Source organism: Talpa europaea (genome assembly GCF_964194135.1).
Source record: "Talpa europaea genome assembly, chromosome: 8".
Classification (NCBI taxonomy): domain Eukaryota; kingdom Metazoa; phylum Chordata; class Mammalia; order Eulipotyphla; family Talpidae; genus Talpa; species Talpa europaea.
The window spans coordinates 50081721-50338811 of NC_140075.1; the positions used below are offsets into that span (position 1 = coordinate 50081721).

Here is a 257091-nt window from a genome sequence, read left to right on the forward strand (position 1 = left end):
GGACTGGCCCGCGGGCGGGGGGAACCCGGGGCGCGGGGCCGAGAAAGCCGCCGAGCCGGGCCCGGGCCCCCCGACTCCGCTCTCCCCGCGCAGAGGCGGCCGCGCGCGCCTGCTGGCCTGACCCTTACATCCACCACAGTGGCCCTTGTTTTCTACCGCTTTCATGTAAAAGAAACCCAAAGTAAAGATTTAAGAGTAAAAGCCGCCCTGCTTAAGTCCGTTGATAATAAAGCGATGTGAACGTGAAGAGTTTCACCTACCGCATTTGCGGACATGGCTCACGCCTGGGCTCAGGCTCCGTCACGTCAGCCACCACAGTCGAGGCGCCCGGCCGCCCAGCAGCCTCCCGGCCGGCGCGGACGCGGGGCAGCCTGGGCAAGGGGCGGCAGAAGCCCTGCGGGCGGTGGGCTCGGCGGGCGCCCCGGCCCCGCCCATCACAGCTGTGGCCCTTATCCCACCTGGCCAGGTGTTTCTTCTCTGTGAAAGGGAATCTTGATCCTTCCTCACGGGCTCCTCCATTCATTGCCCAAATATTGGGGGGAGGGGGAGGGGCAGGGAACAGCAAGGAAAAAGAGACAAATTCTGTTCCAGTGGGGAAGAGTAAGTAGTTGGTATTTCAGAAGGTGATTAAGACTAGGGGCTATCTGGGAACTGCAGGAAGTGGGAGGGGGAGAGGGTAAAAATTTAAAAGGAGTTGACCAAGGTGAGGGTTATTAAGGCCACATTTGAGCCATGAAACGTGGGAGGGAGCCAAGCAGCATCTGGGAAGTAACTATCAGAGGTGGAGGGAAACTGCCATTGCCAAGACCCAGATTAGGAGCATGGCTGGTGTGCCAAGGGAACCGCCAGGTCTGTGTAGCTGGAGCAGAGTCTGGAGGAAAGGTGAGCAGGTGAGGAAATTTGCGAAATACAAGATGGGGAAGGCCACAGAGGCCTCATAGGTCCTGAGGATGAAAGGAGAGTCTTAGGTCCCCAGCAGGACGCAGGGACCAGGGGCCCAGAAATTTCTCCAAGCAGTGGAGGCAAGCAGCTCTCCACCAGGCCCCAAACCGCTCACACATCTTCCACTTTCCTTGCCGAGAACAACTGTCTACCAGACTGTCACTTCATTTGAGCAGGCCGTCAGCCTGGCCAGTGGGCCTTCACAGGTGCTCTCAATGCGGCTCATTCTTTCGGAACCACAATGAATGAGCACACTGCCCAGGATCCACGGGGACTGCCAAAGGCCTGAGTTGCTGCCCCTAGGCCCCTAGTTGGACCACGGTGTAGTTCAGAAATGCGGTAACCTCCAATCCAGCATAGTCCCCCACTAAATCCTATGCAGGGAGAGTCAGCCCCCCTCAGGCCACAGCTGCAGTGAAATGGGAGAGCCTGTCTGGTAGCCCAGGAATGCTGGCTTCCTCTGGGTGATTTCGCATTGCTCTCCACTCTGGAAAGGCCTTTGAGGACTTAATTTTTCTCTCACTACTGCAAACAACTTTGAAAGAAAGCTCAGGCTTCCAGGGAGTTAAATGTTTGTCTCAAACAGCACCACTTAAACCCCAGGGCTTTGCTTTCATCATCTCCCCAAAACCCGTGATTCCCAGCAGGTGCTGTTTGCCCTTAGTTGGCAGTTTAGTCTGAGGAACAATCCTTGCGTCTGGTTCCTCTGGTTCGCTAACACAGGGCCAGGTTAGCCCTGGGCATACATTCCTCAGCTGTCTTATCTGAGTTTTGGGAGGGTTAGGGTAAGGATTATGAGAGAGTATTTGTAAATCACGGGTCACAGCAAGTCCAGCTCAAGTAGGGTGATCTGCAGGCCTCTCAGGAGGCCCTTCCCCCCATGGGAGGCATTTTATGAGAGCCATGACCAGAGTTGTTTCTAGGGCTCTAATTTAGTGCCCCTGCCCCCTAGAGCAGAGCTCTGAGGTCCCTGAGTCAAAGCCCATCCGAAGAACAGAGGGAACAGCTTTCCGTTCTGCCATCTGACAGCCACCCTGCACCTGAGAGAACACAGTACCCGCTAAATTTAAAAACAATTTATAAGTTCTCTCAGATTTGCATAGAACAAGGGGTACTGCAGGCTTCATTAAACCACCAACTCATTCATCTTGAAAATTATTGGTTATTGGCCACCGGCGGGGGCAGGGCAGGCGTTACCTAAGGACTCACCCTAGTTAGAAGATAAGCAGCTGGGATGCAGGGAGTTCTTGAGCTCGCTCAGCTCTGCAACCATACTGACGACAAATTATGACTCTCTGAGCCTTAGTTTCTTTACCTGTAATCTGTGACACTGTAATGAGATTGTGTCTAAATGTGCAGTGCGGCCTGGCAGGGACCCATAAGGCCCAGGCGCTGGGAAAAGCAAATTGTGTCTCTATAAGGAGGGGGTCCAGGGACATTTGATGGAGGATAGAGCCTTTGAGCCAATTCTATACGACTGAGCCCAGCTCCCACAGGTTCCCACTGTGGGGCAGGTGTCCTCAGCACAGGCAACCCAGAGAATGTGCAGGGCAAAGACGGGACAAACCACGTTGGTGGAAGCCTGATCTGTTGCACAGCCACATAGAAGGGCGTGAGGCTATCTGGGCAGCAAAGCCTCTACTGGAACAGACCACAGACTGCCCAGCTCCTGGAATGTAAATTCTTTTCCATCTCAGTTTTGTCCAAGAAAGCCAATGGCCATGTAGAGGGAACACTAGAGCGAGGGTGCAAAACCTCAGCTCTGGGGCAGGGCCCTGGGCTGGTCAGCACAGGAACTGTTGGGGGGAAAAGGATGTCCCAAAGCTAATTCCATATAGGCTTTGTGGACTCCACCCCCACCCCAGTTTAAAGCGCGCGGGTGAGGACCCACAGCCAGGAACCCGTTTAATATCGGGGTTGCTCTATAACAGAACCTCCTTCCCTGCAGAGCCCGGGGCGGGCATGTGCTTACTAGAACAGGGGTTCCTGACTGCTCCCTGCTGGGGGGAGGTGCTTCTCTGAAGCTTGTCTTGCAGGGACACATTGGCTGTTTTTTGCACGAGCTGATTGTTTGGAAGTTAACAACTGAGATCCTTGCCTCACCACTGGCAGCTCACAGAGTCAGGCCTATAGCTCCAGCCTGGGTGTACCTGTAATTCAGTGCTTTCCTTTCCTGATCTTGGATTCTTGGTATGCAAAAGAAAAGAGCACTTAACCCCTTAGGGCTGGGATTCCTCCAGTTCTAGGATTCAATGCTTGAGACTCTTAGGCATTGAAGTGAACAATGCCTGAGTTCACTTAGGGCTACTTGGGACTGCATAAAAGCTACTGTTAAGTATTTATTAACCCAATGAGTTCAGAAAACCAAAAAACCTGCCTTCACCTCCACAGGGGCTGACAGTGAACCAAGAAAAATACACACCTGCACTGGTTCATTTCAGTTCCTCAGATCAGGGACTTGCACCTCTCCCATTCACAATTTCCAAGTCAAGAGAATGAAGAAATATGTCAGGTTCAGCAAAGAAACAGCTTCTGTTATAAAACCCAGCCAACCATCTGTGTAGCTTCTCCTTGCAGGCCAGACCCCTTAGGAAGCTGTGCATGAGGCTGGGCAAAGAGTAAAGGGATGACCTGGACTCAGAGTATGAATCTGGTGGGGGCACCCTTTTCCCACACCCCCACCTTGCAAAGCAAATGGTGGCAGCAGAGGCCGGAGACTCACCAAGATTATAGTGTTATTTTGACTTAAAACAATCTCTGAGACTACAGACCTATCCTTCAGACCAGCACATTCAGTAAGAGGGGAGAGCCACTTTTATCTAGGAACCAGCCCAGAAGGCCTTAAAAGATCCCTCCTTCCAGCTTTTTCTGGGATCTCAGCAGCACACAGGGGTCTCTGTTCAAGAGAAGTTCCCTCTTGACCAGAGAGTCCCTTACAACCACCAGATCACATGATCCAACCCAGAGCCCTTTGCCACTGCCACTGACTGAGTACTATGCTAAAGGCATGTCTTTGCCCAGAACCCCGTGGGGTTTGCCAGAGCTATGGCCTCTGAAACCCAATTCCAACTGAAGCCTCTTTTAGATAAAACTAAAATATTATCATTTTAAATATCATTAGGCATGATACTGCTCACTGGGAAAGATATATGTACCATACTATCTTAGCCAACAAAATCACATTTTTCTACCAATTTAAAAACACATGTCTTCCACTTCCCTTGTGGAAAACAACTGTCCACAAGGCTTTCTCTGGCACCTCATTTGAGCAGAGCGACAAACAATGACCTTCACAGGCCAGTGAGAGTCTTCACAGATGCTCTCAAGGTGGCCATTTCTCCCAGAACCACAACAAATGATCACATCACCTGGAGTCCACTAGGGCTAGATTCAAACACCTAGAGTGTAGCCCCTTCCCCAACCCCTGCACAATGCCCCTCAATCCATCATTCAAACCTATGCAAGTTACTCATCAGTTTTCATATTTGTATTAATTCATGAGATTCACTCATTCATCTGCATGACCATCATTCATTGTAGGTTCAGTGCCCACCAGTAATAGCTGTCTTTTCTGTACACGTTCCATTTGGCCATCCTTCCCCGAAGAGACCATAAACTTGTAAACTCCCTTGCTCTTTAACCCATCACTTGTTCTTCACAGACAGGGTCAGAACTGCAGCTTCCTCCCTGCCTCAGAGTAGGGCTGTTCAAGAAAGGCTCTGATTAGCATGTTACACTGCAGTTCAGCCACAGAGGAGGAACAAGGGCGATGCCAAGAGGAAGGGCCAAGAGGCTGAGGCCAGGGTCCTGCAGTGAGGGAGTCAGTGTCACCCGAGACGACAGAGCAAATGAAAATAGGGGTGTCCATCCCCAGGTACTGCAATATCCACATGGCCCTCTGCTTTGTATTTCCAAGCAAAGCTCCCTCTCTGTGTGAAGGACAGTTTCTGATGGGTCAAAAAGTCATCAGAGTGAGACTAGCCTAAATATGCTCTCAGTCACACTCTGGTTCCCGAATCAGCTTTATTTCTCTGCATAAGGAACCCTGCACAGGCAATTCAAATTAAAACAAAATAAATATATGAATATTCATGTAAAACTGTCCTTTCTAATGAACAATTATACACAATGTACAATTCCATGTTCACTGGGTGGGTTTACAAAAATGTACCATTCCCAACTAAAAATGCACCAAAAATGGTTCCATGCAAACTTATCAAAAGTGACCAAAAATATGGAAGGAAAAACCTGACTGAGAGCACTTTGTCTTTTTTTTTTTTGTACAATCACAGAAAAATAAAAACATCTAATTCCTTTGTTACATTTAAAGTAACTAAGTGTGGCCACTGTTTATAATATCAGTTTATGCTTCTAAAACATCTATGTAGTTACCATAAAAGTATATCAACATTAAATTGGAACTGAACATTATCGAAAAAAGGGAGTGGTCAGTAGTCGGTGTCGGAGCCCTCGGCATTGTCCACGTTTCTTGAGAGCATGTAGTTGTCCATGTCGATTGAGCGGCAGTTGTTGATGGCATAGCGCAGGCGCTCAGCCATGACCAGCTGGCTGGAGTAGGGGGGCAACCGCAGCTGGAAGAAGCAGGTCTGTGAGGTAGGCAGACTGTCATAAGGCTGTGGAGAGAGACCAAGAGTTGTGACTGCAGGCATCAGGGGTCGGGGCTGCCCATTCCCACCGCCCATGTCAGGAAAGCGCCTCTGGCTGCCTTCCAGCTGGCTCTGTGGTCAGGCCTGCATGAGCGTGGCATGTAGCAAGAGTGTGGGCTCTGGTGTCCCATGATCATCAAGGCTTTTGATGAAGAGGTTCCCCCCTTTCTTCACCTCTTCCACTGTGCTCACATGTAAAGTGAGAACAAGCCCTGACCAGCAAACTACTTGGAGAGAACATACTTTGCACAATGCCTGCCACAGAGTTAACAGTATAATGGAGTTAGTTCCTTTCACCAAGAGTATAAAAACTTGAAGATGCTGCAGGGATCCTATGGAGCCGGTGAAATGGAAAGAACAATTGTGAGGAGCTGTCACACTCCTCCCACCACTGTCCTAACGTGCTCTGGAATCCCAGACCTGCCTGGCTCTTAGCACACCACTCAGATGAGGGAGGAGCAGTTAATTCTAATCCAGCCATTTAACTGACAGTTGATACAGTCATTTAAAATTATAATTATTATGACTGACAGAAAAGTGACCAGGGTAAAAAGCAGAATACAAAATGCTAACATACTTCATGCAGAAATATGTATGCCTAAGGCAAAACTGGGAGGAATAAAATGTAAAAGTGGCTACTATTAGAGAGAGAGGATTATACCTGTTCATGGTGCAAACAGAACCATTTTCCAAACTATTGGTCAATATAGTAATGACATTATACTGTTTTCATGAATTAAAAAAAAATAGCTTTAAGAGAAAGAACCTGCCCTGTCTTTCTTGCTCAGCTTTCTGGAAGCTGGCATTCCTCTTTCTCGAAGTGGTACAGCTAAGGTGAGAAGACGGAGGGCTCAGAGGCCTAACTGTGCCAAAGCCAGTGGGACACATAGCTTGAATGCAGAACAAACCGAACCAGCAAAACACTGAAAAGGAATGTCAACAGGTGGCTCTGATTTGCAAACTGGAGAAACAGTCTAAAAGTCACAAGGGAAAGACCCACAGTGGCCAGTTTTCGATGAAAAGCCCCAGGCAGGGGATTAGTGGTGGATTAACTCCTGGATGGCAGGGGTAGTCCAGGACAAATAGAAGGCAAGGATTTTTTCCAGAGCTGAATAGAAGCAAATCATTTCCTCCTGTCCAACTCTCTCTGAAGCAACAAAACAGATTTACTACTTATAGTTTCGGGCAAGTCATGTAGAAAATTTATGGAAAGGCTCTTTTCATAGCCTTCCTGTGCAAAGCCTCTCCAGCAAGCTGAGTCTAGGAGTGGAGCCCAGGCAGGCAGCCTCAGGATGCAGTGGGGGAGGGACAACTCGGCTATAGCAACCTTCAGGGGTAGTTTCTGGAAAAACACCAGAAAGGCAGATGCTGAAGCTGGCAGGACAGGCTCTCACATGAGGAGGTCCTACTTTCTTTACTGTTTCCTGAATCAATGCCCAGCTCATGGGGGGGTGTACCAAGGAGGGAACTCAGGCACTTCTAACTTAATGCTGGATTTAAGGGGTGTACCAAGTGTCCAGAAGGTGGGCGGAGGAAGGCTAAGTCTGCCCTCAGGAATGGTCAATGGGCTCAGAGAAGCATCCAGGAGGGCTTCTTGGAGATGATATTGGTGTTAAGCTTCAAGGATGAGTAAGTACTTGCCAGACACTATTGGAAAGGGATGTGAAGAACTTACTGAAGCAGAGGCAACAAGGCACAGCAGTTTAAAACAACACAAAGTATTGGGGAGAAAGGCAAGCAGCCCATGCTGGCCAGAATATAACAAACATTAAGAGATGGTATCAGAAAGTAGGGCAGAGGATAGGTTGTGAGGTGGTAAAGGCCACTAAAGTGGTAGTTATTTATCCTGGAGTCAGTACAGGGTAGGCATGGTCTCCCTGAATGGTCCGGAAGGACAAGGGTGACATAGTCAGATGGGGATGAGAGAGATGACTCTGGCAGCAACCTGCATTTAAGACTCTAAGCCCTTTTATTCCTAAGTCATCTGTCAAAATGGCAGCTGGGCGGGGCTCCTCAGTTGGGGGTCTCTTATCAGACTGCAAGGGAGCTGCACTGCCTGCTCTGTGACTCATACCACACAAGGAACATAGAGCACGCTATCATGTTTTGTGTTTTCAGGTCCTTCCAGAGCATGTTCACCAGTTTACAGTTATACTGTATCTTGGTGAAAACAAACAAGACCATGTACAAGTCACACAATGAAAGGGCACAGGAAATAAGAGAAATAGTCAACATGATGACCACTCTGCCAAGTTTAGCTTCCCATCAGGAAGATACTAGAAGATTCGGTGAAGGTCATGGTGTGTTTTCTGTATTTGTGTAGGACTTGTTTCTAAACAAGTTTTTCTGCTTGATGTTTTCAATAATCTGGAAATTCCAGGCAATTCTAAGAATTGACAGGTCTGATGGAGGTTTATTTGGTTTTCCCAAGGAAGCAGTAAGGGCAAACACTGCCAAGGAAGGAAAGAAAGCTTACTTACCCTATCAACCTTCATGATTTGAAATCTCTGAGAAATGTCAGCAGTGTTGGCTGGCAGTCGAGATCTTCCAGACACAAACCTCATGAAGAGCACGCGCTCCTCATTGGAGAACTCCTCCAGGGTGTGCCAGAACCACTGGATGAGCTGATGCTGTTCATCCACCTCCCGGTACCGCACCACTTTCTTCAAGACTTCTACAGAGATCTCTGGCATGCCACACACCATCTGCTCCAGCTGTTTGGCTGTGAGGAGGGACAGCAGCGGCACCGGGACGATCCATGACATCCCTTCTCGGACAGCAGCCACCTGCTCCGAGGAGAGTGGTTCATTCAGTGTGTGTGTACCCTGAGCACCACTACAGACCAAATGGGGCTGAGCAGCTCTCGTCTGTTCATGTGCTCCCAGACTCCTGACCTGTCTCTCTACACACGAATGCCCATGCACATGGTCCACCCTCCTTGCCTCTGACCCTTCGCTAGAGCTGCTGCTTCCCATTTGTGGGACTGGTCTTCCTGCTGGCCCAGCTCAGCCAGTTCAGGAGCCCAGTGCAGACCTGCCTCCCGCACCCACATTCCCAATTACACCTGGCTGCACGTCTGAGCCTGCCAAGCTGGGGCTTTGGTCTCCTCATCAAGGAAAGAAGCTCATGGAAGACGCGTCTAGCTGCTACTGTTTTTGTATTTCACATTTTTCTTTTGGAAACAATTAAATCCTTTTTTTGTAAAAATTATTCATGTTCATTGTAAAAAAAAAAAAAAAAATTAGAAGAACACAGAGAAGAAGAGAGCGCAAGGGGAAGGGCTCTGTAGGAAACAGCAGGCAGGACGAGAAGTGCCGAATCCCAGCCCCACCACTTCATTTACTTTCCTCATCTTAAAACTGAGGAAGATAATCGTTGTTCACATGGCTGTGATGAGCATTTTAAATGACTACATCAGGCCCTACGTGAGTGGACAGGTATCTGCTGCTGTTCTCTTAGCACAGCGCTGACAGCAGGAGAGTTGAGGAGTGCCGTGGGGGCGGGGGGAGGGGCTGCCCACACAATCTGTTAAAAAGACTCCTCCAGGGCCTCCCTGGTGGTGCAGTGGGTTGAGCTCAGCGTTGTGAAGCTGTCCCCAGCCTGTACAGTGTGGGTTTGACCCCCGCTGGCTGTGGAGATACCCATATGGCGAGCAGACCTCTCCTGTCTCACCTGCTGCTCCCCTAAGCAGTGTATTTCAGTCAGTCTGCCTGTTCTGTTCCCCACTCTGTCTCTGGTGAATCCTCTCACCCTCCTGCACATCTGGCCTGTGCCCTGGTTCTTGTATAAATAAATAAATCTTTAAAAAAAACCCAACTCCTCCAGATGGTACAGTGGTGCATGCCCTACACACAGACTCCTCACTCTTCGGGGCTTGTTTTACAAGTACTTCTTCACTCCTTACCAGCGCAAAACCATGTGATTTCAAAAGAAACATCAGCACAACAGTCACACTCTGGGGAAGGCTTTGGGGTTATGACCAGTACAATGTTGTCAGGCCCAGGGCTAACAAATAGGATTGGCAGAAGGGGCAGTGTCTACCGATATTAAAGGGCATACCCCCCCAGTCAAAGTCTGTCCCCAAAGTAGTGTTATGCCTAGTAGAATACAACCAAAAGGAAAAAATGAGACTGAGGTCTGAGGCTGTCTGCCTGGGTGGATGGGGCTGGTGGGCGGTGGTTGGGGGGTGGAGAGGGTGGTCAACTAGGGACAGCTTTGGGAAGAACACTGGGTTCCAGAGACAAGGAAGAAGTAAAAGTCAGAAGGCCTCACTATGTAGAAAGGAACAAAGGCAGAGCAGAGCACAGCTAATGGAGATGGGAGGGTCATCCCACCCTCAAAGGTAGGGCAACAGAAGAGCCTAAGCTCTGTGGTGAAGGTTGGTCTGGGATCCCGGCTCTTCCTTGCACACATCGCTTCATCTCTCTGGACGCAATGCTTTCTCGTCTGTGAAATGGAGATCTCACTGAGGAATTACAGGAAAAGCTGCATATGAGGGTGGCTGTCACCATGCCTGACATGCAGGAAGTGATCAATGCAGTTTTAGTCAGTTATTCACTCTCCAAAGATCGAAAATAGTCATGAGCTAGAGATAAATCCTAGGTCCCAGCTGTTTAAAAAGCACTGCTGACAGGAGAGGCCCTCGCTAAACTAAGGGTTGTAGTTTTCAGATGGGACTTGGCCAAAAGCCTGAGTCAGAAGGAACCAGGAGTGAAGGGTGCAGAATTTAAACACTTCAAATTACAGAACAGCTTTAGAGCCCGTGTGTTCCCAAGAAGACCCAAACATATTCTGCAAATAAAGTATTATTAAAATACTCATTAAGAACAATAGAGCCAAGGCCGGTGGCACAGCGGTTGAGCGCTGGGTTGCGAAGTTACCCGCAGCCTCTGCAGCACCGGTTCGATCCCCTGCCATTGGCGAGGGTCCCACATGGCGCGCAGACCTCTCCTGCCGCCCACTGCTCCCCTCAGCAGTGTACTTCATGAGTTTGCCTGCTCTGCTCCCCGCTCTGGCTCTGGTGAATTCTCTCACCCTCCCGCGCTTCTGACTGTACCCAGTGCTTGTATAAATAGATAAATTAGTTTAAAAAAAAAATAGAGCCAAAACAAACCATTTCTGAACATAATGTTAATGCTTACAAATGTCAACATAGATCAAGGACAACTCAAATAAATGAAAATATATACTTCATTCAATATCTTACAAACTAATTGAAGAAATGTGATCCAAACTCTGTGGCCTCATTTTTAGACTGCAACCTAAAAGTATATGATATTCTGAGGAATTTCTAAGTAACAAAAAGATCTCTACAGGTTATGGAGATGGCTAAAAGCTGGTCTGTGGAGGAGATGCAGTCTCAACTGGGCCTGAAGGACTGCAGCATGAAGGGGGAAGAGGCACTCAGGTGAGACTGCAAGACCAGCCTCAGGGGTTCATTCCTGGGGCCTGACTAAAACTGCTGGAGTGGGACACTGTGCTGGGTAGCAGTAAAAGATACAGACAAATGGACCCAAGGAGGAGTGACATGGCAGGAGGTAAAGGTTGGGTGAGAGTTTGGCCTCAATTCAACCAATGAACAAACCAGAAGTCTGAACTAAGGATACAGAAGACCCAGAGGAATGGTGTGCAAAGTCTCTGAATGGGGACTGAAAAACAGATACAAATCAATCCACACAGTAAATTCACCTGGAAAAATTTGGTAGTAATCAATGAGCTCTCCTTTGGAGACAAATCCTAACATTCATATGCACCTCTCAAAATGTCTCATCTCACCTGTCGGTCCATCTCATGAAGTCGATACTCAATGGCTCTCTCCACATACTCCTTTCTATTGGAAAACGTGAGTGGAATACTATTTCCACCAGGGATTATGGGAACCATTTTGCCATCAGCACTCTGGCCAACAAAAGAATCAAGAGGAATCATCTAAGAATAGAAGAAAAAAGAATTTTTATTACTTGGTAGAAATGATATCAAGTATATTACATTCAAATATAACAAATCAGTAAGACTTTAAAAGACTTTAAACACAAAGACCTTAAAGGATAAAAAGGCAAATAAGACAGATAGGACTGATCAGGCTATTTGATCAGCAGGGAATGTACTGATTTATCTGGCTGTAGTTAAAAACAATGCCAAATCTCTCTGCCCACAAACCAGGTATGATGAGCTCTAGTCACTCCAGAGGCCCCACCTTGGTTCCATCAGTCCTCCACTCTGACATGCAGACTGACTAAAGGGGAAGGAGCAAAAGCTAAATGCTAGAGCAGACTTTACATCTTAGGAACTACTTAAACTGCTGGGGTTGAGCTACAAAGGACAACGACGGGACATGGTGTGAGTGAGCCAGACAGCAAGCAGAAGCCTAAAACTAAGTTTTAAACAGAAAATTTTTAGTCAACACCAGCAGAAAGGCAAACCAGCCAGGATTTACCTCATGGAAACTCTCCTCTGTAATCCCACTGTCTTCAATGTGAAGAATGCTGTTCAGAGTCTGCACGTAGAGCAGATCCACCTCCTCCAGGTCTTCCAGAGTAAGAGGGACGCAGCACAGCTGCTTCCACACCAGAGGGGCCAAGTGGAGGTCCAGAGGCTTCTTTGTGCGAATGGCAACCCCCATTAAAATTCCCAAGAACTTAAACTGCATCAAGTGTTCATCAAGGCAAGCAGAGGGGTTAAAAAGGAACCTGAAAAATTAAAACAAATAATTAAAAAAAAAATTGTTCTCATTTCTATTAGAAGTAGGTTATCCAACAGCTATAGCATTGGTCTAGACCTGCACAGTCCAATAAAGCAGTCATTAGCCACAGGGGGCTACTTATGTTAATTTGATAAAATTAATTATTCAGTTCTTCAGCTACTTTAACCACATTTGGAGTAAACAACAGTCACATGTGGCCTGTGGCTATTGCTTGGTACAGCACAGGAAGCATATTTGGAATTATTTTTAGAAGAACCATAAAAAGCAAGTGAATGGTCTATTAATCCTTAAGCTTCCTGATCCTGGATACTGTATTTCCTAAAAGAATTTCACTTACTAGGCCTCCCTGGTGGTGCAGGAGTTAAAGACAGTGCTATCAAGCTATTGCTGGCCACTGCAGCACAAGTTTGATTCCCGGCCCGCCAGAGAGCTAACCCACATGGCGCAGCAGACCTCTCGTGTCTCTCCTGCTGCTCCCCTCTCTCTCTGGTGAATCCTTTAATCCCCTATCCCCCACACCTCTGGCTTACACCGCAGTTCTTGTATGCATAAAGAAATAAATCTTTAAAAAAAAACAAACAAGAATTTCACTTATCACCTACAAGTCCATGAAGGATCCAAAATTCAAAATTTCGTAAATACTGGGATAAATATAATTGGAAATACTAAGTGCTATGATTTGACAGCATACAAAAGCTTTTAAATGAATTTGGCTACAAAAAAATTCCTGGCGGAGAGACCAAAAGAAGTGAGGTTTCATCATCAAGTCTGAGTTTTCTCTAACCCAATATATTATCATTGAGTTGGTCCCATAATAAATACTAAATTATGATGGAAATGCCTCAATTTCCTTATCTATGAAAAGGGAATAGTAACAAGACATACTCCTTAGGGATATAAATAGGATTCAATGGGATAATCCATGTAAAGCACTTTGAATAGTGCTGGCACATAAGAACTCAATAAATGTGAGCCTGGGCCTCCCTGGTGGCACAGGGGTTAAAGTCTCAGCACTATCAAGCTATCACCAGTCACTGCAGCATGAGTTTGTTTCCCCTCCAGGGAGCTGACCCACAAGTCACGGCAGGCCTCGTCTATCTGGCCTGATGCTCCCTTCAGCAGTATATCTCAGTCAATCTGCCTGTTCTGCTACCACTGTTTCTGGTGAATCCTCTTACCACCCCCCTCCCTTTCACCCCACTCCTGCACCTCTGGCCTACATCTCAGCTCTTGCATGCATAAATAAATAAAGTAAGTCTTTAAATCATCAATCAATCAATACATGTGAGCTACCATCATTGCCCTCATTGTCACTATAAATATTCAATAAACACTTGCTGACTGCCTTACCTGTCTCTATTGTAACCTACTTCTGCACTGGCATTGGGAGAAGGTATGAGAAGGTCAACGATACCAGTTTCAAGTTCCTGGAGAAGAAAGAAAAACAATTTTTGGAGAAATGATAATCAACTGCATCAAGAGAACAAATCAATTATACTAAATGATTACACTGAAGAGAATATATTTAAGTCATTATAATACCATGTGATAACAAGTTACCTTTATAATTATTTTTGCAGTTTTATATTTTTTTTAAATTTTAAAGATTTTATCACAATGAAATATTTCATACACATAAAATGAACATATATGACATATGTAACTAACACGACTACTAAAATTAATATACACATGTGGTTTTAATTTAAAGTGAAATTAGGAAATTTCACTTTAAAATATCCTACATTTTCTACATGAAAAAAATGTAGTATGAAGAACCAACATGAAAAAAGTCAACTGAGGGTAGGAGCTGGTGTACCTGTAAGCAGGGTGTACTGATACTCAAATAGATGCAATAAATGATAGTAAAGCTGTCACTGTATATCTTAAAATAAAAACAGGTCCAAACTCTTGAGACTTGTTATTTTATTCCCTTGGAGCTTGGCAGTTCTACTTTGTTCGACAAACACCAGAATAAATCAGAGCACAAGGGTGGTCCTGTATTTGTCTGTTATGTAAATGTAAATATGTGTCATTGTTGTTTCCTCTGCCAATATTACAGCACAACAGATGGTGAGTCATTGGTAGATGGCTGAGCACTGACATTTAGTCAGCAAGGTATCTCCACAAAGAATTTACAAACCCTTGCTCTCATTCACTTAAACATCATTAACAGAATGATTTTATGTAAGGCTCAAAAATGCTTGCTGCATCTAGAAAAAGATAACAGAATAATCACTGAAGATAGTAAAATGGCCATTATACCACCTGAGTGGATGACTTAGCAGGGGACACTGCATAAATATACCTGGCACATCTCTGTGATTGTGTCATCAAATACTCCTCCAGCGTCATCAGCTCCTTCTCCAACCAGCTTAACTTTCCATGCCCGGGAAGGCAGACGGAGGTCTGATGCATTCAGTTTAACTACTTGTCTTGCTATTTGGACAAAGATGGGCTTACACTTTCGTCCCCTTTAAAAGAAAGGGAAAACAGAATGAAATACAACTCTTATCAACTTCCACAAATCACCACAAAGATTACGTGAGGATATCTTCTGATCAGTGAGCAAACAAGGCCAGGTTAACAATATCCAAACACTGTGAAAGGCCCACCAAAACCACACTAATATAATTACTGTCAATATCTTACTTTACAAATGAGAAGCTAAGGCTCACAGAGGTTAGTTAAAAAATAATGTTCACCTAAAAAAGTGCCAACTACTTAGTGAAAAACACACAAAACACACAGACATATACTAACCTGGTTGATATCCTTTTTACAGTAATTTGAGGCCCATAGTTTTTCCCTTGTACCATGGTTTTTCCTATGGAGCGCACCATCGGGAGAGTGTAGACCCGTGGGGCTAACAAAGGTCGAAGTTGTCCCTGTACAATGCCCCATGTTCCAGCATTATAGTGAGATGTACTGTTCTGTAACAGAAAGTAAGCATATCAGAGGCATATCAATATGGTACAATCTAAAGCTTCAAGAAAAACACTTCTCACTTTTACAACATAATTCTTTTTTGGATGCATTTAAAAAAAATAAACCTGGAGATTAGTAACCACTAGAAATTTTTAAAAATATGTTTCTGACAAAATATGTAATTCCTGTTTTTCAAAACCCGGAAAAGAATACATATACATGCACACAAATCAAACATCCATAATCCTACCATATGGAGATAATCCTATTAACACACCTACTTCCTTCTAATTTCCTTCTGTGTGCACAGTGATCTTTCACATTGTTGAGATTAAACTGTTTATACAATTTTCTGCCACTTTTCTCATTTTATATCATAAACATTCCCCCACTAATTATAAATGGTTTGCTAACACTAGGTTAGTGCTACATCGTATTTTGTTTCCTGGCTGATTATCTATTTCTTTTTTTTGTGGGACCCTCGCTGGTGGCCGGGGAATTAACCGGTGTATCAGATGGCCCCTGACTGCTTACCCAAAGGATTTTTGACTACTAGTTTTACAAAGTGATACACATTTGATTGGCATGTTTACACATTAAACAAACATAGCCAGCTTCCTTTCTTCCTAAATGACTAGATTGTCTCATAGAAACAGTTAAAACAGCCAAACTTACTTTATTTTCTCCACCTACTCTTTTTTTTTTTTTTTTAGCAAGTAACCTTTTTTTTTTTTTTTTTTGAAGATTTATTTTATTTATTTATTTAAACAAGCACTGAGTACAGTCAGAAACGCGGGAGGGTGAGAGAATTCACCAGAACCAGAGCTGGGAACAGAGCAGACAGAAGGACTGAGGCACACTGCTGAGGGGAGCAGCGGGTGGCAGGAGAGGTCTGCGCGCCATGTGGGACCCTCCTCCGGTAGCCGGGGAGCAGCCGGGGATCGAACCGGCGCTGCAGTGGCTGCGGGCAGCTTCGCAACCCAGCGCTCAACCGCTGCGCCACCAGGGAGGCCCTCTCCACCTACTCTTTAACAGGACTCAGAATGCTAATTTTAAAGGAAAAAAGATGTCTCCTAAATGTTTCAGATTCATTTATCTAACAACCTTTACTGTGCTGATAACAATGTTGTGCGCTTAAGTTTTAAAATCATATATTGAAGGGCCTCCCCAGTGGCGCAGCGGTTGAGCTCTGGGTTGCGAAGCTGCCTGCAGCCTCTGCAGCACAGGTTCAATCCCCAGCTGCCGGGCGAGGGTCCCACATGGTGCTCAGACCTCTCCTGCCGCCTGCTGCTCCCCTCAGCAGTGTACTTCTTCGTCAGTCTGCCTGTTCTGCTCTCTACTCTGGCTCTGGTGAATTCTCTCACCCTCCCGCGCTCTGACTGTACCCAGTGCTTGTATAAATCAATCAATCAATCAATCAATCTTAAAAAAAAAAATCATACATTGAATGTTGTAGAAAATACAAAGTCAACAGAGAAGGTCTTAAGATAACTTTGAGTCAAGAGCATGATTACCAGTATCTGGACTATCCCTAAACCCACAAAAAAATAGAAATAAAATAGCTGCCTCTTTGACATCTCTTGGGTGCTGAACGTCAGAAGTATTAGCCATTGAAGACTTTCCCTAAAGCTGAGAGAAAGTCCCTGGGATCTGGTGAACACGTCACAGGCACTACTTCCCAAGTCAGCATGTTACCTGGTTGTTGGGGCTCAGGTTCAGTAATCTCCAGGACGAGTACATGAGGTCAGAGAAGTGGTACAGCAGTCGGAGTCTGGCCCGGGCAGTGTGAATGCTCACCTCCCTCAGTGCCCCATACTGGGGGGGTACCGCATCAGGCAGACCTAGTTGCAGAGGTACTGACACACCTGCCCAGAAAGCAAATGGATACTTATAAAGGAAAATGCATTGCTTTCATTTTCAGTATTTTGAAAAGTTTCGAGCACATAAATTTCAACAATAATGTAACAAATACCCATCTCACCTCTTAAATTCTATATTTTGTTAATTTTGCCTTATCACACAATTATTAATTTATTCATCAGTTGATCTTAATTTTTTGAGGCATCTGTGTTTGTTTTTAAAACATTTTTAAAATTTATCATTATGGAAACTTTTTTTTTTCTCCTTTAATTTCCCATTTAACTATGGGCCTTAACAAATCCCAGTTTAACTTCCTTTTCATATTTCAAAATAACACAGGGTGTTTAACCAGCACCAGACAGACTTTTCTGGAAAATGGAAATAGGCAATGTAGCCGAACCTCTGCCCATACTGAGTAGGGTCTGACCATGACAGAATGATAAGATATGGGTGCATGATTCATAAAGACTTTTTACTACAAGAATAAGAGTTCTGTAGAAGCAAACATTCTAATGAATGTATCCATGGTTATAGTCTTAAAATATGCACAAAGGAGTAAAAACAAAATCCTTGACTTGAGTTCCCTGCAAATAAAGATTATACAGCTCAATTTCCAGAAGTATTTTACTACTATTAATAAAAGCTAACTTTTATCAAGTAATTTTGTGTGTCTGGAATATTGTAAGAGCTTCATGTGAATTGGTTTATGTATTCCCATAGCTCTTTACAACGGGTGCTATTATTACCCTCATTTTACAGAAAAGGAAACTGAGTCTCAAGGTTACTTAAATCATAAGTGGAGGGGCCAGGACTCAATTTAGGCACCATGGTTCCAGAGTTTGAACTTTAACCACCACACTGTATAGCCTCTGTCCTGAAGTGGAAGCCTCTGGAAACTGGTTCCTGAGCACCTGAAATTGACTGCTTATTTTGGGCTTTGTTAGCCAGAGACCATCTTTTGCTTGTTTGGAACCTGATAGCCCTATCGTGCTCTCTAAGAGTATCTAAGAGAAAATCTCTATGTGGAGTCTCTTAAGGACTTGTGTCTAAGAAGTAGAAATGTTAGCAAAAAGGGAAAAAAATATTCAGGGAAGCTCTAGAACCTCAGGCACCAGGAGGTGGTAAAAAAAGAGACTTAAGGGCCTAGAAAACAAACAGCTGCCCAGCTATTTCTTGACCATTAAGATAATGGTCATATTTGTGGGAAACAGAGGATGAGTCCAATTAGGGAGACTACACAATTGGGGATTAAGTACACAAATACACCATTTTTTCCTTAGAATTTTTACAGGTTGATAAGGATTTTATTATAAATTAAAAGCAAGGCAAATAACAAAAAGATAGAAATAGCCCATCAGTCTTGCTCCACACTAAAGTAAAATGGCAAGAATTTTTCTTGCTGTCATGCCAATGCAGAAAACTCATGTTCCAAATGGTGAATGTGGTGGTGGTAGTGAAGAATCTGACAAATGGGCTCAAGGTCTTTTAATCTTTCTTCCTAACATCAGACTTCAGAAAACTGCAACAAAAGCTTTAATCACTTCTTTCATATATATAAAAAAATACTTCATTCTATTCTAAAATAATAAAGCTTTGCTTGCCCAAATGATATTTTCTTTTTGGGGAGGTGCAGAGAGGGGCTGCTTTGTGAAATATTTACAGTGCTGGTAGCACGAAGAGTGCTTCAGTTTTGTGTGGGAATGTATGATGGGTTCAGTATGATGCCTGGATACAGTCTGAAACTGGCAAGCAGACAGTGAAGCTGGGTAGTACTTAAAGAAAAGCTGCAGGCGTATAGATAATTCATCCTTCACCTGGTGCTCTTGGCGGGACAGGTGGTGCTGTCCATGCAGCACTGTGGCAGCGGCCAGCAGAGATCTGACGAACATTTTTCCCTTGCAGAACTGTTACCAGGGTTGGTTCTCGAACGTGGTTGGTGTGGCCTAGACCAAGCTGGGTATAAATTAAAAATAAATAGTCAATTAAAAAGAGGAAGCCAAGATGAAGAAATTTGTCTTAGATGGCATTAGATATAAATATGTTAATATCTGTTATCAAGCAACAATATCAAAATAATGAAAATCTGATTTTCTCTATCAGAATGTTTCACATCTCAGACTATCTCCTAAAAACTAAACTACAACAAATTTAGCACATCTTAGCAACTTAATGACTTATCCACATCCTTGGATTCTATTTCTAGAGAAGGAATGAGTTTTTGGAACGTTAAAAGAAAAAACAAAAACAATGATTTATAGAGTTTTTACTTAATACACATTGACTTCTTGATTTTTAATAACACGAACTGATTGTATAACAATAACTAAACATTTATAAAAACATACACATAAGTAGATTCTCATCTCTATATTTCTGTTTCTAGGGTCTGACTGGGATACCCTACTTCAACATCATCAGGGAGGATCATGCTTAGGTCCTGCCAGGGACTTTCCAAAGGTGTCCTCAACAGTAACTCTTCTTTCATTAAGGAAACATGATGAGCAGCTTCCTCATCTGTTAATACAGTGATAAGGACACCACATGGCCAAACTGAGGCTACTATGAATAATAATGGACCTAGATTTGAGGGTACTGATTCTAGGGGTATCCAGGCCCAAAGAGGATTTATGGAGTATGAAGATGCAGCTCTGCATGTGGGGTTGAAAGCCAAGGTAGTAGCAGACATCTCAGACATCTCCCACCAAAGTCTCTCCCTCCTCCATGATTAGGGTAGGCTGAATGTTAATAACAACTTCTCAAGTCTTCTATGTGCCAGCCACTTATCAATGTGTGTAGACATTCACATATATTGTCAATTCCCCTTAATCACTTTGCTTTGCTGTCAGATTAAAAAAAAATTATTGAGGGGCTTCCCTGGTGGCATAGGGGTTAAGTCTCAGTGACACTGCCATGATGGCCTGGGTTTGGTCCCCGACCAGGCAGCTGACCCATATGGCACAGCAGACCTCTCCTGAATCACCTGCTGCTCCTGTGTATTTCAGTAGTTCTGCTTGTTCTACTCCCCTCTCTGTCTCTGGTGAATCCTCTTACCCCTCACACCTCTGGCCTACACCCCAGCTCTTGTATGCATGAATAAAAATAGATCTTTCAAAAAGTTATTGCAGTAACATTGATTTTAACATATAAGTTTCAGGTGTACAGCATTGTGCTTCAACATGTATAGTATATATACTATATCATAATCACCACCAAAAATCTGTTGCCATCCATTGCCATATAACTGAGTCCCTTTACCCATTTCACCCATGCCAATCCTTTTCTCCTCTGGTTAACATCAATATGTTCTCTGTAACAGATGATTTTTTTAAATCATGGATAATACTTACTTCACCACAATCAAGAGAGAGATATGCATAACTGAATTCAAAGAGTAATCAGTCCTATGGCAAAGTGATATGCTTTGGTGCACTGTGATATTAGGAATTTCCTAGCTTATCCCTTTTCCAAATGAGGAACACTCGGAGACTGCTAGAATTTGAGAGAGTTAACAAGTGAGGTAAATAATTACCTGCCCTTCTGAATTGCTCCCCCAGGCATATACATCTCCGTTTGATGCCAAAGCAAGTGTGTGCTCAGCTCCAACTGCCACGTCTTCGATGATCACTCCAGCCAGGACAGGGATTTGCTGTGGTCGATTATGGTTTCGGGCACGCCCCTCTGGTAAGCCTATCAAACGATCTGAAAAGATGACAATCATTTATAGATGTCATACTATAGTCCTTTTATGTTTTCTAATGAGTCTTAATTTTTATGGTGGAATGGCAAGGACATATATAACTCACTGGCGCAAAAACTATTCTGGTAAGGTATGTTGAGTAGAGTCTGAGTGAATAAAAAGTTTCAAACTGTTTCTTTACAAAATGTCAGTTTCCTCATAAAAATAAGTAAAATTAATCTAATATTAGTAGCTTATTTCAAACCAAAAGCCACCTCCAGTATCCTAATATTTGAGGGAACTGGTACCAAGTCCCTAAAAAATTTTTTTGAAAGATTTATTTATTTATACAAGAACTGGGGTACAAGCCAGAGGCACAGGGAGGGTGAGAGAATTCACCAGAGGCAGAGATACTGAAACACACTGCTGAGGGGAGCAGCGGGCGAGACAGGAGAGGTCGGCCACGCCATGTGGGTTTCTCCCTGGTCAGCCGGGAATTGAACCCATGCTGCAGAGGCTGCGGACAGCTTCACAGCGCTGTGCTCAACTCGCTGCACCACTGGGGAGGCCCTAAAATTCTTACATTCTAAGAAAAGATGTCATTCAACCTATCGTTTTTTTTTTTTTTAAGATTTTATTTATTTATGTGTACAAGAACTGGGGTACAGGCCAGAGGTGTGGTAGGTGAGAGGATTCACCAGATACAGAGCGGGGAACTGAACAGGCAGATAGACTGAAGTATACTGCTGAGGGGAGCAGCAGGCAAGTCAGGAGAAGTCTGCTGCGCCATGTGGGTAGCTCCCTGGCTGGCTGTGGATCAAACTAGCGCTGCAGAGGCGATGGACAGCTTCACAGTGCTGTGCTTAACAAACCCTTGCGCTACCAGGGAGGCCCCATTCAACCTATCTTATCCTCAAATTTCCAATCAACCTATCCCTGTACCTTTGCTGTCAAGCTTTTAGAAAGTATAGCTCCTGTTGTTCTATGTCCTCTAGGCCTGTTTGGCTTGGGCGCCTTCTACAAACTAACATCTACTCTCACCACTTCACTGAACTGTACATCTTCAAAGTCATGAATAGATCCCAACTGTCTAGTGTAGCAGTCTTTTAAACAGGCTCCAGCATACAGAGCTCCACAGAGCTTGACAACATAGCCTCATCTTCTCCTACCCCTCAGAGACGCTGCACTATCCTGGTCCACTGGCTACCTCTCTCTCTACTCTTTTCAAAGTTAACTCTTCCAAGTTCTCATCCTCATTCTGTGCTCACCTCACATTCCTAGAGTTATAGACTTTCTTTTCCCACTCTAAACTCTCTCCCTGGGTTTCTCAGAGCCTATTGCAAACCTACATCTTCATCAACCAATCTCTCTGTAACTTAACCTACAAATCCCCAATAACTTGTAGGACACATCTTTATACATATATCTAGAGTATATAGCATCAATTCAATATGGCTAAAACTAAGGTCTTTGTTCTCCCCAAGACCTTTCCTTAGTAATGGCATCAATGTTCTTCCAAGATTACAAACTATTAGAAACTTGACTCATGGCTTAATTCTTATCAAACGTACAGCGCCCCTCTCTCTTGCCACTACTACTTGCCAAGAAGTTCCATGAAGAAGGTGAATATGTTACCCAAAATCCCTACTATGAATATTTGGGTCATGAACCTACTCATGATTTTGAAACTTGAATATCTACGAATTTCTGAGACCTAAAACTGCGGTCCCTGGAAGGGATGGGAGTGATGCAGAATCCAGAGGAGCTCTGCTGGTTAAGGCAATGCTTGTGACAACATGGTGGAGGCAGCAGAGAGAAGGAGAAGAGCTTTGGCTGGGAATTTTCTAGTAAGGGAGAAGGCACTGGCATGAGGGATGATTTATGAGGAGAAAAGTTTGTCTTTATGACAAACTTCATGGAAGAGGAGCAGAAAAACAGCTAATGAATGAAAGTCATAGTGGCCATTCATCACCCAGAACAAAAAAAAAAAAAGGACTCAACTCAGAGCATCTCGGAAAGCAAATGTTTCTATAGTACATGTATAGACAAAACAAGCAACATAATGACCAAAAGTTCCTTACCTTGACCAAATGTATACACATGGCCATCTTTGGTCAATGCAACAGAAAATTGAGTTCCACAAGCAACCTTTTTTATTCCAATTCCACAAAGGACATCAACTTTCTATAAAATCAAAGTATAAGGCACACACTTTAAAAAAGGGAAAATAAAACATTCTTGCATTTGTCTACTATATATATTAACTCAAGGATTCTTCTAATGAAAATATTAATAGTTACCTACCTATTTCGACCCAAATCTACTAGTCTTAAATGCTATTTTCTCATATTGCTCCGTAAACTATCTTAATTGTAGGAGTAAGTATGCAGAGGCAGAGGCATTTGACTAAAATCCCCAAGACCTCATGTGAAGAGGAAAAATTCCTCTGGGCAACAGAACCACAGAGACTCCTGTGCTCTTTTAACACATGGTGCTCCTTGTAACACCACGTAACACCATGGACCTTGTAACACCATGGTGCTCCCATTAGACTTCTTATGCTTTCTTAGGTGACAATAGCGGTTTAAAACTTCCCCAGATAGGGTCTCCTAGTTTTCTATATTTCTATCTGAATATTCACCAGTCTAGTTATAAAGATGTCATAGATTATAGAAGATGGTGAATCTTAAGTTGAATATAAATTGAATATTTGTATATCATGCTTGTTAAATGTATTAGGAAAATCACATAAAATAATTATTATAGGAGGTCTTCTGTAGGGTTCGGAAATATTCTATGAAAGTTTTAATTTAGTTGTTTATATACTTGAATTTCCTTTCTATTTTTTGAAAGGAGGAAAATGCCTGGAAAATTCAGTGATAATAATAAGATGAAGTGGCAGCTGCAAGCAGAGGGTTAGAAAAGATTGTTCATGGTTCCCTCCATAAGACACCCTGGAGATGTATTTATAACTATTTCTTCTATATGTGGGAAGGAGTTCTATGGTGTTCAGCCTGTATATGGGAGACAGAAGCTTAGTCTTGCAGAATTTTTACATCAATTTTAACCAGTAATGGCTTATTTAAAATCAAGATATAGAATGCTGGATATTCAAACCACCAACAAAACTTTCTAAACTTCATTATGAATTCTAAAATTCATTATGAATTTGGTAAATATGAATATTTATAAAAATATTAAAGGTAAATTATTTTCCACTAAAAAAGAAATAATGACATAAGTGAAAATGTTGTATAAAACCCTAAATTAAAGATAATACTGACCTGAGGAGAAGATTTTGCAGTGGAATTTCCTAAGCCTAATTTTCCATAATCCCCATCTCCAAAAGCCCACACCATGGAGCCATCTGCTGATACCGCCAAAGTGTGGTTTAAGCCACAAGCCACCTGGAGAAGAAACAGAATATTCAGTAAGGCAAATCACAGTGCCTAAAACACACAGCCCTATTTCTGGAAGCATTTTCCTGACTGCAGTGAAAAACTTGGCTGTTTCTAAAGATTTTTACTAGTTTCAGCATCCTCTATATCTGTTTTTTTTTTTTTTTTTTTTAGAGGCATGCTTTATTTATTTGTTTGCTGGTTTGTTTGTTTGTTTTGTTTATACATGCACTGGGTACAGTCAGAAGTGCGGGAGGGTGAGAGAATTCACCAGAGCCAGAGCGGGGAGCAGAGCAGGCAGAAGGACCGAAGTACACTGCTGAGGGAAGCAGCGGGCAGCAGGAGAGGTCTGCACGCCATGTGGGACCCTCCTCCGGTGGCCGGGGAGCAGCCAGGGATCAAACCGGCACTGCAGAGGCCGCGCGCAGTCTCGCAACCCAGTGCTCAACCGCTGCGCCACCGGGGAGGCCCATCCTCTATATCTGTTAACCAAAATGTGTCAACAAGAAATAATTCCTAATGTTCCTAAAGTAACTTTTTTCTTTAAAGTGAAATCCTTCACATAACTGTAGCTTACTAAAAATCAGAGCACAAAGATAGGAAAAGGGTAAATTATTTTCCACTAAAAAAGAAATAATGACTTAAAAATACTATTCACACTAGAAATTAATACAGAAAAAGATAACAATATCTTATCTCCTTGTTAAGAGACAGTCTCAATGTGGACAGACAAGGACAATTACTGCTTAAGAGCAGTAGCTGCCGGGCCTCCCCGGTGGCGCAGTAGTTGAGCGCTGGGCTGCGAAGCTGCCTGCAGCCTCTGCAGCGCCGGTTCGATCCCCAGCCACCAGTGAGGGTCCCACATGGCGCACAGACCTCTCCTGCCTCCTGCTGCTCCCCTCAGCAGTGTATTTCGTCAGTCTGACTGTTCGCTCCCCACTCTGGCTCTGGTGAATTCTCTCACCCTCCCGCGCTTCTGACTGTACCCAGTGCTTGTGTAAATAAATAAATCAATCTTTAAAAAAAAAAAAAAAAGAGCAGTAGCTGCCAATGATGCTGCAATTTAGATGTCTACTTCCTGGCTACAGAATAAGGATCACAAAAGTATATTGTCTAACAGCTTTATATCAAATCATATTAGTATTTTATGGAAGGGCTTTTAAAATATTCACACCCTGAATTAAGGCTTTCATCTGCTTATCAAATGGATAAACTTAAATTGATTTAAAATGTAAATTTTCACACTGGGAAAAAATGAAAAATGATCACTGGTGGTTCTGGTCTTTCTGAAAATTAGTGTCTAAGTATACACACAAGAAATAAACTATGATCAGATAGACCATATAATGATCTATTCCTTGCCTGTCCAATCTGATATCCCTCCAATGCAGTCACTCTTTCTGGAAGTTTTTTGTTAGAAGTGTTTCCAAGACCCAGACGGCCATAGTCACCATTCCCAAAGGTAAACAGCTTGCCATCTGAAGTTACCACTGCTGAATGCTTGAAGCCACAAGACATCTACAGACAGAATCAACAGGGAGAAAAAAATTTTTTAAGAAGAGAATAAATGGAAAAACAAAAGGAAAGGAAAAGGAAGGAAGGAGTTTTTGGTTAAAAATGTAGTAATAAACATTAAAGAACAGTTCAGGACTTAGATCCTAACTGTTCAACGTGTCCTATTCCCCCAGGTCTTATCTACCTCATCATCCTCAGGAAGACCAAACCACACAGCATACCTTGGAATAACTTTTGTACACAGAAGACCTAGACTATGATGTGAGAGAATGAGTGGGAAAATTCTTTGTAAACGCTAAGGTACTATATAATTTTACAATATTATTTTAGCTCATTAATTGATTTTCCAGTAAATGTATATGAACTCAACCTCTGTAACAATAATGACAGGCTAAAAACAAAACTTTCCATTTATTAATGTATCAAGAACTGTGTGGCAGTAGTTAAACTCCACAGCGTTTCTTCAAAAAACCGCAGCACCCTAACCCAGCTGGCTCAGGAAAAAGGAATCCATTCTACTACCAAAGCCCATTTAAGTGAGAAGCTCAAAAATTGAATATGAACAGCCAAAGCCATAAAATCTCTTAAAATGATTATGTAATGCATTTTTACTATTATTTCCTATTCCTAAATTAGAGAGCCCTAGTCAACAGCTAGTGTGTTTGTATTCAAAGACAAACTTATCCACATCCTGCCTGACCTGCACCACTTCTTCTCCTTGCAAGGCCTCAATTTGCCTGGGCCGCCGTTGCCTGTCGCTGTTCCCATGGCCGAGTTTGCCATAATCACCATCTCCCCAGCTAAAGACCTCACCACTTTCAGTTAGGGCCATTGAGTGCCCATCAGAACCACAGGAAGTCACCAGCTGGGTCACCACAAAGCCTGGAACAGAGCAGAAACCCAACAAGAGTCACTGGATGCTAAAACTCCCTTCGCTACTTGAAGCTGCTACAGAATACTCTCAGAATTGAAAAATATCAAAATGGCACTACAGAAATAAAAAGAATTATTTAATTTATAGCCAAAACCTAGTAAATGTCACCTAAAATAATAATGATAAGGAAGAGGAAAAGGGTGCTTCACATGGACTATCTTATTTTTTATTTTCACACAGAAACTATGAGGCAGATACTCTTACAGTTGGGGAAAATGGTCACAAACAGGTCTGGTAGCTTGTGCAATGTTCCAGAGGCAGGATGTGGGAGAGCTGGGTATGTACCCAGCCCTCCCATCTCAACTCTGTATTCTTCACAGCTAAACATCAAGAAAGAGCACTTAGAGCTACTTAGGAATTGGTTCTGAATTCACTGTCACTTTTAAGCTTTTACTTAAAAATTCTCTTTTTGCTTTCTTTGTAGGCATCAAAGTTTATATAAAGAATAAGCTAGGGGCTCCTACAGTGATTACTCTTGAGGTACTCATTTTCTACATCAGAGAATTCTGAGACAGAGGCACCCTTTAAAGTCTTTTGTACATTTGCATGTTTCCATATAAAATGATTTTTAATTTCAATGAAAAACTTGTGTGATTGTTATTAATAGCTGCCTAATTACAGTTTTGCAATTTTAAAGAATTTGTTTTATCATCTTCATTGCTATGGTAAATAACTTGCAAATTATATAGCCTACAATACTGTAAATAAGGCTGTACATGCCTAAACAAGAATCTAAATATGTATGACTTTAACTGGCAAAGGGTTGAGATGAGTTCCAACAAAAGCAAACATTTCTACAGTCAGGTCATAGTTTATGCCCAGCTGTTAACTGAGGATAATTTTACCTTGTAAGGCTGAAATAACTGTCAACACATGAAGGTCGTCTGAATTTCCTTGTCCTAATCTGCCATAACTTCCTTCTCCACAAGCCAACACTGTGCCATTGGCCTGGATGACAAAGGTACAATTCTGACCACATATGACCTAGTATAAAAGCACACAAATATATTACCCCTTATCATACAGTGTTGACATGCAAACTTATTTTAAAGATTTATTTTATTTATTTATGCATACAAGAGCTGGGGTGTAGGCCAGAGGTTTGGGGGGGTGGGATGGGTGAGAGGATTGACCAGAGACAGAGTGGGGAGCAGAACAGGTGGACTGACTAAAGTATAATGCTGAGGAGAGCAGCAGGCGAGGAGAGGTCTGCTGTGCCATGTGGGTAGCTCCCTGGCTGGGGATTGAACTCGTGCTGCAGTGGCTGCTGATGGTGCTGAGACTTATTCCCTTGCACCATCAGGGAGGCCCCAACATGCAAACATTTTAAATGATTATATGCATACCTAATGTAACTATGGAGTTCCTAGAAGGCCTTGATTATTACAAAATGGCTTACTTAACCAAAAGATGTATGAGGCTCATCTGACTATTTAAGGTATAACAGTTTAGAGCCATATTATCTACAGGGATTTCAGCCAACTGTGCAGAGTTTAATAATATTAACAGCAAAACAGAAGAGGAAAGGGTGATGGGGAAATCTTAAAGACTGGCTGAAGTTCAGCAAAAAGCAAAAACTCAAGAGGATATAGATGAGAAAGAACAGGGTATTGTGGGACTTAATGAAGCAGAAAAGAACAAAAGAGAAAGCAGCAGCGTCAAGAAGGTTACTGGGGGCCTCCCTGGTGTGCAAGGGGTTAAGCACCACACTATGAAGTAAACCTCAGCCTCTGCAGCATGAGTTCGATCCCCAGAGGACCAGGGAGCAACCCACATGGAGCAGCAGACCTCTCCTGTCTCACCCGCTGCTCTCCTCAGCAGTGTTTCGGTCAGTCTGCCTGTTCTGTTCCCCACTTTGTCTCTGCTGGGTCCTCACATCCCCCACGTCTCTGGCCTGTATCCCAGCTCTTGTATGCATAAACAAATCTTTAAAAAAAAAAAAAAAAAGAAGGTTACTGGAGGATGGGAGGGGTGTCAATGAAATCTAGCTAAAGAGCCCAGTAAGTTTATGACCCTAAAGAATAAAACCAGTAATTAAGAATATCTGGACTTCTATGTATATGCACTAGGTAGGCCTACTGCATCATGGTATTAATTACACTTAAAAATGTGAAATTTAAGAATAACTATAAGAAAAAATAAAAATCAACAAATAACTATGAACCAGAGACACACTATGGGGGGGGGGCGGGGAAAGGAGGGATTGGGGTCAAAATAAGGGGGTTGCAATTGTATGGGGAATATAAAAATGAAATTTAAAATGCTCAAAAAAATGTGAAATTTAGAAACTTACTAACAAAAACTTAAGTGTGATTAAAAACTTTAGAAATATGTTATTTGAAAGTTTTATATCATAGTCTTTAGTGATTCCTCATAAAACTATGAGATGGACAAACTTTATCCCACAGTAAGTAACAGACAACAGAGGAATCAGATGTGTCAATTCCCAAGTTTCTTCTCCACTCTTTTACCCTGTTAGTTACCTGTTGAGCCTGAGAGAATGAGGGAGCTGCTGCAGGTACCATTACATTTCTTCCAGCTTCTGCCAACTGTCCATGCCTGCCAGCACCCCACAGGTAGACATCACATTTACCTCCCAGATGCCAGTCCTAGAAAACCATAATCATCTCAAAATAAGATTCATCCATTCATTCAAAGAGCCATACATTTGGTACCTAATGCACAACAGCCTCTATAGGATACACTAGCACAAATACACAAGCATTTAGAATCAGAAGATTTACTGAGAACTACCATAGTAATTTTTATCTTTACTGACCTCAGGTCTAGAAGTTGCCCAAGACATAATTTGTTCATCCATGCCATTAATCCATTTACTGTTATCCTGCAAGACAGGCAAACATCAGGATCAATCTTGCTTAATAAAGATTTACCTATTCTTAGATAAAATCTGGGAACAACCCAAATGCCCAAAAATAGATGACTAGATCAAGAAGATGTGGTATATATACACAATGGAATACTATTCAGCAATCAAAAAGATAAACCCATGCCATTCACAGCAATGTGGATGGAGCTAGAAGGAATTATACTCAGTGAAATAAGTCAGAAAGAAAAAGAAAAATATCAGATGGGTTCCTTGTAGGAGGAATACAGGGAAACCAATTAAGACATCAGTGTAAAAAATAATAACAATACAAAACACAACAAAGCAAAAACAGACAATTATAAATCACAGACATCCTGCAGGGGAGGAGGAGGGAGAGGGATCAGAGGGCGGGAAGGAGGGAGAAGCACAGGGGACTGTGGTGATAGTGCATATGTGCATTGGTGAAGGAAATTCTATGGGGACTACATCTAAGGGGGGGGAAGCAAATAGTTTAAAAATGAACAGTGATGTAAAAAATAAATAAAAAAATAAAATTTTAAAAAAGATTTACCTATTCTTGAATAACTCTTTCTAGCAACTAAGTTTTATTTTCCACAAAGAACCTGTTAATATTATGAGATATTAAGAGTAGTTTTATAATAGTCCCAAACTTACTATTAAGTGCAGTTACTATTTTCCTTTGTTACAAACACTTTCACTACCAATTATCACTACTGTTTGGTGATTCGAAGGTAATCACTATGTCATATGAGCGCCCATAGGTACCAGGTCATTGTGCAGGAGCCATCACCCCTATGGACTTGATACATAGCTTTGGACAGGTAATTCTGTCTGGGCTTCAGTTTCCTCACCTACAAAATGGCAAATTTGGCACAAATGGGCTCATAAGGACACTTGTTTTATACTGAATGGATATTCAGGTATTCATATATAGTCCAGTGTTTATGTAAATAAATCTTAATTGAAATGCTCTTCCATATCCTTGATTTATGCTGATTAAAACATAACTGAGGGCCTACCACAGCCACTGCAGCACAAGTTTGATCCCCACCAAGGGAGCAACCCACACCATGCAGTAGACCTCTCCTGACTCGCCCACTGCCCCCCTCAGCAGTGTATTTCAGTCAATCTGCCTGTTCTGTTCCCCACCCTGTCTCTGGTGGATCCTCTCACCACCTGCACTTCTGGCCTGCACCCCCACTCTTGTATGCATAAATAAGTAAATCTTTAAAAACAAACACAAATGAACTGTCAGATAATCTAGAAACTAAATGTGGAATTAATCACATAAGGTAACCAGAAAAAGATAATAAAATATTCACAGATAAGGTTCTAACAAGAGACCTACAGACCAAAAAAAAAAGCAGGGGAAATATGGGATTATGTTATTGAGTGCTACCAAGTTTTTAAGAGCTGCACAGTTCTCATATAATCAATTATTATCATCTTAAAAGGCTGCCATCAGATTGAAAGCTAGAAGAAAGCAAAATATTTTAAGTGCAGCCAAGGGTATGCTTTTGCAATTTATTTATGCTTCAATAATTTATGGATTTAAGATTCACAGTTCAAGTTATTTGTTTCAAGACTTATACTTCAAGCTAGTCAAGCTAGCAAATACTTATTGAATATCTAACAAATACGAAACACCCATTTGTAGCAGCGTCAGCTGCAAATAACAGCACCTTATATTATTACACTTACCATTAGGAATACAAGTTCATCCTCTGGAACAGGCTCTAGATCAGGAACAGTAAAAGATTCTGGAAACTGTGCTCCATTAGTTAGGGCTTCGGCAGCTTTTATAGTGGTTGAGAAACATTCTAACCAGGCCCACTCATTTGGATTCCAGGATGCAGGGTCAGGGAGACAGTTTTGGTGGTGTGGTGGCACTGGTGGGTTACACAATAACTGATCCAGATGAAGTCCCACAGCAAGAGAAGCCAAACATTGCATATAGGGGCTGTGAACAAGTTGGTCGCCACAAACCACATGAGGCTAAGAGAAAATGCAAGGATATTATATTCAATATTATGCTGAAGAGTCTGTGGCAAATACTATAAATCAATCTACTGGTACTCTGAGACACAGGTATTTTAAATGTTTTAGAGTCAATAAATAATTTGAAGAAGAATGATACAAACACTAAACAAATTTGAAGGTTATTTTTTAGTTTTGCTCTAACTAAAATGAACTAAAAGGAGGCTTAGGATTACTGAGCAACTGTTTTAAGCCTGATCTATCTTTGTTTAATTCTGCCCAAACAGTCCCACATATTTTCTGAGACCTTATGCTCTTTTTTTTTTTTAATTTTATTTATTTATTTTTTATAGAGGCATGTTTTTTTTTTTTATTTATTTATTTGTTTGTTTCTTTGTTTATACATGCACTGGGTACAGTCAGAAGCGTGGGAGGGTGAGAGAATTCACCAGAGCCAGAGCAGGGAGCAGAGCAGGCAGAAGGACCAAAGTACACTGCTGAGGGGAGCAGCGGGCGGCAGGAGAGGAGAGACCTTATGTTCTTAAGAAATAAATTCAAAGCTGTAATTCCAATTACATCTGTAGATCTCTAGGAGTTAGTATAATCAGTTACCTTTTCATAGGCATATTGCTCCTGAAGCATCATGGGTAGCCTCTCCAGAAATGCTCTCATGCAGGGAGCCATGTTTAATCCCAGAACACCCTGTTGTTTCAGTGCTGTCCTACAGGTTGCTAAAACATGATTGGCAGCAGCCCATTCTGCTGTACAATTCACAACCAAAACATCCTGATGGAAAATAAATCATATCACATGCTGTATTTGTATGCATAAAAGATAATTCTATCACCATTCATATCTGAGAAATTCCATCCAGCAAGTGCATTAAATACTTTTGCTATATGGACATTTTATGCTGTACTTTCAATGCCAATGAACTTCATGAACTTTAATGCCTATGAACAGTTAGGATTAGGTTAGCCTAAATTGTGTTTAAAAACAAGTATAAGAAATAATCATAGAACTTGTGAACTATATGAATTAGCTGACATTTCTTAAAGACACATCAATTACTTGCTATTATATAGGACTGATAGGACACAGTATTTAGTATATTTTAAAATATACTATCATGTGCATGACATGATCACAAGGATACTAGAGGAAGTAGTCTTGTCTGTTCAGAAACAAACTGCAAATGATGAGGCATTGTTCTAACTGTAGCAGTACAGTATAGGCTACTACTGTCTAGGGCCTAGGCGTCTACATGTTGCTGCTTGCAGGACTATTTATGCAGGTTTACAGTTCTATTTCAATATCTTTTAACCATGTAAAATGTAAACCAAAGCAACACATTGGCTCTATTCATAAAGGAGTGAAAAGCAATATGGTAAGGGATATATCATAATTCATAATACAGAATTGCTTCAGAGAAGGGGGCTAGTACTGTTCACTACAGTATTAAATTTGGAAGCCAAGACATGTTTAGTACACTTGAGTTAAAGGTCTTTGGGATGGTCCTTTTTCCCAGGGAAAATTCTTTTGAAACAGTTTAGTGCTGTCTCAAAAAATCATGGCAGAAAATCAAAATCCACTTTATAAGATCCAATGGAAATGAAGTTGTTCAGTAATTAAGCATTTTCACCAAAGGTTAGGGTACAGTAGAAAGAGTACTAGATTATAAATGAGGAGACCTGGGTTCTAGGTTTCCTTCTGGCAGTAAAGAGTAGCATTATCTTTGACAAGTAGTAATCCCTCTGCATATCAGTTTTCTCCTCTGTAAAATGGCATGCTTGGACTATGATGTTTAAGGTACCTTACAGGTTTATGTTCTATGATTCTATATAAATGCAAAATTACCTTTGATCTATTTGAGCAAGCAGCTACCCCAACATCTGGAATCCATACTGTGGTCTGAATAGCTCCAGAGCCTATCACAACAGTTTGTAAGACAGAACCATCCTAAAATGAGATATAGTTATCAAAACACATTACCTAACTTTAGTTATTGTTTACATTAAATTTATACTTCCTATTCACAAGAACATATTCTTTTTTTTTAAAAGGACTGAATTTTTTTAAAGACATTTATTTATGCATGTAAGAACTGGTGTGTAGACAGGAGGTGCGGGAGGGTGAGAAGATGATTCATCAGACATAGTGGGGAGCAGAACAGGCAGATCTACTGAAATACACTGCTGAGAGGACCAGCAGGCGAGACAGGAGAAATCTGCTAGTCATATGGATTAGCTCCCTGGCCAGCATCGAACTCATGCTGCTTGATAGTGCTGTAACTTAACCCCTGCACCACCAGGAAGTCCTCTCACAAGAATATATTCTAAAGTCTGTACTTTAACTAAATTTGGCAATGTCCTATTCCATGACTACTATCCAATTTTCTAGCGCCTTTCTAGAAGACTTTAAAATTGTAACAGTGAGAAAACAGGCAGAGGTTTCCGAAAAGTTTCTTCATGACATAAGTCAGTATCATGACATAAAATATTCATAGGATTGGTTGGGTTAATTTTTATCATATATGTTAATGTAGAAGATTTTCTTGAGGTAAAAATTGTATCTATGCTCTTACCCTTAAGGACCAAATGTTCATGAGCCCACCTAGTCCACCAGACACCAGGGCCAAACCATCTGAACTAAAGGCAACGGTCCGGACAGGGGTGATGTGTCCTCGCAGCTGATAAACACACTTGGCTCCAGTTGATTTCCTATATACATCCTGCAATTAATTTTTATTTTTAACATATTGAAATTTAAATAATTTATGGATGTAAGATTTATAATTCATTCTTGGAGATGCTTAAGGTAAGGAATTGTTCTTCATATGCAGAATTCTATGTCCATAGGAAGTAACTTTAGATAGGGATGTTTCCATGGTGTTCCTACTTCACTGTACCACACACTTAACTTAGGCCTTATCTATCTGTAGTGTCAACTATGATCCACCAACATATGATCCACATATGCCAACATATGATCCACCATTGAATATTTATTGAATATCTCACCTAATAAGTCTGACTTATTAAAAAAAATAAAGTTTACTCAGAAAGCACTTTAATAAGGTATGACAATCACCCACATTTCCTTGTAGATCTTGCTCTGTAGGATATAGTAGTAGTATCTTAGTGATCAAAGGAGGATTATTTTGATGAATATATTATCTATGGCTTCAAATAAGATCTTCAAAAATACCTGAATATATTTACCTGGCAATTTGATTCTGGGTCCCACCATCCTTCTGAACTAGTCACACTGGTCTGTGTGGCATCTTGTGGAATACGCCAAACACATACTAAGCCACTCTGACAGCCACTGAAAAAATAATTGATCACAAAACCAAAACAAGTCAATATGCAAAATTAGAAATATTTTCAAGTAGCAATTAAGAGCTGACAGAATACTACATTATCATTTAAAAATTTTATTTCTAATAATGCTATTTTTTTTTACAAGAATCCAACTAAGACTGATATTCTAACATCACACTCAGGTTACATATCAAGTTTCACATTTAAAAATTGCTCTCTCTATATAAGGTAATTTTATAGTATGAGAAATGATAAGATTAGTAATTGACAATAAACTGCTGAGAAGTCACAGTTAATGCAAATAAGTCTATAGTAATAGGAAAATTAAAATATAAACACAAAAATTTACAACATACGTAGCCATCAGTAAATGCAACTTGGATCCTTTCCCTGGGAGGCTGCACCAAGCAATGCCATTTACAATAGATGGATGACAGAGCGAATATAGACAGCGCCAACATCCTGAAATAGGCCCCCAGAGTTTCACATTTTCTTCTTTGGCACATGTCATGAGAATACGACCTGTTGGGTCCCACTTCATGCTAACAAGAGTATCCTTAAAACGGAAGGCAGAGAAAAAATACATATAATGTTTTCCTCTCCAATACTTTAAACTTAATAACATATAACCCATACTTCTATTATACAATTATCTTGAAATCAACATGTTACTGTATGCCACAGACAATATCATATTATTCCCAGACATCAGAACTATTCACCCTTTAATATAGTCTGCATTCTATGTACTTGCTATAGTCAAAGCTCAATAAATGTTAGCTGAAGGAATGAACTGTGAAATTCTGAGTCAGAAGGGACATGATATCTTTCATTAGTGTTTTTAAAAAGTTATTTTTATTGCCTGGTAACTAAAATATGAAAAACAACAAACTTTTTTTTTTAAAGATTTATTTTTATTTATTTATACAAGCACTGGGTACAGTCAGAAGCGCAGGAAGGTGAGAGAATTCACCAGAGCCAGAGCGGAGAGCAGAGAAGGCAGAAGGACCGAAGTACACTGCTGAGGGGAGTAGCGGGCGGCAGGAGAGATCTGCGTGCCATGTGGGACCCTCCTCCAGTGGCCGGGGAGCAGCCGGGGATCGAACAGGCGCTGCAGAGGCTGCGGGCAGCTTCGCAACCCAGCGCTCAACCGCTGCGCCACCGGGGAGGCCCACAACAAACTTTTTTTAAAAAAGTATCTTTTAAACTAAAATAAAATAGTAAATACATATGAAAATCTGAGATATGTTTTGTGTTTATATACTCGTCATCCTTATGCTATTCTTTACCCTCCTTCATATCTTCAAATTTCTAGCTTATTCATGCATTTATTACTTGCCTAGATGGCCCTGTAAACATCTGAATTGGCAAATTTGGTTTAAGGTAAGGAAATCAACTTCACAAATGGAATTTCTAGTATTAGTGTGAGGTACTTTGACAGGGAGTATTCCAAGGGTATTCCTATTTCACTATTTTGGTTTTATTTCCTTCTTGGCTTTATGGCTTTCTTACATAGACTTTCCCACATAGATGTGGTCTAAAGACTTTGATTAATCACAGAATATTAAATAAGTAACTGATAGAAAAAATTTAAAGAAATTAGTATCAATCAATATTCCAGGAAAAACAAAAAACAAGGCAAAGCAACTATCCAGCAAAGATGCTTTACCTTATGTGCATCGATGAGAACAATGCCTCCTTTCTCAAGTGGTTCCTTTGTTCCCATTAACAATTTTCCATCAAAATATCCCACTGCAAATGGTTTGTCTTCACTGAACCAAGCAATGCAAGTTACAGACACTAATATGATAAAAACAAAATAAAAATGTTTTTAAATAAGATACTTATTTTGTTACAATTTAACTTAAAAGATAAAAACTTAGTAACAAATACATGCTATTGTAACTACTTTGTTTCCAAACCTCTCTTCAATGCATTTAGACTAAATGCAGTCTTACAGCAGAGATTCCATACAATCATTTCAAAAGGGTTGTTTATAAGTGACAAGGACTACCTTATTTTTAGTGTTTCATTCTTGTTTGGGCAATTATTGTCAAAGAGAGATGGAAACAGATTTTCCTCATTATAAAATTCCTCTACCATGAAATTGAGAAGTGAAATAACCCAAGTCAGAAGAAAATAAACTGTCTCTTCTTTTGCTTATATTCCCTATTCAATGTGTTTCCATAGTCTGTCATACATGTTCTATTCTAACAATCTATATACATATTTGTTTCCTTATATATAAAACTGGAAAGTTACAAAAGAAGTAAAACAATACCTTTTAGAGTAGAATGGGGACATGGGAACTGAACAGATTGGAAAAAAAGACTTTTCACTGTATACCTTTTAAGCATTAAACATACATATTATTACATATGTAATAATATATTAGTTATTCATCCTTAGTGTTAAGTACTTGAATATTTATAGCAGATTTCAAGTCTCCCTTGAAAGCTAATAATGTCCAAGAGAAAAAAAAGAATAATCATTGGGAGAGATGACCTTGTTAACAAATGAGTGTAACTGAGGAAATGCGGAAAGAGAAGGGAAATTTCTGGTGTGACAAGAGATAGTTCAAAGTCTGCTTTCATTTATTTTCTCATACAGATACCCTCCCCCACACACACATACAGATACAAAGGTATGTATGAGATATATACATATATAAAGTATATATGTGTGTGTACATATATATATATATACACACACATACATACATATATATACATACAGATCTCATTTTGGTAGTGATGTATGATAGGCATCGGGAGAGAAATACCTTTCAAGCTACTAATTAAAATGAAATTCAACAATTGGTAATTTACAAAACAAAGCCCAAAAGTAATATACACTCAGCATTTATAAAAGCAAGTGTCAAAACAACTGAGTCTATTTGAAGGGAACATTTTCTTAACTAGACCTATTATTTACCATCCTTTCTATAGCAATGCTCCAATTCTCGGCGGTGCATGGTAGACACATCAACAACTTCAATCAAGCCAAGAGATCCATCCATCCGTCCCACCAGCAATAATTCTGGAGACTCTCCTGACCATGCAGTAGCTGGACCCTCTTCTGGCCAAGCCAAGGCAGAAACCCAATGAGGCTGAATATCTACTAATCCTTTTCCTCCTAAAGAGGGAGAAAACATTAAGTAATCGTTATGTAAGTCTTAAGAATGATAACAGGAAAAAAATAAACATTACTTAATTCTAATATACACTCAAAGCAGGTCTCAATTTCATATAGCCTACCCATGAATAAGAGTGCAAAGCAGGATCCTTCACTTATACATTACATACGACAATCAAATAGACCTTGCTCTATTAGTGAGATAAAAATGATAGCTTCATGGGAGAATGAGTAAAGAAAAATACTCAGTGTATAAATGGCAAACACCTATATTATTTCCTAATAATTACAGAAAACCAAATTACCATGAAGAAAGTTACCCAAAGTTAAGATTATTTCTTCAAATATCTGAATTACAACAACCAGTCCTCAAATATGCAAAATCAAACAAATACTGGTAAGTCCAAGATTACAATAATGATTTTTATTTTCCAGAGAGGTTATATTAAAAAGTAACAGGTGTGTGTGCTTGTGAAACAGACAAAACTGATAGAAATATTTCAAATTAGTCAAAAGAATACATAATTGAACACTCAGTGACTGCTATGTCTCATCAAATCCTACTCTGAACACTTAGTGGTACATGAAAAGAATTTTTGGTTTAAAAACTACCAGGCTACTTGAAACTCCTAGAAAGAAAAGTTAGGAAATGAGTGCTTCCTCTTTAATTTAAACCACAATGAATACAGATTTTCAGTGTGGAATTGATTGTTTTAAGGTGAAGGGAAGTCACTGTTTGAACTCAGAAGATTAAGAGAAAGACTTAAAGAGTACCTTCAATAGTTTATTAATATTTACATGGCTCTTACCATTAACTTGCCAGATATTCACCATCTTTTCCAAAGCTCCAGCTAGATATTTGCCACTGATACTCCAGGAAACAGGTGAAAAACTTGGATCACTGGGTGACCCCAAGCTTTCTTCAGCATCCCCTTCCCTAAAATATAACAGATATATAGGATTCTAATCTCTATTCTAAAAGTAAGCTAAACCTGAAATCTCAAAATAAAGGTTTTATATAGACTAGAGTACATAATAACTAGACTCTTATATTTCAAAAACTTGGCTAACAGTATGTAATGATCACATTTTTGCTAGTGTTTTGACATATGTGAAAATGCAGAATTGTAAGAGTGCTGTTTAGACTATTCATCATTTAATGCATAATTTGTCAACAAAGACATTCTGATTCTGTACGGGTTGTACATGGGGTTATTATTCAGAGCACATTGTTTCTTGTTTGCCTAAACTCCTAGGGAAGTTATCAGAAAAGAAATACCTGTAGCTAGCTAGATGCCACATTCTGTTACCAAAGAAATATCATTAACAAAGAATATTACATTAATTACTAAATAATTATTGAAGAATGATAGAAAATTATCCTATGTTTTATAGAAATGAACTCTTAATTCTGAGTAAGTACAGTTATTGATAGTTAAAAGTTGTATCTTATGAATTACTATCCTGGAGACTTAAAAAAACACATTGGAGTTATGACTATTTTGTATAACACTATTCTAAATAAACAGTTTGGTTACATCAACACAACCATGATGAGGTGTGTTTAGAAATCTCTTATTTTAAATGTCACACAACAGGACTTTTGTTAGCACTCACAATCTGTTGAACACACAGGTCTGCTGCAGTGAATATTGCTTCTTGGTGACACTCCACACCCGGATGGTGCCATCATTGCCACTTGTAGCCAAAAGACCTTTTTTATTACACCAAACACAAGTCATAACCTAAAAAGTTGAAAAAGCCCAGCAATATTTGAGTAGGTTTTGATTCAAATGATTCTATTATTTGAAAAAGGTCTAACAAATTTTTTAAAAATCTACCCTGAAATTGTAAAAGAAGAGTCTATAATGCATTCATTTTGAAATAGCTTGTAAATATATACCTATTTGAAGTATAACTTTAAAGTACTATCATTTCTCGACCTTTGGTTAGGATTAAGTATAGTATTGGTTCTTACCAATTTAAGGTACTATACCCAAACTCACTTGAGTTATCTGAGACCTGTTAGAATCTTTACTAATGTTTATTAAATTCAAAGATATGTTTATTTAATTTACTAAAGTATGATTATATCAAAATATTTACTATAAAATAAGTAACATCAAGAAGTGATTTTAAGTACTATTTATTTAGATAAGAGGTCAGCCTTCATTTACTAAACTGTCCTTGTCACTACTCAAGTAGATTAAAACAATGAAGTCAATTTCTTTCCTTTTTTGTATGTCTAAGCCTTCATCTTTTTAAAAAAATTTTTTTACATCATTGTTCATTTTTAAACAATATTTGCTTCCCTCCACCCCCTCAGGTGTAGTCCCCATAGAGTTTCCTTCACAAATGCACCCGTGCACCATCACCTCAGTCCCCTGTGCTCCTCCCTCTCTCCCTCTGATCCCTCTCCCTCCTCCTTCCCTGCAGTATGTCTCTGATTTATAATTGTCCATTTTTGCTTTGTTGTGTTCTGTACTATTATTATTTTTACACTGATGTCTTATTTGGTTCCCTTATATTCCTGCTATAAGTGAAACCATCCAATATTTTTCTTTTTCCTTCTGGCTTATTTCACTGAGCTTAATTCCTTCGAGTTCCATCCACGTTGCTGCGAATGGCATGAGTTTATCTTTTTTGATTGCTGAGCAATATTCCATTGTGTACATGTACCACATCTTGATCCAGTCTTCTATTTTTGGGCATTTGGGTTGTTTCCAGGTTTTACCTATTGTAAACAGTGCTGCAATAAACATAGGGATACAGGTGTTCTTTTGAATCAATGTTTTTGTGTCCTCTGGGTAGATCCCTAGTAGTGGAATTGCCGGGTCATATGGTAGCTCCATTTTTGGTAGACTGAGTAAACTCCAGACAGCTTTCCATAGTGGTTGGACCAGTTTGCACTCCCACCAGCAATGTAGGAGAGTTCATTTTTCACCACATCCTCATCAACATTTGTTGTTGCTTGATATGCGCCATTCTTACTGGTGTAAGGTGGTATCTCAATGTGGTTTTAATTTGCATTTCCCTGATTAAAAGGGATGTTGAACACTTTTTCATATGCCTGTTGGCCATTTGCATTTCCTCTCTGGAGAAATGTCTTTTAAAAGTTCTTCTGTCCATTTCTTTTTTTAAAAAAAAGATTTATTTATTCATACAAGAACTGGAGTACAGGCCAGAGATGTGAGGGGTGAGAGGATTCACCAGAGACAGAATAGGGAACAGAAGAGGCAGACTGAGTGAAATACACTGCTGAGGGGAGCAGTGGGTGAATCAAGAGAGGTCTGCTGCACCATGTGGGTCACCTCCCTGGCCGGGGATAGAACTCATACTGTAGTGACTACGGATTGCTTCCTAGTGCTGCGTCCTAACCCCTTACCCCCTTCTGCCCATTTCTTGATTGGATTGTTTGTTTTATTTTTGTTGAGTCGTGTGAGTTCTTTGTATATCTTTGTGATCAGTCCCTTATCAGTTGACTGGAGTGCAAAGATTTTTTTCCCAATCAGTGGGGTGTCTCTCTGTTTTGGTTAATGTCTCTTTGGCTGTACAGAAGCTTTTCAGTTTGATGTAATCCCAGGTGTTTATCTTTGCCTTCACTACCGCTGCTTTGGGTGATGAGTCTTTAAAGATGTTATTGCGATGTATGTCTTGTAGTGTTTTACCTATATTTTCTTCTATATATTTTATGGTTTCAGGTCTTATGTCCAGTTCTTTTATCCATTTTGAGTTGATTTTTGTGCACAGTGAAAGGTAGTGGTCTAGTTTCATTTTTTTGCATATGAAGGTCCAGTTTTCCCAGCACCATTTATTGAACAAACTGTCCGTGTTCACTGCACAGTCTTTGCTCCTCTGTCAAAGATCAGTTGTCCATATAAGTGTGGTTTTATTTTTGGACTCTCTATTCGGTTCCATTGGTCTGTGTATCTGTTTTTTTCCAGTACCAAACTGTTTTAATTATTATGGCTTTGTAGTATAGCTTGAAGTTTGGAAGTGTGATACCTCTTTTCTCCTTTGTTTTCATCAGTAAGGCTTTGGCTATTTGTGGGTTTTTTGGTGTGGTTCCATATGAACTTCATCAATATTGTTCTATGTCTCTGAAGAATGTCATCGAGATTTTTATTGGAATAGCGTTGAATCTGTATATTGCTTTTGGTAGGATGGACATTTTAATAATGTTAATTCTTCCAATCCATGAGCAGGGATGTCTTTCCATTTCTTTGTGTCTTCTTCTACTAAGCCTTCATCTTTTTTGAGGCTGTTCCTTAGGGTCTTCTCTCATCCCCCATTAGATTTTTCATTTGTATACTATGATATCAACCAAATGTACAATGGACAGTTGGTAACTATCAGACAAATACTGATAATCATGAGAGTGAGAGAGAGAAAATGAATGTGTGTGAGAGAGACATACACATACACACACACCCCAAGATCTAAGCTTTGAGCTTTTTGAGAAGGGCAGAAATTATTTTGTATTACACAAGGTGATTAACACACTTGGGACTCAAAATACATACTCTGTTCTGATGAGCCTCCAACTTGATAAAGGAGCATTTTCTGAGATCTCCTCCCATATCAGCGAGTGTTTGTGGAGTAGTTTGGTTGTCACGGTCATGCGCAGCAAGAGTGCGCACGAGCTGTTGAGCAGCCCATTGCCTATGCTGTGAGGACAGCCTGGAGGAGAGGCAGCAGGCTGCCAGGGCATTAGCCAGCTCCAGAGGGCCTACAGCAGAAGGATCATAGGAAGGATGGGCATACAAATGGGCAATTATACCTGCTTAAACAAAACAATGAAATGATGCCCAGGTGAGAGCTGGTGGTGGTGAACAAACAAAAATGGGTTAACCCATATCTTTTAACAATTCGCACTTTTGCAAGCAATCATTTCACTAAGATATGCATACAAAGTATAAAGCATTTATCTCACATCAAATTAAATTAATTTAATCTAATTTAATACAAATGAACATTTATATACATCAATCAATAATCTTTGCTCTAAGGACATATAAACTAAGAATACAGAAGAAATAACCTTAAGGCAGGGCAGAGGCAGCATGCCCTAAAGAATGAGTTTGGCATTTGCTGCTCAAAAGTGTTAACAGTCAGTTAAGCGATTAGATTACTAGATTCAAAAGCCCATCTCTCTTGGTCAAATGGTTCTGATGAAGAGATGAGTAAATAGTAGCAATTAAGTAGTCTCTTCAAAATGTTGTCATCTTAAGACAAAGAGAAAATAACACTATCTTTATCTTAATTTTATTAAGGAAACCCACCATGGTGATTCAAATCATAAGCTAATAAAATAAGCTAGTCAAACCAAGACTATTTTGGTGCATTTTCTAATATTTGGTGCCATGCACAATGAAAAAGTATCCATGCATTTCTTTCATGATATAAACTTTAGAAGTATACATTATGTTATGCAATTCATTACATACAACTTTGAAAAACACATTTTTAAAAAATATGAATCAAATTGATTAAAATGACTACATATTTAATGGTATGAAACTTACCTTTCTTTTCAACTTCTGACTTATCATAGTTAGGTCTCAGTTTAGCCCCTTTGTCTGCTAGTAATGCCACAAGGGCCTGAGTTACAACAAAATTTGGAGAGGTTACAAGCTTATTCTCTTCAGCAATTCCTCTGAGAAAACTAGGTAGAAATTTTCGCTGAATCGGATCATCAACTGTAGTCAGATTTACACCTGTTGCAGCAGAAATCAAGTTCTGAAGAAGCAATTGGAACAAATATGTTTACTTTTTACATATAATTTCAGAACAAAAAGATTTCATTTCAAAAGTTCTTTAGGAATCAGTTGGAAATGTGTTATGCAACAAGAAAAGCACTTAAAAGCATCTTACCTGTGTACACAACTGCACCAGGAGTTTTGCAGCACTGGGAGTGTTCGATGCCAGACATCCCACTGCAGTGCTCAGATAAGCCAGGCAAGAGATAGGCTTGTTGGTTTTACTGTGCCCTCCTCGTGAGCGTTCTGAGGTGCTTGCCATGGCAGAAGGACTGGTGGAGAGGCCAGCTCTCCCTGCTGCCGCCAAGCACATTAATCGAACCAGTGTTCGGATATCTGTAAGCCCCAGAGATTCAAGACCAGCAGCAAGGCTACAACTGGAACCACTGCCAGGAAAGGAAAATTCCTCAGATGGATAAAGCAAACAGATTTCTTATGGGACACTTAGACTCCCACATATCATTTATGGCACCAATAATAACAACAATAATAGCCAAACTGCACTATCATACATGTTCTAAGAATTATCCAAAAATATTACATAAAGCAGGGAAACATTTTTCATTTTAATAAATATTTCATACACTTGAAATATAGCTAAATTATCAAAGCATAACAAAAAGGAATGTTCACAAATCATGAATTCTTAAACTAAACAAACCCATGTAACGACCTCACAGATCAAGAAACGAACATTACCAGCACCTAAGAAGCCTTCTTGGACCATTTTCTTAGCCTGCTTGGACACTTAAAAGTAACCAATATCCTGAACTGTAAAGCCATAAATCAGTTTTGCAACTTTATATAAATAAAGAAAGTAAATGTTCTTTTTGTGTCTGTCATCTTTTGCTCCTCTAGCTTATTGTAAGATTAATCTGTGCTTTCACATTATAGCAGTAGTGACTCATTTTCATTGACGTATAAATGAAATTTACCACAATTCATTTCTTCAAAAAGAAGAAAATCAGGGGTATTTGGTAGAGAGCTAATGTGAACAGTACTGCCACGAATGTTCTTGCTTATGTCTTTGTATGAACTTACGGAAGAATAAAAAATTCTGGAAAAGCCATGAAAATTGTATAGATGAAATGGAGTAACAAATCAGTACTCTGGAAGATACAGCTATAAAAGGAGCAAAAAAAGAAAAGGAAAGAGAAGTACAAAGGAAAAAGAAAGAAGAAACACCTCGAGAAATATCTGACACCACGAGGAAAGGAAATATACAAGTTAAAGGAATCCCAGGGGAGGACAGAGAAACCAGGGAACTGAGAAACTCTTCAAGGAAGTAATTTAAGAGAAATTCCCAAGAAGGCAATGAAAATATCCTGTTTGACAGAGTTTCTTAGCATGAAGAAGAACTAGAAGAACACAAACTACCATAATGAAAGGTAAACTACAGCAAGATACATGAAAACAAAGCTTCCAAGAGTCCAAGACAAAGAAAAAAATGAGGGTGATAGGGTGAGGGAGGGGAAAAGAAAGGAAAAAAAGGCAGGGGAAGGAAAACTGATTAGGCTGACATCAGCCTTCTCAAGAGAAGAGAATGGAGTGACATACTAAAAAAACTCCAAGACAAAAAATGCCAACCAAGAATACTTTATGCTGCAAAGCTCTCCTTTTCTGAGGGAAAATAAGAACCTTCTTAGACAAATACCACCTTCAGAAATTTGCTGCTACTACTACCAAAATTCCCCCAAACAGATAAATGTATCAAAAGTTGTGGTGTATTTACACAATGGAATATTACTCAGTGATAAAAAATGAAAAACTCATGCCATTTGTGGCAATACAGATGGAGTTGCAAGGGTTTATGCTAACCAAAATAAGTCAGAAGGAGAAAGAGAAATATTAGATGGTTTCACTTATATGAGGAACATAAGAGAATCCAAACAAAAGGTCAAGAAAAAGACAAAACTAGCAAGATGACCATAGATCTGAGGCATATAGCCAGGGAGAGGGAGGAAGGGGGGTTAACATAGGGGAGGCAAAGAACACAAGGGAATATGGTGATGGTTCATGAGTGATATGGTGACAGGAGAACTATGGGGGCTACACCTGAGGAGAGAAACCAATTACTTACAAAAATAAATAACAATTTAAGAAAATAAAAAAATAATACAATTTTTAAAAATCTACCTATTCCAAAACCAAGAATAAATTCCTCTATGTTACTTCATAGAGACTTCATTAATTTACCTTTCATATTTGGATATAAGAGCCACTTGGAAGTATCTGTTTTAGTTAGTGTAAGGTTGGGACCAAAACTCATTTTTTTTCCCTATGTGAATAAATGATCTAACAGTCCAAGATATTGAGGCCATCCTTTCCCATATTGTTCTGCACTGTACATCACTGTCATAAATCAAATATAAATCAAATGTTTATCTATATGTATTCATCAGTTTCTGAACTCTGTTCTCTACTGTTTAAATTGTCTATTCCTGGGTCTCCCAGGTGGCGCAGCGGTTGAGCGCTGGGTTGCGAAGCTGCCTGCAGCCTCTGCGGCCCCAATTCGATCCCCAACTGCTCCCTGGCCACTGGAGGAGGGTCCCACATGGTGCGCAGACTTCTCCTGCCACCCGCTGCTCCCCTTAGCAGTGTACTTCGGTCCTTCTGCCTGCTCTGCTCCCTGCTCTGGCTCTGGTGAATCCTCTCACCCTCCCGCGCTTCTGACTGTACCCAGTGCTTGTATAAATAAATAAATAAATCTTTAAAAAAATAAATAAATTGTCTATTCCTGAACACGGAGAGTTCGTTCAATAAATGGTGCTGGGAAAACTGAACCTTCATATGCAAAAAAAATGAAACTAGACCACTACCTTTCACTGTGCACAAAAATCAACTCAAAATGGATAAAAGAACTGGACATAAGACCTGAAACCATAAAATATATAGAAGAAAATATAGGTAAAACACTACAAGACATACATCGCAATAACATCTTTAAAGACTCATCACCCAAAGCAGCGGTAGTGAAGGCAAAGATAAACACCTGGGATTACATCAAACTGAAAAGCTTCTGTACAGCCAAAGAGACATTAACCAAAACAGAGAGACACCCCACTGATTGGGAAAAAAATCTTTGCACTCCAGTCAACTGATAAGGGACTGATCACAAAGATATACAAAGAACTCACACAGCTCAACAAAAACAAAATAAACAATCCAGTCAAGAAATGGGCAGAAGAACTCAAAAGACATTTCTCCAAAGAGGAAATGCAAATGGCCAACAGGCATATGAAAAAATGTTCAACATCCCTTATAATCAGGGAAATGCAAATTAAAACCACACTGAGATACCACCTTACACCAGTAAGAATGGCACATATCTAAAAAAAACAAGCAACAACAAATGTTGGCGAGGATGTGGTGAAAAAGGAACTCTCCTACATTGCTGGTAGGAGTGCAAACTGGTCCAACCACTGTGGAAAGCTGTCTGGAGGTTCCTCAGTCTGCTAAAAATGGGGCTACCACATGATCTGGCAATTCCACTACTAGGGACACAAAAACAGTGATTCAAAGAGCGCTGTACCCCTATGTTTATTGCAGCACTATTTACAATAGGTAACACCTGGAAACAACCCAAATGCCCAAAAATAGATGACTGGATCAAGAAGATGTGGTATATATACACATGGAATATTATTCAGCAATCAAAAAAGATAAACTCATGCCATTTGCAGCAACGTGGATGGAGCTAGAAGGAATTATACTCAGTGAAACAAGCCAGAAGAAAAAAATCGGATAGTTTCACTTATAGCAGGAATATAGGGGATCCAAAAAAGACATCAGTACAAAAAAAAAATAATAGTAACAGCACGAAACACAAGAAAGCAAAACCAGACAATTATAAACCAGAGACATACTGCAGGGGAGGAGGAGGGAGAAGGATCAGAGGGAGGGAGGAAGGAGCACAGCGGACTGTGGTGATGGTGAATGGGTGCCTTGGGGAAGGAAACTCTATGGGGACTCAATCTGAAGGGTTGGGGGGAAGCAAATATTGTCTAAAAATTTTTTTTAATTAAAAAATGATAAATGTTAAAATAAAAAAAAAACCTAAAAGAAAAAAAAAGGTCTATTCCTGAGCCAATACCATGCAGTCTTACCTAAATTTTATTTTGAGGTTTTCTTTCAGGGTCCTTTTGCTTGCAATACTTTACTGTTACATACCCCTGCTTAATCATTTTTTAAATGGATGTATTTTAGGTATTCTTAACTTTCAGTATTATACTCCATGGTATGAACACAGTAAGAAATTATAATGGTATTTACAGGCTGACTTAGCCACACAGTTGGTCAACTCAGCAGAAAAATTCCTTCAACCTTTTATTTTGACCCTGCATCAAATGGATCAACAGCCTCCTTTTCCCATTTCAGATTACAAAATAAAATATTTGCAGATTACTCTTAATGGGATTATTTTCTACTCAAAAAAGCCAAGTATGAACTGAATGATGGAATGAGGAGAGGAGTTGATGTGTAACTTCTTTCATTTAATAGTAAATATTCAAGTTTCTAAAAATTCTCTCATCTTCTCAAACAATAGCAGATTCCTGAATGATACAGACGTTAACTCAGCATCACTTGATACAAAATAAGACTTACCTAACTGAGAGAAGTGACAGAGCTCTCATGACCATGGTTCTGGCCAGAAGGACCTGAGCAGCAGCAGTCACTCTTCGTAAAGCTATCACCCGGTCATGAGGGTTTGCTAAGGCAGCTGCCTGCTCACCTAATGTTATTCTCCCAGAAGAACTCTTTTCTACAGAGCCATGACAACCTGGAAAATATAACATTTTGTTTCATTCTCAACAGAGTAATATGAAAACTATCCAGATTACTAAAAATTTTTTGCATTCAACCTAGGTTCCAAACTGCAAGGAAATATAGCAAGTCAATGTACTTTGCTACTCATCTGGAACTCTGTTGTAAAGAATATTCCTTGTGAAAAATAGATATTCTCAGTGACTATTATAGGAGAAATATACTTAAAAATCTTCTTTTGGTTTTATTTATTTTGTTCATGCATCTCTCTGATATTGGAAAGCACAGGAAAGATACAATTTTTTAAAAAATATGCTTTGATTTACCCAAAGGACACAGAAACATCAATTCCAAAGAGCACCTGCACCCCTATGTTTATAGCAGCACTGTTTACAATAGCTAAGCTTTGGAAACAACCCAAATGCCCAAAAATAGATGACTGGATCAAGAAGATGTGGTACATATACACCATGGAATATTACTCAGCATTCAAAAAAGATAAACACATGCAATTTGCAGCAACATGGATGGCGCTGGAAGGGATCATGCTCAGCGAAATAAGCCAGAAAGAAAAAGAAAAATACCGGATGGTCTCACTCATAGCAGGAATCTAGAAAACTTAAATAAGGGACCAGGAAAATGAATAACTATAAGAAAGTGAAAATCAAAATCAATAAAAAACTATGAACCAGAGACACTTTTAGGGGGGCGGGGGCGGGAGGGGAGGGATGGGGGTCAGAATGGGGGGGGGCTGCAATTGTATGGGGAATATAAAAATAAAATTTATTATTTAAAAAAAAAATGCTTGAGTACACATAAAGGGCAGAATCACCATCACTTTATTTTGTATTCCTTATAGCAAAAAAACCCTTTTCACACAAATTTTAAAAAGGCCACAAAATAGTTTTTAGTCAGTTCAGGATCTTCTCCCAAATTAAAAAATAGTTTTCATTTTATAAATTTTCTCTTTATAACTGACAATTCATAAAAACAAGCAAACAAAAAAACCATAATATTACATTATACTTTCAAAATGTTAAAAAAAATAGCTAAAGTGGGGCCTCCCCGGTGGCGCAGCGGTTGAGCGCTGCGTTGCGAAGCTGCCGGTTTGATCCCCGGCTGCTCCCCGGCCACTGGAGGAGGGTCCCACATGGCGCGCGCAGACCTCTCCTGCCACCCGCTGCTCCCCTCAGCAGTGTACTTTGGGTCCTCTGCCTGCTCTGCACCCCGCTCTGGCTCTGGTGAATTCTCTCACCCTCCCGTGCTTCAGACTGTACCCAGTGCTTGTATAAATAAATAAATAAATAAATCTTTAAAAAAAAAAGATAGCTAAAGATAACTGATGGGGTGACACAATGTTATAGCCTTATTATTATTTGCTGTTACCTTATTATTTACCTAAGAAACAAATTAATATAAACTCTACAAAATCAATGCCGATCAGCATTTCAGTTTACCTATTTGCATCAGAGTCTCTTCCATACTGTTGGTGGCTGTTACCATTGCTACCGAAGCGCCTAAAGGATCACTATCAGGGAACTGAACTGGCTCTGGTACAATGCGTCGGTCATTTAAACCAAGTGGTCCAGCAAGTAGTTCAAATTCTTCTTCGCCTGTTAGCTTTTCATCTTCATCAACATCCAACATATCCCAGTCTTCTGAAATTTAAACAAATGTATGAATAAAAACAAGACATAACTGCTAGCAATGATTACTGTGAGATATACCTAAGATGCAAATAATAGAAAGCCCAGAACCCACAACAAGAACTATGGCACCATCTCCTGGTGACCTAACCAGACTGCACTCCTGAGGCAAAGTGACACTCTTAAGGGAAAGGACATCATTGCAATAAGATCCGTTTAAAGCAACAGCAAATGTTATAACTGGTAATAGAGGTTTCAGCTAAAAAAAAAAAAAAAAAAAAAATATTGCTATGGGGCTAACAAAGAGTTCTTAACCCTATCCATGATCATCAGAGAATGAGTTATTTCAGGTAAATGAATACTGCAGAAAAATTAATGATTAATTATTTTACTTTCCTCAGTTAGGGTGGAAAATTCAATATTTTCCCTACTTCAAAAAAAAATATGCCACACAGAAATTAACATATTTTGGTAAAATCAGTTTCTGAACTCAGGTCTCTGCCTTTAACTTTTTTTTTTTTTTTAAGATTTATTTATTTATACAAAGGCTGGGGTACAGGCCAGATGCATGGGAGGGTGAGAGGATTCACCAGAGACAGAGCCGGGAACAGAACAGGAAGGCTGACGAAATACACTGCTGAGGGGAGCACCGGGTGAGACAGGAGAGGTCTGCTTCATCATGTGGGATTCTTGCTGGCCAGCAGGGATTGAATACGCACTGCAGAGGCTTCAGACAGCTTCACAGTGCAGCACTCAATCACCTGTGCCACCAGGGAGGCCCTCTGCCTTTAACTTTTAAAACTAGAATTGTTGCTATCAAACTACCTTGAGGTTTTTAGGAAAGGTTTAAGTTAACATGTACATAAATACAAACACACACAAAGGTAAATTTTAGTAACAGATGTTAAGCAAAAGGCATATATAACAATACATATAAAAAAGAAGCTCTCAAAACAACTACCTTCATACACACTGTCCTGCTTGCCAATTAGATCTGGAGCTTGTCCCTTGTACCTGCACCAACATGAAGAACATTGTGCTTTTACATAAAACAGTTAGTATCCCAAACTGCAAATTAAATCATTAGAACATTTTAAAGAGTCATTAATAAAGCAACACAAAATTTAAAGTGTTTCATGTTATGGATTGATGTAATAAAAACTATGGTACAAAAGTCTATACATGCTTACAAAATGAATAACTATTTTGCCATGTTACTGAGGTGATTTCTGGGTCATTTATAAATCTCTTGTCATAAAGGTTTTAATAGCTGGCAGTAAGTGCAAAAACCCTATTTAAGGACAGAAAGAGTATTTTTATGGAAGCTCATTTAACAGTATTTTTACATCAAGAAAAAAGATCTTAATTTGTCAAAAATACAGTGAAAAATACCAATAAAAAGATGAACCGTAAGTCTCCTGAAGGTTCTGCCCACAACTTGCCAACAAGTCAAAGGTTAACAGAATCAAGCTCCAATGAAGGAAGTGCTGCTATGTGCTATTAGATTACAGGCTCCTAGTTATAGCAAGCATATGAATTCCTCAACCACCTCCATCCTTCCTGCCCCAATTTAGCAATCAAGGGACTTTAGAAAAGGTTAAAAAGAACTCCTTGCATTGAAAAAAAAAAGAATGAGAGATATTTTATATTCTTCATTCAGAGGCTTTGGATATCTACACAATTCTAGATACCTGTCAGAACTTGTTGTCTTAGATTTGGTCTTCAGGGCTAAGTACTTCTCCCTGCAGCTGCCACACAGCAGATAGTATGGATTTCCACTCCCACATTCACCACCAAACCAGCCATCCACATAGGAGCCGTTGCTTCGATAGCCCTGGCGGTTTGCACTACGCCCACAGCCTGGGTGATTTCTCTTCATGTGCTGATTGAAGCTGACGACACTGCATTCACACAGTTCACACACCACCACTTCTTCCCTGTCTTCAGACTCACAAACATGCTGCACAAAGTGATTTCATATCAAATTATCAGTCAATTCAACAAAAATTAAAATGAGGTAAATAGATTATGATATTAAATTAGCTACTTTGATTACACATTCTGGAATATCTGCAAGATGTTCATTAATATTATATAACAAATTTCTTTCAAATTAGAACTCAGATGACACAATCTGAAAGTGTTCTTTGCCCCTCCTCACCCTAAGTTACAATAAAAGTAACTGACTACCCTCCTGAAAAGAGTTAATAAACCTTATGATTTGTCTCATCACAAATGATTTTTTAAAAATCCCTACTATCATCTGGTAATAATATGCATCCCTATTTCCTGAATATCTAAAAAGTCATTAGGATTCACTTATTTTATTAACTTAATACAGTAGATGCTCTTTCCTAGTGGACTCACACCTATGAATTCTTCAGTCTCTCTGTTACAAAAGCATAATGCTAAAAGATGTAAACATACAAACCCAACCTATATCCTACCCCTACATAGAGGCATTTAAAAGATTTAGGTGGGCGTTGGTTCCTAGAATTAGGCATTAACAATGATAAAATGGAACCTATGGAGAAGAGCTTGCGTTCTGATGGCAAGGCGAGCACAACAGCCACTTTATATACGCAACGGAATTTACTGTGACCTGACTGATGACTATTTTGTAATCTATCTTTGATGTTAGAGTCAAATATTACCACAATATGGCTCTATTCATCTAGTCTAGGGAGAGAAGCAATAAAATCACACGGAGAATGCAACAAGAGAGACTTTTTCATATTAGTTTGTAGGTGTTAATCTCAAGTGTTAGAGCCCCAAACTTTAGAATGAGATGTAAGACTTCTTAGAGTGTTATAACTCTGGGTAACACTACTATCAGAAACTGAATGAACAGGAGGGCAGGAAAATAAGTCAGAGCAGCCCCCGCTGCAGTCACACACACCCAGGTAGGCCAATCCAGTACCTCTGGGATCCACATTCCCAGAATATCATTGTCACTGGTCAGGTCTTGTCCAAACATAGCTTCCATTGCTTCATCATCAAGATCAATTTCCAATTCCTCATCTAAATTAAAGTCGTACAATGCCCCTGGGTCTTGCTGCAAAGATATTCCTTCTCTCCGACTTTGATTCCTATGGGCCTGCACAGAGCGGTATAACCCCGCTCAGAACAAAACAAAAAAGGCATTTTATTTGCATGTATATAGTAATTCTGAATATTCTGCCAGTTCTTAACTGTCATACATGTATGTGAGAGCCTATCTCAGTTGACTTATTGGATTCTAAACATATGTTTATAAACATAAAATTGCGCCGATCACAAATATTGCCTCTACTGTAAAATAGGATACTAGTCATACCTCACAGAGCTGCTGATATATGTAAAATATTTTATAATGTTTATTTTATAGAAAAATGCTTGATAAGTGTGGGCCATTATTATTATTTTAGGTTTTTTTTTTACTTTTCCCTTTCATTATATGGTAAGTATACATTTTATATTTCCTAGGGCAGTATCCATTTCTCTTTGTTCCCATAAATTACTGAATCATTTATGTTTTAATATTTCAAGAATCAAACTCTTTCATGACATATCACATATCTTAGCTTTTAGTTTGGAAAATGTTTTCTCTAAGTAACACTTCACATGCCCAAAACATAATTTTAGAAGTATTTTCCTAATGTAATGTAGGACTTTTTTTTTTTTTAAGATTTATTTACACAAGAACTGGGGCACAGGCCAGAGGCGCAGGTGGGTGAGAGGATTCACCAGAGACAGAGCGGAAAGCAGAACAGGCAGACTCTGGGAATTGAACCAGCATTGCAGAGGCTGCAGACAGCTTCACAGCACTGCAATCCCCTATGCTCAACCCGCTGCGCCACCGGGGAGGTCCTGTAATGTAGGGCTTTATCTTTGCTAGCAGGGCTTTATCTAGTGATGAAGACTTAAGTTCCACAGAGTTCATCAGAAAAATCAGTACCTAGTTCTTTCGCACAATACGCTTTCCAGCAACTTCTCACCACTGATGTTAAAATTTTAAACATCCATCTTCATTTATTAAATTATAAATTGTTCAGAGCAAAGAGAACATTTACAAAATTCCTCAGTACCTACAAGTTGCCAGTAGTCATCTATACTCAGAGGGAACTTAAAAAAATAAATCTATGAATATGTACTGTGATTTCAATTATGTAAAATTACATAAGTACATAGAAAATAATATGTAAATAGTTGTTGTATTAATGCAAAGAATTCAGTACTTAATATCATTAACTTACATTTTCTTTAATGGTGCTGATAAAGTGACTTTAAAATAGAAACAAACTATATGATACTTGCACCAAGAGAAGGATGAGCGACATAATTACCTGCTCTTGCTAGCAATGTTCGAGCAGCTAAATCAAACTTGTGCCTTCTTGTTACTGCTGAGCGACCCCTAGCTGGTGGTCCACTTCCAGAAGCTGCATTTTCTGTGTGATCCATATTATCAGGGCTAAAAATACACGTTTGAAAGCAACACAAATTTTTAAAAATCATCATGAATAAAACACAGATGTGCAAGTTTGTTGGGAGGGTTACTTTTGCCTCCAAATATTACCAAAAATAAAATGTTTACAAAAAAAACTTTAAAGCCTAGCCATTGTCCCTCCCTCCCAAAGTTCCTAAATTATAGATTATGTCATACAGGCCCGAACAATAATATTATCTGATTTTTGAACTGTGCCAAAAATTAAATGATGTTTAATGCATATTCAAATTCATAAGAGACAGCTGGTCTTAACTAAATCCTAACTGATTAAATACTTAAAATTTGAAATGATTAGGAATCCTTGCTTAGGAAAAATAGATAATTCAAAGTAGGTTATGAAAATATTCACTAAGCTTGTACAAAAGTCTACATTTTACATAAGACACAGGTCTTGGTAACCACATGACTTCATTTGGACTAAAATGAAACTTAAAAGTAAAAAAATACTGAAGGAGCAAGATTTAGGAAGAATTATATTTTATGGAATACTTTATTATAACATTTAGCATTTTAGGCTAAACTCCTTTTGAAACTTTTTTAAAAAAGGGTATATTGTAACAGATATTAAAAACAAAAGAGATGAAAATAGAGACAGAAAAGATTTAAAATTAAAAGCCCATTTCTAGCAAATGCATTGATTTATTAAAGCAATTTCTAATATTAAAATGAACATTCTACTAAGTATGTTTACCACATATGAGATAAAACTTTTCCATCGGGATGTTTATTTCAAAACAAATTTGTTTTAATTTTCACCTTTCTCTATTCAGTTCAATTTTATATAAAAGTGATTAATTTTATTCTTTTCATGAAGGTATCCTTTCCAAGTCAAAACTTGTCATGTCATTTCTACCCTTCACAGAAACAGAAATTTGTAACTAGAATTTTAATTTTTTCATGTATCTCTAAGTTACCAGTTTTACACACCATAAGAAGCATCTATAAAGGGAAATAAATTTATGGATTATTCAGTACACTATTTATAAAACACAGACCAGGAATACAGAAATTGAAATTTTACCTTTCACTAAAGCCCTCCTCTATTTCAGCAGCATCAGCTGATGGTATATCTCCTGGCGATTGCAAATAACAGGGGTCATTTGACTTCCCACTACTGCCCAGGACTGCTGCTCCATGCCTTGAGTCAGCTGTGCTACCTGACTGGGGCTCTTCCTCATCCTCATGCCCAGGGTGCTCTATCATCCACATGGCAAGGACAGTGATGTTTTGGGCATCAGCCTCTCCTCGAGCACCTCAAAGGAGTAAAAAAAAAACTCTGATTAGTGACCTTGGGTAAAATAATGTGTTATTCACACTATCAGTTTAAGACTGTCTGCTATCATAAAGTACCATGGCTTTATGTATGCTTAAATGGAATCTTATGTAACTTTTTCAATAAATTCTGGTCTGCTATTTTTAGACAGAATTAAAAAAACTGAATAAACCAATTAGCATATTAGTTAATTGTCCAATACACTGTATAAAAGAATTAAGATAGTAGAGTAGTACACATCTTCAAAAAAAAACCCAGAATGTCTGCTATGATTCTACTGTAACTACATCTTATATTAAAAATCTTACCAAGCATATGGCCTCTTAAAAAAATGTATCACCTTTAATGAGATGAGACTTGTCATATTTGCATATACATAAAAATTTATCCTACCTGTGGCTTCCATGGCTTTGGCAATCTGTCGGAGAGAGAACCCCATTTCCAGCAACGGTACTGCAATTGCTGGAGGTGGAGGAGAAGTTGAAAGCCTACTGCTTGGATCTGATAAGGCTGAGACAAAACAAAGAAAAGCCCTAAATATCACTACACACCATGAGTAAAAATTGTTCTTATTGTAACCACAAGTCTCCAATATTTTAAGACTGTCCAAACTTAATGATTTTTGTCCAAATTTTATTAAGAATCTGCTAAATGTTACAGTATTCGTAATAGCTATAGTACAGAAAACTGCTTTTTTAAATTCCCCCTTTTTATTCATTGCAAATTTTCAAATGCGTATCTGTAAATTCAGCACTTAAAAAAATTCACTAAGTGGATAACTGTGATTAAACTTATTGTAGCTTTTTAAAATCCTTCATAAAGATAAACCTATAAATATAAAGCAAACTTGCTAAAATTTTTTAATATTTTATTTTAAAATTCTTCCTATTTACAAAAAAACCTTCAAACTTAACAGAAATTTACAAGACTGGTACAAAGATATTTTGTAAAAGGTAAATAGCAGACATAATACCTCCCTGAATACATTTATTTATAAATTCTACAAAAAAACCGGGCCTCCCTGGTGGCACAGGCGGTTGAGCACAGTGCTGTGAAGCTGTCTAAGCCTCTGCAGTGCCAGTTTGATCCCCGCTGGCTGCAGAGCAACCACATGGTGCAGCAGACCTCTCCTGTCTCTCCTGCTGTTCCCCTCAGCAGTGTATTTCAGACAGTCTGCCTGTTCTGTTCCCCGCTCTGTCTCTGGTGAATCCTCTCACCCTCCCGCACATCTGGCCTATACCCAGGTTCTTGCATAAATAAATAAATCTTTAAAAAAAAAAATGACATACTCCTGCATAGCCACAACACAACATTCAAAGTCAGGATATTCACACCATTATCATTTAACCTAGATTCCTTTCTAATTTCACCAAAAGTGCTGACAATGTTCTTCATAGCAAAGGGTTAAATCCAGAATCATCTTTCAGTTTTCTTCAATCACTTGACACACTAAAGATTATAAGCCAGTTATAATGTAGAATGTCCCTCAATCTGGGTTTGATGTTTCCTCATGCGGTTAAATTCAAGTTGTGCAAGATCTTTATAACAAAGCACCAAAAAGTAATGTCTTTTCACTGTATTCTAAAAATGGTACTGATTTTAATTTTTTCCATTACTTGTGATAATTAACTTTGATCACTTGAGCTAGGTATGGTATCTATCAGGTTTTTCTACCATAAAGGCATTGTTCTTTTTCTCTACATAATTAATAAACTAGTTGCATGGAAATATTATGGGATAATGTAAATATCCCATTTACTACCTAGCATCCACTTATGTTTATTGGCTAAATTACTATGATGGTTGACGGACAATGGTTTTCTAATTCCATCATTTTTAGATTTATCAGTTGGTAATCCACTCTACAACAAAGTTTCTTCTTTTTCCATTAATATAGAGTTATAGATTCTTATTGTATTCATGGGTTAGTATTTTACTATAGCTATGATTATTTTGATGTAAGAAACCTTCCAGGTTTAGCCAGTGAAAAACCTGTAATCTGGTCTCTAATCCTTGAGGCATTTGCCCATCATTCTCTAGCACTTTATCACTTTTTGGCAGAAGTTATTTCAGGCTTATTTCATACTCATCCCTGAAATCAGCCATTTTTTCCCTGAGGAGATCTGGGTTACTTTTACTAGAGAATAGTGTTTAGTAAACAAGATTATGGCACTTGGTAAGCTTATTGTTATTGAAGTATCACTGCTTCCAGGCACTCTCAGAGGACAGTGCTAGTGGAGACTCTTCTCACTCTGCTTGGCTCTGACCTGGTGCTGGGTCATGTGACTATTTCCTCAGCCCCCTTTGGACTCCAATACCCTATGTCGGACTATTTCCACATACAAGGAGACTTCCTCACCCCAATCTGGCTCTGATACCCTAGTCTGAGCCACCATGCCATGTACCTCCCAAACCATGCTGATATGAATGCCTACCTAGCTTGGTCTCTCTAAAATTGTTTGAACTGAACTGAATTGCATTAGAAGGGAGGGGGTTTGTGAAGAGGGGAAAGAAGGAAGAAAGGAAGGAGGAAAAGACTAGAGTGGCAATATTCCTGATAAGTCTAATATATATGAGGTAACATATATATTGGATTTACCCTCACCTTTAACATCTAAAAAAATAGATGAAATATATTAGTGACCTGCACAAAAGGAATTCAGGCAGTATAAAACAGTGATTCCCGGGAGTAGTAAGACAAATGGAGTGAGATATACAACTGCCTTAGCTTACTGCCCCAAGAGAATTTCTCCAGCACAATGCAGTGTAGGAAGATTGACTTTAAACTAAACTTGGCGATCTCTACAAATTGATTACACAGAGAATTCACGAAGGACAAGGTGTCTAGAACTCACAAGGAAGAATACCAGAAAGGAGAGGGCTGTATTGAAAGGAGAGAATTGCAAGGAAACAGAACTCCAGAAAAATGAAGAGACAGTTTCTTCCCCTCAAGTCCTCAAGTATGCATAAGCAGCAATTATCCAAAGCTAGGGAAATAAGCACCAAGGAGGAGAGGGAGCAATCCTGGAATTTACACTCGGTTGGGTGAGTTTTCGTTACCACATGCCAGAATGAAAAAACGTTGTAATGCATAAGAAAGCATTGGATAGAAGACCAAAAAAGGTTAGAGAAAAATTAGACCCAAACTAAAAGCTCTACTGGCCCCACCTAACAAAGCTTAAAAGAAGTCTTAAAAGAATCATTTCCAAGTGACTTAACTATATACTAGAATAAAACAAAATTACATTGAAAGAAATACAAAATATCTAGTGCCAAACGAGGTAAAATTCACAATGAAAATAAAATTAAAAGTTTACATTCAATTAAAAAAAATCACCAAATATGTATAGAGACAAGAAAATAAGGAAAGAATGTGGAGGAAAATCAGCAAGTAGTAACAAGTCCAGAAATGAAACAGATGATGAGTAGAGAAAGATAAAAACAGGCATTGTAAGAACATTAATTTCCTATACATTAATATGCAATATGTAGAAATTAAATTGTAAAATTTCTATACACAAATTTTCTGTACATTAATATATAACCCCCAAACAATACTCGAGGTAATTTTTCAGTCATTCAGACATGCACAAAATTCAGTTTTTCCATTTATTTGTTCCCAGCAAAGGCTGAACAAAGTAATACTACTCTGCCTTCTTATTTTAACTCAGACTATAAACCTTCCTTTTCACAGTTTACTTAGTATTTTATTTTACATTTTTGTGCATTTTGATTTCACTGTTTAAAATAGACCTCAAGCGCAGTGCTGAAATGCTGTCTAGTGTTCTTAAGAAAGCTGCTATGTGCCTCACAAAGAAAATGTCTTAGCTATAAGCTTCATTTGGCAATGAGTTATGGTGTTTCTGGCCATGTGCTCAAAGTTAATGAGACAACAAGATATATTAAATATGATGTGTTTAAACAGAAACACACATAAAACAAGGTTACATATTGATGCATAGAAACTTAGTACTGTATTTCACCAAGCAACTGGTGTTCACTTTTTAGACTAGAGTAAGTTTCTAGAGTATAGCTGTTCTAATAGTAAGTACAGATTATTATTCCATTTAACTCAGTAAATCAGAGGAAAGACTGAGTTTGTGTTAAAGACATGGAGGGAGAAGACCTTGATCAAACTTTTAAAGATGAAAACTACAATGCTTGAATGGCAAAACACCCTGGATGGGATTAAGAGCAGATTAGACACTACAGATGGAAAGATGAGTGACCACAGGATACAGCAATTTAAAAAAAAAAACTATTTAAAATGAAACTCAGAGCAAAACAACCTTCCACCCCCTCCCCCCAAAGCAGAGTATTAGTCATCTGTGGGACTTCAAGTGCCCTAGTATACATATAATTAGAGAAATTGCAAAAAAAAAAGTCTAACTTTAAAGATAGTTAATTAAAAACCCACAGATCCAAAAAAGTTATATGAAGAAACCTGCACAGTGCAGGTCATATTCAAACAGCTTAAGTCTAGTGATAAATAGAAAAATCTTAAAAGTAGCCCAAAAAAGGCATGTCACATCAAGATTGTAATGACAAACAACTTATCTTTGGAAATAATGCAAGAAGGAATATGGCAGAGCAACATATTAAACTATTGAGAGAAAAAAGAATGTCAGTTAAAATTAGTGCCCTGTGAAAATATATTTCAAAAATGAAGGTGAGATAGACTCTTGCAGACATATATGAGTCAGAAGAATTCATCACTAGCAAACCACTACAACAAATGGTAGAGGAAGTCTTTCAAGCAGAAGGAAATGATACCAGCTGGAAAGCTGGACTCACGTAAAAGAAGAATCTCAGAACTGTTAAGTGTGTGGTAAGTATGAAATACATCAGTTTTTTAATCTCTTTAAAAAATAATTGACTGTTTACAGCAAAAACACTAACAATATATTATGGGGTTTTATAACATGTAGAAGTTGAATGTATAATAGCAAAATTATAAAAAGCTAAGAAAGAGGAAGTGAAAGCATACTGTTGTTAGGTTTTTTTACTGTATACTAAATGATATAACTTGAAGGTAGATTATAATTAAAAATATACCATAAACCTGAAAATAATCCCTAAAGTTACAATTCAAAATATAGCTAATAAGCCAACAAAGGAGACAAATGAAAAATAAAAAAATACACATTTAACCCAAAAAATATAAACAAAAAAGGAACAGATAAGACAAACAGAAAGATGGTAGAATTAAACATAACCATATCAACAGTAACATTAAATGTAAAAAGTCTAAATACCTGGTTTTCCAAGTGCACATGAAATATTTATCAAACCAAACCATATTCTGGGCTATAAAACAAGTCTCAATAAATCTAAAAGGATCTGAATTATAAAAGGTATGTTCTCAACTGACAATGAAATTAAAAATCAATATTTGGAAATCCCCTAATAGCTGGAAACTAAATAACATACTTCTAAATAACCCATATATCAAAGAAGATGCCAATGTTAAATTAGAAAGCATTTTAAGCTAGATGAAAATTAAAAACAACATTTCAAATGTTTGGGTTGTAGCAAAAATTCATGGTACTAAAAATGCCTATATTAGAAAAGAAAGGTTTAATTCAATCTATAACTTTAAAACAGAGAAGACAGCGCAATTGGATGTGACAGACCCTCCTTTAATTAAAATCGTGGCTTTACCTTCAATGAAGACAAAATACAAAGCCACACAATAAGTTCCACACATCTAGAGTGCCAAGGGGTTTGGGCATCATAGTACATGATGGCAACACACCTGTGCGATTAGCTGGTCTTGCTGACTGGGAATCAGGAGAAGTTAAGCTTTGCCTCCTTCCTACTTCATCAGAAGGAGAAGTTGGTAACGATGATATTGGAGGAGTCTGTGCACGACGTGTGGGAAGTACAGTAGTAGTTGGGTAGCTAGAGAACATTTGCCTTTTAAGAATACAATAATGGTTAGCATTAAAATCCAAATTAGAAAATAAATACATACATCACAGTCTTCTTACGGAAGAATATGCAAGAATATGCAGCCTGAATACTATACAGGTTAGTTATAGTTTAATGGGAGGGCAGGGAAGGGAAAAAAGAAGAAATCTAGTTTTTTTTTGTTTAAAGATTTATTGATTTATTTATACAAGTACTGGGTACAGTCAGAAGCGCAGGAGGGTGAGAGAATTCACCAGAGCCAGAGCGGGGAACAGAACGGGCAGACTGATGAAATACATTGCTGAGGGGAACAGCGGGCACAGCAGGAGAGGTCTGTGCACCATGTAGGACCCTCACCGGTAGCCAGGGATCGAACTAGCGCTGCAGAGGCTGCAGGCAGCTTCGCAGCCCAGCACTCAACCGCTACACCACCAGGGAGGCCAAGAAATCCAGTTTTTTTTTTTTTTTAAGATTTATTTATTCATTCATTCATTCATTCATTCATTCATTCATTTATACAAGCACTGGGGACAGACAGAAGCGTGGGAGGGTGAGAGAATTCACCAGAGCCAGAGCAGAGAACAGAACAGGCAGACTGATGAAATACACTGCTGAGGGGAGCAGCAGGCAAGGCAGGAGAGGTCTGCGTGCTATGTGGAACCCTCGCCGGCGGCCGGGGAGGGAACCGGCGTTGCAGAGGCTGCAGGCAGCTTTGCAGCCCAGCGCTCAACCCTTGCGCCATCAGGGGAGGCCCTAAGAAATCCAGTTTTAAAGTTCATTATCTCATAAGGTGATTTTACTATAAAAGTAATAAAACTTTATCATTTGTTTAGCAAAACATCAGCAACATAGCAGGTTGGAAAAATATAGCAGTTAACAAAACAGACCAAAAAAATATCCTTGTTGGGGACTACCTGGTAGAGTTAAGTCTGAGCACTGTCATCACTAAGGCCTGAGTTTGATCCCTGGCCAGGGAGCTAACCCACACAGGGCATAGCAGACTTCTCCTGTCTCATCCACTGTTCCCCTTAGCAGTGTATTTCAGTAGATCCATCTGTTCTGCTCCCCACTCTGTCTGGTGAATCCTCTCATCCCCCATACCTCTGGCCCACACTCCAATTCTTCTATGCAAAAAAAAAAAAAAAGAAAAAAAAAAAACTTTAAAAAATAAAAAAATCCCTGACATCATGGATTTCTCCTTCTACTATAATACTAGTTTTCCCTACTAACCAAAAGTAGAGTGTTTTTTATTTGGCATGATTCGGTAAGGTTATTTTTGGGTCTGAGAATGCCATAACTGTTAATTTATATGCATACATATTTGAACATTCCCAAGCCCAAAAACTAACCTACCAAATCATACAAAATAGAACATTCTACTTTGGGAGAGCAGGGGAAATCTGCACCAAATGACAGGGGTATTTTGGTAGGTTAAATGATAAAGTGTTTTTTTTTAAGATTTATTTATTTATACAAGCACTGAGGTACAGGCCAGAGGTGGGAGGGTGAGCGAATCCACCAGAGACAGAGCAGAGAGCAGAACAGGTCAGAAGAACCTAAATAAACTGCTGAGGAGAGCAGTGGGTGAGACAGGAGACGTCTGTCGTGCCATGTGGGAATCTCCCCACCAGGCAGGAATCGAACCAGCGCCACAGAGGCTGCGGACAGCTTCACAGCACTGCACTCAACTGGCTGTGCCACCAGGGAGGCCCCAGGATAAAGAAGATTTTTTAAGGATTGATAATTTACAGCTGCTTCAAATATAAAATCACTAGCTACCCATGACAATCTTAACTCATCTTAATACAAAGTAAGAGATACCTTAATATGGATATTAAGATATAATAATAGATACCTTAATACAAAGTAAAAGATATCTGCCTAGTCAACTAGCACAACTGAAAACCATCAATGAATGATAAAACAGCTGTGTAAAGAAGGAAAGGTATAGGAGAGTCAGCCCCCTCAGGCTGAGGCAGACACTGGCAAGAGAAGATCCTCACTCACTGACTGTTCCTCAGATTTGTCCAACAGAATGACAACATTAAATTGTCAAAAAATTTAGAGTTTCTACCCACTCTGTGATATGATGATATACACATAGGGGCAGTTGTCTGACTTTTCTCTTATTAAATCATGTTCAGTCAGGCAGAAACTACTGCAGTTTTAATATAATACCCGTCAATATCAGGGAAATGAGAACTGAGAAGAAAAGAGGCACAACACCTGGTAAATGCCTCTGGGAGCAAAAGAACATCACTTTACTTTCACCATGCCTACAATGCAGAGTTACAAAGGCAATGAGGAGTCACAGTGCTACTGACACTCCATGGATATCTTGAGTTGTGTAATTTCCAGAGGGATTCAAAACCATATTAGACTATCTTATTCCTTTTTACTTCCTTTGTTGAAGCACTTCTGTACACTGTTTTACTTAAATAAGTGACCTAAGAGACAGGAAATGTGTGAGGACTGGGCAAAGCACCTACTGCTCTTTCTGCCCGTGACCATAAGCACTGGTCGTGGTGAGCTGTAGACCACTACTTCAGAATCACTGTGCAAACTTAGTCCAAATGCAAAGGACATACCCTTCCAGAACAACAGAAGGAGACATGCTGTGGGACAAAGTCCCAAAGGCTTTACAAAGCTCTCCAGGTGGCTTTTGTGTATACTTGAGAATTCACAATCATTACAATAGTCACACTACTAATCTCTTAAGTGCCAATCTATACACTGGGAATAACAACAGCCTGTCAATTAGGGTAAAGGGAGGATAGAAATAAGAAAAAAGGAGACTAATCCTTAAGAACTAGTGAAGAGAGCTCACAAAATGGTCCAGCCCTAAAGATCTTCCTTCAAGGTTTTTATTTTGTCTATACATTTGGCAAACAAAGAAAAAGAAATTATTTAGAATTCAGAAAGCTATAGGGTTGCTGAAGCAGCATTTTCATGCCTTTTCAATTTGATCTTATAATAAGAATGAAAGTATAGTTAAGAAATTATGCTTAAAAAGGAAATATCCTAAGAAGAGAAAATTATTTTTATGGAGGTGAGCTTTTTAAGATTATATCATAAACACAAGTTTTTGCTTTTTTAAAGAAGAAAGGCAAAAGATTAGGCAAAAAAAATCATTCTAGGAAGAAATTTTGAAGTACCTGGTGGTCAAAGGCATGGTTGATTAGATCTGGGACCACCAAAAGTGGCTAAAAGACCTGGGCAAGATATTAAACTTGTGAGGACATTTCCAATTCCAGAGAAATGGATTTGACTATTTATGATCTCTTAGGTTCCTTCTAACATTAGAGTGCCTTGATTTATTTGGGCACATTCTTTATAAGAGAATAATCGTGTATTCAGAACCATAGACATCAGTATGCAGACATTAAAAGTCAACTTCCTTACCTGAGAAGACTAAGTGGCATTACTCCTGGGGACTCAGATGCAGGCACTGTTTCTGTATCAGTGACTGGAGTGGTGGCAGTTGTGGTGTCCTCCAATGAGCTGCTCATAAAGGAAGTTGTACTTGACGCTGATGGGCTAGTGGTAACCGGTGTCTGTGCCTGCTGGGCTTGGTCGCTTTCTTCAGCTTGTTGATCAATCTCTATAAACCAGGACAAAGATTCAAGAAAGTAGTAAGGATTTGTTTATTCAAAAGTGACCAAGTAGAATGGAAAATTCCTAATCTTTAATTTGGAAGGTTTCTAAATATATTTCATACATAACAATTTTCACGAAAGGTTTACAGAAAAAAAGTCTTCTATGTATATATCCTTCTATTCACTATTATCTCTAATATATAATGATGTATATAAATGGAATACATAATGTATTATATATAATGTAATGTATATTGATACATAATGTAATTATACTTTTTAAAAAAGATTTATTTATGCATATAAGAACCGGGGTATAAGCCAGAGGTACAGGAGGTGAGAGGATTCACCAGGAGAGTGGGGAACAGAACAGGCAGATGTACTAAAATACACTGCTGAGGGGAGCAGCAGATGAGCCAGGAGAGGTCTGCTGCTGTGCCATGTGGGTTGCTCCCTGCTATAGAGGCTGGCAGTAGTTTGATAGTGCTGTCTTCAACCCCTGCACCACCAGGGAGGCCCAATTACACATTTATTAAGAAGGATTTATTTTATTATGCATATAAGAACTGGAGTTCAGGTCAGAGGTGTGTGTGTGTGTGTGTGTGTGTGTGTTGGGGGGGGGGTGGTTTGAGAGGATTCACCAGAGACAGAGTGGGGAAACAGAACAGGCAGGCTGATTAAAATACACTGCTGGAGAGAGCAGCCAGCAAGTCAGGAGAGGTCTGCTCCACCATGTGGTAGCTCCCTGGCCTCCTGGGGATCGAACTCGTGCTGCAGTGGCTGTGGATAGCTTCATAGGTTGCCTCTTAACCCTTTGCACCACAGGGAGGCCCTTACACATTTTTTTTAAAAGAGGAAAGGGATCTTTTATAAAACAAAACAAACTAGTTTCACTTTATTTTGAAAAGAGGTCCACTAGGAAATCTGATTATTAAATCTGTCTTTTCTGTCATTAGTCTATAAACAGGCAAAGATAAAGACACATAAATACAGAAATAATAAAAACCTGGACAGAAACTTGATATACTTCAAAAAAAAAAAAGCTACTCCAAGGAGTAAAAAAAATTTAGTTAAAATACAAAGTTAAAATGTATAAATTTACGTATTTTTTAATATGGTATGGGAGTCTACAAATAAACATCAAGACAACAGTTGCTACAAAGATAGCTAATTCTATTAGTTTGCTAAATAAATAGCCACTTCCCTTCACAATCATCATGACCTTAACAATTCTACTTATATGCATCATGCACCTCTCTCTGTCTATTTACTACCTAAACTAAGAAAGGAAGAAAGGAAAAAGCAAAGGAAGGAGTCCAGGCAAAGGGGCTGTGTAAGCTTCAAGAAGGTAAGGGAATTTCAGTGTTAATGCTCCAGAATCTAGAAGAGTCTCAGGTACATAGTAGGTAATCGATAAATAATTAATGAATAACTCATTTTTATCTGAGAATTTACATATCACCCCTAAAAATGAGAATAAAAAACAATTTTTTTTTACATACAATATGTAATCTATAAAATGTAGATGTTAAAATGTCCTTTAAAATGCCTCTGAAGGAGGCCTCCCTGGTGGCGCAAGGGGTTAAGCACAGCACTATGAAGCTATCTTCAGCCTCTGCAGCAAGAGTTCAGCCCCCCAGCCAGCCAAGGGGCAACACTCATGGAGTAGTAGATCTCTCCTGTCTGGCCCACTGCTGCCCTCAGCAATGTATTTCAGTCAGTCTGCCTGTTCTATTCCCTAGACTGTCTCTGGTGAATCCTCTCACCTCCTGCACCTCTGGCCTGTACCCCAGTTCTTGTATGCATAAATAAATAAATCTTTTTTAAAAATGCTTCTGAAAATTTACCAGAATAATGTACAATTTTGATTAGGTCAGTAAATATTTCAGTACCTTTTGTGGCATGAGTTAAATTTCAATTTTATAAAATGTAGTAACAATTAAGTTCTAATGCTTGTATGGGTTTTAAGTAGAAAATTATAGGTAGATAACTACTAATATAAAACAAACAAAAAGTACTGTTTGCCTTTTAAAGGAAAAAACAACATGAAAATTGTTTTGGCCAATAAAAATTTTTACAACTCAATTACAGAATATATCACTTCTAGCAATTATAATTTCAGCAGCAAAAAAAAAAAAAAACCCCATCAGATAACATACCTTGTTTAATTTTGCCTCCAAATTGGTCTTCCAAAAGCCCATGGACCACTAATTTATAGATCATGGCTTGAGCTCGTTCCAGATCAGCTAATCCCAAAGCTCTCTTTATGGGTGACCTCATGACTGCTCGCTTTACCATGTGTCTCATCAAGAATTGCAGGGCTGCACGCATCTCCACATCTTCATGAACAACTGGAGAGCTTGCACAGTCTGAGTTGTGACCATTTTCGGCCAGAACTTTTGGTATCAGCAACAACTCAGCATATTTACTACAGCCAAGAAGAGCACTAAGTGATTTCATAGCACCGAGGTAGAGATAGGACAGTTGGACTGCTCTGATTTCTGATTGGGCTATGTCATGGTTTTTAGACATGTGTTCATGATTTTTTCTTTTTCCTTCTGTTATTTGATGCTGGGATTCCACGCCTGGCAGTGTTGGATCTAAAGAAAATGAAGGTATTTCATTTTCTGATTTGGAGCTTGTGGTACCCAGACTTTTGGCATCATCAGATGGTAAACCTGTTCGCATATCTAAAGCAGACTCATTTTCAGTTTTCTGCTCAACATCTCCTTTCTCCTCAGACTCATGTCGGTGTTTCTTTTCATGTCGCTTGGTGCTTTGTTTACCCATGTCTTCGTGAATGCCGGTCAGATACGTGAGGTCCAGCAGCACAGAAGCTGTCAAGCCCCGGAATCTTGCCACATCAAACGGCAGTGGTTCACAGGGTTCCAGATTATACAATGGAGTATCACTAGGCGACCAAAAAGTTGGGAAGCTTTAATAAAGATCAGAATGACACAGGAAGAAGCAAGTGAGGGATAGACAGGAGGAAGGTACAGAACATAATGTAGACAATATATGATGCATCATGTACACATTACAGAGAAAACTTATACAAACTAGAGAAGTCATTACAAACAGAGAGAAAAATGAGCCTATTATGAGCAAATGGAGAGATACAATGTTAAATACAAAAGCAATGACTTGTGCATGTACTTTTAAATTACTTTGTAGTCTTCAATTAATGCTTCTAATTTATAGTTTAAGTAAAACATGATGACATACTTTCTGATATTTGGCAAGAATGCTAAATAAAAAAAAATGCTACATTATACAAAGTGTAACAGAAAGCTTTAGCAAGTATATAAAGTTTTGTGATATGCATTTGTTACATTAACCAAAATCTAGGTTCTAACTTAACCTTACTAATCTTATTTTCTCTTTGTCTCATTTTTAATTGCTTTATTTTGTTTTATTCCAAGGGACATCTTAATAAAGAACCATAAATCCCTGAATAAACAAGACAGAGAATAAAAGAAAAGTAGATACTTTTCACTTAATAATGTAAATTTTTCACTGTTTTCTTAGCTTGGTCGAGGAAGGGGATGGATTACATTAATCCCTGAAATTGTGTATAAAATTTATGTGTGAGCATTTTTTCAGCTGAAAGGGTCCGCTGTTATCATTTGATTCTAAAACATTCCTGCCTCCAAAAAATACTTAAGAATCACTGTTTTACATATTATCCAATGTCACATTAATATTAAAAAGGATTCATCAATAAATCCATATTGCAAAATATGTAGCATCTAAAAATTGAGTCTCCTTATCAATGAAGATACTTAATATATATTTCCTTATCAATGAAGATACTTAATATATATTTCCTTTTAAACATGTAAAGTTTCATACAAACCATCCTATCTGATTACAAACACATAAATGCCTTTAAATATATAATTTACATCAAATAAGTGTAATTTCATATCTATCCCAAATGGTGTACACTGAAGCAACAGAAATAGGGGCTTTTAAAATAAAAGCAAAACAAGAATACTTAAAATCATAAAAAATCCAAAATCTAATTTTGGTCACTGCCCTACATTCAAGGCACTCCTACACAAAATGTAACTCATGGATCTTTTGGCTGACCGTTTTCTTCCTGTTGTGTAATGGAAATGATCAAAAAAGCAGAAAGTCACATGAAAATTAGAAAGCCTTCAAGGTATCTCATTAAATCTAAACCAGTGAGCTTACCATTCCTTCGCAAAACAAAACAAAAAACTATATTATTTTACAAACCACTAGTATTCCAAGGGACACAAGTTTGGGAAATATTCCTTTATGAAATAATAGTACTCATCAGTTATATGGAAAAAATTATTTACACAAGTTAACTGGCAGCTCACTTAAAACATATGATTAATCACTGTCTATATGCCCATTTCACCATTAAATACTCATTTGCTAAAAGTGAAACTCAAAAGATCATACCTGATGGTAATTTCTGCTTCATCCCATTGGACCTTGGCAGACGTGCTGCCCTCTTTGACCACTCCCAGCAGCGTGGCATGGCGCCCAGTTTGCTTGTGAACACACCGACCTCCAACTCTAAGGCCAGCATCAACTCCTCCTATCACTGCCAGCACAGGCCACACCTCTATGCAAAGTGTCCTCAGCTGCAGCTCTGAGAGGTCAGCAAGGCCATGTCTATTATGTTTACCTTTCTCTTCCTCTTTGCTTTCCTTCTCCTCTCTCATTTCATTTTCCTCTCGGCTTTGAACCGAGCGGCTTTTCTTTAGTTTCTGACCTGACTCTTTAATACATATCTTTATTTTGTGCAGCCTTTCCATCATTTTTTTGTTAATGCAGTAAGTCCAACGGTCTGTTCGATGAAGGATACGGATAAGCTGAATAGTGGCTTCTGCCAGCACTGCTGCTACTGGACTACAAATGGGATCTCCTGGAAGTAAGTCTCGTGGTGTGCCACGCATTTGCATATCACAAATTTTCACCTACACAAAAAAAGAGGGTGGCAGATGTGAGATATTAAACTATTACTTGCAAAAAAATTCTAGCATATGTAATATGTTAAACTAATACATGTGTATTATGCTACTGGCCCAAAGAGAGCAAATGTTACAGCTCTATTGAAGTTAGTATCAGTTGGTCCTCTGATAAGTTGCCCTATTATTTAAACTTCCTGCAGGCTGTGACTATTGGAGCAGGTACAGCTACCTGAAAGATGTATATAGACCAAAGTGTGTATATCTGACTCAATGTATGCTGTGAAGACCTATTCGCTCTCATCCTTAAGACTTCAGAGTGATAATGAATGTTGGGGCCATCTTACATTGTTCAAGGAGAACAAAGATAAAGTCATGAGTGTAGGTTACTGAAATATCTCCTATCTGGACACACAATTCAAGTAAGACAGAGGTTAAAAGAGGAGCAAGACTTGTATTCAAATCTTAACTCTGATAATTTTGAGAAATTATTTAGTCATGCTAAACCTCAGGTTTTTCATCTGTTAAAAAAAAAGGCACTAGTAATAGTATCCATCTCTTATGATTATTTTAAATATTAAGTGAGCCTTGGCAAATAAAGCAATTAGTACAACACAAGTCACCAGTAAAATTTCAAAAAAAAATGTTAGCTATTATTTGTACTGTTTTTATCAGAGATTCTGAACTTAACAGAAAAATTTTCTGGGTAGATTAAATTGATTGCTATATAGCCTGAAGTTGAATGAATTCCTTCAAGATTCACAAATGGTGGGGAGCACCATTCTAACAAGTACATATCAGAACGTATTTCAAGTTGTGAGAACTTATCAGGCAAAGAAATAATAGCAGGAACTGGGTTACCTCTTTATTTCACCTCCAGTTCAATTCTATTGACTACCTGTCCAAGATGCAGCTCCCCTTTCTCATGAACAACTAGCCTAAAATCATACCTCCTTGAAATTTTAAAAAATATATTTAAAAGTATAGACTAAAATCTAACTTTTATGGTTAGGATTTACCAAGTCCAGCATTTCCATTACAGAACTATTATGTCTCTGTGTGAAAACTTTTCACTAAAAAAATAACAAGAAACACTAAAGACCAAACTTAGGCTACACTGTATCTTTAAAGTGATGGAGTTTTATATGAGGTTGTCTGGGTTTTATATGAGGAGGAAAAAAAAGAATTTAGAGAAAGGATCTCTTTTTTTTTTTTTTTAAGATTTTTATTTTATTATTTTTTTATACAAGAACTGGGGTACAGGCCAGAGGCACGGGAGGGTGAGAGGATTCACCAGAGACAGAGCGGGGAGCAGAACAGGCAGACAACTGAAATACACTGCTGAGGGGAGCAGTGGGCAAGACAGAAGAGGTCTGTCACACCATGTGGATATATCCTTGGCTGGCTGGGAACTGAACCTGCGCTGCAGAGGCTGCAGACAGCTTCACAGCACTGTGCTCAACCCGCTGCGCCACCGGGGAGGCCTGAGAAAGGGTATCTCTTAATATTATCTTCCTGGGAGCTTGGGGCTCAAATTACAACATTCACAAGGTCAGAGAACTCTCTGAATGAATGAAAGGCCATTTTTCCACAACTGTAATTTCCATTATTCAGCTAATGGCACCTGGTTACATTTAGGATTATTTCTAGACCTCTCTCTCATATGTATATCTCTTAAAGAACTAGATCATTCCTAAACTATTTCCTATAATTCCACATTTGATAGTTGACTCACTATATTCAAAAGTGCCAGAATATCAAATAATGCCTTAAAAAATAAAGGCAATTTCTAAAAGCATCTAACCATCTTTTATATTTTATAGTTTCTGGTAAACTATATGAGCATGTATTTTTAATGGTAGAAATAGTTTATTTCTATCTGATGCAAACAAATAGTAATAAAAAATGACAAATATCCTTTATGATTAGTATAAAGATTTAAAATTGCATTACCTTTTCCCCTGGATTGCTACTATAGAACATTACACATGGGTACAACTCTGATGCATCCACATCTTCAAAAGCTAGTTTGGGTTCCTATAGAGATAAAAAAATATATATATTTTAACCACATTAAAATTACTACACTTGACAGTCCTCCTGCCCACCTGGGACTATGCAGATGCCTCTCCTTTTCTACTTTGCCTTATAAACCATCCTTTTAAAATGTAAAATAAATAATAAAATAAAATTACTACAGTCAAATCTCAGTTAACCTTGCTACCAAGCTAATTCCAACTATAATAAATGATTCTAATTGTTTCAACAATGTAACTGGGATTGTACTATTTTTCTGCTAAATACTGTAAGAATCAAAAGGTATTAGAGGAAAAGTAGAGAAGAGTGGATAATCTATACACTGAATGATACTTAAATAACTGAGTTGAGTATAAGGAAAACAATGTTTATGAATGAGTTTCAAGTACCTCTCCATTCTTTCCAAAGGAAATGGTCCTGGCTTCCATGTCTAAGACACAGGTAATGAAATCTCCTTGTGTAAAGCTGGACAATGTCAGGGTCTGTTCTCCATTGTGATAGAGGTTACCACTGTAGGCACGATAGAGCCACATATCCGAGGTAGTGCGGTGGTTAAAGTCATGTACTGGCCAGCGAGAAACTCCGACACATGTGCCTTCATTACCTCTGTTTTCCTTCACAATGTAAAACTAAAACGAAAATAGTAATGTTCACTAATATTCAAAAAACCTACTATTAACTGCATAAACCAATCCTGAGATGTATATTTATAAAAAATATGTATAAGGGAACATCACAAGTTTATTTCAGTTTAAGTGAAAATAACATACAAGTGAAATAATTTTATCATTTTATAAGCACTTTAAAACATTTAATCTTTATCTTGTACAGCATTTAGAAAAACCCATGAGTACTTATTTATTTATTTTTAAAGATTTATTTATTTATGCGTACAAGAACTGGGGTATGGGGGGTGAGAGAATTCACCAGAGACAGAGTAAAGAGCAGAACAGGTGGATTGACTGAAATACACTGCTGAGGGGAGCAGTGGGTGAGTCAGGAGAGGTCTGCTGCACCATGCGGGCCACCTCCCTGGCCGGGGATTGAACCCATGCTGCAGTGGCTGCAAACAGCTTCACAGCGCTGCATCTTAACCTGCTGCACCACCAGGGAGGCCCCACCATGAGTACTTATTTAAAATAAATAATTTTAGTTTACATATTAATTATGAACCTGAGAAAGTATGTCCAGTCCAGAAAATTATTAATTAAAAGCTTCAATTCTTTACATAACAAATTTTCTAACTACTCTCATGTAATTCTTTTATGCTTCTGTGAAAAAAGAATTAATACAGCGCCTGAGATTGCTATCTTTAAAAATGCAAGCTTGCAATACTAACCCTTGGCCATTATCTGGAAAACAGTTTATTACACTGATACTTTTCCATACACTGAAAATCTTCCGTAAGTGATAATGGAGGCTCAGAATGTTTGAACAATTTGGTTTATACTGAATACCTGCTATTCTTCTGGCAGCCTAGAGTTTTGATACACGTCAAGCAAAGGGTGCCTTCATTTCCAGCCTAACATAAAAATTATGAGCACCAAGTCTCTAACGGGTTTCCCTTAAACATTACACACGTAGTTGCATTTTTTAAAATATATATTTTTAAGATTTATTTTTATTTATTTATGTGTACAAGAACTGGGTGTGGGCCTCCCTGGTGGTACAGGGGTTAAAGACAGTGCTATCAAGCTATCACTGGCCACTGCAGCATGAGTTTGATCCTTGGTTGGCCAGGGAGCAACCTACATGGCACAGTAGACCTCTCCTGACTCACCCACTGCTCCCCTCTACAGTGTATTTCAGTAGATCTGCCTGTTCTGCTTCCCACTCTGTCTCTGGTGAATCCTCTCACTTCCTGCACCTCTGGCTTACACCCCAGTTTTTGCATGCATAAATAAATAAATCTTAAAAAAACCCCTGGGAGTAGGGAAGTGGTGCGGGGGTGGGGATGAGAGGATTCATCAGAGACAGAGTAGGGAGCAGAACATTCAGATCTACTGAAATACACTGCTGAGGGGAGCAGTGGGCAAGACAGGAGAGCTCTGCTGTGCCATGTGGGTTAGCTCCCTGGCGGGGAACAAACTCATCCTGCAGTGGCTGGTGATAGCTTGATAGCACTGAGACTTTAACCCGTGCGCCACAGGGAGGCCCTGTAGCTGCATTTTGTTGCTGGGGAGAGTGAACTCTATGTCATCCCTCAAGGGCAGGAAAAAACACAAGGAAGGCTACAGATGGATTCAGATATTAATTACATTCCTATTTTGTGATTTCTACCAAAGTTGAAAGTTAGAGAAGTATGACCCCTCTGTTCACTCTTAACAGACTGGACACTCAACCTCCTCTTGGAGATGTTCCATTGCTGCTGACTTATTATATTCAGCCTTTTGGATTAGCTGCAGTTTGCAACAATAGTCTGATAGCTTGACTGTACATGTCTCATCTTTTCCCTGATGTATTTGTTTTAGTAAGGCAAATTATTAAATGAGGGTCTCCCCAGAAAGAAATTCATCTGCTCACTGTATAAATGATTAGGATAAAAGAGGTGGAAAGTTTTGTAAACTTCTAATTTTTTTTTTTTAAGATTTATTTATTTATACAAGCACTGGGTAGTCAGAAGCATGGGAGGGTGAGAGAGTTCACCAGAGCCAGAGTGGGGAACAGAACAGGCAGACTGATGAAATACACTGCTGAGGGGAGCAGCGGGCACGGCAGAAGAGGTCTGTCGCGCCATGTGGGACCCTCGGGATCGAACCAGTGCTGCAGAGGCTGCGGGCAGCTTCGCAGCCCAGCGCTCAACCGCTGCGCCACCAGGGGGGCCCTAATTTTTTTTTTTTTAATTGGGGTTTTGTCCTGGCCAATTCCTAACTTCTCTGGTTAAGTTATATGAAAAATGTTTCTGTGAAAATTATTTTGTCCCTCTTGCACTCAACTCCTCTGAACAAAAGATCTAGAGAAAATAACAAAATGGTTGAAAAATTTAAAGTTATAATTATTAAACAGAACACACTGATTTTCGAGTAAGGGTGAGGGAGGAAAAACCCAGGTGCTGGGGACGTGTAAAAGAATAGGGAGGGTATTAATAATCTTTGTTTTTCTCCTGGGGTGGTGATTGGGATGGGGGAACAATCTGTTGTCTTGAAAACTGTTGTGAGTGCTTTAAATTCAAACTGCTGAACCTCCCATTATACTCCACAGACTATAAGACAGTAGGATGTATGGAGCTAGAAGGAATTATGCTCAGTGAAATAAATCAGAAGGAAAAAGAAAAATACCAGATGGTTTCATTTATAGGAGGACTATAGGGGAACCAAATAAGACATCAAACAATTATAAATTACAAATTACAAAACTAGACAATTATAAATCAGAGACATCCTGCAGGGGAGGAGGCAGGAGAGGGATCAGAGGGAGGGAGGAAGGAGCACAGGGGACTGAGGTGATGTTGCACGGGTGCATTGGTGAAGGAAACTCTTTCGGGACTACACATGAGGGGGGAGGGAAGTAAACATTGTTTAAAAATGAACAATGATGTAAAAAATAAATTTAAAAAAAATTTTTAAAAATTAAAAAGAAGAAATAAAAGACAGCAGGGAGACCCAGGTACTGCACTTCTCATTGAAAACCTCCAGATGTCCTCCACACTCTTGAGACAGATAAACTGATTCACAGACAAGCAAAAAACCATTAACTGGTTGCCTTTAGGCATTCCATATGAAACCCAGCTCAAATTATTCAGACTAGGAACACCTGGAACAGAGGTTGGATGGGTCCCTGGTAGGAGGTCACATTTGAGTCTGGTTAAGCTGCATTGCCTGAGTACTGTACATCCTGATTAAGGATATCTTAGTAAATATAAACTCTCTTTTCAAGGATACCATGTATACCCTCTGGGATTATATTTCTTCCGTTCCCCCACCTCACCCCACCCCATGCCACTCTACCCAAATATGATACTACTTCAGCCTTAGATTATGCCAGAGTTCTCCTGTGCTAAACTGATGTCTAACCCACTTTTTAAAAGTTCATACAAAAACTAAAGGACAAAGTCACGTGACTTTTTAAGATAGACCTTTATGGCTAATAAGAGTTGCTTTAACTGGTTAAGTCTACAACCCATAAAAGGTGTAACTGAAGTTAATACTACAGGTTGACCTCACCCTGTTGCATAGGGACCTACTGACAATTGCTCTACTGAAAAGACACTGTGCCCGAGAACTAAGAGGGTCAAGTATTCCAAAAAAAGGAGTTAACATAGTAAGGACTGCTATCCTAGAAGGCGTGCTTACAGTGTTGACCCTTGGCTGGCAGATGTGAACTGGATAGGTCAACAGTTTCCTACAATGGTAAAACTTTCCCTAACTGATAAGGGTGACTCACTGCACCTAAACTACTTATACAGCAGTATAGCAATATGCTAAACACTTGCTTTCCTGGTAGGTATCTTAAATTTTAGGATATGTCAGGCAGAGGTTACAAATGTGAACAAACCCCAATAAAACCCTTAAGTACTGAGTCCCTAATTCTTTTATGGACTTTCCCAGGCAGAAAAAGCACACACAGTGCTGCATTTTCATTGCTGGGGAAGAATCTGGAAACCCTCATGGGAAGTATATTTCATGATAGTCCAACCATTCATTTTTTTAAATTTTTGATATAATTTTAGAATTAACGAAGAGTTATGAGTTCCTGCATTTTCTTCACTGGTTTCCATTTATGTTAACATCTTACATAATGATGGAACATTTACATATGACTTTTTATAGTCATTTCACATTTTTTTAAAAATAAGAACCTGAGGGTTAAAAAGACTGAAAGACACTTTTAAAGTCCTTCTTGGGATAAAATCTAGAACTCCTTGTCCTCTTCCCCTTTTCTCACTATACTCTGAACAACTTGCCTTCTTCCTGTTTCTTGAACATACTATCCTTATTCCTACCTTTAGGCATGGACTGCTATTCTTTTTACTTAAAATAGTTAAATACTTAAAATACTTCTCTCAGGTCTCCTTGGTGGCGCGAGGGGTTAAGCACTGCACTGTGAAGCAATCCGCAGTCTCTGCAGCATGAGTTCGATCCCCGGCGGGCCAGGGAGCAACATACATGGCACAGCAGACCTCTCCTGTCTTGCCCACTGCTCCCCTCTGCAGTGTATTTCAGTCAGAGTGACTGTTCTGTTCCCCGCTCTGTCTCTGGTGAATCCTTTCACCCCCACACCTCTGGCCTGTACCCCAGCTCTTGTATGCATAAATAGATAAATCTTTTTTTAAAAAATAAATAAAATAAAATACTTTCCTCAGGTATGTTTCTCAGAAGTCATCTTATTGCTCAGGTCTCAACCTAATCTCTTCTTCAGAGGCCTTTCCTGATTACTCAATCTAGAGTTAATTGCTGCACATGCTTTCGTTGTATCACCTGTTTTAATTTCAACATAGCACTTACCTGATGTTTCTTTATTTTTTTTGAAGATTTATTTATTTATGCATACAAAAGCTGGGGTACAGGCCAGAGATGTGGGGGTGAGAGGATTCACCAGAGACAGAGTAGGGAACAGAACAGGCAGATGGACTGAAGTACACTGCTGAGGGAAGCAGGGGGCGAGTCAGGAGAGGTCTGCTGCGCCATGTGGGTAGTTCTCTGGCAGGCTGGAGATCGAACTGGTGCTGCAGAGGCTGCAGATTGCTTCATGATGCGGTGCTTAACCCCTTGTGGCACCAGGGAGGCCCCTGTTTCTTGCTTTATTTTTATTTAGGCTTGGACTATTTTTAGGGCATTATGTATTTGGAATTCTACATACCTTCCACTGGTAGCATCCAGAAGTTACTCCAGTTGATGCTAATCCATAACCTTTTCCTCCACTGCCATGAGTTAAAATCTGTCCATTTTCCACTAGGCAACACTGAGCTTTCTCTGGGTCAAAGGATACTTCTTGTATAGGAAGATTCTCATCTTCTTCCTCCAACTCTCCCTGCTTCTGTCAGAAAGAAATTTGGTCAGTATTTTGGAGTAAGCCTGGTCTCAGTTAATATATAGCCCAAGACTCCTTTAGTTTGACTGCACAAATATTTATTAAGTGCCTACCCTGTACCAGTCATTGTGTAGATAATGGGAACACAATGATAATACAACATGATCCCTGCTCCTTGAAAGTTTATGATCCAATTAGAGTAAAGAGAGGCAGATAAATAACAATGTTACATGATAGGAACAGCAGAAACAAGTGTCTAACCCAACTTGGAAAGGACAAGGTAAGCATTCAAAATTCAAAACAAGATGACTTCTAAACTGACTTCTGAATGATGAGAAGGCAGCAAGCAGAAAATCAAAGAGAAAGTTTAGGGTAGTGTATACATCATGTGTCAAGGCATGGAGGTATAAGAGAATTCAATGATTTAATGAAACTGCAAGCCCTGTAGAATGTCTGGAAGTTGAGAGTGACAGAAAAGTAGCCTAAAAAGAGAACAAAGAACAAAATCATGGAAAGCCTAAAATGCCATATTAAGTTTGAACTTCACTCTAGAGACAACAGGAGCTGCCAACACAGAATGATTTATAGTCAGGATCCCTGATCAGATCTATGTTTTATAAATATCATTTTACCAGCAGTGCACAGTATAAAGGTAGAAAGACCTATCAGGAGATTACTTCAAGAATTCAGGTAAGAAATACTGAGGACAATTCATTTTTAATTCAGCAAGTATTTATTAAGCATTTACTATGTGCCAGACACTCTACCAAGTCCTATATATTCAATAGTATAGGAGATAGATAAGGTCTCTGCTCTCAAAGCACTTATATTTTGGAAGAGGCAGACAGAAAATAAAGCAAGAAATACCAGGTAAGTGCTATGTTGAAATTAAAACAGGTGATACAATAAAAGAGTGTGCAGCAATTAATTCTAGATTGACTGATCAGGAAAGCCCTCTTTAAAGAAGTAATAATTAGGTTGAGACCTTAGTGATAAGAATAAGTTGACTTCTGAGAAACATATCTGAGGGAAGTATTTTAAGTAGAAAGAATAGCTAGTCCAAGTCTAAAGGTAGGAACAAGGATGTTCAAGAAACAGGAAGAAGGCAAGTTGTTCAGAGTATAGTGAGAAAAGGGGAAGAGGACAAGGAATTCTAGATTTTATTCTCAGGATGACAAGAAACCATGGAGAGTTTAAGCAAGAAGTGATTGTATTCTATTTTATTATTTTAAAAGATCACTCTGGATACTAAGTAGAGAATGGACTGTAGTAAGACCAGTTAGGAGACAATTGCATAGTCCAGACCAGAGATGTGAGTGGCCTATAATAAGGTAATAATGGAGGAATGAAAAGGTAGGCAAGTTCAAGTTGTGTTTTACAGAGGAGTCAACAGGATTTGGAGATTGTGTAGATGGAAAAAAATGGAGGTTGCAAGCAAGACCATGCTTAAGTTTTTTGGTTGAGTCACTAACTAGGAAAAAGAAACTCTGGGGAAAGACCAAGATGTGATAGAACTATGGATACTACCAAGTATGGAATGGCTTTTAAACTATCATTTAACTGGTAAGACAAATAAAAAGGCGGGTGTGTAAGTCTGAAATTCAGGGAAAGTGTCAGGACTGAAATTTAAAATTTGGGCTCAATGGCATATGAGTCTGAACGAGGTTTTGTTACAGGATAAACACTAAGGGTGACTGTTGAAAAAAAAGAGGGTATTGGGACCAAGCCTCGCGATACTCCATCACTTAAACAGAAGAAGAAGAACCAGTACAGGATAACGAGAACAGACCACTGTGTTGAGATAGAAGGGAAATCCAGAAAATGTATGGAATCATGAAAACCAAGGATTAAAATGAATTAAGGTAGCTAGAACAGATTCAAGAGCTACTTAAGAGATAAAATTAATGGGGCCTAGTGACCACATGGATGGGGACATTAGGAGAGTCTAGAATAGCCAGGAATTCAGTGGGAATTTGGAAAGTGGGGATTTGGGAAGCTAGGTGGTACACTGCTAGAAAATGAAATAGAAAGAAAAGTAGTAGTTTCTATGGGAAGATAGCCTGGGCTAGCAGGAAAGAAGATAAGGAAAGGATATAAAAGGGTGGGGATGAGAGATGTTTACAAGCTGAAAGGAAAGGACCTGTGGAGAAGGAGACAGTATGGAGGGGAAGGAATGACTGATAGTACAACGCACCTTAGTAGAGAAAGGATCCAGAAACAGGAGACAGGATACTCCCTTGCACGGTCTAAAAGTAGTTTTAGAAGAATCAATTACCTGTAATTTTATTTCTTGTTCTTTTTCCTTTATCTGAATAGCGTGTTTGGCCTGGGCAATGGGAGTCTCCCACATACAGTCCGATAGAAGAGAAAATAAGCATTCAACAACCTGTTTTATTAAGGAAAATGAATGATAAAATTTGTAAAAGGTAATTTTAAGTATTTCTAGAGAAGACAAATCATTTAACTCTAATAATTAAGTCACATTTGATTATAACCAAAGTCCAACAGTTACTTTGGGCAGCTGTAAGTTAAATATTTTATTTTTTAGAAGGTGGGTCCAACTAGAAAGTGGGTTCCATTGCCCTCATGTAGTTAGATTATATGGTCCTGATTAGGTCTTACAACATTACACATTTCTCTCTTTTGAGGGCAAACCCTAGTAAGAAATTCTGTAGATTTTCCTTTTCTTCTGACCTTGCAAATACTCACTATTCCCTTAATCCTTATACTCCATAAACTCAATTTCTCTTTCTCCTTGCTTGGAGATGAGATAATAGTGAAAGAAATATCAGAAGCAGAAGTTTTGCTACTGAATAAAAGAATATTTACAACTGAAGAGACCATAAATTTTAGATTTTAGGTGAATTATGTTGCACATGTGAAAACATCTTTATACAACTTGAAAAACAGAAACCTGAGCCATTTGATCATCTTCTACACCAGATTCACAAGCTGGTAGCACAGCCTCAAGGACATGAAGTGCAAGGAGCCTTGTTCTTAAGTTACCCACTAGAGGAATACCTAGAAGGAAGACAAAGACATTTTCCTATTATCAGTTCTTTTTTTTTCTTTAGGATTTATTTTATTTATACAAGAACCGGGGTACAGGCCAGATGTGCGGGAGGGTGAGAGGATTCACCAGAGCCAGAACAGGGAACAGTACAGGCAGAATGACCGAAATGCACTGCTGAGGGGAGCAGCGGGCAAGACAGGAGAGGTCTGCCATGCCATGTGGGTTGCTCCGCAGCTGGCAGGGATCGAACTGGCACTGCAGAGGCTGTGGACAGCTTCACAGCACTGCGCTCAACCACCTGTGCCACCAGGGAGGCCCTCCTATTATCAGTTCATAATATCAGTTATTATAAGGACTATTTAATTATCATTTCAAAGTTCAAATGCACTTTTTGGAAAAAAAAATCTATGCAGTTGCTAATAAGGATTTATGGGTGGAACATTACTTCAACTTATTATCACAAGAATTGTAGACTCATTTCATACCCATTACTGTACAAGACCATTATTGTTTGTCTCACTTTTTAAGTATATATAAAGGGAAAAGCACTATGACTACCTGGATGCAGGTACTATACTATGCATTTCATACATATTAACTCCATTAATCTTTACAAGCCCTATCTGTCCTCCATTTTACTTATGAGGAACGTAGGCTGAGAAGCAACTTGACCAAAGTCACACAGTTCATAACGGCAGAATTTTAAATAGGTCTATTCTTCCCTAAAGCTCAGACTTCTCAAAACTCTTCTATTGTTTCTCCTTTTCTACACTCTGCCTGCCTCACAGATTGTTAGGGTTAGTGGGGAGATAAGCAGTTTGTACTTTTCTAGAGTAAGCAGAGGTAGAGACAGGACACTGAGGCTCTGTGTATAACTATTACAACAATAAAGCCAGTTGAAAATAAATGAATCTCTGATCTTTCTTTATGTTCTTACACATTAATCAATATTATATAAGCTCATCTTATTAAAAGGGGGGAAGCTAGGCTAAGCTATATTTGTTAATGAAAACTAATAAAGTGTGTTAAGAATGTATAATATAAAGTAACATATATCATGGAAGATTACATTATGTTTTGGCATATTTTTATTTTTTTTAAGATTTATTTACTTATTTATACAAGCACTGGGTACATTCAGAAGTGTGGGAGGGTGAGAGAATTCACCAGAGCCAGAGTGGGCAGCAGAATAGACAGACTGATGAAGTACACCACTGAGGGGAGCAGCGGGCGCGGCAGGAGAGGTCTGTCGTGCCATGTGGGACCCTTGCCAGTGGCCGGGGATCGAACCGGTGCTGCAGAGGCTGCGGGCAGCTTTGCAGCCCAGCACTCAACTGTTGCGCCACCAGGGAGGCCCTGGCATATTTTTAAAAGCCTATGGATGGTGAAAAAGTTCAGGAAAAGAAGGGCTTCCCCGGTGGCGCAGCGGTTGAGCGCTGGGTTGCGAAGCTACCCGCAGCCTCTGCAGCGCCGGTTCGATCCCCGGCTGCTCCCCGGCCACCGGAGGAGGGTCCCGCATGGCGCGCAGACCTCTCCTGCCGCCCGCTGCTCCCCTCAGCGGTGTACTTCGGTCCTTCTGCCTGCTCTGCTCCCCGCTCTGGCTCTGGTGAATTCTCTCACCCTCCCGCACTTCTGACTGTACCCAGTGCATGTATAAATAAATAAATAAATAAATCTTTAAAAAAAAAAAAAAAAAAAGTTCAGGAAAAGAAAACACTGATGGTTCAGCAGGGTTGTGAATTTACTCAGTGTCACTGAATTGTACCCTTAAATAGTTGAAATGGTCAATTTAACTTTATGTGTATTCTACCAAAATTTAAAAATAACAGATAAGGACTAACAATAATCTAGCCAAGTAGGTCATACTTTTAGGCTAACAACCAGCAGAGACGCTTATTATATAAACGCTTATAAACAGCACACAATCAGAAATTATAATCAAAGCAATAGAAAACCTGTCACTGTTAAGACTTAATGGACAAATTCAAATCTGCATTTTCATAATCTAAGAAGTGAAGTAGGAAATCTGTGCCAAATTATCATATTAAATAAGATGTTCTCTATTATTATAATCTGAACAAGTCTAGTAGAATTTAATCTGCCTCTCTCGATTAAATTCATGATCTTTTCCAATGCTACTTTCTATTAATTCCTATCAATTTTTACTTCAGAAATTAGTTTTCATTTTATCAAATACTTCAGAATACAAGAAAGAAAAGTGTTATCTCAAGGCCACGTATTCAATATTGTTAAAGTCTGACATTATCTGAATAAAATACCATGTGATGTATAAAAATATTCTAAAGTAAAGGCAAAGGTCATTTACCTGAAGAACACTTCTGAGATGCTATATTTAAAAGCACCTCTGTCCACTTTGGGGAAGCCATTTTTGATTGAATTGCTTTGGAAGATACAACTCTGCGAAGAAAAACTAAAAAATCTCCCAGATGCAGTTCAGCTGCATGTTGTTTCCGAAGAGCAGCTGTGGAATGATGCGACAAGTTTACATTACAACCAAAAGTCAACATGAAACATTCTTACATTATATAGCGCACATTACACACAAACCTAATTAAAAATCTATGTGGTCAATAAATTGTTGAATTCTTAAAATTTAAAAAAAGAATGGTGAAAGTTCGGAAAATAAAGCCAAACTAAAAACACCTTTACATCTATGGAGAATAAAAAGGAGCCTGGTAGAATCAAGTGTGTATACTCATTTTTATGCATTTTTCCCCTGCTATTCTAAAAAGCAAGAATTCTCTAACAGAGTCTAGAGTTTTACTGGATAGAATTTGAGGGAGATGATCTGTGAACTCCTGAAATTATATCAAAAATCATGTATGCAGAATATTTGTTTAGTGAGATTTTATAACTATGATCATATTTTCAAAAATTGTAGGAATTCCACCCTTCCCATCTAGCCCAATCAAATTAAGAACCATTTCTCTAAAACAGACTCTGTGTTTTCAGACTCTACAAAGAAAGCAATTTCTAGACCTGGGTTTGGCTTGCCTGAGTTCAAACTATTGTAAGTGCTTTCACACAAACTTGCCCTAACCAACTCCCCAGTTTCTCCACCAGCATGTGTACCAGCCTCTATTTTATCACCCCATTTATTGTTTCCTTTGACTCTGTACTTTGAAGTCAGAGAACTAGCTTCTCTTTCTGTAACAATCCATGTTCTTGTCATCATCCAACACCCTCCACACCTTCTTAGCCTGGCAGTCCTAATCAGAGCCGGGGAGAAGTGCACCAGTGGGGTAGCTACCCAAAATGTCAATCCCTAAGGGGTACTAAAACATGGAAAATCATAATAACTAGCTACCTTATAGAGGGGACAGCTCCCAAACCCCCTAAAAGACATGCTAGCTGACCATTAATCTTCTCCATAGACATCTAGGTAACTAGAGAACTTTTAATTTGCTGAGGTGAATGTACAAGTCCGTGACAGAACTAAAATGCCAGGAACAGTTGGAGAAAAAGCTAAGAATTTCTCTACATTTCTTCTACACTGTACTCTACCTCTCCTTTACTTCAATACTAATAAGCAAATATTTTTTAAAATAGCTTGAAGAGTATAAAATTATTAGCCTGCCCTGGGTACCAATATTATCTCACTCCAACCTTTTTCCTTATGTTCCTTCAAAATCCAGTTCAAAAAGCTACCTCTTCTATGAAATCTTCTTTCTTAGTAGAGATCCCTGGGAAAATCTCCTTTATGAGGTCCTCTTTCTACCTCCATACCCTCACTCCCAGCAAGTTTCTCTAAAACAAAATACTAAATTTATTAAATTAATTAAAATCTAGAGCCCTTAATATAAGCTAGTCGAAAGAGACTTTATACAGTTTTATTTCAGTATCAACACTATCTTTGAAATGAAAATACTCAACTTTTAGTTTAAAATTCTTACATTCTAGTTAAATATTTTAGAGGGTCTGTGGGGTTATTTCTACCTGTGCAGCCTATCTCTGAGTGCCAGGCCACTCTTGACTAGAACTGTTCACACCCTAGTTATCTCCATAAATAGTGAGTGCAAAAGCCTTGTCTCCAGGGCAACTTGAGGGGAATGGACCTGGATTTAGTCTACTGTTACCCTGTCAAGATTCACTCAGAGAAGGCTCTTTATCTGGATACGGAAGGATGCAGCTTTCTTGAGAAACTATAAGCTGAGATGTAACTCTTCTACATTTTCCCTGCTATCCATATGTATAGTACTCAGCAAAGAGTGGGGAAAATCTGTTACCTTAACAACCCTGTATTCCTCTCTGATTTTCAGGAAAACAGGAGGTGACAAACAAAACAAAAAGCTTGTTTTATTTTATCACATCTTGTGAGTATGCCCATTCTCATTGTATAAGCACTGTACTTTCTATATATAAATAGGCAAGAGAAATCTGCTACTGGTTCAGTCTCTGAAATTAAAAGCCAGTTCTTAATCGGACTATAAATTGTCCTAGATTCTGAATTAAGAGATTTAGGTATTTCTTTTGAGCTTCCTGTATTCACTCAGAAGATATTTCTTCTGAGCAATTATTTGCTTACATATCTGCCTTCCTCATTACCCTAGAATGTTCTTGAGCACAAAGACAATGTTTTATCATTTTGTATCTCAGGATATTTCCTCTAGCTACACATTTAGCTATACAATATTAAGTATTACTTTAATTTTTACTGTCACATATATTTTAATATTAATATTCACAGCTCTCAATATGTGTCAGATGCTGCTCTAAGTGCTTTTACATATATTAAATTATTTAATTCTCATAACATTTTTAGGAGGCTGGTTCTATTATCCTTACTTTACAAAAAGTGAATTGGGGGACAAAATAGTTCAACAACTTGTTCTTGTTCTATCCATCTGTCCATCATTGTCCATTAATCCAGTCACTTATTATTTTATGCAGAAAGGGATCTCCAAGTTTATTATGTTAATAAGATATGGTATTTCACAAACTTTTTAAAATAAATGACCAGTTTTAGACCTTTATTTCCTTAATTATATAACAGACATCGGTAGTAGTTCTGTTTTTGAGGGTTTAAGTTCTGCTGAAATAAAAGGTTCATAACAGTTTCTTAAAGCTATGAGCAGAAGATCAAACAGCAACCAAAAATTATGATGGCTAAGTATAATGAAGAATTTTATTAGTATTAGGGAACAGAATATCTTCACAACTTCAGTTCCACTAATTTTAACCCAATCAAATATTAAAACCTTTGGTCCTGAAGAACACTTAAGCTAAGACTTTGGTCAGAGATGGGTTGCTAGGATCAATTATAAGAAAACAACCTGGGGGTATCAGTCACCTAAAAGCTCCTGGTTCTACAGCCAGATAGCCAAGAAGAGACTGAACTGAGGAAGTGAGCAGTATGGTCACTGCATTAGAGTTAACAGACTAAGGAGAGCGGGTTCAGTCAGAAGTATATCCAGATTATATTTATTGGAAGAGAAAAGGGGTTTCTAATTGAACAAATAAAAATCCATTTATGCCTCACAACAGAAAGAAGTCTATATTCTAATGATATGCACACAATGGGAACTCAATAAATGCCTGCCACAGAAAAAAGTTCATGATACCTCTAAAATCTCTTTTCTCTGTTTCTCCACTGGAATCAACTTTTTTTTCTTCTTCACCCTCTTCTCCTTCCCCTTCTCCAAAAGAGGCCATAAGCAGTACACCAGCTTGGGACAACAAATTCTTCAACTGACTACAGAGTAGATCCAACAAGGACTGAACTACTTTGGGACTCAATTTATCAGCATAGGTCCTACATTAAATAAAAAGGAAAAAAAAAGTAATTACACAGAAAGGCAAATGTACTTAAACACATAAAAGAGATTGGGGGAATAAAGAAATTACTGAAATGTGGAAAGACCAGGCCCCACATAGTTCTCTCAAAACATCTATATGGCTCACCCTGTAGTGATGGCTAGAATCTGGAGCAATCTTGTACTAGCCACTTTTAAAGCTGTGCTAAGCTGGGAAACACCAGTCTTTGGCAACAACTGCAAAGGTTGTCCTAGCATGGTGTCTGTGCCACATAACTGTGAAAGTACGTTTAGCAGACCAGTAGAAATTGCTAAAGAAACATCCACTGGTTGATAGTGAACACTCAGGGCGAAAACTGTAACCAAAAGAAGACGCTGCTGGGCTTCTAAAAAAGAAAGAAGAAAAACAATTGAGAACTTTCATTGAAATAAATAACACATTTACTAAAATTAATTCATATTCCAAAATATAAATAGTAATATGGAACACTATTACATTTTTTGAATATTTATTCTTTACTTGTAAGTTGATGTACTAATGTTAAACACTAAGTATAGATTTTTAGCTATCAAGTATAACCTCAGGTCAAAATGTAACTTGTATCTTGTATTTGCAGGGGCAATTACTCACCAATGTGATGCTTATTTGCTTGCAGAGCTCTCTCTAGGGTGGCGGACAACTGTTGATAAATTTTATGCACAGCCACCTGGATTTCAATCTGAATATTTCTCTTAGCTGCTCTGATTCCATCCTGAATTACACATAAAAATTTACTTTTAACAAAAATAATACCTCCTAGCCAAATAAAAGTAATAGCATTTTATTTCTAGTCTATGCTAGAACCCTATAGTGGTTTGTTAATTCCTTAGTATAGTTTAGTATATAATTTTTACAATAAACTTATTTTAATGCTTGATAATTCCTCATTCTATCTAATCTTTTTCCTTTCCAACAAAGCAATTTTTCCTCTCTAAAAACATGGATGACATAAAGATAATACTTCAGAAAAAATTTTCAAGCAATCAGAGAAACATGATAAAATGATCAAGTCTCAAATGTAAATTCTTGAAACCCATCCTCTCAAAAAACACCCCCTATCGCAATTTAGATCTATCTCTAGCCAATTTAGCTAAGGATAAATGAACTAAGCCAGCAAAAATTCTAAAAGTACAAAAGACTATGATACATTGAACATCATAACACAACTAATCCCAACTATACACTATTCCCAAGGAAACTAAACCAATGAGATATCTTTAAAAGATATCTAAAAGACTTTATACTTTTAAGTCACAATCTTAAATACCAAAAAGTTTAGCACTATTAAAATGGTTTTGTAAAATGATGGTTAAAATCTGAATATACTACAAGGTGCTGTCCTCACACAACAGATCCATTACCTACCTGATAATGATGTAATCGGCCACTCTCTCCTTTGGTGCCTGCAAGTCCAACAGTGCCTAAACCAAAACACCCTGCCAGAAACTGTAGCCTCACAGATGTGAGCAGTGTAGATGACTGGAGGCCTGAGCTCGACCTACTTCCAGCTAGAGAGATGCTACCTTTTTCCTCCATGCCAGACAACAGAACAAGGATCTGATGAAGTGCCTCTAAACGAAGCTTGAGAAAAGTAAAAGAAATCTACTTTAGTGTTCATCACTGAACTGAGACACAGAGGAAATGTGCATGTCACAAACAATATATTCCTCACCACACAGAAAATTCTCACAATTCTTAGGAATCTATATTATAAACACTTACTTTATTATGACTATTGAAAATCAAAATATCTCTAAAAACTTTTACAATTACAAGAATACAATGATATAAAAGAGGCTATATAGTGTAAGAGGAAAAGAAGTCAATGAGCATTGTAAGAAACCTGATTTTAAGGTCAGATTCTTCTGTCTGCTGTATGGCTTTGGGAAATTCAACTTCCTAAGTCTCAGTTTCCTCATATACAAAATGAGGCTAATAATACTTTATTTAACCTACTCACAGAGCTACTGGGATTCTCATGAGATTATATGTATAGGTTTCAAAACTGTAGATAGTATTGTTGCTGGTACCTTTACTTATAATAAACTCATATAGAATAAATACTTTTTATTTCAAGAATTATAACAAGTACTTCTGAAAGATATCTCTGCAGTTCTCTTGAATTTCTGGCTATCTTCCCTAAGACAATATTACCACAGTAGTCAATCAATCCATCCTTTTTTTAAAATAAACTACTTTGAAATAATTTTGTACTTCTCTAAGAGTTGTTAAGATACTACAGAGTTCCCTATTTCCTTTCCCCTGAAGTTAACATATAACTATGGTACATACATGAAAACTAAGAAATTAACATGTATAATACTACTGACTAAACTACAGATTTTATTTGAATTTCACCAGTTTTCCCATAATGTCCCATTTCTGTTCCAGGATCCTATACAGGATTATCACATAGATTTAGATGCCATGCTTCCTTAGTCTCCTTTAGTCTATAATGGTTTCTCAGCCTTTCCCTATTTTTCGTGTCCTTGATACTTTGGAAGAGCTGTTCATTTATTTTACAGAGTTATGGATTTTCAGAAGAGTACTTTAGTCTCCTCATTACATTATTATTAGGGGCATATGATATCAACATACAAGTGATATTAATCTTGATCAGATGGGTAAGGTGATGTCTGCCAAGTTTCTGCAATGTAAAATTGGTATTCCTACCATTCTCTCCTCCTTTTCATACTCTATTTGTTAGACCTGAGAATAAGTTCAGTTTACTCTCAGGGGGAGGGAAATTAACCCCCACTTCCTTCAGGAAAAAGTTTGTGGACATGTTAAAACCACAATCATTAATGAATATTTTGAAGGAGATACTTTGTGGCCATGGAGAAATTCTGTGTCTTCTTAAAATTTTGCTCATTAATTTTAGCATTCATCATTATCATTGCTATATTCTAATCTAATCCCTTTTTAAATGAAGACAAAGGTGTCACAGATGGAGACTCTGAAAAGCAGGTCCCTGTGGTCACCAGTCAGTTTCAGTCTAATTTTCAAGAGACAAAGAAAGACTTAGAGTATCTTGTTTAAGAAATGCAATCAGAAATGCACTTCTATCAGGTTCAAGTAAAATATGGCATTTTAGTGAAGAAAATGAAGTCACAAAGCTCATGTGGAAGAAAGAGGCAAAGAGTGAAAAGAAAGGAAAAAGTTTTTCCTCCAATTGCATATACAGTGGTTCAGATTAAGTTTCCAGAGGTCCTTGTAAGGAGTAAATATTGAAGACTTACTTCTGCCCTTAACTGCTGCTGTTCCATTGCAATAATGGAGGCCTGGGGACTTGTAGACATACTTTCCTCTGGCTCTTTAAAACCTGGGGCATTCCCCACATCTCCACTCACAAAGCTTACAACATTTTCAATCAAAGTGTGAACTCCCAAAGACTTGGTAAGATCAAAATCAGATTCAAAGGAGTAAGAGGAGTTGCATAACCAGTCTCTGCTATGTTTCAGGCGAGCCCAAGAGTCACTCAGGGATTCCAATTGACTGTGCATAGGACCTACATACAAAGAAAACAAACATACATCAGTGGCAACCAAGTAGAGCATAAATTCTGAACTAGATGAAGGCTGACTGCTGCTACCCATACCAACTGGTGAGAAATGGATACTCATGTTTGAATACATGCATGCATTAAATGTGAATCTGAGCAAAATGCTTTAGTAAAAAACAACAAAGAAACAAAAAACTAGAGCAATGTAAGAAAATAAAGGGAAAGCCCTGTTCGATGTACCAGTGTCTGTAAGCGCTTTAGCAACAAGCTGCCACAAGAAAAAGAAAGGCAGAAGCTACTCTCAAAATGCTTAGCTTAAAATGCTTTGCAGCATTAAACCAGACCATCACTTATAAACAAAAAGGAACTAGGCACTTATGACATAGCTGGTAAGACCTACTAGCAATAGGATTTCATTTCATTTAACATTATCATTACAAAGAGTAAGGTAAGATTGTCACATAGCTGCAATGAAACATTACCAAAATATGAATATAGAAGGGCAAGTAAACTTACACAAAAAGGAGATACACATATCACCTTTTGGGTTTCATTAATATAAGAAACACTTTCACTGTGTCATATGCACATTTACTGCAGGTTGTGAAACTCCTATATAGAGAAAGCGAAGTTTCACAACAATATGTAAGATTTACTATAATATGGTATCTATTTAAAAATTAACAAGTGGTGTCGCATTAGTTGTTGAATATAATACTATTAGTTTTGCCAGTGGGCATTTTCAAGGCTAAAATCCTTACATTAGGCAGCCAAAATTTTAGTATGTTTGAACACAACAGCAGCTGCCCAAGATACATGCCAATACTAGCATTAAATAAAAATATAAATGTCTAATTCTTGCAAGCTTTGTCTTTTCCAATTTAATTGATCTCAGGTGCATAATTAGATCAACAGTAAACCTTCGCTCATGATATACTTTCATCATTGGTCCATGCATAGGCTCCTTTTGTATTTATATTAATTTATAATAAATATGAATATAAGTAATAGAAAACTGAGAACAATTATATCTATTTGCACCTCTTCAACCTCTCTGTCTCTTCCTACCTTAATACATTTTTTTATTGTATTATCCTGAGTCTGGGTATATCATTCCTTTGTTTTTATGGTTGCTAGACATTGTTTTCTCTTACATGTATTCTTAAGACAAATAAATGTTTACCTTTGTTTGACTTTATAAAATCTTTCATTTTATGTAATCATTTTTGGACAAATATTCCATATACATATTCATTATATATTTACTCAATACAATATAGCTATTATTCATTCACATTATTGCATGTAGTCATGAGTCATTTGTTTCAGTGCTGTATAATATCCCAGCACATAAATATACCAAATTTCTCTATGAGGAATGTATCTTAAGGAACCCAGTAAATATGAATTTAAAAAATTATATGTGTTACTTAACTAGATGAAAAGATTTGGGACAAGAACTACTTAAAACATTGACATTCATAGAGAAAACAACCTACCAAAACATTTATTGCATAACTTATTTTTGAATTATTACAGTGGTGTCAGTAAAACCCCAGACTTTAAAATCAGACATAGAAACTTATAATAAGCAGCTAATATTATAAAGTATCTATGTAATCATTTATATGCCTTCTACTAAAATAATTTAGAATGACAAAGAATATATGGTTTATCTGGCTTCCAATTCCTGGCAAGAGTTAAGATTAAAAAAATAACGAATTTTCAGTTTTACTGAACATGAATAAGAACCAATCTGAAAATTTCCCCAAACTGTATATTTGAATATTTTTTTCAAATAAAAAAGAGTGAAAATGCAAAGAATAAAGTCACAAATGCATATTAAAATAAAAATTATATTTAAAGACTAAAGTCTGGTCTAGGGTTAAAAAATAATCATTTCCCATTTCGTTAAGCACCCCAAATTCAGACAGTCTTTGACTCTTTGCATTGAACTTGTTCGTTTAATAAAATTTCAGATTGAAAAGTTCTTTTGTTTTCTAATAGTTACAAATTACTTTTCAAAATAAAAGTACAATATAATGAGCTACTGTTAGAACCACACAAGTAAAAGTGCCTTTAATTAAATTTATCCAGTCCGACTTCCTCAACTGAGGAAAGAGAGGGTCAAAGAAATTGACCTGTTAAATTAATAACTCTAATGTCTTAATTTTATAGGAGGTGGTGCTATATATTTTTTATATTTCAACTCACAGATAAGTGACACATGAAATTTTCAATTGCCTGCCTGCATAAAGTTTCAATCATAGAAAATCTAAAAGTAATGAACAGCCTTATTGGACTCCAAAATTTTTTATGGAATGGATGGCCAACTTCAAAATTAAACTTTCTGCAATTTAAAACAGAGATCAGCAAAGTTTTTCTGTAAAAAAGCCAGACAATAAATGTTTTAGGAATTGTGGGCCACAAGGGTCTGGAGTAATACATACTTGACTCTACTACTGTGGGGGTTTGGGTGGTGGGAAAGCAACCAAAGATAATTCATAAACAAATAAGGGTGCCTATGTTCCAATATATAACCCTATTTATAAAAATAAAACAAAACCATATTTATAAAAAACAGGTGGCAGGCCAGATTTGGATCACTAGCCATAGTTTGCTGAGCTTTAAGTTAAAGGATGTAACTTATTAGGCGTATGACCCAAACAAAACTCTTAACAAGTAAAATATAAGAACAGGAAAGACACTATCTAAAAGCAGTAGGATAAATAATAACCAAATATCTAGGCTGACATAAAAAATATTTTGAAACACAAAATATTACAGTATGAAAATGAGAAACAATTTATTCAAATTCTTTTTTAAAAAATTGTAACAATCAAGTCTTTAGATTGTTCTGTATTGTTTAATTTGATTACAGGAAAACACTATTTCTGAAAAGCTTATCAAAAGTTTCTATAGAGTAATTGTTACTAAGCCCAAATCTTAACATTAATTCAGAGTCACCTACTATGAGAAGAAAATATAAAGTCCAACAAGAAATTTGAGATGGTTTACTTGTCCTTACAACTTTGGTTCTTAAATGGAATTTTCAAAATGAACATGGTGGAGCTGTAATACATACTTTATAAACCATAAAATATGTAGGCAAGCTAAAGGGGGGAAAAAAATTAAACATGCCATCATGTACTTGCTTGAAGCTCTTCTTTTTTCTGGGGCTCAACTGGCCAAAAAGGAGTAAATACACTACCACACAAGAATCAGAAGACAAAAGGAGAAATTTGATACAGGAGACAACATTTACATTTGTTCTTCTTTATATAATCTAATTTGAAATGCATAAATAAAATAGCATTTCACCCACACATATTATACTATGAAACACACATGCTGATAAATGTTTACAATGTAAGTTTTGCAATAAAAGAGTACCAATATATCTAAAAAGCCTTAGGGAGGGTGGAAATAAAATCATATAGTAACTTAACTAGTAAGATTTCTGATGGTGTTTCTTAAATTGTTGTTTTAGTATCCCTACTATTTTTCATTGTAGCTTTAACATGAAAACTAAAGTATCTGCAAAAAGGTATTCTTTCAGTAAAGCCCAAATTCATTCTGCGCAAGTACAGCAAATACTTTTTTTGACCCATTCACATAACTTTTACTACAGTAGATTGTTACAATTGTTCTAATTTTATTTTTCCCCCAAGTCATATTATTTTAATAATGCCTATTTGAGATTTATCTTGAATACATCCAGTTTCACACCAAGTGGCTGGATAATTCAATAGCCCACCTGCAGAAAGTTCCTGGACACACATACACAAGCACATATATATGCAGGTGTCTGTAACATATTGTGAAGTAAATGAGATTCTGAATTTTACCTGATGATAATTCAAAACTACAAGGTACCATTTAAAACACCCATACACCTGGGTCGCCAAATTTTATCTGTCTTTTTCTCAAAAAAATCATGATCACAAGTATAGCAAATATTTTCAGTCGTTATTAAAGTAACAAAACACCAATGTATTTAACAGGTCTTGCCAAGAGTTTTGAAAAATGGTTATAAGAATTAAGAGTTAATGTATGAAGTGATTAGAACTGGCACATAGTTAGCAGTTTACAAGCATTTAATGATTACAAATTTCATGTTACCTCTGACACACAAAGCAGAAGTATGTTTCACCTGTCTCAAGGTAGTTCATGACATTTTTGGTCTTAGAATTTAGCTCTATAAAGTTGAGCAAGTTGGGTAAATTAAATTTATTTGCTAACTTTGCTCTATGCCTTCTGACCATAATCATTTTCTTAGAGCAAGACCTTGCCTATCTATGAAACTTTAACTGGAATGAGGGGAAAAGAAGCAGTAATCGTGGTTTAATAGCATGAATCTTAGTATCCCCAATGCCAAATACTGAAATTATAGGAATTAGGCCCTCTCAGTAAACAGTCTTTGGAGGTATATTAAAAGCAGCTAAAAATGTGTACTCAATGATTAACTGACACTGATACATCCATAATGGGACATAATTAAATACTTATCTATCCCTAATTTTTCTTAGCAGGCTTTTAATAAATTAGGACTACTGAGTCATGAAAAAACTGCAGGAGGGAAAATAATCTACATTTTTCTATTCAAAATCTCCTAAATGTATTTTCAATATTAACTTCTTTTTTAGAATGAAATCTTTTATAATAAAATTACTAAGTGCACATCTTCATTGTTGAACTTGCAGGCTCTAGGATAAATGAGATTTAAAAATAACTATTTTTGCTGCCCTTCCTATAATAGTAATTCTTCTACTTTCTAGTCATCTATCCCTATAAACAAAGGCATGAGCAAAAAATTTCTCTGGTAACAAAAATGTAATGATTATTAGAATAAATATTCTGTCTCCCTATTTTAACGTCTTAAATGGGTAATTAAAAAAATAAAAAAACATTTCCATTAAGTCCTATATTTGCTTTTCCATTTTCAACAAAATAAAGTTGGAAAAGGAATCTTGAGCTTTTTAGAGAAGGTGGTGTATCCATAAACAAAATTTGGATTAATGACTTATTTAATTTACATCTACTTCAATCTAACAGTATAGTATATCCACATCAACTTAAAAGATTGCCTAAGTATTTCAACAGGTAGCAACTTTAGAGAATAATTTTAAAATGTCGTATTAACTCCTCCTAAGTAATTTATACTCAAACTCTAAGCTACTCTTAGTTCAAGGAAAAAGATGCCACTTTCATTTCAAAGATTTCTTTGCTACATGCTAACATGACACAAACTGAATCTCAAATTTAGAGTCCCATAAGCATGATATAGATTTGAGAGAAAAAAATAATTTTAGCAAAGGACTATCACTTAAAATTATAATTAATACAGTAGGAAGTTCATGAACTATAGGTTGGATCCTTTATGCTAGTCAGTGTGGAATCAATTTCTGTCAAGTACTAAATGATACACATTCATTAATGTAACAGACATTATGGCAACATCATTCACCTAAGCTAACCAAAACCAGGAAGGGTAAATATGTTCCAAAAATTAAATTTAATTTAATTTTAAGCCAAATGATTAAGGAAAGATACTGTGGCTAATAAATGGTACATGAACTGCCAATTTTCAAAGAATTATAAAATAATAAATACTTTACATTATACTAGACATTTAATTTCTTTCATATCACAAATACCTTATACATTTTTTAGAAACCCAAGCTATGTTATAGTGTCAAATACTTTAATAAAGCAAGTACCAGCTCTAGTCCTTAATTATTCCCCAAACCCAAAGGAAACAATTTTTTGGATTCTAATTATAATAAGGATAAAATATTGTCATACTTAATTCTATAGAAGTGCCACCCTTTTTTCTAAACTATAAAGACAAGTTTCTTCTAAGTTATTAAAAAAATATATGTTTCTTCCCCCCATTCCTGCTTTCCTTCATTTCTCAGTTTTTTCCCTAGGAAAAAACTTAACATCCAACCAAGGAAGTCATCAAAAGAAAAGTTTCATTTTTTAAATATTAAAGACATCATCATAGAAAAAAATTTCCCACAAGCTTGTAGAAAACTGCCTGTATTGGCACTTTAAGATTTCATATTTTTTCAATTACAGTTTAAGAGGATTTAATAAAAACACCAGTTGAATTGTACCTGGAGAATTTTTAGTTATTCTTGGATTCATACTATCTAAACAGCTTTTTGCATATAAAACCAAGAGCTAACTGTATTACTCATTGAGACAGAGCTTCTAACTCAAACAGGGTTAAACAAGTTTAACCTTGATGACACTCAAATTGTTCCTCACAGAAAGGTTTTTTAAAAATCAGTTCATCTTTTGGTCTCACTCATAGCAGGAATCTAGAAAAATTAAATAAGGGAGCAGGAAAATGAATAACTATAAGAAAGTGAAAATCAAAATCAACAAAAAACTATGAACCAGAGACACTCTATGGAGGGTGGGAAGCAGGGAGGGGAGGAATTGGGATCAAAATAAGGGTGTTGCAATTGTATGGGGAATATAAAAATAAAATTTATTTAAAAAAAAAATCAGTTCATCTCTGAAATGCTTTATCTTAAGAGGCAAAGAGGAAAAAACTCTAGAAACTGACAGTTTGAATGAGTGTATGGGAGGTAAATGGGGTAAAGAATTCCCCCTGTAACAACATTTAAACTACAGCAACTATATCAGAGAGCTAAAACATGGCAAATTATGTGCATAATCCCCCATAATATACACCACTGGAGTCCCACAGGACTTTTAAAAAGTCAAAACACATAACAAATGAGAAACAGAACTAATTATTAACTCCAAGACATTCTCAGATTTAAAAAAAATTCTTTTTAAGTTTTCTGATAAAATGTTTCTAAATATTTTTGCAATAATGTCGCAGTGACAATCAGATCTAAATACATGACATTAAAAACAGCATTTAATCAGATATTTATTATCTTTTAATACTTACCTTTCTTTCTATGAGATGATGCCAAGTCCAAATCAACATTTCGTCTTCCACTCTATTGAAATAAAAATAAATCATAAAACTTAGTTGCGAAAAGTAAGATTTAATAGAGTATAAGAATAAAAAAAGTATGTAATTATAGTAATGTATTATTAATTCACTTAAGTCAGACTAGCAAAATATCTCTAGAAGGCCATGAAAACAGCTCTGAGAAAGCCTGAGCACATAATTCTGAAAATCAGAGTCAAGATGCACATTTTAATCAACACTGCAAAGTAGAAGTTTTTCTTTGTTGTCAAGTTTTCTTAATAATCTTTGTCTTTTCTCTTCTAGACACAGTATTATCTTATTACTACCCTACATATGCCTAAAGTCCTTATAGCAAAGTCCTCTTTTCTAAAATCACTACTTTTATCTACTAGCTACTGCTTCTTTCCACTCTTCAAAACTCCTACTAGCTTTGGCTAGGTTTTTAGGGGAAAAGAATTGATGAATTCACACTAACAAAAATAACAAAGTCCGAAGTCTTCCAGTAATATCTTAAAATATTTTTATATGTTCTTAAAAACTGTTAAAGAAATCTCAAATTGACTAAACTGTTATTCTATCAAACATTCAGAAATGAATTAGTGCCTATCCTTCACAAACTCTTCCAGAAAATTGAGAATGAAGGGATAATACCAAAAAGTTCTATGAAGCCAACATTACATTAATACCAAAACCAAACAAGGACAACACAAAAAAAGAAAACTATAGGCCAATCTCCCTAATGAACACTGATGCAAAAATCCTCAATAAAATTTTAGCTATCAGAATCCAACAATGTGGGCCTCCGCGGTGGCGCAGCGGTTAAGCCCTGGGTTGCGAAGCTGCCTGCAGCCTCTGCAACGCCGGTTCGATCCCCGGCTGCTCCCCGGCCACCGGAGGAGGGTCCCACATGGCGCGCAGACCTCTCCTGCCGCCCGCTGCTCCCCTCAGCAGTGTACTTCGGTCCTTCTGCCTGCTCTGCTTCCCGCACTGGCTCTGGTGAATTCTCTCACCCTCCCGCGCTTCTGACTGTACCCAGTGCTTGTATAAATAATAAATAAACAAATAAATAAAATATTAAAAAAAAAAAAAAAGAATCCAACAATGTGTCCATAAGATTATTCACCACGACCAAGTAGGATTCATTCCAGGGACACAAGGATGGTTCAACATCCAAACATCAATCAACGTTATCCAACATATCAACAAAAAGAAATATAAAAACCATATGATAATATCAATAGATGCCGAGAAAGCTTTCGACAAAGTGCAACACCCATTCATGATAAAAGCCCTTGAAATTCTTGGGATACAAGGAACATACCTCAACATCATAAATAAAGGCCATCTGTGACAAGCCAACAGCCAGTATCATTCTCAATGGTGAAAAGCTGAAAGCATTTCCATTAAGATCTGGAACAAGACAAGGATGTCTACTCTCACCACTGCTTTTCAATATAATACTGGAAGTCCTAGCCGGAGCAATAAGACAAGAGAAAGACATACAAGGAATCCAAGTAGGAAAAGAAGAAGTCAAACTATCACTATTTGCAGATGATATGATAATATACCCAAAGAACCCCAAAAATTCCACAGAAAAACTAATTCAACTCATCAGTCAGTTCAGTAAAGTGGCAGGATACATAATCAACACGCAAAAGTCAGTAGCCTTACTATACACAAACAATAAATCTGAAGAAGAAGAAAAAAAAAAAAGCATCCCTTTTATTATAGAAACAAAAAAAGTCAAATACTTGGGAATAAATCTAACAAAAGAGGTAAAGGACCTATACAAAGAAAACTATAAAACACTGTTAAAAGAAATAGAAGAAGACACAAAGAAATGAAAACACATCCCCTGCTCATGGATTGGAAGAATAAACATTATTAAAATGGCAATCCTACCAAAAGCAATATACAGATTCAATGCCATTCCAATCAAAATTTCAATGTAATTCTTCAAAGAAATAGAACAATTATTGATGAAATTCATATGGAATCACAAAAAACCCCGAATAGCCAAAGCTCTCCTGAAAAAAAAAGAAGGGAATGGAGGCATCACACTCCCAGACTTCAAACTATACTACAAAGCCATAATCATCAAAACTGCATGGTATTGGAACAAGAACAGACACACAGACCAATGGAATCGAATATAAAATCCAGAAATAAACCCACAGATTTATGGTCAACTAATCTTTGACAAAGGAGCAAAGAATATGCATTGGAGCAAAGAAAGTTTGTTCAATAAATGGTGCTGGGAAAACTGGGTCGCTACATGCAAAAGAATGAAGCTTGACTACTACCTCACTCCATACACAAAAACCAACTCAAAATGGATGAAAGAACTAGACATAAGACCTGAAACCATAAAATACATAGAAGGAAATATAGGCGAAATACTACGTGATATGCACATCAAAGACATCTTTACAGACACATCACCCAAAGCAGTGATAGTGAAGGCAAAGATAAACAGCTGGGAGTACATCAAATTAAAGAGCTTCTGCACCGCAAAAGAGACAATAGTAAAAACAAAGAGAAACCCCACCGACTGGGAGAACATTTTTGCACACAACACTAATGATAAAGGACTGATCAAAAAATCTGCAAAGAGCTGATGAGACTCAACAACAACAAAGAAAATAATCCAGTCAAAAAATGGGCAGAAGAGCTAAAAAGAAACTTTTCTGAAGAGGAAATGCAAAAGGCCAACAGGCATATGAAAAAACATTCAACATCACTTGTAATCAGGGAAATGCAAATCAAAACTACAATGAGATACCATCTTACACCAGTGAGAATGGCACATATTAAAAAAACTAGCAACAACAAATGTTGGTGAGGTTGTGGAGAAAAAGGAACTCTCCTGCACTGTTGGTGAGAGTGCAAACTGGTCCAACCACTATGGAGAGCTGTGTGGAGATTTCTGGACCTACTAAACATAGAGCTGCCATATGATCCAGCAATTCCACTCCTAGGTATTTACCCAAAGGACACAGAAACATCAATTCCAAAGAGCACCTGCACCCCTATGTTTATAGCAGCACTGTTTACAATAGCTAAGCTTTGGAAACAACCCAAATGCCCAAAAATAGATGACTGGATCAAGAAGATGTGGTACATATACTCCATGGAATATTACTCAGCATTCAAAAAAGATAAACACATGCAATTTGCAGCAACATGGATGGAGCTGGAAGGGATCATGCTTAGCGAAATAAGCCAGAAAGAAAAAGAAAAATACCAGATGGTCTCACTCATAGCAGGAATCTAGAAAACTTAAATAAGGGACCAGGAAAATAAATAACTATAAGAAAGTGAAATTCAAAATCAACAAACAACTATGAACCAGAGACATTCTATGGGAGGTGGGGGGCGGGGAGGGGAGGGCTTGGGGTCAAAATAAGGGGGTTGCAATTATATGGGAAATATAAAAATAAAATTTATTATTAAAAAAAGTAAAAAAAAAAAAGAAAAAGTTTCATTCACTAACAATTCAGGACAAATGATATACTACTATATATCAAAGATATGAAGAGTAATTTTAAAAGACTCATACAGGAAGGGAACATATTTCAATTGGAAAAATCCACACTGCCCCATCTGCTTGCTCCTCTTCATTATATGAGGTTCTCTGAAGCTGGAGGTTCAGTCCACGTCTCCCTTCATCTTCAACCAAATTGGTTCTCCTAATTCTTGACTTTTCCACTTTTTATGACACTATCTTTCTAAATATTCCACAAGCAAAGATAATTAAGAGTCAAGCTTTTTCAAAAATGTGTTTGCTACTTTTAAAAACATTCTACAGAAAATAAATAAACAATCTTGACAAATAAATGCAGGCCCCTCCACAAACCTGTTTTTCCACTTAGATCTTTCAAAATGTTTTAAGTTGTCTTACTAAACTTGTTCATCACAGCAACCCAGTAGAGGCAAATATACCAGTTAGTATTATTCCCCAGAGTAAAATTAAGACACTGGGATTCAATAAGGGTAAGTGTTTTGTCCCAGCTCAAAATCAACAGTGAGTCTTAAGCCTATTGTGACTAAGTGAGATTTTATTATTTGTTTCCAGAAAGTATACCACTTATTCTCATCTTTTATCTTTTCATTTAATTGAAATGATTTATTGATCATTTCATTGAGTTGAAATGATTTATTGGGAGGCAGATTATAGGAGATTCCACAGGCATTTAAAAAAATCTAGAACTTTAAGAGGTGGATATGAAAGAAATACTAATATTTATAATATACTAATATACTATTAGCGGTTTATGAGAGGTACTGATAAACTACCATAGGAATAACAGAGTCATTGTGAATAAAGTAATCTGGGAAGGTTTCTGGAGAGCTGACATTTTAGCCAGTTCTTAAGAGACAGATTTCACCAACAAATTCAAGGAGAAGGATAATTAAGGAAAAAAATGTTTGAGTAGATCCTCAAGGCATATATTTGAGGTCTGGGATAGACTACTACAGCACAAATGCAGATTACCACAGAGGAAGACTAGATCCAAAAGGCAGCAGGCAACAGTTTCCAGAATCTCTGATTTCTGAAAACAGACAAATTTTTAGCTAGACTCATTATGGGAGAAAACTCTAATAAACAAAGCAGGAAATAAACAGAAATTATGAAAAATGTCAGAAATGCAGAAGATCGGGCCTCCCTGGTGGCTCAAGGGGTTAAGACACAGCCTGTGAAGCTATCCCCAGCCACTGCAGCACGAGTTTGATCCCTGGCCAGGAAGCTATGCACATGGTGCAGCAGACCTCTCCTGTTTCTCCTACTGTTCCCCTCAGCAGTTTATTTTGGTCAATCTGACTGTTCTGTTCCCCACTCTCTCTCTCGTGAATCCTCACACACACCCCCACACCTCTGGCCTGTACCCTAGTTCTTGTATGCATAAATAAATAAATCTTAAAAAAAAATACAGAAGATCATAAGAGAATACAATGAGCATCTTTATGTTGACAAACTGAAAAATCTAGCAGAAGTGGACAAATTCTTAGAAGCACACATCCTTTTAGGACTAATTCAGGAGAAACAGAAAACCCGAACAGACCAATTACAAACAATTAATTATAAACAGGAAATTGAAACAGCAATCAAAAATCTCCCCCAAAATAAAAGTCCAAAAGGCTTCACAAGTGAATTCTAACAAACTTTAAAGAGGAACTAATACCTATTCTTCTCGAAGTCTCCCCAAAAATTGAAGAAAATGGAATGCTCCCAAAAACATTACCAAAACAAACCATTAACAACCAAAAAAGAAACTACAGACCAGTATCACTGATAAACAAAGCAAGCTGAATTCAACAATACATTAAAAGGCTCATAAATTATCACCAAGTGGGATTTATCACAGGTATGTAAGGATAGTTGAAGATATTCAAATGAATCAATGTAATTCACCATATCAGCTAAAAGAAAGATGAAAATCATATGATCATATCAATAGATGCAGAGAAGGCAGTTAATAAAGTTCAGCATCAATTTATGATTAAAAACTCTTAGTAAAATGGGGTTAAAAGGAACATAACTCAACTACCTAAACACCATATATGACAAACCCACAGCTAACATCATATTCAGTAGTGAAACACTGATATTTATCCTCTAACATGAACTACACACAAGAATACCTAATCTCACAATATTCAGAATTGTAATGGAAGTCCTACCTAAGGCAAGAGAAAGATATACAAGGAACCTAAAAATGAAAAAGAAGCAAAACTATCACTATTAGCAGATGACATAAGTAGAAACCCCTAAAGATGTCACTAAAAAATAATTTGAAACAATAAATCAGTATAGTTAAGTGTCAGACTACAAAATCAGTTGCACCCCTATACACAAACAACTAGAAGAGAATGAATCAAGAAAATAATCCCATTTACAATAGCATCAAAAAGCATTAAAAACATAAGAATAAATCTATCAAATGAATTGAAAAGAATGTTCAATAAAAACTATAAGATATTATTCATTAATTGGAACAGATATTGTTCATGAATTGGAACAGTTAGTAATATTATAATGGCCACCTTACCCAAGGCAATATATCGACTCAGTGCAATGAAATTCTTCAAAGAAATAGAGCAAACATTACTGAAATTTACATGGAACCAGAAAAGACCATGAATAGCCAAAACAATCTTGATTAAAAAAAGAACGGAAGTATCATACTCCAGACAGGAAACTATACTACAAGGTTAGAGTAATCAAAGCAGAATGGTATTGGGATAAAAATAGACACACTGACTAATGGAATAGAATTGAGAGCCCGGAAATAAAGTCTCATTAATCTGGACAGCTAATTTATGACAAATGAGTCAAGAATATAAAATGGAGAAAGGAAAATCTCTTGGGGAAATAAAATAGCCACAAGCATCCCACCATACACAAAAATTAACTCCAAATGGATTAAAGACTTGGGTATAAGACCTGAAACTATAAAACACAAGAAAAAACACAGGCAAAACACTCCAGGACATTGGCTTCAGGGATATCTCTGTAGACTTGACTCCAATGGCAAGGGAAACAAAAGCAAAAATGAACAAATGGGACCACATCAACTTAAAAAGCCTCTGTGTAATGAGTGAAACTTGTTAAAACAAAAAGGCACCCTTCTGAACTGGGAAAAATATCTACACATTATATATCCAACAAAAGGCTAACATCCGGGCCTCCCTGGTGGCGCAGCGGTTGAGCGCTGGGTTGCGAAGCTGCCCGCAGCCTCAGCGGCACCGGTTCAATCCCCGGCTGCTCCCCGGCCACCGGAGGAGGGTCCCACATGGTGCGCAGACCTCTCCTGCCACCCGCTGCTCCCCTCAGCAGTGTACTTCGGTCCTTCTGCCTGCTCTGTTCTCCACTCTGGCTCTGGTGAATTCTCTCACCCTCCCGTGCTTCTGACTGTACCCAGTGCATGTATAAACAAAACAAACAAACAAATAAATAAATAAATAAACATGCCTCTATAAAAAAAAAAAAAAAAAAAAAAGGCTAACATCCAAGATCATGAAACTCAACCAAAAGAAAACAAAGAACTCAATCAAAATATTGACAGAAGACCTAAATAGGCACTTTTCCAAAGAAGACATAGTCAGAATGAAGACTGGTTGAGCTACTATGGTAAACAGTTGGAGGTCCTCAAAAAATATTAAAAATGGATATACCATATGATCCAGTAATTACTTTCCTTAATACTTATGCAAAGAAAGAAACAAAACACAAATGTGAAGGGATATATGCACTATTTACAATAACCAAGTTATAGAGTCACTGAGTGTTCTGAGTAGTAAGGTAGCATGTTCAGTAGATGTTCTTGCTGTGTTTTCAAGAACTTTAATGTTGGCAACAATGCCTAGGAAAGTGCACTGGAAGTTGTGGACACCAGTTTCAAACTGCAGTCCTAAGCAAAGGTAACATGGGCCTGAATTAAAGTGCAGAAAGGATGAAATGGGAACAGAAATTTTACCAAATTATATTAGCAGTAATCCACTAATTCAAAAAGTATTTAGGAACTTCACACTATGTATAAGGCATTATAGGTGCTTGGGATATAGCAGTGAATGAAATGGTAACAATTCTTGCTCTTAAGAAGTTTATATTTTAATGCAGGCCAACAAAAACTAATAAATAAGTAAACTACGTCAGGTACTGTTGGGAAAAGAAAGGCAAGGCAAAGCTGACAATGATTAAATATATGCGGGAGGGCAAACTGCAATTTTAAATAGAGTGATCAGGGTAGGTCTCAATGAAAGAGCAATATGAGAACGCAGATGAAGTAGGCAGTTAACTATGCATTCAACATTATTCCAGTTAAAAGAAACAGTAAAAACCCCAAGGGGAAGTTGGTATATTCACAGGAAAGCCAAGAGGCCAATAAGGCAGAAGAGTCCTCAAGGAGAACAGTAGAAGACAAGATCAGAAAGGTAGTGGGGTCAGGACATGTAGAGTTTTTTAGGCCCTTATAAGGCCTTACTTTCACTCTGAGAAGAAGTGAAGTCACTGGAGGTTTTGAATAAGTTATAAGATATATTTTAAAATTATCAAAGGGTTGGGAGACTACATAATAAAACTTATCAGATTTGGAAACCAATGGCCATAAAAGAATCTCAGTACACAACATACTGAGAATATGAACCAGGAACACAGAAATATCTAATAGGAATGAAGAATAAAAGGAGGACTAACAAACAAAAATATCATGACACGATGAAACTTGCAAGAAAACACTTCTCAATTTTCCTTAGATGAGGAACCCTTTGAGTTTAGAAGTTTCTTTTAATCAATAGCTTTTTGTTTCTGTAGCACTTTATAATGTTTAAAAATATTTCCAGATCCATTGTTTCCCATAATACAGGAGTTTCAAAGCTAAAAATGAAGCTTACAGATTACTCAGCTTAAAAAAAATCCCGGCCTCTGTTTGAGTCATCACGAAACATGACCAAAGTCTTGCAGCTCTTCAATAGTAGATTCAGGGCCAAAAGCCAAATCTTAACACATTGCCTAGATGCACAATGAGCACTAGGATCTTCAAATCATGCAATGGGACACTCAGACCCATGAAGGTCAAGTAGCACATTAGATTCACACATAAGGCAAAAGAACAGCCAAAATGAAAATCCAGCTATCAACACCTAATCCAAAACTACTCAAATAGAAGCAATTTTTTAGACAGTTTCATTCTATAATTTGTTTTACCTGTCACATTATAGCACACCTTGCGTCCTACTTATAAAACAAGTCAGCATTTCATTTGTTTGATTTTCTACCTTAAATGTCTGCAGTCTAAGTCTTGATGCTTTTTCATACTGAGAGCTACTTATTTACAAACAGACTTACATTTATGGAAGACGGACACAAGACAGGAGATAGTACAGTCAGTTTGGAGGCTTCTGTACTCCTGGCAAAAGAGAAGTCTAAAGCAGAGCAGTGGCAGAAGAGAGAGGAAATACCAGAAATATCAAAAAATTTTCTAGACTCGACTAATTGGATTATAGGGATGAGGGAGTTGCAGGGATCAGAAAATAAGAAAAAGCAGAGTCAAGAATGAACTCAGGTTTCTAGAACCAGATTGGGTAGTTAATAGTACCACCTACTAAGATACACAATATGAAAGAAGCCGGCTTGGGAGAAAGATTGTTTGTGAATAGGTTAACATTGAGGTAATCTGACATGGTCGGGTACAATGTCCATCAAAGAGTCAGACGTATGAAACTGGTATTTAGGAAGAAGTCAGAGCTAGAGACTGAGAATCAGTGATATATACAGTAAATACAATTATCTCATTTTCCTTAAAAGTCCTTTTTTTAAAGTTTTTATATGTCTGAAACAAATGTATATTATTTACTCTAACCAAAGCCTTATATATCTGTAGCTTGAAAACAATAACCCTTCTTTACATCTAGGTATACCTACCAGTGTGTAACCCTCTTCATCTGATTCAGGCTGAGACAAATCAGATTCACTCCTCGATTTGATCAGTCTATAATTTGGACTTGCGTGGACTAGCCGGCTCTCTGCAGTAAGACTTTCGCTCCTGTCTCATATGCACAAAGAAAAGTTTTTTGATTGGGGACTGTTAGTGAACAAAATTGAATGGAACTAGCAACATAGAGATAATATATATATACACACACAATGAAGAGTAATTATGCTGTTGCTGGGGAATACTGACTCTTGTGTAAGCACAAAGTCCTTCTCAACTACAGCAAAGTAATTTACAAGCCACTAAATTACATAGATGCAAATAATTTTATAATTCTCAATTACTGTTGTTCATATGTATGAAAAAACTGTGCTTTATCACCTAATCAAAAATTTATATTCTAAGTCAAATATTATTATTAAATTCTACATTATTTTAAATTCACTCTAGTCAATTTGTATTTCTTCTTCTAGGTCTTTAATTTCAGAAAAATAATTTTGAGAATAAACCATTTTATCACATTAAGTTACATAGGGAGGAAAGTAATATTTTAAGTTCCTAGTCAGTCGCACCTGGTCATAAGTCCACCCCCTTCAGAGGTACTTGTTGATGGTTGTTGCAACTGTCCTTCTTCCCTTCGCTTCTGAAGCTCGTCTATCACAGGACTTACTCCTAATATTAACAGGGCACACCGATGGATCACGGAGTTGCAGGCAGCAGTGTACACATCCTGACCCTCAGGAAGGTCTGTGCTGACCCTTCGCTCTTGCTGGGACTGAGGAGGTGGATCATCAGCTCGAGTCCCAGACCCTGCCCCACTGTTCATTCTATCTCGATCTCGGCTACGAGCTACTTCACGGGCTGAGAGGAAACACTGAAAGATTTCTGTAACATGCAACACAAAAACAAGGTCTTAACACATGGGGAGAGAAGAGCAAAAAAAATAACAATAAAAATAGTCAAAAAGTTTGGACCAAAAACTTACTGAAAGGGGCAAAAACTATTTTTTAAACATTAAATACAACATAGTAGCTAAGGTAAAATTACATGAAAATATATGTAAAATATTAAACTTTTCAATAAAATTGTAATAGGAAATATCATCACCTTTACAGAATTTAGATTTGGTTTCTTTTATTTCTACTATAATGAGTATGCTTAGTGGTTATCAAGTGTTGTCTCAGACATATCAAGAATAGCATTATCAAGAATATCTGGGTTTTTGCTAGAAATACAAATTATCAAGCCCAGTCCAGGCCTTTTGAATCAGAAACTGCAGGCATGGGGGGTAGCAATCTGTTTTAACAGGTCTTCCAGCTGATTTTGAAGTCCACTAAAGTTCGAAATGGAATGGGTTAGGTAAAATAATTGCCTATTTCAGAAATGTCCATGACCTTGGTATGAAAAAGGTCATGTTACAAAAGAAAGAGACAGTATTGAAGTTGCATTAGTTATAATAAAAAGTTCCCTTTCCCCTTCCAAAGTCAATATAATTCCTAACACCTACACTTTGCTGTTTTTTAGATCCATTAAATTTAAGCACAACGATTAAAGTCTATGCTGAAACAGAATCTGGTTATAACATATAGATAAGGTTGCCTCCAGCATCAAATGGCACCACCAGGAATGTCCACATGATGTTAGGCTTTTCCAATTCACAAGTGTAAAAGTCAGTTGATTTATCTACTACAATGGTAGATACTGTATGATTGGAAAATAATTTATTGCTCAAATTAAGAGTGAAGATGGACTTCTCAATAAAAAAAAAAAAAAAAAAAAAAAACACCCAGGCAGAATAGTTGGTAATATGGAAGTACAAACTTTTAAAATGAATATTTGTGCCTTATAAAATTATGATGATATTTCATTATGCTATTGAAATATCCATAGTTCTATTAAAAAAAATCAAAGCCGCAATCTGAGCATCCAGAATTGGAAATCAGTTAAGGTGATTAAAACAACAGTCACATAAGTTCTGGACAGACCTGATTCTAAGTCCAGCTGCTACTAACTGTGGTACACATAATCTTTCCTCATCTCTTCAGTCTGTCCATCATTAGAATGGGGTAATACTAGAATCTATTTCCTAAGACTGGTGTAAGGATTATAAGATCTGCCCCCACTGTTCACTCTATCTGGATCTCAGCTATGACCTACTTCCTAGGCTGAGAGAAAACACTGAAAGATTTCTGTAACATTCTGGACACTCTAACTGACCCAGTGGTCAAAAATGGTACCTAGTTCATGGGTCCTCCCCTGGTGGCACAAAGGCTTAAGTCTCAGCACTATGAAGCTATCATGCAGCCACTGCAGCACAAGTTCAATCCCCAGCCAGGGAGCTAACACCCACATGACGCAGCAGAACTCTCCTATCTCACTCGCTGCTTCCCATAGCAGTGTATTTCGGTCAATCTGCCTGTTCTGTTCCCCACTCTGTCTCTGGTGAATCCTCTCTCCAAATCCTCACCTCTGGCCTACACCCCAGCTCTTGTATGCATAAATAAATAAAATAAATATTTTTTTTAAAAATGGTACCTAATTCAAAAATTACTATTTCCTGGGTGACTATCATTTGTTATTGTGTTTTCCACTTTGGCATTTGCTCTCAGGACTTTCTAAACTAAATCAGAAGTTTATGCACAGAAGTTCTATCAGCCTATGTTTTTAAAATATATTTAGGGGCCTCCCCTGGTGGCGCAGCGGTTGAGCGCTGGGCTGCGAAGCTACCCGCAGCCTCTGCAGCTCTGGTTCGATCCCCGGGCGCCGGCGAGGGTCCCACATGGTGCGACAGACCTCTCCTGCCGCATCCGCTGCTCCCCTCAACAGTGTATTTCGTCAGTCTGCCTAGTCTGCCTGTTCTGTTCCCTGCTCTGGCTCTGGTACATTCTCTCACCCTCCTGCGCTTCTGACTATACCCAATGCTTGTATAAATAAATAAAAAATAAAATAAAATAAAACATATTTATTCTTCTTCATGATCTCCAAGCCACTTTCTCCATTAGGACCTTTTTTCTTTTGTTTTAATGAGTTTTGGTCCTGTTTTGCGTCACTTCAAAATCATTTTTAGAAGTACGCAGAACACAAATAAAGTGATAAAGTGACAGATTTATTGGTAAATACAGACAATCCCAATACTAAATGCATAACTGGCCACGTTTGAGGATACAAAGTAAAATAAACACTCTATTTGAAATAGAGAAATCACTCCAAAGACACTAACAAATGTTTTAAAAAGCTTTGTACCTTCTCTATAAACAACTAAAAGATCACCTCTGAAAACTATCTGTAGCCTTGGAATATAAAAGTATGGAAAGTTTTATTCACCCAGCCAATATTATTCTTAGTATACTTGTTTCTCCATTGAAAACAGCAGTGAAGTCAGTGGGTGAAATTTATAACTTCAAAAGTTTTACATATGGTAAATAATTGGGCTCTCCTATTATGCACAAAAGGGGCTCTCTTCCTCAATACACAGGTCAGCCAGGCCAATAGTATCCCCCAGAGGACACTCTTTGAATGACCTGATCTAGTGACTCAAGGTGTCATTTTATAAACGACAATCAGCAGAACAGTTACTATTTCCAAATCTTGCTTCTTCCAGAGCTTTTCAGTTAAAAATATGAAATCCAATAGCTAAAAAATGAACTAGGAGAGTTGTAGAGCTGAAAAGCTAGCTAATGTAATTCATATCACCTGTAGAAAATCAGATCCTTTTAGAAAAATGATCGACTTTTTGCCTATCTCTTCTCCAGTAAGTTCTCTCATCAAATAGAATGGCACTGTGTCTATCAGCAAAGGAAAATGGGTGTACTCACTGCCAGCTGTCATCACTTCATGTTCCCGCTCTTCCTCCTCATCCTCTGGTTCTGGATGCCCCTCTTCCCGGTCTCGCTCAGCCTGTTCTTCCATTTCAGCTTCTTCATCAATGGTCCGGGTAAATGAGTGTTCCTGAGGATCAACATCTGCAGAGTCTTGATTTTCTGAAATCTTAAAGAAAATATCAGAGCTACATTTAATACATTTTTCAAAAAGTTTGTAAAACTTTATTAAAACCTTAACTATGTTTATCATAGAAAATACTGCTAATATCAATAACACATGAATTTCACTTCAAAACCCCAAATACTGGATAAATCTAAAAAGATTAGAAAGAATGTGTGCACACAAAATATATTCAGAAACACCTATATGCTCTCTCTTCCATAATATTTATTAAAATGTCATGCTATAATTTGATGCATATATTTACATATAATTCGATAGAAAAAATTCCTACAAGGCAGCTATAAATTCCTACAAAGCTGTTACTTAAGACGAGTTGAGTACATTGATCACAATGATCTACAAAGAGCTCATACCACATGACTCAACAAAAACAAAGTAAACAATCCAGTCAAAAAATGGGCAGAAGAGCTGAACAGCTACTTCTCCAAAGAGAAAATGCAAATGGCCAGCAGGTATATGAAAATATGTTCAGCATCATTTATAATCAGGGAAATGCAAATCAAAACCACAGTGAGATACCACCTTACATCAGTGAGAATGGCACATATTAGAAAAACCACCAACAAGAAGTGTTGGAGAAAAAGGAACTCTCCTACACTGCTAGTGGGAATGCAAACTGGTGCAACCACTATGGAAAGCTGTGTGGAGGTTCCTCAAACTACTAAAAATGGAGCTTCCATATAACCCAGCAATTCCGCTCCTAGGACTCTACCCAAAGGACACAAAAACATTAATTCAAAAGGATCTCTACAGGGCCTCCCTGGTGACGCAGCAGGTTGAGCGCAGCACAATGAAGCTGTCCATAACCTCTGCAGCGTGGGTTTGATTCCGGGCCCACCAGGATGATTCCCACATGGCGCAGCAGGCCTCTCCTGTTGGGCCCACTGCTCCCCTCAGCAGTTTATTTCGGTCCATCTGCCTGTTCTGCCCCCTACTCTGTCTCTGGTGAATTCTCTCACCCTCCCACGCCTCTGGCCTGTACCCCAGTGCTTGTATAAATAAATAAATCTTAAAAAAAAGAATTATAAAAAAAAAAATGATCCCTACACCTGTATGTTTATTGCAGCACTATTTACAATAGGTAAGATATGGAAACAACCCAAATGCCCAAACGTATATGACTGGATGTGGTATATATGCAAAGTGAAATACTTTTAAGCAATTTAAAAAGATATGTCATTCATAGCAACTTGGATGGAGTTGGAAGGGATTATGCTCAGTGAAATAAGTCAGAAGGAAAAAGAAAAATTTAAGATGGTTTCACTTATAGAAGGAATATAGGGGAAACAAATAAGGAGTCAGGAAAAAAAAATAAATAAAAAACCAAAATTACAGACAACTATAAATCAGAGACATTCTGTAGGGGAGGGGGAAGAAAAGTGATCAAAACAGGGGAGGGGAGCTTCCCTAATGGCACAAGGGTTCGGGACCCAACCTATAAGCTATTTGCAGCCACTGCAACATGAGCTGGATCCCAGCCGGCCAGGCAGCCACCCATACGGCAGACCTCTCCTTTCTTGCCCACTGCTCCTTTATCAGGGTGTTTCAGTCGATCTGCCTGTTCTGTTCCACACTCTGTCTCTGGTAAATCCTCTCACCCCCCACACCTCTGGCCTGTGCCCCAGTTCTTGTATGCATGAATAAATAAATCTTAAAAAAAAAAAAAACAACAGGGGAGGGAAGAGCACAAGGGACTATGGTGATGGTGAATTGGTGGTGGGAGTTTTACAGGGACTATGCCTGAGAGGAGAAAGCAAATATTATACAAAAATGAACAGTGATATAAAATATATGTAAATAAATTTTTTTTAAAAATGAGTATGACATAAAGCACAAAAGAACATGAATTTTTATTCCATTCAGTCTCTCAAGCTGTGTATATTATTATTCTATAAATGTTTAATACTTCTAAGTTTAAAACAATATTTTGAAACTTTTTTGAGGTAAGAACATTAAAGTTCTCAGTAAATTTCAAATATAAAAACAGTATTATTTTTATTTTTATTTTGCTTGCCACTGAAGAAACAAAAAATTAAAAATCTGGCAGGGACAATGTAAATTTTATTGTGGTTATGCTACCTGGCAGTTATTTACAAGAAAGAGTCTTTATAACTGGTCTGGAATACTTATAATAGCATATCATTTCCCCCACAAATTTCAGTATAAAATACAAATGAAAATGTCTAATAATATCTTCAGATGTATAATATAGGTTATTTTGTATACATGACCAGTAACTAAATTTTTCTTATTGCAGAGCTGGGGCTAACGTAGCAGTGCACTAAACTCACATAAGTCATTTATCCCCATAATTCTGAGTTTCAAATTTGAACATCAATAAAATGGGAAATTAATACATTTCATGAACTTTCAAGGTCACTAACTAAATAGTCAGCTCCATGAGTATTAAATCAATACATGACAAAATACTACTATAATACAATTGTAGAGACAGATTGATTTTCAAAATCTAAGATTTATATAATAGAGTACAAAGCATGTAATTTGTGAGGTTTCAAAGTAAACATTTCAAAAGTTGATTTGTTATCCAGACTTGTACTTCAAGTTATAGGATCATGCTATACCAAGAATTTCAGAAATCATCTCAGTTTTGTCAACAAAATCACTTCCGAGCCATCTTAACAAAAGACTTCAATCTTGGCTTCCAGTAGAGAACAATTCTAATCATTACCAGTCTTTGCTCCTTATAATCAGCTAACAACCATTCTCCATTCAATTGTTACCCTTTGGGCCCGCCTGTGCCCTCTGGAAAAACATGGAACATATTTATTTCTTTTCATACACAGAAGCTATTTTAAGTGTTTTTAAGGTAGCATAAGACTCCCATGCCCTGCCCTGTCCTTTTTTCCCCCTACATCTCCTGGCTGAACAATTTTCAGCTTTATAGTTCCTATACAAAATGGCCTTTGGACTCTTTACCAAACTGAGGTAGTTTATTAATATCACTCATAAATTATGGCACTCCACATTAAGTAGAATAATTCATATGTAGCCTGACTAACAAAATAATGGGATAATATTTCATGATTTGGATAATTCTATTTGTTGTAACTATATATAGAGCCTAGGAATACATCAACTTTCTCAGCAGCCATATCATACTTGATAAGCATAAAGTTAAATAAATCCAGAATCTTTTACTAGTCTACTTTTTTCTAATAGAAAAAGAATTACTCAATATTTCGAACATCTGCAATAATCAAGGCACATTGCTTTTTCTCTCATAAATCAATATGGTGTTCTCTCTCACAGATTGCAGAAAAACACAGAAATTAATTGACTTTCAACTTTACCCATCTGTCTCGTGATGATGACCTGGTTTGAATAAGTTCAAGGTTCTTGCAAGCAAGTAAACGACTTCGAACTTTGTACACACAACGGTACACTTCTGACAAGCTTTTACCAGGTTGATATCTAAATAAAGAACCAAAATAGAAAAGTTATAATTTCTAACATCATGAGAGCAAATATTTGTCTGAGGATAGTTTTAAGATACTTGCCGGCTTTCTCCACATGCTTGACTAAGTAAATTCGTGTGTTTCAGAAGAGCTGCAAGAACAAATCTAGACACAGTGTCCAAGAGTGATTCATTACTCAAAGTTGCACTGTCCCAATCTGGAAATAAAAGTGAAGCACTGACATTTAAAAAGGCTCAGAAAACAGTTCAGAGATAATTTTAATAGCTTTGGTAATCTAACATCTGAATTTTATTCTTTTCCTAAAATGTTATTTAACAAATGCACCTACTAGATCCAATATGTTAATCTGTGTGTACGACAGCAAACAGAACTAAGTCTCTGATCTCACAGAATTTATATTCTAGTGGGGGGAGGAGCGAGGCAATAAATAAAAATATTAATGTGATAGATAAGTACTATGGAGAAAAATTAAGTAGGGAAGAACAGAGGCAATGTATAGTGTGGGATTACTACCTTATATAGGACAGTTATACTTAAGCAGAGATTTAAATGGAGGAAGCGAAGGGCCTCTCTGGTAGCACAGCGGGTTGAGCGTGACACTGTGAAGCTGTCTGCAGCCTCTGTAGCGTGGGTTCGATTCCTGGCCGGCCAGGGAGAAACCCACATTGTGTGGCAGACCTCTCCTGCCTTGCCCACTGCTCCCCTCAGCAGTGTCTTTGGTCCACCTGACTGTTTTGCTCCCCGCTCTATCTCTGGTGAATTCTCTAATCCTCCCACACCTTCGACCTGTACCCTAGCTCTTGTATAAGTAAATTAAAAATCTTAAAAAAAAAAAAAAAATGGAGGAGGTGAAGAAGTCAAAGAGAAATAGTGTCCCCTCAGAAAGAACTATGGCAAAGGCCCTGAGGTGGGTTCAAGGAGATCAGAGTGGCCGCAATAAAGTAAGAGACATTAGAAAACAGGCTGGGGACTAGCTCACATAGGACCTTGCAGATCACTGTAAGTCCTGTAGGTTTTACTCTGAGGAAAATGGAAAGCACCACCAAAACCTTTTGAACAGAGATAGGACATGACCTGACTTGTGTTTTGAAAGGTTCACCCTCATTACTGAGGGGAGAATTATGGCGGTAATTTGGGTGGAAATGATGATGACTCAGTCTAAGATAGTGGAAGTTAAAGTAATGAGAAGTGGTTAGATTCTGTATACTATTTTGAATGTAGAGTTGAAAGAATTTGGTGAGGGATCAAATGTGAAAATGAGAGATGTCAAGGCTGACTACAAATGTATTTAGAATGTAGCTGGCATCAGAGAGGAAGGCAATAGGAAAAACACTTCACGGGTAGGGAGATGGAACAGGGAGTCTAGTTTTGAATACTATCAGACAACCTAGTGGAGATGTTGAGTGTGTTGATAGCTGGAATTTGAAGTCATGAAAGTAGATATTGTGTATTTCAGTGGGTAAGAAATTAAACAACTGGACAAAGATGAGAACAACTGAAAACCCAAATCACAGCATTAAATAAACAGCAATCAGATGTTTTCTCTAAACCCCTGTACTATACTTTAAAACATATAGTACATTCAGTAAATTCCAAATGGATGTGGGAGGTTTACTGTTTACTTCACTCCAAGAATGTTCACTAGACTCTGTTAATTTGAGATTTACCATGTTACTTAAAAATAAAGTCAAACAAACAAGAAACCTTGGAAAAATATTAAGCCCCAAGTTAATTTTATTTAGTCTTAATACCGTCTTAAAATACCTATCTCAAACTTTACATCAGAGGACTATGAGTGCTTTGGGAAGGAGGAAGGGCTGCGGTGATTACATCTGGAGGCAGGGAAATATCCTATACTGTCAAAACACTAGCAAGGATGTAAAACAAGGGAACTTCAATAACAATAAAATAATAAGTAAATTACATCTCGGTTTTCCAGTTTTTTAACATGCTTAGGTGAAAAATACAGACAGCTATTTTATGTGTGAAAAAAACTATAAACATGCCAGATCTTAAAGAACATCTTACAGCCCACAGAGACTCCTAGAATGACAGTTTATATACCATACAAAATTTTCTCACATGCCACTTGAGAGATCATCTGTACCAACGAATTGCTTGCTCGAAATCAAACTTGCAGTTAGAATCAAACTGACTTAAAGTCAAACAAGACCCCATTTCAAGGAATCTAATGTTCAATTTTAAAAGTAAATCAATACCTTTTCCTGTATTTCTACAGGGATTATCCTCCTACACCTTTTTTTTTTTTTTAATGTAACGGGTTCTTTTTAAAACACCTTTAATAAAGTGACAGTCATTTCATACCAAGCACTACAGAATGTCTTCACTATCTAGGCTATAGTGAAGATAAGTAATTCAGAAAATGTAGTAATATAATGAGTTTTTATTCATCTTATGTTTTGTCTACTTTTTATTTTTAGGTATAGCTGCAATTGACCACAGGTTTATATCTACTTTTTAAAAGTTCTCCTTGCAATGGAATAAGTGATAATATGGTATAAAAAGGAAACCTAACTGCACATTCAAAGAAAATGATTCAAATATGAGAATATCAGAAAATAAAATTTAGAGAGTAAACATTTTCCTCCTCCATTACCATACTTTTGCACATCTGGGTGACTCAACACAACAGAATAAATAATAAAGAAACAAACTGGATGAGATTAAACTTTCAAAGGTTTCCTTCTCACTGGTATTTTAAAGATCTGAATAATATGTACTTCATGTCTTTTTCAGTATACAAAATAAAATACAACATAAGGTGAAAATGCATTTACTTTGAACATTTTTAATAGAGAAGGAAGACAATCTAAAGAAATGGCAGAAAACTAAAGAAAAGAGAATAAAGTAGAGAAACACAACAATGTGATTCTGAACAGTCCAGGTCACTGCTGTAAGTGAAAACTTGGGAGCTAAAAAGAAATCAGGTATATCCTTTGAAAACTTGTACATAACATTAATAATAATCAAATAATAATAGAAAACGAAAATATCACTATATAATTGCATAGTACTTTACTAATGTACTTAGCATACCTTATCTCAAATTGGTTTTTTCATCCACACTCTGAAGTGGGCAAATATTTTACAGAGGAGGAAATGGACCAAGTCTAGACCACAGACTTCTACATACACATTCTTTCAATTCTTACATAAAGGACTTGCAAAGAGAAGACAACTCATTAAACAGACTCTTACACTAAATCTGTTTACATTGCATGGAATACACCAGTAAAATGTTTGCCTCTGAATTTATCTTTTACATAAATTTCAATTTCCCTACAGTGGGTCTGCTTCAAATGATATACATGTATCTATTTTTTAAAAATAAATATTTTCCACAAACAAAAAAACCAAATTTTTATTAATGTTGTTTATAGAATATCTGCTTCTATAAAAAAGTAAAAGTGATTCCTATGATTTTCTATTAACATATATTACATAAATGTTTGTTTGTAATATCCACATATTTATTCCTCTTTTATCTCTTCATCTTACCTTTACTAACAGCATAATCCTGCATGCTGATCCAAAGACTTTGTGCAGGTTCTTTGGAACAACCCAACGCCAAGTCTACATAGACAGCAATTTCAGGCCGCAATTTGTAATCAAAAGGCTTCTGTTCTTCATTTCCTGAAAGAGCTACTTCTAATAGGCAACTCATACATTTATCTAAAAAGAAAATTATTCAAGCTATCAATTTTAAGCCTTGTAAATTTTGGCTACAATAAAATCTTATATTTAATTAATACACATAAAATGATTTACTTCAAGTCATTTTAATTACATGCTATAAAGGTCAAGTTCTTTAATATTTCTCAATTCCATCCTCTCCAGAAGGATATGTGACTAAATGTGACACTCCAATGTGGAGCTCTGGCATTCTGGTAGGCAGCAACCAGGTATGCTAAATGTCTTACACAAAATATTTTTCTATTCAAAATGTAATGCGAACATACATTTGAAAAGGGTGAACCTATACCTCTGAGTTGTAAATCAATACCTCAATAAAAAATACAAAGAAAAAGTAAAAAAGTAATGGTAGCCTTGTTGAGAAACATGGGACCACTGGAAAAGAGACAAGAATTTTTTTCCCAGGCTTAAGGGAAAACCACCAGTTAAGTACAATTCAAGAGGGATCAAATATACCATTAACAATTTTTCTTTTTTTTTTTTTATTTTTTTATTATTATTTTTTTTTTATAGAGGCATGCTTTTATTTATTTGTTTGCTGGTTTGTTTGTTTGTTTTGTTTATACATGCACTGGGTACAGTCAGAAGCGCGGGAGGGTGAGAGAATTCACCAGAGCCAGAGCGGGGAGCAGAGCAGGCAGAAGGACCGAAGTACACTGCTGAGGGGAGCAGCGGGCGGCAGGAGAGGTCTGCACGCCATGTGGGACCCTCCTCTGGTGGCCGGGGAGCAGCCGGGGATCGAACCGGCGCCGCAGAGGCCGCGCGCAGTTTCGCAACCCAGCGCTCAACCGCTGCGCCACCGGGGAGGCCCCCATTAACAATTTTTCAATTGATATTTACATTTATACAAGTGGTTCCAAACTTTTCAATGCAACCTTGGGCATTCAGAATTCATTTTCTATTAAAAAACCAAACAAAACAATTCTCTAAATCATTGTCAGGTTCTTGAGCTAATACCAAAAGTCAATTTAGGACCCCCCGGGTGGTATAAGGGGTTATGCACTGCACTATGAAGCAATCCACAGCCTCTGCAGCACGAGTTCAATCCCTGGCCAGCCAGAGAGAAACCCACATGGCGAGGCAGACCTCTCCTGTCTCGCCCCTGCTGCTCCCCTCAGCAGTGTGTTTCAGTCTGCCTGTTCTGTTCCCCACTCTGTCTCTGGTGAACCTTCTCACCCTCCGCACCTCTGGTCTGTACCCCAGCTCTTATATGCATAAATAAATCTTTAACAAAAAAAAAAGTCAATTTAACCCAAAGTACAATTGGATTATTATAGATTTACAATTTTACAAGGGATAATACTCTTTTCCTAATATATGCAATTATTTAAACATAAAATGACATTTTAATAGTTTCATAAGTGAAATTGAACAAAAACATTAAAATTGAAATTGATTTTATTCATACTAAAGGCTAGTTAACTCAGTAAAAAGAATGTAACAGAAATATGAGGAAGGTATTAATATATATACTTTGGCTCTCTGAGGACATTTGAGACTATCACAGAGCTAAACATATAGCACTGGAGTCATCTTTATGATATTAAATATTTCTTGAAAAATCATGATTTTACCTTTTTTGATACAAACTATACACAAGTACCAGTCTAGCATTCATCACCCATGGTCAGACTCATAAATGAAATGATGAATAAATACTCCAATTTGGAAAATGAAGATTTAAAATCTTCAGTAGGTCTTCTCACTCCACTCTTCAACGCTCCAACCCTAAAAGCAGAATCTTCCTCTGATTTTTGTCTTGGTTTCTTTTTTTTTTTTTAATGATTTATTTATTTATGCATACAAGAGCTGGGGTGTAGGCCAGAGGTGCAGGAGGGGGTGAGAGGATTCACCAGAGACAGAGTAAGGAGCAGAACGGGCAGATCTACTGAAATACACTGCTGAGGGGGAGCAGCGGGAGAGTCAGAAGAGGTCTGCTGCGCCATGCGGGTCACCTCCCTGGCTGGGTATGGAACTTGTACAAGGGAGGCCCCTATCTTCCCTCTTGATGGAGACTCTCTTATACTGAGATAGCTCTCAAACGTCCCTTCTTGGACATTCAGTCTCTTTCTCTTATCAGAGAAATAATGCATTTTAGATCTAATAACCATGTAGACTATCTAATCCAGTTTTTCATTCATCAAAATTAGAAGCTCAGGGTGGCAGGGGCCTCTCTGGTGGCACAAGGGGTTAAGTCTCAGCACTATGAAACTAGCCCCAGCCAGGAAGGTGATCCACATGGTGCAGCAGACCTGTCCTGACTCGCCTGCTGTTCCCCTCAGCAGTGTATTTCAGTCAATCTGCCTTTTCTGCTCCCCGCTCTGTCTCTAGTGGGTTTTCTCACCTCCCCACACCTCTGGCCTACACCCCAGTTCTTGTATCCATGAAATAAATCTTAAAAAAAAACAGAGGCTCAGAGAGACCAACAGACCAATACTAAACAAAACAGCCACATCATCTGCTCACAAGCGGAGACACACTCATGTTCAGATAGTCTGAGAGCTAACCTACCAGAAGGTTAACTAGACAAATGGTAGATGAGACAGGAAAGGGAAACCCCCAGGAGTAAATAGGTAGGAAAAAATGAGGAATCATACAAAATAACATCAGTATGAAAACAGAACAAGCTGGGAGAAGGAACCACCATTCATGTCAGAGAAGTGTTTGAAAATTGTGTACTGGTAAATCATTGTACATAATCTTATACAGCTTTACAGACGCTGAAGCAGTTCTATGCCCCCAAACTTCCACACCCTAGAAGACAGGTAATTGTTTCTCATCTTTATAAATTAGACAACTTGACCAAAATGAATGATAAACAATGACAAAGTGGAATTATTTACCTAACAGTGCTCTTTTCACTATACAATGTTGCAAGTTTAAACTGTTTTTCTCTAAGCTATAGTCTAAAATCTCCTGTACAACTAATGTTAGATTTGCTTTCTATCAATTCTCTCTTCAGCAAAACAGAGTAAGAGGACTCTCCAAGGGAGAAACAAACACTAGCATGTATTTTAAATGCAGAGAAGGAACATTACCTAACTGAGGGATGTCCATTTCTACACCATCACTGAAGAGTGGTGTTTTCATCCAATATGCAGTGTCCTGTTCCTCTGGAGACACAGGGGAGCCCTGAAGCATGCCACCAAGACAACGCCCAATAAGGAGAGCAATTGTTCTTTCCAGATCCACAAGCCATACCCAGGACTGGGCTGGCTGAGGTAAAGGCAGTCCAGCAGGATCAACTAGTTCAGGCCCTCCTAGAGACAAAATCATTAATAATCATATCTTTATCTAGTATGTTAAGATTCTCAAGCTTTCTCATTTCTATGGCACTGCAAAAAGATACTGAAGCAAGATAATTTTACAATTAAAACACAAATTATAACATTTTATGTATTTTGTCTACTGGGCTAATTTAAAATAGATTCAAATAAGTTATGCTATCAATTAACAATTTCCTCTGTAACATTATAAATTTTAAGATAAACATTCAAACAGTGCCTGACAAAATTATCCCAAGGGATTCTATTCCTACTTTTCATTACGCAGATCAAATTTTACCATAAGTATTTAAAGCAGCTGATCCCTGCAAAATCAACACAAGAGCTTATCTAGTAAAATGACAGTACTGTCTGATGCCTTAATTCAGAACTGTCTTGTACTAAGATCCAGATCCATGCTTTCCTACTGTATATTTGTTTTTAAAAGTTTTTCACTTAAAAAACAAAACACTTAGCCATAAAGATAGCAACAGCTATCTATGACATCATTAAAGAAAAACAGATCCATAAATCCTAAAATAGTTATTTGAAAAGGCTGATAAACAAACCACTAATAAAATTAATACAGAAAAAAATGGACAATTTTAAAAGTAGGAATAAAGAAGAGGACATAACCACAGATACAGCAGAGATTTTTTTAAACCATGAGTGGAATTTTATGTCAATAAATTTGAAAACCAAAAAATGACACATTCTGGAAAAATAATTTCTAAAATGAATATGAAAAGAAACAAAAAGATGGGAGAAAAAAAAATAACCATTAAATATTAAAGAAAGAAAATAGCCCAAGCCTATCCACAAATAACACCAGGGCAAGATAGTTTTATAAATAAAGTCTTCTAAATCTTCAAGAAGAGATAACTCTTTATCTTACACAAATTATTACAGATAAAAAGTGAAGATTCCAAAGTAATGCCATGGGGCTGGCATAATTGTAGTGGTAAAACAATGCACGGAAAACATGAAATAGAAAAATTTAGGTAAGTATCAGTTATGAACACAGTTGCAGAAATTCAAAATAAAACCTAACTTAACTAATACAAATACAGTGAATGTTCACAAGTTCTGAAATAAGTTTAGTAAAGCAAGTGTTGGGCTGTTGGAAAAGTCATGACATATTTTTTTCTATGTTTTTGTTGCAAAAATGTGTCATGACTTTTCCGGCAGCCCAATATAAACCTGGAATACCTACATAAAAAGTATAATTAACATTCCAATCTAGTTGTAATCTTGACTCTTGACTTTATCTAAATCCAGATGCCACAAAACTATACAGTGTTAAAAGACAGGGTCATCTGTCAAATCCTAATCTTTTCAAGAGAAGAAACCAAGGAAGGCTTTAAGAAGTTATAAGTAACTTGCCCAAATCATACAGCCAATTTACTAACAGAGTCAAGGCTAAAGTCTAGATCTTTTTATGTCTGAGAGTCCAGGATTCTTTCCAATAAAACAAGTGGCCTCATTTAAACTTAAAACGTTAAGATTTCAGTAATGAAACTCCCTTGATAGCCTTAAAATTGACATACTTCAACAGAAAAACACATTGATGTTTGTTCCAGACATATCTTAAGGTATATTCAAAAGAATAGATTATCATCAATATTTTATGAGTGAATTCAACTGCCATGACAAAAATCAGAATGCTACTTCCTATAAAGTATCTATAAAAAAAGATATATGTTCCTAATCTCCATCTCTGACATTCAATTATCTATACATAAAACCAAAATACCAAATATTTTCCTGTAAAACAGAAATTAAAAGAAATATCTTTGTATTTACAAAACAAAGCTTTGTAATCTAATCAAATAATCCACTGATTGTAAAATGTGTCATTATCCTGGCGACTGATTATCCAATGCTTTCTTATCATCCATTATAAGATGTATCTCAATTTCAACCATGTCAAAATTTGAAGGAAAAAAAAACCTGTCATAGAGTCAGCGAAATACATTATTCAAACATGATGACTGTATACACATGACACTTACATATGAGCAACTTTCTTAGTTCTCTGACTCAGTTGCCTCCTTTGTACTTTAAGCTCTTAAATGATAACAACCTTATCTTTCTGACCACATAAAATACCCATGTGTCAGATATAATTCATCTGATGTATCGAAGTGGAACAACTTTTCTCAAAAGCATTACTTACTCTTTTACTATCTCTGCTTACCGTGAAGAGGCCACTGTAACTCTTGATCTTCTAAAAGAGCAGCAGCTGGCAGGAGTCTATTAAGGCAATCAAGAGGTGGCAACAAGTCGAGGAGGTAACTCAATAAAGGTCGAGCCACTGACACAGGTAGTAATAGTAGGGAGTTAACAATCTGGCAGAGCATACTGCCTGCAGCTGAGACGTATATCACATCTATGAAGGGTAAAAAATTCAACATCAATCGTCTCAAACTTAAAAAAAAAAACAAAACCATAAGAAACATATTTTAACCAAGAACTAGATACACTAGATACTCTTTGTTGAACACCTTTTTGGTAGCTAGTACAGTATTAGTATTTACTCTCTTTCAGAAAGTGCTGCCAACAGACACTTGGTGGAAAAGCATACATATCCTCATGCCAATAAATTTTAAAAATTACAGCTGATTCCTTTAAAATGTATTATAAATTTCTCATGCACAAATTTATACTCATTTTAAGATTTACTCAAGAAATATTTATTGAGTATATAAAACATACCAGGCACTATTCTAGAAGAAAGGGTGTACAACCATGAAGAAAGAAGTAAAATTCCTGCCCTCATGGTTTTACAGTCTAGAGGGGTAAGTCTTTTATGTTTTTTAAACCAAATTTACTTTTGTTTCAATATTTCACTGTATTTTGGGACAGGGAAGACCAAGTAGAAATAAGCACCTTTTAGTTGCCTGTGGAACAACAACAACAAAAAAGCAACGGCTTTAAAGTTTCTTAGGTTTTTTTTATTTAGTGGGGGACCTTCAGAGATAACATGGTTTTGGACATGGTTACAACCATGTCCAAACATACCTCTTAATCTTTCAGGCCCAATCAATTTTTTTTAAAGATTTATTTATTTATACAAGAACCATGGTACAGGCCAGATGTGAGGGAAGGTGAGAGGATCCACCAGAGACAGAGCAGGAAACAGAACAGGCAGACTGACTGAAATACACTGCTGTGGGGAGCAGTGGGCAAGACAGGAGAGGTCTGCCACGCCATGTGGGTTGCACAGGGGATCGAACCAGTACTGTAGAGGCTGTGGACAGTTCCACAGCGCTGCGCTCAACTGCCTGTGCCACCAGGGAGGCCCGGGCCCAATCAATATTAATTGCTTTGAGGAAAGCCAAGAAGAGACATCCATAGGCAACTAGAGAAAGCTTCCCATGCTCAGGAAAGAAGTTCTCAGCTAGATGCAGATCTGGGAGCCAACGTGGTTAAATATGGCACAAGATAAGATCATTCAGAGAGAAAAAAGGATTGAGGACTTAATTCAGAGGAACGTAAACTTACATAAAGGGCATGTCCAAGGAAAAGATGCTCATACAAACTGATTGAAAATGAGTGGTGAAAGAAATAGGAGTAAAAACAGGATTGTGAATTACAAAGTAACCCAGAGAAAAGAAAACATTTCAAGAAGGAGGAACACTGGTAAATGCTGAAGAAAGGTAAAGAAACAGCAGATAAAAATCTTTAATGCTATAAGTTAACCTTTTTGAGTATATATATCATCCAATGCTTTATATTAGGCCTGTGTCATACCAATTAGAATCTTTTCAGATTAATCAGATCAATCACTGGTACCATCGACCCAAACCAAGATCTAAGGGCTCTGTAATACGATGGAGAGTCAAAAATCATTCCTCTTCCACTCAGAAATTTCAGGCCCTTTTAAGGCTTTGGAATGGCTAAAGACTCTTGCTTTACAACCACTAATTAAATTTGAAATCAGTACCAAACACACCTCTTAATTTTTCTCCAACGCTGCCATTCCAAGGACTTTCTTTGAGCAAATTTGCAGAACGTGAATAAATATCTGTGGCATGAGGCAACAAGAGCTGAAGATGTTTATGAAGCAATGCCACACTGCTTGAGTTCTGAAGGAAAAAAGTTCCTATATTACTACTTTGAAAGATTTAAGGTACAAAAATATCATGGCTTACCCAAATATCTGAGTTTCAAGGTACCTGTCAGATCACCATAAAAGGCAAAGAATCACATACCTCACTAATGTTATTGATATGGCAAAATGCCAGAAGCTGTTTCTGCAGGGAACACAGCAGTTCATGAAGATGAGCAGGCTGACTATTCTCCGATGATGATGTTCCAAGTAGAAATTTATCACTATTCTTTTCCAATTCTCCAAAGGCTTGATCCTAAAATGATACATAAATTAAGATTATATTTGAAGAGATTGAAAATGAAAGTAATGTCCTACCACAAATGAGTCTGATTTAAGAATTCATATTCTTTCCTTCCATTATCAATCTTTAAATCTTTGTTATGCCTTTATTAGCTATTAAATAGTAAGATTTATCAAGCAATTTCAATTTTGTTTTTCCATTAAAAGTAACACATGCTTCACCACAGAGACTTTGGAAATAAAAACAGTACAACAACCCAAAGACAACATATTTTAACATTTTAGTGCTACTGCTGTTCAGACCTCCAGGGCAAGTTTTAACAATTTTGTGAATTTTTAAGAACACAATTCTTAGAAATTGAATTTGTCTTTGATTATAAAAGATGGACGTGAATTAAAGATACATGAAAATTAAATACAATTTGTGAGCACAGCCTAGAGAGGAGGAGGAATTGCTATAAAGGACTTTAAGACAATGGTAGAAATTTGAGTATTAGCTGTATCAATGTTTCTGTATCAATGTTAAATTTCCTGAATTCAGTAACTATTTTATTACTGTATAAGAGAATGTTGCTGTTTTTAAGAAATATATACATAATACACGTATAAATGTTTAGGAATAACCAACATGACACCTGCAACTTACAAGTGATTTAGAAGGTGGGTGATTGATAGACAGACAAAGCATATTTGGCTGACAGATACAGAGGATTTCTCTGAATAATCCTTGTAACTCTCATGTAAGTTAAAGAAGTCACAGATTAGTAGAAAGAAAGAATGTGTAGGAAGAAAATATGCCACATGCATTGCTCATAAGAAAATGATGTTTAAGCAAAATGATATGAAAGATCTGAAGGGATTTTAATTTAATACAATGAGGTTATTTAATACAACAAGGTTATTCCAGAGGTAAGATGCTGAGAAGAGACCAGCAACATTACTGCTAATAGTATTATGTTGTGACAGCCTGGGGCTAGAATACATAGAAATGGATAGAAAATAAGAGACTGATCTAAGAAATACCATAAAATAAGAATCAATGACAATTTAAAACAGGGAAAGCTATAGTGTTCACTGTTTCCTCTATGACTGACTAATCTATTCTGACTCAGTACCAACAACATTGCTCAATTATAAGGTTTTATCTGGTGAGGTTAACAGCTTCTCCATTATTCTCTTACAAAACATTGTTCCCTTTTTTTACTCTGTCTATTCTTGTACATTAACTTCAGAAAAATTTGGTTAAATTCTAAAACAAATCTCTTTGGAATTATTAATTAAAAGTCATTTGGTACCTACAATATTCAGAAGATCTGACATGTTTTCCCCCTTTGCAAGAGAGAAGTCAGGAGTTTTATTATTTTGAAAGTGTTTCAATGTCAAAATACCTTGACCTGAAGCAATCCCTACCCCCAACACAGACTCAAAAAAAAAACCAATCTTTATTATTTTTTTTACTACAAAGAGCAACTTACTGTATAAAATCCTAAATTTCTTAAGAGTGTCTTCATCAAAATTTCAGCCAGATGAGTGTCTGGATGGCAGCTCTGTGTGCCATAAGGTTGATCTGTCAGGCTTCCATAGCCAGTACACACAGAAGAGAGGTCAGCAGCATCAGAAGGTGAGCTATAGCCAAGTAAGGAGGCTACATGGGTATGGTCTTGCAAACTTGTCAGAATGATATCTAGTTGCATTCTCTAAAAAAAAGTATTTCCATTGGTGAAATAGGAACAAATAAACAGTCAGCTTAAAATACACTGAAAAAGGAAAAAAGGAATCTGGGCTGGGGGAGTGGAACTATACCAATGATGCTGACTAATGCACTTCATATCTTGATGAACAATAACCATTTAGGAGTATGTAATTAAAAGAAAAGCTATGCCATAGTACCATTTGGGAAACTGTGTTTTATTCCATCCTGTACCATAATACCCCAAAGCTCTAAATTAAAATGGCATTATCTACATAATTCTTTCAGCACTGTAAGAGTAGGAGGAAATACTAAGAGATAAATTATACAACACATTTTTCTACAGAAATATCTGGCAGCTATTTATTTTAATGCTTAAACTATAACACTTGAAATCTAACTAATGCAAAATACTCCTTGGAAAGCATCTATGAATCTTAACATTGCCAGTAAGTACAATGCCACTAAGTACTACTTTTCCCTCAAATCTGTACTCTATAATTGATTCTTCTACTTGGTTGCACAAACTGTACTTATCTTAAATAAGATACTAAAAATGAAAAGAATAATCATACTCATATAATCAAATACTTTTTCATAAGTCGTTTCCTTTTATTTTTTGACACAAACAATTTCAAAGTTCCGCGAATGGAACCAATAGTAGCAGAGCCCTGTGATTCCAAATGAGCACACTACAAATAAACAAGAAGATCACTAGTTTCACAGTGTCACACTGGAAAAAATAATCATAATTAAACAATTAGTACCAAATCATGTAATAAATTATCACCTTCTTCACCCTCATTAGAACTCTGGATTCTCCAGCAGAAAGCATTAAATACTGGGAGTGACCAACCCATTATTAGATATATTCCAACAATGGCAATCGATTAGCTTTACTTCCTTCTCAGTCTATTTCTATATTTGTCTGTGTATGAGAGAGAGAGAGACTGATTACTGGTTTACTCAGATACCATGAAAAGCTCACCTGTCCTTTAGATAAGCTTTCCCATCTATCAGGTCCTTGGGGTAAAAGAGAATGAAGTAATTCCATCCGTTCTCGTAATGGAGGTAACAGCATAGTTGCTCCCACTGAAAGAGTTTCAATTACCACCTAATATCAAAAAAAAAAAAAGTGGATTTATGGACCTAGCTCTTGTCTTTTATTTTTTTTAACATTTTTTTTTTTTAAATAGAGGCATGTTTTATTTATTTATTCATCTGTTTGTTTTGTTTATACATGCACTGGGTACAGTCAGAAGCGCGGGAGGGTGAGAGGATTCACCAGAGCCAGAGCGGGGAGCAGAGCAGGCAGAAGGACTGAAGTACACTGCTGAGGGGAGCAGTGGGCGGCAGGAGAGGTCTGCGCGCCATGTGGGACCCTCCTCCGGTGGCTGGGGAGCAGCCGGGGATCGAACCGGCGCTGCAGAGGCTGCTGGCAGCTTCGCAACCCAGCGCTCAACCGCTGCGCCACCGGGGAGGCCCCTAGCTCTTGTCTTTTAAAAAGAGACATTTGAAAAAAAAAATGTCTATTTCAGCACCATCGAAGTCTAAAGAAGATAGCATGTGAAAAAAGAAAGCATCCAAGTCCTTCTTTAGTTATCTTTAAGACTGAATACACATTTTGGACTTGCCACTAAAAGTTAATCAACACACAACAAATATTTAGTGTTGGGTCTATAGCATTGGGCCTGTTCAAAATATTATGGACCAAGACAGACAAAACTTCTGCTTTCATGAGCATACAGTCTAGTGCTCACACTGAGCAAGTATAAATGTGAAAAGAGTCACACAGGGAAAATAGAAGTGCAAACTTAAGCAAGCACAAACACACAAAAAGGCAATTAACATGCCCTATAAGCTCTGAAAGATTTTCCCAAAGATTAGGCATTTGGCTTAAAAATTTTAAATGAGCAGAACTTAAGGTAGACAAAGGTCCAGGCATTGGAAACGGCACAATTGATATCTACATTACCTTAGGTCTCATTTTCTGGGGTTCAGTCCCTTTATTAGTAAAATGAGGAGTCGGACTAGATAAACTCTATCAGTGTTTTCTACTTCTAATACTCAATTTTTCTATAAGTTAATGTTTCTATTTTTAATGATCACTGAGAAATGCAAATACTTAAGAATTAATAATACTTCCTTCAAATATATTGCCACAGTCAACATAATTACAAGTTGAAAGAATCTTTAATGACTTTTTCAGATTGCTATAATCAAACTAAAACTATGGTAATTCAACAGCAGTTAAGGAATGAACAACAGCAATTAAAGATTGAAGGCTGAATGTATATATACCCTTCCTAAACCCCCATCTAGCAGGATAGTGGGGAAAAGGAAACTATAAAAGGACACACAAAATGAGAAAGGAGAGAACAGCATGAACATTTTAGAACCAGAAAGCAAAAAACGGGTGGTGCAATGGGTTAAACACAGTACTATGAAGCTATCAGCAGCCTCTGCATCACGAGTTCGATCCCCGGGCAGGAGCTACCCACATGGTGCATCAGACCTCTCCTGTCTCACCCGCTGTTCCCCTCAGCAGTGTATTCAGTCAGTCTGCCTGTTCTGTTCCCCACTCTGTCTCTGGTGAATCCTCTCACCCCCCACACCTCTGGCTTGTACCTCAGTTTTGTAAATAAATAAAATTAAAAAAAAAATTTAAAAGAAAGGAAAAAACAAGGGTAACTAGCTAATAAGACCTAATACGGCTACATCTTAAGTCAAAATGGGGAAAGCCAAAGGAATATTTGATTTATACTGCAGGATTCCTGAAAGGCTTGGGTAACTCTGCACGAGAGTACAAAGGAGGTGCTCTAAACAGGAGGACTGGTTGAAACTAGTTAAGATAACAAACACAGTTGAAGTTAGGAATACCAAACTGAAAATAAGGGGATTTAAAAAGAAAATGTCTATTCTTGAATGTTAAGACTCCCAAGTTCTTTCTCTCCTCCAGAAGACTGTTACCCAGATCTATACTCTCTAGCAGATTAGAAGAGCTGTCCTTTGGTAAATTCAACTGGCCCAAGACAAAAGACCTTAAGGAGCAGACATCAACATCTACCCCCTTACCCCAAATTACTCTGGTCACATCAGTGTAAAGGAAAATTGATAAACCTCATCAATGTGCACAAGACATTTGACCAGCCTTTTAATGTCACACTATTAAACATGATTTGGCTGCCAACGCTCATTAGAAATTTGAGGAACACATTGATTATGAAAGACAGGACTAAAACTAACACAAAATCTAATTAAAAAAAGAATTACGCAAGGAGAAAAAAAAAACCTTAAGAACAAAAACAAGTATCTTGAAAAAGACAGGATAAGAAATCAAAACAAGAGGATACCTTAAAAAAAAAAAAAACTCAGATTAAGAAGAATTCTTATAAATTATGAATAGGAAATTTCAATATACTACCTAAATTATATAATCATATAAACAATCAGAAAATCAATGGAATTTTAAAAAGATCATTAAAGAGAAATAAAAGTTAAGTTAAATTAAATATCAATTAAAATATAAAATTAAAATTAATTTTAATTTTAAAGAAAATTAAGAGGACGGTCAAGAAGTTCTAGTATTCCAGTAGTAAGGAGTTACAGAGAGAGAGAAAACACAGAAAATAATGAAATGAAGAGGAAATCAACAATACACTTCAAGATAATTTCTTAAAACTGAAAGCTAGAAGTTTCCAAATTAAAAGGGTCTACGCAAGTATCTACAATAGATAAAAGTCAGACCCATATTAGTTCTTACCATTTTGAAATGTGAGAACACAAAGTAGACTTACTACAGAATCCAGACCAAGAAAAACTTCCACAAAAAGAAAGTTTGAAAAGCATTAATTTTTTTTTTAGAAATAACACTGAAACTGGAAGAAAATGATTTCATCAATCTTATGAGAAAATTATTTCCAATTTAGGATTCTATGCTTCAACTATTCATTAAAATTTTCAAGTCACAAAGTTTTTAAATATGCATATTTTCTCAAAGATATCTATATCCTCTTTCAGAAGCTATTATGAATGTAGAAATCTAGCAGATATCATGTTAACCAAGTGATCAAAGTAAAAATCACCAGTATAAAGACACATCAATATCATGAACCAAATGACACAATGTACTGAGGCTACATTATCATTTCTGTGGTAATCTTGCCAAAAATACATAACCTCAATCTAATCATGAGAAAAATAACAGATATTTTCAGTAAAATAACCAGTAATCATGAAGTGTCCAGATCATGGGAAAAAAAAAAAGACTGAGCATTTGTTAGAGTATAGGCGTTTAAGGAGAAATAACAATTAAGTGTATATACTAAATAGGATTCTGTTAAAGAAATTAACATGGAGATTATCGGAAAACTGATAAAATTTCTAATAAAGTGTTTAGCTAAATTATCAATAGTAAGTCAATGTTAATTTCTTAATTTGGAAAACTGTATTGTAATTAACATAGATATTAGCATTGGGGAAGCTGGGTGAGAAATACATGAAAACTTTATTATTATTAAACTTTTCTTAGCAATTAGTCCAAAATAAAATCTCAACAAAGAAATTCAGTGGGGATGGGGGAGTCCAAGGAAAATAGTTGAAAAGTACACAAAAAACAGCAGCAACAATAATTCCTGCAAAAAGATAAACTACTAGGTTCAGGGTTAAGAAAGAGAAACAGAAATGGCCCTATACACATATTGGGAGAAACCATCTCTCAAGGATTCTCCTGAGATAGAAGGGGTGCCAAGGAGACTCAAGGAATAAAAAACCAATACTAACAAAATTTTTTTAAATTTACTTCTCCTTATTTCATTACAGCATTTTTTCAATCTTTTAAAAATATTACACTACCTCATTTCTGATATATATTAAACTCTCAAAGTTTCTATTCACTTTCAGGTTAATATTCCTTCTACCTATATTCCAGGTTTATGTCTCTCTAATTGAAAAATCACTCTATCTTTTTTGCTTTGAATTTATATATAACTCACATATCAAAAATTCATCTTTTTAAAGTATAAAATTCAGTAGTTTTTAGTATATTCAGAGTGGTGTAATCATCACTACTAACAATTTTTAGAATGTTTTCATTACCCCAAAAAGAAGCTGGGCCCATCTGCAGTCATTTCCCATCTCTCCCCATCCCAAATTACCTAGTCTACTTTCAATATCTATGAATTTGCCTACTCTTCACATTTCTTATGTTTTTTCATATAACATGTGACGCATATAACATTGTGTCTGACTTTTTTCATTTAGTTTAGTATTTTCAAGATTCAGTCCTTTTTATGGCTAAATAATATTACATTGTTTGGACATCCATGTTTTGGTCATACATTCATCAACAGACAGGCATTTGTATGTTTCTTCTTTTTAGCTACCATGACCAATACTGCTATAAACATTCATGTACGAGTATGTGAACATTTGTTTTCAATTCTCTGGACACAGAATTGCAGCATTATGTTTAGCTACTTAAGGAACTGCCTATTTTTTCCAAGCAGCTATACTATCTTACATCCCCACCAACAATGCATGAGGGTTCCAATTTCTCTACATCCTCAACAAAACTTGGTATTGTCAGTCCTTTTGATTATAGTCATTTAGTGGGTATAAAGCAAGTACCTCACTGTGGTTTTGAGTTGCATTTTCCTAATGACTAATGTTGAGTATTGTTTCATGTGCTTATTGTACATATTTGTATCTTCTTCAGAAAGATGTCTATTCAGATTCTTGGCCTATTTTCTTAATTGTGTTGTCATTTTTACTGTTGAGTTGCAAGAATTTTTTATATAATTTCATGGATTCCAGAAACTAGAATTTTATCAGACAAATGAGTTACAAATACTTTCCCCATTCTGTACACTGAATTTTCATTTTATTGATAAGGCCCTTTGAAGCACGTTTTCAATTTTGATAAAGTCCAATTTAGGACTTTTTTTCTTTGGTTGCTCGTACTTTGAGCATATTATCTAAGGAATCATTGCCTAGTCCTAGGTCATAAAGATGACAGATGAGTGGATGAGCAAAATGTGGCATATCCATACAATAGAAGATTATTCAGCCTTAAGAATAAAGGAGGGCCTCCCCTGGTGGCGTAGCAGTTGAGCGCTGGGCTGCTAGGCTGCCCACAGCCTCTGCAGCGCCGGTTCATTCCCCGGCCGCTGGCAAGGGGCCCACCAAAAAAAAAAAAAAAGAATAAAGGAACTTCTGCCATATGGTATAAAACATGGATGAACCTTGGGATATTACATTAAGTGAAATTAAGTCCATCACAAAAAGAAAAAGTGTGAGTCCACATATACGACAAACTTAGAATGTCAAAATCATAGACACATAAAGTAGGAAGAAAGGTAGTTGCTAGGGTTTGATAGGAAGGGAGACTAGGAAGTTACTGTTAATGGATACAGAGTTTCTATTTTATAAGATGAGAATGCTGTGGTGATGGGTAGTGGTGACAGTAGTACAACATTATGAATGTATTTAATATTCAATATGCACACTTAAAAATAGTTAAGATAGTAAATGTTATTTTTATTTTACCACAATAAAAAATAAAACTGGGTCTTTACCCTCAAAAATCCATCTTCTGATGGAAAAGGGAGACATGTTTAAGAATAGACTATAATACAGTTTGATGCAACAAAAACATGTACAAGAGGATTCTAACCTGGTAGCAGGACAGGAATCAAAAGTTTTCTCAGAGATGATATCTGACCTTTCTTTGTCTTAAAGAATGAGTTAACCAAAATCAGTTTATTTTCACCAAGAAAACAGAAGTAAGGGAAAGAATATCCAACTGAAGTTTTCTAATATATGGTTAAGTTTATGAGTTATCATCTCAGGGAAAGATGTGGTTTAACGTACAAACTCTAGAGTCCTATACTCTTACCTCCTGGATTTCATCTGGGACAGTTGAGTCCATCAGTCTGAAGAGCAAATTCCGAAGAGGTCCTGCCTGTCTCCCAAGAATGCTGGTAGCTACCCCTCCAGCAAGTGCAAGAGCAAGGTGATTTGAAAGCAGCTTCAGGCACAGCTTGAGGAAACTGTGATGTTCCCTGAAACCAAATAAGCCATTGCAAATTTTTGAAACGTAAAAACATGTGCTATTCAGTTGGGGTAACATTTTTTTCTCTTTAAGAATTTTATCAAATTGGGCCTCCCTGGTGGCCTAGGGGTTAAGTCTCAGCACTATCACTGCTAGAACCTGAGTTCCATCCCCAATCAGGGAGCTAATCCACATATGGCACAACAGATCTCTCCTGTCTCACCTGCTGCTCCCCTTAGCAATCTATTTCAGTAAATCCACCTGCTCTGCTCCCCATTCTGTCTCTGGTGATTCTTCTCACCCCCACACCTCTGGCCTAAACCCCAGTTCTCAATGCAAAAAATAAAGAAATTCTTTATTTTTTAATAAAGAAATCTTTAAAAAGAAAAGAAAAAGAACAACTGTAGGTGAAGTGTCTTTTTTAAAAAATAGAACTTTATTAAATTATGACTAACAGTAATTTGCAAAATTAAATTCATGTAAGTATGTATAACATTCCTAAAGGTTATTATTACAAGTACCAAAGTTTAGCTCTTTTTTCTTATTTTAAAGAATTTCATATAACTGGGAGAAGGGCAATTGAGCAAGAAAGAATAGTAAATCAAAACTCAAAACAAGTAATCAATATATATGTGCACACTAACAAATACATATACATATAACATACCTTGATGAAGGGAAAGGGAGTGGAGGAATCTCACTATTTATTTTGTCACAGTATCTCTCAAGAAAAGAACGCAGATGTGAGAAGGTACTCTCTTCAAGATCAACACAATAAGGTCGATGCCATGCAACAACTTGTCTAGAAAGAAGTATAAGAAAATTTTGAAACAGCTGTAACAGTAATTATTCACATATTATAAAAACTAAAAACTAATAAATCAATAAAATTTTATTTTACAACATTTTTAATTACTAAAGCTGAAAGATTTCAACAAGATACACTGAAGACTCCCTTGATTATGAAGTTGATAAACTCTTCATTTTAGCAATTGAGAAAAAGTAAGAATTTGACATCCCTAGGGTTGTTTAGGAAGAAAACACAAAACTACCATGTATTTTGGAATGATTGAATATTTCATCACCAGAAGGCTGAGGTATATGATCAACTAAAGACCCTTCTGTTTCTAAGGGTCTATAAAATGTATACTTCATATAGAGAAAACTATTCTGACTCTACAGAGTGATATACCAAAATCTATTAAAAGAAAAACTCTTGAAATCTCTTATGAAGATTTTCAAGATCTTCATATCATGATAAATTTCAAATTTAATACTAATATCAAAATATTTATATTCAATTTATTATATTTTGGTTTTGTTTTGAAGGGTAGTTATCTATAAAAATATATTTGAGTGGTTAAAATGTTATGATAACATTTTAAAGTGGTTAAAATGTTATGATAACATTGGAATCAAAAGTCCAGAATGCATCCTAAATTGTACATGAGTCCACATGCATCTGAAAATATCTAAAACAATCCCAAAATTTCTTAAAATTCAATTTCCTAATAATGGCTAAAAATCACCTACCTGATTATATAAAAAGATATCACTTAAGGGAAAAGTCAAATTTCTATTTAAAAAATCACTTATTTTATGTGAAAGTATTGTTTTCAATCAAAATGAAGCCAAAATATTAACCTATAAATCAATAGCTTTGATTTTGATTATTTTAACTAAACTTCTTCTTGATATGTAGACATTAAGTTCTTAGCATCTGGAGACAGAAAAGGAATTCAATATATTTAGAAGACATTTCAATTAAGAAAATATCTTAAATACAGGACTCAACTTCTTGGTTATAAAACATAACTAAGCTCAACATCCAAATTGAAAAGAAATCTAGATGTCATGTATGACAGTAAATAATCAATACTAGAAACTGATTGAGGATGGCATTTTATTGGTGTTTCTGCTGATAATAAAATGTAAGAATTTTCTAATGTGGGCACTTTCTTACCTGTCCCTGGGAAGAGCAGTCCATGCGAGACTATGTGATGTACCAGCTGAGATCTGCTGAATAGCTATGCCATCTAAGCCACTCACTTTCTTTGGTTTAGTGATAGGACCTGTGGAATTTCCTTGGCCGCACTGCCCCATTGAGTTGTTGCCCCAGGCATACACTTCATTATCTAAAAATAAACATAAAAAAACAAAAGAAATGCCAAATTTAAATGTAATATACTTATGGAACATAACAGTTAATACTGATTTTTGATGTTGTTTTTTTAAACAAATGACCTTACCATGAGAAAGAGCCAAACAATGACTATCTCCAATAGAAATATCAACTATTCTTGTGGCAGCCAGTTCTTCAATAAGCTTCGGTCTCAATGCAGTAGCTTCTGAAGAACCACAACCCAGACAAGCTCCACAGCCCCAAGCATAGACCTAAAACAAACAGAAATATACTAGACATAATATCCCAAGATTTTAGGTAGACAATATAACTTGCTTAGGAATAATATCATCTATTAAAAAAGAGTGTGGTTTGCTACTCAATAATTACTTTCATTGTAAAATACAATTTACTTTTTGATCATTTTAAAGATCTGCACAGTGATCAGTTTTGTGGTTTTGAAATATTCATTTTGGGCCCCCCTTGTGGCACAAGGGGTTAAGTTGCAGCACTATGAAGCTATCTGCAGCCACTACAGTATGAGTCAGATCCCCAGCCAGGGAGATGACCCACATGGTGCAGCAGACCTCTCCTTGTCTCGCCCCCTGCTCCCCTCAGTAGTGTATTTCAGTCAATTTGCCTGTTCTGCTTTCCACTGTCTCTGGTAAATCCTCTCACCCTCGCACACCTCTGGCCTACACCCCAGAGGTGTATTTATACATACATATTTATTTATACATAAATAAATCTTTAAAAAAAAAAAAGAAATATTCCTTTCACATGTAGACAAGTGGCTGAACTGAAAGAAAAATAACCAGTTTTAGAAAAAAAATGGAAGATTATTCTGAGAGATTCTGCCAAATTACTAATGAGCTATCTTTATGTTATCAACAAATATTGTTGAATAACCAAAGTGTGATCATAAAAAATGTATTACATAGTATATTCTGATGTCTGGGTATCATACTTACATTCTTTTTTGTCAGAATTGCTCTGGCTACTCCGGGCCTTTTGCAATTCCATATAAAGTTCAGTAATGCTTGCTCTATTTCTTTATAAAGAGTACATTGAAATATTAATAGAGAGTACACTGACTGTATATTACTTTGGGTAAAGTGGCTTTTTAAACAACATAAATTCTTTTAAATCATGAGTTAGGAACGTCTTTCAATTTCTTTGTGTCTTCTATTTCTTTTAACAGTGTCTTACAGTTTTCATTGTAGAGATTTTTTTACATTCTTTGTTAAGTTTATTTCTAAGTATTTAACTCTCTATGATATGGTTATAAATAAGATTGTTTTCTGGACTTTTTTTCCTTCTAGTTTATTTCCATAGAGAAACACAACAGATTTTTGTATTTTGATTTTGCAGCCTGCCCCTTTACTATAATGGTTTGTTCCTAAAGTAATAGCAATCAAAATAGTATGGTATTAGAACAAAAATAGACACAGTGACCAATGGAATAGAATTGAAAGTCAGAAACAGAACCACAATCACATGGTTTTATTTAATTAAATATTTAATTTACATAAAAGAAAACACTTTGCAACAATGGATTTAGTCATGTCTTTGGGGGGTTGACTCCAATGTCACTAAAAAGTTTCTGCATACTGTGGAAGAACCTATCATAAAAACAAAAAGCCACCTTACTGAATCAAAGAAAATATTTGCCCATCATACATCTGACAAGGTGATACTATCCAGATATACAAAGAACTCAGACAACTCAATAACAACAAATTCCATTAAAAAAAAGAGAGAGAGACCAGGAAAAACACTAATTATAATAAAGTAAAAATCAAAATAAATAAGCAACTATTAACCAGAAACACGGGGGGGGGGGGAAATTAGGGTCAAAATGGGGGGAGGGGTGTTTGGAATTATATGGGGAATATAACCAAGATGAAAATGCATACATTGTGCAAAAATGAAAAATAATGTAAAATATATATAAAATAAAATAAATGCAAAAAAAGGGGGAGGGCAGAGTAGCTAAACAGACACTCCAAGGAAGACACATAGATGGCCAACTGGCAACAAATGGTTATCATTTTTTTATCAGGGACATGCAAACCATAAGCATAATGTAAGAACAGCCATATTAAAAAGACCATAAGCAACAAGTGTTGGTAAGGGTATGGAAAAAAAGGAATCCTCTAACACTGGTTGGTGGGACTGTAGACTGGTCCAGTCCCTATGGAAACAGTTTGGAGGTTTCTCAAAATATTAAAAACGGATATATAATATGAACATGCAATTTACTTCTAAGTATCTACCTGAAGGATACAAAACCACTAATTCAAAGGTGTAAATGCTCTCCTGTGCTCACAGTAGCAATATTTACAATAGCCAAGTTACGGAAACAACCTAAATGCCCGATGAGAGATGAATGGATTAAGAAGACGTGTGAGAGATATATATATCCTCACAATGGAATACTACTCAGCTAAAACAAGAGATGACATCTTGCCACTTGGAACAACATGGATGGAACTGGAGGGGATTATGCTAAGCAAAAAAAGTCAGAAGGATAAAGACAAAATGTCACTCATGTGAAATTCAAACAAAACAGCTGACAGACAAAACTAAATCAAAACAAACTCTAGAATCTTATTGCAGAACTGAAGGAACCAGAGGAGAATAAAAAAAGGGGGTGCGATGGACTATCACAGAGAATTTTGGGTGTTCTGGCGCGGGGGTATAATGTAGCAATATGCACCTATACCCCATAGTTACAGCAGTAAAAATGTAATTCAATTTCAAAAAATTGAAAATCAAATGAATAACTTAAATCATAAAACTAATGCATATGATTTACTTAAAAACTATCTCACCTCATTGTTATAACAATTTTAATTATCACTTACAAAGAGAGTCATGTGAAGCAGTAGTCAAGATAGTTCTCTTTGGACATCTTTATTTTTTGACTAATTATCAAAATAACTACTGAGTGACTTAAGATGCTTGGGAGAAAAGTGAGGTAAGAAGATTAAAAAAAAAAAAAAAAAAGAATGACTTTTATTAAAATGGCCATCCTACCAAAAGCAATATACAGATTCAGTGCTATTCCAATCAAAATTTCAATGTCATTCTTCAAAGAAATAGAACAATTATTGATGAAATTCATATGGAATCACAAAAAACCCTGAATAGCCAAAGCTCTCCTGAAAAAAAAAGAAGGGAATGGAGGCATCACACTCCCAGACTTCAAACTATACTACAAAGCCATAATCATCAAAACTGCATGGTACTGGAACAAGAACAGACATACAGACCAATGGAATCGAATATAAAATCCAGAAGTAAACCCACAGATTTGTGGTCAACTAATCTTTGACAAAGGAGCAAGGACTATGCATTGGAGCAAAGAAAATTTGTTCAATAAATGGTGCTGAGAAAACTGGGTCACTACATGCAAAAGAATGAAGCTTGACCACTACCTCACACCATACACAAAAATCAACTCAAAATGGATTAAAGAACTAGACATAAGACCTGAAACCATAAAATACATAGAAGAAAATATAGGCGAAACACTACATGATATGCACATCAAAGACATCTTTACAGACACATCACCCAAAGCAGTGATAGTGAAGGCAAAGATAAACAGCTGGGACTACATCAAATCAAAGAGCTTCTGCACAGCAAAAGAGACAAAAACAAAGAGAAACCCCACCAACTGGGAGAATATTTTTGCACACAACACTAATGATAAAGGATTGATCAAAAAATCTGCAAAGAGCTGATGAGACTCAACAACAACAAAGAAAATAATCCAGTCAAAAAATGGGCAGAAGAGCTAAAAAGAAACTTCTCTCAAGAGGAAATGCAAATGGCCAACAGGCATATGAGAAAATGTTCAACATCACTTGTAATCAGGGAAATGCAAATCAAAACTACCATGAGATACCACCTTACACCAGTGAGAATGGCACATATTAAAAAAACTAGCAACAACAAGTGTTGGCGAGGGTGTGGAGAAAAAGGAACTCTCCTGCACTGTTGGTGGGAGTGCAAACTGGTCCAACCACTATGGAGAGCTGTGTGGAGATTTCTGGACCTACTAAACATAGAGCTTCCATATGATCCAGCAATTCCACTCCTAAGTATTACCCAAAGGACACAGAAACATCAATTCCAAAGAACACCTGTACCCCTATGTTTATAGCAGCTCTATTTACAATAGCTAAGCTTGGGAAACAGCCCAAATGCCCAAAAATAGATGACTGGATCAAGAAGATGTGGTACATATATACCATGGAATATTACTCAGCATTCAAAAAAGATAAACACATGCAATTTGCAGCAACATGGATGGCGCTGGAAGGGATCATGCTTAGCGAAATAAGCCAGAAAGAAAAAGAAAAATACCAGATGGTCTCACTCATAGCAGGAATCTAGAAAACTTAAATTAGGGACCAGGAAAATGAATAACTATAAGAAAGTGAAAATCAAAATTGCTGCACCCCCCCCTGCAGTGACCTTCAGGGCTAATGGCTGTTGCCATGGTCCCTGAGGTCCGGCGTGGGCAAGGAACCATGCGCGCAGGGGGAGAACAGCAAACTCCCTAAGATGCAGAGAAGCCGAATGCCTGCCAAGAGATAACGACCACCAGAAGCCGCCACAAAGATGGTTAAAAGAAATGCTGACCACCTGGAACCTTATCTCGCTTTCTCAAGGCCCACAAACTTTATTCTGCTACAACTGTCTTTCTAAAATCTTTCCTTTTTCTGGTCATTGATTGCTAATTAAAAAACATACATAATTTAATAATTAGGCTAATGCAAATGAAACATTACTAAACACTGTGTTATAATAGAATTGTTGGTTTAATAATCTTTCTATTATGTGCTTAACCTTAGTACCTTTGATATTAACTGCATTATAATATAAATTTACCTATGACAATTAATTATGAGTAAACATAAGTAATTAATAGTAGTAGTAGTTAGTACAAAAATATAGAAAGAGTTAATAACCTGTCCAATTAGGAATAAGGCTAGGTCCAGGTGTAACTTCGGACATAAATCACTGCCCTGTCAATTAAGCTAAGCCTATGAGCAAACTGATCTCTTTGATGTTCACTGTTCCTATGCCTTTAGAAAAAACATATATATACTGACCACTAACTTAATAAAAGCGCACTCAGATTTACACTCTCTCTTGAAGTGTGTCTGTTTGTCATTTCTTTAGCCGAATCCCTGACCACCCTGCGCAGTCTCTCAACCCTAAGACGGCCTCATCGTCTACTGCTGTGCTGGTCCGCGGCACAAAATCAACAAAAAACTATGAACCAGAGACACCTGTTGGGGGGCGGGAGGGGAGGGATGGGGGTCGGAATGGGGGGGTTGCAATTGTATGGGGAATATAAAAATAAAATTTATTATTTAAAAAAAAAAAAAGAAATTGCATGTATGCCTAAAAAAAAAAAAAAAAGAATGACTGTCAATTTAGCAATTCCAAATCAAAACAATCAGCAAATTTGATTTTTTTTTCCTTTACTGTTTTGTATTATCATTATAGACTTTTATCTTTACACTGTCAAATTTGGAATATTTTGGTCTTGCAATTATTTCAGAAAAATTGAGAGATTAAACCTCTTAAATAAAAAATAAAGAGCAAATATTGATACTAGTTGCTAGAGAACTTACTTAAGTACAGAATGCAACCAATTCCAGTAAGGTCAAGGCATATTTTAGGAGGGGTTAGGTACTAAAGACAAATAAGGTTAAAAATATATATACAGTCATTATCATTGAAAATCTCTTAAATCACTCAGTACAATATAGTACTGTCACTCAAATTAAGACCCATATAGCCAAAATTTGTTCCTGCAGTGTTCCTTTGGTTGAGCACCAGATAAAGATATGCTTGGCTTGCACTGAAGGGCCATATTGTATAAAAATACAGATTATATTTTCAAACATAAGACTCACACTTAATATGGTTGGAAGACAGCAGTACAGAGGCCTGAAATGGACTGAGTAAAAAGCAAATGTTGATCTTCATTTCATGCCCAGCAAACACAGTGGTAAAAAAAAAATATTCTTACCCTTTAAAAGTATTTCTCTTTCACGTTATTTTTTTTTTAGTATATATATTTGATTTCACATAACTTAGTATATTCATTCTACAGCTACTCTATAGCAGCAAATAATTTACAAGCTCCTTTGGAATTCACTGTAATTTAGTATTATTATTAGTGATTAATAGTTTCAATTTATAGAAACTTTTAAGTCAAATCCTTAGCTTATATGATCATTTATAATCAAAGCAAAGAATTTATTATTCCTCTACTAGAAAAGAAACACATGATTCTTAAGGAAGATCTGAGATTATCTTGAGACTATACATCAAATAAGTGAGTATCTTCTGACTTCAATTCATGGATTCTTACCACAAGGCTTACAGTGAGAAAGCTGTAAATAAGAAGTTTTTAATTTTAAGGCAGCAACCAGCACTGTAACAACTCACTAATGTCATGAAATACAAGGTAAATGCTTGAGTTATTTTTTTAAGGATGCAAGGCAATCCAATCTCAAAAAAAATTAAATTATATGCTAATTTCAGTTTTGCTGCTCATCTGCCTTGTAATTAAATCAGGGAGAGGAGAGGTCAGTTAACTTTTTCGCTATCATTGCTGATGGATGCAAAGGGGAAATTACTGTCCAGTCTAACACCAGGACACTCTCCATCATCAACAAACAGAAGCAAGTCAAAATATAAATGTAGAAGGTCAAATTTATAAAAGGATTGCAAAGTTCTAACTATTCTAACCCTCTTTCTCAGAAACAGCTAAGCCTCTCAGATTATTTTCCTAAGAAGTACTCTCTATCCTCTCTTATCATCTTCTTGGTATCTTAGCTCATATTATATTGATACAGTAAAATCTATTCTTGCTTTCTCCTATTATTCATAATCTTTAGAAAAAGGTTTGAGAGGTACGGAATGCTAAGAGATTTTATAAGATCATCTTAATATGAAGAACAGGGTAAGGGGAGTTGGGGGTTGATGAGGACAAAAGGTTTATCTGGATCATATAAAACCTGGTTCCTCCTCAGATACTCTACTTTTTCAAAAAGGGGAAAATATTTCATTTCAGTAGACTGCCTTTAAAATGAATCTTTTATATTAAAAATTGAAATGTAATTATTATTTTTTAGTCATGTAATCCTCTGAAATACTTGAAGCCTTTTATGCTCATCCCTTATTCTTACCTGCCCTGTTGAGGTCAAAGCAAGTGAAGATTGGCTCCCAGCACACACCTTCCGAATGAACATTCCTTGTAAAGCTTCAATAACTTTAGGTTTATACACTCTGTTGGTGTCACCATGCCCAAGTTTGCCTATAAAAACAAACAAATTCAAATTAAACAATTCATTTGTCTTAAAGAATTTCTATTCTTTTTCTAAGTTATTTAACTTCATAAATATTTCTAATTTTTCCATCATTAAGCTAACAGATGTGGTAAGTTCTGTTTCTGATAGCATAGGATACTAACAATGTGCCTTCTGTATCTTAATTTCAAACAATTAAACCACTTTGAGAGATATGAAAAATTTTTCTTTTTCCTCTTTATCGGTCATATTTCTAACATCAAATTTGCTGGTATGTTACACAAGTCCTCCAAGAATACAAGTGTATATATAGAGATAGATCTACATATAAATTTTTAAAAAGATTTAGTTCATTAAATAGAAAATGTGGCAAATCACTAAAGCAAAACAAATGGTCAACAACAAATAAATTCAACTTCACTAAGAATTAAGGAAATACAAATCAAATACCACCATTTTCGCTACTGAATTATTTTTAAAATTAGCTTAATCTTTCTACCTACTGTTGTGAGAAAGGAAAGTGAGCAGTCTCACGCTGATGGTCAATGACTACAGTAGGTAAAGATCTAGTCATTCACTACATTGTTTTCAATACTAAAAAAAAAAAAAACTATGTATCACTAGATACTCAACAATAATAAACTGGCTTATAAATTGTGCTGCCATCATAAAACTTTGAGTCATTCCAAAGAAAAATGCAGTCATGTTTGTTGGCATAAAAGATATTCATAAGATCTTGTTAGATAAAAACAAACAAGTTATGAAATAATATCTATGATATACATAGATCTGCTTTGGTTTTTTAAAAGACATCTACATAGAAATCTACAAACATATTTGCATTGAGTGTCTATATGTTTAGATGTCTGTCTACCAAAGTTTCAACGGATAGCAACATTTGCACAAACAGCTCATTTAATTTTTTAAATTTCATCTATATTTGAGTTTTTCTACAAATAGGCATGTATAACTGAAAAACGTCGAAGAAAAAAAAGCAAATTTTCAATAAATAATTTATTACATACCATTGTCTCCTCCTCCAAAAGACCACACAGTTCTTCCATCTTTAGATAAAGCAATTGTATGTGAGCTGCCACAAGAAACCTCCCCTACATTGCTAATGTCTTTTACTAATGTTGGAATGTTACGACTATTGCTATCACCGTGACCTTGAATAAAATACAGACAACAACAAAAAACAACAAGTTAGCTCTTTTTCTTTAAGGTATTGCGTCATAAGTGAAATAAACATTGCAAGTTAAAGTAGAATTGAGATATTTTTAAAGTGCAATTAAATATGAAAAATAGAAACATTTTTAATATTTTCTCAACCAGATCTAGGCTAGTCCCAAACAGAGACACCCAGTCCCATTAATTAACGATTAAAACATTCTATTTATGCTCCTCTCATAGTACTTATCTAATGTTATCAAACGTTGTGCTCAAGTCACCTTGTTTTTGCTACCCACTAGATTATATTCCTCAGGATGATGATGGCATCTTTCTTTCTCTGAAATCCTTTACTGCATACTTGTAACAGGCACTCAATAAATACTTGCCAGATTTAATTACACCTTAAATATCAGCATTAGAAACTGGGTATTCTCTATAAAATTATCTTCCTCTGAGCTTAAAACTAAACAAAATAAATGATATTCTTGGTCTATTAAATCTAGTCTCACTCCTTCCCAGTAACAATCATTTCTATTTTTCTCTGAGAATAAATTCAATATTTAAAAAAGCTTACCTAATCTTCCAAAGTCTCCTTCACCCCATGTGTATAATTCACCATCTTCTGTAACAGCAGCACTATGTCTGTATCCAGCCGACACACAAACAACTACCTACATTACACACAAAGTGTATTTGATGAACATCAAGATGCTAAAACACACAGTTCATATTTGATTCTATACACACAAACTACAGAGATCCTGATATTCACAATTCATCCAGGAATTGCTAGGCTTAGTTGTGGAGGTTGTGCTTTGCTCTAGAGTGCCTGGCAAAAGTGTCAGTTAAGTACTGAAATACAGCCTATGCTCTATGCCAAGCTATGAACAGTGGTTTCCATCCTTTTCTTAATTCACCAAAAACACTGTAAAACTAGCAGATTCCCTGAATGTATCAATCTAAACACCTGGCAAGAATACTACATCATCAATCAAATCTTTACTCAACGATTTGGAAGGGGCTAAACATTCATGAAACAAACACAATTTTTAAATATAATGTAGGGCCTCCCCAGTGGCGCAGCGGTTGAGCGCTGGGTTGCGAAGCTGCCCGCTGCCTCTGCGGCGCCGGTTCGATCCCCGGCTGCTCCCCGGCCACAGGAGGAGGGTCCCACATGGCGCGCAGACCTCTCCAGCCGCCCGCTGCTCCCCTCAGCAGTGTACTTCGGTCCTTCTGCCTGCTCTGCTCCCCGCTCTGGCTCTGGTGAATTCTCCCACCCTTCCGTGCTTCTGACTGTACCCAGTGTTTGTATAAATCAATCAATCAATCAATCTTGTATAAAATAAATAAATATTAAAAAAATAAAATAAATAAATAAAATATAATGTAACTTAAAACTCCTACAATGGCTTATCAAGAAAAACTCATTACATAACTCTCAAAAGACATTAACTATTCCTAATACAGAAAAATCTAAGCAGTACATAACTTTATCATATTAAACTCCTGGCAGTATAGCTTTAATCTCAAGTAGCTATACAATTGATGAGCAGAATCAGGGGAATAACAGTATACGGCAACATAATTTGGGGATCACCCACACTTTTAAAACTGATCAAAATCACTGACCACTGAAATAGGTACAGAAAAAATATCTATACTAAAACTCCACATATTCTAATCTCCAAAACTTAGAACATATTCTAGAAAATTCAAATTTTAGATTCAATTGAAAATACTCAACATCTCATACATTCTAGATATTCTGTTAACTTATGAAATTTCTGTTAATTATTAATTTACTTTTTGGGACTTTTTTCTGCATAACATTGACACTAAGTTATTTTTAAATTGGTAATGTTTTCATTACAAAGTGGGACATTAAAAGGAATAAAAGAAAATTAAAAATAGTTAGGGTTAAAAAAGAAAAAAGGTACTAGAAAGACTAGGAAAATACAACTTTAAATAGTATTTATCTGAAGTTCCTTAGAGCCCCATATCCAACATCTCATCAAACAGCCCCAGCTGTTGTCCAGTGGGATGTTCCAAGTCTCCCTACTTTGTTTTGGGGTTGCTGTCTAAGTTAAAATACTGAAAGCTGCAGTAAAATAAAATTCATTTGTAAGCCATGAAGAAAAAGTGCTCCATTTTGTAACTCTAGTATAAAATAATTTTTTTAATTAAAATAAGAAAACTTTCATGGAGAATGGAGGAACCCATATCATTGCATATAAGTTCATTGAAATATCCTCATTTCTTGAAGGAAAAATAATACAGAAATAAAAAGACCTACATTCAGTTCCCAATGCTGCTAGTTATTTGTGTGTGACCTTTACTTAACCACCTAAATATTCATTTAGGTTTCTGTTAAAATACTACCTCCTTCTATAACTTAGATGAAAATGCATACATAGGGCCTCCCTGGTGGCGCAAGGGGTTAAGACGCAACCTATGAAGCTGTCCACAGCCTCCGCAGCATGATTTTCATCCCCCAGCCAGTCAGGGAGCAAGCCACATGGCCCAGCAGACCTCTCCTGATTCGCCCGCTACTTCCCTGAGCAGTGTACTTCCGTCAATCTGCCTGTTCTGTTCCCCACTGTCTCTGGTGAATCCTCTCACCCTCCATACCTCTGACCTGTACCCCAGCTCTTGTATGCATAAATAAATCTTTAAAAGAAAAAAAAAAAGAAAATGCATGCATTGTGCAAAAATGAAAAATGATGTAAAAAATATATAAAATTTAATAAATAAATAAATTTCTGGTGGGGGGGGGAATGAATATACCCATTAATCCAAAAAAAGGTAAATAAATGAAAACAATTTATTCTTTAACAAAATACCTATTCATTCATTTCCTAAAAATAAATGTTTAAAGATATTTGGAGAAAAAATAATAAAATAAAATACTACCTCCTCCAAGAGAATGCTCTGATCTTGTTATCTAATATAGCAACCCCATCCAAGTTAGTCTCCACTACATTACTCAATTTTTTTCTTTACTATTATTTGAAATAATTTTGTTTAATTATCTCTAAACCATAGATTAAGAGACATGAGAACAAGCATCTTGTCTGTATTGTTCACTCCTCTATGTCTAATGCCTAAAATGCTGCCTACATAAATATTTGAATCAATGATTCTCAGTTTCATTATCTGTGAAATGAAGATGTTATAAGAATCAAAATTAAACAATCTGTGTGAAGCTGTTTTGTAAACTATAAAAACAGATATATAAAAGATAAGCCAAAGAGCTATAGGGTGGGGAGGAGGGACTCAACTTTAGAAAGAATACATCAAAATCGGATAGATAGCATAAATTATAGAACATGTAATTATTTTTAAATCCAAAAGAAAGAACATACCTTTCCTTGCAGAGGACCCTGAATAAGCTTGGGATATTTCTGTGTTGAACTATTTCCATGTCCCAATTTCCCATAATCACCATCTCCCCAACTGAAGACTTCTCCTTCTGTTGTAAAAGCTAAAGTGTGACCATCAGATCCTTTAGAAGACGAAACCTTCTTAATAGACCTATGAGGCTCAAATGTTAACTTTTTTAAAGTAGACTGATTGTTAGAATCTCCAAGGCCCAGTCTACCATAGCTGCCTTTACCACAAGCTCTTACAGAGCCATCCGTGGAAATGACAAAAGTGCAGTATTGTCCAGCTTCAATCTACAAGCAAACAGACAAAATTACAAGTATAAAATACTTCTGTGAGAATCAAAGTATAATATTTAAGGTTGGTTTTATCAAAGAGGCTCAAAGGATGTCTTTTAAAGGAGAATATGGCATAATCTCCATTCGAGTTAAAAAACAGAAAATTATGAAAGCTTTATGGACTTCTCAGGTTGTCTTGATTGCTGAACTCAAATTCATGGATATTTATCTTTTCAGGTTATCTGCCCAGTAATGATCAATGAAACAGTGAAGTAAAATATTTTATCCTCCTCTTACAACTGGTGACTGGCAAGAACTAAAATTTTCCTATTAATTCCTAAGGTTCATTATAGTAAGAACCATATGAAATATATCCTAAACTCATGTGAAAAGAAAAACATTTTTTAATGAAAATAATAATAGACAATTCTCCTTTGGCTAATTAAGCTACACATTAAAAAAAAAAAAAAAAAAAAAGAACCACAACGCCAATCTGGCAAAGGGAAAATTCCAGTTTTTATTTAGTCTTATTTAATATTTGTGTTTAATATAATGGTAAGTCTGTTGCCATTCATAATTTTCTTTTAATAACCCTTTATATTTTGAAACTTGGAAACACTGCTAGTGATATGGAAGACTAAAAATAATTGTCTATTAATATTCATATTCAATATTAACGTACTGACAGAGTATGATAAGAAGCAATATACCATAAGATCTAGGAAACAAGAAAGAATCTCAAAAATTTAAATAATCTTAGCTTCGTTTAAAGCAAACCCTGTCACCTACTACTTTAAAAAGTAAGCAGTGAACTCACGGTTTGAGCGTCAGAGAAACTAGGAGCCAATTTGGGTTGTAAAATTTTCTCCTGTGTGCCTTCGACCAGCTGATGACTGCTGTTGCTCCCCCAAACATAAACCTCACAGGTTTCCGAGACAATAGGAGCATCTCCAGTCTGAATGCTATCTGGGCTAGCACATGTTCTTGAATAATCAGAAGCCATTCTGCAAACCTGTTAAAATTAAAAGCATACAATAAATAGTCAAGATATTTTTAGTCTAGAAATTTTTATATCCTCTGAAATTACTGTTGATTGTTTTAATACTCTCAACCACTCAAATAACCTAAAAGACATTCGATCTTAAACACAGCCAGCTAGACTCCTGAAGAATGAATTACTAAAAAAATACAAATAAAGGTGGCAAAAGCAAGGAGAAAAGGAGACACACAATAAGCGCGTTTAAACTAAGAGTTATATTACTGCACACAACAGAATTACTTAAAAAATAAAACAGAAAAGATGACTGATAATCTCATCACCACAATATAGTGTTACCTCTTTTATATATGTTCTAGAACTTTTCATAAACATGTTCTTTAACACAGTTATCACAATGGATATATAAGGATCATACAAAGAGTCATGCAATATTTTCAAAACCTGCATGATTGAACTGATAATACTATGTAGTTAACCACTTGACTTTTACAGGATATTTAGATTCTATTTATTGGTTACTTAAGCCATTTTTAGAATATTGTTTTCACTACATTTTGAAAAGTCATTTTATTACTTCCTTACTAAAAAACACAGAAACAGGAATATTATATCCCCCAAAATGACAACAATCTTATGATTCTTGAAATATAGTATATCAAATTGTTTTCCAAAATAGTGATAATATTATACCCCCAGCAATGTATGAAAGAAGGACTCAGCAACTCTGTCTCTGTCTCTCTCTCTCATACACAAACACACATACACAGGGCCTCCCCAGTGGCGCAGAGGTTGAGCACTGGGTTGTGAAGCTGCCCGCAGCCTCTGCGGCGCCGGTTCGATCCCCGACTGCTCCCCGGCCACTGGAGGAGGGTCCCACATGGCGCGCAGACCTCTCCTGCCGCCCGCTGCTCCCCTCAGCAGTGTTCTTCGGTCCTTCTGCCTGCTTTGCTCCCAGCTCTGGCTCTGGTGAATTCTCTCACCCTCCCACACTTCTGACTGTACCCAGTGCTTGTATGAATGTATGTATAAACCAATCAATCAATAAATAAATCTTAAAAAAAAAAAATTTAAAAAAAAAAAAAAAAAAAACACACATACACAAACACACACACACACAGAGCAAAAATCATGGATTATTTGCATTGGTTTGAATATAATATTCTGCTGCCAATCAGAATGTTTTTGAAATACTAGGCTTTCCCCCAACCCAAAAGCACAGGACCCAGGTTGGTCTTCTCAGTTGCCCTAACAAAGGAACAGGTAGGTATAAGAATACCAGTTTCACTGCATCTATACCAATAGTAAGTATTATTGCTTTTTATTTTTTTTACAAACTTAAGTGGAAAAAATGAGGATGTATTATTTTAACTTCACATGTCCTTATTATCAACAGAACTGAAGTTTTTCCATTGGTTTACCATTAATATCCATTTATTTATTAGGAGTTAATGGATTTTTCGTTTACTTGTATAAATTTCATACAATGAAGATATGAACTCTGACTACAGCTATGGTCAACTGGTTGTCCACCTAATTTTAGGGTATTTTCCCCCCTGAATCAAGGAAAAGCAAAAGATGCAAAACTCTTCTAGAATGATTCAAAGATCAATATATTAGATTAACAAGCCATTAAATGGGAGGAGATACAATAATTTTAGTCAGAATCTTTTAAACAGTTTCCAAAGCAACAGAACAATAAGTATGTTAGGGAATATTTTCCAGTGAACATGAGGATAATTTTGAAGACATAAAATACACACAAGTGAAAGCTACCAGTCCCTGATAAAAGACAGGAAATTTTTGGGCCTCCCCTGGTGGCGCAGCGGTTGAGCACTGGGCTGAGAGGCTGCGGGCAGCGCTGGTTCGTTCCCCGGCCACTGGTGAGGGTCCCACAAAAAAAAAAAAAAAAAAAAGATACGAAATTTTTCTGGAGACAAAAGGAGAATGGTGGGGCCAAGAGGTTTTTATTTAAATATCTCATAGGGCTTAAAGAAAAATTATAGCCCTCCTCTCCACCCTACCCTAAAAGAGGACAAAAGCAGGGAAAAAGTCTACTCACTGGGCTAAGAAATATGTTTTTTAAAAACAACTGGGAGTTGGGTAGGATTCTGGGAAGATGGTAATAGCAGCAGCAAAGTTGTATCTAAACTCTGACATTCACTTTACAGAGCAACCAGAAGGCAAATCGCCAAAACTATGCTTAAGATTCACAACAAAACTAAGCTGTAAAGGTAACTCTAATAACTCCAAATATAAGCAGTTGTGGGGGGTAAACAAAAACAAAAAACATCATCAGACACAAAATCTTCATGATAGTGACATCTGTGTAGGAGGAAGCAAGAGTATCTGACATACCTCAGAACAAATCATATACTCACTAGAAAGAATAGTAAGCCAATCTAAGAACAACTTTTGCAGCTGGAGAGAGTTTTGCCCTCTCTGACAGCAGGTAAGTTATAAAAAGGGGATATGATGAGTAGTTCTACAAGAGGAACACATCTCGAAGCCAGCAGGTGGTACTCACAGCCAACTTGATAGCAAAAAGTAGAGTTTTCTGGACTCCCTCAGTTGGGGCTGCTGGGAACTAGACACCATGTGGACTTTAAAAAGACAGAGCACAGAGCAGGCAGGTTCTCTTTTGGAGCTTACTCTTGTACTGTGATCTCCGCTCAGCTGACACTATCTGCTGGGAGTATAAATGGCAACTTGTTCCATGCTGTCCAATAAATTTTCTTCTCTTTCTCTCTCAGCAGTCCTTTCTCTCTCAGCAGTCCTTTTCTCTCATTCCCTGTGCAATTATATCCTTTAAATTTTTTTTATTTCTCTCTATTTCTCTGTTTTGGGGTATTGTCCTGTACTCCATTAACAGCTTTAAAGAAGCTACTCTTAAAATTGACTAGCCAGAATTCCTTTTCAGGATTCCTTTCCACTCACACACTGAGAGTGGAATAAATATTATGCAGGACAAGAACAACAGACAGAAATTCAAGATAAAAGCTGGAGGGGAGAGCAAGCTGGGAAACCACTCCTGTCCCGCCACCTCTGGCCTGTACCCCAGTTCTTGTATGCATAAATAAATAAATCTTTAAAAAAGAAAAAAGAATAATATCCCCACAATAAAAGTATGCCAGAAAGAAACTGCCCCCAAAATAGATCAAACTACAACCTATTTCATAGCAAACTAAAAGAAATTAAGAATATGAAACAGGGGCCTCGCTGGTGGTGCAAGGGGTTAAGCACAGCACTAAGAAGCTATCTGTAGCCTCTGCAACACGAGTTCGATCCCCGGCTGTCCAGGAAGATACCCACATGGCGCAGCAGACTTCTGACGCGCCCGCTGCTCCTGTCAGCAGTGTATTTCAGTCGGTCTGCCTGTTCTGTTCCCCACTCTCTCTCTGATGGATCCTCCCATTCCCCGCATCTCTGGCCTGTACCCAGTTCTTGTATGCATAAATAAATCAATCTTAAAAAAAAAAAGAATATGAAAAAAGACATGAAAGAAAACACAAGTTTGACATACAAACACCCAAAATGAGGAGGCTAGAACTCAAGAAAGAGCAAGAAAAAAATTTCAAAAATTCTTTCAGAAATGAAGGCCAAGCTAGAAGGAATTCAAGAATAAATTAATACAGTAGATGATACCACAAGAAAAAGACAATAAAAAGGAAGGCACTTTAACAAGTAAAAAAGACATTAAAAAGTATTCAAGAAAAACTCAAATGCTAAAGTTAAGCAAAGATCAACAAACCGATAATAAGTGTTCTTAAAGACAAATGAAATGAAAAGTAACACTAAAAAAAAAATCATTTAGGGGCTCCCTGGTGGCACAGGGGTTAAAGACAGTGCTATGAAGCTATTGGCAGCCATTACAACACCAGTTCAATCCCTGTGGCCAGAGAGCTGACCCACATGAAACAGTGGACCTCTCCTGTCTCTTCCGCTGCTCCCCTCAGCAGCGTGTTTCAGTAAATCTGCCTGTTCTGCTCCCTACTCTCTCTGGTGAATCCTTCTTACCCCCCCACACCTCTGGCTTATACCCCAGTTCTTGTATGCACAAATAAAATAAATCTTTAAAAAATAAAAATAAGTTATTAAGGAAACTTTCCTGAAATAAAAAGATTTGAAACTATATATTGAAATCCTTACAAATGTGAGAATAGTGACCCAGAATGAATATGAAGATACAGTCTACAAAAATTACTAATTTTTAAAGGATCTTTTTTTTTTGTCCTTTGGGCTTTTCAGCAAAACGAGCATGACTCATATACAGGAAAAGAAATTCAAATCTTCAGACTTTGACAGCAAATCTTTATGCCAGGGGAAAATGGATGAACATATTTAAGATGCAGAAAAAAGAAAAGGTGAGCCAAAAATTTTATATTCTCAAAATTGACTTTCAAATATAAGGAGCACAGCAACCATCAACATGTAAGAACTAAGAGAAGCTTGTACCCATGAGCCCAAAGTATCTACTGAAGAATGTGTTTCAGACAGTGAAAAAGAATAGACACACACAGATTGGTAGTGAACACTCAATATGTAGCTACTTGTAGAACTAATACTAAATGAGAGTTAAAGATAGTTTGTTATGATTATATGCTTTATGTAGAGATAAAAGAGTGGGGAGAGGGCATCCCTGATGATACAGGGGTTAAAGTCTCAGTGCTATAAAGCCATCTCCAGCCACTGTGGCATGACTTCGATCCCCCAGCCAGGGAGTTAACCCACATGGCACAGGAGACCGCTCCTGTCTCGCCCGCTGCTCCCCTCAGCAGTGTATTTCAGTCAGTCTGCCTGTTCTGATCCCCACTCTGTCTTTACTGCCCCCCTCCTTCCCCAGCTCTTGTATGCAAAATAAATGAATCTTTAAAAAAAATTAAAAAAAGGACATGAAAGGGCTTCATAAGTGGTTGGTGGAAGTTTTCTTTACCTAGGTACAGCTAAGAAGGATATTTATTTTATAGTAATTCATATTAAATCATGTTTGTATGTCTTTCTTTAATTTTCTTAATAAAAAGTTTTAAAAGTTGGGCCTCCCCTGGTAGTGCAGAGGTTGAGTGCTGTGCTGCAAAGCTGCCGGCAGCCTCTGCAACGCCGGTTTGATCCCCGGCCACCGGTGAGGGTTCCCACATGGCGAGACAGACCTCTCCTGCCGCATCCACTGCTCCCCTCAGCAGTGTATTTCGTCAGTCTGCCTGTTCTGTTCCCCGCTCTGGCTCTGGTGAATTCTCTCACCCTCCTGTGCTTCTGACTGTATCCAGTGCTTGTATAAATAAAAAAATAAATCTTAAAAAAAAAAAAATTTTAGGGCCTCCCCGGTGGTGCAGGGGTTGAGCGCTGGGTTGCGAAGCTGCCCGCGGCCTCTGCGGCGCCAGTTCGATCCCCGGCTGCTCCCCGGCCACTGGAGGAGGGTCCCACATGGCGCGCAGACCTCTCCTGCCGCCTGCTGCTCCCCTCAGCAGTGTACTTCAGTCCTTCTGCCTGCTCTGCTCCCCGCTCTGGCTCTGGTGAATTCTCTCACCCTCCCGCGCTTCTGACTGTACCCAGTGCATGTATAAACAAACAAACAAACAAATAAAAAAAAAAGCCTCTATTTTAAAAAAAAAAAGTTTTAAAAGTTATCTGTACATGATAAGAGTTCAAAATGAATTAGAGGAATACACTGCAAAGCATGTCTCTTTCACACTCCTGATGTCAGGACACCTCAGCCCAACTTTCTAAAAGCAACCACTGAAACCACTTTCTTTTCTATCATTTCCAGAGTTTGAATGGATTATTTTTAAAGAATGAATGCATGCTATAACAATGTAAGACAAAATAATTTTTAATGTAAAAGCCATGATTGTTACGTACTTCTTCAAAGAGACATAAAGCGGCCTCATACAGCGAGCACAAGCCATCGGATGTTCTGGTTGGTTCCCGCCACTGACTTCGATCAGCTGATGAACCCTATAGTTAAAACATATAGTTTGGGAAGGAAAGAAACATAAGTAGTAATACCACTTAAACAATCCACAAAAATAAGGAATGTTTATATAATGTTTATGTGCATTTAAATCAAATCCTAACATGAAGTCATGAAACCAACTTTTACATCTATTATATAAAAGACCTGGCTAGAGTAAAGCAGTAAATTAAGAGCCAACACCTCTGATTATCACAGGGCTCCAAAACAGAAGAGGAAACAGAATTCGCCAATTAAACATTCTTTGGGTGGTCGATATCCAGAAAAACAAAAGCCAATTTAACATAAACAGAGTAAAATACTGCATGTAGAAGTCAGAAAACAATATGGGCTTTGCAGACAAACTCAGGGTTATAAGAATTAAGTTACTTTTAAGTGCCTGACCAGTAAGCACTTAATCAGGAGTATTTGTTATAATACTTCCAGGTCTTTTGCCAAATAGATATGTGAATTTAGGATAAATGCCACAATTTCTTCATCCTCACAGTAAGGATAAATATCTTCCTTACAGATTAATATGATAATTGGATGAGATAGAGTGTGTAAAAGCAACTGGTAGATAGTAAGCACTTAACTAAGGTTAGCTTTCTGCCTCCTTTACTCCAGGTACTAGGGAGGAGTAAGTAAATGAAGCCAAAAAAGGAATGGACGATTTATTATAGGTTAATTAAATGAAGTCTGAAACTCTAGATAGGTAAGTATAATTTTCTTATGCTTGTAGAATTGATTTAAAATAATTGCCAAAAATGCACAGAAACCTATTTCCAACATGTTAAAAGACAATGATGCTAAAAAGATCAAGGAAAGCAATTTGACTTCTTGGAGGATTCTTTTCCCACAAAGGAGCCATACAGTAGGATAAGGCCTTTAGAGGATAGGGGAGAAGAGGCCCCTGAAACAGGGTATTTAGTATTTTGTTTAAGAAGGAAATAAACCCTGGGCAAGTATATAACCATATAACTAGACTGTGCAATAATTAATGTCTTTTCTTTGTAACAAAGGCAATGCAAACTAGACTCTAAAATGTAAAATTAAATGACTTCTCACAGAAATACTAACATGTGACTATGATACAAAAATTATTTTAGGTCATTAATGGCATTACATATTTGAAAGCAGTTTAAATCAGAAAGTACTAAGAATAAAAATAAAATTTAAACAGATGTGGAGTGAATGGTTAAGTACTGAATAAGAAAGCACATATGGGCCCTTATTGTTTCTCATAGCTACTCCCTCAAAGCTTTTTTTAAATCACTGCATCCACAACTCTAGGTCTTTACTTTGGGTGAAGATTCTGAGGTATACTCAAGAGTATAGGAAGGGCTCTCATCAACATTCCATACCCCAAACAAAGCAATGACTGCTCTTCTTAATTTTATTTAACATAAAGAAATTCAGGGTTTCCCTGGTGGCCTAGGGGTTAAGTCTCAGCACTATCACCACTATGGCCTGAGTTTGATCCCTGGCCAGGGAGCTAACTCACATATGGTACAGCAGACCTCTCCTGTCTTGCCTACTGCTCCCCTTAGCAGTATATTTCAATAGATCCACCTGTTCTTTGCCCCACTCTGTCTCTCACCCCCTACACATCTGGCCTACTCCCCAGTTCTTATAGACATAAATAAACAAATATTTGGGAAAAAAAGAAATTCAAAATTGTATTGATCTTATGATCTAAAATCTGCAAGTACTTATTTACAATAAAATGACTTGTAAAAAATGTCTCAATATTTACCAGTCAAGTTCACCAAATACAAAATGTAAACCATGCAAAAATTTAAAAGCCCAGGTTTGAAAAAAATTTAAATAATTTTATAAAACATTTCCATCAACGTAAGAGATTTCCACTTGTTTTTGAAGGAAAAAAGTCTTGAAATACACATACCTAACCTATAATTGGCATTTTTAGTTATTTTTACTAAATAAATTTGTTCATTGGTCAATGCAAAAACAGTGTAATCCAACTGAAATTAAGTCCATTTATCTAAAGTGTTTCATTCTTCACATCCTAAATTTGGATTCTTCAAATTTTCATTCTTGGTTTTCACATAGGAATCACATTTAACGCTTAGAATTTCTTGACATTGATCATACTGCACTATATTTTATCATTTACTCTTTAATATGATAGCCAAAGTTCATTTTTTAATGACAGTCAAGCAGTTAAATTTTCCTCCAAAACAACACACTCTTTCCATAAGTATTTGCATAGTTCAGCATTCCCATTCATTCAGGTCTCTGCCCAAATGTCATGATTCCTTCCCTAATCACTTTAACTAAAATATAAAATAGAACATCTTTCCCCTCTCTAGATTCTTCTCTGATCCTATCTTCCATTCCCACACCCAATTTAATTCTTACGATGTTTCACTAACTAAAATTAAATATTTATTGTCTGACTCCCCTACCAGGCTGCTACTTCAGTGGGGCAAAAACTGTATTTTTCTCTGCTGTATCCCTAGGATGTAGAATAATGCATAGCATATAGTATGTGCTTAATAAAAACTAATGTGATAAAATAGATTTTTTTTTCAAAAGACATCCACATTCCACAGTCAAGGTTCCTCATTTTATACAAAAAGACATGAAATGAACTCATCCTGACTCCTTAGTCAGTGATTTTATAACACTGTACCAACTAGACTGTTTTGAATTACATATTCACATAATAGCTTCTTCACTTAAAATATGTAAAATATTTACCTAACCTAACAATCACCAGTAGAACTCTCAAATCATCCCTATTTTAAAGGCAATTCATTAAAAGCTAGGTTGACTTTCCCAAAACTGTTAGATACAAATTTTAAAGTTGAAATTTTGTAATACGTACCAAAGAACGCCTCATTTGCATTAAAATAGTCATGAAGCAGTCAAAGCTGATCATTCCTTCCTGGGTTGATAGTAGTTTACTTTTCTCCATGGAATTTACAACTGCTGAAGCCCCCAAAGCCATTTCTATCCACTCAAGAAGATACCGCAAAGAACCTCGCTGAGCTGCTAGACCAAGGAGCAACTCAGAAGCTAATCTGCGACCTAAAGTATCTGCCCCAGAATTGGGAATAGTTACTCCTTTAAGAAATGTTGTTACTTGTGACAAGCAGTCCAAGCCCATTGGGGGAATCTTGCTTTCATTTGCTAAAGATAATGGTGGCAAAGAGCTCACAACTTCAATTGCAGTATGAATAACATCATTGCAAAGACTGAGACCAGTTCCTGACACAGGCATCATCCAACTTTGTCTTAGAAGTGCAAATAATAAACTTAGACCAGTTCGAACACCCATTTCTATAAGTGCATCAGTGCTTGAGCGAGGACGTTCACTGACAGAGTGGACATCTGCTGAACCAGAGCTGCTCTCCGGAGAATGCTGCTGCTGCTTCACTTTGCCTTTGTCGTGGTATTTATTAGAAAGTGCATAAAAGACACGCTGGAGTACAAGCAGCCGTTTTCGGAGTGCCCCAGCAAATGGGGAATCTGAGCATACCATTTTCGCTAGTGCTAGCTGGCTGCTAAGGAGGGCATCCAAGTAGTGATCCTGCTCATCACTTGAAAGAGACTCACGTTCAAAGTCTGGCAACTGTGGTCCTTTGAGGCACAAAACTTGTTGGGGCAAAGGTACTACTTCCTTATTGCTGACCAGTTTAGAATACAGAACAGCAACTCCCTCTCTTGTAGCAATAGATTCACTGTCCTCTGTAATCCAGGAGCTATTTAGGTGTTCAAGCCATTTCAGTTTCACTGGTGGAACCATACTTGCCATGTTGATTTAGTCTTCAGCCATTAGTTCTGTAAAGGAAGAAGAAAATACAGTCAAAAACTTATATGGATGATTTATAAAATGTTTTCAAACTTTAGGGGGCCTCCTGGTGGCACAGGGGTAAAGTCTCAGCACTACCAAGCTACTGCCAGCCACTACAGCACAAATTCTATCCCGGCTAGGGAGCTAACCCACATGGCACAACAAACCTCTCCTGTCTCACCGCTGCTCCCCTCAGCAGTGTATTTCAGTCATTCTGCCTGTTCTGTACCCCTCTCTGTCTCTGGTCTCTCACCCCCCGCACCTCTGGCCTACACCCCAGTTCTTATATGCATAAATAAGTAAATCTTTAAAAAAAAAAACTTCCACCTTACATTATAATCGGTGAGTTGCAATGCATGAAGTACACAAAAAGACTGGGTTTTAGTTAATGGTAATGTATCAATGTTAGCATTTTAGCTTTGAAAAATGAACATTCCATGGTTATATAAGATGCTAATTTTAGGGGGCAATGGATAAAGGGCATATGGGAACTCTCTCCAGCATATCTACCACATTTTTATAAATCAAAAATTACCTCAAATTTAACACTTACTTGAAAAAGTGATTTGTGTACCTTTTATTTTCAGGTTCTAGTCCCACTATTAGTATGACAGTGGGTTCTAGATTCTCATGACTCCCAACTTTGTATCTCCAACCCTTGCCTCTTCCCTGAACTCCAAACATATATACAATTACACATTTGACCTATATATATATATATATATATATATGTATCTAGTATACATCTCAAAATTAACTTCAATAAGAAAATATCCAAAACTGAGTTCCTAATTCACCAATACCACCATCCCCACCTGTTAATTTCCTCATCTCAATAAATGATAATTTTATCCTTCCAGTTCCTTTGATGAAAAAACTTGAGAGTGACTCATCATTGATTCCTCTCTCTCACGCATTCCAAATCCAATTAGCCAGTTCTACTTTCAAAATGTATTCTTAATCCAACCAGCTTACCCTCCATGATAAAACCCTAGTCCAAGTCATCATCTCTTGAACTACTGAAGGATCCCTCTTACTAGTGGCCCTGGCTATACTGAGATGCTATAGTAACTCCAAAAGGGCACGGGTGTTTTTGTATATCTTTGTTTACTGCTATACTCTAGCACAGACTAAGTACTCAGTATGTGTTTGAAGGAAAAAAAGTACTTAAAATTTAAGTTCTCTGAGAGAAAATACTCAAAAAACATATATCCCACAAAAGACTGGCTTCTAAGATCATAAAGAACTCCTATGCTTCAATAAGAAAATAACAACCTAATTTTATGATCAAAAATGTGAACAAAACTTCACAGAAGATATATGAGTAGCCAATAAGCATAACAAAAGTGCTCAGCATCTTATTTCATCACAAAATGCAAGTTAAAAATATAAAGAGAGCTACTATATACCCACCAGGATAGATTAGTAAAACAGACAATACCAAAGATTAGCAAGGATGTAGAGCCAGAACTCTCACAAATTGTTTGTTGGAATGTAAGCTGGAACAACTACTTATAAAAGATGTCTGGCAGCTTCTTACAAAGCTGAACATATACCTACTCAGTAACCCACCTAGTCCTCTCAGATCTACTTAAAATAAAATTTATGTCCATACAAAGACTTAAATCAGAATAGTGCTGGCCTTTAGAGGGTGAGGGCATGAACAGACTGTGAAGGGGTATGAGTGAACTTCCTGAAGTGATGGTAATGTTGAATTACACAGGCCTCCTTTCGATTTGTCAAAACTCAATGAATATACCCTTAATTTCATGTAAATTTTACCTCAACTGACATTGAACTCTAATTAATAAGCATACTGGAGAACTTCTAGGGAGAAATACACTGATATCTGTAATTTATTTTGCAATGCATCAAAAAAATAAGATGCATCAATATGTGTATGTGTAAATAAATGTGATAAAATGGTGGAATCCCTGTTCTTTTTAAATCGCTCAATTTTGCTGAATGTTTGAAAATTTTTATTACAAAATGCTGGCAGGAAAGTGAGTATCAAGTCTTATCTTTCAAGCAAGTTCTCAGAATGACAGTCAAAACAGTTGGTGATAGAGAAAGATCCTCAAATAATCGAGATAATTTATTTTCTTTAAAGATTTATTTAAGCATACAAGAGCTGGGGTACAGGCCAAAGGTGTGGGGGGTGAGAGGAATCACCAGAGAGAGAGTGGGGAACAAAACAGGCCGACTGACGGAAGTACACTGCTGAGGGGAGCAGCTGGCGAGTCAGGAGAGGTCTGCTGCGCCATGTGGGTTGCTCCCTCGTTGGCCAGGGGATCGAACTCATGCTGCAGAGGCTGCTGTGAACAGCTTCATAGGCTGTGTCTTAACCCCCTGCACCACCAGGGAGGCCCTAACGGAGATAATTTTATCTTCATGATATAGGTAGATCTTCAAGAAAAAACTCAGTGATACAGATTCCAAGCTAATTAAAAGTAGTTTCCCATTTTTCCATGGCCTGTTAAATTCTAAATATAAAATCTGATGAAACTTGCCTTCTCAAGCTTATGATTATTATGCTTAATTCACTATTTGGAAAGTATGTACTTAAAACAAGGGGGAAAAAAATACATTGGCTCTTCCCACTTCATTCAGTAGGGGTTTACTGAAAACCAGCAAGCACTATGCAGAAGACACAGAAGTACCTGATTTACCCCACCCTTGCAAGTTACTGGTAATTCTGCTCTCTTTAATTCTGCCAGTTTGGTAGCTGTAAAGGGATATGTTATTGCTTTGATTTGAATTTCCCTGATTACTAATCTGAGTGTGCTATTGTTTATTAGTCATGTGGATACACTCTTTTGGGAAATGTTTATTTCGTCTACTCATGCGTTTTTCTATTGCATTATCTTTCTTGCCAACTTGTAAAAGTTTTTGTATTTTATCACTGTCTTCAATACTGCAAATAATCTTCTGAGCTATCTTTTGCATACACATGCATCTCTTCTTCTGTAGCTTCTGCTTTCTATTCTAGGTTAAAAGAGCATCCTCACATCTCCAGAACCAGAACAGATATGAATTCTAGATTATATAAGTATATGCCCAGATTTTCTTGAGGTTTAAAAAAATAAACAAACAAACAATAATACATGAGTTCTTAAGCTGTCTGGAATTTAAGTAAATACTATTCAGTGGCTTTAACTTCTTTCTTTCCAGGTGGATGGCTAGTTATGCCACAACTATTAATTAATCCAGGACTTCCAGGATTGTTGAAGACAATGGCAACGACATAACTATCTCCCCAAACTTGTTCCCAAACAGTAAGACAAAGAGGAAAAATTAGATTCTATATAAACTACAATATAACAAAGATAAAGAATAACAACATTGCAAATTAACTGTGAATAAAGAGAAAAATAATCAATCCCAGCATACACACTCTCACCTCCATCTGAGTCACAAAGTTCTGTGGCAAAAGAAGACTGAGAAAAAGTACAGAAAAGACAGAAGAGAAAGGTTAGTGAAAGAGAATAAAGGTAATTTGGATGACAGCCAGGAAAGAGTAAATCCATACTAAATGTGAACATACTGGAAATACTTAGGCATATCAGATGACAGACTGTAAGGAAGAGATTTCAAAGTACATTTAATTTAAAGCGGCAGGCATGATTTAAAGCAGGAGAAGCTATTTTAAAAAGGGAAGGGTGATTTAAAAAAGCATTCTTTGAAATACAGAGGGGAGAAAAAAGACAAAAGAAAAAGGGAGGCATCCTTTGGTAACTGCTGTTAAAAGACAAGGAAAAAGGAGAGATGGTTAAGATTTTTGCTATACAAAAAAGAAAAACATAAACCTAGATAAAACAAAGTTTCTCTAATATACTGGAACTTTGCTGTACTGACAGAAGAGGGTACCAGGAAATTATGGTTTTCTTCATATAAGTCCTCTGCCTCTCTTCTTAAATTGGTTAAGTATTTTTGCTTTTGTGGCTATTATGAAAGGAATTTCAATGTTTCCTTTTCTAAGATATTACTGCTATTCAGCCATCTGGGTATATTCATACACTTTCCCAAATTACACAAGCACAGATGATGAACCAAAGAAAGAGAAAACATAACAAAGGACAGGAAACAAAGGAAGAAAGCGGAAAAAGACAAAACAGAAAAAAAAAAGACTACAAGACTAAACATATCTACTGCATACCTACTTTAAAACTTGCTTTTTAAAGCCAAAAGTAAAGACTGATTTTTTTTTTTTTTTAAGATTTCTTTATTCACATATATAAGAACCAGGGTACAGGCCAGATGCTGGGGAGGGTGAGAGGATTCACCAGAGACAGAGCAGGGAACAGAACAAGCAGACTGACCGAAATACACTGCTGAGGGGAGTAGCTGGCGAGGCAGAAGAGGTCTGCCCCAGCATGTGGGATTCTCGCCAGAAGGAACCTGCACTGCAGAGGCTGCGGACAGCTTCACAGCATTGTGCTCAACCGCCTGTGCCACCAAGGGAGGCCCAGACTAATTTAAAAGAGCACCTATATGTTATAGGTAGATATGGAACAGGTATTTATAATCTGTTATAAATTAAACATACATAATAATTGGATCTAATAAGAAAATCTTATTTAAAATATATATGCCACTTAATAAGAGACAGATCTAAAAGTGATTTAGAAAGGCTAAAGGTAAAAGGTAAGGTGGTGAACCCACTTAACACCCACGGTTGCCCCCCACGATGGCGGCTGCTGCTCCATCCTCGCCCCGCTTCTCCAGGACTAGGAAACATACGCACCCTTCGCCTGCCTTCCCACAGCATTTAGCAATATTGTCACATGAATTGGACATCTTAGTGCTTGAAATGAAATGATGGGATAGAACCTAATTTTTGCATAGTGTTCATTAACTTCATGATAAAAACTGCAGAAAAAGAAGAATGGGGCCTCCCTGGTGGCACAAGGGGTTAAGCACTGCACTATGAAGCAATCCACAGCCTCTGCAGCACAAGTTCCATCCCCGGCCGGCCAAGGAGCAACCCACATGGCACAGCTGACCTCTCCTGACTCACCCCCTCCTCCCCTAAGCAATGTATTTCAGTCAATCTGCCTATTCTGTTCCCCACTCTGTCTCTGGTGAATCCTCTCACCTGCCCCATGCATCTCTGATCTGTACCCCAGCTCTTGTATGCATAAATAAATAAGAAAAAAAAAAGAAAAAAAAAAAAGGTAAGGGCTTCCCCCGGTGGCGCAGCGGTTGAGCGCTGGGTTGCGAGGCTGCCCGCAGCCTCTGCAGTGCTGGTTCGATCCCCGGCTGCTCCCCGGCCACCGGAGGAGGGTCCCACATGGAGCGCAGACCTCTCCTGCCGCCCGCTGCTCCCCTCAGCAGTGTGCTTCGGTCCTTCTGCCTGCTCTGCTCCCCGCTCTGGCTCTGGTGAGTTCTCTCACCCTCCCGCGCTTCTGACTGTACCCAGTGCGTGTATAAATAAATAAATAATTAAAAAAAAAAAAAAGGTAAGGTGGTGATTGAACAAGCAAATACAATCTCTTAATCACTAAATTATGTCCTTCTTATCACTATTATGATGATTTCGCATGTTCTATATCACTCTAAATTTTTAAAAATTGAAAACCTCAAAAGATTTCAATGAATCAACTGCCAATTCAACTGATTTTTAAGAGTCTGTCACTATTATAAAATATGGTCCTCCTAGCCACTCTCAAAATCATTAACTAATCCTAATCAGGGAACAACAACATATCACTTTTTTTGCAGGCCTCATTAGATATTTGGAGTGCCAAAAAGCAAAAGTGTGAGAAGAGATGAAAAACAAAGCTAGAGAAATTCCATTATCTGACTTTAAGGCTTATTATAAAGCTACAATAATCAAGACACATAGTTTGGAGTCAAAAGTAGGTCAATAGAACGGAACTAAAAGTCCAGATACAAACACACAGTATGCAAACAATTTTTTTAAAGATTTATTTATTTTTGCATACAAGAACTGGGGTACATGCCAGAGATGCGGGGGGTGAGAGGATTCACCAGAGACAGAGTGGGGAGCAGAACAGGCAGACTGACCAAAATACACTGCTGAGGGGAGCAGCGGGCGAGTCAGGAGAGGTCTGCCGCACCATATGGATTGCTCCCCAGCCAGCTGGGATGGAACTCATGCTGCAGAGGCTGTGGATAGCCTCATAGTGCGGTTACTTAACCCCTTGCACCACCAGGGGGCCCCCCAATTTTTTGATTGTACTATTTTTATTGAAATAATATTGATTTACAGTACAGGATAAGATTTAGGAGCATAGGTTCCCAGCTCCTAGATATGGTACTATACCACATTCACCACCAAAGCACCTATGATCTTCTACCACAGTCTGTTGAGTTTATCCCTTACTTGTTCTCCAGTGCCTGCCCTCCCACTCTGGTGGCCTCAATTCTAGAGTTTGTTTGGTTTAGTTTTGTTTGTTCCTTTGTTTTTGTTTCTTTATATTACATATAATAGTGTAATCACCATATTTTTCTCTAACTTATTTTGCTTAGCATAATCCCTTCCAGTTCCAACAATGTTGTCACAAGTGGCAAGACTTCATCTCTTTTTATAACTGAGTAGTATTTCACTCTATGTACAGTATATATACTATACCTTCCAAACCTATTCATCTGTCTTTCAGCACTTAGGGTTATTTCCATAATTTTGACTATTGTAAATAGTGCTGCTATGAACATGAGTGCATATATCCCTTGGAATTAGTGTTTTTGCATCCTTCAAGTGGATATCAAGGAAAGAATTGCTGATCACATGGTATATCCATTTTTAATATTCTGGGGAACCTCCAAACTGTTTTCCATCTGGGGTTGGACCAATCTACATTTCTACCAACAGTGTACAAGGACTGTTTTTCTCTATACCATCGCCAACACTTGTTGTTTCTGGCCTTTTTGATATGGGCTCTTCTCACAGGGATGAAATGGTATTTTGTTGTGGTTTTGATTTGCATTTCCCTGAAAAAAGTGATGATGAAAATTATCTAAATACAACTTACCCTCACTTAAAGTACATTATCTGAGTACAACTTACCCTCACTTAAAGCAAAATGTGTGTGTGCGTTCAAAGGAAAAAAAAATAACTATAGCAAATGTTTCAATTTGTGATTCTAGGTAAAAAGTATATCAGTGTTTATTATACTACTTTTCAACTTTCCTATAGATTTTAAAAATTTCCAAAATAGGGGAAGAGGTCAAAATACCAGGGATGCAAAAAGAAAAGAAATAAAAGATTATATTTTACAATAAATAGTATACAAAGGAGTTAAATTATAAGTATGGTTTTCTATTATTAACTATGCCCTTTCTGATAGAGAATATGTAATAAACTCATTTATTCTCAAAAGTATCTGTATTATGCACATTTTGTTTCTAATTTCCTTGCAACATAATCATTTTCCTTTAAATAATCACAGTGATACCATCTCTATACACTCAGATTTTTAAGTCTTACTCAAAAAGGAGCTGGCAGAAAAATGCTGCTCCCATAACGTAGACACTGAGTTAGTTGCCTATCCTTCTAAATAGGAAGATGAAAGCCAGAGAGCAAGATGACAAGTTTACTTAAGCTTGTGCCTTGTATAAGCTACACAAAAGGAAGCAAAGGGGCAAGAAACAGCTGGGTTCAACAAAAATAGGAAGGCTGAACTTTCTTAAACCTTAATCTCTTAAATCTCTTTTTTTTTAAAGATTTATTTATTTATGCATACCAGAGCTGGGGTACAGGCCAGAGGTGTGGGGGGTGAAAGGATTCACCAGAGACAGAGTGGGAAACAGAACAGACAGACTGACTGAAGTAGTACACCGCTGAGGGGAGCAGCGGGCAAGTCAGGAGGGTCAGCTGCGCCATGTGGGTTGCTCCCTGGCCGGCCAGGGATAAAACTTGTGTTGTGGAGGCTGCGGACAGCTACATAGGTTGCATCTTAACCCCTTGAGCTACCAGGGAGGCCTTTAACCAACACCTTTGTTATTTTAAAACTGTATAAAGTCCTATATTAGAAAATATCTAGGCAAGTCTCTACTGTAACATGAGTGGAAGTAAAATATAACAGAAAAAAAATCTAAATGGGAAAATCAACTTGAATATAAATTTAACTAACTTTACAAGTCTGTTGTCTTGAGAATTCACTTTTAAACAAAACAATGAAGTCACACTTTGAAAACTGGAATCAGGAGGAATTAGAACTTCTTCCTGCTCCATCAACTTGAACCCTATCTCGCCTAAAAATATTTCAGGTTGACAGAAAATAGCAGAATTTGGAAATAAGTGCATATTGTGGAACTAATCAAGCAAAATATATATTTCTACGAAATGTACACTTAAATGAATATATATATTATACTTTGATTAAAATTTTTTCAAACACTGTTAAATGAAATACCTAGTCTAACAAAACATGTCATGATCTATATGCTGAAAATTATAAGACACAGATGAAAGAAAGCACAGAAGTTCTAAATAAATGGAGAGAGGGCCTCCCCTGGTGGCGCAGGCGGCTGAGCACAGTGCTGTGAAGCTGTCCGCAGCCTCTACAGCGCCGGTTCGATCCCAGCAGGCTGGCGAAGGTCCCACAAGGTGCGGCAGACCTCTCCTGTCTCGCCTGCTGCTCCCCTCAGCAGTGTATTTCGTCAGTCTGCCTGTTCTGTTCCCAGCTCTGTCTCTGGTGAATCCTCTCACCCTCCTGTGCATCTGGCCTGTACGCTGGTTCTTGTATAAATAAATAAATCTTTAAAAAAAAATAAATAAAATTAAATGGAGAGACATGTCATATTCCTTGACTAGAAGACTAAGCATAACTATGTCAGTAGTTCCCCCAAATTGATCTTTTTTTTATTTTTTTTTTAAAGATTTATTTATTTATTTATTTATACAAGCACTAGGTACAGTCAGAAGCGCGGGAGGGTGAGAGAATTCACCAGAGCCAGAGCGGGGAGCAGAGCAGGCAGAAGGACCGAAGTACACTGCTGAGGGGAGCAGCGGGCGGCAGGAGAGGTCTGCGCGCCATGTGGGACCCTCCTCTGGTGGCCGGGGAGCAGCCGGGGATCGAACCTGAGCTACAGAGGCTGCAGGCAGCTTCGCAACCCAGCACTCAACCGCTGCGCCACCAGAGAGGCCCCCAAATTGATCTTTAGATTTAATGAAATACCTATCAAAATCACAGCAATAATTTTTTTGTAACTATAGATATAGCTAATTTTAAAATTTACATGGAAAGGCAGAGGAACCAGCTTAGCTAAAGTCATAACCCTTACCATCAGTTTAGAATCAGTAAGGAAACAGATGTAAATAAAAAGCCAATCCTCAAAAGAAAAACATTTTTAAAATAAAACCATCCTCTACCTGAGCAAAGAAAGCAAGCAATAAAGCATATTACTAGATACAGTCAATGAAACAGGAAGCAAAGCCTGCTAAAGTCCATCCCTCAACTCATCAAGTCCATCCCTCAACTCAACACTATAGGCTACTTGCCTCTCCCATTACTCCAATAGTACCGATCATCAGAGGTGGACACACACACACAGCAAAAGAGCTCACCTGTAGAGTGCTCCAAAATACCATATTGCATACTTCATGTTCATGTTTACTGTACTTAAAGAAGTCTGAGTTACTTATCTTTTAATCTAGCACTGTGTGAAAAGATTTATTTCCTATCAAATTCTAAAACAATAACCCCAAATAATATAGGGAAAAAACAAAAAATGAAGCTTTATTCTACTCATGCCTCTTTACATTAACCTAACTTCAAATAGGTTTCTACCTATTCACCTAGCCTTTACTAACAGGTCAGCTAATTAAAGGGGTGAGGGGTTGGGGGGAAATATTACATCTCTGTCCAGGATTGTTTCCCATATGATTTTATGCCTGATGTTGCTACATGTGCCTTTTCATTATATAGCAGAGGCAAAAGACCAAATGTCTATTGTCCCTGGATATTCTCTCTTAAGAACACAGTATTCAGGGCCTCCCCTGGTGGCGCAGCAGTTGAGCACTGGGTTGCGAGGCTGCCCGCAGCTTCTACAGTGCCGGTTCGATCCCCGGCCACCGGCGAGGGGCCCACAAAAAACAAAACAAAACAAAACAAAACAAAACAAAAAAAAACCCACAGTATTCAGGTTACAGAATATATAGAGAAAATTTGAATAAACTCTTGCTAAAAAGAAATCTGGAGAACTACACATTGAGTTGTTACTTCGCGTGGTGGGATTACAGGTAGTTTTCACTTTTTTCTTCCTATTTCCCATGTGATCTAAAATATCATTTTTACAAGAGCATATATTACTTTTCACACTTAGGAAGGAGTTTTATCCATTTGTTAAAATGCAGTTTTTCCTAGCAACAAATGTTGGTGAGGATGTGGTGAAAAAGGAACTCTCCTATACTGCTGGTGGGAACACAAACTGGTCCAACCACTATGGAGAGCTCTGTGGAGGTTCCTAAGACTACTAAAAATAGAGATTCCATATGACTCAGCAGTTCCCAGCATTTCACTCCTATGGATCTACCCAAAGGACACAAAAACATTAATTCAAAAGGATACCTGCACTCCTAGGTTTACTGCAGCACTACTGACAATAGGTAAGACTTGGAAACAACCCAAATGCCCAAATATAGATGACTGGATCAAAAAGATACAGCATATATATACAATGGAATACTATTCAGCAATCAAAAAAGATAAACTATTGCCATTTGCAGCAACATGGATGGAGCTAGAAGGGTTTACGCTCAGTGAAATAAATCAGAAGGAAAAAGAAAAATATTGGATGGTTTCACTTATAGGAGGAATATAGGGGAATCAAATAAGGGATGGGGGGAGAGGGGAAAATATCAACCACCACTAAAAAAAAAAAAAAAAAACACAACAAAACAAAAACAAAAATAAACAGACAACTATAAGTCAGACATTCTGCAGGGGAGGGATGGGAGAGGGATCAAAACAGGGAAAGGAAGAGCACAAGGGACTGTGGTGATGGTACACGGGTGAACTGGCGGTGGAAATTCTGTGGGGACTACACCTGAGAAAAGAAAGCAAACACTGTAAAAAAAAAATGAACAATGATATAAAATATATATAAATTATTAAATAAAAGAAATGCAGTTTTTCTTTCTTATCCAAATCCTCACCTCATTTAAAAGAATATACTGCACTTCTTTATTTTATTCACCATAGAACTGAGACAATGTGATAATAGTGTAGAAAGCTTTAGCTTATCTAAATTCAAGAAAAAGCCTTGCTATGGAAAATGTGGAAACTACCTACCTACTTCTCAGGGTTGTTTTAAAGAATCAAAAGAGATTCCACGGGAAGTGTTTTAATGCAATATACTATCATATAAGCTATGACTATTACTAAAAACAAATGAACAAGCTATAACTTCACATTTTATGTACAAAATGAGGGCGTCTTATTAAGTTAGAGCCACTCAAATTCTGGTATTAACAGAGTTCTCTTAACTCAATCTTCTACCTGCATCTCTCTCTTCAGAAGAAATACCTTTTTAAGGATCACACTTCCCGGGTCTCCATATTTTTTGTCTTCACTAAGACACAGTTCTCACCTGTGATGACCCTGATTGCCTGAAAGTTAAAGAAAATATGTCCCTTCAAAACAGACTTAAATAGTAATTCTCCAACTGACATTTCTTGGAGTATAGTGGGAATGTACATGAACTCTGGATTCAGATCCTGCCTCTGTTATATCACCAACACCACGTAACCTTGAACAATTTACTCTCTGTGGCTCAGTTTCCTCATTTCTGAAAGTGGAATAACACAAGTGCACCTATTACATAAGACTGTTGTGAAGATGAAACAAATTAAAAATTAAATGTGAAGGGCTATAGACAGTGGCTGTCATGTGGTAAATGTTATATAGTGAATGAAGTCCTCTTCTAACACTGCTCTGTAAAAGTACAGTGCTTACAGGCTAAGATAAAACAGCCAACATTGTCTCATTTTTCCCTCATTGAAATATGTCTTATTGTTTACCTACAAAAATTTTTCTACATCACTGTGATGAAGTCATATACTCTTACCAGACATTTTTTTTTATTCTTGTTCATATCCTCTAATCCAACATTTCCCAAATGTTTGTTTCCTCTAGAAAATTTGTTCCACTAGCTTCTCAAGATATTGGAGGATAGAGGGATAAATTCAACAATCAAATAAATTTGGAAAATGTTGAATTAATCTTAAATAGGTTTCTTTACTATAGGGGTTTTACATGTTAATATGCACTATTAATTAACTCTAAGAGAGGAAAAAGACCCATTGTTTACCAAGGTTATTTAACTCCCAAACCCCTTGGTGAAGGAAATATATTGGGAAATGCTGATGCTCGTTTTCTGACAGTCTTTAATACAAAATGTGCTGTGTTACGTAAACTCAACATTTTGTTAATCTGATTCACACACAAAGCCTGTTCTCAAATTCATGTTGCGAAATCTAAGTCAAGAAGCTAATAACTGCTGCCCTGTACAAATTACTTTTGAAATTTCTGAATATGAACACTGACTTCTAAAAAAAACAAACACTAAAAACTAACTAGACATGCTAGGTCACAAGCTGTAATCTCATCTCATGATGGGATGTTAACCTATTTATTGGTCAAATGTTTTTTAAACAAAATATACTTATTCAATATTTCCAAGTTTTCAATAGTAAGAACTTGAATTCCTTTAAAGGAATTACACCATACATCCTTGTCAAATCATTCTAGTTCTAGTATAAATATAGTACCCTAAACATACAGTTTACATTGCTGAAAGGAACCCCACTCATTAGATAAAAGAACAACAGAATTTCACTATTTTGCAATCCCTGTTAACATCACAAAGAGATGACAAAAAACAAAATCTGGCAACTCTATCAATTTAAAAGAAATTCAGGAGACAGAATATCATTTTAAATCACATTACAGAGATGCTATCAGCAAATGAGACTATAGAAAACTTCTCAGGGTAAACAGCCTGGTTTCTTTAAACAAAAAAAAATTTAGGAAAGAAAAAAGAGATGGAGGGGGAATTTAAGATTAAAAGTAATTTAACAAACAAATAATTACAAAGTATGGACCCTAATGCTATTGATCCTACTTCAAGCAAACAAATACATAAATTTATATGTATCTATTTACAAAACAATGAGAAAAATATGGAAACTGATTACATTTTTAATGATATTAATCACTTGCTATATAATTTTGGTATAATGGTATTGTGGTTATTTTATTAAAAAAAAAAAAAGACTCTACCTTTTAGAGTCCCATACCGAAATAGCTGAAGTTTACAAATTGAGTATGTCAGGGATTTGGCTTAAAACAGTCCAAGGTGTAGGGGCAGAGGTGGAGAGAAATAAACAGGAAACAAGAATGTCTATAATAATTCTTGAAGCTCAATAATGGCTACATGGGATCTCTCTTAATACTAGTCATGTGCCATATAACATTTCAGTCAACAGAATGTATACACAACAGTGGTCCCAAAATTCCTGTTGCCTGGTTTTGTCATAGCCATCCTAATGTCATAACATTTTATATGGGCAGCAATCTCATACATTTAGTGTTTATTGGATAGCATCTCTTTCCTTCATGATTGATTTAATCTCATGTTCTTTTGTTCACTGTGGCTCCTAAGTACACAAAATCCACTGCTAATGATACCAGTAAGAGACCACATCAAGTGACTGACCTGGAAATGAAATCAAAAGTGATTAAGTATTACAAAAGTGGAAAATCGGTAATGGTTATGTTCACCTGTCAGGCATGTCCCATTTTACCACAGTTACAATATTGAAAATCAAGAACACTGTGATAGAAGCTGTTAAAGAATTTACTTCAATGAAAGCAAGGAAACTAACAATAATTCAAGAGGAGTCTTTATCAGATATAGGAACACTTCTAACGACCTGGATTGAAGACCAGAAATAGAAGCATATCCCTCTTAGCACCATGATAATCATGGCCAAAGCAGAAAGTTTGCCTATAATATTGAAAGAAAAGACAAAAATTGATTATAATGTTGAATTTACTGCTAGGTCTGGGGGGTTTAAATTTCAATGATCCAAGAATCATTACTCATTACATAATATGAAATTGAGTGGTGACTGTGAGTTCTGATGCAAAGGCAGCTGAAAATTTTTTGGAAACTCTACATAAGCTGATTTGGAGCTTACTTGACATGGCAGGGCAAATCTTTATTATAGATGAAACTTCCCTATTCTAGAAATGATGAAAGGACTTTCATTCATAAGGAGGCCAAGTGAATGCCATGTTTCAAGACTTTTAAGAACAGGATAATAAAGTCTTGCTTGGAGGCAGTGCTGCAGGCTACAAATTAAACTCCTTATGAATTATCTGGGTTAAAGTGAACTGTTTCAGATGCACTGAATGGTTTCGAAAATGAGATATGATGTCCACCTATACTGGACCTTTGTTGTTGTGATCACCAACCCTTGCCCCCACTTCATAAACAATGGTATACATCATATTCTTTGGGAAACCGCTTTTGCCTCATTGTATTCAGTGGGGTTGCCAACTACATAATATCACCAGTCCTCTTGCCATATTCCACAAGAATTGAATTTTGCTCACCCTAGGAAATTTTCTTTGCCCAAATTATTGCTGCAACTGAGAAAAACACTGATGCAAATATAAAAGAATAACATCAGTGACATCAGGATTTTTGCTTGGCTTTGGGGTAATATCACCAAGGAGTATATGAGTGGTATCTGGAAGAAGACACTCAAAAAAACTGATTCATGACCTCAAGGGATTTGCCAAGGATAAGGAGGTTGCAAAAATCATATACTCTGTGGTGTTTACACAACAATAAGTGGCCTAACAACCCATTTCTGAGGCCTCCCTGGTGGTGCAAGGGGTTAAGACGCAACCTATGAAGCTGTCCGCAGTAATAGTAGCATGAGTTTGATCCCCGGCCAGAGAGCTACCCACATGGCGCAGCAGACCTCTCCTATCTCGCCTGCTACTACCCTCAGCAGTGTATTTCAGTCAATCTGCCTTTTCTGCTCCCCACTCTGTCTCTGGTAAATCTTCTCACCCCCCACACTTCTGACCTGTACTCCAGTTCTTGTATGCATAAATAAATCTTTTAAAAAGCAAACAATGCATTTCTGAGAACATAGTCCCATCATTAAGTGACACAACTATAATCACTCTACTTTTATAGTAATGTATGTTTTAAATATTTTATAACATAAAGACACTATCACTGAAATGAATTACCTGTCCAAGCCTGTAAACAATTTCTATATATTCTCATATTAGATTAATGCACAATCAGGCATAAGTGAATGTAAAATACCATGTCAAATTATATTTATAGAGTATTATAAGAAACAACGACATGAATTTTACTAACCTCAACATGCTATGCTATGCTATGCTATGCTATGCTATGCTATGCTCAACATGCAACATGCTATAATTATTTATAATCCTGTCATTACTTAATTAATTTATGGCTTTCTATGAAAAACTAGTTTAAATACGATTTACTTTTAAATTATTTGATAAATATAGTAACAGTCACAAAAAAGACTTGCAAATAATACTGCAGAGTCATCACTATCTTTCTAGTTCTACCGGCCTAGAGTACTTCTGGAATTTATCACAACAAACTTAGTGCATAAGCACTCTAGCTCACTGAGCTCCAAACAGGCCAAGTTTTATCTTGTGTACAAAAACCTTTTCCTGCCTTCCTACTCTGAAATAAAGAGCCAAACTAACAGATGGCAGCCCTGCAGGGAGGGGTGGCGATAAAAAGGCAGTTACAAGAGAGCACCACGGAAAAAAGAAAATAACACTGAGAACTGAGAGATACAAGAAATTATTTACAAAATATTATTTAGAAAATATTCAGCAATCCTTTAGACTTCTGCAAAACAAAGTTACATCCTGTCTATCAACAATTATTTTAAAATGAAGTGATTGTGTGAATTTGCATTTTACTTTGTTTATTCCCTTATACAGGATATCTTTAAGTTTTGAAAAGTCCTTCTTAATGTCTCAGGCCAATTTAAATTAAGCAGTCCAAACTATATCCAAAATGAATAAGGGAAAACAGGGAATAGGGAACCTACTAAAGTTCTATCAACATTTCATTATTACCATACATCTACATTACATCAACCTTTTCAGAAGATATAAAACTTTCTTTTTTGACTCCAAAAAAATGCCCCACCTCTACATTAATCTGCAATATGATCAATATTACTGTAATCTGGTAGGTTTTCATTAAAATAATTGTTACAAAAGTTTTACAAAGTGTTACTATTAAAATTTTAACACAAATTGTATTTCTTTAAAATGCCTATACTTTCAGTATAACAGTAACATGCCAACTACAATAGGTCATCTTTACCCATTCATCATGCATAGTATTTTTCTGTTTTCAGATTAAGTAGCTTTCCAATCACTATTTAAGAAACCAAGCCCATAAGACCATTTAAGGTAGAAGTTCATTTTTGCAAAGAAATAGCAAATTTTATCAATGATAGCAAAAACTTCATAAAAGAGTACCTGACAAGTAGAAGTTATTCAACCACTCATTCCTCAAAACCCCCTCTCCTTGTGGAAGTTTGCCAAATGAGAAATAATCTACCCTGCCCATCTCTCAGAGGTGTTCTGCTGATGGATTGAGAAAATGTTTACAAAAGTACTTTGTAAAATAAAAAGCTACGTACAAATATAAGTCAATATTTCACTATTTCACTACTTGATTGTATTCTAAATAGTCTGCAAAACTAAACTTGCTAATTAATATCATTGGGTTTCAAGATCTACCAAAAAAACCTTCACATTTCAGGGCATAAAGATTTACTAATATTCAGCTTTATATAGCAAAGTTCATTCCTTATGCCAAATTACTGTTCTCTTCTAACATTCTATACCCTTTCTTTGGCAGAACAGACTTCAATCCCGGCCGGCTGGCAAGGGTCCCACGTGGCGCAGCAGAGCTCTCCTGTCATGACCGCTGCTCCCCTTAGCAGTGTATTTTGTCAGTCTGCCTGTTCTGTTCCCCGCTCTGTCTTTGGTGAATCCTCTCACCCTCCTGCACATCTGGCCTATACCCTGGTTCTTGTATAAATAAATGAATAAATAAATAAATAAGAAGTCAAAGCAACATGGGGCATCTAAAATTCTGTCTCATTGTCACTGTGAGTTCTTAACTTCTATACAGAATGGTCCTGCCCATATGACATTATTAGGCAGGATTTTATATCAACTAAAACTGTAACAGGGTGGTCCCCAGGAATCTCCCTGTCCTATAACAAAACCATCACACTGAAGCTAGCCATTCCCATGCTCTACCCTTACTGTTTCCACCAACACCCCTCCACCTTGTTTCTGAATTCTAATCAAGACTCCACCATCTACTAGTTATGTGATATTAGACAAGTTAGTTAACCTCTCTGTGCTTCAATTTCCTTATCAGAAATATAACAGGTTAAAAGTAGTTTAAATAATAATCAAATTTAAGTGCAGTTTAATAAATAATAACTGCTTAGAATAGTGTCTGGTGCACAATAAATGTTCAGTAAGTGTCACCTAGTATTCATGACCTTTATAAATGCATCTGTCCATGCCACCACAATACCTTCACTAAATCATATAAAGCTCTCCATCATTTTTTCCCCCAAAGAATGAGTAATTTTGAGAAAGCAGAAAAACGACTGACAAAATTTCATTACACATGACTGGCTATTGGGTTGCATAAGAAATGATGCCTTTATAAAAGAGATTGGTCCCAACATGCTTTTAAATTATATTGAAAACATTTATACTCATAGCAGGAATCTAGAAAACCTAAATAAGGGACCAGGAAAAAGAATAACTGTAAGAAAGGAAAAAATCAAAATCAACAAACAACTATGAACCAGAGACACACTATGGGGGGTGGGGGGTGGCGGGGAAAGGAGGGATTGGGGTCAAAATAAGGGGTTGCAATTGTATGGGGAATATAAAATTAAAAAAAAAAAACAATAAAGTCAGGTTCATATTGTAACAGGGTGGTCCCCAGGAAAGGGGGAGGTTCCCTGCCCCACCCAAGGGAGGGTGGAGCTGAGCAGGAAGAGGAGAAGCTGAAGAAGAGACTGAGGAAGGATGCAGGATGGAGCCAGGAGACCTGGAGGAGGCGCATGGAGCCTAGAGACACGTGAAGAAACTGCGCTTGTCTTTTGGTCGTGGACTGGGTGACACAGATGTGGGTGAGACCCGTGGGGAGGTGACAATGGCAGCTTTTATCTTGATGTTGATTTTGCTCTTTTCCTTCCGGGCTTGTCTGGTTGTTTCTGACTCTTTTCTGTGGGTCCCCACTGGAAGATGCTTTAGACTTGTGGCAGGCTTTGGGGCTTTGCTCTGGGCCGATCCCATATGGATGGAGTTTTACCCACGAGGGGACGGGTAACTTTGGGTGCTTCGCTTAGAAACTAGACTCTTTGCCTTACCTGTATTGTTTCCTAGTTTTATTAAAGTTCCTTCCCATTAAAGTCTCCTATGTTTTGTGTTGATGCGGCGGATGGCAGAACCCACTTAGAATAGACAGGTTTGCAGGGTTTGGGCTGCCCCTCTCCCTGTCCTATAACAATATCAGGTTTAAAAAAAACATTTATAATATAATCCTCATATTCCAGATTAGGTTATTCTTTATTTCTAATACTATCAGTTAGCAAAGCAACTTACTTAATAGTATTACATAAAACTGGCCATGATTAGTTTTATGTATAGTGAATAACAAGAAAGATCTTAAAACACAGCAGAAATTTAAAGCGTTTCTCTAAATGTTACTATAACTTTTTTAAAAAGTTTGGACAACAATATGTGTCCCTCAAAATCAAAATAAAAGAAATTTTAAATCAAGAGTTTAGAGTGAAAACACCTTGCCAGAGCAAGAAATAATACTATTAATATCATTACCATTATAATTAGAGGACCATCAAAGAATTTGCTAAATACTGCAACAAGCACAAAAGTTCAACTCCAACTTTACTTTTTACATATTACCTAGCACATTCTATGCACACATATATGTATTGATAATGTCATAAAAATTGTAAATCTTAACATTTCACATGAAAGTACCTAGTGCAAAAAACTCATGGCACCATTTACCTGATTTAATAGTTCTCCATTAGCTTAAAACCTCTCTTGGGTAGAATCACTTAATTAGAGACAATTTTACCCCACTGACACCTTCCTAGAGCTGCATTCCTGGTTTAGTATCTGTAAGGAACTTTGCAGGTAATATTATAAGCAAAAGCACATAAGGTTCCTGCTCTCATGGAGTTTATATGTCTAATAAGAAAGACAAATAATAAGTAGACCAAACAAGTCATTAAATTTGCAGAAGCGTAAGTGCTATAAAAAAGCAAGAGAGACAAGAAGAATGAGGGTGGGGGTATAGGATGATCACTATTTTCTATAGTATAATCACTGAAGGAAGATCTCTCTAAAGAGGTAGATATTTAAAACTCCCCTCTTTCAGCAGACACTTGAACAATGAAAGGGAACAAAGACCTGAGGGAAGAATATTCCACACAGAGCAAGAACAAGCAACAGGCCATAGGAATGCACAGGAAATGCATCAAAGAATACAGGGAAGTTCAGCATATCCGAAGTGCAGTGAACAGAAAGGTAGGCAGGGACTAACTACACCATGTGGGACCTTGTAGGTTATAGCTAGAATTTTGACTATTTTAATTATAAAAGGAAGTCACTGTAAGTATTAAATAGAGTGAGCTATCTGACAATTTTTTAAAAAAATCACTCCAGCTATGAAATGGAAAAAATACTGTAGGACATCAAGTGAGAAAAGAGGAAATCCAATTCAGAGACAACTACAATTAACCAAGCAGGACATAATGGTAATTTACACCAGAGTAATAAGGTAGAGGTGATGACATGTTGCCGCGGACCAGCACAGCAGTAGACGATGAGGCCACCTCAGGGTTGAGAGAAGCGTGCAGGGTGGTCAGGGCATCGGTGAAAGAAATGACAAACAGACACACTTCAAGAGTGAAAATCTGAGTGTAATTTTCTTTAAGTTTGTGACCAGTATATGTATGTTTTCCAAGAGCACAGGAATGAATATCAATGAAATCAACTTGCTCATGGGCTCAGTCAATCACCATCAGGGAGGTGATCTACACAACAAGCAATGACCATTATAGAAGAAAGAAGGACGTTTAGAAAGACAAATAAGGGATTAAAGTTTGTAGTTCTAGAAAGACGGGATAAGATTTTTAGCATTCTTGTAGTGGTTCTTGGTGGTCGTTGTCTTTTGATAAGCTTCTGCCTTTTCAGGGAACTTCCGCTGAACTTCCTCTGCTTCAGGCTGTTCTACCCCCCCCCCACCCCCCCAACCGCGCTGGTTGCCCAGCCGGACCTAGGGACGGTTAGCCCTAAAGGTCACTGCAGGGGGAGGTGCAGCAACATGTGATCAAATTAGAAATATATTCATCAAAAGGTAGTACAAGAGGGCCTCCCCGGTGGCGCAGCAGTTGAGCGCTAGGTTGCGAAGCTGCCCGCGGCCTCTGTGGCGCCAGTTTGATCCCCGGCTGCTCCCCGGACACCAGAGAAGGGTCCCACATGGCGTGCAGACCTCTCCTGCCGCCCGCTGCTCCCCTCAGCAGTGTACTTCGGTCCTTCTGCCTGCTCTGCTCCCCGCTCTGGCTCTGGTGGATTCTCTCACCCTCCCACGCTTCTGACTGTACCCAGTGCTTGTATAAACAAACAAACAAACAAATAAATAAATAAAATAAAACACGCCTCTATAAAAAAAAAAAGATAGTACAAGAGTACTTAATGATGGGTTGGTTATAAGGTATAAAGAAAAGGAAAAATCACAGATGACACCTAGTTTTTTGACCTAAGTGACTGGTTAAATGGTCCTACTGTTACAGGACAGGGAGAGGGGCAGCCCAAGCCCCGCAAACCTGCCTATTCTAAATGGGTTCGGCCATCCGCCGCATCAACACAAAACATAGGAGACTTTAATGGGAAGGAACTTTAATACAACTAGGAAACAATACAGGTAAGGCAAAGAGTCTAGTTTCTAAATGAAGCACCCAAAGTTACCCGTCCCCTCGTGGGTAAAACTCCATCCATATGGGATCGGCCCAGAACAAGGCCCCAAAGCCTGCTACAAGTCTAAAGCATCTTCCAGTGGGGACCCACAGAAAAGGGTCACAAACAACCGGACAAGCCCGGAAGGAAAAGAGCAAAATCAACATCAAGATAAAAGCTGCCATTGTCACCTCCCCACGGGTCTCACCCACATCTGTGTCACCCAGTCCACGACCAAAAGACAAGCGCAGTTTCTTCACGTGTCTCTAGGCTCCATGCGCCTCTTCCAGGTCTCCTAGCTCCATCCTGCTTCCTTCCTTCCTCAGTCTATTCTGCCCTGGGATTTTATGCAAAAATAGGCAAAATGGTTTAAAAGTATACTTAATTGCAAACTTTTGCTTTGCTGTTAAAGTTTGGGATCAAGGTTGAGAGAATTCATTTTTGCATAAGTTGAACCATTTTAACATTTTTTTTTCCTGTGATTTTGACATATCTGCTGTCTTGTTCTGGCTAATGCCTCCAGATGTTTTCTTTCGGCTGGGACTGAGGAACTGTTTTTCCAGGAATGGAGGACTTTTGCTTTCCACAATGGACAATACCTGGAGGGATTCGTTTTCTTTCAGACTGGAACCCTGGAAAACTTTCATCTGAGACTGTATCCCAGCATCCATATGTTTGATCTTCATCACCATGGAAATGGTGGCAAAAAGTGAAAGGAGAGAATTGTTAGGGGGAAGTGAGTTAATCCCATACAGGCTTTGTGAACTCCACCCCCATCAGGACATTGGGGAAGACAAATCCACCCCCATCAGGACATTGGGGAAGACAAATCCCATCACCACCAAGGGGAGGGTGGCTGGGACCTGAGGGTGGAGTTGGGCAGCCAGGTTGGATATAAAAAACCAAACACGTGGGCCTTGGGCTCTCTGGCTCACGATCGCTCGCCTCCTGGCTTCACCGCTCCTGGCTGGCGGCCAGCTCTCAGAGCGCCATTTTGGGATTCCTGATCGGCGGATCGGGTAGGACTCATTTCAAACTTTGTCTCCCGCTTTTCTCCCAGAGCTGTACATTTCCTCATTTCCCCTTCCCTTGTAAATAAACCTTTTATTAACCTTTCACGTGTGCCTGCAGTAGAGCATTGATAAGTCCTTTTAAGCGCGCGGGTGAGGACCCACAGTCAGGCACCCCGTTTTGTATCGGGGTTGCTCTACAACACTACCACTTACCATGAGCAGATCCAGAGGATGATAAGGACAGGAATCACACTTACTGTGTTGTACAAATTTACTTTGAAATGCCTATTAGACAATCAAATAAGTTGTAGGAAAAGCACATGAATTACAACATTTGACTCAAAGAAGGGGTCTGCGCTGAAGATATAAATGTGGGAGTCAATCAGTATATATAGATAGTTCTTAAAGTCATACAAATTGGTAAATGCAGATGGAAAAAGACTTCATTGTTTATCCTTACATCAGCCTTATATATTATTATTATTCCCATTTTATAGATCAGGAAACTGAGAGTAAGAGATTAAGATGTGCCCCAAATCACTATTCCAACAAGTGGTAAAGTAAGAAGAAAAAGGAAAAACACAGATTAACTGACTGCAATTACCATGACCTTTCTCTGTTGCAACAGGAACTTCCCGATGAGGGACACAGCAGTCGTGGAGCAGGTTTGCAAGGCCAGACTCTGCTACTTGAGCAGAAGTTCTTGTGCCATTTATTGAAAGCATACAGACTAGTAAAAGCTGATCATGCAACAATGGTACAAGGAATAAAGTCCGGAGGGTGGGATAGGAATGGGGAACAAAGTTTTACGCGGGACAGGGAAGGGGACATCGTGACCACACGTCAAGAAACATTTGCGTCAGCAAAGTATTTGATGTTATCACAGGCAGAGTTATCCTGAGACCACCATGGAGATAGTCACGTAATCAGGTCAACAGCAGCCTAGGTGTCCCCGGGCCTGCCTCATGATACTAGCTATACTCCATAAGTAGTCAAGGAACTCTCTGTTGTGATTTGTAGATAGCAAATAGGTCACAGTTGCCCATGAGTAACCAACTAGTAGCCAGCTCATAGGAACCCACATTTCTCAACTAGGGTTCATAATCTAAACCATAGGATTTGAACTACTGGGGGGATGAGTATGTTCTCAATTTTCACAAGGATGGTAAATAGTGCCACTGAAGACACACTGGAGAGAAGGAAATACTCTATATACAGTGACTATCCAACTAAACATTAAGCTTAGTTTTTTTAAGGAACCCTAGTTGAGAGAAAAAAACTATGCCACTCTATTATTATTCCAATGCAGCTACAAAAAATCATTAAAAATGTGACAGATTGATGAACAACATAAATTTACCATCCTGAGTTTTCATGGTCTTCTCTTTTTAACCAGCACAATCAAGTGTTATTTGAGGGTTTTATAGTATCAACAATGATTTTATTTTCAGATTACACCAGGCCTCCATTAGTTCCATTCACAGTCAGCACTGAGCATCTGTTTTCCTGGGAATATCAGTTCAAGAGCAAACTACTAGAATGTAAACTCCCCCAATGCAAGAATCTTTGTTTTTTCATTAATGTGTTCTAAGCACCTAGAATAGTGCCCTTTCTGAAAATGGGCATAACATGTTACCTTGTAAAATGGGGATTTTTTTCATGTTGTCTTAGTTTCTTGGCACAGCTGATCTGATAAAATTGTCCCAATACATAACTTTAAACTATTAATTTCATCTTTCTTAAAACTGGTCTTTCTCATGAAAATATAACAGAAGTATATTTTCTTGTGAAAATATATTTCATAAAATATAAAATGGCCCTATATTACAGATACAGCCTTTACTGATGGTACTGAAAATAGTTCACTTTTGGAGGGAAATTTGGTAATACCTAGCAAAACAACACATGCATGGAACTTTTGGCCCAGAACTCTCACTTTTAAGAATCTACCTTGAAGATCCACCTCTAACAATATAAAAATACATACGCACAAAGCACTTATTGCAACATTTTATATAACTGCAAAATATATTAAACAACCTACACAATAGGACATAGAAGAATGGTTGAATATTATGGTTGAAATAATAGTTAAAGAATGGTTGAAATTATGATACAATGATGGGCCTCCCTGGTGGCACATAGGGTTAAGCACCTCACTATAAAGTAATCCTCAGCCTCTGCAGCACAAGTTCGATCCCCAGCCATCCAGGGACCAACCCCCACGGCTCAGCAGACCTCTCCTGACTCACCTGCTGCTCACCTCAGCAGTGTACTTCAGTCACTCTGTCTGTTCTGTTCCCCACTCTGTCTCTGGTGGATCCTCTCACCACCCCCGCCCCCACATCTCTGGCCTGTATGCATAAATAAATAAATCTTTTTTTAAAAAAAGAAATTATGATACAATGACAGAGTACTACATAGCTCTAAAAAAGAATCAACTGATTTGGGATGAGTTCCAGGATATACATTAGTGAAAAAATAAAGTGCCAGATAGTACCTATAGCATTCTACTATTTCATACAGAAAGAAGGGAAAACAGCTTGGCAGTCCTCAGAAAGTTAAACATAGATTTACCATATGATCCACCAAGTCTACTTTTAGCTACATAGCCAAGAGAACTGAAAATCTATGTCCACACAAAAAACTTGTAAATGGGGCTGTCCTGGTGGCGCAAGGGATTAAGACTCAACCTATAAAGCTATCCACAGCCACTGCAGCACGAGTTCGATTCCCAGCCGGCCAGGGATCTGTTCACATGGTGCAGCAGACCTCTCCTGCCTCACCCACTGCTCCCCTCAGCAGTGTATTTCAGTTATTCTGCCTGTTCTGTTGCCCCCTCTGTCTTTGGTGAATCTTCTCAACCCCCACGCCCCCAGCCCATACCCCAGTTCTTATATACATAAATAAATAAATCTTTAAAAAAAAAAAAACTTGTATATGTATGTTTATAGCAGTATTATTGACAGCCCCCAATAGAAAGCCAAAGCTCATCCTTGATAGAAAATATGGTACATTTATACAAGGGAATATATTCATTCAGCCATAAAAAGGAATAAAGAACTGATACATGATACAACATAGATGATACTTGAAAACAACCACACTAAGTGAAAGAGGCCAGGCACAAAAATCTACATATGATTCTATTTACATGAAATGTCCAAAGTAGACAAATTTATATAGACACGAAGTAGATGAGTGGTTATACCAGGGGATGGGGAAAGAGGAATGAGAAGTGACTACTAATAGACACAAGGTTTTTTTGGAGTTGATGAAATGTTTTTAAATTAGATAATGGCAACGGTTTACACAACCTTGTAAATATACTAAAACACTGAGCTGTACACTTCAAAAGAGTGGCCTTTGTGGTATATGAACTGTGCCCCATTTTTTAAAAAAGTATGAGGGAAAAAAAGGAATATAAGAAAACACGTATCATCTGTTCATTTGTGTAAAAAAAATAATGGAAGAATAAACCAGAAGCTGAAAATTGATTTCCTACAGGACATGGAAAACAGGTGGTGTGTGGGGAGACAGAGGGGTTTGGAAATATGGAGTGGGAATGGGTAATATGGGGTTAGGAATAAGGAGTGATGCTTTTCTGAGTATATCTTTTTATGTAGTAAGATATAGCAATAGCAATATGCCAAATAAAAAATTTTCATATGCCAAAATAAAAAATTAAAATTGACAAGGATTGGGCAGAACTCAATTGAATATAAACAGTAAGAAAATACACAATACAGATTAATAACATAACCACAATTTAAAGGGAGTGGGGAAGAACAGAACTAATCTAAATAACTCTGGACAGTATCTAGATACTGTAAGACTAAAGAAAAAAAAAAGGGGGGTCCTTCCCAGGGGAGCAGTGGTTGAGCGCTGGGTTGCAAAGCTGCCCCCAGTCTCTGCAGCACTGGTTCGATCCCCTGCTGCTCCCCGGCCACCGGAGGAGGGTCCCACATGGAGTGCAGACCTCTCCTGCCGCCTGCTGCTCCCCTCAGCAGTGTGTTTTGGTCCTTCTGCCTGCTCTGCTCCCTGCTCTGGCTCTGGTGAATTCTCTCACCCTCCTGCGCTTCTGACTGTGCCCAGTGCTTGTATAAATAAATAAAATAAAATAAAAATAAATCTTAAAAAAAAAGAAAAAAAAAGACTACACAAATACAACATTCTAATAAACAATATGTTTCTCATAAGGGTATGGGTTAGCAATCCATAACTACTATAAAAATGAACAAATAAGTTAGTATACTACAGATAAAAGAGTCAAGTTTCTCACTGTCAGAAAAAAAGTTATAAGAAAAAGGGAAAAGTTGGAATGAATCTTACGGTACTAGACTGGAACAGATGAGAACTCGTTTTTTAATATAAACAGAAAGACTGCAGAATTAAGTCTGTGTATATAAGTGTGCAGGTGTGCAAACTCACTTGGGTGGTCAGGTTTAATATATGTATTTCATACTTCTGACTCCTGAGAGGCTAGAAACAATGACACCCCAATCAGCATACCTAGCATCTAGACCTTGATTTAAATTTTATTCTCTAATTAAAAGAAATAGAATTCCTTGGAGAAGCACTTGATGTCAACATTGGTCAAAGAAAGATATCAAATGAGCATGGGATAATAGTGCCAGAATATAAGGGCCCAAAGAAAGGGTGGTGACCAATCTGAAAGAGCTCCTAATGACCAAGGCTACAACAATTTGAGCAACAAAATAATGATACTATTGAATTATAACCCATAGAGTAAAATAAATACCCATGAGATCATACTTACATAAATAAATTATTGAATAAACAAATGAGGAAGGATATAGCTTCCAAAATAAAATGTAAAAGGAATGAGGGAAACAAAATCACCCTCAGGCAAACACCACAAAGGCCACCAATGGATGCTAAAGTCTGAAGAAAAACAGTATATCTGCATAGTCTCAAAGTATCCCCCCAAGATATATATCAATTAGAATAGTAACTTTATAGTAGAGAATCCAGCAGAGGCCACCTCAACAAAGTAAACAAAGTTAAAGTATCACTAGCCATAAAATAGTAACATCATGTACTCCCTAACATGATGCACTGAGAATGTACTCTCACAAACACACATATCCTTAATCTAATCATGAGAAAAACACCAGACAAATCCAAAATCAGGAAAATTCTCCAAAATAACTGATCATTATTCATCGAAAGAATCAAGGTCATGAAAGACAAAGAAAAACTGGAACGGTCACAGACTAGAGACTAAGACCACACAATAATTAAATACAATGTGGGATTCTGGATTAGATCCTGGAATAGAAAAAAAGGCATTAGGAGAACAAGTAAAATTCAAATACAGTTTGTAGTTTAGTTAACAGTATTATAGCAATGCTAATTCCTTGGTTTTGAAAATTACTTCAGTTAACTAAGTTCTCAACATTAAGGAATGCTGTATGAGGGGTATAAAGAACTCTACACTATCTTTTCCACACTTCTGTTTAGTGTAACATTATTTCAAAATAAACTGTTAAATTAAAATTTACCATCTCATGCCATATTTCCTAGCTCATGATCTTATCTAGGATCTTATCTAGGATTTAATATTCCCATTAATTTAGAGGATCCAGTAAGTGACAACAAAAAAAAACTAAAAATCATAAAAATCAGATCTGGCATTTAAAAAAGTAAATTACCTACTTTATGTTCTTTTATATTTTTTAGTCAAAACATCTGCTAGTTTTAAATTTACTGGCTTTGCATTTAAAATGTCTTTTTAAATGACATGACCAATTTTTTATGTGTTCAACATCATCATAATCTGCAGATGTTTATATTAATAAGAAAATTAAGTCATACATTTACATTTGCTTTCTCCTCCTTGCACTATCAGGATGTCTACACTAGTGAAGTACATGACTAGCAAATGAATGGGTAAATGTCACCTGCCAACAGCATAAGTAGAAATTCAAGAAGCAAAGTGATTAAGAACTTTATGCTTCAACAGGGCATTTAGCCCATTCCAATGATAACCCCAAACAGATGATAAGCTATCCTATTTTTAAAAGCCTCTACATTTCCAACCTTCCAAAATGTCTCATTCTGCCATATAGTCCTGTCATGTGACTTGGAGGAAATATTATAAGACTATTCTTTGCCCTATGGACTGCTTTCTTTTCTCAAACAATGTAACAATATATTTAACTCAATTTCTAAGATACATGTGTATCAGTATATGTTTACACACACATACACAGAGCATACAGGCACCTAGGGTGCTCTATTTCGCTTGTATAAACACACACTATAAAAACACACTAAAACCCACGTAAGAAAAGGCACATATCCATCCCAATCACAAAAGTACTATAAAACTATGTCACATAGTAATTTTGGTTTAAAAATAAACAATGGAAATCAATTTTATGAAACCTTTAAGTAAATAGTTTTCTTGCCACTATGAATTGAGTTTATTTTTCACAAATACTGCTCCACTATAGGCAGAATGTAAAAACATGTATGTACTCGACCCAAATAATATTAAAACGTTTGATTTTTAAAACTTTACATTTAGTTAACAGTCATTATGGAAGACGGTACAATGAAAAAGATAGTGACAAGAGAATATAGACAATGATAATGAACAAGTAAGCAGTTTTAAGCAGGCAGGTCAACGAAGTGACTCAAATAAAACAAAGCATTTTTAGAACATACATAGAATGGGGAAGTTCCAATCAATGATGAGCCAAGTACTATTTGAAAAAAATTGTCAGGAAATACACCAAACGTTAACGACGAAATGCCATCTCTGAGTTGGTTTGTTCAGATTCATTATTTCTAATACTCTGATTATCCACATTTCCTACAGTATTATCAGCATCATTATAAATTTAAGGAATATTCTGTCCCTGTGTTTCACAGCTCTCTAGGATGCATAGCACGTCTTTTACATAACCTCCTGGGAGAGGAGGGACCAGCTCCTGTCCTCGTGTCTCCCAGGAACCTGCCACCTATCACAAAAAAGCTTTCACCAGATTCCCTGGGACAGTTCCTTTCACCACCATCATCGTCCTCTCCCCCCCACCCCCGAGACCAGACAATACACCTCGTCTCTCCTCCTGGCAGCAAGGGTTTTACAAACTGTTATTGTATCGAGCTCGGAGATTTGAAGGAAGGTTTACCAGATGATGAGCTGCCCCCACCCAAAGGCAGAGGGAAGGAGACAGACACGTCGCCCCAACCTCCATCCCTCAAAAGGGCGGCGTGGCTGGCGGCGTGGGGCACCGGGGCCGGGCTCTCCGCGGACCCTGAGAGAGAATCCTGCCGCCGCCCCCTCAGCCCCGGCCCGAACCCAGCCCGGGGAGGGGCGCTCGTTAGCGGATAAAGGGGCGGCGGAGAAGGTCACAGACGCTACCCCTGAGGGCCGAGAACAGGTAGAGCCAGCCGCCTGAGGGGCGGGTCCCTCCGCCTGCTCGGGCAGGAGGCTTGGTTTCTAACGCGACTCTCCAGGCGGCGGGAGGCCGCGGGGCTGGACGGTCCCCCCCGCGCCGGGAGCGCCGCCTCGGGCCTCCGCAGCCGCCCACCGGGACCCCGGCGGCCCTTCTGTGTGGCGGCGCCGGGGCGGCCCCGGCAGGCCATGCCCAGCCGGGGGGCGCCCGCACCGGCGGCCGGGGGAACAGAGGAAGAGTTACCGTATGCGACTCTGGACTGGCGGGGTGGGGCGCGGCTCCGGCGAACCGGGCCAGGCTCGGCAGCGGCTGCGGCGGCCGCGTCCTTTATTTTTGCTGCAGCAGCGGCGACTTGTCAAAGGGAAAGACGTAAGAGGCGGCGGCGGGCGAGTCTCGCGGGACTTGGGCGGAACTCTCGCGCAACCTGGCGCATTCGCCCCGCCCCCACGCCCGGCGCGGGCGGCGTGAGGGGCCGGGGGCGGAGTGGCGGGGCTGGGGTTGCGACCCGAGGGGTTACGTTGGGGAGCGCAAGTGGGGCTCCTAGGTTCTGGGGGCGCCCCGCCACCGCGCGACCCTAGCAAAATCTGGATAGACCCGTCCGCTCGCGACGGCCGGACTACACCTATAAAGCACAATGGGGGGCAGCTCAGAGAGGGCGGTGAAGATTAGAGTGCCAGCCCGGACACCCCGTTTTCCTCGGGGTCTGCGGGGGAACCCCTACTCCCCGGAGCCCTGGAACTGCAAGACGGAGCGACGCACAGAAAAGTTGGCAGCAGGGGCCAGGCGACCACACCCCTTTATCTCGCGCGCCCGCGCCCTGCGCTCCTTATCTGCCGTCACACCAGGCCTGAGACCTCTGGCCGGTCAAGTTCAATCCCAAGAAAGCCTTTCACTTGACCTAATTCCGACTTATTATTCAGGACTTTGCACTGTAAGAGTGCCCGACGGCTGATTTTGGGGCCTGCGACTCGTCGGTTTTCTTTTCTGCTGAGGAACACAGGTAAATAGTTCTTTGGGGTGACTTAACATCCTTAATCGTGACCCTGACCTCTCCAGTGAGGTCCCGTGAGAGGAAGGGCCCTGACTGACCTGTGCATCACTGTATCCCCAGCACCTAACATCGGTCCAGATGCTCGTTCAATTACTGAATGGCTTCTCTTGTCCCAGTCTTCATTCTTCACCTGTTCTTACCCTAGACTTCCACATTTCCAGCCATCTTCCTGCTGTCCTTCGTTGAAAATACCCTACAGGGTACTATTTATATGCGACTGACTGACCGAGGTTATGGAGCCAAAAAAAATGGTGCCTGTCTCTGTCCCCAGTTAGATTGTGAACTTCTGGGGGTCATTAGAGTAACACAGGACATACAAGCCATGTATGTGTCACTAATGTAAAAAGTTATAGGCAGAAGAGGGGGTGCTTGCCTGTGGTTTAATTGTGTATGAGACAGTTTAGCCCAAGCATTGACTCAGTGTCAAGCAATTTGTTTCACAGTCAGACATAAGTTGAAAATCCTAGAATTCCATGTACCAGAGGTGTGACCTTGAGCAAGTTGCTTGAACTCTCTGAACCTCAGTTCCCCCTCTGTCAACTTAGAATGTTAGTTCTTTTTTTTTTATAATAAATTTTATTTTTATATTCCCCATACAATTTCAACCCCCCCATTTTGACCCCAATCCCTCCCCTCCCTCCACCCACTCCCCAAAAGTGTCTCTGGTTCATAGATTTTTGTTGATTTTGATTTTCACTTTCTTATAGTTATAGAATGTTAGTTCTTATCATGACACTCTATGAGAAGTAAAATATATGTAAAACTGCTGTTACTTCCTAATTACTTGTTAAATGTAGGCCTTATGTGTATAAATTTTAAACAGCTATGTATAAAATGTCTTTCTGGTAAACTAGATGTGAGGGAGTAGATATGTGTGAAGTGATGTAGTGGTTACTGGTGCTTTGTGATCTGAGTATTGTGTGTGAAGTTGACACAGACCCACAAACTCCACTGTCATTCCCATTTTAATTTGCTGATGATGTAGGCATCTATGTCACTCACAAACATCCACTGACATTCCATTTTGTCTTGGATTTATAAAATTGTACTGCTTTTGCCCATTCTCTTTCAAGAAAAGAACTACTTATTTTAAAAGCCAATTAAGAGAGTCCCTCCTTTGCCTTCTCCTTAACTTCAACTCTCAGGGCTAAGTGAAAAGGAGAATTGAGTCCAGTTGCATACAATTACCATATACAGTTAATGTCAACAGGTAAGCTCTACTTTCTACCATTACCTTGATCACTCTACCCCTTCCCTAAACACTCAATACTTAACCCAAAATCTGCTGGAGTCTTATTGTCAATATCATTTTCCCAACTCTACCACTTCACTTTTTCCAGATTCCCCTAGAGAAAAATGTTGGAGCAGGAGACCTTTGCTTTGATAGTCCTCTCAGCACACATTGGCCACCCCAGTAAGTTGCATCTTGCTCCATTAATACACATCCCCATTTCATATTACATACTCCACAGTCCCACATCTCAGTGAGGGAGTCCTAGGCAGAGGAACTAGAGAATACTGCAGAGTATATCTGCATATAGGAAATATGTGACTTCTAAGTAAAAATTAGAGCTAAGTCAGAAGTGAAAGAATTCAACAGAAACGTAAAGTATGGAGGCAAAACAGGGGGAGGGCAAAAGGATTCAGGAATAAGTTTGTTTTGCCTTTGGAATGTGGCTCCAAAAAAAAACTTCTCTGGGGCCTCCCCAGTGGCGCAGCGGTTGGCGCAGCGGTTGGCGCAGCGGTTGAGCGCTGGGTTGCGAAGCTGCCCGCAGCCTCTGCAGCGCTGGTTCAATCCCCGGCTGTTCCCCGGCCACCGGAGGAGGGTCCCACATGGAGTGCAGACCTCTCCTGCCGCCCGCTGCTCCCCTCAGCAGTGTACTTCGGTCCTTCTGCCTGTTCTGCTCCCCGCTCTGGCTCTGGTGAATTCTCTCACCCTCCCGCGCTTCTGACTGTGCCCAGTGCTTGTATACATAAATAAATAAATCTTAAAAAAAAAAGACTAAATTCCATTAAAAAAAAATAAAAAAAAAACTTCTCTGATGTTCAGAGCAGGATCTACAGTACTGCGCCCTGGTGTCTCTTGAAATTGCAGCCTATTTGCCCTCAAGTTTAACAGCCTTCCTGAACCTCTTCTCACATTTGTAAATAAAGGTGAAAATGGGTTTCCTGCCTGCCTCAGAATATCATGGGTGTCAAATAACATAAGAAAGTACTTTGTAGGGCCTCCCCTGGTGGCGTAGGCGGTTGAGCACACTGCACTGTGAAGCTGTCCACAGCCTCTGCAGTGCTGGTTCGATCCCGGCCTGCTGGCGAGGGTCCCATGGCTTGGCAGACCTCTCCTGTCGCGCCTGCTGCTCCCCTCAGCAGTGTATTTCGTCAGTCTACCTGTTCTGTTCCCCACACTGTCTCTGGTGAATCCTCTCACCCCCTGCACATCTGGCCTGTACCCCAGTTCTTGTATAAATAAATCTTTAAAAAAAAAAGTCCTTTGTAAACTTAAAGTGCTATATAAATAGGATTATCATTCCTTTATTCACTCATTGATTCATTCATTCATCTAGTAGATCTTTGTTCAATGCCTGTCGTAAACCAGGCACTTGGACAAAGCACTGAGTATGCTAACTTGCGCAAGCTTTTATAACTTCCCTCAAAGTGCTTATGGTCGAATGGGAGAAGACAGGAAGAAAACAGATCATTATAATGCCTTGGGAGGAGAGTATAAATGATAAGAGAATGAGGGTGGGTGAGAAGAAGAATGAAGAGCTGGAAGGTTTCTTGGAGAAGGAGGTTTAGAAGACTAGCACTTATCATGAGGATCTGGCCCATTCCATGAAGAGTAATTCATAAATCAACTCCAAAATAACTTCAACAAATTGCTCTGTTGTGGGTTGTGAATTCTGCTTTGTTCTAATAAAGCTCACATCTCCTAAACCATTACAGTCTTTGATGTGGAGTCATTATATACACCCATTAGCTTTGAAGAAAGATGGAATTAATGGAGGGAAAAATCGGTGGTGTCTTAATTAGTAACATTTTGTTCTTACAGCTTGTGTTTAAACACCAGGAAAAGAGAATGAATTCTACTTCACGTGCTTGGTCCCTGTTCCCTTCAGCCAACCAACCTTTCTGATCCAGGTAATATTGCACACCAGAGCCCAAGAAGCATTTCAAACCTTTGATAACAATCTTATTGTTACTTATGTTTATTTATATTCCACTTCTTTACAGAAAGACTGAAGTAGCTATTAGCAATTTATTTTTAATCATGAGCCGCACAAAGAAACTACAAGAGAGTATATATATGAGCCAATAATTTCAAACATTTACTAAGTGATAACTATATGTAAGACATCAGGCTAGAACTATAGACTATACAAAGTAGGTCCATGCCCCCTAGGGTCCTGAACACTAAAAATGAAAATAAATATCCAAGAAATGATAACCTAAATTGGGCCTCCCTGGTGTTGCAGGAGGTTGAGCGTCACACTGTGAAGCTATCCTCAGCCTCTGCTCTGCGGGTTTGATCCCGGCCGGCCAGGGAGAAACCCAGATGATGCGGCAGACTCCTGTCTTGCCCGCTGCTCCCCTCAGCAGTGTATTTTGTCAGTCTGCCTGTTCTGTTCCCTGCTCTGTCTCTGGTGAATCCTCTCCGCGCATCTGGCCTGTACCCCGGTTCTTGTATAAATAAATAAATCTTTAAAAAAGAAAAGAAAAGATACCTAAGTAACAACAATGTGGATTCTAGCCCTCCATTGGTTGAATAAGCAAAATTGTAAAGTTAGGCCCCTAACTTGTATAGCTTTTCCAGAGAAGCAGGATACACAGGAAGGGCGAGATGTTTATTGTAACTTGATATTTATAAATGTATGATAGGTATTTTAATAGGTTCTCTGGAATACATTAACTTTTAAACAGAGTATATTCTATTACAGTTTTCTCTGGGTACAGGTAAAATTTGAAGTTTACCAAACCCAAGTACTAATTAAAAGTATTTTGAAGGACAAAGACTTGTGGGCGCGCACACACACACACACACACACACAAAACCATCAGTAAAAAGCAGTATGCTACAGGGCCTCCCCGGTGGCGCAGCGGTTGAGCGCTGGGTTGCGAGGCTGCCCGCGGCCTCTGCGGCGCCGGTTTGATCCCCGGCTGCTCCCCGGCCACCGGAGGAGGGTCCCGCATGGCGCGCAGACCTCTCCTGCCGCCCGCTGCTCCCCTCAGCAGTGTGCTTCGGTCCTTCTGCCTGCTCTGCTCCCCGCTCTGGCTCTGGTGAGTTCTCTCGCCCTCCCGCGCTTCTGACTGTACCCAGTGCATGTATAAACAAAACAAACAAACAAAATAAATAAAACATGCCTCTATAAAAAAAAAAAAAAAAAGATTAAAAAAAAAAAAAAAAGCAGTATGCTACAAGCTTAAAAAAAAAAAGTGCAGAAAATAATACAACTCAGAAAAGAGAAAAGATTGCTGGACAAAGATAGCTGTCCAGGTGGTAGAATTTGAGAGGGGAACTGACAACTAAAAATAAAAAGTTACATATTCTGATAATCTATTATATTTTTAGTCCCCCCTTCTATAATGTATTGTCAAAACACTAACCTTCAAGCCATAAATGTTACCTAGAATGTTTATAACTGTACTTACATATGAGAATACAGTCATTACCTCTTTTCTTGCTAACAAATAATTGCTCTCACAAAAGGAAACAGAGTTATGGAACATAGGACCACAGATTGACAGGTAGTTCTGGAAATAGAAAGTCTTGATGAATGCAAGCCTTATAGGATTGTCACTTCATATGAAATTCATATTCTAAATGAAATATCACATATACCAGGATACCCACCATCTAAACAGTACTAACAACTTCCCTCACTAACTTCAGCCTGCAGTGCAATAGCCATTTTAGATAAATCATTTTCACAACATTTTGTTAGTGTTCTAGCAAAACACAATCGCCTGGGGCAAACACAGATGAACATTTTCTCATTCAGCAGCAGGGAATGAAATCTTGATGCTATTGGGAAGCCTCAAGTAGGAAATGAAGCTCGAGGGAAAATGTGTGCAAACAAAAAGGAGAAGATGAGAAAGGAAACTAACATTTATATAGTGTTATCCATGCTTGACAGTATAGGAGCACAGTAGGAATGAAATGAACAAAGTGAATCTTTGTCCTGGAAAGAAAGCAGAGAGGATGTGTATATAAATAACACAAGTTAGAAAGTTCTGAGCACAGTCAAGAGAACTTTTTCCCCTTTCAAAGAACAGGGAAGTTTAGAAAGCTAGTTGAATTCCACAAAGTTAGATCAGGGATCATGAGAGATGGGACAATGAAAATTGAGTAGTTGGTTTTGAATATATGGGAAGTGGGAACCTTCTAGGCACAAAGAACATAAGCAAACATGTGTTCAAGATCAACAGTCAGTCTCTCTTCCAGGTCTGAGGCTTGCCAGCACACCCCCAACCAGGGGACCATTGCAGCCCCTGCTCCACAATAACCATGTGCGACGTGAAGGCTGTGATCAAAACTGTGGATATGTCGGAGGAGATGCAACAGCACTCGGTGGAGTGTGCCACTCAGGCATTGGAGAAATACAATGTAGAGAAGGACATCGCAGCCCACATAAAGAAGGAGTTTGACAAGAAGTACAATCCTACCTGGCACTGCATTGTGGGGAGGAAATTCGGTAGTTATGTGACACATGAAACCGAACACTTCATCTACTTCTACATGGGCCAAGTGGCCATTCTTCTGTTCAAATGTGGTTAAAAGCATGGACTGTGTCACACATGCAGTGATCCATCCAAAAACAAGGACTGCAGCCTAAATTCCAAATACCAGAGACAGAAATCTTCAGCCTTGCTTAAGAGAACACTTCAATCTCACAACCTTTGTTGTGTTGCTTTGTACAGGACATTCTCTGTACTAGTTGTGGTTATAAACAATTAGCAAAACAGCTTATATTTGTATTTATTTTCTACCCCTCTCTGCCCCATGTTTTTCCTCATCAAAATCCATTCCTTTAAAAAAAAAAAAGTGTTGGAGAAAAAAAAGATCAGTAGGCAGTTAAGTACTTTGTAGTACTAATGTTACTCTGGAACTCTTGGTTACAAGAATTCCAACCTGGACTTGTTGAAGCAAAAATGAAGGAGAATTAGGGGCCTCCCTGGTGGCACAGGGGTTAAAGACAGTGCTATCAAGCTATCACCAGCCACTGCAGCATGAGTTCCATCCCAATCCCTGGCCGGCCAGGGAGCTGACCCACAAGGTGCAGCTGACCTCTCCTGCCTCGCCCTTTGCTTCCCTCAGCAGTGTATTTCAGTAGATCTGCCTGTTCTGCTCCCCACTCTCTGGTGAATCCTCTCACCTCCTGCACCTCTGGCTTACACCCCAGTTCTTGTATGCATAAATAAATAAATCTTTAAATAAGTAAATAAAGCAGAATTAGCTCAAGGAATTCAGAAGAGGTCAAAATAAGTGGGGGAGTAGGGGTGGTAGGCTATGAACCAGGCTCCAGGAACTTTTGGAACCAGGAACTTGAGCAGCACCAGAACTCTTCACTGCATTGGCTTCAGTTTCTCTCAAGACAGACTTTCCTCATAGATCCAGAAATATAGCACCGCCAAGTTTTACAACTTACTGTTTCCACTAGAAAGGGACTAACACTCTTAAGTTTGAAAAATCCAAGGGGAAAACGTGTTGATTGGTCAAGTCTTGGCTCAGTACCCATCTCTAGGTCAATCCCAGGGGCCGAGGGGTAGGGCAGGACACAGGGTAGATGAACACCATATTGTTCTATGTTTTCTATAAGGAAAGTGGGAAGTGAGTCTGGAAAAGCATTTGAGTCTTGATAGGCTGTGCTGTGGGAGTTGGTAAAGGACAAACTGACATCTGTATGAGGAGCACATTAGCAGGGGGAAATATGTTGAACAAGGATCTGGACTCTCAGGTAAAAATGGGCTTGAAATTTTTCTTATTACTATTTAGTCATTTCAATCAAGATATTATAAAACATAATGGTTCTCTCACATTGATTTTTAAGACAGCAACACCTGGGAACCCTCTTTAGCCTCCTAGCTGGATAACTTCAGGTGAGTAGCTTAACCAACCTGAGCCACCATTTTCTCACTGGGAAGTAGCAGTGGTAATGACAGCAAACATCAATTGAATCTTGGTGTTGAAAGCACTTTCAAAACATCGTTTCTTTCAATTCTCAAAACAGCCCTATAGGGCTCTATAGATGATAATCCCATTCACAGGATTATTGTAACGATTAAAGAACTCATGTAAAATGCAGAGCCCATTTACACGGCACACAGCCAGTACTCAGCGTATCATTACTTTAAATTATCTGTTGCCCAGAAAAGGTAACTCCCCTCATTTCCTCAATTGCCTTGGGCACCAGAAGCCAATACTTTGAGAAAACAAAAACAAATGAAGGAAAGAACTCGACATATGACGCCTTGTCTCTCCCATAAAGAGGTCAGTTAGGGTCTGTCTGACTTTATAGAGGCTAAATAGGCCAGGAAGAGCAATACTACAAAGTCAATAGAAAGCAGTATATTGAGAAATGTGATTATGAAATATCAAATCAAGGACAATTTGGGTTTTTTTTTCTTGTTTTTTTTTAAACATTTATTTATTTGTTTATACAAGCACTGGGTACAGTCAGAAGCACGGGAGGGTGAGAGAACTCACCAGAGCCAGAGCGGGGAGCAGAGCAGGCAGAAGGACCGAAGTACACTGCTGAGGGGAGCAGCGGGCGGCAGGAGAGGTCTGCGCGCCATGTGGGACCCTCCTCCGGTGGCCGGGGAGCAGCCGGGGATCGAACCGGCACCGCAGAGGCCGCGGGCAGCTTCGCAACCCAGCGCTCAACCGCTGCGCCACCGGGGAGGCCCAAGACCACAACTTTTTACATGATGCAACAAATACTCCTGTGACTTCAGATTCAGAGCTTACAAGCACCATAGTGATTGGTCTAAAGGGATTCATATTACCGACCAGTCTGTGCTACAGTCAGTTCTCTTTACAGCTAGCACCATAGAATTTAGCAGGGCCCCTGAGGACATCACCAGTTTGTAAATTTGGGTTTAGTGTTTGAGATTTGTTTCAGGAAATCAAGGCTGACACTAGATACTCTTTCTAGGAATCATCCTTTACATGAGATAGCAAATTGGGGCCTCCCTGGTGCAGGGGTTAAAGCCACAGCACTATCAAGCTATGGCCAACCACAGCCCAGGCTGGCCAGGGAGCTACCCACATGGCGCAGCAGACCTCTCCTGTCACCCCTGCTGCTCCCTCCACAGTGTATTTTGGTCATTCTGCCTGTTCTGCTCCCCACTCTGTCTCTGGTGAATCCTCTCACCCCCCCCACCCCACACCCCAGCCCAGCTCTTGTATGCATAAATAAATCTTAAAAAAAAAAAAGATAGCAAATTGGCAAATCCTCTGTTAGGACCAGGTTGAAGAGAAAAGGGCCACCATCTACTGGAAGTTGGGAAAGGCTTCCTCCTCCGGTGGCCGTGGAGCAGCCGGGGATCGAACCGGCACTGCAGAGGCTGCGGGCAGATTTGCAACCCAGCGCTTAACTGCTGCGCCACCAGGGAGGCCCACGATTTGTTTTTTTTTTAAAGGATAGAACTTCCCCCCAAAAAGGTCCAACTGTAAAACTGAACTAAAGGGCTTTTTGAAGTTTCTCATCTCTTTGACCTGAATGCTGTCAAATGACTGGGATGATTCAAGCAATGACAGGAACTAACATTCACCCTGCAATATCAATGTGATTGGGCTCTGTGCTGAAGGGCTTAGAAGTGATTGGTACATGTCACCAATTAGTAAGTAGCAAGACTGGAATTCAAACATAGGTCTGGTTTACTTTAAAACCTGAATACAAAATAAATCCTACTTCCTTACAGGGAGAGATATTCAAGATATGGTACTACCCAAATCTGAGAAAACTGGTGAAAGAATAAGCTCTGCTCAACTTCTCTTTCCCCTACCCTTTTTTCCATGGTCATACCCCTCCATCACCTTAGATTAAATCTCCTTGCTCTGGGGCTGCAGACTCTTCCTAAAGACTGCCTTCTCTTCAAAATATACTTTCTCTTCCCCAACTCTGCACTAAAACGCCTTGTATCCTAAAGTGTGCTCTTCCCTCTAGTTAACACATTTGAATGCATTTCACATTCTGAATTGGACTTTCTGTGTGTATTGGGCAATATTAAAAATAGTTCAATTAATGGAAAGTTCACAGCCTGCAAGAGTGGGATGGACCATACCCGAAATAAGGAAACCTCTGAGAGTCCTCCAGGTTGTGTCACATAGCCCACAACCCCATCTGTGAGTTCCCTGAGAGCTGAACCTGGGGATGTCATGTTCAGTTCTTAGAAATCAATAAATATATTATGAATGAATGAATGAAACCTGAAATACATAACTTCCCCCTCCCCGCTAGCCTCAGACTAACCCAACACATGTGCAACTGTTCCAGATAACAGGGTTTTTATACACCTTTGGCAGAATATCCCTTCCCAGCCCCCCTCTCACTGAGCTATGCTGATCTTCAAACAAGGTCATATTGACCCATGACTCAGTTAGTGTCAATGGACTCCATCATTATGAAATATGGAATAAGCTTTCAATAGAATTGGGAGACAGAAGAAGAAAAGGTTTGCCTATGAGTAACTTAATATGAGTTATGAGACAGTTGAAAAAATCACCTGAAATTTTTTTTCAACAAAATCAGTAGTTGCTTCAGAAACATTCACCAGCCTTTTGAGAATCTACAGATATGTAAGTAGATTCTTTTGGCTATCAACCAAAGCAGTATAAATAAAATAGGACTTTTTGATAAATCTGAATATATAAATGCAATGACATCTGAAATTTCCATGAATATACCCAACTTCAGAAATGGCTGGATGCATATAATCAAACAAGAGTGTTGTGGATTTCATGTCTCACATTCTAACTCTAGGTCCTACGCTCCTATGGCATAGCTTCATTCCCAAGTAGCTCTGCAAATAGAAGAACTGATAGCACCTGGTAGCTCCAGGCTTATGTTATTCCATTACCCAGAACTTAGAACTGTTTTTTTTAAACTACAAAATGAAGCACAAATACCAAAAAAACAAACAAATACATAGATTGATATAAGGTGAACAATCTTGTCAGCCCTCTAAATCAAGAAACAGACTCCTGTCATCTATCCCAGAAGCCACATCTATTTCCCAATCACAACCCTTTCCAGATTCTGATGTGCATCCCAAATGTGCATCCCTAAATTGGAGTTAGCCCTACCCATTCCTCTCCAAACTGATATATTCCTCTTTCACATTCCTCTCTCTTCTCCTTTACCAATCTGTTGACGAATCCTTTTGACGTAGGTGTCTTCCCATAGTCTAGATTTTGCTGATTGCATTCTCTTGGTGCAGTCAATATATTTCTCTGTTCCCTACATTTCCTGCAGATAGGCAGGTGCATCCAGACACTGGGCTAGGCTCAGGTTTGGGGCCTCCCTGCTGGCCTAGGGGATAAAATCTCAGCGTTCTCACCACCACTGGCTGGATTTGATCCCTGGCCAGGATGCTAACCCACATGTAGCGCAGCAGACCTCTTCTGTCTCACCCACTGTATTTCAGAAGATCCACCTGTTCTGCTCCCCACTCTGTCTCTGGTGAATCCTCTCACCCCCTGCATCTCTGGCCTATACCCCAGTTCTTCTACACACACACACACACACACACACACACACACACACAGAGTTAGACTCAGGTTTGGTCCCTTTAACAAGACATCAGGAGCACTGGACAAGACCATAGGAGTCACACAAAGCCTGGTTGTCTTGCTTTTTATGATATGAACATTACTGATGCCTAATGTTCATATCCATCAGTACATTGAGGACTGTTAAATAATGCTATTTTAATTCAAGGGTTATCAAATTGGTCTATGGGCAAATCTGTCAAATTTCCACTGTTTTTAAAGTTATATTATCAGGACATAACAGTGAAACATGTAAAGGCAGAATCCAGCCTCTCTGGAGGCACCAGGCTGCTGGTCTTTTCTGAGGTCCTGGCATTTTCCTAGGACTAGCCGGGTTAGGGGACAGATTCCCAAATACCACAGAATCTACAGACTTTTATTCCTGTCCTATGTCAAGGACTCTCCCTTCATTCTCTCTACTTCTACCTACTCTACCCTATAACAGTCTCTCTCACTTCAGAATAATCCCTCCAAAGAACTAAAATGTTGAGAAACAGTGAACTGCTTAGACAACTTAACTCAAACTTAACTCAAACTTCCTCTAAGACAGGAAACTCAAAAGCCTGTCAACCTTCTCAGAACAGGGGGATAAAAATCCAAGAATAAAGAACTGTTATTCTTTCACAACTGTCAAAGCAAAATACAAAAATCTCAATAAGTTTTCCTCCCATATCTTATTGATTATTAAGTACAAAAGAAAGGGTTATTCTGAGGGGTTCTAGCTTTATGTCTCCCTTTTCTTGCAAATGACAGAAAAAAAATCACTCAAATTTGCTAATGGAAAAATCTATTAAAAGAAAGCAAAGACAGGAGCTGAGTGGCTTCAGAGCCAAGACAACAACAACTCTTCTGAGCATCTTGGGACCTCACAGTGTCCCATCCTGCATCTTATTTCCCATCAGCTCCATTCTCATTTCTCTGCAAACCACCTCCCCTTGTTTCTGTCCCATGGCAGAAAGCAGCCATCCTGTGGCTTCTAAGACTCTCTCCTCAATTCAGGAGGTCAACAGATATTTATTGCTGCTCTCAAAAGCCAAAATTTCCAGATGAACAAATTGGTTCCATCTCAGACATCACTTCCACCCAAATCCTACTGCCCAGAACTTACTAATATGGCTACATCTAACTGTGAGGGAAGCTGGGTAATATGGTCTCCAGCTGGGTGGTCATAGACTCTGCGGCATCTATTACTAAAGGAAGAAGGGGTAAAAAAGAAACTGTTATTGTATGTAATATTTGACACAGTACAAGTTTTGCCAAAAGGACCAAATCTGAGTTTAGTCCCTGGATGCAGTTTTGCATGTTTGCCACAGTCTAAGCACAAATGCTTAGTTGCTTAAGACAAAGATGGGTGTGATACCGCCTAAGGCCAAAACCACAAGATGAATCAGCTCAGGCAGAGAACTGTAAAAAAAAAAAAAAGATAAACTAAAAAAAGAAAGAAACTAACACTAATAGGAAGTATGCCTGGCATCTCCTTTTTACAGGATAGAATCAGAAAAACGGGGTTCTCATAGCAACTTCTCAATCTTGAGATATAATTGTCTAAGCTATACAACATGTTGATTTGACATGCTTAAATTTATTGCAATATTATTCAGTCATAAGGAAGAAGGAAATCCTGCCATATGTAACAATATGAGTGAAACGGGGGCGGGGGGATGTTTTGCTAAGTAAATTAAGTCAGACAAAGATTATATACCACTCATATGTGGAATCCTAAAAATGCTGAATTCATAGAAACTGAATAGTTGCTAATGAGACAAATGGGAAGAGTTGTTCAAAAAGTACAAATTTCCAGTTGGAAGATAAATACGTTTGGGGGATCTTATGAATAAGTTTGTTGTGATTCTATGCAACAGTACTGCATTATCTACTTGAAAGTAGCTAGGCGAGTAGATCTTAAATGTTCTCACCACAAGAGAAATGGTAATTATGTGACATAGCGGAGGTGTTCACAGATCAGTGTTAATGCATGGGGCCAGATTATTCTCCCAAAAGGATGTAATAATTCCCACTTCGATCCACTGAGTATGAGGGCGCCTGTTCCCCAGCTCCCACAGCATTGCCTGGTATCAGCCCTTTCAGGTGTTTCCAATCTGATGGATGGAAAACGGCATCTCAGTGTTATAACATGCATCTTCCTAACTTCAAGTGCCTTAGCGTTTTATCTCAGTTTTTTGCAGGACAAGTATATTTCCTATTTGTTGCCTGGTATGGCCTCAGGGCATCAGTTTGTGCTCTTCCTTCAACACACCTCAATTTTCCAGGCCTGAGAGTAAGCACAACTTTGCCTCCAGCCATAGAAGCTGGGGCACTCTCATATATGTGCAGCCTTCCTGGAAAACAATTTGCCAAAATGAATTGTGCTCACTTTTAGCCTGACAACCCTTTTTTTTTTTTTAAAGAAATTATTAATTAAATAATTAATTTTTGTATAGAAGAACTGGGGTGTAGGCCAGAGGTACAGAGGGTGAGACGATTGAACATAGACAGAGTGAGGAGCAGAACAGGTGGATTTACTGAAATACACTGCTGAGGGGAGAAGCGGGCAAAACAGGAGAGGTTTGCTGTGCCATGTGGGTTAGCTCCCTGGGCCGGAGATCAAACTCAGGCCATAGTGGTGACAGTGCTGAGACTTAACCCCTGGGCCACCAGGCAGATCCCCCAGCAACCCTTTTTCTGGCAAATTCTTTTACAGAAATAATCTAAAGTATAGAAAAAATTATACAAATAAAAATTTTCATTACAGCATTATTTTTAATTGAATTTGTATAACAATCCAAGTAGCCAATAATATTTAATGAGGCTTAAGCAGGCAATGGTATTCTACAGTCCTCAGTCTATTAAAATGATAATTATGAAGGCAGTTCTTATCTTTTAAGACTGCCCATCTGTGTCTATGCAGGCAACTCTCTTTCCTTTTTATTTCATTTTCCTCAAAAAAACTAGACATGTGTAGATGAATAGGAATGTCTGCTGTATTCTTTATCAGAGGGACCCAAAAACCCTACACACCAAACCTCATCATCTGAACCCCAATCATTATAGATGTGTATTTCAGTATAATCACATGCTTAATGTCCACCTTCTCCTCTATACTTTAGGTGACATGAAGGCATGTTGATCTTGTCCATATTATAATATATTTTAACTCATAGTATAGTCCTTAGCTCATGTTAGTTGCTTAATAAATGTTTGCTGATGTGGGCCTCCCTGGTGGTGCAGGGGTTAAAGACAGTGCTATCAAGCTATTGCCAGTCTCTGCAGCACTGCCAACATGGCACTGCAGACCTCTCCTGTCTCCCCTCTGCTCCCCTTGTTGTAGAGCAACCCTGATACAAAACGGGGTGCCTGACTGTGGGTCTTCACCCGCGTGCTTAAAGGACTTATCAATGCTCTACTGCAGGCACACGCGAAAGGTTAATAAAAGGTTTATTTACAATGGAAGGGGAAATGAGGAAATGTACAGCTCTGGGAGAAAAGTGGGAGACAAAGTTTTAAATGCGTCCTACCCGATCCGCCGATCAGGAATCCCAAAATGGCGCTCACAGAGTTGGCCGCCAGCCAGGAGCGGTGAAGCCAGGAGGCGAGCGATCGTGAGCCAGAGAGCCCAAGGCCCACGTGTTTGGTTTTTATATCCAACCTGGCTGCCCAACTCCACCCTCAGGTCCCAGCCACCCTCCCTTGGTGGTGATGGGATTTGTCTTTCCCAATGTCCTGATGGCTTTAGTCTGGAGTTGGGGTGGGGTCCACAAAGCCTGTATGAGATTAACTCAGGACATCATTTCCCCCTAACACCCTCAGCAGTGTATTTCAGTCGATCTCGATCTGCCTGTTCTGCTCCCCACTCTGTCTCTGGTGACTCCACTCATTCCCTCCTCCCCACTCTGTACCTCTAGCCTATACCCCAGCTCTTGTATGCATAAATAAATCTTTTTAAAAATAAATATTTGTTGACCTGAAAAAAATGATAATTTTGAGGACTATGGAGTTGTTATAGAGCAACCCCGATATTAAACGGGTTCCTGGCTGTGGGTCCTCACCCGCGCGCTTTAAAGGGACTTATGAATACTCTACTACAGACACACGCAAAAGGGTTAATAAAAGGTTTATTTACAAGAGAAAAAGAAATAAGGAAAATGTACAACTCAGGGAGAAAATAGGGAAATAAAGTCTTTAATGCGTCCTACCCGATCCGACGACCTGGAAACCCAAAGTCACTCTCAGAGCTGGCCGGATGCTGCGAGCTGGCTGAGAGCCCAAAATGGAGAGCCTCCGAAAGCCCACGTGTCTGCCTTTTGTATACACCTGGCTGCTTAACCCCACCCTCAGGTCCCAGCCACCTTCCCTTTGGTGGTGATGGGATTTGGAGTTCCCAGTGTCTTTGGCTTTGACCTGGGGTGGGGGAGTTATGGTTTGATTGTCAACATTGTGCTACTGAACTAAGCCGGTGCCTTCATAGAGATTGAATATTGTTGTTTCTGTTAATTTTCTGATATTTATGGCAAAGCTTCCCAGAAATCTAAATTCAAGTACAAATTTGGTAGCCTGTCATTTGACTGATGCAAGGAAATTTTGTGGAACCTCAGTAGAGCTCCTGAGACACTCTACGAAGTTTCTCCTTTTCCTCCTGGGAAGGCATTACATGAATTTGTTTTATTTGGCTTTTACCTAATGAAGTAAAACTGGAAGGGAAGCATTGTCACTTGGGAAAATGGTAAAACTTTGGTATGTACAAAATGTTAACAGTAGTATCTGGTATGTATGTAAATTGTCAATGGTGATTGTCACCTTGTAATATTGTATAATTCAATTGTTTCACACCTACAGAAATTGTTTCCGGAAATATAGGGAGAAAAGGTCTCAACAGATTCCTATTGATGGAACTGTTGAGAGTAAAAAAAAAACTTTCCTACAAAGGACTGAACAGACCTGGAAATACACTTGACATTTACTAAGGTTTCTTTGACATAATACTGGAAATTTTTTTATGCATTCTGTCCTGAATCCACGAAGTTTTTTGTTTTGTTTTGTTTTGTTTTGAGTAACCAGGATCTGCAGAAAGGTTGTAATTTTTTTCCAGCAAAACTAACTTGTCACATTTTCTCTCCCCTTGATACCAACACAGCATACAAATAGTGGTAGTAATTTTTGCTACTTATTTCAAAGTCTGTTTTTGCATAACTTCCATAGGAATTTTGTCTGTTTTAACAAAAAAATTGAACGTGAGTTTAATTGTGTGGCTTTGTGTGAAGTTCTTCCAGAAAGTTGAAAAAGAGCTGAACCAAAAAGAGGAAAACCTGTTTGCCTTGTTTGTAGGGTTCCAGAGACCTCCAAAGAAGGTGAGGAAGCTTGCCTCCATTGGCAGGACTGGACAACCCGGCCAACGAAAATGCCCTGGTACCCTCGAGAAGAGGAAAGCCCAGGTGGAGTCTGATGAGACCAACTTTATACCTGAAGCCTACATCGACTGGATGCCACCGGTTCGCTCTAATCCTGTATGAAATATTTCAACAAAGCCAGCTAAAAATTGCTGTTAGTTATTTCTACCCTGTGATTTTATGCAAAAATAGAAAAAATGGTTTAAAAGTAAATTTAGTTTGCAAACTTTTGCTTTGCTGTTAAAAGTTTGGGATCAAGGTTGAGAAAATTTGTGTTTTTACATCAGTTGAACCATTTTAAGATTTTTTTTTTCTGTAATTTTTTACATATCTGCTGTCTTGTTTTGGCTAACGCCTCCATATTTTTTTTTGGCTTAAACTGATGAACTATTTTTCCTGGAGTGGAGGACTTTTGCTTTCCACAATGGACAAATACCTGGAGAGACTGGTTTTCTTTCACACTGGAACCTGACAAAATGTTCATCTGAGACTGCATCCCAACCTCCATATATTTAATCTTCATCACCATGGAAATGGTAGCAACAAGTGAAAGGGGGGAATTGTTAGGGGGGAAAGGATGTCCCAAAGCAAATTCCATATAGGCTTTGTGGACTCCACCCCCACCCCAGGTCAAAGCCAAAGACACTGGGAGCTCCAAATCCCATCATCACCAAAGGAAGGTGGCTGGGACCTGAGGGTGGGGTTAAGCAGCCAGGTAGATACAAAAGGCAGACACATGGCTTTGGGGGATCCCCCATTTTGGCTCTCTACCAGCTTGCAGCGTCCGGCCAGCTCTGAGAGTGACTTTGGGTTTCCAGGTCGTCGGATCGGGTAGGACGCATTAAAGACTTTATTTCCCTATTTTCTCCCTGAGTTGTACATTTTCCTTATTTCTTTTTCTCTTGTAAATAAACCTTTTATTAACCCTTTTGCGTGTGTCTGTAGTAGAGTATTCATAAGTCCCTTTAAAGCGCGCGGGTGAGGACCCACAGCCAGGAACCCGTTTAATATCGGGGTTGCTCTATAACAGAGTGATATACAAATTACTTATGATAAAATGTGAATGAAGGATGGCTCCTGTTCTGCCTCCCTAGCACCTTTTTTCAATTAAAGGAACTGCTGGTATGGTAATCACGCTGTTCCTTCTCAATCCCTGCCTGCCTGAGGGCTTGTGACTTAGGCTCAGACAATGATGATACCCCTGTCTTCTACTAGCACTGGTTTGTCCAAGGGGTGGAAATATGACCTTTGGAAAGCAAGTAGTATATTTTACTTGTGTATACTTTGTCTTCCTCTTGGAACAAAAGCTGTAAAGACCACAGAAGCCTTACCATGCTGCTGACCATTCTCCCCTAGATATTGAGGCCACACAGAAGAAAGCAGAGCAAGGTATGGAGAGACACAAGGCCCTAAAATGTCCCAGTTATTTAACCAACAAATGTCCTTTTTAATTTATTCTATTTTATTTTTTTTAAAGATTTATTTATTTATTTGTACAAGCACTGGGTACAGTCAGAAGCGCGGGAGGGTGAGAGAACTCACCAGAGCCAGAGCGGGGAGCAGAGCAGGCAGAAGGACGGAAGTACACTGCTGAGGGGAGCAGCGGGGGGCAGGAGAGGTCTGCACCTCCTGCGGTGACCGGGGAGCAGCCGGGTATCGAACTGGTGCTGCAGAGGCTGCGGGCAGCTTCACAACCCAGCGCTCAACCGCTGCACCACCGGGGAGGCCCCACAAATGTCCTTTTCTAAACTTAAGCTACTTTCGGGCCTCCCTGGTCCTTCTGCCTGCTCTGCTCCCCACTCTGGCTCTGGTGAATTCTCTCTCCCTCCCGCGCCTCTGACTGTACCCAGTGCTTGTATAAATTAATAAAAATAAATCTTAAAAAAAAAAAAATAACTGGGCCTCCCTGGTGGCGCAGCGGTAGAGCGCTGGGTTGCGAAGCTGCCCGTGGCCTCTGCGGCGCCGGTTCAATCCCCGGCTGCTCCCCGGCCACCGGAGGAGGGTCCCACATGGCGCGCAGACCTCTCCTGCCGCCCGCTGCTCCCCTCAGCAGTGTACTTCGGTCCTTCTGCCTGCTCTGCTCCCCGCTCTGGCTCTGGTGAATTCTCTCACCCTCCCGCGCTTCTGACTGTACCCAGTGCATGTGTAAACAAAAAACAAACAAACAAGCAAACAAATAAAGAAAAACATGCCTCTATTAAAAAAAAATAAATAAATCCCTTTATTTAAAAAAAAATAAAAAAAAATAAAATAAATAAAATAAATAAATTTAAGCTACTTTGAGTTGCATTTTGGTTGCTTACAGCCAGGAATCCTCACTGACACAATACATGTATGAAAAAAGATTGGGAATAAATACACAAAAGAGTGAAGGGATGATGGGAGTTTTCCTCTCTGTTCCTTTTCTTTTTCCATTTTCTAGAGATTACCTGAATTTCCTGGCTCATAACCTCCTTCCTCCATCTTCAAAACTCAATAGTGTAGGATTTTCTAATCTGTCTCTGATGCTTATCTTCCAGTCTCCTTTTTATAAGAACTTTTGTGATTACATTACACCCCCTTGAATAATCCAGAATAATCTCCCCATTTCAAACTCTTTAATTTACTTTCACATTTATAAAATTCCTTTGGCCAGGGAAGATAATAAGTGCACAGGGCCCAGGAGAGGATGTGGAAATCATTGAAAAGTCTTTGTTCTGCGCACCACACAAGTTAAATTACAAAATTTTATCCACAATTCTTCCATCATTCCAACACAATCACTAATACTATCTTTCTGTAACTCTTTCCAAACTGGTTTTTATTAACAGTCTTTCACGTAGTTATACTGAAATGTCTGACCTATCCCTTGATATAATGCCACAAGCCTTTTCATGTATGCTGCATGGGCTTCGTGATACTCACTAGCAATGACTGCATTCTAGTCCACCAAGGGGATGAGCTGTCATTTTTTTAACCAAACCTCCTATTGTTAGACAGGTTAATGTTTAGGGTGTTTCCAGCTTCTCATTCTTACATACAGTGAGGCAAGGAACAAATATATGCATGTGACTCTTCTAAACTGAGGGTTCCTTTTTTTTTTTTTAAGATTTATTTATTTATGCATACAAGAACTGGGGGTGCAGGCCAGAGGTGTTGGGGGTGAGAGGATTCACCAGAGACAGAGTGGGGAGCAGAACGGACAGACTAACTGAAATACACTGCTGAGGGGAGCAGCGGGTGAGAAGGGAGGGGTCTGCTGCACCATGTGGGCAGCTCCCTGGCCAGGGATCAAACTCGGGCTGCAGAGAATGCCGATAGCTTCATAGCGTTGAGACTTAACCCCTTGTACCACCAGGAAGGCCCTAAACTGTGGATTTCTATAGGGTAGGTTCTCAGAGGTGGAATCAGTAAGCCAAAGGTAATACTTTGATGCCAATAGCCACATTACATTCCCAAAGGTTATAGCGATTTCCTTTCACCAGCAGTGAAGGAGAATGCTGTTTTCCTTGCACTCCATGGATTATTTTTGCTCTGGGGTGTGAATTCAAAGCCCAAATGTCATTTGACTCATTCTCTATATCCTGTTTATAGACTGGGGAAATTGGCTTCTAGCCACGTGTCAGATAAACCTGAGAGGTCATGATCTCTCAGGTATGTTTTCATCTTTTGTAACTGAATTAGCCAGTCAACAAGTTCAATCTTTTGCTCAGAGACACCTAAAGTTAGAAACCAGCTTCTTAGCAGTATTTTTTTACAATAAAAAATTTGATAGACGAGAGAGCACCAGTCCCCACTACAGCAGCTGTGGAGCACATTTGGAACATGTCAACAGTTCTTCCCTATCTCTTACAACCGCCCATAGCTGGACCTATCCAGAAAATCCCCAAGCTGTTCACTCTCCTGAGCCCTGGAGGAGAAAGGGGCCTGACCTGGCCCATCATGTGGTGTCAGGCCCTTGCTGCAACACAGAAGGTAAGGCCAAGCTACCTAGATTTGTGTTTTGACTCTGATCCTGAGTAAAAGCTTTTTCTGAAAATAATAACATGACAATGATACCAACAGCAAAAATAACTAAGATTGCCACAATTGTTAATGTCTAAGCAGTATATGAATACCATCAATGAATTTCTCCTTACAAGAACCCTAGAAGTTAGCTGCTACTGTAACCTTTGAAAGATAAGGATATTGAGGCTAGGAGAAGTTAGAAACTTGTCCAGGGCCACACAGTTAAAAAGTGGCAAAAACAGGGGCCTCCCAGGTGGTACAAGGGATTAAGTCATAGCACTATGAAGCTATCAGCAGCCAGTGCAGCACAAGTTCGATCCCCGGCCAGGGAGCAACACACATGGCTCAGCAGACCTCTCCTGTCTCGCCCACTGCTCCCCTCAGCAGTGTATTTCAGTCAATCCACCTCTTCTGCTCCCCACTCTGGCTCTGGTGAATCCTCTCTCTCACACACACACACCCCGCCCCTGCATCTCTGGCCTGTCCTCTAGTTCTTGTATGTATAAATGAATAAATCTTTAAAAAATAAAAGTGGCAAAATGAGAGAGTGTGAGGCCAGATTTTTGTCTGACTTTGGAGGAAGATTCTTACCCACCAAATTAGGTGGTGTCCTATGCTAAAAATATTTACCACATGTCTTAGTGTGTTGCTAATCAGACCCCAGGGACTTAAGGAAAAGCTTCCTGTTGCCTTAAAATACATTCAAAGAAAAGAAGCAAGGAGGGACTCTAAACCATAAGAGGGCCTTGAGAGAAAATCAGAAAGATAACGAGGAGGTGTTTGTACCTTGCCCTGCCTGACTTGGCTGCCTGACTTGTTTTCTCAGTTCACAAGCAACGTGAGGAAATGAATGTGTAATTGGGTTTACGGTCTGGGTTTGTCTCCCAGAGCAGAGGGCCAGTGCCTTGAATTCTGGGCTCTGTCATGTCTCTGCATTCCCTTAGTTCCAGGCATGGACTGAGAGCCCCAGGCCAGACAGAAGCATAGACAGAAGGCTTTGGTTGTATTTCCGAGGCAAGGTGTCAGAGCTTGGCGGCTGCACCCCGAGATCCAGTGCAGATCTTGGACACACTAATGCAGATGTTAATCTCCCCAACCTCAAGAGTCCTTAGCCTGACTTCATTCCAAGTCAGTTTTAAAGGGCCATTTGAAGTTGTGACTTCCACCCTCTCCCTCCTTCTAATCCCATCCTCTTTCCTGCTGATGTCTCTCTTAGTCCTTCTTGTGGCACCTACTTTGCTCGTCAGCCACAGACACTGCTGTTGCTGTTGTTGACAAGCAGCAGTAGCACCAACATTAGCGCTAGCAGAGCTGACCTTTGGACAAGGGTTTAACTGCACAGGTTCAGGTATACAGTGATTATTTTCAACCCCTCTTCCTCCTCTCATGATGATGAGAATAAAAAACCTTTATTTTTTTTTTAATTTCTTTTTATAGAGGCATGTTTATTTATTTATTTGTTTGCTTGTTTGTTCGTTTGTTTGTTTATACATGCACTGGGTACAGTCAGAAGCGTGGGAGGGTGAGAGAATTCACCGGAGCCAGAGCGGGGAGCAGAGCAGGCAGAAGGACTGAAGTACACTGCTGAGGGGAGCAGCAGGTGGCAGGAGAGGTCTGCGCGCCATGTGGGACCCTCCTCCGGTGGCCGGGGAGCAGCCGGGGATCGAACCGGCGCCACAGAGGCTGCGTGCAGCTTTGCAACCCAGCGCTTAACCACTGCGCCACCGGGGAGGCCCAGAATAAAAAACCTTTATGATAATCCATTTATAGTTTTAGTATCATCTCCTTTTTCCTAGCATACTTTATTGTAAAAATGTAGTATGCATTTTTACATAAACATAAAAATAAACATAAAATTAAAAATGCTAATTGACTCTTTAAGTTAGACAGTAAGGCTTCCAGACAACAGTATTTAAGTTTTCAAGGAGTCAAAAGTCAGATTGTAACAGGGTGGTCCCCAGGAAAGGGGGAGGTTCCCTGCCCCACCCAAGGGAGGGTGGAGCTGAGCAGGAGGAGGAGAAGCTGAAGAAGAGACTAAGAAAGGAAGCAGGATGGAGCCAGGAGACCTGGAGGAGGCGCATGGAGCCTAGAGACACGTGAAGAAGCTGCGCTTGTCTTTTGGTCGTGGACTGGGTGACACAGATGTGGGTGAGACCCGTGGGGAGGTGACAATGGCAGCTTTTATCTTGATGTTGATTTTGCTCTTTTCCTTCCGGGCTTGTCCGGTTGTTTGTGACCCTTTTCTGTGGGTCCCCACTGGAAGATGCTTTAGACTTGTAGCAGGCTTTGGGGCCTTGTTCTGGGCCAATCCCATTTGGATGGACTTTTACCCACGAGGGGACGGGTAAGTCTGGATGCTTCATTTAGAATCTAGACTAGAAACTAGAAACTAGACTCTTTGCCTTACCTGTATTGTTTCCTAGTTTTATTAAAGTTCCTTCCCATTAAAGTCTCCTATGTTTTGTGTTGATGCGGCGGATGGCAGAACCCATTTAGAACAGGCAGGTTTGTGGGGTTTGGGCTGTCCTATAACAAGATGAAGATTCTCAACTGCATCAGGGAGGGAGGACCAACGCCTCTAACGTCTCACACTGTTCAAGCGTCAGTTGTAATAGTAGTAACAGTAGTAACCATGATGGTGGAGATGGTGGTGGGAATAACAACCTACTATTTATCGAGCCCTTCCTAGATTCCAGGCACTGCAAGGAGTCCTTCACCTGCATTATTTCATCTTCATACCCACCCTGGACAAGGTGGGTATTAATACTGCCCCACAGGTTTAAGTCTAAACCAAAAGTATAATTTCGGCCTGATTTTTCCTCCCTGCTTATACCATGCTCACATATCCTGCAGCTGCCTCTCCCCCATGTCTCTCCCTCTCTTATCTGTTGAAGCTACTGAGCAATTCTGTGTCTGTCCTGAGCTTTCACACTCTTTTGTTTAGAGATGGAAGACCCAAAAGAAGGGGCTGAGAAGGCAGAGTGAGAGAGAGAGAGAGAGAGAGAGAAAGAGAAAGAGAGAGAGACTGTGACTAATCCCACGGGTGAGTGCCGTCTGTTCATGCCTGTCAATAGGTCCTGTAATTACAGGTTTGTATAGCAGAGGCAAACCCCATGGACTGAATCTGCAGGCAAAGTTCCAGGTTTGCAGCATGAGTTAGGTGAACTACCCAAGAAACATCATAAGCTGAATTCATTGATCCCTCCACGAAGCCCCCATAACGTGAGCTCAGTGCAGTCCTCACAACTGTCCTGTTGGACTTGAGCGCAGCAGCTCCTCCTCCCCCAGCCCTGTCTCAGTTCATGACTCCCTGGGGAGACCTTGCAAGCCTGAATTTGGTGCATTTCCCTGAGAAGTCCCACAGCCTGAGAGTCGCTTCCCTAGGGTGTTCTCAGAGGCTGGGGTCTGAGCATTTCTCAAGGGCTCCTGCAATCTGAGTTCAAAGCATTCCAGAAAAAACCCTATGGCCTGAGTTCTGACCAGCCCACCAAACTGCCCAGGAACCTCTCTGCTCAGTGGCCTGCAGTGCAACATGCTGGAAGCACTCAGCTTTTGGGGTTGGTAGATTTGCATTTGAGAGGCTACCTGGTTATTTCCTTATAGAGAAACTGCACAAATTTGTTGACCTCGCTCAGTCTCAGTTTTCTCATCTGTAAAATGGTGTCTTCACAAGGACTGAATGAAACAACATTGTGAATGTAATTAATGCTCTGAGTTGTATGCTTTACAATGGTTAACCTGGCAAATTTTATGTTATTTATCTTTGACCACAATCTTAAAAGACATAATGTTCTAAAACCACTGAATTATACACTTTAAGTGGGTACACCGTATGGTGGGTGAATTACTTCTTACTACATTCTTACTACATCTTACTACATTCATGAGTTATTGCCCATGAAGTGTTGTTTAGAAATTGTGCCAACTTACAGCCAAAGTTATTTTTCATTTGTTGGTATATATTAACTTCTGTGCACACACCTCATCATTTAATTTTTTACCCCAAGTGTTATAATTAAAAGGGCCACAACCTCCAGGCTGCTTCAGGCAGAGCTTCAAAGAGCACCTTGTTGGGCCCCTTATATCCTGGGTCTGGTCCTGGTTTTAGAGGTTGTCAAATCATTGGCAAAGTTCACTTGTACTAACCAGGCCCCAGCTCCAGATTCTCAAGAGACTGATTCCTAAACAGGAAGGCCAATTGATTTCTTTACCAAGGGGGACACATTAGGCAGCCCTTCCCTTTACCTGGCAAGCAGAGAAGAGCACAAAGTGCTCAGTGTTTTGGCCACCTCTTCCTGACAGTAACAACCAGGGTTTTCAATGGTCTGGTTCAATTTTATTAAGGCATGAAAATCAATGACTCAGAATTGATAGTGAGGAACATTTAAAAAAAAAAAAGGAATTAAAAACATCTATTTTTTTCTGTGTGTTGTTCTACGATAAGGCCAAAACGAATGATTGTTTTTGCAAAATGTGTATCTGCACAATTTTCAAGAGTCCAATGGGTCTATAAAGCCTGTTGGGAAAAACAGCTGTCCCCACTTTTCCTGTTTATTGCTTCCCAGAGGAATCACTTTCAACTTTTTTGTGGCAGAGAAAAGGCTGTAGAAGTCCCAGGTGCAGGTGCCGATCTTGATGGCTGGTTCTAATAGAAATGTAAATACTGCATCCTAAACGCTCTAACAATATGATTGGTTTATATTGCTCTGCAGATTACAAAGCACTTTCCCATCTATATACAGCTTTTTTTCTTTTTAAAGAATATTATCATTTTTTTATTAGGGTGAGATCTATATAACATAAATTCATCATTTTAACTTTTTTTTTTTTTTTTGTGGGACCCTCGCCGACGGGCGGGGAACGAATCGGCTCTGCGGAGGATGCGGGCAGCCTCATAGCCCAGCGCTCAACCGCTGCGCCACCAGGGGAGGCCCCATTTTAACTATTTTTGACTTATAGGTTAGTGGCGCTATGTGCACTCACACTGTTATGCACCCATCCTCACCTTCATCATCAAAACTTTTTCTTCACTCCTTGTTACTGAAACTCTGTACTCACTAAACAGTGATTCCCCACCCCCTTCCTTCTAGCCTTTGGTAACCACTATTCTACTTTTTTTTTTTTCCTATGAATTTGACTCTTCTAGATACCTTATACAAGAGGAATCAAACAATATTTGTCTTTCGTATCTGCCTTATTTCACTTGACATGAAGTTTTCAAGGTCCATCTATAGTATAGCATGTGTCAGAATTTCACTTCTTTTTGTAGGCTGAATAATATTCTGTTGTGTGAGTCTCCATACTTACAAACATACACAACACTTTGTTTATTCGTTCATCTGTTGATGGACATTTTAGTTGTTTGCATCTTTCAGCTATTGTGGGTCATTATACTGTGACTGTAGCTATGTAATTATCTGTTCAAGTCCCTGCTTTGGGGGATGTTCTGTATGTTCTAGTCATATCCTGACACGTCAGGAACTACTCACTGTTTCCAGTTAAAGAAACAATTGCCGGGCCTCCCCGGTGGCGCAGCGGTTGAGCGCTGGGTTGCGAAGCTGCCCGCGGCCTCTGCGGCGCCGGTTCGATCCCCGGCTGCTCCCCGGCCACCGGAGGAGGGTCCCACATGGCGCGCAGACCTCTCCTGCCGCCCGCTGCTCCCCTCAGCAGTGTACTTCGGTCCTTCTGCCTGCTGTGCTCCCCGCTCTGGCTCTGGTGAATTCTCTCACCCTCCCGCGCTTCTGACTGTACCCAGTGCATGCATAAACAAAACAAAGAAAGAAAGAAAGAAAGAAAACATGCCTCTATAAAAAAAAAAATTATTAAAAAAAAAAAAAAAGAAACAATTGCCAAAAGAGCTACTTGCCTGAGAGCCTGCCCAGGATTTGATGGGTGCCAACATTCTTCTATTTGTGCTCCCACAACACCTCCTTCCCAAAGATAGCATTTTATACCCAGTCTTGCCACTATATATCCTACCTTAATCTGAAGTTCATGCAATTCATGGGAGCAAAGAGTATTTTTTTTTTAATAGAGGCATGCTTATTTATTTATTTGTTTGTTTGTTTGTTTTTGTTTATACATGCACTGGGTACAGTCAGAAGCACGGGAGGGTGAGAGAATTCACCAGAGCCAGAGCAGGGAGCAGAGCAGGCAGAAGGACCGAAGTACACTGCTGAGGGGAGCAGCGGGCGGCAGGAGAGGTCTGCACGCCATGTGGGACCCTCCTCCGGTGGCCGGGGAGCAGCCGGGGGATCGAACCGGCGCTGCAGACGCTGCAGGCAGCTTAGCCAGCTTCGCAACCCAGCGCTCAACCGCTGCGCCACCGGGGAGGCCCAGCAGAGAGTATTTTGAGTTGAAGACTTTTTTATTTATTCTGTTCCTACATTGGTTCAAATAGGTAAAATTTTCTCTTCACTCCTTTGGACCTTATTCTACAAGACCAGACACCCCAGTCTGAGTGCTGGTTATCTGTGCCTCTTTTCTATTCCCCCTTCTTTTTCAGGAGTAGATGCTAATGAGTCCCTATTTTGGCATGTAATAGGTGACCATGACCTTTAATTCTCTAGGCTAAAATGAAGTGTCCCTGTCTAGCCAGTTCTCATTAATCTATGTTAAGAACAAAAATAGATAAATGAAAAAATAAAATCTGAACAATGTCCTTTTGTGTCCCATCTACTAAATCATGATTCTTCTCCATGTTCCCTGCTTCAAAATAGTAGGGAATGAGGCATGGGGACTATGACAAGGGTGGGAGAAGCCAAGGAAGAGAGAGCTAACCAACATGAAACAGAAGTTCAAGAGCCTAAGGTGAAATCTTGGTTCAGTCACTTGCTGTGTGGCTTTGGGTAAGTCACTTAACTTTGCTGAGAAACATTTCCCTTATTAGTGGGGAGGAGAGGAGAGAATAATCCCTGCTTCAGAGAGTGAGTGTGAGAATTAAATAAAATGATGGGTGTAAATATTTCCAGCATATAGGAGACTTAAGCGGATCACTTGGGGATAAATGAATGGATGAAAAACCTAAAAAAAAGTATATAAACTTTTTAAAGAAGTACAGTATTTAAAAGTTTTTATGCAATGCATGTTGTCTTTGGAGGCTATAAATGACATCAAGCAATAAATGAGGTATGTCAGTGAACAATGATGACTCACAATGGAAATGCCAAGCCTTAAAACCTAACAACCAATTACTAGATCCAGTATTAAAGACACACCAAAGGATTTTTTTTTCAAGTTCCTATAATCTAGGATATGAAAAAGTTGCTCTGTGTGCCCTAGATTATAACCAAGACTCTGAACATTCACAGTGGAAGCATTTTTATAGCATCAAATGAGAATCCTATATCTTATATTTGGATTAAGATCAATCAAGACATCAGGGGGCCTCCCTGGTGGCGCGAGAGGTTAAGCCACAACCTATGAGGCAATCTGCAGCCTCTGTAGCCCAGTTCGATCCCCGGCCAGCGTGCTACCCATATGGTGCAGCAGACCTCTCCTGACTCACCCTCTGCTCCCCTCAGCAATATATTTCCGTCAATCTCCCTGTTCTGTTCCCCACTCTGTCTCTGGTGAATTCTCTCACCCCCCCCCACACCTCTGGCCTGTACCCCAGTTCTTGTATGCATAAATAAATAAATCTTTTAAAAAAAGACATCAGTTTCTGAATCATTTTGGTGATCTTGGCTCTCAAGATTTTAGGCAGCACCCCAAAAATGTAGTCTCTTAGTTCTTCCCTGAAGGGGCTAGAGTCTGTCCACACTTCTCTCCCGCCTGCCCTCTGAGGTTGACATTGGAGATCTTCATTGCTGTTGTTGGTTCTTATATTCCTCCTCCTAGCAGGAGCTCCCCACTTTCCTACACCCAGCTTGGAAGCCCAGACCTGGTGTCAGCTGGGACTCCATCCCTTTGGTCTGAGGTGCTGTCCAGATGCTGAGATTTGGGAGCCTTCAATGTCTCCAGAAATGCTATAGGAGCTGTCCAGCCCGGGAGCCTGGCAGAGCCTTAGAGCTCCAATGACTCCAGCAGAGCTCAGGACCCGGAGCCTCTGAAAAGCTGGCGTAGCCAGGAGAGCACCTGGAAACCACACTAGGTACAAGGGAGGAAACTGAGGCCCAGAAAGGACTTTGGTTGGCTCAGAGATACACAGCCCAGCAGTGGAGACAGAAGCTGTTGTTCTGCCTTTAAGTCTAATTCTCCTTCCATGTTGCCACACTGTGTGCTGGCACCTGTAGTATATGTTCATGGACCAGTGTCTATGTTAACAATGACACTCACCTGGCTCCTTACAAGGTGATTTTGTCATTGTCTCATTTAATTTTTACCACTGAACTGCCATCCACAAAGTCTCCCTTGGAAGGAAGAGACTCCATAGTCCTGAGGCATTTAGTAGCAGAACTTCCCTGAGGGCCTTCCTCAGAGGGTGTGGTTCTTCACTCCAATATGCTCTATGTTCCCCTAAGCAAGAATGACATCTATCCCTCTGGGGTGTCCTGCTTTCCTATCCCAGGGCCGAGTCATAGACCAGCCCCAAGATGTCTGTGATAGAGGCTTAAGGGCCAGCTGCCAAAGCCCAAGCCCTCTGACTAGGGCCTGGAGACTCACACACCTGCGAGTCGTGCTGGGGGCAGCAGGAGGAAGGATGGCTGCGGGAAGGGCTGGGGGAGAGGCCAAGTCTGTGCTAAACTTGCCTTCAATGAGTCTGATGAGGCTGAAGGGATTTATGTTAATTGAACATTTCCTGGGCAGTTGACTCCATTCCAAACACTTTAAATGTGCTTTTATTTAATCCTCCAAACACTTTTGCAGTTGAGGAAACAGTCTCAGATGGGTGAGACAACTTGCCTAAGGTGTTTGCTAAGTTCATACTTCCCCCAGGCTGCTCCCAGGCAGATACTGAGTCAGATCTGGAACTTAGGGGACTCCTCTAAAGGAAGACTTTCACCTGAGGACCCACATTAGTGTTGTTGACCTTTCTCCGACCTGCTGTGCAGTCTACACCCTTCCACCCCTGCTCCTTCCTTTCCTGTCCCACACGGTCAGGCCTGCCTTGAGGTCTGGATGGCTCCCCAGCCTCCCCAGCCGCCTCTCTATTTTTGCACACGGGCCCCTGCCTGATAAACCTCTGCATATCGAAGCCTGTCTTGGTATCTGCTTCTCAGAGACCTGTGCCAGTTCAGCCACACGGCGGTGAGTGGCAGGCTGGGTGTAGGTCACCCACACTTTCGCCTCCATAAGGTGTGCCACCTTCCATGACACACACATTTCTGGGTTGAACGTGGAACTGGCTGCCTGGTTTTCTGTAAACATGCACAATACAGAGCTCCTGAAGTGCCCTCCCTTCTGCAGCTCACTTGCTTCCTTCCAGATGACGATGCAATTTGGGCATCTGCCTGCTGCTTCTCACTTTCCCCCAGGATTCCAGTGGAAAAGAAAGCCTGTGTGGGTTTATTTCCCTCTCAGAATGAATCTCCAAGTCTATTTTCACCACTTCTCAGTTTCCATTTTTATTTTGCTCAAGGTCTAAACAATTCCCTCTACACCAGCAATGTTCAAAAGCTCCTGAGGTTTTGCACAGTCCTTGTAACCTGAGTATAAATGAAATATAAAGTAATTCTACAGATGATACAGAGGGATCCACAGGGGGAAAAAGCAAGTTTCCTGAAAGCTGTATAGACTCTTTCTGCAAAATGAATCAAATTCAAGAGGTAAAAGGATTTCTTATCTATAGGAACCCTGATCTGTGGTTTATTCTCCCTTCCTCCTAGTTCCAGACTATACAGAGTGGGAGCTGAATAAATACTTTTAGTGTGAAAACAGTGATTTTTCTTTAGTTTTGTTTTATAAGTTCTAATATTCTTACACTGGTTTCTGGAAGGCAGAATATATTAGCTATCAAAGTAATAAGAGTAATATTCCACTCTTCCTACTTCCAGAAATAAGAGACCATTGACCCCCATCCCTCGAAATATCACAAATTCTAAATGACCCTGGATCAAGGCTGTTCTGTACAATGTAGTACTTTCTGAATAAAGTCCTGCCTGTTGTGGCTATACTCGGGGAACATTTGCCTCCACAACTTAATCGCAAGTTCTTCAGAGAGAAATAGCTAAAACTTTTATATTTCCTCAATTCCAGTCACACAGTAAATAAACACATGTGGGCGTGGATACACAGTAACAATAAATGATTGTTGATTTGGCATCCAATAGGTCCTCAACAAATGCCTATTGTTTTGATTTACAGAAGATGCTCAATAAATATCTGCTAGTTGTGTACACAATAGGAGTTCAGTAAATGTTTGGCTTAATCTTATAGGATTTTCTGAGTCTCTTCTTGGCTGAGACCTAGCTAGGCTAGTCCTGCCAATGGGAAGCTGGGATGGGTTCTAAAGACAGGTAGAAAAGGAGAGCTCCTCGAGGTAGGCCAAAGAGGAAAGTGAGCTGATGGGCGGAAATCTAAGCCAAGTTCTCGAATGAGATTCAAATTCAAGATCTGGGAAGTCCATCAGTTTCCAAGAGGCACTGTCCAGTAACTTTCAACACCACTTCTTCAAGGAAACTGTCCCTGATCTCACCATCCACAGTAAACATCCCCTGCCCTGTCCCTTCCTGGTGTGCTACCCTATTTTATTTCTTAGTATTCACACTATTTGTTATAATCAACTTCCCAAGCATTTCCCTCAACTCCTGGCACCCACCTCAGCTCCCCATACCTTGCTCACTAAGATAACCACAGTGCCAGAACATAGTAGATGCTCAATAAATATGTCTTGAATGAAGTAAGAGAGCTGAAAGAAGTCAACAGGAAGTGGATTCAGACAGGTCTTATTGGGAACTAGCAAAGGTCTTGTCTTTGACTCTCATTACCCAGTAATCTGCCCTTCCTTTGCAGGACTACAGGTGCCCTAAATAGTAGTGTCCAGTCATCTTACAGGGACAGAGAGGATGAAGGAAGACAGGGTCAGCTTATACTTTATATTTATTTTATGTCTAACAAGATTATTAAAATGGTTCTTAAAGTGTCCTATGGGAATCTCTCTGGTGGATAATATGAATACATCGCATGAATTAAGGAGATCATGCTTGTTTTATTATACAAGTAATAAGTAATATGTTTTGGGTTACTATTCAGCATATCTTTACTCTCTCATTCTGACTGTTCTTCCTGCTTCATTGATGTTAGGCTTGGCCAACTTGTTACTTTAGTCAATTATACGTTATTAAAATGATAGAAGCAGAGACTTTATATGTGCTTATACAGTTTGGCTTGTGTCTTGGGTTCTGGTGATCTGGAAGGAAAAGTAAGTCCTAGATTTGCTGCTGTCCTTTCAGCTAGAGCCCCAAAATGAAGCTGCATGAAGTCGGCCTGAAACTGAGCCTCAGTAAGGAGACAGGCCCAACCAACCTCCTGCCTCAGAAGAAGCAACCCTGCAAAACACAGCCTGGATCAGAGAAATTTCAGTGGTTCCGCAGACCTGTGTGTGTGAGCATAAACCCTTATTATAAGACACTGATATTTTGCAATGGTTAGTTAGGCAGCATTATGGTGGCAACAGCTAATAAATATATAATACACATTATAGAAAAAAATTAGAAACTATAAGTAAAAATGGAAAAGTATAAAATATACTAAGGCTTGTCATGCAAAATAAGCACCATTAGCGTGTGGAATACAGTTCTCAGCTCTTCTTCTGTATTTCACAGTAATGGGGACCTACTATATACATGGTTTTGCAACTTGTTTTTTCTACCAAAATATCATCAGCATCTTTTTTTTTATTTTTTCTTTTCTTTTCTTTTTTTCATTTTTTTAAAGATTTATTTATTTATACAAGCACTGGGTACAGTCAGAAGTGCAGGAGGGTGAGAGGATTCACCAGAGCCAGAGTGGGGAACAGAACAGGCAGACTGACGAAATACACTGCTGAGGGGAGCAGCGGGCATGGCAGGAGAGGTCTGTCATGCCATGTGGGACCCTCGCTGGTGGCTGGGGATGGAACCAGCGCTGCAGAGGCTGTGGACAGCTTCGCAGCCCAGCGCTCAACCACTGCGCCACCAGGGGAGGCCCAGCATCTTTTTTTTAAAATAAAGATTTATTTATTTAGGCATACAAGAGCTGGGATGTAGGCCAGAGCCAGAGGTGGGGGTGCAATGAGGGTGTATGTGAGAAGGTTCACCAGAGACAGAGTGGGGAGCAGAACAGGCAGATCTACTGAAATATACTTGCTGAGGGGAGCAGCTGGCGAGACAGGAGAGGTCTGCCATGCCATGTGGGTCACCTCCCTGACTGGGGATCGAACTTGTGGCTGTGGATAGCTTCATGGTGCTGTGGCTTAACCCCTTGCACCATCAGGGAGGCCCTCAGCAGCATCATTTTAAGCCCTTGAGCATTTCAGTGTTGTCTCCTCATCTCCCAACAACCCTCCAAGGCAGTTTCATTGAGGCGACCTGATTTGCTCCATCATACCTCTGGGAATCAGTGGAGCCCTCTGTGACTCCAAGCTCAGTGTTCTTTCCACTAGGCAAGTTCTCTCCTGAGGCCTCATTAGCAATTTTGGCAACTGGCAAGTTCCACTCCTTCCCCAACAAGCTCCAGATGAGACTTCTGTCTTATCTAGAAGGAGAAAGCAAGTGTTTGGTTCCCCAGATTCACATGATCCCCAGGGCAGCAAAAAAGCCCTGCCCCCAGCTTCCCATGGCATGTGTCCTGGGATACTGTCGTTTCCTCCTCTGGGTAGAGAGAGAGAAGGACAGATGGTCAGAAGTATTTTCTGATGAGCCATCAGGCCGACAAGTTTCCAATTTCATTTGGGGGAGAAACAAAATTCGAGAATGTTTTTGTCAGCGGGCATGGAACAATTTTTGTAGCAGAGCCAGCTGACGAGTTGCTGGGAACTTGGGAAACCTGGGAAACCCAGGGAGGCAGGCTGTATTCCAGAAAATTCCATGGAGGCTGGAGAAACAAGCATCAAATTACTAGACCGAACACCACAGTCACTCATCTAAGCACAGGGCCAGGACTTGGAAATGGAAGACCTACTTCCTAGTTGTTGTACAACCTCAGTTCTTTCATCTGTCAGACAGCCGTGGAGTTGTGTGCCTCTGAGCCCTCTCTCTCCTGACACCATAAAGCAGGGCTGTTGTGAGAAAGGTGTTGTGGGAAAGGGCCGTGGGACTGCAGGAGGGTGCTCACTTCTAGAATCCTGACGAGTAGTGTCTGCTGGCCAACAGAGGACACAGGGCGCGCTGGTCTCCAGCAGCGGCAGGAGGGGAGGAAGAGCCTGGTTTCGGAGACCTTCAGGTGGAGACAGTTAGACCCTCTAGAAGCCTTAAAAGTTAGCAGAAAGTTGGTCCCAGTCATAACTTCTCCTGTTATCAAAGTTATCCCTGGAGAAATGCCATTATTTGTATTTTCCTCCTTAAGCTGATATTCTGGCCCAGCTGGTGAAGGAGAAAGGAGGGAAGGAAGGGGAAAGAAGGAGAGGAAGAACGGGAGGGAGGCAGAAAAATACAGTCCACACAGAATGAGCTGGAGCCAGTGCAGGTAGGTCTGTGGGGCGGGGGGGGAGGCTAGTGGAACCACTCCAGAGTGAACCCCCAGAAAACTAGAAGCCTCAGTGTGGACCCACCCGTGAAGAGCTCAGAGTCGGGAACCCCTGGGCCTTGTGGCTCTCATGGCAGCCCCGGGGTGGGTAAGGGACATGGGTAGCCCTGTTTAGCTGCAGGGCACCCTGCCTGCCTCCTCCTTTCAAGTGTAGCCTCTTTACAGGATGAGGAAGAAATGGGCGGTCAGACACAGAGGTAAACAGGGTAAAGACAGTGCCAGCTTTGGAGTCAGAATAGGATTAAAATTCACATTGTGTGACTATGTGCAATTCAGCGAGCCGCCCCAGGACTCAGTTCCCTCATCTGCAAAGGAGAAATAGTTTGGGAAAAAAATATACCAAGTTTCTTACATTGTGTGGTACATCCCAGGTCCCCTGGCTCTAGTTCTCTGACTTCTCACTGGGAGCAGGGAGCAGGCAGTGCCCTAACCCCTGGCAGCAGGGATAGCTGCTAGCTGAGTGCACAGGTGACCTGCCAGGTACACCCCCCCTCCCTCAGATTCATGTTGCCAAGGCTGCCTCTCTCTCAGGCCTGAGGATAGGCCGTTCATTCTTCCTCTGCACCAGGAGCAGTTCTCCACAGGCAGGGGTGGTGCAGGGGAGCTCCCTGGGGCCAGCACTCCAACAGGCCGCAGGAAAGCTGTGGGGAATATGCCAACAGAAGCCTAGTGGCGGCTCCCAGAACCCCTGCCCCAGGGACCTTGATCTCAGCAGCTCTGCCCTCAGAGTCAGTGGGGAAAAGGGGCCTTCCTCAAGGAGCTCCCCCATGGGGTCAGAGGTACCCACAGCATAATTGGGGACCCCAAACATCAGCAAACCTTGAGAGGACCCTGGACAAGTAAGCAGTGGGGACCCCCTGCCAGCTGGGAAGCCTCCTGCTCCCTTTTTCCCTTTTACCTTTTAAATGTCAGTCACTGAAAGTCATTTATTTCTTTCCTTTACTTCCCCAGCCACTTGAGGAGAAGGATCATCCCACATTCAGCCTAACCTAATCCCCCCACCTCTGGTACAGAACTGGGCTGAACATTATTTAGAAAATGGGTGTCGTACTGAGGGGATGAAATTGAGTTGGATTCTTTTGTAGCAGGGTGGTCCCCAGAGAAATGGGAGGTTCCAGGTTTCCTGTCCCTAAAGAAGGGTGGAGCTGGGGGCAGCGAGCGAAGCTAGACAAGACTGAGGACTGAGAGAGGAGGGGAAAACCTGGCTAAGGAGAAGCAGAGAGAGATGGAGAGCAAGAAGGCCCAGAGGAGGCACATGGAGCAGAGACATGTAAAGAAGCTGTGATTGCTCCTGGCAGTGGACTTGTGGAAGATAAAGAAATAAAACTGATGAACAAACAAAAAACAAATCCAATCTTTCAGATTCCAAAGTTCAAATTTCTCCTCTCTCCTCAAGCCTGGAGACCTTGAAAGGGATAATTTCCATTGCAGGGCCCCCTGGGAGCTCCACAGTGCTTTTACAGGACTCTCTTGCTTCCATCCACATCTCACTCAATTAACATCAGGGCTCGGCCCTAGGGAATCAGGCATTTTAAATCATACCCCCTACCTCTGACCTCCATAGCAAAATTCCATTCCCTGGCCCTGAAAAATCACAGAACTTGTGCAGAAGCCTCAGACAAGCTGAGGGTGGGAGAGGCAGACCAAGCCTCAGAACTGCCGATTCTTACCTTGGCCTTTGGTCTGATGTAAGGTTACTAGATAGAGAGGGTAGGGAAGTAGACTTTTGGGAACTTTCCAGTGACATCTAGAGAGAAATGCCCCAGCTTTATGGGAAATTCCAAAAGAAATTGTTCCATTTAACCAGCTTTCTGTGTCCCAGGATCATCCCAGGCCATGACTGTGAGACAGAGGTCAGACCTGGACCCTTATGTTGGAGCCACCTGAGGAAAAGGATATTGTTAAGCTCTAACAGTCATTTGCACTCTAGTATAAATGTGGTCCCCGATGCATCTTTCCAGAAGCTAAGGAAAGAGCTTAAGCCCTAAGACCTTATAATGAATAAGTATAATTTGTGAAGTTCAAAGCCAGGTTCTTCCAACTTCTAGTTGAGAGAATTGGGGATAATCTTTCTAAGTCTCAGTTTCCTCATGCTAAAAGTGGAAGAATAATAAATCCAAGGTTGTTCAGACCATGGATAGACACATGGGTAAAGATACGTGGCATGAATAGGTGCTCAGTCATTGTGGCTTCCTCCCTCCCTCCCTCCTTCCCTTCCTCTCTTCCTTGGCCTCAGGAAGAGGAAGGATTCCCATGTCATAGTTGCTCTAGGGGAAAGTCAGAGAGCAGCCCCAGTACACTGAGAGCACCATAAAGGTCTGAGTGACCTGGCGAGTACCGGTGCTGAAGCCTGGAGCAGGTTTTCAAGTGGGTTATCTGGGACTGTCCTCGACTGTGCTTACTCCAGAGGGCCCGTGGTTGAACGTGCTGAACACTTGGGACTGGCATGAACACCGACGTCATCAGCAGAATCAACTTTGTCAAGTAGGTCAGTGACCAATGGCAGCATGGGGAGAGGACTTGCCATCTGGCTGTACCCCAGGGATGGAGAGATAGAAATCTACTGGGTCCTGCTCTGTAACTCAAGGAACAACCCCTACTCAGGGGCTGGGAGATCCCAACTAGTGCTAGGGAAAAAATACGAGACATGCATATTTTATAAATGCAAACTCATCAGGCACTAAAGCCAAGTGGGCCGGCCTGCCCCTCCACTTTATAGATCAACAGAACTGAATACACAAAATTGTAAACTATTTCTCCTGGTGGAGGGGGTATATATCATGGACAAAACTAAGAGGCGAATGAGAAATTAGGGGAAAATAGCAGATTAGGAGATAGAACCCTTTTTACTAAGAAAGTTTTTTTCCTATCAATTAGAAGGTCAATATCCAAGGAGATAATGGACACGGTTTGAATAGGCAATTCGTATTCAATAAACACAGGTATATATGCCCAATCTCACTAGCAATCAAAACAATTCAAATTGAGGTGAGACATTGTTTTTTGCACTGTCATATGGCTAAGATGATAAAGGTTTTAAGTGCCTAGGGAGGGCATGGATGTGCAGAAACGACTTTCAAAGCCTCTTGGATAGGACTATAAATTGGAATAAGCTTTAAGGGAGCGATTGGGCAGTTTATTGCAACATTTTTTCTTGGCGTCAACTTAGAAATTCTACTGAGGAATTATTCTAGGAAGCAATTGAAAAGAAATCCAAGATATATAAAACTATTCACAGCAGTGCCATTTATAATAATAAAAAATTGGAAGCTCAATAAATGTTGATAGAGTATGACAAATAACGCATCATTTCCAAACAATGAGGTATTTTACAGGCATTGAAAGCTCTGTAGAGAAGATTATTTATTGACATGGGAAAACATTTTATTGAATAAAAAAATGTTATGACAGTATGAGTTTATTTTTGTAGAAAATGTGCACGTGTATCCGCATTTTTAAAAAAGGACATATTCTAAAATATTACTAGTCATTAGATCTGAGTAATTATGGGACTTATGGGATCTTCTGTGTTTTTCTATTTTCTAAAATTTCTTTATTGAGTATTCTGACTCTGTAATGAGAAAAAATTCTCCAAATAAAAATAATGAAAAGAGCAATTTTATGAAAAATCCTTCTCCTTGGCCTCTCATAAGCAAACTCTTTGGGATGAATTAGCAGAAGTTGCTCACAGTGATCGGAGGCCTGGGCTGGTAGCTAGGGCTTGGGTGTTATCTGGTTAAGTTCCTCCTCATGCTTGAGGATCTTCACAGCCCAGGTCATTGGGATGTGGCAAGAGATCCAGAGAAGGGGCCTTCCTGCTGGTGCAGGGGTTAAAGACAGCGCTATCAAGCTATTGCCAGCCACTGCAACATGAGTTAGATTCCCCAACCTGCCTGGGAGGTGACCCACATGGCACTGCAGATCTCTCCTGTCTCGCCTGCTCCTCAGCAGTGTATTTCAGTCGATCTGCCTATTCTGTTCCCCAATCTGTCTCTGGTGAATCCTCTCAGCCCCCCAGGGCCTCTGGCCTACACCCCAGCTCTTGTCTGCATAAATAAATAAATCTTAAAAAAAAAAAAAGGCAGAGAGCAATCCAGAGATGACGAACCTTTAAACCTTCAGGAAGAATGGGCACTGGCCCCCTGTACTCTCTGAATGGGACCTAGGCCCATAGTCACAGCCTGATGGCTGGCAAGGGGCTGGTTTTCCATCCATTAGTATCTTACAAGTTTCTATAAACCCAAGAATTCTTTGGCTGGACCTGTGGGTGTGAATCAGGGGTCCATGCGAGTTTTTAAAAATTACATCTTTATTATCATTAACCTCTGACTGAAAGCAAGCATTTCCTTTAATTGTGACTACAGCAATAAACCTTAGGAATATTAGCAATATCTGTTTCACTAAGAGAAATCATAGCTATTTTATCACATTATAATTCCTTGCAGGTATCTCAAAATATTTCTACTCATCATTTTCAGTTATTATGCCCACTGCTAGATTTTATTATTGAAAGTGTCAATAAGGAAATACACTGATTACTATATTTTACATTCATTTTAAAATATTTTTATAATCATATTGAAGATCATTGATTTCCTCAATAAACCTCAATATATTAGTTCATACATTTAAAATCTTTACTCTGGAGGGATCTAATGCCTTTCATCTAGCTTGGGGCCTCCTGGTCAGTGTAATGGGCCATGCTGTTTGGACAGGACTGGCTAGGCCACGATTCAGTCCACCTGTTCAAACGGGACCAGGGCAATTCATCCTACTGACTTGCAGTTGCCTTTACCTAAGCTGTCTCAGCAAATAAAAGGTTTCCAAGTTGTGTAAAAAACTTCTTTACTCAGAAGAGGGGCCATTAATTTCACAAGATTGCCAAAGGGGGCCATGCCATAAAAAGAGGCAAGAACCCCTGCTAAGAACCAGGGCTCAGAGACAGAGGGAAAGGAGACTTCGATTTGGGCTAATTTTCCTTTTTCCCCTCCCCCCACTGGCTCACAGGACAGCCTGGGCGTCTAACAGTTCCAATAGAGCACTATGGTTGGTTGCTGATTCAACTTAACCCTCTATAAAATACATTCACTAATAGCCAAGACTAATTCCCAGGTGATTTGCATTCTTAACAGCAGGTAAAGTTGCCAAATTATGTCACTCAAAACACTGTAAATGCAGGTCAGGTTTCAACGTCAGATTTTTAACAAAGAGCAAGCCCTTACCACTTAATCTGTAGTGCAGGTTACAGTTTCAAAATCTTATTTGACAGACATTTTCATTGAAGCCTCATCCTTGTGAGGATCGGTCCCATTTTACAGATGAAGAAAGCGAGACCCAAAGAGAGGAAGTGACCTGCCTGATTCTCATCTAGTAAGTAGCACAACTGGGATTTGAGCTTAAAACTTCCTGTGAGTTTCATTTGTTTTATTGCCTTCCCATTCCACTCCTGCCTTGGGATACTGATAGGAGCAAATTTAAGCCCCATGTTTCTCTTGGCCTTTCTAATGTTGGAGTCCTGTCTCTGCTTTAAATTCAAAGAACATTTTACAGTCTGTCTTCATCTGTGTAGGAAATCCCATCTGGAAGGTTTAATACATGCTGTTATTTCCCAGCCACCACTTCTCTTCTCTCTGCTTACCTTTGGGAAATTGCTTTTTCCCCATTTCAATTGTCCTGGAGAAACTGTCCATCCCAATGCCCCAAGAACCCAGGGTGAGCCTGTAACCCAATCAGGTGCTCTGTCCTGGGACTCCTGTGCAGAGGGACCTGCTGATGGGAGACTGATGAGCACTCCCCAGTCAGCACCTCAGAGGACTGGGTTCCTGACCCATCCCTGCCATCACCTAGATCCTAACCATCCTGAGGCTGCTTTCTTCATTTTCTTTTGCACTGGTGGATTACCCAGTAACTTCCCAATGCTCTTCCCCACCCCTACCCTCTCCTCAGCCAGTTGCTATTGCTTTCAACTGCAGAACTCTCTGCCTTACCATCCAGACTGGGCACAGGGGAGAGGGAAGGAAAAAAGGAAGCTGTTTTTAGTGCAGGCCTAGAGCGTACAGATATTGGGCTGCATCTTTGACCTGTTATTTCCTTTCATTCTAATAATATCCTTTTGAGGTGGGTGTTATTTTTTTAAAAAGATTTATTTATTTATGCATATAAGAACTGGGGTACAGGCCAGAGGTGTGGGAGGTGAGAGGATTCACCAGAGACAGAGTGGGGTACGGAACAGGCAGACTGACCGAAATACACTGCTGAAGGGAGCAGCGGGTGAGTCAGGAGAGGTCTGCCGCGCCATGTGGGTTGCTCCCTGGCCCACTGGAGATTGAACTCGTGCTGCAGTGGCTGCGGATAGCTTCATAGGTTGCGTCTTAACCCCTTGTACCACCAGGGAGGCCCAAGGTGGGTGTTATTAGATCTATTCTAAAAGGAGAGGAAACTGAGGCTTGGAGGAGTAAAGTCACATGCCCAGCACCACATGTTGAGTTGGTGAAAGAATCAAGTTCAGATCCAAGTTTGTCTCATGGAAAAGTCCATTTTCCCACCACCAGTTGAGGCACCCTGGGGTGGTATACTGCTCATTTTTCACTGACAAAGGAAAAGTGTTACAATGTTTACTATCTTTCTCAAAATCTGAGAAGCCCACTCAGATCTGCCCCTGGGCACAACTGTGAGGCTGAAGGGTCCAAGAAGCCCTTTCAGTCTTTTGTACCTTTCCAGCTCCTTCCAACTCACTGGGTTCATGGTGCCCAGGAATATGGCCTTCTTCCCATGCCCCTACAGAAGCTTGCTCTTTGGGAAAGAGTCTTCCTAAATTCATTCCCGTCTTACTCCCTGTGACGAACAAGTCAAAATGTTTTTCTCTACAGGGAAGCATGAAAGAGAAGAATTTTTAATTTGGGGGTTATGAGGGTCAGGAAGCAGGACCAAGGACTGTTTAGAGGATGAGCATACCCCTGAAACCATGTTACACAGACCTCCTCACAGCCAGCCCTGGGGGGTTAAGGCAAGATGCTCTGCTCAGCACAGAATAAGCAGGTGGGAGACTTGACCCTGTGAGGAGAGGTTGGGTGGGGCTGAGGGGACAACCTCACACATCATCCAGTCAGAAATCTGGAATCCTGGGGTTTCTGTCCCAGCTTTCTACACCCCACCCCCACCCCCACCCTTGGGTAAGTTACTCCTCTCTGGGGTTACTACAGGCTCTGGGAGTGAGGAAAGGGCAGTAGTGACCAGAGCGCTAGGCCTCCATAGTCAGCCTGGCCTGCAAAAAATTCTCTGCCAGAACCAGGAGGGTTGACGGGACCTTTGTGATAATCGCCACCCTGTGCTGAGCACAGATTATATGCCAGAGGCAGATGGTCTCCAGTCTCCAAGACATCAGGATAAGGGCTGTGGGAGACAACTCCAGGTGGAAGTTCCCACTGCCCAGGGCTGCCCCAGAACCGCCAGGGACTCCAGTAGACAGGAGAGTGGGGAGGACAGGGGCTGCTGAGTGAGAGGGACAGGGATTTGGCCTTGCTTTCCTCCATTTGTTATTCAAGAAAACAAGGCAGAATACTCTGACTGTGAACAAACAAATGCAGGAAGCCAGCTGTAGGCCAAGCTGTCTAGGGTGAAACCTAGAAAAATGCTGAGGTTATCATTCTAAATATAGAGAAACTGAGGTCCATCGAGGTGACAGGACAGGCTGGACTTGCTGGGCCAGGACTTGAACACCGGCATCTCCACCTGCCATACTCTGTAATTTCCATTCCAGGAAGAAGCGGCTGTTATCTCAAGGGTACCAGACCGTAGGTAGCAGGAGCCTGCATTGCTCATGCTGTGCCCCCCACTTGCTCACAGCTCACATGCCACCTCCTGACCACACTGCCTGTTCAGAACAAGTCACCCCAGCACTGATGGAAAATAGATCTACTGTGTCTTGGTGTTAGGATTACCTGCTTTCTCTTTTCACAAAGACACTTTACTCTCAGAACCAAAACACAAGTCTTCATTTAAGAATAAATAAAGACTCCCTGCTGCTGTGAAGCTCCCACAGAGTCTTACTGGCAGCTAACTCATGGTCCACTTCATGTGATTTGGATAATGGTTTGCATTCTTGGGTCGCCCTCAAAGACCAGAAATGGGTGTTGTTTGGCACTGAATTTCCCCAGTGCTTGCTCACAGCAGGTACCTAATAAATGTTGAATTGAAGAAAATGAGAATGAAGGGGTAAAGGCTGCTGTTTTGCTCTTAGTGTGGTAGGCGAGGGTGGAAGAGGCAACAGTCACAAGGTCCTCTGTGTGAAATTCTGTACCCATTAAACACCAACTCCCAAACCCCCTCCTTGGTAACCACTCTTCTACTTTCAGTCTTTGTGACTTTGACTATTCTAGTACCATGCAAGTGGGGTCATATATCTGTATTGTAGCAGAAATCAGAATTTCATTCCTTTTTAAGGCTGAATAATATTCCATCATATGTGTATGCCACGTTTTTTTTATCCCCTTATTCACTGATGGACATTTGGTTTCTTTCGTCTTTGGATTATTGTGAATAGTGTAGCATAGCTCATTAATATTATAACCAACCTGTTTACAGCACTTTCCAATCTACAAAGACACTTATATTTATATTAGATAATTTGATAAAAGCAGTGTAGGTCCCAGTTTTACTGAGATTACATTGAATAGACTGAAACCCATTGAATTGCGCATGTAAACTTATGGTATGCAAATTGTATTTCAATAAAGTCATTAGAGAGAGAGAGAGCCCTGTGGGCAGTAAGCATTTGGAATAGGTCCTATTAGGGAGTGAGGGCAGGGGTAAGAAAGCCTAACAGGGGCAGGGAAGAAAGGCACAGGTCACATGAGGGGCCCAAGGTCACACAGCTAAGTAGAACTTGAGCTAAACTGTCACGTGAAATGGAGACTGTACTCAGGATCTAAGATCCTATAATTTGATCAGAGTCTATACCCTCCAAAAGAAGTGGTTTGTAACTAATTCCAGACTCGTGGCAGGCTTGACTCTCAAGTTCCTTATGGCTCTGGCCTCTGTCTTCCTGTGTTTACAGGTCGAGGACGGGGATGTTTGGTGAACATTGGATGAAAATCTATTGTCAACTGTTGGTCTGGCAAAGATGCAACTGAGATAACATCCAGAATCTCTCCCCATGGCCACAGGAAGTGCTGCTCTTCACTCTTGCCGGAATGCAGACCCCCACCAGCCCCTGAGAGGGGCCCCTGGGTTTTTCTCTAAGTTCTGGATTCATAGCTCTCGACTTGGGCGGTGGGGAAAGGAGGTGACTTGCACTTCCTTTTGGGGGTGTAGGAAACCCCTCCCATCTTCTGGACCCCGTTCAAGTCCCCCTTCCCTCAGCCTCTCTGGCCTCAAGAGAGGCCATACCCCTTGCTCCTTTTCCCAGTCACCACCACCACCTCCGAGACCTCTGACCAAGGAGGACTAAGGGGCACCATTATCCTGACACCATAGATGAGGGGTGCGTCTTGTACTTTACATAAATGGGATCTGGCACTATTGCCCTCACTTTTCAGGAGCCTCTCCCATCTCTTCACTCACCTAACACTGTTTCTAAATCTGTTTAACAAAGTCTGTCCTGTGGGCTCCCAGACAGCAGGAGTGAGGGTTATTCTCCTGATTGCCTCCAGCGCCTCTCAAAAATTCCAGTGCACCGAGAAGGAAGGGGGCAAGATGGTTGGTTCGTTTAGGGCCCGAACTGCAGGTGAGAAAATGAGTCTTTGTTCAGTGATGAGGCCAGCAAATCCCCACCCCAGTTGCTGCAGTTTCCCAAAGGAGGTGTCCCTTTTCTCTCTTTTTGAACCCTGCTCTCCGCTTCCTTCCTTGGGAGCACTTCCTTCCCCAAGGCCCAGCCTTCCTTACCCTCCTTCAGCAGCTTCTCTGAGAGCCAGTCTCCTGGCAGGAGGCCTGAGGGGGGAGGGGGGGCAAAAGAGAGGTATGAGGGCTGGGACCTGGCCTGAGACATTCTGCTTTAAGGTAGGTTTGAGCCTGGGGGTGAGGGCTTCTAGGCAGATGCAGGGTCAGGTCTTGCTCTGGGGTCAGCTCTTTTTATTCAGAAAGTTGCAGAGCCTCTGGCAGATCCCTACAGGCCTTCCTCTGATGGCCCCACCCTCCCCACCACTCGTGATGCCCCAGGAGATGCAGACCCTCTAGGAAGCACCTCGGACACATACTTGCATACACAAAACCCAGGACTAATGGCAATAATAGAGACCTAAGCCCACCTAAAACTCTGGAACATTATATTGTATTTATAGAAAGCATCCGTGTTATTTTTTGGTTTTGATTTTAACTTTTGAACTTTTTAAAAAGTTTATGAGTTCATTTATCATATTCAATTTGTCCATTTTTGCTTTTGAAGTTTGTTTACCCAGTGCTTTGTTCCTTCCCTCACCCCATCCTTTTCTATTTCACATTCCTTCTTCCTCCGTCCCTCACTCTCTTCTGTTCTCTTTCTTTCTCAAAGAGAAGGCTGTTTTTTTTTTTATTGATTTTTTCAAAGAACCAGCTCTTGGTTTCATTGATCTTTTGGATTGTTTTTTTAGTTTCAATTTCATTTATTTCTGCTTTGGTTTTTATTATTTCTTTTCTTCTACTGGTTTTGGGGTTTTTTTGTTGTTCTTTTTCTAGATCTTTGAGCTTCGAGATTAGGTTGTTTCTTTGCGTTCTTTCTTGTTTCTTGATGTGAGCTTCTATTGCTATATATTTTCCTCTTATTACTGCTTTTGCTGCATCCCACACATTTAGGATATTGGTGTCCTTGTCGTTCAATTCAAAAAATTTTTTAATTTCTTCTTTGATCTCCTCATTAGTCCAATGGTCTTCCAGTAGTGTGGTTTTTAATCTCCATGAGGTAGGAAAGTTCCTTGCCTTCTTTTTATGGTTTATTTCTAGTTTGATGCCTTCATGGTCAGAAAAGATGGTTGATATGATTTCAATCTTGGTGTATCTGTTGATGTTTGTCTTGTGCCCCAGTATGTGATCGATCCTGGAGAATGATCCGTGTGCGCTTGAGAAAAATGTGTACTCCGTTTTTTTGGGGTTTAGTGTTCTATAGATGTCTGTGAAGCCCAATTGCTCTAGGTCCTTATTTAGAGCTTTAGTTTCTTTACTTATTTTTTGTCTTGTTGATCTATCCATTGTTGATAGTGGTGTGTTGAAGTCTCCCACTACGTATGTGTTTTCTCTGATGTCTGTTTTCAGAGAGGACAACAGTTGTCTGATATATTTTGGTGCTCCTTTGTTTGGTGAGTATATGTTAATGAGTGTTATTTCTTCTTGAAGTATTGTCCCCTTGATCATAATGTAGTGACCCTTGGGGTCTCTTTTTATCTTTTTGAGTTTGAAATCTGTTTTATCTGATATAAGTATAGCTGTTCCTGCTTTCTTTTTTGGTCCATTTGCTTGTAGGATTGTTTTCCATCCTTTAACTTTGAGCCTATTTTTATCTTTTGTAGCTAAATGTGTTTCCTGGAGACAGCAAAAGGTTGGGTTTTGTTTCTTAATCCAGGCTGCAACTCTGTGTCTTTTTATTGAAGAGTTTAGTCCATTTACATTCAGAGTTATTATTGATATGTTAACATCTGTATTTGCCATTGTGTTTGTCTTTCCTTTGATTTTATTTATTTATTCTTTTAATAACTTTTTTTTTTGGCCTTCTTTCATTGTTATTCGTCCCTCTGAGGTTCTGACTTTAGGACTCCTTGTAGTATTTTTTGGAGTGGGGGTTTAGTTGCAATGAAATTCCGGAGTTTCTGTTTGTCTGGAAAGGTCCATATTCTTTCTTCAAAGAGGAAGGAGAGCTTTGCGGGATAGAGTATTCTTGGTTGGCATCTGTTTTCTTGGAGTCTGTAGACAAACCCCTAGCCAGGCTCACAAAGGAAAAAAGGGAGAAAGCACAAATAAACAGGATCATCAATGAAAGAGGAGAAATCACAACGGACACAGCAGAAATCAAAAGAATAATCAGTAACTACTATGAACAGTTATATGGAAACAAGTTCAACAATCTAGAGGAGATGGACAAATTCCTACAACTCTACAATCACCCAAAGCTAGATAAAGAAGAAATAGAACACCTAAACAGACCAATTACAATTAGCGAAATTGAAATGGTAATAAAAAACCTCCCCAAAAACAAAAGCCCAGGACCTGATGGATTTACAAATGAATTCTACCAAACATTCAGAGACGAATTAGTGCCTATCCTTCACAAACTCTTCCAAAAAATTGAGAAGGAAGGGACAATACCAAACACGTTTTATGAAGCCAACATTACACTAATACCAAAACCGAACAAGGACAACACAAAAAAGGAAAACTACAGGCCAATCTCCCTAATGAACACTGATGCAAAAATCCTCAATAAAATTTTAGCTATCAGAATCCAACAATGTATCCATAAGATAATTCACCACGACCAAGTTGGATTCATTCCAGGGGCACAAGGATGGTTTAACATCCGAAAATCAATCAACGTTATCCAACACATCAACAAAAAGAAATATAAAAACCATATGATAATATCAATAGATGCTGAGAAAGCTTTCGACAAAGTGCAACACCCATTCATGATAAAAGCCCTTGATATTCTTGGGATACAAGGAACATACCTCAACATCATAAAGGCCATCTATGACAAGCCAACAGCCAGTATCATTCTCAATGGTGAAAAACTGAAAGCAATTCCATTAAGATCTGGAACAAGACAAGGATGTCCACTCTCACCATTGCTTTTCAATATAATACTGGAAGTCCTAGCCAGGGCAATAAGACAAGAGAAAGACATCCAAGGAATCCAAATAGGAAAAGAAGAAGTCAAACTATCACTATTTGCAGACGATATGATATTATACATAGAGAACCCCAAAAACTCCACAGAAAAGCTAATTCAACTCATCAATCAGTTCAGTAAAGTGGCAGAATACAAAATCAACACGCAAAAGTCAGTAGCCTTCCTATACACAAACAATAAACCTGAAGAAGAAGAAATCAAAAAGACCATCCCTTTTGTTATTGAAACAAAAAAAATCAAATATTTGGGAATAAATCTAACAAAAGAGGTAAAGGACCTATACAAAGAAAACTATAAAACACTGTTAAAAGAAATAGAAGAAGACACAAAGAAATGGAGAGACATCCCCTGCTCATGGATTGGAAGAATAAACATTATTAAAATGGCCATCCTTCCAAAAGCAATATACAGATTCAATGCTATTCCAATCAAAATTTCAATGTCATTCTTCAAAGAAATAGAACAATTATTGATGAAATTCATATGGAATCACAAAAAACCCCGAATAGCCAAAGCTCTCCTGAAAAAAAAAGAAGGGAATGGAGGCATCAGACTCCCAGACTTCAAACTATACTACAAAGCCATAATCATCAAAACTGCATGGTATTGGAACAAGAACAGACATACAGACCAATGGAATCAAATAGAAAATCCAGAAATAAACCCACAGATTTATGGTCAACTAATCTTTGACAAAGGAGCAAAGAATATGCATTGGAGCAAAGAAAGTTTGTTCAATAAGTGGTGCTGGGAAAACTGGGTCGCTACATGCAAAAGAATGAAGCTTGACCACCACCTCACACCATACACAAAAATCAACTCAAAATGGATTAAAGAACTAGACATAAGACCTGAAACCATAAAATATATAGAAGGAAATATAGGCGAAACACTACGTGATTTGCACATCAAAGACATCTTTACAGACACATCACCCAAAGCAGTGATAGTGAAGGCAAAGATAAACAGCTGGGACTACATCAAATTAAAGAGCTTTTGCACAGCAAAAGAGACAATAACAAAAACAAAGAGAAACCCCACCAACTGGGAGAACATTTTTGCACCCAACACTAATGATAAAGGACTGATCACAAAAATCTGCAAAGAGCTGATGAGACTCAACAACAACAAAGAAAATAATCCAGTCAAAAAATGGGCAGAAGAGCTTAAAAGAAACTTCTCTGAAGAGGAAATGCAAATGGCCAACAGGCATATGAAAAAATGTTCAACATCACTTGTCATCAGGGAAATGCAAATCAAAACTACCATGAGATACCATCTTACACCAGTGAGAATGGCACATGTTAAAAAAACTAGCAACAACAAATGTTGGCGAGGGTGTGGAGAAAAAGGAACTCTTCTGCACTGTTGGTGGGAGTGCAAACTGGTCCAACCACTGTGGAAAGCTGTGTGGAGATTTCTGGACCTACTAAACATAGAGCTTCCATATGATCCAGCAATTCCACTCCTAGGTATTTACCCAAAGGACACAGAAACATCAATTCCAAAGAACACCTGCACCCCTATGTTTATAGCAGCACTGTTTACAATAGCTAAGCTTTGGAAACAACCCAAATGCCCAAAAATAGATGACTGGATCAAGAAGATGTGGTACATATATACCATGGAATATTACTCAGCATTCAAAAAAGATAAACACATGCAATTTGCAGCAACATGGATGGCGCTGGAAGGGATCATGCTCAGCGAAATAAGCCAAAAAGAAAAAGAAAAATACCGGATGGTCTCACTCATAGCAGGAATCTAGAAAACTTAAATAAGGGACCAGGAAAATGAATAACTATAAGATAGTGAAAATCAAAATCAACAAAAAACTATGAACCAGAGACACTTTTAGGGGGGCGGGAGGGGAGGGATTGGGGTCAGAATGGGGGGGCTGCAATTGTATGGGGAATATAACAATAAAATTTATTTAAAAAAAAAATAAAAAAATAAAATGTAACATGAGAAAAAAAAAAAAAAAAAGAGAAGGCTGGTTGGCCATTAGTGCATTTATGCACCATGCTGGGCAAACTAGGCTCTTTTGAAGTGCTGTGGGAGAAACTGGGGATGGGACTGGCATTTTCTATATTCCCACCCCAGCCCTGCCTGGCTCTAGGGACATCTGCCCAGAAGGCTATATGGCTGGATCTCAACAACACCACTGTACTTCACTGCCTTCCAGTCAGAGCTAAGATCAGGTGTCCAGATTGTCTCCAGAGCAGAATAGTGGAAAGGTGAGCCCCAGTGTGACAGACATTCTGGATCATTAGCTATGGGATATGAGCCCTTACTTGCCCCAGAATCTCAGCCTCCTCTGCAGCTGCTGCAAATGGCAGTCTTCCCTCAAGGCAAAGTGTTGACCTCTCCTTAGAATGTACCTCTCCCAAAGGGTGAGCTTTCCCTTATCTTCTTAATCAAGAAGACCGTGAGGAAGAATATAAGCACATTAAGCTCTGGAAAATGGGGAGAAGGCACAGCAAGAAGGCCCTGGAGACAAAAACAAGTGATGGTTCCAGGTCCCCATTGCTTTGGGGCCTTGTAGACAGGAAAGGGGTCAGAGGCAGCTCTAGATGGAAGCACCATGTTATAAGAGCCCGTGGACTGTCCGGATGGGTCACTGAGGCTGTAGAAGTATCCTTCCTGAACACATACACACAGGTCCACTCACTACCTCCCCACTGTGAACACACCTCCTCGGGGCATCCCAACAAATCCCACCCTACATTTCACTCCTACCCTCCTCCACCAACCCCACCCTACACAGATGTCTACATACAAGAAGACAGAGGCTGAGAGATAAGAGATCACCCAAAATCATCCAGGGGCAGTGGCCAAGACATAGTGGAAGTCCAGTCTCCATGTGGTACAGGCAACAGTGTGCAGGGGAGACACACCTGAGTCCCTTGCCCAGCTGTGTGACTTTCGGCAGGTTACTTTACTACCCTGAGTTTACAGTCTTCACGTGTGAAATTAATTCACCCCCTTCACAGTGCCCTTTGGAGGAGTCATATGGGGTCAGTATCTTCCTTGCCCTGAAGAGGGTAGCCAGTCAGAACTCTGATCTTTTCCCTTCCTTTAAAAATTCACTACAAGTTTTATTGGTAATACATTTTGCAAATGTTTTTTCCTGTTACGTCTTTCAAATTTTTTGTGGTATTGTTTGCTATATAAAAATTTGTGGTATTGTTTGCTCTATAAAAAATAATAGTGAATAGTGATTTGAATGTGGTTAATTAAATATATTCATCTTTTCCTTTTCCTAAGGTTTTGTGTTTTGGGGTCTTGCCTATGGTTTAGTGAGAAATATTTTATAAATGACAGATTTCATAGACAAATCACAGAAAAGGAAATAGAAATAGAACTTCAAAATATGAAAAATTGCCACAAATTCTTTCATAATAAAAGGAATGACTGCAATACATCTTTTCTCCTTATAAAATTTATGATTAGATATAGAATTCTGAAATTGCATGAAAAAAAATCAGTAAAATATATGCAATTGACTGTTGTGTAAAAAAGAGCAAAGAATATATAACCTTATATATTCATATATAACCTTATATATTCATATATAGCATAGTATATGCTCCTACAGATTATATACAAATGATTTTATATTTATTATTACATATATACACCTCATTTCTAGAAGGATTCACATGTAACTAATAATAGTGAATAGCAAATGAAGAGGAGAGGGAGAGTTTTCTCTACATATCATTTCATATTTTAGGGCTTTTTTTTTTTTGGTTTTTTTTTTTTTTAAAGATTTATTTACTTGGGCCTCCCCTGGTGGTGCAGGCGGTTGAGTGCTGTGCTGTGAAGCTGTCTGCAGCCTCTGCAGCCCCGGTTTGATCCCAGCCTGCCAGCGAGGGTCCCACATGGCACAGCGGACCTCTCCTGTCTCGCCCACTGCTCCCCTCAGCAGTGTATTTCGTCAGTCTGCCTGTTCTGTTCCCCGCTCTGTCTCTGGTGAATCCTCTCACCCTCCTGCGCATCTGGCCTGTACCCCGGTTCTTATATAAATAAATACATAAAATCTTAAAAAAAAAAAAAAGATTTATTTACTTATGCATACAAGAGCTGAGGTATAGGCCAGAGATGCAGGGGGTGAGATGCAGGGGACTCACCAGATACAGAGCGGGGAACAGAACAGGCAGACTGACTGAAACACACTGCTGAGGGGAGCAGCAGATGAGTCAGGAGAGTTCTGCTTCGCCATGTGGGCTGCTCCCTGGCTGGCTGGGGATCTAACTCATGCTGCAGAGGCTGTGGATTGCTTCATAGTGTGGTGTTTAACCCCTTCCGCCACCAGGGAGGCCCATACTTTAGGTTTTTTTTTTTTTAACTAGTATTATCTTTATAATAAAACACTGAATAGATGGAAAAAATTTCCCATCAGTTCTCACTGGTTACAATACTATTCCATTGAATTACATTATGCAGCATAAACCTTAGGCAAGATTAGAAAGTGGAGAACTGCTTTTCTCACCCAGGGCTTTTTTTTTTTTTTTTTTTATAGCATTACATTTTTTTTTTTATTCCTTATGTTATAGGACAGGGAGAGGGGCAGCCCAAATCCCGCAAACTTGCCTATTCTAAATGGGTTCTGCCATCCGCCGCATCAACACAAAACATAGGAGACTTTAATGGGAAGGAACTTTAATAAAACTAGGAAACAATACAGGTAAGGCAAAGAGTCTAGTTTCTAAATGAAGCACCCAAAGTTACCCGTCCCCTCGTGGGTAAAAGTCCATCCATATGGGATCGGCCCAGAGCAAGGCCCCAAAGCCTGCCACAAGTCTAAAGCATCTTCCAGTGGGGACCCCCAGAAAAGGGTCACAAACAACCGGACAAGCCCGGAAGGAAAAGAGCAAAATCAACATCAAGATAAAAGCTGCCATTGTCACCTCCCCACGGGTCTCACCCACATCTGTGTCACCCAGTCCACGACCAAAAGACAAGCGCAGCTTCTTCACGTGTCTCTAGGCTCCATGCGCCTCCTCCAGGTCTCCTGGCTCCATCCTGCTTCCTTCCTTCCTCAGTCTCTTCTGCCGCTTCTCTTCCTGCTCAGCTCCACCCTTCCTTGGGTGGGGCAGGGAACCTGGAACCTCCCCCTTTCCTGGGGACCACCCTGTTACACTTACACAGTTTGGAATATTATTTTGCATGATGGTGTTATTTTCTTTAAATTTAGTTAAATGCATACATTTTCCCACCTTTCTTTCTTTTTTTTTTTTTAATCCAGTGGTTCTCAAGACCCTTTATTTTCTTTCTTTTTTTTTTTTTTTATAAATTTTATTGTTATATTCCCCATACAATTGCAGCCCCCCCATTCTGACCCCAATCCCTCCCCTCCCGCCCCCGCCCCCCTAAAAGTGTCTCTGGTTCATAGTTTTTTGTTGATTTTGATTTTCACTTTCTTATAGTTATTCATTTTCCTGGTCCCTTATTTAAGTTTTCTAGATTCCTGCTATGAGTGAGACCATCCGATATTTTTCTTTTTCTTTTTGGCTTATTTTGCTGAGCATGATCCCTTCCAGCGCCATCCATGTTGCTGCAAATTGCATGTGTTTATCTTTTTTGAATGCTGAGTAATATTCCATGGTATATATGTGCCACATCTTCTTGATCCAGTCATCTATTTTTGGGCATTTGTCACCCAGGGTTTTTTAAGCAGTTGCTATAAGTGCTCATTTTCAAATGCTTATAAATTTTCACTATTTCTTTATTTCTGTTAAACTCAGCTATAATTAATGCCAGAATCTCCTACCATGAGTTAATATTTTAATTCATTATTTACATCTAATTTTAAAAAGTTATGCTTCCTACAGGGCTTAGGAGGTAGGAAGAGTAGAAAGACATTCACTTTTAAGTTATTAAAAATACTTGCAACGTTATCAATATTAGCAAATATTAGTTGAGGTGACTTGCATGGTTTGGTTATTCAGCTTAATTTGAACTATGGCTTATTTTACACATGCTCTTGATATTTATTGTTTTTAATTGTTTTACATGGTCGAAAAATTCTGTCTTTAAAATAAATGCAGAAAATTCACCTCTCATATTTTGACATTCTGAGAAATTCAAATTTGCATCAGTGCTCCAATATAAGGAAGATGCTGTTTTGAAATAAAGCAAACTTGTATTTTCCTAGGAAAAAATAAAATTTTGAACCATGTGAATGATACTTTATAGATTCAGAAAGTTAAAAAACCCAATTTAAAAACTATGACAGATTTCCAGATCCTAATCCAGAATGCCAAATCAAACTCTTGGGGATTGGGCTTGTATTTTTTTTTTTTTTTTTTTTTTATGGAGGCATGTTTTATTTATTTGTTTGTTTGTTTTGTTTATACAAGCACTGGGTACAGTCAGAAGCGCGGGAGGGTGAGAGAATTCACCAGAGCCAGAGCGGGGAGCAGAGCAGGCAGAAGGACCGAAGTACACTGCTGAGGGGAGCAGCGGGCGGCAGGAGAGGTCTGCGCGCCATGTGGGACCCTCCTCCGCTGTCTGGGGAGCAGCCGGGGATCGAACCGGCGCCGCAGAGGCTGCGGGCAGCTTCGCAACCCAGCGCTCAACCGCTGCGCCACCGGGGAGGCCCTGGGCTTGTATTTTTAAAGAGTTCTCCAGCAACTTCTTCAGGCAATCCTAACTGCCACAGAGGATCCGAAGAACCTGCTCAACCTTAGATCCCGGAGTCAAGGTCCCATGGCCTGTGCTGCGCCACCTGGTGGCCATAGTCAGACAAGCCTCCAAGCATCCCTCTGAAAAATCTGTGGGAACACCTAGCAGATGGAAGACAAGAACAGAGGGTAACCCATGCCCACAGGCTGGGTGGCTCCAGTGGGCACATGGTTGGCCCCAGAGCTGCATATCTGAGCCTTGACTGGAACAGGACACACAGCTCCTAGAGTTCCAGAGCCCTCTGTGTCCCAAGGAGCCACCCAGAAGCACACTGCGGGAGCACAGAGCATATGGACTGCTTAGATCTGGCTTCAAACCCTGGCTCTACCATCTACTAGACTGGATACCTCTTAGGGTTTAATTTCTCAGGTCCTGAATTTTCTCATCTGGAAAATGGGCACAGATATAGTATACATGCAAATCTAGAACAATGCCTGTATATAGCAAGAATTGGATAAACATTATGTCACTTCTGATGAGTTTACTTCCTTGCCAAAAAGAGAACAGCCTGGATCTGGGAGCTTCCCATGACCAGATACTGCTAGGGAAGCTCAAGGATTAGAAAGACTGAGGAAGAAGAAATCCATATGCTTCTGGTATTTCTAAATCCTCTCCTTCCCTCCCTTCACCTTTTGCTTCTTTAGCCTCCATGGAATAAATTCAAGGCCTGGTCAAGGTGGAGCAATAGCTCAGGAAGTAGCTGCAGTTCCCACAGGCAGGGTCAGATCTGGGTCAGTCATCCCCCTAGTAGGCCTGGACGCTCCACCAGGCATTTTCTCTGAAAGGATAGCAAGTACCAGCCCTTGTCCTCAGCAGGCACACAGTTTGGGGAGAGCCAAATAATGCAAAAATCATAATGAATGTGCAGGGGGTTGAAGGCACTGATGCAGTTACTAAATTGGCCACTTGCTTCTTTGGGTTATGATAACCGTTCTAGAAACCCCTGATAAAGAAACTCCTGATAAGAACTTGTTAGCTCTCCACAACTTAATTCAGGTTAGCACCTTAGCTTCCCTCCTTGGTCTTCTCAAAGTTTGTAGAACACAAGGGAGATGAAACACTAGACTGAGACTGGGTTGTTTGAGGCCAAGGGCAGGAATGTTCAGAGGACAGGGCAGAGCAGCCTGAGGGGGTTGACTATGGGCTTCAAGTCTGCCTGGCAGTGGGAAGACATTGGCATGGCCACAGGAAGAGCTCTCAAGAGGAAATTGGGAAATACCAGGCCACCTGTGTCACAATTCTGTCCTGGCTGTGCTATGCAGCCATGGCAGCAGAAGACCCCAGGAAAAGAAGTCAGAGGACAGAAGAGAATCCTGACCTGATGCATCACATGACTCACAGGTGAGGAAATTAAGGTCCAGCAAGGGGAGGAGCTTGCCCCAATCCCAGGTACTTTAATGGATGACCCTGACCTGTGCCTCTGAGCTCTTCCCACTGCCTGATGGGAAGCACTGGGGCTTTGGAGCCTAAACTGGTGAGTTTGCTAGCTCTATGGTGTTAGAAAAGCCACTCATCTCTCTGAACCTCAGTTTTCTTTATCAGTAAAATGGAGATAATAGTTCTTTCTCAGAATTGTTTTGAAGACTAAAGATAGCATATGCAAATCACCTGGTACACATGACAAGTGGGGCCACTATCACCACTTCTACCCAAGTTGTTCCTGCCACAGGCAGGGAGGGTGATAGCTGCAAACCCCAGGTCAGACTCCTTTGCATTTGGCAGAGGTCACGGAGGGGGCGTGGATTTCTGGGCAATGACGCAGATATGTAGAAAGCAGAATATGTGTGCAGCCGGGCAGTGAGACTTGCAAACTACGCCCAACTTGCAGAGCGTGCAGAATGTGGGGCCACACACCCCAAACCACATTGTGGAGAGACCAAGGACCCAAGGAGACATAGTCTCCTAATGAGTAAAACACACTTTGCAGTCGCCAGAGTGGTTACCAGGACAGAAATATTACAAGGAATTTCTCTCCTCCTCTCTTTGTTTCAGTTTCTTCATTTGTGGGTTTATTTTTATTTTTTGACCCTATGATGTCAATAAGAACCACGGTTGTTGCAGCAGTAACCACTTTCTGAGTGCAGTGTATTGGGTACTTACTGTATTAACTTACAAGCATTAGGTCATTCAATTTAATCCTCACAGCAGCCCCACAGGGAACATGTTGTCATCCCCATTTTACAAGAGGGAAAACTGAAGCTTAGTTCCTTGCTGAAAGTCACTCACCCAAGAAAGTGCCAGAACTGGGATTCAAACCCAGAGGTCTGGCCTGACTTCAAATCCAGTGTTTGCACACCTGAGTAGCACACCTGCCTGGGCTTGAAGCCTCTTTCCAGGGACGCGGGGGAGGGCAGGGCCTGCAGGTTTTGGAGGTTGCAGCATGCCCAGTTTCAGGGTAGGTGTATATGCATGTTGGGAGCAGGGAGTCTCATTAGAACCCCAGACTTTGCTCATTAGGCAACCATGGACAAGTGGAGGGCAGCACAGGGCAGCATGAGGTAAAGAGCACCACCCAGCAGGAAGAGAGAAGAGAGCTGAAGGAGACACTGACTCTCCCTCCCAATGTATGCTCCTTTTCTCAAGGCGATGACCCCAGTCGCCCCCACCAGTTTTGAAGAAAGCTGACTCAGTCCCAGGCTCTAAGACTCAGAGTCTCAGGCCTAAACCAGAGCCTCTCTCCCCTTCCCAGAACCCATTATTGGTGCCTGGATGAGCATTTGGACCAATGAGGCACAAGAGAGCCTCCCTGGGGTCTTCAGAAAGAAGCACCCCAATTTTCTGCAAACACTTCCACAAGTAACTGTTCTAGCTTTATACTTCAGGCCCTGTTTGTTTGTTTTTAATTTATTCATACAAGAATTGTGGTGCAGGGCAGAGGTGCAGAGGGGGAGGGGATGTGAGAGGATTCACCAGAGACAGTATGGGGAGAAGAACAGGCGGATTGACTGAAATACACTGCTGAGGGGAGCAGCAGGCGAGACAGGAGAGGTCTGCTGTGCCATATGGGTCAGCTCCCTGGCCAGGGATCAAACTCATGCTGCAGTGGCTGGCGATACCTTGATAGCGCTGAGACTTAACCCCTTGTGCCACTAGGGAGGTCCCATTCAGGCCCTGGTTTTAAAACATTCAACCTGAAGGAAAAGGTGACTGGTTAAAACGGCAAGAACACAGTCAAGACCAGAGTAGTGGGGACACAATCACCACAGCTGCTGCCCCTCACCCCCACCCCCGTGACGCCCGCCCAGAGAGTCAGGCAGGCACCCAGACCAGGGCACTGGGTATTTTCAGCCTCCGGCAGCATCAGCAAGGTCTGAGAGGCATCAGCCATATTATATTTCATGTGACCTAGGCACCAGGCCAGCGATGTGGCCACGGGGAGCCAACCTTGTGTCCTTGCCATTGGCCCATCCTCCCTTTCTGCTGGTCTCCAGAGCCAGACCAGGGCAGAGGCATGTGGGAGGGCTCCTCTAAGCCCCGTGGGCGTCAGAAATAGGTGCAAGAGAGCTGGGAAACTTTAGCTGCCACCAAAATGCTGGAGAATGGCCCCTTAGCAAATTCACCCTCCACGGGCCCTCCATAAACACACTGAGCAGAGCTTCTCTTGGGGCTAGAGTGACCGACCACACCAGATTGTCCTGGACCCTTATGACTTTAGCACTGAAAGTCCTGTGTGCCCCACCCCCCGGGGGGGATTGGTATCTCTTACCAGTCTCCACTGTGGCTCCTTTTTGAAGATGCAGAAAGTGAGGTTCAGAAAAGATGTGTCCCTTACCAAGGTTCATGAAGGTGAAGGGTTCACTGAACCCCAAATCTGTCTAACTCTTCCTGCTCCTTCCCTAAGTCAGGGCTGCTGCCTGCTTCTCTCAGGTGATTCTAATAGCCCCTAATTGCTCTTCCTCCTCTAGACCCCACCCCCCACCACCGCTTCTAGTTCTCTGGGTTATTTTTCTAAAGCAGCACACGGGAATCCCCGCAGAGGGCTTGTTAAGGCAGAGCTAGATCTTCCCCCCAGAGTTTCCAAGTCAGCAGGTTTGGAGGCAGGGGCAACGGATGGGAATCTGCATTTCTAACACATTCCCAGATACTGCTGCTGGCCTCACTTTGAGAACCACAGCTCTGATAAATTCTCATAATTTGTGGCTCACTGAATAAAGGCCCAGGCCTGGGTTCAAGCCCCTCTGTGATCTGCCCACATCACTTTCAAGTTTTCCCTTCACCTGAAGCCTCCACCCTGCCAGACAATCCCACACCTTCAGAAGATGCCCTGCTCCCTCCCATCTCTGTCTTTGCTCAACTCTTTCTGGCCTGAACTCTATAACCTCCCCACACTTAGCCTTTAAGCCTGCCTCAAATGCCACCTCCTCTGGATGCCTACCTGTGCACCCCTCAGTCAGAAGGAAGGACTCCTCCCTCACCTCCCAGCTTAGCCCCTATTTCACCCTGCCCCGTGTAATGGATCAGCTGCCCATGTCATGGTCTGTGGGTTCCTTGAGGATATAAACTATCATTTTCATCTACATCCACATATTTGTTAAATGGATGTGACCCAGAAGACAGAACCAGGACAATCGATAGATCTCCAGGGAGGCAGTTTTGAACTCAACCTGAGAAAGAACTTGAGGTAACATGAACAATTTGACACCAACTCTTGAGGAGATTGCCAGGAAATCATGAGCTCCCTGTCACCTCTGGGCTTCCTCCCTGGGCTTGGATGAACATTTACAAAGTCGTTGAAGCCCCTGGTTGAGCAGGTACTGACCACCCCAGCCTCTTTCTCAGGTCCATCTCTCCCAGGGGAACCCACTGCCCTGTATCCCAGACCCACTCAAAGTGCCAGACAAGGCGCCACAGGTGAGCTGGACCTAACATAAGGTAAGTGATTCTGTAACAGGGTGGTCCCCAGGAAAGGGAAGTTCCAGGTTCCCTGCCCCACCCAAGGGAGGGTGGAGCTGAGCAGGGAGAGAAGAAGCTGCAGAAGGACTGAGGAAGGAAGCAGGATGGAGCCAGGAGACCTGGAGGAGGCGCATGGAGCCTAGAGACACGTGAAGAAACTGCGCTTGTCTTTTGGTCGTGGACTGGGTGACACAGATGTGGGTGAGACCCATGGGGAGGTGACAATGGCAGCTTTTATCTTGATGTTGATTTTGCTCTTTTCCTTCCAGGCTTTTCTGGTTGTTTCTGACCCTTTTCTGTGGGTCCCCACTGGAAGATGCTTTAGACTTGTGGCAGGCTTTGGGGCCTTGCTCTGGGCCGATCCCATATGGATGGACTTTTACCCACGAGGGGACGGGTAACTTTGGGTGCTTCATTTAGAAACTAGACTCTTTGCCTTACCTGTATTGTTTCCTAGTTGTATTAAAGTTCCTTCCCATTAAAGTCTCATGTGTTTTGTGTTGATGCGGTGGATGGCAGAACCCATTTAGAATAGGCAGGTTTGCGGGGGTTTGGGCTGCCCCTTTCCCTGTCCTATAACAATTCTAGGTAAGTAGAAAAGAAAATTTTGTCAGAGAACTTCACTGTCTAAATACAAGACATGACCAGTGATGAGGACCCCCTGCTCCAGGCCAGCCTCCCCCTGTCTTCTGATTGCCACCTCCTGAGAAGGACCAGCCCACCCCTGCCACCCCTGCCACCCCTGGGAGAACTTTTCCTGTTTAAATCAGACAAGCTTGAAAGACTCCCTTGATTGCATTGTGGCTAAGCATACCAAGCAGAGTGTTCTGTTTATTTGTGGATTGGTTGGTTTGGAGAGGGAAAGAAGGATTTTCCAGACTTGGACTCTATGGCTTGGCGGGGCCTTCCAGGGTCAGCACTGATTGATTGTAAGAATCTGGTGAGGGCTGCAGTTCATACCATTCAAGAAAATCCACCCGGCTTCCTCCCCGACCAGAACTGCCTGTCAGTCACTTTCAAAGACGGCAGCCTGGTTATTGGAACAGCCTGAGAAAGCTGTGACCCAGGGGACCCAGCATGGAATGCCCGGGTCTCAGCTGCCTTCTGTCAACCTCTAGGTCTCATGAGCATTACCATTTCCGCTCCTTCCTGGGGCTGGCTGAGGTCACGACCTTCTGAAGGAATGCAGGGTCAGCCAGACCGTCTGAAATTCCCCCTCTGTGGATGTGAAAGGAGATATGTCCAACCGTGAACACAGAGAGCTCATATCCTTGTGACTCAGCAGATGCGGCTGTCCTCAATGCTGTCCCCTGGAATGTCAAATAGACCAGCCTCAGAGGTCTGACAGCGCTAGAACAGATGCTGCAAGGCCTGGACCCAGAAGGCACTTTCCCATGAGTCTTTTTGGCTAACACTCCGACACCCAAATATATCCACATAGGGATGATGCACATACCCCGACACCCAGATACACAGTCAGTGCACACACAGAGAAATGAAGACAGACCTTCACGTACAGAAAACTCAGACACATTCAATGATACACACAACCCCCCCAAATACACCCACACAGAGACAGATGCACACATAGATAGCTAGGAACACACACACACACACACACTCTCTTCCAAAGAAGAGAGTCAGCCAGTCAGCTCTGTCCTCTATGCTTGACCTCGAAAACGTCTTCCAACCCTGACAGGCGGCCACTGGCTCACTGGTAGGTCCTCTGGGTCTCTGACCTGGACCAGGGTCACAATGGTCAGAGGTGGAGCTGCTCATTTGATACCAGAAAAGAAGTTTTACACTTTCATTTATTTGGTAACTTGCCAAAGTCCAGCCACAGGAAGGCATTAGCAATCAGAACACTAATCCATACCTGGTTTTTCTTTTTCTCATCAGAAGCACACCCACTTATTAAGGCCACACTAAGTGTCTCTGTCCGTGCAGACCTCTAGGTCCCCCATCAGAAAGAGCAGCAGCTCCCAAGCATTCTCAGAGTATATGGCTTGGCCTTTCTTCAGCTCTTCTTTCTTTCTAGTTACTTTCCCTTTCTTGTCCACACAATAAATGCCCTGTCATCCATGGGCCCAGTCAAAAGTCTGTCACATAGTAGGTCTTCAATACCAGTGCATATTATACTGAGGACATTCTTGAGAGATGGTCATATTGGGGGTGGGTGGCTGCCCAGGGCCAGGTTCTGAGGGCTCTGTTTTGGCTTCTTGCCAGTCAGATCCTGCAGACAGGCAGGAACCATTGCGCATCACCCAACAGAAGATCACTCATTCATTGATTCATTCCACCAGTACTCAGCACTCACAGACTCAGTATAGAAAACACAGACATACAGTCCTGCTTTCGTGAAGCCATGCTCCATCAGAGGAGGCAGACATGCAAAATTCAAGTAATTCTTAAAATAAGTATTTGTTAGTGTTGTGTCCTCTCCCAACCCCTCCCCCCAATTCATATGTTGCAGTCCTAAAGGGACTTCAACATTCGATCATATGTGGAGATAAATTACCTGTATTAAGATGTAATTAAGGTAAAATGAGATCATAGGGTGTGCCCCAATCCACTATGACTGGTGTCCTTATAAGAAGATATTTGGACAGAGGGAAGATCTTATGAAGACAGCTATCTACAAGGCCTCAAAAGAAACCAACTCTGCTAACTCCTTGACCTTGGCCTTCTAGCCCTCAGAATTGTGAGAAAATAAGGTCCTGTAGTTTAAGCCACCCAGTTGGGGGTAGTTTGTTATGGCAGCCCAGCAAATGAATACAGTATTTATTCACAAAGGTACAATGAGCAATCCTGGGAGGGAACCCTAATCTCTTCCAGAAATGGGGAGAGGGGAGGCCAACAGGAAGTGTCATTTAAGTTGAGACTTAAAGAGTAAGAAGTCAACTCCAGGGCCTCCCCAGCGGCGCAGCGGTTGAGCACTGGGTTGCGAAGCTGCCCGCAGCCTCTGCAGCTCCAGTTCGATCCCTGGCTGCTCCCCGGCCACCAGAGGAGGGTCCCACAGACCTCTCCTGCCGCCCGCTGCTCCCCTCAGCAGTGTACTTCGGTCCTTCTGCCTGCTCTGCTCCCCGCTCTGGCTCTGGTGAATTCTCTCACCCTCCCGCGCTTCTGACTGTACCCAGTGCTTGTACAAATAAATAAATAAAAAATAAATAAATAAATCTTTAAAAAAAAAAAAAAAGAAGTTAACTCCAAACAGGTAGAGTGGGTAAGGGACATTATGGACAGAAGACATATGCCCAGGTCCTGAAGAGGAGGAAGGAGCCAGTATCTGTGAGAAACACCAAGTGCTCCTTGTTTGGTAGCTGGAGCATTGTGAGCAAAGGGCCCAAAATCTGCGCCATGTTCAGGATTTGAGGCTTCAAGGGCAAGGACAGAAGAAAGAAAAGAAACAGAAGATTTCCTTTTACTTATGTCTTTTTGCCAAAGACACAAACCACTCTTGGCTTGTTAAAATGACATTCATTGAGCCCTGACTTCTCTGCACGCAGGGAGAAGGCAGCTATAAGGTGAGGGAGACAGCTGTCAGTCTATGCCTGCCAAAGGAGGTCAGTGGAGAGGAAAATGGGCCCAAATTCAAACTTCCCTTCTGTCTCCCTCTCTCCTGTGTCAGTTCAGGTCCTCTGGGAAGCAGATGCCAAGATGGAATCAGAAGTGCAAGAGACTTGGGGAGAGGGCTGCCCAGGAAAGACAGGAGGCACGAGAGAAGGAATGGACCAGGGAGAGCTTTCAGACCACACACAAAGGAGGAGTGACACCTAAGAAAGGAGGGAGGATTTGATGGCAGAGCCTCAGATTGCAGTGCCCCTCTGAGCCTCAGGCAGGTGAACTGGGGAGCCCCAGAGCAAGGACTGGTAGGCCCCACACTGGACAAGAATGGCCTGGTTTAGAACCTGCCACCTTTTCTCCTCCCCACCCCTCACCACCATGCTTAATCATCAGCTGAAAGCAGCCCAGGGAGTGCATGACCTCAGAAGGCACTGGCAGCTGGGGTTCTGTCTTTGAGAGATCGCTGAGCAGGATGGCCTGGCTGCCATACTTCTCTCCTCACCTCCTTCCCGTGTTCCTCCCTTCCTTCCCCACTCAGCTCCTTAGTAATCATACCATGTGCCAGGCAGAGGCACATTATGGAGTCTTCATAAATGAATTGGACACAGTCCTTCTCAAAAGCCCTCTATCCAGAATCTCTCTGGTCCACAGAGAGGAAACATGTTGTCAGCGCCTCTGGACAAACCTTGTAAGCACTCCAGCTTCCCTCCCTCTTCCCCACTGGCCTCAGAACAACCCTGCCCCATTCAGTGCCTGCCCCTGGGGCAAAGTGCGGAGACAGGTTTAGCAGCCAAATCAATGAAATTCTTAATTTAGTGATTTGAAGTCTATCTTTAACTGTCAACAACAAATTAATTCTTCTCCACTTCCTCCTCACTTTAACCCACTACTCCCCTGAAATCAATTAACACTTTCTTGGATACACAATAAAATCAGTATTTCATTATAAAAGTAGAATGGAATGTGCGTGTATACACCAACTGCAGCAGAGTTGCAGCATCCCAAACATTAGCCACTGGGCACCAGCACCAACTCTGACCGAGGCTTCCGATGCTTCCAGGTGCCTGGAATACACCAGCAAAGATGCCAGTTCCTGCTCTGTCAGGCACACAACATGCCTGAGCTTATACACCCAGGTAGCCTGTGCCTGTTGGGGTCCACAGCTCCCAGGGGTACTCAGAGGCTGGATACAAAACAAAACATAAGCTTCACCTTGAATTTTGAGTGTTTCATTACTTTCTTTTTAAAATGCAGTTCTGGGACTCCCCTGGTGGCACAGCGGTTGAGCACTGGGCTGCGAAGCTGCCCTCAGCTTCTGAGGCACTGGAGGAGGGTCCCACATGGTGCGCAGACCTCTCCTGCCGCCTGCTGCTCCCCTCAGCAGTGTACTTCGGTCCTTCTGCCTGCTCCCCGCTCTGGCTCTGGTGAATTCTCTCACCCTCCCGTGCTTCTGACTGTACCCAGTGCTTGTATAAATAAATACATAAATCTTAAAAAAAAAAAAAGCAGTTCTGTCGCATTTACTGTATCCCTAAACAGGGTATAATTTTCCTTTGGAGCTTTATAAAAATGGTATCATTCTGTATGTGGTTCTCTGGGATGCTTTTTTTCATTCAACACTGTTTCTCCAGGAAAAGCAGAGAATGTGGATTTGGGGGTAGGCAAAAATTGCATGGGAAGCCAGATTTCAGGTACTCCAGCTGTGCGACTGCATGCAAATTTCTTGACTCCACAGAGTCTCAGCTACCTCATTGATATACAGGGGGCTTATGTTTCCCTTACAAGGTTACTAAGGGGACTAAATAAAATGTTGTTCATGAAGTGTTCTATGGCTGAACAGCTTTCAAAAAATTATCGTCAACTGCTTTCTTTCATTTTTATGATCACTCAGGGTGTTCACTGATTAATAAGCGAAACAGCACGAAATCATTTCTCCCTAGATAACAAACTGTTTTTCTCAGGTTAAGAACAGGGAACACAAATTTTATTCAATAAAATGAAGACCTTACTAAAATACACATTATGACTTGCTAACACATGGAGGGGGGGGAGGAAAGAAAACTAGAGGGAAAACCAGGAAGAGAGAAACTACTAATTGGAGGTCACCATTTTTGAACTATCAATTAACCATTGTTTACAGCTCTTCAACTGCTCCAATCCCTAAGTCTATTTGGTTTGCTTAGAATGGTACCGTCTTAGCAGACCACCAAGGAAGACATTACTCTTCCAACAGGGAACAGAACCATGTCCCAACGATATTAAGCTGGGAACTAGATGGAAAGGAAGTTCTACAGGTCTGTGCCAAATAAAATTCCTTGCAATATCCTAGTCCTCAAATTAGCAATCTTCACATGGACCTACTTTGATTGTAGAACACAGGGTTTTTCTTGTCTTCTGTGATTCACCTTTTATGGCATGGCCTTCATTTGCTTCCAAAATCAGGTTTTCAGCAAATATCTGAGTGAAAAAGGCAAATGCAACCTAAGATCTGGACTCAGAAAGTCAGTGAGATTGACATTAAAACCCAACCCATTAAAATATTTATATGTGCATTTGTGAAATATTAATGCAGCATCCTACAAACGCACAGGCAAACTCTCTGGGGCAGGACACCCTCAGAGCTCTTTAAAGACTTGCACTTTAGACCAGCAAAGCTCTTGTCACTGGAAATGTTCCATTTGCCTCAGAGCACACCATGGTCTCTTTCAGCCTTCAAATGTCAGCTGATCAACACATCCATCTTCAGAGCCAACTGAGCATACCTGGATGCCCTGGGCCAGGAACTCCACTCAGTCTCACACTGGAGGGCACCAGCCAGCTGCCAGCAGAGAGGCCTGTATGGGAGTGGAAGGAACACCCGGCTTCTGGGTATAGGGTATTAAAGACATTCTCAAAGGATATGTATCCTCAAAGGCTCCCTCTCTGCCCAAAGCCTGGCCAGTGCCACCCAGGGAATTCTGGGAAAACCATCAGGTGCCATCCAACACCAGATAGCTGGGCTGAGGGTACTTGGTCAATGGGGTTTTACATACCTTATGAGAAGTGAGCTAGGAGCATTCTGTGGTGGGCCAGAGTCCAGGATTTCCCAAGACTTATTGAGAATGTGTACCCCCTGAGGGTTGGGACCACATCTGTTCCATTTGCTGTACTAGCCCAGCATCTAGTAGAGTGCCAACCACATGGGGGGAGCCCAATAAATAAATATAAGTTCACTGACTGATGTGCAACCCATGGTGGCTGACTGCTGAGCTTTCCCCACCCAGGGATGGGACCCTTTACTGTTAACAGATGAACAGAGGCAACTGACAATTCCTTCCATTTCCAGCAATGAAGGACAATGCAGGATACAGTAAAGGGTAAACAAGAGAATGTTTAGATGAGACAAGTGGTTCATCCACTTCCTGAAATGGCTACCAGTTTACCACACTGAAAAAATAAGCTCTATAAAAGGAGTCAGGGCTTTCATCAGATAGTTTCACAAATTTGCTGTGACACAGAACTAGTCACTTCCACTCTCCAGGTTTCAGCTTCCTTTTCAGTAAAATACAGACTTAGGTCAGGCAAATTTTATAAGATTATGGACCTCCCCCGTGGCGCAGCGGTTGAGCGCTGGGTTGTGAAGCTGCCCAAAGCCTTCGCGGTGCGCCGGTTCGATCCCCGGCTGATCCCCAGCTGCTCCCCGGCCACTGGAGGAGGGTCCCGCATAGCATGCAGACCTCTCCTGCCACCCACTGCTCACTGCTCCCCTCAGCAGTGTACTTCGATCCTTCTGCCTGCTCTGCTCCCCGCTCTGGCTCTGGTGAATTCTCTCACCCTCCTATGCTTCTGACTGTACCCAGTGCTTGTATAAATAAATAAACAAACAAACAAATAAATAAATCTTTAAAAAAAATTTTTTTTTTGTAAGGCTAACCTAATAATCATGACAGGAAACTCAATTCAGGCTTTGTCAAAGCCACTCACTGCTCTCTTTCCTTGTGGGAGGCAGCCCCCTACCGCCAACCACAATTTACTCCCTAGGATCTCCCAGTGAGCTCCAGTTCCAGAACATTCCCTGCAGATTTATGTGACTAGCCACAGCAAGAGCCCCTCTCAGACCCAGGGGCTCTGTACACTGTGTGCAGCTGGAGTAACAGAGCTGGTTCTGTCTGAAAACTGGGGATGCCCCACAAACTACAGGCCCAGTGCTGCTTGTCAGTCCACGTCATTTCTGGTTGGAATCTCTTCTGAAACTGGACAGCCTCTCTGTTCCTGTGGGGTCATTCTGCTCTGGATCCATGCCCTGGATAAAGCAGTTTAGCCCACTCTCTCACAAGATGCTGACAAGATGCTTTCTCTCAGGGCCTTTTCCTTGCTGCCCTTTTGATTCCTCACCACCCCACCCCCAGTACTTCCTGGCTCATGTTCCCCAATCACCTTCCCAAACCTCTCTTCCTTTCATTCCACCTTTTCCCCTCTACTTTCTCGGTGTCAGTGCCTCATCCTGATCCTTTTTATTCTGGCTTTCAAGGGTCTTCTCTCAGGTTTCTGGTCAGCACCACCACATTTTTGGCCTGCAAAGCAGGGCCCACATTCCTCTGTCATTAGATCCCCTCGCCATAGCCAGGTGATCCATCTATTTTTCCTCTCCTTTTTCCCTGTGGGTCCTTCTTTGCCCTTCTCCATCCACATCACTTTTAAGTCTCTTGTCCCTATCCTGACCCAATGTGGCAGCTATATTAGTTTTCTAGAGCTTTCTGAACAAAATAGCATAGACACAAGGTGGCTTCAACAAGAGAAATTTATTTTCTCAGTTTTGGAGGTCAGAAGTCTGAGATTGCTGTATCGCCAGGGTTGGTTTCTCCTGAGGCCTCCTTCCTTAGCCTGCAGATGCCCCCTCTTGCTTTGTCTTCACGTGGCCTTTTCTCTTGTCCTAATCTCTTCTGATAAGGATACCAGTCATATTGACCTCATTTTACCTTAGTCATCTCTTTAAAGACCCTATCTCCAAATAGGGTCACATTCTACAGAACTGGGCATTAGTCCTCAACCCCTCAGTCCATACCAGCAGAGGTGGTGGTAGCAGTGGTAGAGGGAACACAAGCCTTATATGCTATATGTGGGTTGATTTTCTGGGGCTGTACACATGTAGGGAAGGATATAGAAGGAAGGCACCGTGCAGTCCAGAAGGGGTGGCTGAGTATAAACTTCTGAGGCACTGTCCACTCAGCACCCCAACCCTGAGTG

At 39.4% G+C, this 257091-nt stretch overlaps 2 protein-coding genes across 2 annotated transcripts; one reads left to right on the forward strand and one right to left on the reverse strand.

The window, feature by feature from the left end:
- Nucleotides 1-5390: 5390 nt before the first annotated feature.
- HERC1 (HECT and RLD domain containing E3 ubiquitin protein ligase family member 1) lies at nt 5391-159553 on the reverse strand (the record flags this gene model as incomplete). The annotated part of the gene is made up of 77 exons (XM_084240899.1): nt 5391-5576; nt 8090-8395; nt 11385-11537; nt 12046-12298; nt 13663-13739; nt 14621-14786; nt 15076-15245; nt 16936-17105; nt 18915-19053; nt 20630-20799; nt 22858-22960; nt 24061-24183; nt 25537-25692; nt 26390-26571; nt 27469-27607; nt 29107-29232; nt 29403-29468; nt 31176-31469; nt 32064-32237; nt 33309-33410; nt 34036-34182; nt 34673-34778; nt 35131-35330; nt 36444-36574; nt 37709-37909; nt 38719-38846; nt 39527-39654; nt 42433-42638; nt 43435-43648; nt 43784-44054; nt 48274-48448; nt 49890-50090; nt 51040-51092; nt 51770-52038; nt 52978-53198; nt 54404-54528; nt 55586-55817; nt 56231-56347; nt 61593-61753; nt 65150-65348; nt 67503-68278; nt 69778-70298; nt 72243-72326; nt 72716-72955; nt 78126-78302; nt 80572-80682; nt 81211-81317; nt 83636-83791; nt 86892-87082; nt 87232-87469; nt 87715-87835; nt 88489-88704; nt 90363-90631; nt 97557-97608; nt 107008-107128; nt 107590-107902; nt 110833-111004; nt 114337-114457; nt 114544-114658; nt 117982-118155; nt 121215-121436; nt 123637-123828; nt 125395-125527; nt 125654-125806; nt 127269-127490; nt 128472-128597; nt 134379-134544; nt 135202-135336; nt 136498-136669; nt 136784-136928; nt 143877-144004; nt 145022-145165; nt 145744-145840; nt 148532-148843; nt 149646-149840; nt 155682-155777; nt 158624-159553. The coding sequence occupies 77 exons, from the start codon at nt 159551-159553 to the stop codon at nt 5391-5393; spliced, it is 14583 nt and encodes a 4860-aa protein (XP_084097025.1).
- Nucleotides 159554-195663: 36110 nt separating this feature from the next.
- On the forward strand, nt 195664-196309 carry LOC311175995 (dynein light chain 1, cytoplasmic-like; the record flags this gene model as incomplete). Its single annotated transcript, XM_084241281.1, has 1 exon — nt 195664-196309. One exon carries the CDS (start codon nt 195664-195666, stop codon nt 195931-195933), a length of 270 nt encoding a protein of 89 aa, XP_084097407.1. The 3' UTR covers nt 195934-196309.
- Nucleotides 196310-257091: the final 60782 nt, after the last annotated feature.